The sequence below is a fragment of the Equus asinus genome, chromosome 6, assembly GCF_041296235.1.
Source record: "Equus asinus isolate D_3611 breed Donkey chromosome 6, EquAss-T2T_v2, whole genome shotgun sequence".
Lineage (NCBI taxonomy): Eukaryota > Metazoa > Chordata > Mammalia > Perissodactyla > Equidae > Equus > Equus asinus.
Window position 1 is genome coordinate 64,377,565 of NC_091795.1, and position 288,358 is coordinate 64,665,922.

At 38.5% G+C, this 288,358-nt stretch overlaps 1 protein-coding gene, 1 long non-coding RNA gene and 1 other non-coding gene across 4 annotated transcripts; 1 reads left to right on the plus strand and 2 right to left on the minus strand.

The window, feature by feature from the left end:
• The first annotated feature begins 4,744 nt into the window (after nt 1-4,744).
• Nucleotides 4,745-211,061, plus strand: SRBD1 (S1 RNA binding domain 1). Of its 2 annotated transcripts, none has more exons than XM_014833289.3 (21): nt 4,745-4,843; nt 9,542-9,621; nt 12,694-12,874; nt 19,696-20,082; nt 30,135-30,301; nt 33,669-33,786; nt 34,864-35,002; nt 39,306-39,402; nt 41,166-41,301; nt 46,830-46,933; nt 55,680-55,787; nt 59,627-59,784; nt 63,188-63,278; nt 64,015-64,122; nt 119,436-119,527; nt 128,258-128,340; nt 182,155-182,261; nt 183,548-183,724; nt 186,787-186,969; nt 206,398-206,582; nt 210,171-211,061. In XM_014833289.3, the coding sequence occupies exons 1-21, from the start codon at nt 4,793-4,795 to the stop codon at nt 210,458-210,460; spliced, it is 3,042 nt and encodes a 1,013-aa protein (XP_014688775.2). In that variant the 5' UTR covers nt 4,745-4,792; the 3' UTR covers nt 210,461-211,061. The 2 variants fall into 2 exon arrangements, with proteins under 2 accessions (XP_014688775.2, XP_014688782.2); XM_014833296.3 differs by having other exon boundaries at nt 186,790-186,969.
• Nucleotides 96,655-96,761, minus strand: LOC123286771 (U6 spliceosomal RNA). Its single transcript, XR_006529574.1, has one exon. It is a non-coding gene; the product is annotated as a U6 spliceosomal RNA (small nuclear RNA).
• Nucleotides 211,062-246,590: 35,529 nt separating the features above from the next.
• On the minus strand, nt 246,591-248,336 carry LOC139045601 (uncharacterized). The gene is made up of 3 exons (XR_011504297.1): nt 248,165-248,336; nt 247,839-247,931; nt 246,591-246,846 (listed from the first exon to the last, which is right to left on the minus strand). It is a non-coding gene; the product is annotated as an uncharacterized lncRNA (long non-coding RNA).
• Nucleotides 248,337-288,358: the final 40,022 nt, after the last annotated feature.

Genomic DNA, 288,358 nt, shown 5'->3' on the forward strand with positions numbered 1-288,358 from the left:
AAAGTACATGCAAACTTGGACAAAAACTGATCTGACACACAATGCTTTTCTGAATTTGAATACTAGAAGTTTGTGAAGCTTCTAGTATTAAAACTCTGATTGTAGGTGTTCCAGATGAGTGTTTCAAGCAAGCACTTTTCAAGATAGTTCCAGCTTATTAAGCTGGAAGGTGGACCAAAGGTACTACAAAAAAAGTACTAGTTCTGATGTGTAGAGTCTCCAGACACAGCTCCCTGTGGTGATGAACAACATAAATCTGGCCCCACTATGCTGCCTGCCTTTCATCCCTTCCTTGCAACCCAACCAGCCATGCCATCATTAGGATCTTAATGAGCCCTCTAGGGTTTCTATGCTTGGATCTCAGGCTATTCAATGGATATTTTAGGATATTTGAAGTGGTCCCTGGACATTACTCAAGGATGAGAAACTCACCAGAAGAAAATTTTGCAACATGTCTGCTCATGAATGCAACTGATTGAGTGCCTTTTAGCCAGGGAATTTACCAGGAAGGCGATGAGTGAACAGCGGGCCATGCAACAGATACAGTATTTTATCTATGATGCAGACATTTTTTTCCTTAATCTTGCTTTTAATTGCGTTCGTTACAAAATTCTTTGAGGATTTATAAAAAATAAGTGGGACAAAACACTGCAAATTTCAGTTTTCAGCCAAAGATGGAAACATACTTTAGTTCAATATGTAAGTCCCATAATTTTACTTCATGTAAGAAATTTAAATGTATGGAATCCCTTTGAATGATGCCTGAATATCCATTTCCTTGAAAAATCTGTACAATTAATTTTCTCCGGCTTAATTGATATCTCCTTAAGATCCATTCAATTTTATTCAAACTCAGGATCTTAATCCCTTGAATCTATTTTCTTTTACATGAAAGACTGACAATTTACCCTGGACTAGAACAGTGCTATCAGCACTAGACGAGCACCTTGGAATTACGGGGCTGTTCCCAGCCAGACTGAAAGAGTAACAGGACAGGCCAAGTTTGGGAACCCATCTACCAGCCTGGTCTACCTCACTTAACAAGAAATCCCTTCTCATTTGGGAAACCGAGGCAGTCCCCTCTCTGCTTACCAATCTCTCAGATTTTGTAGGAAATCTCTAAGTTCCTGGATGAATTATTGAGAGAAGCTCATTGAAGCCAAGGAGTTTTAATGTTTAGTAAAAAGAACTTCTGAGAGTGGGAAAGGAGGTGGGCAGGAGGTAAGACGCAGATTTATGAAATAGGGTTCAGTTTCACTTTGTGCATTCTCTAATCTCAAACAGACTCTCCTGCCTTTGCTAAGTGATTGACTTTAAGGGATAAAATGTTTGGATTTCCAAAAGCAAACTTGATTTTTAAAATGGTGACCCACCTTCTGTGTAGCGGGAGCTTTAGATTACTTTTCTAGTATGAGGAAGGATTTTTCTTTACTCCAGGCACATTTTTCAGTCCAAGAGTTAGCCTACTATTTTATTGAGTACCTATTGTCAGGCATTATTAAACACTGTGTGGGGGGAAGAATAAATTGGTGAAAGGGAGACCAAAATGACTAAGACTTAGCTCCAAGACTTAGATCCAAGTATCTTACAACTTGGTAAAACAGTTGCACCTATATTAAGAATATTTGTTCCTGTGGAACTTCAGTTAGTCTTCAGTTAGGAACCAATAGGGAGAATGGCCTTGTTATATTTTAGCATATTTAGAGATTCAATGGTTCTTGAGCATCTCAAAGATTCAGTCTTGCATGGCCACCATAGTGGAGAAAGAAAAGCTCTTTGCTTTGAGTTGGTGGTATGTGGAGTACTGGATTTGGAGTAAGACAGATCACTGGCTTTGAATGCCGGATCTGCAATTTAATAGCTGATGTGACTTTGGATGAGTTATTTAACTTCTCTATACCTTGGCTTTCTCATTTTATAAAAAGAGGATAATAGTAACATTTCGTTGGGCTGATATGTGAGATAAATACACAAATGCGTGTAAAACCCTTAACTTAGTGCCTGGCACATGGTAAATGATCAATGAATGTAAGATAGTACTATTATTATTACAATAATACATACCAGCGAATATCATATAAAAAGCTTTATGCTTTGGAACAGTAAAATAAAAAACCTCCAAGCAAATCCAAAACCTGTTTTCATTACTCCCAAACCCTATTGCGTAGTCTTGGGTGGGCATTCAGATTATTCCAGGCTGTGAGTCTAAACCCACGAATTTCTTGGAATTCAGCGATTAAGATCCAAAGGTAAACAATAGATTGGGCAAGGTCCTAGAGAGAAAAGGCAGTTTTTATGGCAAGGCCAGGTTTATGCTTAGTGATTAGAAATTTCCTTTGACAGCTTTCAGTGGGAGCGGCTCTCTTGCAAAATTCCAAGGGAAATGTTTTCTAGACAATCTTATTTGCCTTTAGAGTAGGTCACCACCTACACTAATTTTAGAGGACCCTGCGTTAGCTTTCATTTTTCCCAGATGTCTGATGTGTAATACCTTACTAGGTTGTTTATTTTAGCAGTCTTTTTTTTCTTCCCTAGTTGAAAGGCAAATATCCCTGGGAGAGGAGAGGAGAATCAAGGGCCAACAGCGTGCTGGCTAACTCCTACTCTTGTCATCACCAGGTAGTGTGGCAACTAACACGCACAACCTAACCCTTGAATCTAGCCTGTCTTGTATGGGTCTCTGTCTCTTGTGGCTGTATCTAGTCCCCAGTCTTGTTTCTAAATTCCTCCAGGGCAGGAATTATGTCAAAAGATTCTGTAGAATATTGTTTAACCTTGACCCTTATTACCCCTTACCTTAAACCTGTGTAACATAATTCAACATCAAAAGTAGGTGAATAATAAATAGTAAATTATTGTTGTTGATTATGACCTAATTTCCCTTGCCATAATCCTGGACTGTAACATGTTCTCTAGTGTTCTTTCAGAACGGTGATTGTAGCAGAGAGTTCTAGACCTGGAACCATTGCAAAAGGCAACATAAGACTGTAAAATAAGAAGGAAAAAACAACGAAGGATCTTAGATATAGAAGAATAGACTTAGTAAATTTAGAGTCCTATTTTCCTCCCCATTGCAAAAATTATCCAGTAAAATTTAGGTTCACTTTTGGTGAATCTGTAGCAAGGTCCACTCGTCGGTCATTTCAATAGCTTGCTCTGCCCTTCAGAACTCAAGAGTCCCTGGAAATAGGTCAGTAGCATGGAAAGCTGCTCTTTAGAATCTTCCAAAAAAAATTCATGGGGTTTTGATTTACTAACTTCTTTTTATTATCATTATTATTCTTTTCTAACATCTCTTTTCATGCTTTTATTTTTTAAATTTATTATTATTATTTTTTTTTTTGCCGAGGAAGATTCTCCCTGAGCTAACATCCATGCCTATCTTCTTCCATTTTTTAGTATGTGGGCTGCCAGCACTGCATGGCTGCTAACAGAGTAGTGTTAGGTCCTGGTCCAGGAACTGAAGGGGACCCTGAAGCAGTGCATGCTGAACTCAACCACTAGGCCACCCAGGCTGGCCCAGATTTGCTAACATCTAATCTAGACTAACAAAAGCTTTATTTCCCTAATTTTACAATCTAGTTTCTTTGGCTGTTTCTGTGAGCTTAGAGTGTAGTGTACATAGTAAGAAACACAAGAGCAAAAACCAAGCCATTTTTATTTCTTCTGAGAACTGACTTTGAGAAAATGTATTCAAGGTAACAGGAAAAAATTGCTGGGGAGGTCTTTATAGCTTTTAAGTTGGCTTACTGAAAAGAAAGTGGGGCTTAGGGGCTGGAAGTGGGGTTAAGAGAGTTGGGCCTCATCGAAACAAAAAGCAGGAGCTAGTTTTGTGTTTTGTGTGAAGGGAAATGGAAACGCTGGATCTGGAGGAGAGCTCCCCTAGGATACTAGGTTATCAGGCCATAAGTGACAGCACTTTCCAAGAATCTGATCATGAAATGGGCTTTTCCATTCTTGCCCAAGGTTAAGTAACTGGGACCTGCCTTTGACTCCAGTAAATTAATTCAGTGAATACTATACCTAATATGTGTCGAGGACCTTATTGGAGTAAGACGGAGGAGGAGACAGTGGAAACAGGTGCAAAGACACTGACAGGACTTGCCCAAATGTACTAGGAAGTTCCTGAGAACCAGGTTTCCAGAAGGGTCTCCTTGGTAGTGTGCCAATCAGCCTTAGAAACCACAGTACGATAGCAATGACTCCACTGCTAAACTCTCCCATTAAGACGGAACGCACCTCCTGAGCTGTGTGAGGGCTTATCAGAGGAGGCAAAATTTGAATATTTCCATAAAACTGGAACAAAACCCTTATCTCGAGGCTTAGGAAATAATGAAATACGCTAAAATTACGCTAAAAATACCATTATGGATGTTAATTAACGACATGTAAAGTTGACTTTAGAAAGAATAAAGCTTGTTTTTCATTCTTCTACTGCAAATTACAAATAATGTAATGAAAACAAACATTCTTGATAGAATTTAAAAGGGGATAGACAAAAACAGAGTAAAGCAGGTTAACGCAAAAAAAAGAAAGAAAAATAAGGATGCGAGAGAGTTCGCTTTTGCAGCACCTCTAGCCCCAGCTCCACCCGGATCCCGCGAGCTAGAGCTCCGCCCCCAGCCCTGGAGGAGGGCCCCACCCCAGCGCTCCCGCGGGATCCGCGCTCTAGCCCCGCCTCCGTCCGGCGTGGCTCCGCCCCGCTCCGGTAAGCTCAGCGCCTTTGCGGCGAGTCAGAAAGAAGTGAGGCGGGACTTCCGGTGTTTGAAAAGCTTCCGGCGGGAACCGGAAGATGCGGTCACACACTCAGAATCCCGGGCCTTCTGACGCGCGGGGCGGGAAGGTGAGCTGAATGTCCGCCTTGGCGGTCTTTTTGCGGGCTCGCGTGAGCCCGGCCTCCGGGCTCCGGTATTTTTGGGGCCATTTAAAAAGTTATGTGCGCTCCTTTGGGAAATAACATCCCTTTTTTTTAAAGTGAGAAGTTTCATTACATTTTACTGTCTGCGGTCTGTATCTCACAACCCACATCCGGAAGACCCCTCCTAGCTGCCGCGTGTCACCTGGAGCGACTTCTCAGTCAAATTGCAGCTCTTACCGTATAGGGGCAGACATGGGCAAGCCCGGGCAAGCCTAGATTGTTTGTACACCTGAAATTATTGGAAGTCGGGGCAGAAGCACGCTTTTCACTATCAGATCGTGGACCCGTCTGAATCTGCTGCATTCTCAGCAGTGTGCCTGGCATATAGCAGGCACTGAATAACTGTTGAGAAAGGAATCCTGGGAACCCTGGGCACTTTTGATCGAACCTCCCACACGACAGCTTGTCATTAATGTGTGTGGAATGGGAAACAAGCCTAGTCTTGGTGTTTGGGGGTCTGGGATCTAGTACTTCCTCTGCCAGATAGCTCGTCCCTTTGAGTAAACCATTTCCCCTCACTGGATCTCAGGTTTCTCATTCATTAAAGAAAATAGCAGGACTATCTGATTTCTGAGGCACTTTCCAGCTCTAGTATTTTCTTTTTGTTACTTAGGTAGGGGTCTGTGCCGACATTCTAAGCACCTGTGTTGGTACCTTCAGGGAACCTTCTCTAGGTGCCTCTTAAAAAGTTGTTCCCCTCTGCTCTCCTGCTTACATGTTCTAATTGTGGTTTTTCCAATTTTAATATTTGTTTTTGTGCGGGTTTCTCCGCCCCCTTGCCCCAGTTTTCACTTGCCTTAGTTTAGTGCCTTCTCCCTTAGTAACATCACAGCTACCTCCAAGGTGTTGATTTTGAAAATGCTCTCGTGCCCACAGAGATAAGACAGCTTGGAAGGAGTGAAAATCTCAAGCCACTAAGAATAGGGATATTCTGTGCCATCACTTTTTCAGGAAAGCAATGAGTGCCATGTGTAATGTTGCCTAATAGTGATGGGTAAAAAATGTGTATTCCTCTACAGATACCATTTTTGTATGTATTCTTATGTTCCTTTAATAAATATAGAGCAGCTATTAAGTGCCAGGCTCTGATGCAGAAGTGAATGTGGCACATGTGGTTCCTACATAGTGTTTGCTGCCATGAAGTAAACATGAGGGATGCAGACAATAAACAACGATAATTATAGATTGTGTTATATAGTACTGTATAAAGGAAGTAAATAGGATTCTATAATAATATTATATCCTGGAACCCCATTTTAAAGCCTAAAATATTGAGCTTTAAGAGATGGGAAGGAGGCAGCCTATTGATGAGCAGGGGGAATAGTGCTCCACGCAGAGTGAACCTGAGGTGGGAAGGAATCATGCTTGTTACAGCAACTGAAAGAATGATGTATTTACGAGTGGCAAATGTAGTTAGATAGGTGGGTGGGGGTCAGTCCTGCAGGGCGTTTTAGAAGGCCGCGGTAAAAAAAATATAATTTGATTCTAAAGGGAGGATGGAGTGGGAAGTCCGAATGGTTTTTAAGCATTTTCTAAGTGATCTTTTGGACTGATATGTGGAGAATGGATTGTCAGGGCAAGAGTGGAGGCTGGAAGGCCAGTTAAGAGGCTATCAGTCCAGGCGAGAGATATTGGGGAGTAGAGACTCACTGGAGATCATAGAGATTTAAGATATATTTTGGGGAAAGAATTTATGTGACTTGCTAATAGACTGCATGTAGGTGATGAAAGAAAAAAAGATTGCAAGGTTTTGGCTAAGCAAATGAAACTTTGGAGGGTAATGGAGATGTTCAGTATCTTGATTATGGAGACGTGTATACATGTCAAAACTTACAAAATTTGTACACTTTAAACATTTACAGGTTATCGTATGTCAGTTATAGCTCAATGAAGCTGTTTTCCAAGGTTCTGGCTTAGCAAAGAACCATCCATCTAGGTGGATGGTGGTGCCATTTACTGCGATGGAAAGACTAGGGTAGGAATGGGTTTTAGGACAAGGAATGGTTATGAAGAGTTGTATTGTGGATATGTTAAATTTTACATAACTATGAGGCATCTAAATAGTTTCATAGGCAGGCATTTTATTATGTAAATCAGAATCTCAGAGGCAAGATTTGGGATGGAGGTATTAGGATTGTTAATAAGTAGGTGTTATAGGTATTTAAAACCATGGAAATAGATGAAGTTTTGGTTGATCTAACAAATTCTATGATGCGAAGTAAGAGAGCAAGGGAGGCATGGGGATGGAAATAATTCCCCAGAACCTTGGTCTTTAGACTGGAATATGCATACCCCTGGGAGTATACCTGGCATAGATAGTTTTTAAGAAATAATTTCTAGGTCCTCAGCATCTGTGTATACTCTTTCTAAAACTGATCTGCATGAAATTGCCCTATGTATTCGTGCATATTCTCCTTTCCCACCTCCCTTTTCAAATTAGTATTTTTTTCTAACTGTCAAAAGACAAATTGACGTCTTATCCATCTTTCCATGGTAACATTACCTCGGTGCCTAATAAAGGGGCAACTGGAAACATTTGCTTCAGGGAAATTTTAATGGTTAATCAAAATACAAACCTGTCAAGCATTTGTCCATCCTGATTTTAAACTCATTTCTGTTAAGGCTGAAGTGTGGCATTAGAATTGGTACGTGGTGGTCCATGTGGGAATCTTCTAATTCAGGTACATTGTAGAATGGGGTGGTGAGAGTGGTTGTAAGATGATCTGGTTGGGTTATTTGATGGGGAGCTTAGCACTTTCAGATTTTTACTCTTGGGCTGGTCAGTTTCTCCAGAGAAGAGCCTTCCCATTCTTCTTAAAGGGTAAGGATCTGACTGGCAGCTTTTTGGGAGCTTAGTGGGAGAAGAGGACTCTGGGGGAGGGGGGGGGGTCTCTGCGTTTAGTGTTTAGTCTGTATGGTTCCCATGCCCACAACCGTACTTGGTGTCCTCTAGTTTAGGGATTCTGTTTTACCTTCTCCAGATAGTAAACTTGCATACGTTTTCCTGGGGCAGTTGCCTAATAGCCTGGAGTGGAGTAGGACACCTAGAGATGCTCTTTTGTCTCAGACAGTTTACACCCAGCCCCTACTCCCTTCACCCTTAGTTTCAAGGTATCAGGTATTGCTTCCAGTGATCTTTTTGAAGATACTGCAGAGTAAACTGGTTTGGTTCTGAAATTCTCCCCTACTGCTGGCTTGGGATTGAATTTTTATGTAGTGAAATCTGTTAATCTTTTTGGCTTTTGGAATTTTGAGTTATGCCTAGGAAAACGTCTGTTTCCCCACCTTCACTCAAAATTATGAAAATAGTCTTCTTTACTTTTTGTAGTGCTTTTTTAGTCTTATTTTGTACATCTTAAATCGTTAGTCAATGTGGAATATATTTTTGTTCATGGTATAGACGTAGAAATTAAACACTTGTTTTCCTCCAGAGGGAGAACTGGTTGTCTCAATACCACTTACTGAATAGTCCATTTTTGCCTTGATTTGAAATGCCACCCCGTCATACACTAACTTCCTCTGTTTTTGTTTTGTTGTGGTAAAATACATATAACACAGAAATCACGTTACCTGTTTCTTTAGAAGCACTTATTTGAGGAAAGATGACCTGCATAAACATAAAATCCCAAAAAGGGGTGAAGGAGAAGATAGAAGATTATTTTGTCTGCTTGAGACTGTTTTCCTTTTGTTCTCCTGGTTCCTTCTGACTGCTTCCCTGCCCAGTGGTTCTTCACTTACTGGACTGAGTTGATCTGTATCTACTGGGAGAACACGTTCTCTTTTGTAACAACCCCTTTGGTATTTCTATGCGGCATTCCTTCCTCCAAGTAGAGGTTAGAACCAGAGGCATTATAACATATGACTGGTTTAGGAACTTGTTTAAGGGGCTCTAAATATGTCAGAGTCTAATGTGGTTTTTATGGTTTGACGTATGTTCTTTAGTTAATAAAAGTTGTCAACTAAAGTGAATTTGTTTACCTCCTGTATTATTTGATGTCTCTGGTTATGTCTTAATTTTTTTTAGAGCTGGTCCTTTGAATTTGACAAATATTTTCTAGTGGCATTAGTTATTATTTTATTTAAATATTGTGAACTTTTATTATAAGGGAATGGATTATCTTGTTTTGGAAATAACCTGGCTGCTTATTCAGTCAATCAGCATCATTTACTTGACTGTCAACTTTGTAGGGAGGACTCTACTTTATATACTGTAAGGAGACATAGAGCAGGGAAAATACTTCTTGCCTTTGAGATATAATTTAATAAAGGACTTTGTAATTTTGTCTGATAGACCATCAAATAAAATTTGTAGTATACTCAAGCATATAACTCTAAAAAACTAAGAATTGTCACCATGTAGAGGCTTGTTCTTCCAAAAGTGGTGCACACTCATGAGGCTTTTGAAACCATTGGAAAGCTGCTAGCTACTCTCATAATTGGCAGCCACATAGTGGGGAAACCAGTGTTTGGGCTTGTGAATGATCCTCATTTTTTTTTCGGTGGTGTTTTCTAGCAGCAAATCTGTTGGAGTGTTAGTTTTGAATGGCACATCACTTTGTAGACAAAATAAGTGATCATTCAAGTGATTGAAATCATGCTGCTTTCATATTCTCTTTCTTCCAGATGTCATCATTGCCAAGAAGAGCAAAAGTAAAGGCCCAGACTGCAGTAGCCAAAGATGAATTTTCTTCCTTCTCCGAGCTGTAAGCATTTTGGTTTTATGTAGGGGTCGGAGAATGATGTGTATTTTAAGGAGTAATGCATTCTGTCACTTACTAACTTCTTAAGTCATTTGGGTTGAAGAAGGCTGTTTTTTTTTTTTTTTTGGTTCACTAATGCAACAAATATTTGTTAAACTCATGCTGTGTCCCAGGCTCTTTTTAGGTATTGGTGAACTGTTGAACAAGGAGAGAGAAAGTAACCAACTAAATATATAACATAATATTTATATTAGAATGTAAGCTCCATGAGAGCCAGGGAGGTTTTTATATTGATTTAGAGCAGGGTTTCTCAACCTCAGCTCTATTGACTGGATAATTCTTTGCTGTGGGAAGTGTCCTTTGTATTGTAGGATCTTTAGCAGCATCCCTGGTCTCTACCTACTAGATGCTGATAACACCCCCTCCCCCCAGTTGTGACAATAAAAAATGTCTCCAGATTGGGGCTGGCCCCGTGGCCGAGTGGTTAAGTTCACGCGCTCTGCTGCAGGCGGCCCAGTGTTTCATTGGTTCGAATCCTGGGCGCGGACATGGCACTGCTCGTCAGACCACGCTGAGGCAGCGTCCCACATGCCACAACTAGAAGGACCCACAACGAAGAATATACAACTATGTACAGGGGGCTTTGGGGAGAAAAAGGAAAAAATAAAAACCTTTGGAAAAAAAAAAAATTTCTCCAGATATTACCAGATGTCCTCTGTGGGGGCAGAATTGTCCCCAGTTGAGAACTTCTGCTTTAGAGCACCATAGCAGGTCCCCTGAAGATATTTAACTAAATGACTGATTAATGTTAGGCAGTAATAAGTACTGTAGAGAAACATAAAGCAGGGAAAGAAATAGAGAGCAAAGTGGTTCTAGTAGGGGGACTTCTTGGATACAGTAGTCAGGGAAGTTCTTTGGGAAGATGTGGCAAGAGATCTAAATGAGATTTGGGAGTGCAAGTTGCCTTTGCAACTTGCAAAGATCTGTAGGATGAGTGTTCCAAGTAGAGGGAAGAGCAAATGCAAAGACCATGAGGCAAGAATGAGCTTGGTCTGTTCAGGGAATAGCAAGACCAGCGTCACCCAAGCAGTGTGATTGGAATGCGTAGGATCTAATAGTCTATGACAGGGTGTTAGGGTTTTATTTGAAATGGCTTGGGAAGCCACTGGAGGGCTTTGGGCAGGGATATGACATGATCTGGTTTACATTTGCAAAAGATCATTCAGTTTCTTGTTGGAGAACAGACTATAACAAGGGAGGGAATAAGAAAGGAAGCAGGGGGATTGGCTAAGGAGGTTAGTGTAGAAGCCTAGGGTCTTAGAAGTGAAAGTGGTCTAATTTGGGGTATACTTTGAGGATAGAGTAGATAGGATATGATGATGCATTAGGGATCCATTAGGATTTGGAATGTGAAGGAAAGACAGGACAAATCTTTGGGGAAGACAGGAAGAGGATCAGTTTTGACGGTAGTGAAATTGGTTCTGTTTTGACGTGCTAAGTTTGAGATGATTGCTAGATATCCAATGAAAGTGGATATACAAGTCGAGCTCAGGTCAAGTGGGAGATGTAAAATTGAGATTCCTCTATATTCAGCTATAGGATGAGCTAAGGTCATCTAGTAGGAGAGCATAAAGAGAAGAGGGCTGAGGACCAAGTCTTGGAGGATCCCAACACTGAAAGGTTGGGGAGAGGAGAGGAGTAAGCAAAAGGACTAAGGAGGAGCTGCCAGGGAAGTAGGAGGGAAACGAAGGGAGGGGTGTTCCTGGTAGGTGTGACAGACGTGCTCCAAGGAGTGAGTGCCACATGCTGCTGAGAGGTCAGGTATGCTTAGGAGTGAGAGTTGACTAGCTGTCTTAGAACTGTCTCATGTATAATAAAATAATACCTGTACTGTATTTTTCTTTATAATAACTGAAAGCACTTTTGAGTCTGTCCTATAATCTTTGCAATTTTCCTCTATGAAATAAAGTTAGTACTCCTGCTTGACAGATGATGAGACTGAGGTAGAAAGAAGTCATTCTCTTCAATTTGGTGATAGTGTGAGGAATGGAACCCTGGTTTTCTGATTCCTTGGTTTCTGATTCTCATTCCTTTCAATTCCACTGCTCTTGTGTTATGTTAGTTTAATGATTCTCTGTTTGTTTTTTGCCTACTTTTAGGCTTTAGTGAGCATCCACCTCTGAAGAGATCTCACTTGGAGACTATCAGTGGCTTGACCTGTCTTAATTATGCTCTCTTACAACATGATTTAGCTAAGAAGTCATCCAAGCAGGTTTTTGCCTCCGGGTAGAACTTAAACCATTCAAAAAGCCAGTCATCCCTTTTCACTAGTCTCACTGAAGGAAGTGGTTATCCTTCCCACCAATATTGACCTTTTATGTTAGGGATGGAAATGGAATCAACTAGGTTGACAGGAGCGTGATGTCCCTTTACCAGAGCTTGCGTGGCTGCCTTTTCTCTGCTGTTGCTGTGACTTTGATTCTTGGGTGGGTAGTAAAGTGCTGTAGCTGCATCTGACCCCGTCTATTCAGGAAACCAATCCATTCTGTGAAAGGGAAAAAGGGTTAATTAAAGCAGTTGGAAGGGTCTTGGTGCTGGCTTTTCATGTAATTTAGGGTATTTCCTAGAGCTGTTTCCCACTCCTTACATTGATTTGAATAGCTTAATACATTTAAATGAATTTGATTAGCACTTAGGAAATTATTTAAGTGCTTTTCACTGTTAAAATGGAAAATGTCACAATGACTATGGTGTGACATGACCCAGTAAATTACTTAAGGTAATAAATGATTTCCTGTGTCTTGAGTGTATGTGTGCGTGTGTATGTTGGTTTGGTGAGAGCAGAATGGGGAGACCTGTGATTCACAGCCCATCAAGGGGTATTTTACCTTGGTCCTGGATTACCTCTCTTGTTTCAATTCTTAGCAATATTTATTCACAGCCGGTGCTCACATCACTTCATTTTATATTAAACACCTCCTACTTTATTTTTTTTTCAGGAAGCATATGTCTCTTTTTTGCATTTAACATTTGGCTTCATTTTTCCTGGGAATTTTTCTTTCAATTTACTCCTAGATCATCTGCCTCTGAAGAAGATGACAAGGAAGATAGTGCCTGGGAGCCTCAAAAGAAAGTCCCCAGAAGCCGTAAGCAGCCTGTTCCCAAGGAATCCAAACCAAAGAGGGTGCCACGGGTGAAGAAGAACACCCTACAGATCAGTGATGGCCCAGAAGGCGTGGCTGTTAAGGAGGAGCTGGTAGGTCCTTTAGCTGGATAGAGGGAGCATTGTAGTGCCTTCCTTATTGGTGATGCTGCTTTCTCCTTACACAGAGTAGGACAAAGCAGGCAAATGACAAAAACTGCAGGACAGTAGTGTCCTCTGTTATGGATCTTAACAGTATTTACCATCAGATCCACTATTGGAGGAGAAGGAATATTTATGATCTGGCATATATGTCTATCTTGCTAAGGCAAACACTGTGTCTATGCCAATCTGGATTAAAAAAACGAACAACAATAAATTATAGGCTCTTTTGCATTACAGAAAGAATTATGCATTTCCAAAATCACTCACTGTGGTATCCCTTTAAATAACAGCTTCTTTAGTACATTTAGAATAATACTCTTTTAATATCCATTGGATGCCTGACTTTCCAGGGGGCACATTTATTGTCTATAGCGGGGGACATTATGTTGTACCTTACTGTGCCCTTGGATAGGGCTTTTGAATCAACCTTTTCTCCTATTACCCAGGACCACTGTTTCTTCTTTTCATGCAGGCTTTTCATTGCACACACTTTTAGTGTGTGGGTGGGCTTTACCTATAGCTGAGAAAGTATTGACTCCTATCATCTTGTGGGCAGAATTTGAAGGTTTTTCATTAACCATGGCATAGATGCCCTTAAAGGTGGCTTGATTGCTTAACCTAGGAAATATCTCTTGGTTCAGTGGTTCCTTGTATTAGAGTCGCAAACCCTTTGAGAATTGATGAAAGTTATGAATCCCATTTTAGCAAAATCAGTAAAATGTGCATGTGCCTATCCTCTAACTTTTAAAGTATAGTCCAAGAGTGTATAGCTTAAGAACTCTTGTCATGGTGACTTCTTGATCCTTCCAGTGATGCTTGGTGTGTTTATATTTTTTAAAGGGAAAAAGAGAATTCAAATAGAAAGTCTTTCAATTAAGAGACATTCTGGGGGGTTTTTAGAATTTCTTTCAGAATTGCTAAAATTCATATGTTTTGTAGTTCAATGAAAGCACATGGAACATGTTAGAATATTTCATTTTGTTAGGTTTGGCAATTTGCTCCTCTATAACCAAAGTAAATGAACAAAATAGTTGAAAACCCTATTTTGGGTAGAGCTAGAACTGGCAGCCTCCTAATAATTTAAAAATCCATTGTTAGTGAACATTGCAGACAATATTCATCATTATTCAGTCTCTTGCTATCCATGTTGCTGGCATTTACCACCCCAATGGCCACTCTCCTTCATTCATTGAAGACTTGAGCTCCTGCTTCATGTCTTCCTCTTCTGTCATCATTCTTAGTTATTTCCTCCTTCATTTGGATGAGCCATCTAATACCCTGTCTACTTGAGTCTTTGACCTCCTCATCTTCAGTGACTTTTTCTTCTTCTCTGCCTTCACCCCCCCTCATGATCTCAACTTGAATCTTGTCATCACCAGAAACTGTTACCACTGACATTTCTTTCTCAGCCATCCCACCTTTGTACCACCACCTCACCATTTCCTTTCTTCCAGGTCACTTGTTAGGTATCCTCACTGCCACAAGTTTGCAACCTTGTCACAACATCTCATCAGTAATTCTCAACCTGGGGAACTTGAAAAAATGCCAGTGCCTAGGCCCTCTTTCCAGACCAGTTAAATCTGGAAAGAATTCTGGCGGTGGGCCTGAGCATCCGTGGTTTTGTTTTTGTAAAGCTCCTCAGGCGATGTGTATGGACAGCCAGGGTTGAGAACCACTCCCTAGTCCTTTGACTCTAGTGCTCTATCATTGGCAGTCAGCCCTTTTCTGTTCTTACTTGATCTAGCCTAGATTACATAATCTGTCATATAAATCACTTTTTATTAAATAGTCTCACCGTTTTTGCCCTTCTTTCCTTCCATCATCCATGACTGATCAAACACGGATGCTGGGTGAGCCATAGCCTCTCCTCTGCCGCACCGAGCAGCCGACTGTTGCTGGAAACAGTCTTACCAATGACTTAATTTGTTTTCTTTTAGAGTCAAAACCTCAGACCTCAAAATGGCATCTAAAATACCTGGTAGGTTCCTTATTTTTCCCCAGTAGGTTTGTTTTTCCACTTTTTCCCTTCTTTTAAACTTCCTAAATTTCTTTCTTTTCTCTCCTTCTCAGCTGATGACTTTGCCTTTTATGTGTTTGAGAATATATGAAGTTTCTCATTTTCTCAAGCTACCTATATTTGCATTCATCTTCTTTTGTCCTATTACCCTGGAGGGAATGTTATTCCTCCTGTCAAGGATTAGTCCCACTGCTTGGGCTTCAGATCCCATCCCCTCTTGTCTTCTCAAATTCTCTGCTCCTTCGCTCATCCCATTTCTTCTCTCTTGTCAACATTTCTTCCATTGGCTCAGTTGCTCCAGAGTATAACAATGCTCTTTTACGTCTAATTTTTAAGAATCCTCCCCTTGACACCATATGCCTCTCCAGTTATCTGTCAAGCTCACACAGTACAACACCAGGCAACGCCAAGGCCAAGGCCTGCTGACTGATTTGACTGGTAAAGATACAATGAGCCACTTTTCGATTTAGACAGTTTGCTACTTTCAGAGACAGCAAAACAAACGTGGTCAAATTCTTCTTGGAGTCTTGGGCTACCTAATAACCAGAGTATTAAGAGTGATTAAAAAAAGCCATGAAAGCAAAAGAAAATGAACTTTGATTATTCAGTCTGTCGAAAATTCAGGTTAGGTTAGAGGCAGCCCTGATGGTCTAGTGGTTAAAGTTTGGTGCTCTCACTGCTTCTGTGGCCCAGGTTTGTTTCCTGGTTGCGAAACCACACCACCTGTCTGTCAGTAGCCATGCTATGGCTGCGGCTCACAGAGAAGAACTAGAAAGACTTACAGTTAGGATATGTGACCATACAATGGGGTTTCGGGGAGGAGAAAAAAAAAGGATTCAGGTTAGATGTAAGGAGAAAAAATATTCCCATGGAGGCTTATTAAACTTGAAACTGTCCCTGAGGGAGGCCATATATTTTTAGAAGCTTTGAAAAATGGAGAGCTATTTCTATAGTTTTTTTGATAGTTTTGATCCACATTTCTCAAAATTTTTGGTCTTTGGATCACTTTACACTCTTAAAACCTATTGAGGGCTCCAAGGAGCTTTTGCTTATGTGGGTCATATCTATTGATATTTACCATATTAGAAATTAAAAGTGAGAAATTTAAAAATAATGATAAATTTTAAAATAATAATAAACCTATCATATGTTAATGCAAATAACACTTTTTAATGGAAAATAAGTGCATATTTCCCCAAACAACAGCAACAAAATTAGAAGAATGACATTGTTTTACATTTTTGCAAGTGTCTTTAATGTCTGACTTACTAGAAGATAATTGAAATACATAAAGAAAATCCAGCCTCCCATACAAATATGTATTTGGAAAAAGGAGAGATGTTTTTAATAGACTTTTAAGATAATTTTGAATATTCTTATTTGATACTGTACCAAAACTCAGTAAGTGGTGGTTTGTTTCATTGTGGAATCTGGAACTATATTAATGAACTTCTTATACTCTATTACATTAAAATTCACTGGTCTGTGTTATTTGGCTGGATCTTCTACCTATGCCTGATTTTGTAACGTTGTGTATTGGTCATTTGGAAAATATTGGTTCCCTGATTTATACAGATCTTCCAAATGTTAGCACCTAGCACCTTTTATCACATGATGTCAAAAAAGTCACATTTGTTACTATAACCACCAGTTTCATCACTGTTGGGAAGCTGGCATGTTCACAATGGATACAAATTTTCTGAAATTCTAATTTTCACTGTAAAGCCTGAGTTTTATTATTGGTCACAAATGTCAGGTATTCCCTTAAAGTAACAGTCTCACTTAGTTCATTTATGAGAAAATGTCTGCCACATATGCAAGTCTGAATAACCATAGTATGTCAGTCATTCTTTTAAGTAAAAATGGTGTTTTGTGGAAAAAGAAACTAGTACAACTCAACTGAAACCATTGCATGAGTGCTTTTCCCAGAGACGACCAGTGCACGTCAGTACGCGTGGCAGGCAGCAGCAGGGCTTTATGTACACTAATCATTTCAGCAGAGAGTTTTAAAAATGTATGTTTTCAAGGACTGAAATTTAAAAAATTAATAATTTTTACTGCTTCATTCTTGAGTGAAACTGACATTGCAAGTGTGTGGCAGTGGAGGGAACAGTGATTGCTAGTACAGCTTGGTGCCACTGCCTTGGTTTTTGCTCCCGTTGCTCTTGCACCATCAGTGAAATGTCAACACAGTGGAAAAGGCAGATAATGTCTTACCATTATTATGAATATAGTTTTGACCTCGCAGAACCCCCTGGAAGGGTCTCAGGGTCTCCCAGGGGCTTATGAACAGCACTGAGAAACACTGGATAAATCTTGCCTGCAGACTCTAAAGAGGATACCTTTATGTGTCTAATTTACAATTGTTGGCATTTCTTCTTCTCCTCTTACTTAAACCTCTCACTTTTAGTCATTTTATTTTTTCTTCATGTCTTTGTCTACTTCCTTTTCCCTCTCCTAGGAGGTGGTCTAGGCGTGGAAGCGGTGATAATGATGATAGTATTAGCAGATATTGAGTGCTTATCATTAGCCAGGCAACTTGCTCAAAACTTCACTGTGTGACCATACGTAATCCTCACAACAACCCCTTGAGGCAGGTCTGATATTACCCTGATTTTATAGAAGAGAAAGCCAAGGCAAGAGGTGTTAAGTGACTTGCTAATGGATCACAGATAGTAAATGATGAAACTGGGTTTCTAAGTCAGGAACATGCTTTTGTCATCATTTCAGGAACTGATATATCTCTCATGGGTGTTTTTTTCGTCAGCCATGCTCATAAGAGTGATATATAAAACCACAGTGCTGGTTTAATAATTAATAGTTTGATATAATCAAGGACTTGAAGTTCTTATGACTAGCAGTGTCTTTCCTCAGAGGCTGAAGTAAATAGGGAATTAAATAATAATCAGAAATTTACTTGACGAGCATGGACTCAGAATAGGAGAATTAGATAAATCCATTTATTTGCGTTTATTGAATGCCTACTGTGGTCTAGGCATTATGCTTGTCACAGTGGCAATCGAATGTTTTAGTTGCATGAATCTAAAGTAGTCTGATGTATACATCTCACAGGAGGGCTGTCTTACCATTGGGACCAAAATACTCAGAATCTGTTTGCTGAGCTTCCCTCTTCCTTGTACATTACTGAAAAGAATGCTGATCATATTTGGTTTTTGCAGTTCTCCTTTTTCTGCTCCTCTATGGCTGAAAACCCTCTGTATGATTGACACATTCTTTAGCTATGTCAATTCATTTGATCAGGTTATTATCACCTTGTATGGACCTGGGACTCATTCTGTTTTTATATCTCTGTTCTTATCCAATATGTTTCAGCTAAAAAGGTAATACTTAGAGGCTGTTTAATGTACAGCATTTCCAGGTTCAAGTGGTGATAGGTCGGGATTAGGATGGAGTGTGCTCTTTATTGTACTTCTCAGTATTTTCAGTAGTCAGTAATTCTGGAAAAATATTTGATAGGAGAGAGAATTGAATTTTGACTGAAATTTGGTTTGGGAGTTGTTCTTTTGTTCAAGTTTGTGCTATCTGCATCACTTAGGTAACTGAAAACAGGCTAGCTTGTGAAATTGTAAACTATCCGGTCAGAGTCTGTATCTTATTTACCACTCTGGTGCCAAAATGAGTGCCAGGTCTTGTTCCTTCACACCTGAATTGTCACTGAGGGGAGAGTGGATGGGCAGTTGCAGAGAGTAGCCCCTGGACACCTGTGTGGACTGCCGTGCAGACTCCTACTAAAGAAAAAATGCCTGGCACTACCCTGCTGTTGTGCTGTTTTTTGTCCACTTTCCGTCTGCATAAATTGGTGGCAGGCGTAGCCTTTTGAGTTTTATGAGGGTGTGAGTGTTACTCTTTTCCCCCTAAATGGTTGATGTTTGATTGCAAGTTTTAAATCTTGGTTTTTCTGGCATGTGTAGACCTATTCTTTACTCATTTTTTTAAAATTAAACTTTTTATTTCTAGGTAATTGTAGAGTCATATGCAGTTGTAAAAAATAGTACAGAGAGATTCATGTACCTTTTATCCAGTTTCCCCCAATGGTAACATCTTGAAAACTATAGTAAAATATCACAACCAGTATATTGACTGGTAAAATCCTTTCATCTTATTTAGATTTCTCTAGTTTTATTTGTATTCGTTTATATGTGTGTGTATGTATATATTTAGTTTTATGTAATTTTGTCACTTGCAGGTTTGTGTATCCACCACACAGACCCTTGTGGTTTCATCAGCACGAGGTTCCTAGTGTTGCCCTTTTATAGCCATATCCACTTTCCTCCTGTCCTTCCCTCTGCACCATCTCTGACTCCTGGCAATCACTAATTTGTTCAGGAATGTTATCTAAATATAACTATATACCCTCATGCACCACATAACAATGTTTCGGCCAATGACGGACTGCATTTATGACGGTGATCCCATAAGATTAGTACCATATAGCCTAGATGTGTGGTAGGGTATGCCATCTACGTTTGTTTAAGTATACTCTACAGTGTTGCACAATGACAAAATCACCTGACTACGCATTTCTCAGAACATATCCCTGTTGTTAAGTAACACATGACTATAGTATACAACTTTTTGAAATTGGCTTCCCCCCCAATCAATATAATTTCCTTGAGATTCTTCCAAGTTATTGTGTGTATCAATAAATTGTTCCTTTTCATTGCTGAGTAATATTCCAGAGCAGTTGGTTTTTATCTTTTAATTCTCACTTGTTCTCTTTGTGGTTTGATAGAACAGCTCTGTGGCTATTGCCGATGTTGACTTGGAAGACAGAAAAAATAAATCGGATACTGTGCAGCCTCAGAAGACAGCGAAGACAAAAAGGAAAAATTCAGCTCAGTCACCTTCAGCTCAGAGGACCAAAAAGCTGAAAGTTGATGAAGAAACCCACAAAGCCAGCAACTTGGAGAGTGGGAGTAACAGTTCAGAGACTCCGTCCACAAGCACTATGTGGGAAGGTGCATGCAAGAAGGAAGAGAATGAAGATGACGTTACATTCGGTCAGTCCCCTTTAAAGAGAGTGAAGACCGAAACATGTCCTCAGGGGGAGCCTGTCAGGTTTCCGGCAGACGCCCACAATATTAAAGAGGAGGTGGAAATGAACTGGGACATAGTGCAGGTATGTGCAGCCTTTTTCTGTTACCGTAGTTTGTTTGATTCCTTTCTTTTTGATTAGGTTGGGGTGGCACTGGCTGAGGGAGAGGTTGGGAGTTTTCAGTTCTCTTTTCAGTTTTACCAGTGATTTCTGGAGGCTTTGGCCACTGGTTCATTTCCTGGGCACACTGTTTTGTATGATAACTTATCATCATCAGTCCTTGAGCTAAGAGCTGGGACCTCAGGCCAGGTAGGTCTCTGCCATGGTGTTCTGGTGAATACATACTATAGAGACAGATTGTACAAACAGATTGGGCCTTCATAGTTCATTGTTAAGTTTTTGCTTTGAATTTGGACTGTATTTCCCCATAAAAGCAGTGCAAGTGAGTAGGTCATTGGCCATTAGTGCATTTATTTATCTCTTAGTATAATGTTGTAATATACTATGAACAAGGCCTAGCAATTTCTTAAAAGGAAAATCCTATCCAAATTCCAACTTGAGATGCCATAATTATATCTCTTACTACAGGGGAAATCAGATTTCTCCCAGTTTCTTTGGCTGGCTTTGGGGATGGTAGAGAAGACGTGAAGAGTGACTCTTAAACAATGATTTTCAACCTTTTGTCTGCCCCCAAACACCTTGGGAACATTTGAAAAGTAGTTGCAGCATCGCCCCTTAGGGGCTCCCTCCCTGTGGTCTGTCCCCTGGTGATTCTGATGTGTTCTCCTTCCCCTGCTGTGAATTGCTTCTCTAGAGCCCAGGGCCTCTGCTGGATCCTAATAACTACTTCTCAGTCAGGCACTGTCTTATTTTACCTTTTTCTTCAGAGGAACTTTTTTTTTTTTTTTTTTTTTAACCTATGTTGCCTTTTGTTTCTGTTACCTATTAGTAGAACATCACCAGGAATTTTTGATTATCATTTTTCTTCTCTCTGGCCCACTAAGGAATAGAGTGTTACCTTATAGCTTTTTTAAAATTCTTGTTCCTAAACAATCCAAAGTTTCTTGGAGAAACAGTATACTTAGGCTCCTTTCTAGTCCTTCTTTTTCTTTATTCATTTAGGCCTACATGTTTTAAAAGGGTGGTTCATGGACCACCTGCGTCAGATTTACTCTGAACCTTTCTTAAATGCAGGTTTCTTGGTTCCAGTCAAGACCTGTGGGGCTGGGTGGACATGTGCCACTTCCCTTCCCCTTTCCTAACACTTTAAAGTTTCTTTCTCTCATTGACATAGATCCACCTCTAGCAGTCGACAGTGAAGAAGAGAGAGGGAAGGAGGTGTCAAAGAACATAAAGTCTCTTGAACTGTAATAATAAGTTGTTCAAAATTAAGTCAAGGGCTACTTATTCTATGATACTTTGCTTCACACCCCATCTCCTAATCTATGTAACAGAGAAAGATGAAAATGGTCCTGCCTTAGCCAGTTGTCTCTTGGTTATAAGGAATAGAAAACTATTTGTAATGAGCTTAAGCAGAGAAAGAGTTTATTACCAAGAACACAGGGGCCTTTCAAAGAATGCCAGGGACAACTGTGATCAGTCTTGCAAAGGCCTTGAACCAGAAATTGGAAAACTGTGAGGACTTGAGGAAGAGAGTTGCTCAGTTTTCTCTCTCTCAGGGGTTTCCTGATCACTCATTTCTGTTGCTTCTCTGTCCGAATTATTTTCTCCCTCGGCAGATCAGATTTCTCTGCTTCTTTACAGAGGGTGGAAAATGACAACTCCCCAACCACTTGCCATTAGTTTTAGCCTGTGAGGAGGGAGAAGTGTATGGTGAAAGAGAGGTGCCAACTGCCAGACTGTGAGTGGAGTGGAAGCTTCATTTATAAGCAGGTGGCAGCCATGCCCATTGTTGTGTTGTTGGAATAGTAAATGGGAGCAAGTTATCTCATTTTAAGGTCCTGGAACTGGTTTATGGCCTTTGGTCATATCATTTGGGTAGTATAGGTATACTTGTCTTCCAATTCCAAGCAGTTTTTTTCTCCTCCTCCTCTTTATTGGAAGTGATTTTTGACATCTGAAACAGCCTAGTCTGAGAATCTGGCACTCCTGGCTTGCGAGCTGGGAGGAGTGGTTGCTACAGCATCCACCTTTGCTGAGCCCCTGATGGCAACTGGTAAGCTCAGCAGTTTCTAGATGGGTTTAGGGAAACTGCCAAGGAGACTTTAGGTATGATTTACATGTTTGGGTTTTAAAAAATTTAACCAGATGCAGTCATCCTTGTCCAACCTTAAATTAACTTTTACAGACAATTCTTGTGGTATGTGTGGATTTCCTTTCTTGTACTTTTTTATTCCCCCATAAACAGGAGAAACTTTGTGGGAGAGAAAATAATTTTATCTTAGCACCACATTCCTTCTTCTAAACGTGGTTGAGAACAGTGGCAGTTGTTGGGGGAAAGCAGACTGAGAAGAGTGAGAGTCAGCAGTGCCAAGTCAGACAATCAGGAAGCTTCTTGAACATTTGGATGAGGACCAGACTTAATGAAATGCCTATAATATGCATGTTATCTGCCACAAAACAAAATGTATGTCCAACCTCTTAGGAAGAAATCCTGAAAAGTACCTACTTAGTAAGGAACGGTCAATGGAAATTAATTGTATAGGAATTATTAATTATTTCTAATTGAACATGTGGGAAATGTCATTTATATTTCCTTCATTTTGCATGCTGTTTCCCGAGGACCTGCCCACCATAACACCTTGATCGTCTGTTTTTTCCCTTGGTGTGTTTCTCAACTCTGAAAAGTCCACTGCTTTATCAGGAACATCGCTGTCTTTTTGGGAAGGGAAAACTACATTGCCAGTACTTGATTTATCTGTAGTCATTACATGTAAACATACTTTGTGTCTCTTTCCTAATCAGGCATCGGGGATCACCGGATCCCTCGAGTGGAAGCAGTGTGCTCTTAAGCCCTTTCCCCCAATCTAAGTACGTGTGGTTGCCGTCAGAAACTAGTTTTGTTAAAATACATTCTATCGTTGTGCAAATATGTTGTGAATACCATGACCTTTAGGAATTTGAAGAGGTGACTAGTCACAAACAGTTTTTGAGAAAATCCAATCCTCCGAAGAGCTGATTGCTGTTATATATAGTCTCTTTATTTTGAGGGGAGTGGGAGTAGGGGAGTGGAGCAGCCTTATATAAAATCTTAGTAAAGTTTGGTAAATTAGGGAAGAAAAGCAAGCAAAAGCCTCTTTATTAGCTATTTTCCTTGTTCTTGCAAGAGATGATGTGGGATTATATGGGTGAAAAAGACCACGGGATGACAAAACTGGGGACAGAAGTGGGACACGAAGGAGATGAATGTTCTCTGAGTTGGCTTTCTCACTGCAGTTCTGCACATAAGCACAGCACCACCTGTTAGGTTAACCTCTTTGTTCCAGGAGAGATTAAGTAAAAGAAATTGTAGCTTTTTTTGAAGCTTTTTTAAAAAAACTTTTTGAAGTATATATACAGAAAATTGTGCAGCTCATGAATGTTCAGAAGTGTAACCATGTAACCAGCTTGTGGATCTTCGAGATCAAAAAACAGAACATGACCAGCCCCCCAGAATCCCCTTTCATACATACCTTTTTCTGACCCTCCCATCCCTTTTCCTGTTATAGGACTTCTAACAGCATTGATTAGTTTTTCCTTTGTGGTCTTTAAGGAAACTTTTTTTTGTGATAAAATAAGTGATACAATAAAATGAATCGGTAAGGGTAAAGAGAACAGCAGGAATTACAGAAGGCAGGTGTCCGGTTAGTGGTTTGGAAATGATTTTGAGTAGAAAATTCTCTCTCTCAGTTCTACTCAATAGAGTGTCATTTAATTTAGATGTTAGTTCTTTTAAAATGCAGCTGCTGCCTGGATGATTAAGGCCATAATTCATTTGCTGATACCCAGATGTTTTCTTTATCACTGAGGGAATGGGTGTATAGATTTGGAGGAGTAAATCTCAGGACAATTTGGGAAAAAGCCATTTCATTGGAGGTTTTAGACACCAGTGGGCAGTATGAAGGCATGCTTCACCTATCTGTGATAGGTTCAGGAGGAGAAGTGAGGTGATTTGCTTAATTTGTATTTTTGCCTAAATAATCACCTTGCTTTGCACACAAATTGAATTTTTGAAAAGGTAATATAGCTCGTGGGACTTTGGGTAATTTACTTAACTTCTTTGGGCCTCAGCTTTTGTATCTGTAAAATGGGAACAATAATAATAATACCTGTCTCTTACAGTTTAAATGAGTTAATATTGAATATGTAAAAGTGTTTAGAACATAATAAGCCCTATAGAGGTGTTAGCTTAAAACAACAGTCACAAAAAGTGCCTTTCTATTTAATTCTTAGAGATGAAAAAAAAAAATCTCGACTGCCTTCTTTTTTACTTTACTCTCATTCCTATCTACCAGTTAACTGTAAAAATCATTTAAGTATGTTAAACAACAAAAATTCAACAGGTAGATTTTTTTTGCTTTTTGCTGAGGAAGATTCGCCCTATGTTAACATCTGTTGCCAATCTTCTTTTTTTTGTATGTGAGCTGCCACCACAGCATGGCCACTGACAAGATGAGTGGTATAGGTCCACGCCTGGGAACTGAACCTGGGCCACTGAAGCAGAGCGCATCAAACTTAACCACTAGGCAACTGGGGCTGGCCATTCAATGGGTAAATTTTAAAGATCTAGTTGGCTTTATTAAATGATTCATGAATTGGACAGCATCCCATCTAGCAAGCGGAGAGGAGCTCAGAGGAGCTGTACCAAATGGAGGGCTGTTATAGGCAGAAGGGGGATGGGATAAGGATTACTTCATCTTCATTTAGGGGGTGGAAAGGGCCTATGTGGCAGGTTGTTTCATTGATGCTCACCAGAAAATTCCAGACTGACTGGTTAAGACTGCATTCCTAGGGGAGACTGTAACTGCAGTTAGGTTAGGTATTAAGTCTTGGTTTGCTGACATGGGGCTTAGCACAAGTGTCTCCATTTTGGGCCTGTCATTTCTTTTTTTAACAAGTAATAAATGTGAAGTTTAAAAACCATAGGGGGCCGGCCCCGTGGCCGAGTGGTTAAGTTAGCATGCTCCGCTGCAGGCGGCCCAGTGTTTCGTTGGTTCGAATCCTGGGTGCGGACATGGCACTGCTCATCAGGCTATGCTGAGGCAGAGTCCCACATGCCACAGCTAGAAGGACCCACAACTCAGAACATAGAACTATGTACTGGGGGGCTTTGGGGAGAAAAGGAAAAAAATAAAATAAAATAAATAAAAAAAACTCTTTGGAAAAAACCCCACAAAACTATAGTAGTTGCCTGCCTTATTCCAACCCATCCCTAAGGTTTGCTCTCTGCTTGTAAGTCTTTTGGTTATTTCTTTGTCGTTTGCTTCATTCTTCTAAGATACAGATTTCTGGGCCCCACCCCAGAGTTTCTGACTCAGTGGATCTAGAGTGGGGCTCAAGAATTTGCATTTCTAATAAGTTTCCAGATGATAGTTATATTGCTGGTTTGGGGACCACGCATTGTGAACCACCGCCTAGTCTACAGATCTCATTGAATCTGAGATCTCAGGGGGGTTGATTCAATAGCTGAGACCAAGTAATGAGTAGATCAGTCATTGAGGGGCTTAGTATTAAGTATAGGATAAACTCCAAACTCTCTGGAATTCCCCATGTAGCTCCATCCACCTTTCCATTTCTCACCTCACTGTAACACTGCTTGTACATTTTAGCCTTACTGAACTTATAGTAATTTAAAAAATGTGTAGTGGCTTTCAACTCTTCTCTCTTCTTAAATTCCTGCCCCTGTTTGACTGCCTGGAGGTACCTTCGTTCTCTTGTTGCTTTTCCACTGCTGCAGAGTTAGATGTTTCTACCTCCCCTGTGCTCTTAAAACAATCTATATATGTTTCTGTCAGAGTGAAGATCACACTGTATTTTACTTGTCTACTTGACTGTCTTTCTTTTTCTGTTACTTTGTCCCAAAGTCCTTGGGAAAGAGGACTCGGTTTTTTGAATTTTTATTTTCACTGGCTTGGTGTAGTTATTGGCGTATAAAAATGAGCTAAAATAAACGTTTGACTGAATTAAGACAGAAGAAATTGAATGATTTGGAGGCCCAAAAGTAGTGACTGCTTATAGTAGTTTTGTTGTGCTTAATTTCAAGGAGCAAATTTACATAAGCATCAGCATATACACCTTTAACACATACGATGCTTCTGGATTTGTTAGGACTTGGTACTATCCAGATATGGATATTGAGTCTTAGCTGTCTTGGGCCACTTTCAGTTAACAATAGCTGAGCTAGTTTAGGGTAGCGGGAGCCCATGGATTGCTTCAACCAGTTCCAGTCACCCAGCTCCAAAATGATGAGCATTTTGGTCATTTTCACCTCTCGTGTCTATCTTTCAGAATCTGGCTTATCTTTCCAGGGCCAGCTGAAATGCTACCCTTGCAGCAAGCCTTCCTTATTACCCCTGGAGAGATCTTTCTTTTCTCTGAAAACGTTATACTGCTTATTGCCTGGTGCATGCTGTTTCATTTGTACTTATTTGCATTAACACTTTATCTTCCCTTCTAGATTGCTAACTCCTTGAGGATGGTGAAGTTTGCAACCAAGCTTGGGAAGGGATTCTAAAACTATGTCACAGTGGTTGGACCTTTACCAGTAGGTAGATAAGGGTCATTGGAGCTTATGTTCAAAAGAAGAAAAAGAGAAAAATAAGGGACTTATTTTACCTGTGTTTTAGCAATATAATCAGTAGTAATGCGGAGAGGTTGGATGGAAGGCATAGAGAAGAAAAAAACTGCTCTCTGGTTCAGATAAAAGATGATATTAACAGAAAGGGAGCTCGAGGGGAAGGAACAGACATTTTAGAAGTTTAGTTTTCTTCCTTGGTGACAGATTAGGTGGGCATAATAGAGAACAGTGATACTAAGGACATTGATTACAATGCTTTTGGTCTCAATAAGAGAAAAGCTTGCACTAACTTAAGCAGTAAAGGAGATTTATTGACTTAAGTAACAGGAAAGTTTAGTCAGTGCACTTAAACGGTCTCTCTGCGATTCTGTTAGCACTACCATCCTCAGCTACAAGATTCTACATGTACAAACTGTATTTATCCAGAGGAAGAAATTGTACCTGGGTCCAGAGTTGCAGCCCAATGTGGAGCTTTAGGCTGACTAGACTAATCTCTCTGGCCAGAGCAATGACACACTCTGGCTGTTGTTAATTCCGAAACAACTGGTTACTTGAACAAAATGCTGTGGAGCTAGAGGTCAAGTATTCTCAAGCCACATAGCTGTTACATAACGGGGGAGGGATTGTTGGGAGAGATAACTACAATATCCTCGATAGTAGAAGACGATGACGTTGACTGAATAGGAAATAGGAAGAGGTATAGGTTTGAGGGAGAAAATATTAATAAGTTTGATTTCGTAGGGGTCAGGAAAGATATCAAGCAAGAGGAGCATTTCTGGATGAGGGAGCAGCTTTATGAAGGCCTTTCAAGAGGGAAACAACTGGGCTTGTTCTATGAACTGAGAGAAGGCCATAGGGACTGGCTTCTAATGGGGGAAGATTGGATAAGATGAGATTAGAGAGGAAGGCTTATGTCTTTTGGGTCATGGTAAGGAGTTTGGATTCTAAATGCAATGGGAAATCATGGAAAGAGACATGATCTAGTACACATTTGAAGAGATAATTCTTGTTGCTTTATGGAGATTGGAATAGATGGGATGGGAGTGTATGCAAGGAGAACAAGCAGTGGTGCAGTCTTGAACTAGGCTGTGGTGTGGGGAAGAAGAAATGAAGAGGAGTAGTAGACTAAAATATTTTGCAATTGGAGTTGACTGGTTCTTATGATGGAGTGGATTTAAGAATTGGAGGAGACAAAATAGTTAAAGATTCTTAGTTTTCTGGCTTGAACTGTTGTTTGCATGGACATAATAAGGGTCAAACTGGAGGAGGAATAAGTTTGAGAGGAAGATCAATTTTGCAAATGCAAGGTTTGAGATGCCCTTTACATGTCCAAAACTGTATGTCAGATAGTTGGCTAAATGAGTCTGGAACTCACATGGAAGAGAGCTAGGGCTGGAGATGTAAAGTTGGCATCCTCACCAGAGAGTTGGTATTAAACCATCATAATGGGTGATAAAATGTGGGCCTCATGAGTTATTTCTCATGCCCAGAGAACTGAGAGTATCCTCCATAGTCTCTGGAGTGCAGCCATTTATTTCATTTGTAGTTTTGAAATTCAGTCTATTATATACATTGACTTGATCTTGTTAATCAGTTGATTATGATAACTTAATAATTTTTCTGTTTTTTTCTTCCATTTTTGGCAGATCTTGGACATCAAGATTAAAATAATAGTAAAACCTTCTGCCTTTTGTGCTTTACTTTGAAAAATCTGCTTAGGTTTTTGAGAATATCTACTGAAATTGCATTTCATTCTTTCTCTTCTCCAGGCTGACCTCTGTAAACTTTTCTGCTTACGTGTAAATTTTACTGAAACCATAAATAGACTTGTTTGTTTGTTTGTTTGTTTGTTTTGAGGAAGATTAGCTAGCCCTGAGCTAACATCTGCCTCCAATCCTTCTCTTTTTGCTGAGGAAGACTGGCCTTGAGCTAACATCCGTGCCCATCTTCCTCTACTTTACATGTGGGACGCCTACCACAGCATGGCTTTTTAAGCGGTGCCATGTTCGCACCCAGGATCTGAACCGGTGAACCCCGGGCTGCCAAAGCGGAACCTGCACACTTAACTGCTGCGCCACCGGGCCAGCCCCAGACTTGTTTTTTGTAAAAGAATTATTTTTAATTTGTAGTACATGTGTATGATACAAAATTCAAAAGATATAGAAGAGTCTTCCTATCCTAATTCTCAGCCAACCAGTTACCTTTCCTGAAAGTAAGCCATGTTCTCAGTTCTTGTGAATCATTCCCTATCAGTTCATATAAGTAGTTGCATGGTATTCTACTTCATGAGTACATCATACTTTATTTACCAGTCCCCCTTGCAGACATAGGTTTTTGCTGACTTTTGCTATGCTGGAAATAGTTCTTCCAAAAAAAATCACTATAAATAATGTAATTTTCTGGAGGTATGAATATATCAGAATGAATTCCTAAGAGTGGAATTGCTGGGTCCAAGAGTTTAAGCATTGTAAATTTTTATAGATGCTGCCAAATTGCTTTTCCTCCAGAGGTTATGCCGTTGTATTCTCTCACTAGAGGTGACTGAAAGTGTCTTTTTGAGCCAGCCCTGATGGCTTAGCAGTTAAAGTTCGGTGCACTCTGCTTCCATGGCCCAGGTTGGATTCCCTGGTGCAGAACCACACCACTTGTCTGTCAGTAGCCATTCTGTAACGGCTACTCACATAGAAGAACCAGAAGAATTTACAACTATACACAAGTATGTACTGGGGCTTTGGCGGGGGGAAAAGGAAGAAAAAGGAGGAAGATTGGCAACAGATATTAGCTTAGGGCGAATCTTCCCCTACAAAAAAAATCAATAAATAAAAAAGAAAGTGCTTTTTCCCATCACTCATGCCAACACAGTGAGTTGCTAACCCCTTGATCTTTGCTGCCAATCTGACAGATGAAAAGTCTATCTCATTGAGTCCTGTAGAATTTGAATGCTATAGAGTGATTTCAGTTGGATTTTACTGATTTAGTGAAATGACTATTTTATGATTGTCAATGCATATATGTATTTTATATAGTTTTCTTTTCCTCTTTTAAACCACAGGGGGCCGGCCCCTGGCCAAGTGGTTAAGTTCTCATGCTCTGCTTCAGCAGCCCAGGGTTTCGCTGGTTTGGATCCTGGGCGTGGACATGGCAGCACTCATCAAGCCATGCTGAGGTGGCATCCCACATGCCACAGCTAGAAGGACCCACAACTGAAAATACACAACTATGTACTGGGGGGCTCTGGGGAGAAAAAGGAAAAATAAAATCTTAAAAAAAAACAACAACAAAACAACACCAAGTAGTTTCTAAAAGACTGGAGAACATTATTTGATGCTATATTTTAAACCATATATTATATATGTTTAATTTTCAGGACTTTAAATCACTAAGTATTCTTAATTTGCAGGTTTTATCTGAGAGAACGAATATTGAACTTTGGGTTTGTGCCAACATCATTCGTCTCTTTAATGATGATAACACAATTCCCTTCATTATACGTTATCGAAAAGAGCTCATTAATAACCTTGATGCCGATTCCTTGAGAGAAGTTCGACAAACCCTGGAGGAGCTACGGTAAGAAATCTGGAAAGGGATGAGCCTAGTGTAAGGGGAAAAGGATATGTGAGCCAATGAGGACAAACAGTGAGGAAGTGAATGACAATATATTTTGAGAGTTCCGATGTTTTCTTTTCTTGAATTATTGTAGTCTGGGTATAGTCCTGTTCTGACACAGGTAGTCGGCTCTAGTTTACTTATTTAGAGGTATACAGAGCCCCTCTGCTGGTGTGTTTATATTTACCATGGCCATGTATCAGCAAAAAGGTGGTTTGCAGTGAAAGTGTGTGCCTAAGAGTGACTCTCATCTCTCATAGAAATGGTTGTGCATAATGGCAAAATTAGGACAACTAGCAATACGTTTTAGTCTAAATCTTCAACAGCTTGCATAAAACTGTTCTCTTAATACTATAAAGTCCCTAAATGGAGAGTTCTTTGGCAGTATAGAGTTTGATAGGAAATATGTATATTTCCTTTTTTTAAATGGCATGGTAATTTCATATTAGTGCATTGTAAGTTTTGTATGGTTATAGAATGGAAAATACTCTTTAAAAAATTATGCCTATGGACTTATTGTAATAACTCAGAACTATGCATACAAAGACTATGAGACTCTATATTATTTAGTAGAGTTTTTAAAACAGTCTTCACCATTCATGCATTTATTATGTGTCTCATACATGCCAGGTGCTGTGTTGTTAATGTGTGTGTTCTTCAAATCTGCAACAAGGATCTGATTAAAATTGGATATAATCCTACCATCAAGCCATTCCAAAAGTACTAAGGGTTATTTTTATGACATGCCTAATAAACTTTCTGTGATTTTTGGGGAACTTGCAACTCATTAACTTTTCTACCTCTTTTGTTGAAATTCTTTTAGTGCCAAGAGGACTAAAGTGCTAATATGTGGAGAGTTGTATTTCCTTAAGAGGCAGCATCAGTTAGCCAGCCCAGAAGTACAAATGACTAGCTAATCTACTGGCCTCAGGGTCAGATCTTCCAGGGCCAGGCTAGTTTATAATCAAGTAGCAAAGTAGCAAGGTGTGTGAACTGGAGATCACAAGTCCTGACTAAGAGGCGCAGCCTCTACTCATCTCCAGCAGATTACTGACACGCAGGATTGTCTACCCAGTTTGTCAGATCTTCCTATTTCTAAAAAGAAGCTAGTAATCTGGGTTTTCATGTAGAAAATTTCTGGACCAAACAAAACCCTCTGCAGGCCACATCTAGAAGACCAGCAGTTTGCAGATTCTGACGTAAGCTTTCTGTTTGGTTGAAGGCAAGGTATGAAGAAAATCTGAGGGTTTTGGGATGTGAAATTGGGGAAGTGTTACAAACAAGAATAGTTTACTTAATAAAATTAAAGGTGTTCTAACAATATTGGGTTGTATAGGGAACAAATAGAAGTTTTATGTCACAATTATTATTTCTATAAAAATCATTTCTGCAAGAGTTCTAGTCTCTGGGTATCTATTAATAGAGCAATACATTAACTGGGGCTTAGAAGATCTTTTTATATCATACAGAGATTCCTTTTTGGTAATGAGATATGGTTTCCGTCTTTTCTTAAGCTTGGCATTTTCTACGAGTAGAGCATTGGTTTTCAATCTGTTAATTGCTACCCGTAAATGAGTAGTGAAACTAGTTTAGTAGGGCATTACCACTTTTGAAAAAAAAGAAATAGAGAACAGAAAATGTGAGTGTAGTTTATGTGGTAAGCGTAAGTACTGTTTCTTGAAACTATTTGAATTATATCTATGTATTTGCATACTGGGTTGCAAATAAAATATATTTCTTACTGAGGGTCACTTTAAAACAAGTGAGTTAAAAAGTATGATTATGGATATTAAGAAAAGTTTCCTGTATTTTCTCTAAAAAAAAGCCTTATATGCAGGCCAACAGGACATTGGTCTTTTGTCAAAATGACCCTGGTAGGCTTTAGCGCTTGAAAACAGTCTTGGGCTACCAGGACTGTAAAAGATAGGCTGTAATCTAAGGACTGCATAGTCTTCATCTTTAATTTACAATCTGCCTTTAGTTTGTTTTTTTCTTTAGTAGATTTAATTTTCTTTTCCATCAGTCGTTTTTAATAATTTATCATCTCTCTAACTTTTGCCCATCATTTTAGCAGTACCCTTATTAGGTAGATCCTGTAAAGAGGAATAGGTAATGAAATGGGATGAGAGGCATTAAATATGACAATAGGATAGCATATTCACAGTGAAAAATCATTGTAAAGTGGTGGAATGACCATGCACTGCCCCTGCCCTTGCCCGTACCTGTGCATTGATCCCTATACATTGAATCTTGGAATCAGCTTTTCTCCTGGTTGTTTTTAGTGGAGAATGGTATTTAGAAACCAATTATGGGTGCTAGGTGTACTCATCCTGAGCTTTGATACCTAACAGCAGTGAGCATACCTGGCACCCATAAATTGGTTTCTAAGTACCATTCTCTTGATTTCAGGGCTGGGATAGGGAAAGTAAAAGATGAGCTTGGAATATCTTGTGCCAGAGAAGAATGATGGGGACATGTCAAAAGGACACAGAAGCTAGCTTGGCGGGGTTACTTCTGGCCAAATCTGAACAATTTGAGCATTGAAATAAATGATAGCAATTTATTTTAACCACTAAAAAAATAAGAAGCCGTGAATCTATAGTAATAAGTCACTGAATAAATTCAAAGTTTAATAAGGAATGGGATAATCAGAGTACCTCTCCAGAAAATACTTAATTACAAAGGGAATAAAGAGTACCTGTATCATGGAGAAACCTACAAATACTACCTTAATCAAATGACCAAAGTTAAGTAGTAATGGGACAAATGAAAATCATTTGCCACCTAATTGGATGTAGTGAGAAGAACATAGCATTACTTCTATGATATTTTTGCCAAAGATGCACCATCTGAATCAAACTGCGAAGAAACGTCAGAGAGACCCAAACTGTGGGACATTCTCCAAAATAACTGGCTTGTAACATTCTACAGTATCAAGGCTTTGAAAATGAAAGAGAGCCTGGAATAATGTTTCAGCTTGCAGGAGAGTATAGACACAAGGCAATTACATAATTCTTAACTGAATTCATTATAAAGGACTTTATTGGAACAGCTGGTGAAATGTAAATGATGTGTGAGGATTAGATGATCGTAAATATCAATGTTAATTACCTGAGTTTGATGGTGGTGGTTGTTATGTAGGAGAATATTCTTATTTATAGAAAATGCACATTAAAATATTTGGGGTGATGGTAACTTATTCTCAAATGGTTCAGAGGAAAAAAAGTTCTTTTTATTTTACCTGCAACTTTTCTGTAAGTTTGAAATAACTTTAAAAAGGAAGTTTTGACATGTAGGTCTTGAATATTACAAAAGTTTTTATTTTCAGGGCTGTTGCAAAGAAGGTTTATAGTACAATCCAGAAAATTAAGAAAGAGGGGAAGATGTCTGAATGCTTGTTAAAAGCCTTGCTGAACTGTAAAACTTTTGAAGAACTAGAACACGTGGTAAGGAATCCTTTTTATCTTTTAATGTAATACCTGAGTGTATTATGATTTGGGTCTTTTTATAGATAAAGAAGACCTGGTGAATAAGAAGCTAAAGTTATCAGCCATCATTATTTAATTTGACAAAATATTTATTCTTTATTCAGTAAATATCTACCAAGTGGTTTTTTGTGCTAAGCACTTGAATTTACAAAGATGAGTAATACATAGTCCTTATCTTCAAGGAGTTTCCAGTTGAGTGGGGAAAAAGGAGAGTAGGTTATTGAAGTGTGAAGCTTAAGGGAGAGTGCTGGGCTGGGGACCTAGATGTGAGCATCTTCAGCATATAGTTGATGTTTGAAACCATGAGAGTGGAAGATTTCACTCAAGGAGAGTTTGTGGGGTAGGCAGATCAGGATAGACCATTGGGGAACACCAACTTTGGAAGCATGGGTGGAGGAAGGGAGAGCTTAAGAAGGAGACATGGAAAGAATAGTCAGAGAAGTATGAAGAAAATCAGGAGAGGATGATACCATGAAAGACCAGGGAAGAGAGTTTTAGGAGGTAATGATCAATAGTTAAATAATTAAAGGTAGCAGGGAGATTTGGCAAGATAAGGACTGAAAATGTGTATTTGGTAATTAGGGGTTCGTTATGGATCTTTGTGATACTGGTTTCAGCAAGGTTTTTGTGGAAAGAGAAGCCAGATGGCCGTGGGTTGAGAAGTGAATGTGGATTATGAAGTAGAAGCATTGTGTTGACAACTTTTAGAGGAGCTTGCTTGAGTTGAGGAGAGGACCTTGCAGTCCTTGCAGTCTTTGTGGTCTAGGCCCTGAGTTTTTAAGATGACTGAATCTAAACAAATAACTAATTTTAAGTGTATGGAAATGTATAAAGAATTGGATAAGGAACAACCATTTCACAGAGCTAATATTCTCAAGTTAGTGTTACTAATTCATCTCTCAAGGAGGAGGAGAGGGTTGAGAAAAGGATATCTTTATTGTTCTCACCATGTCCTTTAATTTTGTGTCCTAATTTTAATTTTTGCTTTTCAAAATGGAATGATTTGGTATGTTGTATGACTTTTTTTGCCCCTAGTCGGCTCCATATAAAACTGGGAGCAAAGGCACAAAAGCCCAGAGAGCAAAGCAGTTGGGATTAGAAGGAGCAGCCAGGACACTGCTGGAGAATCCAGGGGGGCTCAGTCTGCTGTCTTACGTGCGACCCAATGTAAAAGGTACTGCCTTTGCTTAAAGAGATCAGCCCTGTTTCTTTCTTTTTCAATTCAAAAACTTCTGTTAAAAAATTATTTCTTTAGGTATTGACTATATAAAAGAATATTATAGCATGTAAAGAATAAGTAATTCTAGTAAAACAAATCTCGTATACCTCCTGCTTAGCCATTCTGCCTTCCTCTTTTTTTTCTTTTTTGAGGAAGATGAGCCCTGAGCTAACTGCTGCCAATCCTCCTCTTTTTGCTGAGGAAGACTGGCCCTGAGCTAACATCCATGCTCATCTTCCTCTACTTTCTATGTGGATGCCTACCACAGCATGGCTTGCCAAGTGGTGCCATGTCCACACCCGGGATCCGAACTGGTGAACCCCGGGCCGCTGAAGTAGAATGTGCGCACGTTAACCGCTGCGCCACCGGGCCGGTTCCTCATCCTTCCTGTTTTGATGCCTGTTCTAGTCTTTTGACCATTTTTCAATTGTGTCATTTCTCTTTTTCTTATTTATTTGTAAGTATTTTTAAGATATTGTTTCTCAGTTAAGTGTGTTTCTCAGTTTAAGATGTTCCCTCCCAGTTTGTAACTTCTCCTTTCACTTTCTTTAGGCAGTCTCTTGGTAAATAGAAGGTCTTACTTTTATTATAGTTAATTTATTAATCTTTTTAATTTTACTAATCTTTTAAGATAATTGCTTTTTTTCCTTCTTAAAGAAATCCCTTCACATCCCGAGGCTATGAAGATTCTCCTATATTGTCTTTTAAAACTTATTCTATGTCTAAAAATTTATTTAATTATAAAAGTCATAGCTACTCTTTAAAAAGAATTCTAGCAGTTCTGACATACACAAAGTGTAAAGTGAATCCTTCTCCCGCACTTGTGCTCTCCAGGAGGAAAGTGTTTGTCTTATTCTGAAGTGTATCTTTCTATCCTTTTGTGTGTGTGCGTGTGTGTGCACAAGAGAGAATGAGAGAGGAAGCGGGTAAGGGAGAGAGATTTCTAAGAAAAATCCAAGGAAAGTGACAACTGATACGTGTCAAGATGCATTGGTTTTACTGTCAAAATGAGGGCCTTAGAGTGAGAGTCTTTTGAGTAGGAGCGCATCTTTTCAGGGATGCTCTGGTAGGATTGATGGGGAGGTCGATGCTCTGGTGATCCCTACGCTTGTTCTAGTTTCTTTTGGCCTTCTGTTGATTCTTTAGGCTGGGAGATCTAAGTGTCTGTAGAGGGCAGTCTCTGATAACAGAATCCACAGTATGTGCAAAACTGTAGAGAATCATAGCATACCATAACTTGTTTTTGTTTTAAATAATCCAGCAAATGTGAGTTGAGATTAAAAAAATTGAGTGTGTGTTTTTTAAAATAAAATATATCTGTTCCTATGTGAATACACGTATCTTAATGTCTGTTTTGAAAGGGCAATAATGAAAAGAAGAGGTATATCAATATTTGAATTTAGAGTTGGGTTGAAATGAGTAAAATTCAAGTTTAATTTTTAATGTGTATTTTTAGTTAGATTTTCAAATACTTGCAACATTTAATATTTTAATGATAGCCGAGACTATATAGCCAAGCATTAAGGTTAGCCACAGTGGGAGCTGTCTGTGCCCAGTTATGGTATGTTTTATTAGAATCAAATGTTGGAGCTTTCAGAAATGTTCGATGCATAAAAGTTTATTGTTTGGTTTTATTTTTCTCTTGTATTTGATTATTTTCCTTCTACTCCTCACTTCCTTTGGTACAAAGTTTTCCTTAGTTCACACTCATACTAGTTCCCACTGGGTAGGTTTGATAGCCATGTCTCTTTTGCTTGTCATATATGTTGATGCTCCTCGACTACATGATGGTGGATGCTTGGTGATACTTCTGATAATGGGGATCGGTCATAGCACAGTTACAGTAGCACTAGCACATGTATCAGGACTTTCTGTTTGCTTTAGTCCCTCTTTCTTTCTCTCTGATCACAAACGTAGAAGAATTATAATTCTAAACAAGCTAGATACTGCTTTTTAAAGTTTGCTTGAAATGTTTTTCCTTTCTTTTTCCCCTTATTCTTTATGTTACACACACTCATGATCACCCTCAGCTCTATTACTGTTTCTCTAAAGAAGTATTTTTATCATTCTCATCATTCCTCAAAGAAACATTTAAGAAACCAGAGATTTCAGTGGGTTTTTTTCCCCAATAGAAGATACGTCTTACTTGCCACAGGTCAACAAGAATTTCGTCTGACTCAAGAAGATATACTATGCCACAAATGGACTGCATCCTAGAAGATCCAGGATATCCCCATGTTGTATAGAAGGAGGAGTAACTGATTGCTCTGTTGTGTGTAAGAAGAGGTGGCCTTAGTGCAGATCAAGTAAAAAGAAATGTTGGCCCTTAAATTTTTGTTACAGTGTGGAGGTTTGAAGAATCTGTAGCTGGAAAGCTTTTGCTACAAGGCAAAGGATATGATTTTTTTGGTTCTGTGGACTTTATTTTCTCTTGATTTCACTGAGGTGCTACACTTTTGGAAGTCCTATTATCCTTGGCTGTATTAAGCCCTAAAGATCACTTCTCTTTGATGGAAGAAGTGGCTTTTTCAAAACACACGAGACTCTTCCAATTCTTTCTCTCCCTTGTTGAGCTGAGAGGGGGTGTATAATTTGAATGAGCTTCCCGAATGACTTTGATAATTTCTGCCTTCCGCTGAGAACCACTGCTCTAGAGATAGCACAAGGCACCTCCCCAGCAGTGGTGTTTTAAATTTTCCTGAGTATCAGAATCGTCTGGGATGCTCTGTAAAGCAATAAACCCCCACATCTGTATTTCTAACAAGTATCTAGTGTGATTGTATTTTTCAAGTCTTTAGACTATACTTTACAAAACATTGCTCCAGAGCTCTAGCATAATTTTAATTACATAATTTCATTAATTACATATGGTTTACAAATTGTATTCCCCCCAAATATCAGAGGCTTTTCAAAGGCCCTTTGTTATAACAAAATCTGTGATTTCCTCTTTCTGTTCTCCTATTAATGGTTCTCATGGTACGTTACATCTTTACTACTGACTTATCACCCTGGTGTTCTCATTAAACTTGGTATAATGATGCTGTGAGATGCTTTGGGACTCCAGGAATTAGTGCATAGTGAATGGTTCCTTAGATGAAGACTGATGTAGGGAGAGAGCTAACACAAGAGCACACATGTATTGACTGCTTTACTCTGTGCCACAGTTGTTCTAAGTCATTTACATATGCAGTCTTCTACCTCTCAAAGGTGATTTGTTCCTGAAAATTCCCTCACAGGGAAATTCTTTTAAAGTGTAAACAGAATACCTATTAATTTCAATGGCCAAATTTCTTTAAAATAAATAGTTACTTTAGTAGTTAAAATTAGTTATCAGAACACAACCCAACCAGACATTTTCCTTTTATTGATTACTCCATAATAAATCTGTCCTCTTGTTCTCTTTCTTTTGTACCTATTAGTCATTAAACCTGTATTCTCAGAAAAACATACTTATGATAACCACTGCTTACGTAATTCAAGTTTTAGTGCAAGAAAAAAAAAAAGAAGCTTTAATGGAAACAGAACAATAGGATGATAAAGACCAAAGAAAGAAAGTAATGCAAATGATCTCTCTCTGTATAAGTTACTATCTTCAGACCATGATATACAAGACTCAGTGGTGTAAATTAGCAAACCAAAGACACTTGGACAGAACTTAACGCACCGTTGATAGACAACTCAGCTATGAAGATGAACAACCACGTGATGGCTCTTGTTTTGTGCTCATGAAATTTGAGAAATTCAAATGGGTGAATATGTGAATAAATGCCTCATAAGTCAAAATAAGAATGTTCATAAAAAGGAGAATTTTTGTAACTGGAATGAAATGGTTTACTTTGGGAGATGGCTTTATTAATATATATTCCCATGACACGCTTAATCTTTGTAAATACTTCATGAAGTAGGTACTGTTATTATTCAATTTTTATAGGAAACTGAGTCACAGAGAGGTCAAGTAACCAGCCCAGGGTCACATACTTGGTAAGTGGTAGAAAAAGGATTAGACCAGGCCGCTGGCTCCAGAGCTGCGTTTCTCACCACTCGGTTACATGCTTACGTGAAGGTCGTCCTGTATTATTGCTTTGGGAGCCGTATGTTGTCGCAGAGGGAGGCTGGTTACTGCTATGATACTTTTCTGTCTTCAGTTTGTCAATTTAAGGTTTTATTTTGACTGGAATAAATTTATTGTGATTTTTCTAGACTTAAAAGCCCATCTGTAGTTCTTGCTTTTGTTTTCACTCTTCCCCTTCTCCTAAAGGGCTCTCAGCACTCCAGGATATTGAAACAGGAGTGCAGCATATTCTAGCAGACATGATTGCTAAAGACAAAGACACGCTGGACTTCATTCGGAAATTGTGAGTAACTCTTTTATGGAGTTTTTTCTGCTTTGTGGACTCATGCTGTGAAGGGTTGCATGGTTTAGTGCTAACACCAGTATTCATTAAAAACTTTATTTTCAGACTTTTTCAAGTAGCAGAACTCTTTGTTCAAGCAACAGAACCCTAATATATAAAACAGATAAAAGTAAAGTTGCTTTAATTGAATTCTGGGCAGGGAGCCTGGAACTCTGCCTGCTCATCCTCCTTAACGCTGAAGCACCTCGGTGGGGAGCTCTGAGGAACACAATTTAAAAACCATTGCATTACATGATATATGCTAGAGAGAGGTTCATATTCATTTCGAGTGGGTGGCATTGCTTTTTAAACATATTGTGATGTATGTACTTAATTTTATGATATCTTGGGGCTGGCCTCGTGGTTAAGTTTGTGCACTCTGCTTCGGTGGCCCATGGTTCGTGTGTTGGGATCCTGGGTGCAGACCTACACATCGCTCATCAAGCCATGCTGTGGTGGCGTCCCACACAGAAGAACTAGAATGACCTACAACTAGGGTATACAACTGTGCACTGGAGCTTTGGGGAGAAAGATAAATAATGTTTCATTTCTGGTATTTATCACTGATTGGATTAACTTGAGAATGTTTAACATCAGGTATACATAAAGTGCTGACCACAAAATGAATTTTAGCTGATGTAGACAGCAGCTTATCCATGGTATTGCAGTTCCAATTTATAAGATGTTAAAATCCTTTGACCTAGACCTTACTTAGTCGTATGGATTTTATGCCTCATTAAAAAATATGTTAATTTAAAACCCTATTTTTCTGTACTCTGTCCTTCCTTTTCTGCTGTTTATCAGAAGAGACGACAGAGTTTTGCCAGAGGTCTGTTCTTCCTCTCTCTCCACATCTTTAGCTGTGTGAGTGGAGGAGAGGGAAGGTGGAGATGAGCCTGTTGACTACTGTTGCTTGTTAGGTTTTTGTTAACACAAGGGAGAGAACTTTTCCATTTTTTCAGTGGTCCTAGCAGGAGTGACTTGAAGTAGAAGAAATGCCCAGGTTTTTAAGTGTTTTTATAAATAATTATACTGCTGAAATTTGGTTCACTTTTATAAATTGTCATTGGAAGCTGTCATGATACATCCTCTTGTTTCCCTTCTTTTTGGCTTTTAATTGGTTCTGACTGCCTAACTCAGTGGTTAGAAAAGGATAATATCTAGACCAGAGTTATTAATCTGATTCTTGTAGACAGTTTTGGCCTCTTGCATAATGGTATCTGAACTCACTTAGGCATTTTATGGGAGGATTAGCTTGATATATAAATATATCTGTAGGACCTGTGCCAGCATGAATAGGCAGAGTCCTCTTTTGATGGGTCAGTAACTTTGTGTGTGTGTGTGAGATGAAGATTTGCCCTGAGCTAACATCTATTGCCAATCTTCATCTTTGCTTGAGGAAGGTTGTCAGTGAGCTAACATCTGCCAATCTTCCTCTGTTTTATGTGGGATGCTGCCACAGCGTGGCTTGATGAGTAGTGCTAGGTCCACACCTAGAATGCGAACCTGTGAACCCCAGCCTGCCAAAGCAGAGTGTGTGACCTTAACCACTATGCCAGCAGACCGGCCCTTCAATAACATTTTTCTATTTCGGCATCATTAAAAAAATATTTCATTTGGTAATGGCTTAACTTTTTTGCTAGACTTATTTCCATATAACTGTTTCTTTACTAAAGCACATATTAATAACTACTTGTTTTTTGAATATTTCTGTATCTGAACAGGTGCCAAAATAGATATATTTGTATCCAGTCATCTCTGGCAAAAGTCTCCTCAAAAAAAGTAAATGAGAAAGATGTTGATAAGTTTCAGCTGTACCAGAATTTTTCATGCAACATAAGAAACATCCAACATCATCAGGTAAATAAGGAAACTGCTTCTGTATGCTGATAGTAGTAATAATGATAATACTTTCCATTTGCCTACTACTCTGCTTATTAAGGAAGTAAAGACTTTTAAGTCAACTCTTTCCTTTTTTCTTCATATAAATTCTTATAATCACATCCTCCCCATTTCAGAAATGGGGAACTCAAGACCCAGAGAAGTTAGTGACACTGAAAATTCTGAGCCGAGCTGACAATATAACACCTCAGGCATCTTGTCTTTCTGGCCAGTGATCTTTCCCTTGTGATATACTGATTGGAGATGTCTGATTTACAATAAATTGCAAGAGATCTCACTCAGTTGTATAAATCATACTCATTATATCTCAGTCTTTTGATTTCATTTTTCAGTTTACTAAGTTTTTCCTAATTTTAGTCATAGGTTGTATCTACATTGTGAAATGAAGCTTTTAGGTCATATAGAAAAAAAAAAGATGAGTTACACATGGAAAATACAGTAATACTGGCTTTTATCTTTCCTATATAGCTACCTTTACCAGTGCTGTTTATTTCTTTGTATGCCTTTGAGATACTCTCTAGTGTCCTTTCATTTCAGCCTGAAGGACTTCCTGTCACATTTCATGTAGGGCAGGTCTACAGATACTTTAGTTTTTTGTTTATCTGGAAAGTCTTAATTTCTCTCTTTATTTTTACAATTTCCTTTTATGTGTGGTAAAATACCTATAACATAAACTCTACCATCTTAACCATTTTTAAGTTTACAGTTCAGTAATGTTAACTATATTCACATTATTGTGCAGCTGATCTCCAGAACTTTTTCATCTTGCAAAACTGAAACTGTATATCCATTAAACATCTCCTTCATTTTTGAAGGATAGCTTTTTCCGGATATAGAATTCTTGATTGACAGTTTTCTCCTTTAGCACTTTGAATATGTCATCCTACTATCTTCTAGTCTCCATGGTTTTTGATGAGGAATCAACTCTTAATCTTACTGAGCCCTTGCACATGATGAGTTACTTCTTTCTTTTTGTTTAAGATTTTCTGTCTTTGGCTTTTGACAATTTGATTATAATATGTCTTACTGTGGATCTCTTTGAGTTTATCCTTCTTGGAGTTTGTTGTGTTTCTTGGATGTGTAGATTAATGTTTTTCCTCAAAATTGGGAACCTTTTGGCCATTACTTCTTCATTTGTTCTTTCTGCCCCTTTCTCTTCTTTCTTGGGTCTCCCATTATATGTATGTTGGTATGCTTGATTGTGTTCCACAGGTCTCTTTGTCTCTGTTCATTTCTTTTCTTTCGTCTCAGACTGTATAATCTCAAAAACTGAGCCCCTTCAGGTTTGCTGATTCTTTCTTCTGCTTGCTCAGATTTGATACTGAACCCCTCTAAGGAATTTTTCATTTCAGTTATTGTACTTTTCAGCTCTAGAATTTCTATTTAGTCCCCTTTTATAATTTTGAACTCTTTATTTATATTCTATATTTATTGAAACAACATTCTCCTGATTTCCTTTAGGTCTCTGTCCTGATTTCCCTTAACTCTGAGCATATTTAAGATAGTTGATTTAAAATCTGTTTAGTAAGGCCAATGTCTGAGCTTCCTCATGGACATTTTCTACTAATTTCTTGTTTTCCTGTAGATGAGTCATACTCTTTTGTTTGTTTGCATGCCTTGTAATTTCTTGTTATAAAATGGACATTTTGAATATTATAATTTGGAAACACTGAAAATCAGATTCTCTCCCTCCCCAGCATTTGTTGTTGCTGCTGTTGTGGGTTTTGTTGTTTGTTTGTTTAGGGACTTCTAAACTATCTTTGTGAAGACTGTATTCTTTGTCGTATGTGGTCACTAGAGGCTCTGTTTCATTAGCTTAGTGGACAGCTAGTTACTTGACAGATTTCCTTAAATGCCTGAAGCTAAAACAAAAAACAAACTCTCCTAGTTCTTGCAGACTGGCTCTGTGTTGTGCCACTCCTTCAACACTTAGTGAGACTGTTTACAACTCTGCTTTAGCCTTCACTTTCTCTTTGTACAGAACCCCAAGGTCAGTCAGAGGTGAAAGCTTAATGTCCTCTCAGGGCTTTTCAGAGCAAGTGTCTAGTCCTGAGCATGTATGTGGCCTCCTAGACTCCCTAATATGGGCAGGAACTTAAAAAGGTCCTTTCCCCTCAAATGTCTCATTTCCCAGCCTCTTCTTTCCCGGGTGTTTTTGGTCTGTCTTTTGATTTCCCTGACTGTAATTCTTATCCCTGACTGTTGTTATCCCTTAAGACTGTTAACCCTTAAGACTGTGGCTAATCCATTTGCCTTTAAATACTTTTAACAAATACTACTCAGGAAATTGCCTCTGTCCTGGGAAAGCTCTGAGGCAGGCAAAACAAAGGCAAGCTCTTGAGCCAATGCCTCAGGGAGCCACCAGAGAGATCAAAACACACAATCACTATTTTTTGAGAATAAAGTCCACATTGCTCCCTCTGGTACTAGCAGTCTGCACCATGAGTGTAGACTGCTATCTTCATGGCCACTGCTGAGCTGGAGAGTGGGGGATAGTAAGAGGGTAAGTTAAAAGTTCTCTTTTACCAAAATTCTGCAGCTTCTTTCTTCTTTAACTGTTGCTCTGGTTGTTGTAATTCTTGGATTTGGATTCCAGAGTTCTGAAAAAGTTGATTGTGAGTTTTTGTCAGTTTATCTGTTACTTTTGTAGAGTGATGGAGTTTTGGTGTTTCTCACTCCACCATTTTGGTGATGTCACACCTAACAGCATCTTTAAAGTGTAGGTATGTATTCCCCTTGTTCTATTCCAAAACCAGAATGTTGCTTTAACATAATAAATATCCTTTATCTTATTTAATGCTTTTTAGCTTGAATTCTACTTTGGTATCAGGATTACAGGATAATCCTTTCAGGTATAAAAATTATAATTTTGTTGAAGTTCAATCTTTTTTTTTGTTGATTATGCTTGTGGTGTTATATCTAAGACCTCACCTAACTTAGGAAGATTTTCTTTTATATTTTCTTCTAAGAGTTTTATAGTTTTAGTTCTTATGTTAAAGTCTGTGACCAGTTTTGAGCTAATTTTTGTGTATGATGTGAGGAAGGGGTCCAACTTCATTCTTTTGCATGTGGCTATCCAGTTGTGGCAGCATCACTTGTTGAAAAGACTGTATTTTCTCCATTGAATTGTCTTGGCACCCTCGTAGAGAATCAATTGACCATAGAGGTATGGATTTATTTCTGGACTCTCAATTCTTTTCCATGGATCTATATGTCTATCCTTATGCCAGTAGCACACTGTCTTGATTACTGTAGTTTTGTAGCAAGTTTTGAAATGGGGAAGTGGGAGTTCTCCAAGTTTGTTGTTCTTTTTCAGAATTGATTTGGCTATTCTTGGTCCCTTGAATTTCCATATGAATCTTAGAATTAGTTTGTCAGTTTCTGCAGAGAAACTAGCTGAGATTTGATAGGGATTGAGTTGAATCTGTAGATCAATTTGGGGAGTATTGCCATGTTAGCAATATAAAGGCTTCTGATCCATGAACATGAGATGTCTTTCCATCTATTTAGCTCTTCTTTAGTTTCTTTTAAGGTTTTGTGCTTTTCAGAGTATAAATTTTGCAGTTCTTTTATTAAATTTATTCCTAACTATTTTATTCCTTTTGGTGTTATGGTAAGTGGAATTTTTAAAAAATTTCATTTTCAGAGTGTTTATTGCTAATTTGTAGAAATTGATTATCCTGTAACCTTGCTGAACTCTATTAGTTCTAATAGGTTTATAGTGGAGTCCTTAGGATTTTCTGTATACAGGATCATATTATCTGCAAATAGACTTTTACTTCTTTCTTTTCAATCTAACTATCTTTTATTATTTTTTACTTTCCTAATTTCCCTGACTAGAACCTCCAGTACAATGTTGAATAAAAGTGGCAAGAGGAGACACCCTTGTAATCTTAGAGGGAAAGCATCTAGTCTTTCATCATTAAATATGTTGTTATCTGTGGGGTTTTTTTGTGTGCCCTTTATCACGTTGAGGAAGTTGCCTTCTATTCCTAGTTTGTTGAGTGGTTTTATCATGAACAACTGCTGGAATTTTGTCAAATATTCTTTCTGCATCTATTGAGATGATTGTGTAATTTTTGTTTCTTACTCTATTGGTATAATGTATTATGTTAATTGATTTTTGGATGTTAGACCAACCTTGCATTCCTGAAATAAATCCCTTTTGATCCTGGTGTATAATCCTTTTTATATGTGTCTGGATTTGGTTTACTCATATTTTATTGAGGATCTTTATGTCTGTATTCATAAGAGATAATGGTCTGTATTTTTTCTTGTGATGTTTTTGTCTGGTTTTGCTATCAGTGAATAGAAAAAGTTGGGAAATGTTTTCTGCTATTGTATTTTTTGGAAGAGTTTGTGAACAATTGGTGTTAATTCTTTAAATGTTTGGTAGAATTCAGTGGTGAAGCCATCTGGGCCTGGGAATTTCTTTGTGGGAAATTGTTAAATTACTATTTCAATCTCTTTATGTGTTATAGATCATTTTGGATTTTTTATTTCTATTTGATTCTGTTTTGGCAATTTGTGTCTTTATAGGGATTAGTCTATTTTATTTAAGTGATCTAATTTGACATACAGTTGTTCATAGTATTCTCTTATGATCCTTTTTATTTCGGTAGCATCCACAGTAATGGCTCCTCTTTCATTCTAGATTTTGGTAATTGGAATGTTTCTTCTTTTTTCCTTTGTTGGTCTAGTGAAAGGGTTGTCAGTTTTGTTGATATTTTCAAAGAGCCAACTTTTGTTTTTGTTGGTATTTTCTACTGTTTTTCTATTCTCTGTTTTGTTAATTGTCCCTCTTTTCTTTATTATTTCTTTCTTTCTGCTTGCTGTAGGTCTGTTTGCTCTTCCTTAAGGAATGTTTTCAATGTGTTTTAACACAGTTGCTCTTTTACTCTATTAAGAGCATGAACAGGTTGATCTAAACTTAAATTCCTCCTTTGCTACTTGCTAACTTTGTGATTTGGGACACGTTTGTCTTAGAAAAATTATTATATAAAATGAAGACAATAATACATCACTGGTGGCTTTGAAGATTAAATGAGATAATGTATGTAAAGTGCTTAGATGGGCCTGACAATTAGTAAGTGCTCAATGAATGGCAACAAGAAGTAGTTATTAAATATTCTGCTTAGAAATCTCCATGTTTGTATTTATCTTAGCAGTATCTTTTCACAAATATAAAAAGTATATCTTTCTAACTCAAGATGATCAAATATTTTCAATTATTATAATCTGAAATGAGACTTTAGATCATCAGAGTCTCTTCCTGTGAATATCATAGGCTTTGTACCTGTATTTTATTTTTAAAAAACTTGAAAAAAGTATAAAGAAATTATTATTTTTTAATACATTCTTGATAAATAAATGAATAAAAAATTGATATAGCTGTGGGCTGGATAACCACCCAGTTTGTTTCACAAATCTTGACTGGTTAAATTAGTCTTTTGTATATGGTCTTTGTCATATATGTTTGCACGCAGATTCTGGCAATTAACCGTGGAGAAAATTTGAAGATACTGACGGTCAAGGTCAACATTTCTGATGGAGTGAAGAACGAATTCTGTAGATGGTGCATCCAGAATAGGTCTGTTTACAAATTTTTGCAGAATTTCTTTTTGTTTGTTTCTAAAATACCATACTGAGATCTACACTCACTGGTGTAGAAAGATGTCCATTATGTAAAACAAAAACAATGACAGGCAGTGGATATAGTGTTGTTTTTACATTAAAAAAAAATAAGTATATATGTTGTGTATGTTTAAATAGAAAATATCTGGGAGGGTACATAAGAATTATTAATGGTGATTATCTCTGGGGAGAGGGACTCTTACTTTAATACTTTTCTGTACCATTTGAATCTTTTATAAAGAGCATGTTTTCTCATGAAAAAAATAAATTAACAAAAACATACTGTATAGCATATCTGAAATGTTTTGTTCACTAAGGATAATTGAAACAAAAATTTAATTTATCAGATATTAGAATATAAATCGCTAAACATACTGTATGTAGTTTACCTAAGATATTTTGTCCATTAATGATGGTTGAAACAAACATTAAATTTATCGGATATTTCAGAGAAATTTGTAAATTCATGTAACTTTTTTTTTTTTTAAGATTGGCACCTGAGCTAACATCTGCTGTGAATCTTCTTTTTTTTTCTTCTTCTCAAAGCCCCCCAGTACATAGTTGTATATTCTAGTTGTGGGTGCCTCTGGTTGTGCTATGTGAGACGCCGCCTCAGCATGGCCTGATGGGTGGTGCCATGTCCGCGCCCATGATCTGAACTGGTGCAACGCTGGGCCGCCCAAGTTGCCACGTGGCCAGCCCCTAAACTCATGTAACTTTCTCTTATCCTTTTCCATTTTAAAGGAACCTTTTAAAATAACACCACATGTTTGTATAACACTTTTAACTTTAAGTTTTGACTTTTCAGAGTGTATTTGATCCTCACAACAACCTATTTGGTTAGTAGAGCAGATTTGTAGCTTCCATTTAACCAATGAGAAAACTGATACAAAGAGGTTATGTGGCTTGTCTAGCAGTTAGGAGATGTAGGTTTTGGGTATGTTCATCAATAGCTAGTTCTGTGTGACCTTGGGTTGGAGAGATTGCTACTTGAAGAGTTGGATGAATGGTTTTTTGAGAAGAACAAGTGTTGTGTACTTTGGGAATTAGCTCTGTCACCCATCATAGTTCTTGCATCAGTTCATTGGAAGCCAGTTTTCCAAAAGCCAGTTCCATGAAGGATCAGCTTGCTGGATGACCAAATAATACTAACCAAGGACTCATCAAGTAAATCAGCCATCTAAATGTCAATCAGTAGGTAAATTGTTTAAGCCAGTTATGTTATAATCATACAATGGAATTTTGTGTAACCATTTTGAAAAAGTTGAGATAGAGCTAAAGTTGAAATATAATCATGTCTTACTAGGTTAAAAAGACAGTTTATAATTAGTATTTATAGTATGATCTCACTAATGGCGAAAAAATATGTCTGTGTCTGTGTAGGAAAATGTCTGAAAAGATATAAATGATTCGCCTTAGCTCTGGTGTGAGATTTTCGTTTTCTGTTCTATACTCTTCTATATAGTTGTCATTTTTTTTGTTTTGGTGAGGAAGATTAGCCCTGAGCTAACATCTGTGCCAGCCTTCCACTGTTTTGTATGTGGGATGCCTCCACAGCATGGCTGATGAGTGGAGTAGGTCCACATCTGGATCCAAACTTCCGAACCCCGACCACTGAAGCAGAATGTGTGGAACTTTAGCCACTTGACCATGAGACTGCCCCAGTTGTCATTTTTTAATGAATGCTTATTTCCTTTGTAAGTAAATAAATTCCATTAAATAAAAAGGAAACAACCAAAAGAAATCCTAGATTTAAAAAATTGTATTAAGAAATCAGATAATTTTAATTAAGATATGATGGAACTCTAAAAATTTTTTATAGAAAGAGCAAAATCCTAAGAAGTTTGAATTCCAGTTGTATTACTTCCTAACCTTGTGACTATGAGCATGTTACTTAATTTTTCCCTCAATTTTATTCTTAAAATGGTGAATAATACCTTTCTCATGGATTTGAGAGAATTAAGTGATATTCCAGGTGATTGTGTAGCCTTTGATGATACCACCTATTACAAAGTGGTAGGATTGTTGTGCTAATTTCCTTTTTAGAATGTTTTTTATACGTAAGTCACAGTAAATTGGGGACAACTTCTAGCTTATTTTCCTATGAATATTCATAATACTCAGTATCAGAGTCTGTCCTCAATAGTTAAGGAAGTATTAGTTATGCTTTTAATCTATTGTCTTTGTACTAAGTACATGTCAAGAAATGGTTTTCCTTGGAGTTATTTAATTATTTTTCCTTGGCTCATCTATAGTTTATTTTGTTCTGTTCTACTCCAAGTGAATATATATTATTTAACCAATACTATAATATTTTGCCTCACTATAGTATTGTGATATAATTTTTAGTCATGTTCTAGAAGTTTCTCTTTATATAGAGAATTGAAGAAAACTTCTATGAGAACTAAAGAACTGAAGCAAGAGCTAGCTAAAATACTTATCTAGGAAGTCAAGAACGATTCTCCAGGAATTTTTTTCTTTAAACACATTTGAATGAATTGAGATGCTTATTCAAATTTTTTCTCCTTCTTTTTTCGACTGTCTTTGTCCCTACTTCTGCTACCTTCCACCTCTCCTATGTATTCATGCGTTGAGGTTATGTGCTAGATGTTGGGGATCCACCTGTAAACTAGACAAATATACTATCTGCCCTTGGTGACAATGTACTTTAATGAAGAAGGTCCTGAGCAAATGATTAAGAGTATGCTGAGGTCACAAAGGAGAAGTGTAGCCTATTGTAAGAGTTTGTAACAGGGAGCACTCATAGAGTCTGGGCTAGGTGCATATGTAGGTCAGAGACAGAAGGAGAGGGAGGAGAAGCAACAAGAAATGAAGATTGAGGTGTAGGCAAGGGCCAGATCATACCCAGCTTTTGAGGCATGCTAAGGATTTTGTTCTTTATCTTAAGGGTGATGGAAAGCCAATAAAGAGTTTAAACAGAGTGTTGTGATTGGTTTGCATTTTAAGAAGATCACTTTGGCTGCAGTATAGAGAATTATTTGGAGGGAACCAAGAATAGATGTGGGGACAAGAGATGATGGTGGCTTGGACTAGGATGGTAGCAATAGGAAATAAGTAGGCAGATTTGAACAATATTTAGGAGTCTACAGGGTTAGTACAAGGTATCTGATTAGATAGTGGGTGCATTGGTTACAGAAAGTGGTGAACTGAAGAATAACCCTTGTATGGGTTGAACAACAAGATAGATGGTGGTACCATTTACTTATTATCGTGCTATAAATATATACAGTACTATATAATTAGGGCAAGGAGTGATTTAAATGAAACTCTTGTTATTATCTAAGGGAGAATACATTTATACCAATGTATTAGTATTAAAAATAATAACTAGGTCCAAATTTGGCTCCTGAACAATTCATCATATAAATTCAACATTTTATACTTAAGTATGTACAAGAAGGTAAGTATGAAGAAGATTTCTGAGCTTGTCAGATGCTGAAATAGTTATTATGTTTGTGAGAACTTCAGTAATCCAAGTTTCTGCATTTGCTCTTTAAACAAAAACGTGTGAAGGAATGATCTCAGCAGTTGCCTGTGCATGAATTGGATTGTATAATAACCAGAACTTGTCTTCTTGAGCTTGCAGATATTTGTCTTTGACTCGATGAGTGAATTTCTGTTTTCAGATGGAGTCTGGGACCCACAATTCTGTCCCTATCCTCCTGCATCTCTTCTAGGCTCACTAAAGGATTCTGCTGTGATCTTAATAGTCCTATAGGCACTATTTATTTGCCAATTAATTACTGTTCTCTACTTGCATGTAGACTTAAACTGAACAGAATCCTCTCACTTAGAGACACAGAAACAGAATAAATATATTAAACTAATTAAGCCAATGTTTGAATAAAGTATTTGCACGGTACTTTGATCAAAGTTAAGTGGGTATGGGGCCGACCTCGTGGCGCAGCAGTTAAGTTCGCACGTTCTGCTTCTCGGCGGCCCAGAGTTCGCCGGTTCAGATCCTGGGTGCAGACATGGCACTGCTTGGCAAAAGCCATGCTGTGGTAGGCGTCCCACGTATAAAGTAGAGGAAGATGGGCATGGATGTTAGCTCAAGGCCAGTCTTCCTCAGCAAAAAAGGAGGATTGGCAGTAGTTAGTTCAGAGCTAATCTTCCTCAAAAAAAAAAAAAGTTAAGTAGGTATTTGGAGTGGAGATATTTTGTAAAAGATTTTTGCATATAAATTCATGAGAGATATTAGTTTTTTCTTTCGTATTTTGTTTTGTAGGGTCTTTGTCTGATTTTTGTATCAGGGTCATAATACTGGCCTTTTAAAGCAAATTGGGAAGTATTCTTTTCTCTTTTTTTTTTTTCTAGAAGAGATTGTGTAAAATTAGTGTTAATTCTTCTTTGGTAGAATTTGGTTGAATTCTCCATTGGAATCATCTGGGCCTGGAGATTTTTTTTTTTGGAAGCTTTTCAGTTACAAAATTCAATTTTTTTGTTGAGTTTTAGTAATTGTGGCTTTTGAGAAATTGGGTCCCTTTTTTTAAGGTTGTTGAAATTATGAGCATAAAGTTGTTTGTAGTATTCCTTTATTATCCTTTAAATAACTGTAGGATATGAAGTGATATCCTTTGTTTTATTCCTGATCTTAATGATTTATATCTTTTCATTTTTTACTTTGTTATTCTTACTAGAGAATTATCAATTTTATTGTTTTTGAAGAATTGGATATTCGTATCGAGTTTTTAAATTGTTTTCCTATTTGCAATTTCATTGATTTCTACTCTCATATTTATGATTTTTTCCCTCTGGTTGCTTTGGGGGTTTTTTGCTTTTCTTTTTCCTGTTTCTTGAGGTAGGAACTTAGATTATTGATTTGAGATTTTTTTTTTCGGTGTTAGTGTTTATGCTTTTGGTCTTAGTATTTAGTGCTTTTAATTTCCCTCTTAGCACTGCTTTAGCTTCGCCCCACATATTTTGATATGTATCTTTTTATCTTTATTCACATGTATGTATTTTTAAAGTCTCCTTTGAGACTTCCTCTTTGACCCCTGGATTATTTGGAAGTGTGTTGTTTAATTTCTAAGTGTTTAGAGATTTTCTTGTTTTCTTTGTGTTATTTGTTTCTGGTTTGATTCCATTATGGTCAGAGAACATACTCTTGTATGATTTAAATTCTTTTAAATTTGTTGAGGTTTGTTTTATGGCCCAGGATATGATCTGTCTTGGTAACTGTTCCATGGACACTTGAAAAAAACACATGAATTCTGCTGTTGTTTGGTTTATTGATCTATATGTGTTAGTTAGATCCTATTGGTTGTTTGTGTTGTTCAGATCCTCAGTATCCTTGCTCAGCTGTATTTTATGTTGGTTCGATCCACTGTAAATACTTAGTATTACTAAGATGTTTATGGGTTCTAATGAGATGGTCATGAATGGCAGGTGTTCCTAGGGATTTGGAAATTGAAGAGAATGTCTCTGAGGAAGAGATTTTAAAACTTTAAAGTATTGGCTGCTATTAGGACAGATCCTGCCTATTCACATAGTTTGTTTGGATTTTTATATAATCTTGGGTTACAGAGTAATTTTGAATAAGTTGCCAATATTTGAAAATTTTAAGAATTTCACATAAAAAGTGTGTTTCTGGTCTTTTCTGAAAAACATGATGTGGCATCACTGGCCCTGCATTCTGTTATGGAAACAACTCACTGAAGCTGAGTAGGCTCCTTAGGGAGCAGCATGCTGTCTTTGCAGCAGTCTTCCCCACCCCATGTCAGCCCCCTCCGTGCTTCTCTGTTGGGAACAGTCCTGCTTCCCATTCCCACCCCTATACGATGGCATTTGAAAATATTGGGGACAAAAATTGGGGATATTTTTGGTGGTTGTCAAATCAATGACTGGGGCTGGATACTAGCCTTTTTTCTTTTTTTAAAGTCGATTTTAGTGCCAGTGCATGGAACAGTCTTGTAAATTATTCTGTCCCAAAATGTCTGTCTCATCACTTTGAGAAAATGTTACACTAAAATGGTAGTCCTTTTTTTCATGTGGTACATTTAAGGGGAAGTGTATCCTGTACCCATTTGTCTTTTAAATATGGGAAAATGAAAGCTACATGGAAAGAGCCTATCTTTATGTATAGATAAGAAAAGAGGGGAGTATATTTCTTTGCCAAAGTGGAGAATATTTCTTTGTTTGTAATGGGTGAACAAAGCATATCTTTGTCAAAAACCTACAGAATATGCCATGGATCTTCTTCAGTTGTTTACAGTACTTTTCTGGCCCCTGTAGGTATTTGAGTTCGTGACCCGTGCCTTAATTTGTGTGCTTCATTGTGCACACCTTATATAGCAAGTGTTTTGTATTGTGGAATTTGGTTAAAGTGAGGTCCTTCGTTTTATTCAGAGATGTTTAACTGTTGAATTAGTGGAAGAGTCAAGTTTTAAGATTATATCCTATAAGGCAAACCCGCTGTATTTACTTTAAGTTTAGATATAATAAGGTCTGTGACTTCACTATTTTATTTCAGGTCCCTTCGTGTGCTAAGTGCTAAGTTAATACATCCCAGGAAGCCAGTTAAGGGATAGAAATTGGTGTGGGATAAGGAAGGAAAAGGAGTTTCTGTAATGTAGGAAATGAGTATAGCTGTTATCCTGTAGCGCTGGGTCTGGTGATCTAAAGGTCAGCTGTGAATGGGTATAATTGAGGCATTTTCAAGTATAAAATAGACTCACAGCACTCTGTGTCAGAGAAGGGAGCTGAGCAGTCACACCAAAGGAGGATGTCGAGGTTTAAGGAAGACTGTTGGGGCTTCCAAAGGGATTGGGTAGGTAATGTTAAGGATTTCTGGGTTTTTCCTACAAGTATTGGGAAAACCTTGATTTGGGCTTAAGGGAATGACCCCCAGTAGACATCAGATACATACATTAAAAAAATCACTCCATTAGTGCCCTCCTGCCTCTAAGGACTATCTTCCTAGCCTAATGTCCCATGACCCAGGACTATGTTGGCTCTCCTAACTGGGCTGATAGCATGATGTATAAGAACCTTGCTGATCTGGCCACTCTTAGAGTCTCTAGCCCCATCTACACCTGACCTGATCCTGCCACTTTGTGTCCAAGCAGTACTAATCTGCTTGTAGTCACTTGAATTTATCATCCTCTTTCATGCCTCAAAGCTTTTACAAATGCTATGATTTCTTCCAAGAATGCTTTTATTCCTTTGTCTTGCTTGGTAAACCACAATTCATTTTTTAAAACCCATCTCAGATGTTTCTCTGGGACATCTTTCTTGACATTGGGTTCCCCAAATTAACAGTAATAATAATGCATGTCTAATTCCTATCCTACTCCTCCCTACATCCCATGCCCTTAGGTAAAGGTGACAGTAGGGAGTAACAGGGGTTTGGATAGAAGGAAGCATTTTTGTCCTGCCTAAAAGCACTTTTATTCAAATTGAAAAACAAAACTATATTCTACTCAAATAATACCCTTCTATGAGAGGGATTCAAATAGTTATTATTATGTAACCTTTGGTGTATCACATTGTAAATGCTTAAATGTCTGTTCACTGAAATTTAGTTAATTTCCTAGCTGGGATAAGTAAGGGAGAAGACAGTGTTCCTAAGGTATATTAATGGTATAGTAGAAACCATTAATATTTTATTAATTTATTTGTTAATTTTATTAATTTATTAATATTTTATTAATGGATTCTGTTCAAGAGCCACTGAAGGGCAAGGGCAGAGATGCCATAGATGGATGAAAACACAGAAGGGGTAGGACTGAATTTGTCCTTTTTAGCTTGCCTTTTTCTCTTACCGTTCGTTCTTGAGTGTCCACTAATAATCAGGTCTCTGGCATTTATGTTCATCGGTATGTATGCAGATGTACTGCCTGGTAGAGCAGTACAACCTGAGGAATAGAATGAGTTCTACTCAAGAATGGCAAGAGGCACGGGTTACAGCTGAGTTTCTCCTTTGCTCAGTCTACCTTAACTCTCAGGAAGAGATAAAGAAATGGGAAAAGGATACACTACTTGTCTTACCTTTGGCTGCCATAACAAAATACCATAGATGGGGTGGCTTAAACAACAGAAATTTATTTTCTCCGGGTTCTAGACACTGAAGTTTAAGGTCAAGGTGCAGGCTGATTTGGTTTCTGGAGAGAACCCTCTTCTTGGCTTGGAGACAACTACCTTCTCACTATGTCTTACCTGGTTTCAGGGCGGGGGGCGGGGATGGGGAGGAGGAGGAGAGAGAGAGCTCTCTGATATCTCTTCTAAAGGCACTACCCTCGTGACTTCATCTGAAGCTAATTAACTCCCAAAGGCCCCATCTCTAAATACCATCCCATTGGTGTTAGGGCTCCAACATGTTAATTTTAGGGGACATAATTCAGTCCATAGCAGTGCTTTAGTAATTTTTTGGTGACTTTCTTATTTCTTAAGGTTTTGACCATTATTAATAATGCTTTGGAGACTCTTCCCAGAATAGGAAAGCTTTTTCCTTCATTAAGTTTTGTGTGTGACCATGGTTACCAGATTTTTAAAAATAAGAACTCCAGATGTCATAGTAATAATTTCCAGACATCACAGTCTCTCCTCACAGATTATGTTACTTTGGCTTCAATGAACTTTTTTCCCCCTTTTCTGTTCCGCTTCTTCTCCCCTCTTCAGGAGCCTTTTCATGGTCTTGTTATTGTTACATCAATTTTAGTATAGGCTTTTCTTTTTTGCAGGTGGAGACCACGAGGCTTTGCAAGGCCAGAGTTAATGAAGATCTTATACAATTCACTGGACGATTCCTTTAAACGCCTTATTTATCCTCTCCTCTGTAGAGAGTTCAGGTATGCATCTTGTCTTATTTAATTTTGTGTACTGTTTATTATTGTGTATGGTAATAGGCCCTTTAAAGCTTGTAGTAAATATTTGTCCATGCATTAATCAATCCCGAGAACTGAGTCAGAATCACAAAGTCCTTAATTTAAGCGTAGCTTTCAATCTGTAGAGGCATTCACATGCGTGGATCACAAACGTAGCTCTTGATCACAGTATCCTTTTGAGATCTTGACCACTTAATTGTACTCCTTCCAGTTCTGCAATACCAGTCTTGCAATTTGACAACCAAGCCAAACAAGTGATTTTATTGATGAGAGATTTGGCTGGGGAGAAACAAACTAAGAAGTTAATGGAGAAGTTAGTTGGAAGCAGTTTTTAGAGATAAGAGAGCCAAAAAAAGCATGAGGAAATTAGTGGAGCACATGATGAATTTATTACTGTGAAGAGAGAAAGCTAACATATATGTTTTTAACTCCAAATGGGAGTTGTTTGGATGAACAATTATTAGCAATGATGAGCAAATATTAGGAAATTACTAAAGTGACCATTTAAATGGACTAGCATAAGGACTAGGAGTTACAAAGAAGAAGAACTGCAAAGGAGGTGAGGTGCAGAACTGTTTTTAGGGGAGGAGATGGAAAGAAATGTCTGGAGGCCAAAACCCTCTTCCTGCTTCTCTGCAGCTTTGTCTTGGTAGTCAGTCTTTAGAAACCAGCCATTCCCTCATACATTCCTTCTTGTGTGCTACAGATTTTCTTCATTGTCACTTCTTATAGGTTTCAGCAAGGGTTACCTGGGAATTGTAGATTTCTAGCCATCTCTTCAGTCTCACTAAAATTTATAGCTACCTTTATAATATTTGTCTGTTTTTCTTTTACTGGACTTAGCCATTGACTTTGGAGGTGTTTAGAGCGTGGAGTGAGGAGGTACTGTTATTAAAAAGGACACATAGCTCGTTTGTCCAGCTTCTTTTTATCAAAGTCATTCATTCTCTTGATTCATCCTTTTTAGCCCAGGCGTCTCTTAAAAGTTTTGGAATCCTATTTTATTCCAAGTCTGTGTGAAGTAGCCTCTCTTGATTTTGAGCGCTGGGACATAAAATTAAGAAACAAGGGGTTCTGTTCTTAATGAAAGAAAAAAAATGTCTTATTTAAAGTTCATTTCTTTTTATATATTTTTTCGTATTTTCTTGTGCTGCCTGCAATGTCCAGTGGCACTTCTGACATTTTTGCATATATTCAATCTGAGTAGCTTCACTGCCTGTGGAATAATTTCATTGAGATTTAATGTAAGCACTTTGGTGTGGTATTATTTAATGTATAATCCTTCTCTGACTTCCATTAGCAGTGGGTGAGCAAGAGCTCTTTCCTTCTCTTTTTCTAAAATGCCTGTGGTTAAAAAAATATATCTTATTTCAGTCCATAAGTTGGTTTGCAGACATTGTCTACAGATGTGTCTCTTGATAGAAATACTTCTAATTACCTGAACAGCAGTTGAAGTGGAAAACTCCCAACTGATGGGTTTTTTTTTTAAAGAAAAAAAACTTTAATTCTCTAATTAAAAAGAAATTTGTCCTAATGTAGAAAAACTGAAAGAATCAGTAAAATACGAAGAAAAAAACACATAATTTCACTACCTAGAGATAACCATTATTAACTAGACTTTTATCCATGGTGTGTGTATTTAAAGAGATCATATAGACTATGTTATTTTGCAGCCATTTTATAGTCAGAGTTGACTATCTATCACAGATAGTCTACTGCATTTCTTATTTCCATGACTGTCGTGATCGTTCATCCTAGCATCGTTTTTCACACTTACCTCTTTCATCAGTTCTACATTGTCAGTTACCGAGTGCTGTTTTACCATTTTTTATTGTATCTTGAAATTTGCCTCCTCTTGATTTCCATGGTTACTGTCTTAGTTGAGGATATCGTTGTTTCTTTGGATTACTATTCTAGGGCCATAGATAATTTCTGTCTTGTATTTTCCGATACATATTTCATATTGCTCTCCTAAAGCTCCCATCTGATTCTTTCATGCTCTTCAACTTCAAATCCTTCAGTGGATCTTCTTTGTCTCCAGGATTAAATCTAAGCTCTTCAGAAGAACATACGTGACCATTCGTGATCTGGTTTCTTCTTGCCTCTACAGCCTTATGTCTTGGTATTTCTTCTTTCCTTTAGCATATGAAATTACTTGCTTTTTCTTTAATGGGCCGTGAGCCTTTACATATGCTGCTTCCATTGCCTGGAGTATTTTCTCTGTGCCTTCCATCCACTCTCCCCTTTGTTTGCTTAACTCTATTACTTATCCTTCTTGATTCACCTGAGAAGACATCTCTCAGAAAGTTTTCCTAATTTAGGTATCCCTCCCATGTGTTCCCATTGGCATAGCCCTTATCATTGTTTTCTACTTGTCTGTTTCTGGCACTAGACAGTAGTGTTCCAGGCAGGGATCTTGTCTTTTCAGCTTTGTGTCTGTCAAACCGATAGTGGTACCTTACATAAAACTGACAACAAATGCTCACTCAAGAAATAAAGTTAAAAGTGAAGATTTAGAAATACCTATAATGATACTTTTCATGTTGCATAGCTGAATGCAGGGTGAATGACAGTGAAATGTTAGAGGAGGTGAAAGAAAAGCCTTAAGAAACTGAATTAAGTCAGAAAAGCAAACATTAGGGGCTGGCCCGGTGGCGCAGAAGTTAAGTGCGCACGTTCCACTTCGGCGGCTCAGGGTTCACTGGTTCAGATCCCAGGTATAGACATGGCACCGCTTGGCACGCCATGCTGTGGTAGGTGTCCCACATATAAAGTAGAGGAAGATGGGCATAGATGTTAGCTCAGGGCCAGTCTTCCTCAGCAAAAAGAGGAGGATTGGCAGCAGTTAGCTCAGGGCTAATCTTCCTCAAAAAAAAATAAATAAATAAAAAAAGAAAAGTAAACATTAGTTAGCTGTGTGTGCCTTCAGATATATAAATAGTTCTGCCTCAACACTAGTGTGAAATGTGCTTTGAATTGCTTCTGTACTCTCAATTTTCTTGTGGCCATGACATGCATTTTTTTTTTACCTGATCTAATAGAAAAGACATACTTTCTATAAATTCTTATGAATTTCAGGAGCTAATATGTTAACAGCTTTTGTTCAGTAGATGAATGGTATAAAACTTAGTTTCCAAATACCTTTAAGTCCATTATAGACATATATTTTTATCCTAGAAAAAGTTTAAAAATTAGACTTTTAATGACCTCTCTGGATAGAACTGGGAAGTTATTTGCATGAGGCATGTTCCTGGACTGGTTATTGGTTTCTTTGGTCACGTCCCATCACTGTGAGAATGACAAGGGATGGGATGGATTTGGGGAATGGAGTAAAGTGAGAAGATGACATTGAGATATGAACAGGCAAAGTTGTAAAATTAAGTATTGATGGAGGAAACTACTTATGATTTCGTAATTTCTCACTCTAGTTTTGTGTTTGTATTTTTAATCAGCTGATAAATTTTAATTTACATCCATGTGATGTCCAGATCTTATTTACCCTCTCTCATATACACAGATATTTATACATATAGATTTTGTGATAAAAAAAGAGCAGATAGAGAAGGGATGTAGATACAACAGACTTATCAGGTTTGCTTCAGAATTGTTTGTGTTGTCATGTATTACTGTGATTAGCAAAAATAGACTCAATTTTGTGTATGACTTTTTTTCTCTTAAGTTATTTTATTATAATAAATATTCCTGAGAGAAGTAACTGTATAAGATGAATTCTGTTCTTCTGGAAGAAAGTTTGGGTGAATGAAAAACTAAATACTTTTTCTTTTCTTTTTCCGTTTCTAAAGAGCCAAACTAACATCAGATGCAGAGAAGGAATCAGTAATGATGTTTGGACGAAACCTTCGTCAGCTCCTCTTAACAAGCCCCGTTCCAGGGCGCACCTTGATGGGAGTGGATCCTGGTTACAAGCATGGTTGCAAGTTAGCTATAATTTCTCCTACCAGTGAGCATCTTTTAGCTTTTCATATAAAAGTTGTTTGGTTGGGTATAAGTTTCACTTCATATATTTTGTGAAGACTTGAAATAATGTTAATTTTCAAGGCTTAGGAAATGGTTTTATCGTATACAGGGACATGAGAACCAGAGAATCATATTTCGTATGTTATTTGTTGACCTGAACCCTGAACATTTCACCATCACAGTGGAGACACTGAGGATTAAGTAGGCTCAGAGTCTAGTAACCCTACTCATCCCCCATCAGCTTCAGTTTATTGTGATGCATTTATAAATGATACGTTTTAATTCTGGATATCTTTTAAATTCCACAAGACATTTTTGTTTTGTCTAGTCAATATTTTTTTTTCCAATTTGCTCATATATTTACCCTTTCTATTGCACTTAATTTCTTTCTGCATTTCTGTGTTTCCATTTGAAATCATTTTCTTTCTGCCTGAAATTCTAGGCTATTTCTTTTGTTGTTGTTATTGAGAAAGATTGGCCGTGAGCTAACATCTGTTGCCAATATTCCTCTTTTTGCTTGAGGAAGATTGTTGCTGAGGTAACAACTGAGCCCAGTCTTCGTCTGTTTTGAATGTAGGACACCACCCCAGCATGGCTTGATGAGTGGTGTGTAGGTCTGCACCTGGGATCCAAATCTGTGAAACCCAGGCCACCAAAGCAAGGTGCATGAACATAACCACTATGCCACTGGGCCGGCCCCTAGGCTATTGCTTTTAGTGTGGGTCAGCTGGTGACAGATCATCTCCGTTTTTGTCTAAAAAAGCTTCTGATTTAGTTGTGAAGAATATTTTTGCTGGGTGTAAAATTCAAGATTGGTAGTTACTTTCAGTACTTTAAAGATGTCCTTCTATTTTTTTTTTTTTTTTGGCTACTACAGTTTCTGTTGAGTAGTCAGTCAGCCACAGATCTTTTATTACCCATTTGAAGGTATTAATGGCTTTTTTCCAATGGTTGCTAAGATTTTCTCCTTGTGGTTTTTGAAAGTTTTCTTATGATGTGTTTAGCTTTATATGTGTATGTGTGTGTGTGTATATATATATATTTGTGTGTGTGTGTGTGTGTGTGTGCTGCTTGGGGTTTGTAGAGGTGTTCGCATCTCTTTCTGGAATTCCAAGTACATATATGTTAGACATTTCATTTTCTATTGATTGTGTTTCAGTTAATTAATCCTCGATTCTATGTCTAATCTGCTATTAAATCCATCCACTGAGTTCTTTATTTAAGTTACTATGTTTTTAAGTTTTAGAATTTTCATTTAATACTTATGAAAAATAGATTATAGTTCTATGGTGAAGTTGTTCACTTTTTAGGTTTTTTTATCTTTTAAATTTTTCTTATTTTCCATTTCTCCTAAGGCATTTACTAAATTTATTTATTTTTGTGTTTGTTTTGATTTAGATTTTCATTTCTGATATAACTTTTTCTTCATATCTAATTCATTACTGAGTTCTCTCATTTCTGAGGTTTTCTAATTCTGATTCATGTTATTCCCATTTTCTTTAATTTTTTTTTTTTAGCTTGTTCTTATATCTTAGGTTACAGTTTTTCTCTGTTTTGTGGACACATCTTTCTGTAAGGACATTATACTAGTCCTCTTTATTTCCTTTTTTAAAAAATAATCATTCTATATGGAATTTATCATTCTTTTCTGTTGCTTTGTTTTATGTAAAATCATAAAATCATTGAGTTTTCCTCAACTTTTATGATGGAAGACTGGGTCAGAAAGGATTTTTTAGATGTATATCTCTAGAACTATCGCTTGTATTTTTTCCAAATTATTGAAAAAAAACCCTGCTCTATATCTATGTGGATAGAGAGATAGTCTTATACTTTCTGGAATCTGCTTCCCTATTCCTTTCCCCTTTTTATCTGGACTTTCTTTTTGCTTTGCTCATACTGTCCTTACCTTGCTCAATGTGAATCCCAACAGTTTCTCTTGAGTGTGGGGTTTTGTCTTGAAAAGGATATTCTACTTGTCAGTTTCAAGAGTTCATAGAGATCAGAGTTTTCTAATCGTTTTTGAACTTACTGGGCAACCTTTGTATTGACCTATAAATTAGAGTAGGCCAAGATCATCCCAGTTTCAGCTCCTCTTCTCAAATAAACCTGTTGTGATTTCCAGGGAAGTACCTTTTGACATTTTGGGGCGCCTTCCATTTTCAGTTCCATGAGATGCTCCATTTCTTCTCTCTGCTTCTTCCTACAGAACGCTAATGCATGTAGGTCTTGGTAGTTGTCAGTGCATTGTCCAACCTGCTCATCCTTTGGGTTTTGTGGGGGTATTTTGTTGCAGATACAGTCTTGAGTTTTTGATTTTGCTGTCCTAGTTGCTCTATCTCTTTTTATGCTATGCATTTTTATAATAAATGGGAAGAATATTTTATCGGTTTTTTTCCTGCCTTTATTGAGCTATCATATGGCTTTTATATTTTACTGTGTTTATATTGCTTATAGGATGATTCTTTTAGAAATTTTATGTACGTACACACACACGCACACATATATATGTTTCTATTTTCAGTCTGTTTTGGTAAGCAAGACTGTTCCAAGAACTTATCCATTTCGTCACTTCACCTAAATGAACATGGAGTTGTTTGTAGTAGTCTCTCTTATCTTTTTAAGCTGTGCTGAATCGTTAGTTATATCCCCTTTTCATTTCTAATATAATTTGTGTTTTCTTGCCTTTCTTTTTCTTGATTGGTATTGCTAAAAGTATGTGTTTTTCTTAATAAATGATTTTTAACCTTAAACTTCATTATCTTCTCTGTTATGTGTTTTTTTTCTGTATTTCATTAATTTCTGCTTTTAACTTTATCATTTCCTTCCTTCCTCTATCTTTGAGGTTATTTTTTGTTCTTTTCCTAGCTTCCTAAGTTTGGTCACTTAGCTCATTATTTCTGTTCTTTAGGTAGTTATCCTCAAATTTTTAAACGTGTTTTTAGGAGAACTATAATACAGAAAAGCTCACAATACATAAATATGCAGCTGAAAGAATCACCCAAGGTAAAGGAATTCGTGTATCTACAATTCAAAAGAAGAAATAGAATAGTATTATGACATTGTCTGATATATAGTACATATTCAGTAAATATTGGCTTTTACTATTTTTGATGTTAGATGTTATTAAAAACCTATGATTCTCTTTTAGGTATCATAGCATATTTTCTAGTTGATAATGGTTTTATGTAGCAATATAGAGTCCTTGTAACTTTGGAAGTAACAAAATTTCAGAGTGCTTAGGGGGGAACCTAATTTAATGAATGTGAATATTCAGACTGCGTTTTAAAAGTTCCCTTTCCTGTTGCAGCTTGCTTAATCAAATCATTGGTCTGTTATGTTTTGTAATTTCTTACAAAATGGATTCTCTTTTCACTTTTTTTCCTAAGGTCAGATACTTCATACTGATGTGGTTTACTTGCATTGTGGACAAGGCTTTCGAGAGGCAGAGAAAATAAAGAGGCTTTTGCTGAATTTCAAGTATGAAAATAAGTAACCTTTTGAGTACTTGAGTGGCTCAGCCCATCAGAGATACTTTTGAAGCCCCTAATTTGGAGGGAGGGATTAAGGGAAGTGCCTTGGTGAGAGAGAAGTAACCCGTCAGACAATGCTGGGGCAAATTTCTGGAGAACTCTGCATTTGGAGGCTCCGGAGGAATGCTGCTGTCTTCCTCTGCCACCTTCGCTAAACAAAGGTGGTAAGAGAAGCAAAAGTGAGCATTTAATTCTTCTATTTGGGCTTCCTCTCTTTCCCTTCCTTCCTTCCTCCCTCCCTTCCTCCCTTCTTTCTATCCTTCCTTCCTTTTTTCTTTCTTTTTCATGGATCTGAGGGATGGATATAGTAATAGACGTTTCAGAAATTATTTGACAACATATCACATAATTCAGTCATAATGTCTTTATTGGTTTAGAATGCTCCAGAGTTAACTTACCCATGTCTCAATTTGGTTCCTTCTAGATAGGAAGAAAGCTGACTTTTCTTAAGGTTGTGTGACAGTGAAATGTTTTTCCACCATCTCCTATATGAAATGTAGGCACAATGTCTTATCCTACATAAGTCTGTGTCTCCCTTGGGAAACAGTGGAGAGGTGGCTCGGCTAGAGGAGAGAATAAGAGCATCCTATAATAGCATTTGTGCATTCTGTACATGTTCTCCTGATTGATTTAGAAGCATGCCTTGAGCTCATTCAGTTTCTCATCCTGTTTCTCCCTTGAAGCTGCAGCACAGTGGTGATTGGAAATGGAACTGCCTGCCGGGAAACAGAAGCTTACTTTGCTGACCTGATAATGAAAAATTACTTTGCACCACTGGATGTTGTTTACTGGTAAGGATGTTAGGAATGTTTGTTTTCTTTGAGAGGCAAAGAAACTTCTAAAGTTCCTTCTGTGATTAATTCTCCCTTCTCTTTTTAAGATATGCATCTTATTTGCTCCCAAACCACCTCTTGTTATTCACAAGAGCTTTGTAGGGCGATGGAAAAATATCTGTCTTTTGGGGAAATTGAGTTTCAGCATCCTGAAACCTCCCACAGAAGCAGCAAGTTATGATGTATTTGGTTTCATGGGATTTTCCAGGCTGTACATTGTGAGGGCTCAAGTTAACTACTGACTAGTAAGTAGAATAGTGTACCAGGCTAGCAGCTATAGACTGTGAGTAACTTAGCCTTCTTCTCCCAAAGTTTTGATGCCTATGAATCATTGGCCTTCAGAACTGAGAGCCAAGGTAAGTATTACAAATTATAGCATTTCTGATGTTCCTTTCTTATTTGTCTCTTTATCACAAGCTTTCATTTTTATATAGGCATACAATTAACTTCTGAATAGCCGAAGATTAGCATGACCCATTTCTCTTGTCATGCTTCTAGATATTTAGTTGTTCTGCTTTCATTTACCATTGTTTCCTCACATTCCCTTTGGACCTCAAATAGCCATGCTTACCTTTTCCAAATTACAGTAGAATGTTAAGTCCTAAAAGCTTTAATTCTAAGAGAGAAGATAGTTATAATGGCTGATATCTAGGGGAGAGCACACAACAGCCATCACTCCTTTTTGAGAAATCTAATAACTAAGTATAGTAAACTGATGAGTATGTGACTGACAGGATCAACAAAACAAAACAAAACAAAACACAAAACCCAACACAGGAAGAATTCTAGGATCCATTAGGCCAAAAGAGGGGGGCCTTGTATTTAGTGTAGTAGTGCGTGTGCCAAGAGTAAATCAATATAGCAGGAAAACAAACTCAGGGTAACCAGAGGGGCTTAGAAGGTCAGGGACAAATTGTAGGTGTCGTGGGATCATGGTTCAGGAAAGAACCAGAGTGAAAAGCCCACCTCAGCCTTTTTTCCCTCTCCCTCTTCTTGTTCAGGTTGGTCTGGGGACTGGTACGGATGTTCCCTGTTCCAGGAACTGCACACACGCACCCAGTCCTTTTGAGAACCTAATACAAGGATCTGACAGCTGATTTAGTTTATTTCAGGCAACTTCTTTGATTTCTTTTTAACTTGTTCACATTAACTTGATATAAATATCTTGGGTACATTTATAGTGATTATAAATAGAACTTTCAAATCATTAAAAATATTAAATAGTGAAGGCTTCTTGAATTTCATCTGAATTTGTTTGTCCCTTTATTGAACTTTCAGCAGTGTGTTGAAGTAGAAAAAAAATGAGCTTTGGAGGCAGACAAGTCTGGGATCATCTTTTGTTGTCACCGTTTACTGGTTATGCAAGTTTGGAAGAGTAACTCTGCCTCTCTGAGCTTCACTTTCCTTCATCATTAAAATGGGGAATGCTTTTGCCTTCAATAACATTTTGAAGTTTTCTTCATCATTATATATTAAAACTTTGTTTTGTGTTTATCTCTTTTTGTGTTTCTGTTAAGAATTGCTTTACCCAATTACTTTATATCTGTATGAAGGAATACTCTTTTCTGTTAGTTTTGTTTCCAAGGTGGCATAGTACAGAATTCTTTCATTGTTTCATTTCATTAGTTTTTCACTTGATTCTCTTGGATTTCTCAGTATATGGTCATATCATCTGCAAAAGATGAATTATCAATTTCTTTTCAAGTGTTAGACCTTTTGAAGGTATAAAATAAGAATCTCTTGTTTAGTGGTGTCATGCATTATCTTTGAAAAGCTATTAAAGAATAATGATGATAGTGGATCTTTTTCTTCTCTTCTTTTACTTTTATTAGAATACTTCTAATGTCTCCCTTAAGTTTGATGCTGCTTTTATATATTTTAAAAGATCATTTTAAAGGAATAGCCTTGTTTATGAGTGTTTTAAATACTGATCCCTATTTTATTGTTTTAAAAATAAAGAATGAATGATAACATTTATGCTTTTTCAAAATTTTGCTATAATCATATGGTCTTTTTTTTCCTCTTGATCTATCAATATACTGAATTGTAGCAGTAAATTTCCTATAATGGAACCATCTTTACAGTGCTGATTTGAACATAGTATATTACTCTTCTTAATGTACTGTTGGAATCTACTTTCTAATACTTTATTTTGTACTTTTGAAGTCCTTAATGGGGCACATACCTAATCAGAACTTAGAGTAAGTGCTTTAGGAAAATCAGCTGTTCGATTTCATTTTGTTATCATTTTGCTGATTCAGTGTGCCTGTATGAGCGCACCGTATTTTGTCATCTAATGCTTTGAAGTTACACTGCAAACTACATTTAAGTTAAAATTTCCATGCTTTCTCTGGCAGTCATTTTTAGCACCTCCCATACAGATAATCTGATACTCATTTCTGTAATCCTGTCAGCCACTCATCCAGAAAAACATCTTGACACATCCACCAGCATCTTCCCTCTTATCTATTCCCTCCAACACTTTCTGCCTTGGCATACCTGCCATAGGTTAGCATATGCTGTTAACTTATCTCCTGACTTGTAAACGCCATGCACCCTGATCCATCGATCCAGCTTCCCTCTTATCTATTTTATTCCATACCTTTAATATACCGTACAAACTCTGATACGTACATGTATTACGGGGGAGGTTATCCAAAGCTTCAAATCCTAATTACCAAAGGAGAAAAAAAACAACTGGAATTAAGTTGTAGAATGTAACTATGCTAAGGCTTGGTTAGTCATACATGTTTAAAGTTGGAAGTGTTTGTGAAAAGAAATTTTACAATATTTTATGTTGCTTTTTTAAGGTGTATGCTAGAATGATTTGCCATTTTCAATTCTCTGCCACGTAGTAGGCACTCATTTTATTTTTGGAATATCTGAATATTTGTTTCCATTACTGTTAAATTGTCACATGATTATTTTCTGCTTTTTTTACCCCTGTTTTTTCTTTTGTAAAAAGTAGGGTTTTCTTTTGTGTAGCAATGGTAAAATTTATTGAAATGTAGAACTGGCAGGCTCCTTAGGAGACAGTTGTGTTTATGTGCAACGTATCTGGTTTCTCCTGCATTGAAACCTTCTTAAATCAGGAGACCATGTTTTATTTATCTCTCCCTCCTTCACATTAAGCATATTTCTTTACTTATAGGTCTGTATCAATAAATATTTACTAATTTGAATTGTTAAATATTAAAGGTTAAACCATTTTTAATCATATAAGTCTTTTCAAGACTATTGACCAGGATTGCTGTGTGCAACAATTATGGAAAATTTCCCCTCTGCTTAGGGCTTTGGTAAATCTATGACTTACTGTTTTCTCTGTTTTTTCATCAATACAGAAATTTGCACTTGGCAGATTATAGACTTATATTTTGCCAAAGATAAATGATGATCTCTGAAATAAAAATATTTCATGGTTAGTGTTATATATTTATTTAGTGTACTACGAAATAATTAAAAGTAATCTTTAATATTTGCTGTCATATTTCAAACTGATTGGCAAGATTTATGCTGATGGTGGGAACATTGTTAGAAATCACAGCATTATGTGCATTCTGGAGAATCACAGATACGTGAGATCACTTAAAATCTGGGAGCAGAAAATGGAAAAGAAAATTTTGTGCTTTTAGTTCAGACCCTGTGCTTAATGTTTCTACTCTGAAAGCTGCAGTAAACAAATGACATTGAGGAGGCAAATATAGAAAACAAAAGAAAAGAAATTAATTTTGTTCATAATGACTTCTTTCATTAGGATAGTAAAAGAGTTAGAAAATAGAATGAACTGAGAAGATGTGGTGTGTGATGAAAGAATGAGAAAAGGGTGGCAAGCTGCACTGTAGGGTTGTGTTGTATTTTTTGAGGTTAGATGTTTACTGACGGGCTTGGTCGTTGAAGGACAGGCAGATGGCCAGATCCTCTTAGGAAAATAACGTTGGTGCTGGACATCTGTGAAATCCACATTGGACCTCTTTCTTCTTTTTTCATCCCGTGGGTACCAACCATTTAATAGAAGGAAAATGTAGTTTAAGGAATCATGACTTTGTGGTTGAGATAAGTTGATGTTCCTTTCAGAGTCTAACGTAATTGCAGGGAATAGCTTGAACCTCAAAAGGTTAATTCATTTGTGAAAAAATGACTAATGGTGAAGCTAATGGGAATAGTTTGCATTAAAATTAAAAAACATTGTTTCTTTAAAGATGTTAATAATATTTATTATTGAAGATTGATTGGAAAATACAGGTAAGTGACAGGATTTTCCATTATCTAAATTATTTATATTTAAGAGCATATTTCTAGATTTTTCTTATGTGTATATGTGAGAGAAACTCACACTGTGTGTGTTTTATAACCTTTCCCTCACTTTGGTCCTTCCTTGTTTGACAGGTGGCTTTTTGTAATCATCACCATTATCAACAAAACGAAAGTGCATGTCCTTGTGCTTAGATCTTTGCACATACCTTTCTTTCTTTACAATACATTACAAGAAGTGGAGTTCAGGTTTAATGAGGCGCCTTACTGCTCCTAATTGAAAAATGCTACCACAACTAGAAGGACATGCAACTAAGATATACAACTGTGTACAGGGGGGTTGGGGAAGATAAAGCGGAGGAAAAAAAAAAGAAAAATGCTGGAATACCTAGCCCGGTCTATTACTGAGATTATTTCCACACTCCATTTCTCCCTCTTCTCAGTATGTTGGCTAATTACGAAATGTTATAATGTTTTCATCTAAAAACATTTATATCACTCGTACATATAAAAGTCCAAATAAAAAAGGAAGAAAATAAAGCATTTTTTATTACAAAATGTATCAAAATGTACCAAAGAATACATAACCTATGTACAATTTAAAGAAGAGTAAAATGAATGACTTTTTCCCAAGCTCTTAGGCCTCTCATGTTCTTTTTTCTTGGATTGCCTCCACCCCATGTAACCGCTGTCTTCAACTGTACGAATTATTGCTTGTTTAAGAAAACTCATTTTAGGGGTCCACCTGGTGGCATATTGGTTAAAGTTCCTGCACTCTGCTTGGGTGGCCTGGGGTTCGCAGGTTCAGATCCTGGGCATGGACCTGCACACTGCTCATTAAGCCATGCTGTGGCGATGTCCTACATAGAAAACAGAGGAAGATTGGCATGGATGTTAGCTCAGTGACAGTCTTCCTCAAGCAAAAGGAGGATTGGCAACAGATATTAGCTCAGGGCCAATCTTCTTTGTAAACAAAACAAAACAAAAAAACTATGTATATATAGATATAGTTTTTTTTTATGTGAACCTCTCAAGTTTTTATTTTCCTAACTTTTCTTTAAATCTTCTGACTTTTCTTTATGAAGCCACAAAAACCTCATTCTCTCAGTTACTTATATGGTCTCTTTGAAGCTTCATTCTCTAAGAAACCAAAAATTAACTAGAGAACATTAAGTAGCTTAGATAACAGAAATAGAGAGTAGAGGGCTGTTAAATAACCGAGAGTAGTTTTGAAAAATAATGGTGGCTGGTTTTTCCCACTCCTTCCTCAGGACTTTATTCACCAGCTGTGGTATTTCATAAACAGCAGAGCATCCTGCTTTCTTTCCTCCCCTCCCCTCCCCTCCCCTCCTCTTCCCTTTCTCCTTCCCCATCTTTCTCCTCCCCTCTTCCTTCCCTCCCTACTTTTTCTTCTTAATTCTCTTCCTTGGTTGTACCATATTTTAGTCGTCTCCTGTTGTTTGACAACTGGGTTTTTCCAATCTTTGGTGTATTGTTAGTTCTAAACCTATTACTACAGACTTGTAGACCACAATTTCAATATTTATTTGCAGGCATGTTTAGTACAGTATTTATAATGAACTGAGGAGAAAGGGCATTTCTGTTTTCAAATTAACCGTTGATAATTCAGTCTGAAGAGCACTGGTATGATGATAAGAAAATAAAATAGCAAACTGTTTATTGTTCCTTTTTGCCATTAGGTAGCATTTTATACTGCTTGCTTTCTTTATTCTACTTATAATTTATTGGAATTCTTGTGTCTATAGGGTGATATCTTTTAGTTCTTTAATATCTCAGCCATTCCTCTTCAAATAGTTCCTCTGTCCCATTATCTCTTTGTCCTTCCTCTGTAATTATATATATATATATATATATATATATATATATTTTTTTTTTTTCCCCCCCTCAAGCTTCTCACTCTATCCTCCATGCCTTTAACCTCGCTCTTTCGTTTTCTGTCTCTTGTCTCTCTGAGCTGTTTTCTTCAGGTTGTTTCTCTAGTTCACTGGCTTTTTCTTTAGCTCTCATACCCATCCACTGAAGTTTTTATTTCAGTTGTATTTTTCACTTCTAGAAGTCCTGTTTGTTAGTTTTACAGGTTTAGAGATACTTGACACATAATAAACTGCATATATTTAAAGCTTTCAATTTCATAAGTTTTGACATATGTGTACTCCCATAAAACTGTCACCTCAATCAAGATAATAAACATACCCATTACCCCCCAAAATTTCCTTGTGTTCCCTCCCTCCCCAAGACAACCTCCGATTTGCTTTCTGTAGCTGTAGATCAGTTTACATTTTCTAGACTCCTATGTAGTTGGAATCATACAGTATATATTCATTTACTAGCTTCTTTCACTCACTGTAATCATTTTGAGATTCGTCCCTTATGTTGCATATGTTAATAGTTTGTTCTTTCTATTACTAGGTAGTATTCTATTGTATGCCTAAATGACCATTAGTTTGTTCATTCACCTCTTGATGGACATTTGGATTGTTCCCAGTTTTTGGCTATGACACATAAAGCTTCATGAGCATTCTCATACAAGTCTTTGTGTGGACATATGCTTTATTTCTCTTGGGCAAATAACTAGGAGTGGAATGGCTGTGTTGTGTGGTAGGTATATAGTCCAAGTTAATTAACTGCTGAACTGTTTTCCAAGGTGGTTGTACCATTTTACATTCCCACCAGCAATGTATCAGAGTTTAGGTTTCTCCTTAGCCTTGTCAATCTGCTTAGTATGGTCAGTCTTTTAAATTTAGCTATCCTAGTGGGTGTGTAGTAATATCTCATTGTGGTTTTAATCTGCATTCCCTATCAATTAACGATGCTGAGCATCTTCATTTGCTTATTTGCTATACATATAACTTCTTTGGTGAAGTATCTATCCAGATCTTCCCGTTTAAAGAAGTTGCATTGTTTTTCTTCCTGTTATTGAATGAGCGTCTTTTGTATTTATTCTGAATACAAGTTCTTTGTCAGATACTTGTTTTGTAAACATTTTCTCCATAGTCTGTGCTTGCCTTTTCATTTTTTAACGTGGTCTTTTGAAAAGCCAACATTTTTAATTTTGATGAAGTTCAATTTATCAATTATTTATATAGTTCTTGCTTTTTTTGTGCCCTAGTTAAGTAATGTTCGGAAAAACTAAGGTCACTATGATTTTCCTCTCTGTTTTGTTTTAGAAGTTTTATAGTTTTAACTCTTTCATTTAGGTCTATAATTCGTTTAAAGCTAATTCTTTTCTTTTTTTTGGTGAGGAAGATTCCCCTGAGCTACCATCTGTTGCCAATCTTCCTCTTTTTTTGAAGAAGAAGATTAACCCTGAGCTAACAGCGGTGCCATTCTTACTCTATTTTGTGTGTGGGTCACCACCTCAGCATGGCTAATGAGTGGTGTAGGTCAGACTCCCAGGATCCAAACCCACAAACCCAGGCTGCTGAAGCAGAGTGCACGGAACTTTAACCACCATGCCACAGGGCTGACTCCAAAGTTAATTTTTATATATGGTATGAAGTTCTTTTTTTGCTTAAGACTATGGATTATTCCAGCACCATTTGTTGAAAGATTTTTCCTTTCCCCATTGAATTGCTTTGGCATCTTTGTTGAAAATCAATTGACCATATACATGTGGATCTATTTCTTGAGTCTTTTCTGTTTAATGGATCTATATGCTTTCACACAAATCTTTGTATCCTTAATGAATACCACTTGGTGTTGATTTGTGTAGCTTAGTAAGTCATGAAATTATATAGTGTAAGTCCTTCAATTTTATTCTTCTTTTTCAGAATTGTTTTGGCTATTCTAGGTATGTAGATAAATCATAGAATGAGCTTTTCAGTTTCTACAGATGGGGCTGCTGGAATTTCGATTGGGATTAAGTTGACTCTACAGTTTAGTTTGTGGAGAATTGACGTCTTTCCATTTAATTTTTAATTTCAGTTATACTTTTCATTTCTAGAAGCTCTATATTTTTTTCACATCCGTTTGATCATTCTTATAGGTTTTTATTTTTCCTGAATATATTTTCAAACTTATCATTTCCTTAACCATACTTAGCAGTGTTATTTTACAGTCTGTGTGCTAATTCTCATCTCTACAATCCTTGCAAGTCTGTTTCTGCTGTCTGTTGTAACTCCTGGTTCTGCTTTGTGGTGTTTTGTTTCATGGAACTTTATCTGTGGGAATTCATAGAGGCCTAGATTGATTGTAAGTCTCTTCAAAGAGGATTTGCTTTTGCTTCTGCCAGGCTCCTGTAGACTCTATCAGTTTGAGATCACTTAAATTAAATTCTAGGCTTGAGTTTTCTTCTGGCCCCCACAGGTAGTGTGAATTGAGGGTATTGTGAATTTAGATAGTGTGAAAGTAGGGAGATGGCTTATGATTCCATTCTCTTCAGAGGTTGGCCCTGTGACAAGGTTTGAGATAGTCCATTTTCATTGCAATATCCTGGAGGTAGAGTGTAGTCAGTTTATTTCTCATTGGCCCTTATACAGAAGGTTCAACCCTTTGGGAAATCAGCTTCATGTTTGTGAGGGTAGTTGGGAGAATCTCTTATTAACACCCATCTTGGATGGACCCTCGTTTCGTCTTCTAGTCCTCTAGTTCTGTGAAGCTCTGTGAGGCCGTGAAGATAGGAAGTAAAATTCGTCTGGTTCAGGACGTGTCTTCAGGTGAAAGTCAGCTTTAGAAATCAAGCTTCCCACATTTACGTTTTTTTTTAGCTTGAATATTTCTTTCTTGCCAACTCATTGATGCATTTAGGAAAATGTATGGATTTTTAGTTGTCAGTAAAATGTTCATCTAGGTAGCTAATCTTCCATATTACTACTGGGAAATAAGGTTAGTACTTGATTTTATTTTTAATCTACTTTAAATTTAAAGTTTGGTATTTTCAGGCATCAAAGACATAGACCATAAGGAAAAATTAGAGGATGATAATTTTTTTTTCCAATGATAAAACTGTAAAATTTACTTGCTTTCACTTTTTAAAAAAAATTTTATTGAGGTCGTAATAGTTTATAACATTGTGAAATTTCAGCTGTACATTATTATTTGTCATTCAACATATATATGTGCCCCTTTACCTCTTATGTTCAACGCCCAACCCCCTTCCCCTCTGGGAACCACTAATCTGTTCTCTTTGTCCATGTGTTTATCTTCCATGTATGAGTGAAATCATAAGGTGTTTGTCTTTCTCTGTCTGGCTTATTTCACTTAACATAACACCCTCAAAGTCTATGTATGTTGTTTCAAATGGGATGATTTTGTCCTTTTTTATGACTGAGTAGTATTCCATTGTATGTATATACCACATCTTCTTTCTCCATTCATCAGTTCTTGGGCACTTGGGTTGCTTCCACATCTTGGCTGTTGTGAATAATGCTGCGATGAACACAGGGGTGCATAGATCTCTTTGGATTGTTGATTTCAAGTTCTTTGGATAAATACCTAATAGTAGGATAGCTGGATCATATGGTATTTCTATTTTTAATTTTTTGACAAATCTCCATACTGTTTTCCATAGTGGCTGCACAGTTTGCATTCCCACCAGCAGTGTATAAGGGTTCCCTTTTCTCTACATCCTCTTCAACATTTGTTGTTTTTTGTCTTGGTAATTATAGCCATTCTAAGAGGTGTAAGGTGATGTCTCATTGTAGTTTTGATTTGCATTTGCCTAATGATTAGTGATGTTGAACATCTTTTCATGTGCCTATTGGCCATCTGTATATCTTCTTTGGAAAAATGTCTGTTCATGTCCTCTGCCCATTTTTTGATCAGGTTGTTTTTTTGTTGTTGGTGCATTGTATGAGTTCTTTATGTATTTTGGAGTTAACTGCTTGTCATGTAGATGATTTGCAAATATTTTCTCCCAGCTAGTGGGTTGTCTTCATTTTGTTCCTAGTTTCCTTTCCCTTGCAGAAGGTCTTTAGTCTGATGAAGTCCATTTGTTTGTTTTTTCTCTTGTTTCTCTTGCCCAAGTAGACATGGTATTTGAAAAGATCCTTCTAAGACCAAAGACAAAGAGTATACTGCTTATATTTTCTTCTAGGAGTTCTGTGGTTTCACATCTTACTTCCAAGTCTCCAATCTATTTTGAGTTAATTTTTGTGTATGACAAAAGATAATAGTCTACTTTCATTCTTTTGCATGTTGCTGTCCAAGTTTTCCCAGCATCATTTATTGGAGAGACTTTCCTTTCTCCATTGTATGTTCTTAGCTCCTTTGCTGAAAATTAGCTATCCATAGATGTGTGGTTTTATTTCTCAGCTTTCAATTCTATTCCATTGGTCTATGTGTCTGTTTTTGTACTGGTACCATGCTGTCTTGATTACAATAACTGTGTAGTATATTTTGAACTCAAGGATTGTGATGCCTCAAGCTTTGTTCTTTTTCCTCAGGATTGCTTTAGCTATTTGGGGTCTTTTGTTGCCCCATATGAATTTTAGGATTCTTTGTTCTCTTTCTGTGGAGAATGTCATTGGGATTGCATTGAACTGTAGATTGCTTTAGGTAGTATGGACATTTTAACTATGTATATTCTTCCAATCCATGTGCATGTACTCTTTCCGTTTCTTTATGTCATCATCAATTTCTTTCAATAATGTCTGATAGTTTTCATTGTATAGGTCTTTCACCTCCTTGGTTAAATTTATTCCTAGATATTTTATTCTTTTCATTGCAATTGTAAATGGGATTGTATTCTTGAGTTCTCTTTCAGTTAGTTTGTTATTAGAGTATAGAAATGCAGCTGATTTTTGTAAGTTGATTTTGTATCCTGCAACTTTACTTAGTTGTTGATTATTTCTAATAGTTTTCTGATGGATTCTTTGGGGTTTTCTGTATGTAAAATCATGTCATCTGCAAACAGCGAGAGTTTGACTTCTTCCTTGCCAATTTAGATACCTTTTATTTCTTTTTTTTTTTGCGTAAAACTTCCAGTACTGTGTTGAATAAGAGTGGTGAGAGTGGGCACCCTTGGTCTTGTTCCTGTTCTCAAAGGGATGGCTTTCAGTTGTTCCCTGTTTAGTATGATATTAGCTGTGGGTTTGTCATATATGGCCTTTATTATGTTGAGGTACTTTTTCTCTACCCATTTTATTGAGAGTTTCTTTTTTTTTTATCGTAAATGGCTGTTGGTTCTTGTCAAATGCTTTTTCTGCATCTATTGAGATCATCCTGTGTTTTTTTTTTCCTCATTTTGTTAATGTGGTGTGTCACATTGATTGATTTGTGGATGTTAAACCATCCTTGCATCCCTAGTATAAATCCCACTTGATTGTGGTGTATGATCCTTTTAATGTATTGCTGTATTTGGTTTGCCAGTATTTTGTTGAGGAATTTCACAGCTATGTTCATCAGTGATATTGGCCTGTAATTTTCCTTCTTTGTGTTGTCCTTGTTTGACTTTGGGATCAGGGTGATGTTGGCCTTGTAGCTTGTGTTAGGAAGTGTCCTGTCTTCTTCAATTTTTTGGAATAGTTTGAGAAGGATAGGTATTAAATCTAGAAGAAGGTAATTTTTAATCATCTCAGTTTACACTTTTAAATTAAGAATTACTTGTTTCTTTCACTTGGTTCCTCTGAGTCTGAATGCCTGTTGAAACATGTGCATGGCACAGCCTTTGTTATCTGGCAATTTAATTTTCTTTTTTTTTTTTTGAAGTATGCCCAAAGGAGAGATTTTAAAAAATCCAGGGAAATACGAAGAGCAAAATAAAAAATCATTTGTAATCTCACCACTCAGAGAATGGTATTAGTATTTTTATATATTTTATTCTAGTTATTTTATTATGTATTTATTTCTTCAGCAAATTTATCACTTGTAAATGTTTAATAGATGAGATAGACTCAATAACATGCAAGAAGAAAACTTTTTATTTACTGTCCCATTCCTTAGTCAACTCATGTTTGGAGTAGTTCTTTTTATTCCTAGTTGAAATAATGGACAAGTCTCGGCCTTTTCAGTCCCTTTATTCATTAGAACAGTCTCATTTCAGCAATTGACATATTTTCTCTAGTGTAATAATCAAAGCTTCAAAGTTGATATAAATTAAATTCCACGCCCGGTCTGTTTCACTCTGGGAAACGCTACTTTACTATAGGGGTTTGCAGGGGCCATGGTTAACTGCCTGTCTCTCTCCTTGTTGTTCTTCTTATCCTCTCCAACTCATTAGCTGAATTTTCTCATCCTTCCAAATTTAGTCTTCAGAGTTGAGAACAGGGAAAAGAAACAGAGTCTTAGTAAGTGGGGACAATTGCATTCTGAGGATAGGGGCTTACAATTGCTGGTTCATTTTTTCATGGTTTTTTTTTTTTTTTTTTTGCAAGGAACATTGGCCCTGAGCTAACATCTGTTGCCGATCTTCCTCTTCTTGGTTAAGAAAGATTGGCTCTGAGCTAACAACTGTGGCAGTCTTCCTCTATTTTTTGTATGTGGCACACCGCCACAGCATGGCTTGATGAGCAGTGTGTAGGTCTGTACCTGGGATCTGAACCTGTGATCCCTGGGCTGCCAAAGCAGTGCGTGCAAACCCAACCACTACGCCGCTGGGCCAGCTGCTCATGGGGTGTTTTTGAAGAACTTTTGTCTTTGTTTTTTGAGATCTTCCCCACGAGGATCCTTGAACCACCATTCCTGTGACTTGGCAGATATCATCTCTGCTTGACCACTTGTGACTTTTCTTCTCCAGACCCAGGCGTCAGGCAGGCCGCTCCTGTCTGGGTCATATTGCTACTCAGTCCTCTTGGACAGAATCTCTTTCAAGCTGCCTCATGTTTCCTCCAGCAGACCCGTTTGGTTCATACACCCTTGCCTACTCTCAGAGGAGGATCAACACTTCATCCTTAGTACAGTTCTCTTCTCATTTTTATTCTCTCTCTCCTGTGCTTGTGTTTGTACCTATTCTCCTTCTTATGTCGTGCTCACATATTAGTCCCAGTGAAGCCCCTCTCATTTGGCATGGGCTGAGTGGGACACTCTTCCCTGTCAGAAGGTAGGGCGGGGGAAATGCTGCAGTATTCGAACAGCCTTCTTAAAGAAGTTTTCTCTCGCAACTCTAACTCTCTGCTGTCCCTCTCCTCAAACGTACAGTCTTTTCATAGGACAAAGTTGGGTGATTTCTAATGTTGGCAAAGCAGGCCTTTGGAGCTTTAGCCAAAAAAAAATCCCATTATATGTGCTTCCATACAATCACTAAAGTATTGTTAGCACTCAAATTATGTGGCAGCTGCAGTATTATGTGCTAGAAGTAAGAGCAGTGAACAAGACAAAGTACTTGCCTTCCTGAAGCTTTTGTTCTAGGGGCAAAAAAATGAATGTGTGTGTGTGATATATTCTATGTCAATTATTAGTGATGAATTCTACATAGAGAATGAAAGCAAGGTAAGAGGATAGAGAATGACAAGGAGTGCAGTTTTTAGGTATATATAGATATGAAAAATATTCTTCTCTCTCTTTTATGATAGGAATTCTATTTGTGTAGTATGATAGATGAGATATATTTTAAGCAAACCACTCAGGCTGATGTAAAGTGTGATGAATTTATGTCCTCATTTGTCCATATCATCCAGATTTGTGTCCTCATTGTTCTCATTTTTCCGTGTCATATGAGCTCTCTGGAGCCATGTCTTTCAAACTGTAGGTTGCAATCCATTGGTGGAAGTTGAAATCAATGTAGTGGGTCCCAACCAGCATTTAAAGAAAAATTAAATAGAAAATAGAATTCATCCCATGTAGTAAGGCTAAGTATTGTTTCGTGAATATTTGTTTTGGTCACATATATGTGTTTACTGGGTTATGATGTGAAGTGTATTTCTCACTGTCAGTAATGATCAGAAAAGTTTGAGAAACTTTGCTATATGAAATCCCATATTTGAACCTTTAAAAATACAAAGTTAAAAATCAAGATTGCAGAGGTATCTAATAAACTGGGGAGCTCTTAGAAATATAATTCAGATTACCTTATAAAATTGCAAAAGATCCTCTTAAACAAAGAAAATAGGGCAGTGGTTCTCAACACATTGGGATATGTGAGCTGGAGTAATGTCCTCTACTAGTGAAATTACAAGCCACAATCCGTTCAGATTCTCTGAAAAAAGTTAAATTAATCGTTAGAATTTTCTCAATTAAAATTCCTCATGTCAGAGAAAACTTGCCAAACACTTTAACACATTCAAAGTTTTATTGTAACCTTGTTGCAAGGGAAAAGGCTTCTAGTAGGACAATTTAGAGATGCACTCTTGGTGACAAAATTTTATAGGAAAAGAGAATGTAAGATAGTTACATTAGAAAAACAATAAACAAGATATCAGAAAATTGCTTAAGTATTCTATTAGGAATGCTTATTTTTTTCTAGAAGAAGGCTATGAATTACATTACACAAGAAAGGTTCTTTGCTAAACCAAGTTTAGGTCAATTTTTATTTTACTCTCATACATTTTTCTTAATTTTTTTATGTCTGCTAGTATCTGGTATTTGATTTAGCTCTTGTATGTTTAATCATATTGTCTAAAAGACACATCTTCCATCATGTTGTGAATAGAATACATTGACTTCCAGGGGCTTTGCCACTAGAAGAAGATTGGGAACTAAAAGTAAATTAATTTGAATGTATTGGCTGTAAACTTTTGGTCAAGTATGGATTTTACAAGGGACATATACAAAGCTGAAAAAAAAGTGTAAATAACTAAGGATGTGTGTAAGAAGAGAGTCGCTGATGTGCCAGAAATAGTACTGGGAGACTAACGCTGGAGGCCTGGGTCCTCCACTGACCGCCTGTCCCCAGATGCTAAGTGTAGCGTAAAAGGCTTATCATAATCATCTTAGGAAAAAGACAGTTAGAAAAGAGATCCGACTACTTGTGGGTAACGTCATCATCCTGATCGTTGGCTATGAGAAAGTAGAATTGCTCAACTCCTCTTTTGATTTGTGAGGTAGCATGATTTTGGTGCTAGAAAGGAGGGATAAACATCAATAAAAGAAAACTGGAATGTAACTAAAATAAGGTGATAGTAAGAGAATTTCTGTTTCTCATCTTCTGGCCCAGATGAAACATTTTCTGGAGTTATGGGTGGACTTGTGAGTAAAATTTTGATACCACTGTTGGTAATTATTAAGAAATGATGGACGCTTGGAGATGGGCAGGTGTTATTTTGATGTTCCAAGGGGGATATTAGATAGGCTATGCAAATAACTGTGTGATCTTGATCAGGTAAGATTATTACTTAATTATGAAAGGATGGTTTTTGAGCACTTAGGGACAATAGAACCACAACCACTGGAAGTCATCATGAATTTCTTATAAATAAAACATTTTGTTCTTATCTCATTTCATTTTCTGTTATGAAAGCTAGACTAGTGGACACATCTAGATTTCAGTACAGCTTTTGATAGTCCCTTGGTACTCTTATGGAGAAACTAGAGAAATGGAGATTTGGTTATGTTGTTGCCAAAAGGATATTGATTAGCTGATGGATTGATGTCTGGTGTGAGGATTCCAGTGGCATGCCATAGACACTGTATATCAGTTAACGTTTTAATCAATAATTTAATCCAGGTTTGGAGGCATGCTTTTCCAATTTGTGGACATTGAGGTGTTTTAGAATCGGGATCAGAAAAGTTTTTGAAAGATTTAAGTTTTTGGACCTAATCTAACACATTTAACTGTAATAGGGATACATGACTTTTGTGATGCCAGAAGGAATTTTCGGAAGAGATTTTGATGGGATGATTTCTGAGGTTTCCTTGAACTCTAACCATTGGAGATTCTATCAGAATAATGTACAGTGGGGATCTTCTATGCCTTGAACCACCTGGACCTATTTGTTTTGCTTTGGTTTAAAGAAATTTACTTTCCAACAAATCAATAAGCTTAGCTGTACAACTCAAGATGTATCTGGCTATGTAAAGCTCGTAATGTTATGAAGTTAAAATTATTTTATATGGAGGAAAAGTTGTTGTAGTTGTTGTTATTTATTTCTGACTACTGCAATAATTTTTGTTTTACATATGGAATGTAAAATCAATTTCTTTGTGTTTAAAGGTCCTCTCTCCTCTTCCTGCAATTTCTAGTAGTGGTGAAGGCTATGAGTTAGCTTTGGAACTTGGGACAGCCTAAATTGTTTTTTGGACATTAATTTGGTTATTATGCTTAATGACGAGGTGATAAAGTATTTGTCTCACTTCTTTCTACAGTGATGGCTTGAGAAAATGTGCTGTGATATTCTAGGATTTTGTTGCCTTTCACCTATTGATACTCCTCTCTCCGTTTCGGTGCCTATTATAAGCACTAGACTCTTTTTTATAAGGCTTCCTTTCTGGGATGTTTGTGATACTAAGTAGATTTAAAAATAAAACTTTTACAGCCAATATAATTTATTTTGCTGAAATGGCCAGAATATTTTAAAAATATATATTTAAATAGACCATTTCAGTGAGGTATGTTGGAAAGGAGGCATAAGGAATGAATAATTATGGGGTGTGTATGTGTGTGTGTGTTTGGTTTTAAAACACGATTTGGATTCAGATTCAGTTTGACAGTTTTTGATTAAAATAAAATATGTTTTACCAGTTTTGTAACCCATGTGTTTCTGTGTCCCTAAGTCTAATTTAAATATCTGCAGGAGTTACCTCAACCCCTCCTTAACTGTAGCCCCCCTTGCAGATCTTTGTTTATTGACTTAGATTGGAACTGGCCTAGAGCCCAGTGATGGTCATTTCTCGTCTTAAGGTTTTTGGTTACAAATCTACTTTTGTTGCCAGATCCAATAAAGATTCTTGATTGCTTTTGTTAGTTTTATTACAAGTTCTTGCCAAAGATACAATGTATTATAACTAAAACATATGTTCTGTTTAGATTAGCGTATTTGCTATAACAGAACCTAAAACGTAAATTAAACAACAGTATGTTCAGTATTAATGTAACAGTTGATGAACTTTGAGGTTTTATGTGTGTTTTTGATAACCTTTAGAAATGGAGAAAACAACGCCCTATTTTGAACCATTATTTTACATTTTTTTCTCTATCTCAGTTTGTGTATGTGCAGTTTTACACTGCCAGATCTGCCTCCAAACCAACATTTTACTTTGATCTTGAAAGCAGAATGGAGTTCATGAATTTCATATATACGTAGTTCTGTTATTTCTTAGAGTACATACATCAGGTAAAGAGTATTTTCTGTTATAGAGACAACAGTTGAGTAGAAAAGAGTAGTTTCTAAGACTCTAATGCTTATAAATAGGTAGGTGAAATAATTATACATAGACCTTTCCGTAAATGGTGTACTTGGTGAAGTTAGGAACCATATTACAGGGCTGTAGTGTAGATCTTTTGGGATTTTTAATAGCTGTCTCTGTGATTAGGGCCCAGTTCAGTCTTGATTTATACTGAATTCTATGTTGTAGTGAACACAAGTGTAGTGAATACAAGATTAAGGTATTTATATTATGCAGGTTTAGCTCTTTTTTGATCATAGTTCCTAGAATAAATTAGATGTGAAAGGGATAAGACTGCATTAGCAACAAATTACTAATGGAATGAGTTTTACCTAGAGATTGTTATCTCTGACCTATTCTCGTTGATATTTTCCTCTTTTCCTTGGCATTAAACAGCTTGCTGTTTTCCCTCACTTTTGGCCAACACTTTAAGAAATGTATTCACTTGATTACTGGGGAACATCTAAGGTTTTTTTTATATTAAAACTCTTTGGGTTGTACAGAATCACTCTGGTTGTGTCTCTCAATTGCATTAGAAGAATGCAAAATTGCTAGACTCTTTTGTTGTTAAGATCCTTTTCATTTGGTTAAATAGGATTTGAAGATTCTGGGGCCAGAAATTGATATTTGCAAATAGTAGTTCTTGAATCACCTTATTTTTTGTTTTGTATGTTTGGGTGGGGTGGGGGCTTTTGATTCTAAGGTATTTTATGTGGCTAAATCTTCTTATTATGCTCTCCTAACTTGTTGAAATCCACTTTCAAGTTCCCCACATCCGTACGTTTCTAAGGTTACACCAAGCTTAATTCCCATTACTTTTCCACTTCACAGCACTTGCATTTTGAAGGGACCCTAACATTTGGGTTCGCATTATGATAATTAGGTTTCAGGGGCATGGGGGATTAAAGATGTCTCAGGTCTAGTTGCAGAATAAAGTTCGGAAGCACTTGTGAAAGCTGCCTGATTGGTGGGTAGAGGTGCTTTTGTTTATTCACTACTCATGCAGCATTAATCCGTATTTCATCAGGTACCTACAGTGCTGTAATTCTAGATGTGACCTTGGGACTTGATTTACTTCAGCTCCGTTTTCTTTATTAATGTGCCTTGAAAGAGGTACTTGAAAGATAGGGAACATCAAAGTACCTTTTAAAGTAAAATGGTTGATAGGAATTCCCTGGTATTTAACACTGTCTGTCAAATGTTTCAGCTGGTTTGCATCCTTTTACAAGCTATTGCTTGCTGCACTAAAAGAAATTTAAAGCAGTTGTTTCAAGTCTTGGAGTTGGGGATTCGTGGTTATGGTGGCGGTGATGGTGGTTGGACAGCAACAGTTAGCCAGAGAAGAGAGTAAATGCAAAGTTAAGAACATGTTCTTTTTCAACTGTGCTCCTCCCAGGGTGGTTTGTTTTGTGTTTTTCTTTGGGTTGTGAAGTCTTTAGTCCAGTGTGGTGCTTATGATCAGAGTGAGGAGGCACTTATCTTCATTATAAGAAGACTGAAGAGTTGGCCAAAGAAAATTCATCAAACCTCTGTGAAAGAAAGAATGCGAGTCCATGGCAGTATCTTGTTCAGAGACTGTTTAACTAGTTTAGCTTCACAGCCTGTTTATTCTTTACTGAGCCATCTGAGAAAAAACTTTTAAACATAGTAACGTGGGAAACAGTCTTAAGAAGAACAAAGGAAACAGGACTCAGAGAAGGCTTGCCATATGTATTGTGGAGTATTTATTTTCCTGTAAACGTGTGTTGTAGAGGGTGTTGTTCCAGGCTGAATATATGGGGGTAAAACTTCTTGTAGGTCGGTTTTGAAACTCTGGTTCCTTCTTTATTTCACAAATATCAATTGGCTGTTTCTCTCTACTTAAGAGAAAATATTTAAAAGCATTTTGCTTTTTAGATAATCACAACGATTGTGATTATCTATTCCTATCATCTTTACCATAACTTTCTTAATTTGAATAGTGAGAAATAGAAATCACAAAATGTTTTAGAAAATGAAGTTCACTTTCTTTCAAATTTATACTTTATTTTCAACTTACTAATGTGACTTTGACTTGTAGAAGTCTTTTAAAAATCTATTGTAATAAAAACTTTTTTGATGTACAACCAAATAGCATATTGTTTAGGGATATGTATTTATTTAGTAAAACTACAAAGAAAAGCCAGAGATTTGTTAAACAGAAAATTTAGAAGTCATTACCTCTATGGGGAGAATAGATGTGGGCTGAGGACCACAGAAAACTAGTATTAGTAATGTTTTAATTTTTGAGTTTGGTCATGAGTTATTATTATTATGCTTCAAGCATCCCCCATATAGTTTTGAATGTATCAGATATTAAAATGATTGGAAAAAAGCTGTAAGAAAAAAATTAGAAGAAAAACAAAGGAATAGTGCCAAATGACATAAAGTAGAGAAATGTAAAGAGACAGAATCAATGAAGGAGGCCCAACATCCATCCCAAAGCTTTTTCACAAAGAGAGGGGGAAAAACTTTTTGTAATTAGTATTTGTTAAAATGTGTTTGTATAGTATTAAAATGCTAATTTTATTTGCATTTACCTGCTTAACAGACTTTTTATTCATATATGGTGGGAAAAGAAATTTCATCCTAGACCCAGACTCAGCAATTTATTGAACTAAAGTCTTTGGCCTGTAAAGTATAAGAAACCAACACTACAGCTGACACAGGAATTTGATAATGGCCTTTTCTTTTCAAGGAAAGCAGATATTTGAAACAGCCTGTCAATGCAGAATGAACTACAGAAGTCTCATGAAGGGAGACAGCTTAGTGTATATGTGGGGAATGAGCAGTGTATGCAATTTATTTGGCATTTGAGTCTGTGATTAAGGAAGGAGGTGGGAGAGGTACATCTTGCCCATTTGTTGATACAGGAAATGCAGAACTTCTTGCTGCTGTCGCCGTATACCATATATGACTCACCCCTGGCATTTAGAAGAGTGTACACTGGGGTTGAGAGAGGTGGATATAGGAAATGAGTAGTAGAATGGAGACTGGAAGATGTATGCCACAATTTCCTTCAACCTCTTTTTTCCCCTCCCCCTTCACAGTTAACAGTATCTTCTTTTGCATGTAAGATATGTTCCTTTAATAATTTGATATGACCCATCATAGTCATAGGGAATTGGGAGACCATGAAGTGTGATACTACCTAAAAAGTCATCAAGATCTTATTTTGAAAGCATTTTAGCTTTCCTGGGGCCGAGGGTTGTGGAGTCCTTTGGGTGGCATAGTGACTTGTTTTGATTTTTTTTTTTTAAGGTTCTAAGGTTTTGTGTATCTTACTTAATTTAAGACCAGTATAATTAAAGCACATAAATTGACTCTGATATTGTATATTTAATCATTTAAACATATTAATTATAAGTTAGTCTAAAGCTTAATTGATAAGAGTCCACATAGCCAAGATCATAAGTGATGTTTAGCAGTTACTTAGTGGTAAGCAATTTGAGGTTGCAAATGACTCACCAGCTTAGCAGTTGATTGGTGTATTTTTGACTGATTCTTATGTTTACTCATTTACTCCATTTACCTAAAGTTACTGTTATTCTTCAAAGCATTTTTATTTTTCCTTTACTTTTCATGAATCTAGGACAACAGGGTGCCATAAGAAGTTTGATAGACCACCCTCCCAATTCCCTGTGGATTTGAATTCAGATAGTTCCTCCGTTTAAACCATGATGCTGCCATCATTTCTATTGTCATGTTCCATTTCCTATTTGAAGTTACACTCAGCAGTATATATGGGTTGTCTCTGGGTCAGAATTCAGATGTTGGTATGGCCAAAATGCTAAATCTTTGAGGAGGGATATAGAAGTGAAGAAGCCTGTATATTGTCTCCAGTGTGTAACAGGAAATACTTTGAGGATGTTCGTTTCTATTCAAACCATGTGCTCTAATTTTTAGGATTCTATGATTTCCTTCTCTTCCAGGTATTAGACTTATTTTGAATTAAGATTCACTGGTTATATAAGAAGAACCCAGATCCCTATTTTCTTTTTTATCTTTGCTCCTTTACTGGAGGGCCCCTACCTCTTAAGCCATTTGGGAGATTCTGTATCTGGCTTTAAAAAGGAAATGCTACTTTTAGACTGTTTAGACGATGGTGAGAAAAGTCATAATTAAAATCCCTAGTAAGAAATTAGTCTTTTTCCTATTTTAATAAGTTTTTGTTAGGCTAGAAAGATTGGAAAGATGTTAGGGATGCCTGTTCAAGTTTCAGATTTGGAACTTGACATTTTTCTCTTTCATGATTTTTGGCAGGAAGGTATAAGTGAATAAAGCAAGCAGACCAGCGACTCTCCCAGGAACATGTTGGGCTTTTGAAGTATCTTAGATCTTTCATGTTTGATTTGCTTCTATTCTTCTTCATTTTCTTACCACTTTTTTTTTTTTTTTTTTTTTGTCTGTCTTCTGGCTACTTTTCCTTAGTGAGAAGTGACAGATTTGTGTTAAGTGGAAAGACGTAAAATGTATCTGTCTTGTTGAATTTAATATCTTGGGGGAAGGTTCATCTGCAAAATCTAGTGTATGCACAGTATCCTTTTTTGGTATTACATAGGAGTGAAATACTTCATTTACATTCCGCTCCACTATTAGCAGTCTGAGATCTTATGTAGTGTCACAGTTATTTTCATCCTCACTAAGTTATTCAGGAATCTTCTGGTTTTTTTGGATAATCGCTTTCTCCTTTGACTATCAAAATTCATTTATTCATTCAACATATCCAACAAATTTACTCATTCATATGCAACAAATACTTATTGAGTACCTGTGCTGGGCATTGTAGAATCAAAGATTCATAAAACCTTATCCAGTGGCTGTTTTATGTCCAATCCAGCAGCCTTTTCTATGCTCCAGCTCCTCTGGACTCTCAGTTTCATATACTGATATTTCTCGCATCCCTTTTGATAATCTTCTATTTCTGTTGCCTGTTGTTTCTGTGTATCCTTGCATCTCTTCTTTGCTCTTAAATTTAGACAACACTTCAGATATTTTCTTCATTCCCTTTGTCTTTTCCATATATCTTCCTTTTCTTGATAATTTCTTCAATAACTTCTGGGGCTTCATCTTTTGCATCTATGTGGATTCTAAATATACATCCTCAGTTTCAAGTTCTCTCCAGAGATTTGGACTCAAATTTGAATGGCCTGCTGCCAGTCTCTTGAGTATCCCTCTGGTGCCTCAGATTCAACCAAATTTAACTCTTTGCCTTGGCTACCAAACCTATTTTTCTTCATGTATTTTTTGTTCTTTTATAAGCCCTTGGTTGATGGGCTAGCAATTCTCTTGGGCACAAACCCAGTAATCTTTAATTTCTTATTCTATTACATAGTCCATTCAAACTGCCATCAAGTCCTGTCGATTCTTTCTCTGGAATGTTTCTCCTATTTTTTTCTTTCTTTCAATGTCTCCTGTTTGCCAGTCATCTTCTTTTGAGAGTTTAAGCTTTTCATGAGCTGGCCTCAAGCTACTTTTCCAGTATAATCTCTTGATACTTCCTTCTCAACCCAAGACATGGTTGGTTCAGCATTCAAGCATTTGTAATCTGAGTCTCCATAGTTATCTTTACATTATGCCATTGATGCCATCTATTCATTAAGGAATCATACAATTTAAAAAATTATACATATAATCAACAGTTTATTCTTTATTCATTATAAGAATTATCACAGTTATAATTTATAAGACTATATTTTATTAAATTTGAGCTAAAATAAATTCCTTTTCAATATTTTGGGTTTTTCCCCCCAAGATAGTCTCATTTAAATCCTCCCCAATCTGTTCCTGTTATCTACAATGAAATTTTGGTTCCTGTTTTCAATGGATTCCACTTAAGTACCCTTTCCCATCATACCAAATATCCTCAGATATCAGTAATTCTTATATGCCACATAAATTGGAATATTTGTTTTTTGAACATATGTGGGTTCCTTCTTCTACCTCTTGTAGTTAAGAGCACAAGCTGTGGAGCCAGGTTCATATTACAACTTCATCCCTTACTAACACAGTGACTGTGGTCAAGTTACGTGATATCTCTGTGTCTCTTCATCTCTAAAGTGGGGAAAATAATAGTATGTACCATAGGATTTTTGTGATGATAAAATGGGGAAATACATTTAAAATACTTGAAATAGTGCTTGGCACATAGTATGCAATCAATAAATGTCAGCTGCTACTGTTTTTATTGTAACTACTAAATGTATAATAATAATTGTTATTATTGTTTATATTGTTTTCTTCCTTTGGAATACCCTTTCCTCATCCTCTGCCCATCACAATCTTACCTATACTTCAGGGCCTAGCTCAGGTGCCACACCCTCCATGAAATTCTCTTGGGTGTCTACAGGTGGAATTAATCTCCCCTTCCTCTGTGCTCCCATAAAACTTTCTGTGTACTGCTACTGTCACACTTAAAATACGGCCTTCTTTATACTGTACCTATTTGTGTAACTGTCATTTAGAAAATTGTTATGGCTAGGGAGGCATTGTTGTTCATCCCTTTAGAAGAGTACCTTGTTCATTGTTTTGTCCATGTTGGTACTAAAAATTTGAAGTGATTTAAAACTGATCAATCCCTCTACCCACCGTACATATATTTGTGGAAAGTATGCATATATATATTTATGTACACACAAAACCCTTCTGTGCCTAGGGCACTCCTGTAAGGGCTATGGAGGATACGAAAAATAAGAGCTTTCCAGATTAAAACCAGATGTTATCTATACATTAAAAAACATCTAAAAAATTACCATACAGGGGCTGGCCCAGTGGCATAGTAGTCAAGTTCATGCTCCGCTTCAGCTGCCCAGGGTTCAAGGACCTACCTACACATGCTCATCAAGCTATGCTGTGGTGGTGTCCCACATACAAAATAGAGGAAAATTGGCACAGATGTTAGCTCAGTGACAATCTTCCTTAAGCAAAAAGGGGAAGATTGGCAACAGATGTCAGCTCAGGGCCAGTCTTACTCACCCAAAACAAAACAAAACATACAAACAAAAGAGATTATATAATTTAAACAATACTGATTAAATGACCAGTGTCCTCATCACTCAGCTTAGGACATATGACATTGTCGGTACTTTTGAAGCCTCCTGTCTGTCCCTCCGTCTTTACGCCTCCCATCTCCCTCTCCAGAGATAGTTGCTTTCATGAACTCTGTGTTAATAATTCCCTCACTATTTTGCATGATGGCTCCTTTATGTAAATAAAATCCTGGTACATGTAGTCTTCTGTGAGTTGCCTTTTTTTTTAATCAAGACTATTGTATAGTTTAATTCATTTTGGTATATATAACCGTGATTCATTAATTTTCAGTATTGCATTATGTAATTATACAGTATTTTTCTATTTTAGAGTTAATGGACATTTGGGTTGTTACCAGTTTGTTTTTTTTGGAAGAGTCAACTCATTTATTTTGTTTAAATAACAGCTTTATTGAGATATAATTCACACCGTACAATTCACCCATTTGAAGTGTACGATTCAATGATTTTTAGTATATTCACATGTGCAACTATCACCACTGTCAATTTTAAAACATTTTCATCATCTCAAAAAGAAATCCTGTATCCTTTAGCTATCACTCCCTATGCCCTCTCCACCCTGTCCTCTCTCCTCCAGCCCTGAGCAACCACCAAGCTACTGTCTATCTCTGTAGATACCCCTGTTCTGAACATTTCATGTGAATGGAATTACATTATATGTAGACTCTTGTAACTGGCTTCTTTCACTTAGCATAATGTTTTCAAGGTTCATCCATGTTGTAGCATGTATCAAAACTTTATTCCTTTTTATGGCCAAATAATATTCCATTGTATAGATATACCACATTTTGTTTATCCATTCTTCAGTTGATAGACAATTTATTTCCACTCTTTGACTATGGTGAATAATACTGCTATAAACATTCATGTACAAGTTTTTGTGTGGACATATGTATTCATTTCTCTTGGTGTATGCTTAGGTGTGGAATTACTATGGTAACTCTCTGTTTAATTGGAGGAACATAGTGAGGAACTGCAGACTGCTTTCCAAAGTGTTGGCACCATTTTATATTCCCACCAGCAGTGTATGAGGATTCTGACTTCTCCACACCCTTGCCACACTTGTTATTTGACTTTTTGATTGTAGGCATCTTAGTAGGTATGAAGTGGTATTTCATTGTGGTTTTGATATTTATTTCCTTGATGACTAATGATGTTGAGTAACTTTTCATATGCTTATTGGCCGTTTGTTTGTATTCTTTGGATAAATGTCTATTCAGATCCCTTGTTCATTTTTTATTTAGATTAGTTGTCCTTTAATTATTGAATTGTAAGAGTTCTTTATAAATTCTGGATACAAGTTCCTTATCAGGTGGATGATTTGCAAATATTTTCTCCCATTCTATGGACTGTCTTTTTACTCTCTTGATCATTACATTAGAAGCACAAAAGTTTTACATTTTGATGAAGTCCAATTTATTTTTTCTTTTGTTGGTCATGCTTTTGGGGTCATGTGCAAGAGTCCTTTGCCAAATCCAAGGTTATGAATATTTATTCCTATGTTGTATTCTAAGATTTTCGTAGTTCTTGCTGTTAGGTTCAGATCTTTCATCCATTTTGAGTTAATTTTTATATATGGTGTAAGGTAAGAGTCCACTTTCATTCTTTTGCATGTGGCCCCTGCAACATTTATTGAAAAAGACTATTTTTCCCCAGTGGATGGTCTTGACACCCTCATCAAAATCAGTTGACCGTGGAAATGTATGTTTATCTGTGGACTCTCAGTTCTGTTCCATTGATCTGTATGTCTGTCCTTGTGCCAGTACCACAGTGCCTTGATTATCATTGCTTTATAGTAAGTTTTGAAATCAGGAAGTGTGAGTCTTCTACTTTGTTCTTCTGTTTCAAGGTTGTTTTGGCTGTACAGGATCCTGTGAGATTCCATATGAATTTTAGATTAAGCTTTTCATTTTCTACAAAGAAATCAGCTAAGATTTTGATAGGAATTGTATCGAATGAGTAGATCACTTTGAGAATTTTTGCCATTTTAGCAATGTTAAGCCTTCCAATCTTATGTTCCAATCATATGTTCATGTTCCAGTGAACGTATGGATTCAGTGATTCATTGGAACATGAACATAGGATGTCTTTTTATTTACTTAGATCTTCTTTAATTTTTTTCAACAATGTTTTATAGTTTTCAGAGTAAAAGTTTTATACTTCTTTTGTTAAAGTTATTGCTAGGTATTTCATTCTTCTTGATGCTGTTGTAAATGGAATTTTCTTATTTCATTTTTGGATTGTTCATTTTAGCAGTATAGAAATGCAATTGATCTTTGTAATTGACCTTGTATCCTATAACCTTGCCAAACGTTAATTAGTTCTAACAATTTTTTGGTGTTTTGCTTGGGATATTGTATATGTAAGATCATGTCATCTGTGAAAAGAGATAATTTTACTTCCTTTCCAATCTGGATATATTTTGTTTTTTATTTTGTTTATTTTTCCCAGCTGTTCTGTATAGAACCTTCAATACAGTGTTGAATAGAAATGGCCAGAATGGAATCCTTATCTTGTTCCTGACCTTAGGAAAAACCATCCAGTCTTTCACCATTATCTATGATGTTAGAAGTGAGTTTTCTGTACTCTCTCTTTATCTAGTTGAAGTTCCCTTCTAATCCTACTTTTTAAAGTGTTTTTATCATGAAAGGATGTTGGATTTTGTTAGATGCTTTTTTGTGTTTATTAAAGTGATTATATGAGTTTTGTTTTTTATTCTGTTATATAATGTATTACATTAACTGATTTTTGGATGTTGAACCAACATTGCATTCTTGGGATAAGTCTCACTTGGTCATGGTGTATAATTCTTTTTATATGTTGCTGGATTTGGTTTGCTAGTATTTTGTTGAGAATTTTTGAATCTATATTTATAAGAGATATTGGTCTGTAATTTTCTTGCTCTGGTTTTTGTATCAGGGTAATAATGGCTTCACAGAATGAGTTGGGAAGTGTTCCTTCCGTGTTTTGGAAGAGTTTGTGAAGAATTGGTGTTAGTTGATTTTTTTTTTTTTGGCTGTTTGGTCAAATTCAGTGGTAAAGCCACCTGGACCTTGGCTTTTCTTTGTGGGTAGTTTTTTGATTACTAATTAAATATCTTTGTTTTTTATAGTTCTATTCAGATAGTCTATTTCTTCTTGAGTCGTTGTCAGTAGTTTGTGTCTTTTCAGGAATTTGTCTCTTTCATCTAAGTTGTCTAATTTATTGGCATACAATCTTTATTCTTATTCCTCTATAATCATTTTTATTTTTGTAAAGTTGGTAGTACAGATCTTCCTTGATTTACAGTGAGGTTATGTCCTGATAATCACATCATAAGTTGAAAATACCATAAGTCAAAAATGCGTTTAATACACCTAAGCTACTGAGCATCATAGCTTAGCCTAGCCAACCTTAAACTTGCTCAGAACTTTTACATTAGCATACATGTGGGCAAAATCATCTAACACAAAGCCTATTTTATAATAAAGTGTTGAATATCTCTCATGTAGCTTATTGAACACTGTACTGAAATTGAAAAACAGAAGGGTTGTATAGATACAGAATGGTTTTAAGTATATTGGTTGTTTACCCTTGTGATTTCAACGCTGACTGGGAGCTGTGTCTCACTGCTGCTGCTCAGAATCATGAGAGAGGATCATGCCACATATTGCTAGCCCAGGAAAGGATGAAAATTCAAATTTAAAGTACAGTTTCTACTGGATGCTTATCACTTTGACACCATCATAAAGTGAAAAACTTCTGTGTCGAACCGTCGTAAGTCAGGGACCATCCAGAATGTCCTCTTCTATTTCTGATTTTAGCAATTTAAATCTTCTTTCTTTTTTTCTTGGTCAGTCTAGCTAATGGTTTGTCAATTTTGTTGATATTTTCTAAGAACCAACTTTTGGTTTCATTGAATTTCTCTATTGTTTTTTCTCTTTTCTGTTTCATCAATTTATTTTCTGCTCTTTATTATTTTCTTCTTTCTGCTTGTTTTAAGTTTAGCTTGCTCTTCTTTTTCCAGTGTCTTTGGTGGGAAGTTAAGCTTTAGATTTGAGATCTTTCTTCTTTTTTTAATACACGCATTTACAGCTATAATTTTTTCTGTAAGCACTCCTTTAGCTGTATCTCATAAATTTTGGTATGTTGTTATCTTTGGTATGTTTTTATTTTTATTTTCTTCCATCTCAAAGTATTTTCTAATGTCCTTTTTGATTTCTTCTTTGACCCATTAGTCGTTTAGTAATGCACTGTTTAATTTACATGTATTTGTGAATTTCTCAAATTTATATCTTTCTTCTAATTTCATTCCATTGTGGTTGTAAAACATACTTTGTATTGTTTCTCTCCTTTTAATTTTTATTTATTAATTATTTAATCACTAGCACTGCTTTTAAAAAATTTTTTTACTGTGGGAAAGTATATGTAACATTATTTATCATTTTAACCATTTAAACTGTACAATTCAGTGGCATTAATACATTCACAATGTTGTGTAACAGTCACTACTGTCTATATCCAAAACTTTTTCATCATACCCAACAGAACCTTTGTATCCATTAAACAATAATTCACCCTATCACCTTCTCCCCTTACCCCTAGTAACCTCTGTTCTCCTTTTGTCTTTATGAATTTCCCTATTCTAGGTACCTTATATAAGTGGAATCATGTAATATCTGTCCTTCTCTGTCTTGCTTCTTTCATTTAGCATAGTGTTTTCAGGCTCCATCCATGTTGCATTGTATATCAAAATTTCATTCCTTTTTGTGGCTGAATAATTTTCTGTTGTATGTGTATATCACATTTTGTTTGTCCATTCATTTATCAATGGACACTTGGGTTGTTTCCACCTTTTAGCTGTTGTGTATAATGCTACTGTGAACGTTGGTGTACAAATATCTGTTTGAGCCCTTGCTTTTAATTCTTTGGGATCATGTGGTAGTTCTATGTTTAAACTTTTGAGAAGCTGCCAAAACAATTTCTATAGTGGCTCTACCATTTTACGTACCTACTAGCAATGCACAGGGTTCCAATTTCTCACAGCCTTGCTAACAATTATTATTTTCTCTTTTTTTATTATAGCATCCTAGTAGATTTGAAACGGTATTTCATTATGGTTTTGATTTGCATTTCCATAATGACTAATGATGTTGAACATCATTTCATGTGCTTATTGGCTGTTTATGTTTCTTTGGAGAAATGTTGTCTATTCGAGTCCTTATTTTTGAATAGGGTTGTCTGGTTTTTTGGTGTAGTTGTAGTTCTTTATATATTTTGGAACTGGCACTTATTTCTGCTGCTTCTCTAGCTCTCCACAGCTTTTTGGTTGCATCTTGGGGGTGAATGTGAGGATCTTGTAGCTGTCATCAAAGATGCCAAAAGCAAACTCCTCTTTGGCAGTGTGAACAGGTGCAAATCTACTTTCTCACAAGGTTTCTGGGCTGGAGGGGTATCTCTTCCAGATGCTCCTCAATAAAACCAGATTCATAGCTTAGCAGATATATTCCTTCAGGCATGGGCCTGATTCAACCCAGCACCAGCACAGAAGTGTCACTGGGGCCACGAAGCCTGCCGCTGCTGTCTCTGCACTGCCAGCCACTGACCCCTTGTTGGACCCTCCTTGACTGACATCTGGAAACACTTTCTTTTGACTGGTAATTGCCTGGGATGTAATTTTCCTTTCTTTTACTTTTGTGCTTTCTGTGTCTCATGTTTTAGATATATCTTTTTTAAACATGAAGAGCAACTTTATAAGGTTGTTGCAAGGATTAAATGAGTTAATGTGTGAAAGTATTTAGAAAAGTGTTCCACTGCTATATCACAGAGGCAAATTCCATCCTCTCTAAAGGAAAAACACATTACACCCAGGCATCAAAGATTTTCTAGAGTTAAAATTCCAGGGAAAATGAATACACAGTTAAAAAAATCATATAATGTATGTGCCCGGGTAAGCAGAAGTAACAGAATTTGTTTTTGAACCAGCAAACGTGCAGTTGTTGGAATTATCACATAAAGAATGTAGTATATGTATGTTGAATCTATTTAAGGAAATAAAAGAGAGTATGATGGGGGCGGCAGATCACAATGAAAATCATGTGTAATGAAGGATAACCTAGTATAATTCTTAAATGGCCATCTGGGCCCTTGGAAGCACAAGCCAGGTAAACTTTGTTTCTCTTTTTCTTTGGTAAAGGGCTTCCTTTCTTGGGCCAATAGGCCAATGTGTAGTTTGAAAGGGGTGGGGTGTGAGGTAAGGTGGTGGTGAGGGCAGAGGGCTGCCACATTGTGCATTTGAGGACCCTTGAGTATGGAGTATGGTAAGGACTATAAAGTTGTTCCCTTTGTCTTTCCAGGAATAACTAACATTTTCACTTATACTAAATAGAGGAAACTAAACATTTTGTTTTCATTTTCGGCCCTCCTTTAACTAGGATCTATCTAGTCCTTACTTCTCTTTCTAGCCTTGTTCATTTTCAGGAACTCACTTTGAGAAAGCCATAGATAAAGCCCAAATCTGCCATTTCTCTCTGAGCAAAAAATTTTTAAGTTGTAAAAACTAAAAAATAAGTATGCTTTGGCAATTTGTAAATTGGCTCATTAGTGTAAATAAAATACTCGTCAGATATTTGTGTTTAAAAAGATTTAGTTACTTGAATACAACTATGTCTTTTATATAGAAGAATTTCCAGTTATTATTCAATGATCTGTCCTTTTGCAAACTATTCCTTTATAGTCTGTTGAAAACATAAAGAAGATGGTTCCTTGGTTGATTGTTAAGAAAGCCCCAGATGTGTTGTAGAAATGTAAAGTGGCAGATTACCAGCTACCTCATCCATAGTTGTGCTTTCCAAACAATGTGCTGTGGATTAAGGTGATGGGGGCAGGGCCTGGGGCTTTGGGGACTCCGCCAGCCCCTCAGCTCTTTCTTCCCTCTCCCACTCCACTTGCAGACAGGTAGGTTGACAAGTGCTGAACTGTTCTGTCCTTTATTCTGCTCAAAATAATCTCATAGAGCAGTGTTCGAGTAAGTCGGGAGATGCTGTTGTGGATAAAGTTAAATAGTCAGTTGATTCCTTGAAGAGTTAATAGTGCACAGAAGAGGCAGATTTCTGGATCCAGGTTAACTTTGATATTTTACTAGTTTTATGTATTTGGGTGAGTGAGTTAACCTTTCAGTTTTCCCACCTGTAAAAATGATCATGATAGTAATACTTAACTCATAGAGTCACTGCAGGGGCTAAACATATTATTGTATTTCAGTGATTCTAAGATGTTATCAATTAGAAAACACACCTTCTTTTATGTACCTTTAAGAAAAAAGCCTGCCAGTTTATGCTTTCTCATCTCATAGAAAGAGTTTGTTGAATTACCTAAACATAAATTTTTTACCATAAATTACTCTTATATGAACATAACAAGTAAAATATAAAATTGAGGGGCTGGCCTGGTGGCATAATGGTTAAGTTCGCACACTCTGCTTCAGCAGCCCAGGGTTAGCAGGTTAGGATCCTGGGCCCAGACCTACACACTGCTCATTAATCCATGCTGTGGCAGTGTCCCACTTACAAAATGGGGGAGGAAGATGGGCACAGATGTTAGCTCAGGGCCACTCTTCCTCAAGCAAAAAGAAGAAGATTGGCAACAGATGTTAGCTCACAGCCAATCTTCCTCACCCCAAAAAATAAATAAATAAAATATAAAGTTGATCAAGTTATTTCTGAAACTCTATATTCAGGGATTTAATTGAGAGTTAACTTTTGTGTAAAGTCAGCAGGAAATTTCTGACTAATTAGTGTTCAATGAATTAGCTGTAGACCTGCTCAAAGCTTGTCACACCAGCCTCATTGCTCTGAAATGGCTGTCATTTATTTTGAGGGATTTAGCAGTTTTTTCTGCATTAGTTGTCTTGCTGTAACCTATTTATTTTTTCAGACCTATTTATTACAGCATATCAGTATTATTATTATTATTTGTAAGTATGGATTGCTTCACGAATTTGCATGTCATCCTTGCACAGAGGCCATGCTAATCTTCTCTGTATGGCTCCACTTATAGTATATGTACTGCTGAAGTGAGCGCCTTATCAAGGCATGTTATAATGAAAACTCTCATAATATAAAAGTGAAGTCCTAATTGAAATTGAACATTACAAAGCAGTGTGACACTCACAAAAATAGGAATAGAGATCAGCACATACAATAGAAAATGCCAAAACAGAGCTAATTATTTAAAAGATAAAATAAGCATAGCAAAACAATGGGAAGGATATATGGTTTAATAATATTTGAATTGAGTTTTAAAAGTTTAAATAACATTTAATGCTGATGATTGTGTAGTGAGAGAGAGATCCTCATACATCATGTACTGTGTATGTATGAATTAGTACAACCCTTCTTGAGAGCTATTTTTTTGTGGAGTTTTTTTTTTTTTTTTTTTTTTGCTACAGTGTACCATTATTCAATCAGTGTATATGTTTTTAGCTGTTGGGTTTTATGCTTTTTTAATTTAGGGGTTAGTAAATATTTACTGACTTGTGAGTCCCATGGGTGCACGGGTAGTTTGGCTGTTTGCTTACTGATATATCCCCGGGTCACAGGTCTGTGCCTAGTACATGGTACTGACTCATGTATTTTTGACTAAATGAATGGATTCTGAATAACCAGAACTTACGGATTCTAGTATATCTTATTTTGCATTTACATTAACAGAATACCTTCCCCTCCATGATGTATTTAAAATTCCTTACAACATATATATGGTGAAAGTACTTAGTTGGGTTTTGTTTCTAATTAAGACTATTTTTCTTGAGGAGTTTTAAGATCACACTGAAATTGAGAGGAAGGTATAGAGGTGTCCCATATACTCCCTAGCCCCACACGTGCACAGACTCCGCTGTTATCAGCATCCTGCACCAGAGTGGTACATTTGTTAGAATTGGTGAATCTACACTAATGCATCATAATCACCCAAAGTCCGGAGTTTACATTATGAGTCATTCTTGATGTTGTATGTTCTGTGGGTTTGGGCAAATGTATAGTGAAATGTATCCATCATTATGGTATCATACAGAGTAGTTTCACTGCCCTAAAAATCCTCTGTGCTCTGCCTATTTATTTTTCCACCCAACCTCCAACCCATAGGAACCACTGATCTTTTTACTGTCTCCATAGTTTTGCCTTTTCCAGAATGTCATTTACTTGTAATCACACAGTATGTAGCCTTTTCTGATTGGCTTCTGTCACTTACTGATATGCATTTAAACTTCCTCCATATCTTTTCATGGCTTGATAGCTCATTTCTTTTTAGCGCTTAATAGTATTCCATTGTCTGGATGTACCACAGTTTATCCATTCACCTGTTGAAGGACATCCAAGTTTTGGCAATCATGAATAAAGCTCCTATAAACATCTGTGTGTAGGTTTTTATGAGGATATAAGTTTTCAGCTCCTTTGGGTAAATACCAAGGAGCATGATTGCTGGATGCTATGATAAGAATATGTTTAGTTTTGTAAAAAACCATCAAACTGTCTTCCATTGTGGCTGTACCCTTTTGCATTTCCACCAGCAATGAATGAGAATTCCTATTTCTCCACATCCACACCAGCATTTGGTGTTGTCAGTGTTTTGGATTTGGGCCATTCTAATGGTTCTGTAGTGGTATCTCCTCGTTATCTTATTTTATTTTATTTTTATTTATTTATTTTTTTTGAGGAAGATTAGCCCTGAGCTAACTACTGCCAATCCTCCTCTTTTTGCTGAGGAAGACTGGCCCTGAGCTAACATCTATGCCCATCTTCCTCTACTTTATACGTGGGACACCTACCACAGCATGGCTTTTGCCAAGCAGTGCCATGTCCACACCCGGGATCTGAACCGGGGAACCTCGGGCCGCCAAGAAGCCGAATGTGCGAACTTAACTGCTGCGCCACCGGGCTGTCCCCTCATTATTTTAATTTGCATTTCCCTGATAACATATGATGTGGATCATCTTTTCATATGCTTATTTGCCATCTGTATATCTTCTTTGGTCCCGTGTCTGTAAGGTCTTTGGCTCGTATTTTAATTGGGTTGTTTGTTTTCTTATTGTTGAGTTTTAGGACTTCTTTGCATATTTTGGATAACAGTCCTTTATTAGATATTTTTTGTAAATATTTTCTTTCAGTCTGTAGCTTGTCTTCTCATTCTCTTGACCTTGTCTTTTGCAGAGCAGAAATTTTTAATTTTAATGAAGTCCAGCTTATCGATTCTTTCTTTCATGGGTTTTCTCTTTGGTGGTCTATCTAAAACATCATCTCCATACCCAAGGCCATCTAGTTTTCTCCTATGTTATCTTCTAGGAGTTTTATAGTTTTACATTTTACATTTAGATCTGTGATCCATTTAGAGTTAATTTTTGTGAAGGGTGTAAAGTCTGTGTCTAGATTCATTTTTTTGCATGTGGATGTCCAGTTGTTCTAGCATCATTTATTTAAAAGACTATCTTTGCTCCGTTGTATTGCCTTTGTTCCTTTGTCAAAAATCAGTTGACTATACTTCCATGGGTCTATTTCTGAGCTTTCTGTTCTGTTCCACTGATCTGTTTGTCTGTTCTTTCACTAATACCTCACTATCTTGATTATTGTAGCTTTTTATTAAGTCTTGAAGTCCAGTAGTGTCAGTCTTCTAACTTTGTTCTTTTCTTTCAATATTGTGTCGGCTATTCTGGGTCTTTTGCCTCTCCATATAAACTGTAGATTTAGTTTGTTAATATGCATAAAATAACTTGCTGAGATTTTGATTTGAATTGCACTGAATCTGTAGATCAAGTTGGGGGAAATTGACATCTTGACAATATTGAGTCTTCCTATTCATGAACATGGAATATCTCCCCATTTATTTAGTTCTTCCTTGATTCTGTTCATCAAGGTTTTGTAGTTTCCTTACTTGTACATAGATCTTGAACATATTTTGTTAAATTTATACCTAAGTATTTCATTTCTTTGGCTGACAATGTGAACAGTAGTGTGTTTGCAATTTCAAATTTGCCTTGTCCCTTTTTTCCCCCTCTGTTTAGAGTCAAGGCTGAGTACCTAACTAGGAGTATTTTTTGAAAGGAGGAAAAGATAGGTAACAAAGAGGATAAGATAAAGTTTGCTAAAGAACATCAAGTTACATGCAGGGATTCCCTGTAGAGTGTGTCTCTGGGACTTGTCATGGAGTAGATCAGCCAGCATGCACAGTGATTATGAAAAGGTGATTTTATGGCCTGCCTCTTGATGATAGATTAAAAAAAAAATCTGGTATTTCTGTATGTAAAAATGACTTAGAAATATCAAAATACTTAAATGATGTTTCAGGTCTTTCTCAGCTGCTGGTTTTCCTTCTTCATATAATTATTTTGATTTCCGTACCTATCCTTTATGGCAGAAATTGGTGAGATAGAGGAGGAGAAATAAGTGTCACAGTGATTGGTGAGGGATTGTGGTGGTGATGGAGTCACTGCCTCCTTAGCAGGTGGTATGTATAGTGCTAAGTCTGAGAGCACAGACTTCAGAGTCCTACAGCCCTCTCTTTGAACCTCAGCTCTGTGCCTTGCTAGCTGTCTAACTTGAGACTATTCACTGATTTCCATAATTATAGAGCCAGAAGGTTTCAGACAGTTCCAACACCCCCCATTCCATTTTGTGCTTACTGAGAAGGGGCCAGAAGTGTGACATGTGTGTGTGTCTTCATTCCGGTCATGGATTACATAGGCATGTAAGAAAATTATTTTTCTGTCTAATTTTAGCTTGAAGCTTAGCTCAACTAAGTCGTAGGTAAATTATCTGTTTTAGGATGTGTTTCTAAATGGTGTTTTTGCACTCTAGGAAATAAAGTGTGGTAGCAAAGTAATCTTTTCTCCTTTTCTTTCATAGGTGAATTAACAAATTTTACTTCTCACATTTGTTTTTTTGTTGAGGTTCATACCCATTTACTTGTGAAATTATATTTGTTTTATTTAGTGCTGCTGGTTATTCAGGATGCTACCTCACCACAAAAAATTGTCCCTGCTTATGTGCTTTGTCAGTAGGTGACTGATTTGTAGAATGTGATTTCATAAACTGGGAATTCGTGAAGAATTAACTTATAGGAATTAATGCTCTTAATTAGTAAGAATTTCAAACAGTTTGTTCCCTTGTTAAAAAAATGTTGACTCCAGTTAAAAATCAGGAACCTTGCCTTCAAATATTGACTTTAGGAATTTTACTTGGGAAGTATTTTTTACTTTGTGTTATGTATTTCTAACTTAAATGACAATGTACTTTCTTAGAGGTGAATAAAAGTAGATATTAGTAAATTCCTTATTTCAGACTTTTTTGTAATAATATCCCATGAGTTTACTGCAGCTTATTAAGTACCTTTACACTTATTCTTATTTATTTCTTACAGTAACCCTCTGATTGTAAGTATAATAACCATTTTACAGGTGAGGAAACTGAACTGCAGGCTGATGTGGATTAGAGTTAGTGGAATGAGGACTCAAATCCAGGTCATCTGATCTTAAATCACATGCTATTTTCAGCACACGCTACTGCCTTTGCACCTCTACATTGTTTAAATATGGTAGATGTTTCCAGAAAGTTTGACCTGATGAAATAAACTCACCTATTTTTAAAACTCTTTTATTTATTTATTTAATTTTTTTTAATTGCAGTAACATTGGATTATAGTATTATATAACTTGCAGGTGTACTTTGTAATATATTTTGAATTCTGTGTAGATTAGATCATGTTCACCACCTGAAGACTAATTATACTCCATCACCACACGTGAGCCTAATCACCCCTTTTGTCCTTCACCCTCCCCGCTTCCCCTCTGGTAACCCCCAATCCAATCTCTGTCTCTATGTGTTTGTCGTTTGTATCTTCTACTTATGAGTGAGATAACACTGTATTTGACTTTCCCCCTCTGACTTATTTCGCTTAGCATAATACCCTCAAGGTCCATCCATGTTGTCACAAATGGCTGGATTTCATCATTATTTTTACCTTTTACCTTTGATTATTATTTGGAGATGGTAGAGACAATAGCAAAAAACTTCTGAACAAGACTGAATTTATATTCAGAGTAATCCATTTTCATCTTTTTTTAGTGTTAAGGAATTTCCCTAAATCATATATAACATAGTATCAGAATCAGAATACTATCAAAGGTCTAGTCCAACTTCTTATGTTCCAGAAGGGACTTGAGGTTCAGTGATCAAGCCAGCCAGATTTTGTTCTGTGTGGACCCTAAAACTCTTACAAATAGTTTTTTTTTTTTTAAGGTAGTTGAATGCAACACCTCTTCTGAATTTTCTATCTTCTTCAACTTTTAAATGTCTTAGCATTTAGCAGGAATTTGTCTCAGTGCTAAGTTGAAACTAATTATTTCATTCACTGGTCAGTTGTTTTTAAGGGAGCATTCTGGAGGAGTAGAACTTTCAAGGAGTAAATTAGTCCTCATTATGTAGCTATGCCACCTACTAGTTATATGTTCTTATCAGTACCCAGACTGTTTTTGAGTCTGAAATCTCAGCAGATGACAGGAAGTAATCACTGAGGGATTACCTTTGGCCTAATGCAGTTTTATATGATGAAGACTGTGGAGCAAGTAAGAGAAGATCTCTCCACCACTTCTAGAGTGCTATCCTGTGGCTATGAGCTTGCTGGAGCCATGGGTTAAAGGATATAGCAGAATAGTGGCATATCCAGGAAGGAAAGAGTTTGAAGGTGGAGCTTGATTTCTTGCTTTTGTAGGGGTGAAAAAACTTTTCCTTGACTCTCTTAAGGTTCCTGGCTGGGCAAGACTCAGGACTTGACAAAAGCATGTGGGCCTGCATGCTGCTTTGCATAAGAGATGGATATGGCAGTAGTGATTGGGGAGGAGAGAAAGAATTCAAATATATTTCAGCCCCTTTGCAGGATAAGGCAAAGCAAAGCAAATAGCCGTGCTGTGTGTCTCAAAGGGCCCTTATGTGGGTATTTCAGCTTGAAAAGGGATTAGCACTGGAAGTCTGTGATCATGTCAGACATTTATAACTGAAGGTGGCTGTTGAAAGTAGTTCTTAACATAATTGGATTCCAGCAGTCCTGTTGATGATGAGGTAAGTGGAGTGAACGGGACATGATGTGTTTGTCGTCGCTTGAGCCATAGAGCCAAGAAACTTAGTATCTGGGAGTGGAGGGTTTAAAAAGCAGCCACATTGGGAAGTGTTTGATAATTCAAATCACAGAGGCTTTCTCTGAAAAGTGCAGATGGAATATATACGTGGTAATGTATACCACTGAATTTTTGCTTTTAACATTGTCCCTTGCCACAGTTAAAAATGAACCTTTTGATTACTTTAGTAGCTACAGGTCATATAATGATTTTTGCCAAACTGTAATCCTACATAACTTAAGTACATACCTCATGTCAATAATCTTATTTTGCATGAGTCTTATTCTTGTTTGTCGTGTTGCTTGTTTCTGTCCTTTGAAGTCAAGTTTTAGGACTTTTGGGGGGAAGTTCATGGACAGTCATAGTTCTTTCTAGGAGATGAACACAACTCTCACTTCTGTGGGTAAATTATAAATGTTGTACTATACAAATTGCTCCGGACTTGCAGGTGAACAAAATATAGGGTGACTGGCTGCCAAAGACCATTGCTTACATCTCTGCCTTATGCTTCACTTATGTGTGAACACCTCTGCAAGGTGGTTTCTGCATGATCTGCAGCTCTTGGAAAACAACAAAGTGAACAGGAGATGTTTTTCTTAAGAATTTTCTTTGCTCATCCAAGGCAATAGAGTAACGTTAAATGGTTTGCGATGAATTTTATTTTCTGAAACACCTTCTACAACTTGAAGTTTATTTGGTTATTGTGCTAAAGGATGGGTGTACTGACCTGGTCAAAAGAGTGAGCAAGAATTTCATCTGTCTTTGGTTTGTTTGTTCATAATACTGATGTATATGTGAGTCCCTAACCTTGGCCTTCTATACCTCTAGAAATCCTAGGCAGTCGTTCACTATGAAAACACTTGCGTTTCTCTTTATTCTTGGTATATGTTCATTTGAAAAGCCTTTCAAGAGGAATTGCAGCCTGCATGAAATTATAACTATCAGTAGCACTTAAACTAACTACTGAGATGAAATTTTTCTTTTTGGATCCTGCTAATTTCACATATCAATAGAAAAGTAAAAATTTTCCCCATTGAAAGGTCCAAGTTTACTAATTGGTTGCTGCTCTTTGGGCTGAGCTAGATTCCTTAGGGACAACATTTGATAGAATAATTTTTGACATTTTAATATGACAAGAAACAATTCAGGGGAGTGACCTAGACATGTGCCTGAAGTGAAGCCTTCTCTTCCTGTGATTGTGGTACTCGGGGCAGGGAATGCCTTTGCACGTCTGCAGCACTTTGTAGAGCCTGTGATCCATCTAAGAGGGATAGTTCAAGCCTCTTGGCATACGTTTTCATAGGAGCTTCACCTAAAACGCTCTTAAACAGTTGAAAGATTTTTTTCTATAGATATTAGGATTTGAGGGCTAATGCAGTAAATTCTAATCTTTGTGACAAAAACAGCTTTCAGAAGGACAATAAACTTAGGTATAAGGTGTATAAATGTTATGCCTCTTTATTCCTTAATTATGTTATAGCCTATATCTTTCTGACTCACAAGTATTATTTGCTTTAAAAATTTGCCCCTGGCACTTGAAAATGATGGAATAGATTAATTTCAGACGTAGGTTATTTTTTGTGCTGTTTTGTATCTCTATATAATGGAAAATTTACATTTTTAAATGGTGAAGTTAAAGCTTGAAGCAAATATAGAGTATACACACACACACACATAAGCTTACATGCTAATTTATTTCTGAAAAATTATCTTAGAAGTCTGCGTTTCTCCAAGGACATTGGGGAATGTTTAAAGGGCCAAATTGGAACTGAAATGGGTGTTTGAAAAATACCTGCTGACAGAAGCCTGGTTTCTAAGCCTGGGAAATAGTTTGAAAGAAAAGGAAAAAGTGATTTTTAGTTTCTTCTTTGTGTGTGTGTGTTTCTAATATGTAAGGTTTTGTTTTTTAACCAGTAGATAAGGTTAGAAATGGATACTGTCAAACTTGCTCATGATGATAGTGATTTATTCCAGGTGAGGAAAATGCATTCATTTTACACTAATATATCCCCCAGAGATTAGAGTGAGTCGATGGTTTGGAGAAGTAGACTTCTTAGTGTCAAATGGTTACATTCTATTACTTCTTTACAGGCCATTATTTGTTTGTATCCTGCATATTTTAGTGAACAGTTTTTTAATGGATTTGCCAGTTGTGTATGCGTATGTATGTGGGTCCTCTCCCTCTCGCTCGCTCGCTCTCAGAAACATATATCTCTCTGCTTCCCTTGCCTTCCCTCCCTCCTTCCTTCCCTTTGTCCTTTCTTTCTTTTTTTGCCTTCCCATTTAAATATAGGGAAAAGGTTAACATCTCTCATATCATTGTGTAAGAATGCCTATGACTGTAAATAATTTGTTTTATGAAGACATGATTTAAATCATGTTTATATTTACTTTTAGAAGAAACACCACTATTCAGTTTTCCTCTAAAAATAAAAAAGCCAAAGATACATTAACATACACAAACTTGGGTTTTTAATCTAACATCTTTTTGTTTTTGTTTTCTTAACTTTCAAATGAAAATGATGTTGGAATATGACTCTGTGTGTGATGTGCTGCGTTAATAATTACTTTGGAGTTTGTAATTTTACTTATAATTGTAACTGTCCTAAGTTTAAGTTAGCAAACTTGGAATTAATAGGAAAGATTCATTGGAGCCCTTTGATATAAAATATGTTTTCAGAACAGCATCAAGTCATTTAAAATTTACTTTGGAATGGAGACTTCATACTTAAAACAAACTTAGGAGAAACAAAATAATTTTAAAAGTTCTTTCAATCATTGTGCACAGTTTCTGTTGGAGGTGATTGCCTGCACTGGGGAATCAGGAAGTCTGTAGTTTAAATTCTTCAGGATCAGATTGTATTGCAGATTTTCTTTACACATGGTGTTAAATACATGTTAAGTGACAGCTGTAACATTCTTTTCCTTTCTTACCTTTGGGAATCTCAAGAACATAGATTTTGCTTTCTTCTAATTTGTGTTATTTTTATATTTTTAATTTTCAAGTGTGTATACCTTTAAATTACAACGTGACTAATTATCCGAACACCCTTCTAACTTTCTTTAGTATATTGTGTTATAAAAATCATATAAATATCCACTGGCCAGATTTTAAGAATTTGGGTCAGGAAATTTTGAGAAGGGATGGAGGAGATGTCATTACTTTTAGGTAAGATTAGACCAGGGAGTTATGTTTACTCATTTGTTGGTTTTAGGGTCCTTTTTCCTCTGCTTATGATTTCATCTTAGCATTAAGAATTGTTGAGATAAAATATATTTGCCAAAAATAAGACCCAACAATTAAGAGTTAAAATTGCCAGAGATACCAAAAAAGATATTAGAAGATTTTGGAGACCTGAAGGGAGAATTGACTGAATATAGGTTTACTTTTAAGTTTCAGAGAATGTTCAATGATTTTATTAAGGATAGTCTTTTGTGCTTTGGCTTCATCAGAGAGCTTGCAGTGAGTGTTATTAGCCAACTAACACTTAAGTGCCCTAGTTTGTACTCTTGCTTTTCCGTGGAGTGAAAAAACAGATGGCTGTTACTACGACCCTTTGTGACACTGAAAATTATGAGATATCTGTATCTGATTTGTCTTAGTTCTGTTTGTACTTCAATTGAAATATGTACCCAATACGACTCCAGTGCAAATCTTGTTCATTTCGTGTATCTATTTACCGTTTGCATGATTTTGAGCAATAAACATTCCTTGACAGCAGCATCACACTTTGTTTCTGCGTACACTCGTCTTTACTCCAAACGTGAACACAAATTGGTTTTTATCATGTTAATGAAAAAACAAATCCCTCTATTTCAGTGGGTAAAGCAGAACAACATGAGATGCTAGGAAGTCTGGAATCAATTAAGTTAGCAAAGTGTGTAGGAAAAAAGACAGCAGACATGGAAAATAATTATATCAAAATAATCATATCCATTTTTTACAGAAATGGAAACCTACAGGCTAAATGGTAAACAAATTAAATTAATTTAGAAAATTTTATGTTCATTTTATGTTTATTTGTATTTAATACATTTAATTTTCAAACTGTAGAATATATATGTAAAGGTACTCTTAGTCTTTATATGAGTGTGGGTCTGTGTTAATTGATATTTACTTTTATCCTTTCCATGTTGTTAATCAGCCTTAGAATAAGATCTGAAAATACAAAGATGAGAAATTACTTGAGCAACTACACAGAGTTGAAGAATAGTATTTGCTGGTTGCTTAAAAGTCAAGACGAGATAATGTAGGGTCCACTGAATTGTTTTAGTGTGAAAATAGGCACAGTTATATGACAAATAAATCAATTTCAGTGGTGTAGCCATAGGGAGTAAAAATGTTGTAGAGAAAAAAACCGATTTCTTTGTGACAGAATTAGAAGATCATGCTTGTTCTAGATGCTTCCAAAGGTCCTTAGATTGACACTATTTTTAAATATTACTAACTTGAATCCAAGCAAAGTCCTGGCTTTTGTTTGGCTTTGTCTTCTGAGATATGGAAGGAAATCAGGTGTTTTGAAGTATCAGTCTTTGGCCCAGCAATCCCTTTGGATATTCCAATATAGTATAAAAACCTAAATGACACTGAATTTTCTTTTTCATGCATGGAATATGTCATTAACCACGTATTGCTCATCTGAGTGAATCCTAGTTTGTTTAGTTTCTGATGTATCTAACCAGTGATTGATAATGAATGCTCCAGCCTAAACAAATAACCTATCTTTATGCTTCCCCAGCATCTCCTGCTTTGATTCTCAGGAATTATTACTGTTTCTTAGACTCAGATCTGAGAAGAAACAAAGTAGGAGAAACATCCTGCCAGTTATGTTGAGCTTTGGGAACAAAAATGCTTATTGGTTGGGCTTCACAAACAACTTTCAAAAGGCTCTAAAACTTATTATTACTGGGAAAACCTGTGAAAAGATGATTGGGGAGAGAGGAGTGGGCAGAGGGTAGGTATGTAAGTAGGAAGAAGTCTGGCCTAACAGTCTGGAGACCAAATTTTTTTTTTTAAGCCTTAGTTTCAGATAATCTTGGTCTAATTTTTTTTTTTTTTTTGAGGAAGATTAATCCTGAGCTAAAATCTGCTGCCAATCCTCCTCTTTTTGCTGAGGAAGACTGGCCCTGAGCTAACATCCGTGCCCATCCTCCGTGGGATACCTACCACAGCATGGCTTGATGAGCCATGCCATGTCCACATCCGGGATCCAAACTGGCAAACCCCAGGCCGTCGGAGCAGAATGTGCACACTTAACCACTGCGCCACTGGGCTGGCCCTGGTCTAATTTTGTTTAACTCTGGTTCTCTCGTAACCCTGTATGTAAAATGAAGAGAGTACTTATGATTTTGACTTCCTTATAGGAAGTTAGTTTGAGTTAGTAGATCATAAAGCACTTTGAGAAAGCTATAAGTATTATGCAAATACAGGAGATTCATATTATTTACTTTAGAATGTTGGAAAATGACCTTGAAAAAATAATACCCACTTGTAGACTAAGCATAGAATTCTATGGCCATTTTCTTCTCTGCGTAGAAGGAGCTAGTTTTACCAAGTTACCAGACAAACAGGATATGGACAGGTGCCGTTGTGCTTAGCAATTTTCCCTTTTGTGAGAGCCTTGAGTTGAATGTTTCTCTGGGCAGCTAATCCTTGACACTACAGCTTTGTTCTGATAGTGGCATCTGGCACTAGATTGATTTAACTGAGTCTGAGGTTTGCTCTTTTCAGAGTGTGCTCTCTAGGCAGCTTCTGTGTGGCTCTGACATGACCACATGCTGCTGCTGCCTTTCCTGCCTTCCAGCACCACATGTGAGGCTAAGGCATTCTGACACCTGCCATTTGGAACCTTTACTTGCTGAAAAATGTCAAGATTTTCAGACAAGATGAAGACAGATATAACTGATCATTCTTTCCTTTCTCAAGAATAGGCTGAGGGCATTTGTTCATAGATGGATGAATTGCTGAGTGGTACAGTTCTGTTAGTTTTGAGAGAGCACACAGGTTTTGTGTAGAAGATTCAGGTGTTGTTTATGTATTATTATCCTTTTTACCTCTTTGGTGTGATACTAATTTTCTGTTTGTATAAGCAAAGATTTTAGTGATTATTTTTTGGATTTCACAGAATAAATGGTGAGGGTTGGGAGGGAGTTTTGCTCCTTACTCCACATTTTTGTTAAGACTGTCACTAGGAAATTGCAGATTTTTGAGGATGGGCTTTTGTTATGATCATATTGCCATAGAGATGCCCACATTGATGACTGTCAAATCTTAAATGGCCAGGAGTAAGACCTCTTGTTTCAAGTCCTTGCTTCTTCCTCTTCCCTTTTTTCTCTTGAGCCATCTTAGTGTTCTAAGACCAAAAATATCAAGATAAATCAAATGTGTCTTTCAGGTAATATGCTCTTTCTCTCTAATTTCTACCATGGTGCACCATTTATCTTTCTTCCCCTTAATTTGTAAGGTGGACGTATTTCTTATATCTTTAAGCATGGTGTCAAAAGCCATGGGACTGACCAATAATTCTGAAAACACTGGCTGGGGAGTCCATGTTCTTTAGTGCTTGCACTCTGTCCACTGTTCCCAGGTAATGGTTCAGGCCCATCTGCAGCTGAATGTACTCATTCTCTAATGTACTAAAGCCAGTTGCAAGTTCCCTTTTCTCTTCCTCCTAAAAAGGGTAAATGTGTTTGGGATGATAGTTATAATAAGCTTTGCTAAAACGAAACGAAACAGAAAAGCAGCAGATAGTGTGAGTGAAATTTACATATTGCTTATGCTTTCACATTTCTTTTGAATTTTTGAGGCTTTAGAACAGTGGTTCTCAAAGTATAGTCCCAGATTTCATCAAAATTGAAATCTCTTGTGTTTCAAAAGACCGCTAAGAGAATGAAAGGACAAGCCAAAACTTGGAAGAAAATACTTACAAATCATGTATATGATAAAGGACTTGTATTTTGAATACGTAAAGAATACTTATAACTCAATAACAAGGAGACAAATGAGCCAATTAAAAATGAGCCAAAAATTTGAATAGATATTTCACTAAAGAAGATTGGGAAAGGCCAATAAATACATTGAATAAATGCTCAGCATCATTAGTAATTAAAGAAATATCAAACTACAAGTATAAACCCCTTGGTAACCACTAGAATAGTTATAATCAAAAAGGCAGACATATAACAAGTGTTGTCAAGGAAATGAATAAACTAGAACCTTCATTCATTGCACCTAGGCAGTTTCTTAAAAAAAATTTAGATCCTAGCATTTCTACTCTTGGGAATCTATCCAAGAGAAATGAAACCTGTGTCCACACAAAGACTTCTAAGTGAATGTTTAGAGCAGCAGTATTCATAATACCAGAAAACTGGAACTAACCCAAAAGTCCATCAACTGATGAATGGCTAAACAAAATTTGGTATATCTAGAACAATGAAATATTATTCGGCATGAAAAGGAAGTACTGATGCTACAACATGGATGAATCTCAAAAACATTATGCTAAGTGAAGAAGTAGGACACAAAAGACCACATTTTATGATTCCATTTATAGAAATCTATAGACAGGATGAATATATAGAGACAAAGTAGATTGGTGGATATCTGGAGCTGAAAGTGATAATGAAGACTGCAGATAGGCACAAAGGATAGTGATGGTTGTATAACATTTATTAAAAGTCTTTGAATTATACACTCAAGATGAGTGAATTTTATGGAATGTGAATTATACCTTAATAAAATCTTGAAAGAAAAAATGTGGTCCCAGGACCAGCAACATCAGCATCAGTGAACTTGTTAGAACTGCAAATTGTCAGCCCCAGAGCAGGAGAAAGTCTCGGGTGGGATCCAACAGTCTGTGTTTTAACAAGCCGTCTAGCAGATTCTGATGCAAGATCAAGTTTGAAAACCACTCTTCTAGAATCGAGGAAGGTTCAATGGATATGTGGGTAGTTTTTGGTACAGTTTTTGTATATTCAGTCTACCCTGTTCCTGTAACTATAGGAAAGGTTTGAATTAAGGATTGTTGTAGTAGAGTTAAAGAAAATTACAGGGCAATGGGAGTGAAAATAAACTCGCCTTTCATGTTCTTGATATGTCCCCACGAGAAACTTTATGACCGTGATGTTTGTGTACACATGTTAGTAAATTCCTGTGTTCTTTTAGGCTTGCTGTTACTTGACGAGCATAGCATAAACAGGTTCATTTGCCATAACAACAGTGGAAGTTTAGATCCTTGAAAGGAATTATTTCCCCTAAATATTTACACAGTGTAATATAGCAGAGCCAGAAATGTGCAGTGATCCCAAAAAAGTAAAGATCTCACTAGAGATAAAGAAGTAAATGGAGCAGCCAGCTGAACTGAACAATTCATTCTCTCCCTCCATCTGTTCAGTGTACTTTTAAAAACCATAGTTAGAGAAGGGGTTGATCTAGAGTAGCTGTCTTGCACATAGCATATGCTTTCAGGGTTTTGTTTGTTGGTTGGTTTTTTGTTTTCCAGCATTATCTGGTGGCCAAAAGAAATTTTAAAAGTTGAGGCTGCTCCAGAATAGGGCTTGGCTATCCAAACTAGAGGCTGCCAGTTGGTGAATGTGTTAGATGAAGTTTGTAGAAAAGGTGTTCTTTAACTGGAGTGATGACTTCTGCTGAGGTATAAGTTCACTTCAAAGGAAAGTAGAGGTCGGGGTGGGGGATAAAACAAATATGAGAAGGGAGAAAAGGAGGAGTGAGTAACAGGGTGTAAAAACCAGTAAAGGTGTGTCATTTATTAGTGGAGTTCACAGAGATTGTCACAGTAATATTTCGGAGAATATTAAGGAATGAAGCACAAACTGTTGTTATTTCTAAAGCTTTATTCAGCTGTGGGTAAAAAGAACTGGGCTGTTAGTTGCTGGCAAAGTATATCTCAGCTTCTGCCTATTATTATTATTATTATTTTACTTCTCGTTGTCTCTTTCCCTTTGTTTCTCTCCTTTTTTGTTGTTATTCTTTCTTAAACTTTTAATAATTAGTATTATATTATTGTACAATTATTAGCAAAATATTAGAATATTATATCCTCTACATTGGTAATTCTGATTCTGATTTCTGTTATTGGATAGATAATAAAGGAATAAAATATTTTGCAATAAGTTTTATTCTCCAAAGTCTGTGGCATGCAACCTGAATTCCTCATATTTACTAGTGGATAAATTCCCATAGATGTATTTAAGCTGAAAAATATAACATAGGAGGGATAGAAAAGATTAGTAAATGAAGCTCCCTTTCTAAGAAAACTCTATACAATTCTCTATGCAATTCTCAAATTTATATCTGAAATGAATTGCATCTGAACAAGAATAAACAAAAATAATGTTATTATATGGGTAAATACAAATTGAGCACATAAAAAATTGACAAGTTTGGAGTTAACTGCAAGCATCAGGAGAAACATACTCTTTGTTATGTGGCAGGATGGCAGGTGGGTTGACATCATATTCTTTAAATAACTACATTTCAAAATGTTGACCAAAGGACATTTTCATTGTAAAATTAGGTCAGTATTTATTCCCTACCCTCTTAGTTTTTGTGTTGTGCTAGGTGAACATGGAATGTTTACAGTACTGCTGCAAACAAAAGACTCTTCCGCAGTTATCGTCCCTCTCTTTGAGACTGCTTTTCTTGTCCTGGAATCAGTGGGGCCCTTGTCCTTTTGCCTAGTCTAACACACCACTTACACACCCGGCCTGGGGTCGCTCCTGGGGCAGGTTTTTTTCTTGAGTTCCCTTAGTGGTATCATGCAGTACTTGGAACAACTTCACGTTGGTCTCAAACATAGATGAGGGAAAAAAAAGAAATAAAGGGGGGATTTTTAAGAAGGAAAGCAGAAGAAAGTAAAGGGAAGGGAGAGAGAGAATGAATGGGATGCTTACTGTGGAGAGTAGTGGAGACCCACAATTTCTGCGGATGCTGTTTTTTGTCAGAAATTGCTTCTAACTCAGTGGAGAGACAGCGTACAAATAGGAGACAAGCTCTCCATCCTCTTTGTCCTTCACTTTGTTGATTTGCTTTCCCCTCTGATGGTATTTGAAGACACCAGTGATTTTTGTCATCTCTATCATTGAATGACCCACTAACAGTAGTAAGAGTGATTTAAATGTAATGTTTTGACACTTTGTGGTACATTGTAGCAGCTCAGCATCATTATGAACATAAACCTGTGATGCTAAGTAGCAGAACCGGAGTCTCATGTTGAATACTGTCATTTTGTTTTGTTTATGGCTTGGAAGGATAGGTAACTGGTGCTTTGAGGAACCCACACTCCAGATTGAAGTTCCGTGTGGTAGACGCTAATTCAGATCTGCCCCTTTTAGGTTTCTTTTTGTGGCTAGTAAGTGTTGTTTTCATCTGATGTAGTGTGGGGCCCTGAAGGAAAAGTAGCCAAGGGAATTCTGTGATGTTGAAATCCTGCTCTGTAGATGCGATGTGATAGGATGTCCACCTTGGGAGTACACTCACCCTTTGTTTGGTAGGTATTTTAACGTTCCCCAGGTTTGTTATGGGTCCCCTGTGTGATTAATGTACCATTGCTAGATGTGTTCTCTTTGGAAAATGCTCATCTTTTGAAAGATAGCTTAGAATTATTGTTTTTTTAGCTGTGGCAATTGGAGAATTGCTTCTAACTGGTCTTCCACCAGGTGGTGCTGGTGTCACATACCTAAAGGTAAGCTCATTTGACGCCAGTGAAATCTTGAGGTTGTGTGTTTTCTCTTTTTCTGTTTCACCGTGTTTTGCCTTTTTCTCACACATACCACTTTCCTGGTATACTGTTATGTCACCTCACGTCTTTTATATTGTGGATAGTGAACTGATTGTGCCTTGGTGATCATGAAGGATAACTTGGGGGATGGATTGTGAGGGCAAGGACTAAGTAAAACTTAAGGATATATAGTATGTACTTTCTTGTAAAATTTTTCATCATGAATTTGCTTCTTATCTGACCTGTGTGTACAAATTGAGAACTTATTCTTGACTTTTCTGCTGAGCCACCTTTCTTTTATGTTATAATAATATCATAAAATGTTATTGTTTGAGATCTCCTAGAAGCTATGTTGGGAAGTTATTACTAACAAATGATATATTTACCTAGGTTTAAGTTCAAAATAACTTTAATAACTTGAAAAGAAAGGTTGGTAAAATTTTTTAAAATGTTGGCCATTGTGTGATAACAGAGTTCCTGGCCAATTAACAATTGTTATTTTAAGCTTAAATTTTAAACTTTTTTGTTTACAAGTAAATATTACATGGTTACACTGCAGAAAAATTTAAAGAAATAAGAATGCAATTAAACGAATAATTCATTTAAGTATTATTAACGTGATATTACATAAGCCTTCTATTTTTTTTCTGTTCACTTCCAGTTTAAAATATCAAAGTTCATCTCATATCATAGTTTTGTAAACAGTTTTTTCACTTAATATTTTACAACAATAATTTTAAGTGACAGTATAGTTTTTCATTTAATGAACTCTTTAGTGATAGGCATTTTGGTTTTCAGTTTCTTTTAGTTAGAGCTATGCTATGATAAATAGCATTTAAAATTTTTTTGTGTGTAGTTTTAAATTTCTTTCATAAAAGTTCCTAAAAATGTAATAGCCGGTTCAGAAAAAATGCATATTTTTGTGACTTTTGATCTATATTTTCAAGTTACCATTCAAAAGAGTTCTATAGTTTAAACATCCTGAACAGGATGTGATTTTGCTTGTTTCCCTGCTTACTTATCATCACTGGATTACCTTAATTTTTAAAATGAGTAGATATTGCTCATTTAAGACTTCCTAAAGTGACACTTCATCTCTAAATACAGGAATTTAAAATTGCTTTGATATTTTCTTGGAAATAAGCTTTATCCTTTGAACGTTAAATGCTAGAGCCCATTCATGGTGGTTTGGATTTTGGCCTTGCCTCCTATCCCTAAAATACAAACCACTATCCTTTCATACTTCAGAACAGGTTATCTCATGTACAGAGCAAAGAATTAGGATCTGTGCTGGTGAGCTTTTTTAGCACTTTTTGTTGCCTGTTGAGAAACTTAGGTCAAGTCATTTACTCTCTCTCCACATGAATGTTTCTAGGTCTGAAAATTTGGAAGAATGGTTTTTAGATAAATTATTTTTTAAACTAGTGAAATGAGCTATGCATTTAGTATAGTAGCTATTTAGTACATGTTTTTTTGGTGGGCAGAAGAAAGGAAGACAAGAAAGCTGCTAGATATTGATAAGGCTTGAGGAATTCTAGTATACTTTTGTAAAGAATTAAAAACATATCAGTTTTTATTAGTTTAAGAAATATATCCTGGCTGATTTTGATATCTTACTAAATAATTCATTTTCATTTAAGTAGGTTACCTTTGAATTAAATTCTCCTGTTAACATAAGGAAGCATGTAATTTATTTTAAAATAAGAAAAAAGAAAGCTATTTTCATATTTGGGAAATGAGAAGGGAGGAGACTGTGTAACCTTATAAATGAAACTACTAGCCCAATAACTTAAAAAAAAACAAACAGCTAGTTTTCCTGTCCCCTGAAAAGAATCCCCCTCATCTCAATTTGGTAAAAGAAACTGTCATTCTCCTATTGTCAGAAGGAGTAGTCACTGTAGGAAAACTGCTTGCAAACCTGGTTTTAAAAGATTCATCAGCCTACAGTCTGTCTTGGTAGAAGAGACTTATAAACTCTGGAGATATAAATTCTGTAGTTTAAAAATGTATTTTAAAAAAAACACAACTAATTATATCAGTAAATAATCAGATTTATGTAACATCATTGAATTTTACTTGAGATAAAATTTAGCATTTTTAACTTAAAGAGTTTTTATTAAAAAGTAAATGCATCTATATTGTGGGCATTTCACTTGCTTTTTAGGTTATAATATGTGGTTCATATTTTTTTTAAATAAAAGGACCCTAAATAGGGTCTTTAAATAGAAAGACCCTAAAACAGTGCTGAGTTAAATAAAGTGTTTAACAAATTACCAACTTAATTCTAGAGAATTATCACATTAACATATAGATCTGGTCACATGTAAGTCCAGTGGTAGCTTTTGAAATGTATTCTCATATATTTAAAGCTTTGAGATACCATATGTATCTATTTAAATGTTTGTCTAAACTAGCAAAATGAAGGGGCTTCAGAGTACTGGAATAATCTTGAAACCTTAGTTCAGTTACAACTGTGTCAGTTAAATTCCCCCAAAATAATAAATTCTGCTCAGAGTCATATTTGCTTCATGGCAAAATAAATAAAATGATCAATTTGCTAAGATTATGAGCCTAATTTGTTTACACCGGAGAGAAATTTGTTTTGTGCAATACGATACTTATTAAATCATTAGATATCTGAATTTTGTGCAAAGTTAGTTTTTGCTTTCCTCAAAATATATTAGAGATAATTAGAAAAATTTTTTAATAGTTTATTGGGAAACTTACCAATAAACAAAGTGGCTTATAAAATCTAGCATACTTTCTTCTGAATATCTATCCTTGAACTTCAAATAAGAATGAAACAAAGAAGAGAGGGGACGTTCTAATTTTTGTTCTTAGTAACTTTTCCTGGAGAAAATCATCACCACTTCCAGCTTGATTTGTTTCATTTAATTCTTGCCACATATACTTCCTAGGTCCTTACATGTTTTCTATTGAAGTAATCATTGTTGAGATTTTTCTGTTCATTTAGAGTATTTAAGAAGTCCGATTTGTGCTTAATACTGTTTATTGGACCCATGCTATCTAATAACTAAAGCATATGAAATTTACTACATTTTGTATTGATTTAATATTAACATTAATCTGAAATCTTTGGGTGCAATGTGTCACATCTGTTTTGTATTCCTCTGTTTAAATAAATGGCAGTATGGTATTTGAGGGAATATTTATTATCTGAGTGTTTTTCTTTGCAACAGTTTCCCTCAGTCTATTGAGAATTATAACTTCCAAGGGACAGTGAATCACCCAGCAGCTTCTCAGGTACCCAGCTACCAAAGGCCACAGTTAATTGGAATTTTTATTTACCATTTAAGTTCGCTTTGCTTAAATAGTGGTCATTTTGGAGGCTTCTGGAAATGATAGAAATAAATCTGTGGTAAGATTTTTAAAAATAGTATTTTCTCTTAATAATGGGTCCAGCCTGCACTTCATGGACACTCTGGTTTTTTAGAAAAAACTCTGTTAGACTGAGTGTTGATTTGGGTTTGAAACCAAATTTTCCATGACTGGTAACTGAATATTGTTATCCTGTGATGGATGGTGTTTCTTAACCTTTTTTTGGAGTCATGGGTTTCTTTAAGTAATCAATAAAAACTGTAATCCCGTTTCCTGGGAAAATGCATAAACACAAACACTTTGTATACAGTTTTAATTAACCCTGCCTCTCCCTGCCCAGAAGTCCAAGGGCCCCAGGTCAGGAAGTGGCACTATAATGGAACTCAAAAATCACTTCCACTGTGTTGGTTTCAACATCTATTATGCCACACTAAGAGTTTTCTTCACTTGAAGCTTTATTTGACATAAAGTTTTCTCCTTGATCATTATATAGTAGAAAATAAGCATAATCTAAATCTTGTTTTGTAGAAAAAAATACAGTTATCTTTTAATTTGAAAGCTGGTGTCTGAAATTATAGAATGTATTTGACCTTCTGTATGCTTTAAATTCTACCTTAGATGCATAAGAAAACAAAACTCACTTTACCTTTTGATCGAAAGGGAAGGCAACAAAAGAAATGAGTTCCTATGGATCTATGGTTTAAGAAAGTAGTGCTTCCTTAAAAAGATGTTGCGTTTTTTGTTTAGTACAAAAATATGGGTTTTTTTAAAGATTGGCCCTGAGCTAACATCTATTGCCAATCTTCTTTTTTTCCTTCTCCTCCCCTAAGCCCCCCAGTACATAGTGGTATATTCTAGTTACAGGTCCTTCTAGTTGTGTTATGTGGGACGCCACCTCAGTATGGCTTGGTGAGTGGTGCTAGGTCCACACCCAGGATCCGAACCAGTGAAACCCTGGGCCACCAAAGCGGAGTGTGCAAACTTAACCACTCAGCCAAGGGGCTGGCCCTGGGTTTTCATTTTAATGAGAGGTTGTACAGCTGTTCAGAAGTTACTTGTGGTTGTGCTGGTTCAGAGCTCGGACTTGGGTTTCAGGCAGGTTAGGATTCAAATCCAGCCTCTGTGCTTATCAGCAATATGACCTTGGGCATGTTACTTATCTGTAAAGAAAAATAAATAAATCCCCCAGAAGGGATTAAATGAGATAATATCTGTAAAGTGCTTGGTTTTGTACTTTGTGTATAATATGCACTCACTGTCCTCTTATTGTATCATGATGAGGGTATATGATGAGGAATAGGAGGAGCAGCCCTGCTTTTCAATTGCAGAATGTTCATTTTTCCTATTAAGAAATTTAGGATATTAGATCTTGGTTGCAAAAAAATATAAATCTTCGCATTCCCCAAAATAATCTTCTCAAGTCTTGGTGGCTTGTAGTTGTTGTCAAAGTTCACTCAGGAGTTCTCCAAAGACAAGGTAGCAAACTAAAGTTTTCCTATTTTCCTTATCAGTGTTCAGTTGTTACAATGGGGCAGTATGTTAAAAGTTATCCACTAAACTTGTCTCATAATTGAATTAATATTGAGGAGCAGCAAAAGGGAGAGGTTACTAAGAGTGAATTAAAAATTAAGCACTAACGTGTTCTGCTTTTGAATCTTGACCTCTGGTAGAGAGCCATAGGTGAATACTTAGGGTAGATGTTGTTTCTTTGCATATTATGTCATAAAGAAGACCTCTAATTTAAAAATGTTTAATAAACTATAAAAATGTCAACCACCATACAAATGTCAGCTGTAAGAGTGTTCCCATTGTGGTTTGTAAAGTATTTGGCGCCAAAGAAGAAAGAAAGAGGATGATATATGTGATGCTTTGATTAAATAAAAGATGAAATGAAATGATTTAACATCTACCTGAAGTGAAAGGCTTCAAGTTCACTAAAAGGATGATCTCAGACCCTCCCCAGAAGAAGTGGGATAATATCCTGTCTGATCCCTTTCCTTTTCACTTTGTGGTTAATTATAACCAGGTAATAATAATGGCCGTGCTTATGGCAGTGGTTTTTGTGAATATCCACATATGCACGTATTCACACACTTGTCTATGTGCTTTCCAGGATGCTTTGGAATGATTAATTCAGATGGGAAACATAAATGTCAGTCAATAATGAATTATAAACACAAGAGAAGCTAAGTGTATTCTGAAAATTTTGAAGTTGGTATCATGAGGGAGTATCCATTGTGTTTATCTATAAAGTATCTCTTATTATTACTGACAGAGAAAACAACTGAATGAATTCATTATAGATTTGAGCCTGTGTATTTCCTATGTGAGGAAACAAACATTACTTAATCACTTTATGTTAATGAAAAATTAAATGCTATAGGTATCATTGAGATATAAAGAGAGCACTTTGCCCTGCTATTTTCTTTCTTAAAATACCAGTTTCATTCATTCATTTTCTTGGACCAGACAAAAAGTTTGAAAAATTATATTCCCCCTTTTCTTTCTTCTCAGTATTGTCAGTGAAGCAGGAGCATCAATCTACAGTGTCAGCCCTGAAGCTAACAAAGAGATGCCAGGACTGGACCCTAATTTGAGAAGTGCAGGTAGGAAACTATGGACCGTCACAGAAGCAAGTGATTTTAACATTTTGGACTTGTATTTGTAGCAACCAAAATATTTATATATATAAGAAAATTTAATAGCTATACTACATGCAAAGAATTGCCATGTCAGAGAGAAAGTGGTTGATTGGAAGAAGAATTAGAATTATGTAAAAGAAGAGGAAGACTACTGTCTTTAAAGAATACTGCATAGTATTCTAGAGTCAAGTGAAATATTAGCCCAAAATGTCTTTAGTAAAATTAAATGCTAGACAGTTAATAATAAAATAATCTAAGATGTATTATTTCACAATATTATTTATTACAGCTTTTTCTTGGCAAAAAGTAATACTTTAACATAAAAATATTTATAGCACAAATGTATGAACATGCACAGACTTTCCATTTATTGCTAAATATTTGTCAAATGACCAATTTCTCTTGTCTTGCTAATAGGGGTTGTCATTATTGTATGGCATAAAACAGCCTGCTTTGATTTTAGTTGTATTCAGTTGCTTTGATTTCTGTGATGGGGAATAGTTAAAATCTTGTGTGTGATGAAATTAAGATACTTTGTTACATCTAATGAAAGTAATTGGTGTCATAAGCAAAATATTAGATTTGGTCCAAGTGTTTTTTTGTTTAATAGATGGATATTTAGACTACTTTGTTAGTATTGGACTTTTTATTTAATTTTTTCCCCTAAATACTCTCATCAAATTTCATCGGCTATTATTGAAATCTGTGCTTGGAGATACATGTCTGAAAATTTTTGCATTAATCTAAAGCTAAAAACTTCTTTCTTACATCCAAAAGAGCTTTGTAATTTCCCTTCAGTTGTTCGTTCCATGGCACAATCCCCTGTCTAGAATGATCCTCTTCTCAAACTCAGATCCCAGCGCAAAATCTTGCTTCTTCTGTACAACTTTTACCTGTCACACCAGCTCAGCGTGGTCTCTGCCTCCTTGCCATGTGCTCTTTTAGTCTTTGGCTTGTAATAACAGTTGTAATAAATAATAGCAGGAAGAGTAGACATACTAATCATAATGGGAGCTACTAGTACTAATCTTTTCTAAGCTCTTAATATATGTGAAGCATTGACGTAAATACACTACCAGGATTATTTTATTTAATTCTCACAATTGCCCTATGAGACATTTATTTTCTCCCACTTTACAGATGAGGAAACCAAGGCTTAAAGAGACTACATAGCCAGTAAGTGTGTACATAATATTTGTGTGCTTAACTTCTAATAAGAAATAAGTCTAATTTCTAATTCTAATAATAAAAGGATACTTATCTTTATAGAAAATACAATTCAGAACCTCCCAGTTGGCACTGAAAGGTAATTTCCAACAAGCTGTTTGAAAAAAATATTGCCTAGGAGGTGGCAATCCCTCAGACCTCCCACTTCTAAGGGGGCTGCTGTTTCCTCTTCACCACTGGCCTGTTTGAGTGCATAACTGTCACAGTGTTATAGGTGAGACAAGATTACAGCTTTCCAACAAGACTCTATGGCAATAGGCGATAATAGAAAGAGGAATCATTATCTGGTCCTAATTACTCCTATTTCAAAGTCTAGCTGTGTCTTCAGTTCGTGATTCTAGCTTTTTCTGTGTCCTCCTTGCTTCCACATGGCGATGACTGTTTCGGTCCAACTTAAACATCTACCTAGACATTTTGAGTCTTCAGAGTCTAGTCCTGGAGGCAAATAGTGAGAGAAGCTCAGTCTCCACTCTTGGTTTTCTAGAGCTCCCTTTCTTTTCAATTTCTCTTTTTTGACTTGGAGTCTTTCTCTTTCCTAATGATTGATGCCAGGGATGACTTTATATTTCATTTGAGACCTGACCTACTTAGAGTGTAGGTTTTACCTTTCAACCCTTCATAAGTTTACTATATCAGAATCTAACAGAACCTCAACATTTGTACAAGTGTTAAACATATGTAAGAAAATGGCCTTCATATTACTACATCTTCTTGACCAGTTTATCAGCTTATTAAAAACAGAGTTATCCTTATACATGCTTGTATTCCTCCATAATAAACACATAGTACATGAGAGGCATTTAGATTGGATCAATAGAATAATAGATTGATGTTAAAGTATTTATTTTGGATTTGTGGTTTAAAATGGAAGATTGAGTATACCTGTTATTCCTTTACTCTCTTCTGAAGTCCCATTAGAATGACAGTACCTTGATAGAATGAAGGCATAAACTCGCTAGGACAAGGGAATGGGAGAGGAGATAACAGCAACAATAGTTTTGAAGCTGGAAAGCAGCCGGCTGAGTAATAAGTGATCTAGCCAGCTTGAGATTGTTGACCACTCAGACAGCATTGTAGAAAACAGAGAACTAACCTGAAATAGTTCATGGAACCCCCATGGAAATGCACCAAGCACCTTTAGAAGTATCTTGGGAGGACTGAAGGTAAGTCTAAAATAAGAGGATTGGTTTAAAGTCTGTTTAAAAAGCAATTAGACCAAGTGGTGTACCCACAACATGACTAACAAAAATGTACAACTGAAATCTCACAAGGTTGTAATCTATCATAACATTAATAAAAAAAAAATAAAAAAATAAAAAGCAATTAGACCAAGTTAAACATGGAAAACCATATAACCCCACAGTTCTCCTTCTAGGTAGCTACTCAAAGAATTGAAAACAGGGACTCACACAAATGCTTGTATACAACTGCTCATAGTGGTGCTATTCACAATAGCCCAAAGCTGGAAACAACCCAAATGTCCATTAGTGGATGAATGGACAAACAAAATGTGGTGTATCCATACTATGGAATATTATTTTCAGCTGTAAAAAAGAATGAGGTACTGATACATGCTACAATATGGATGAACCTTGAAAACATGCTAAGTGAAAGAAGCCAAACACAGAAGGTCACATATTGTATGATTACATTTTTATGAAATGTCCGGAATAGGCAAATCTGTAGAGACAGAAAGCCAGTTGGTGGTTGCCAGGGACTGGGGAGAGGGAGGAATGCAGAGGGACTGCTTAATGGGTACAGGATTTTCTTTTGGGGTATTGAAAATGTTTTGGAACTTGGTGGAGGTGGTGGTTTGCACAATGTTGTAAGTGTACTAAACACCACTGAATTGTACACTTTAAAATGGTTAATTTCATGTTATGTGAATTTCACATCAATTAAAAAAAACAGACCTCCCATTCCAAAAGTTGAATACTGTCCTCTTTTCATGCTTGCAGAAAAGGGGAGATTTGTTCTCTGGAGAGGGTAAAACAGAAAGTCTACACTAGAGGACACAGGTTATAAATGGGAATGGGGATACATACTGAAGGAAGAGGGATCCAATAATTATTTACATGCTGTTGTAGAGACCTTGAAAAGAACTAACTGTTCCATGCGGGAAATTAGGGGATTCTGACGAACACAAGAGAAAACACCTAAAGAAACTGAGATAAGAGATTCCACAAAGAAAAGGCCAAATCACCCTATGGTGAAGCCCACAGTTGACAGACATCACGTTTAAGCAAACCACTTACAGTCAGCTTTTTAGTACCTGCCCCGGTGGACAGTCAAGGATCACCTAACATGTGAGGAAAGCTTAGGCTATTAAAGACAGATGGCAACATACATGTGGGGGGAGCTTCTTGGAGGAAATAGAGACTATATAGAAAGAATAAAAATAAAGAAAAAATTTCATATCCTTAGAGAAATAAAAGATATTTCATTCATTTAAAGATACCTTTACATAAAGTAAAATTCACCCTTTTTAGGTACACCATCTCTGAATTTTGAAAAGTTTAAATTGGTTGAGTAACCACAACCACTACCACCACAATCAAGGCATAGAATATTTTTATCTAGGTCAATAGATTTGTCAGCTTCCTGTTCAGAAATGTAATTATTAGTTAGAGGATCAAGATTATAATAGATTTGCATCATCTGTTAAAGCTACATTTTTTTTTTTGGAGGAACATTAGCCTTGAGCTAACATCTGCCGCCAATCCTCCTCTTTTTGCTGAGGAAGACTGGCCCTGAGCTAACACCCGTGCCCATCTTCCTCTACTTCATATGTGGGACGCCTGCCACAGCATGGCTTGTCAAGTGGTGCCACATCCGCATCCGTGATCCGAACCAGCGAAGCCCGGGCCGCTGAAGTGGAATGTGTGAACTTAACCACTGTGCCACTAGGCCGGCCCTTAAAGCTACATTTTAATAAGCTTTATAGTGAAAAAAATTCTAATTTAGAGTTGTAAATGAAAAAAGACAGCATGAGGAAGTTTTACTTACCTTTGTTGCTGTCTGATGGCAAGAGGAAGGATAAAATTAGGTGAGATTTGGACTTTAAAAATAAAAATTTCCACTTTGATATTCCTAGATAACAGAATAAGGCAAATTTTGAAAAGAGCACAGTGTAGTACAGTCTTTTAAGCAATAAGTTTATTTGCTTTAGAAGCTTTAAGATTATAAATATATCATAGAACTGAAGACCAACCCCCGTATAACTCTTTTTATCCTTTGAATATAAGACACATTGTGAGTGAGGGGACAAATCTTGCTTTCAAGGCCATTGCCCGTGGCTGTGCAGGTTGTGTACTGTACAGCCTGCTTGACCATGTGAGGCAGTCCTGGTTGCTTACCTTTTAGGGTGATAATCTTCACTCAGTCTGGGCTCCCCTCCCCTCCTTTTGGAGTGTCTAGCATAATCTTTTCTTCTAATGCTTAACTTTTTGTCTCAATATTGCTTATTCATTGTCTTCCTTTACACATTGAGTTACATTACCATATAGCAAATTACCATTTATTAAAAACTAAGTTCTGTTATGTACTTTTCTGTCCTCTTTTCATTGGTTTATCTGGTCTGCCACAATGCAAGACTCTCTCAATTACTTGGCTTATAATATGACTTGCTTTAATCTTTTTTTTTTAAATTCTACTTTTCTAATGCATTTCTTCTTTTCATATAAATTTTAGAGCCATTTAATTAATATTTTTTAAATTCTATAGACTATAAAGTGAAATTCTGCTAAATTTGTATCTTTATCCAGGTTCTTCACATTTTGTTTTTTATCACTCACAGACGGTACCTACACACACGCTCACACACACACGTATAATGAATGGATTCTCCTCCATGACATTTTCTTATTGATTGTTGATGGGATTTGGTAGAGCATCAATTTTTCTCTGGGTGTCTTAAAACCAGCCAACTGATTGTCTTATTAGCTCTGATAGTTTTTCAGTTGATTTGCTTGGTTTTTTTAAGCAGACAGTCATCATCTACAAGTAATAATAATAATCTAGTTTGTGTCTTTTCAGTAATTGTACCTTCGTTCCTGTCCAGTTGCATTGACTAGAATTTCCTGAACTACAGTGAATAGTACCAGTGATACAGAGAAATATTTATGTTATATGTGGGCAAAATAGTATTTAGCATACATTTGGACATACTGCATTTTAAAAATACATAACAAGATGTGGAAGCAACCTAAGTGCCCATCAACTGATGATTGGATAAAGAAGACATGGTATATATATACAATGGAATACTACTCAGCCATAAAAAACGATAAAATCGTCCCATTCACAACAACATGGATGGACCTTGAGGGTATTATGTTAAGTGAAATAAGTCAGATAGCGAAAGATGAACTCTGTATGACTCCACTCATAGGTGGAAGTTAAACATATAGACAAAGAGAACTGATTGGTGATTATCAGAGGAAAGGGGAGGTGGGGGGAGGGCACAAAGGGTGAAGTGGTGCACCTACAACATGACTAACAATAATGTATAACTGAAATTTCACAAGGTTGTAAACTATCATAATCTTAATAAAAAGTTTAAAAATAATACGTAACAGCTTCAGTGAGATATAATTTACTTAGCATAAAACTTACCCTTTTAAAGTGTGTAAGTCAGTGGTTTTTTTTAGTATAGTCAGAATTGTGCAGACATTGCCATTATCCGATTTTAGAATATTTTCGTCACCCCAAATGGAAACCCCGTACCCATTAGCAGTCAGCTCCCCTTACCCTCCCCTCTGGAACCCCTGGCAAACACTAATCTACGTTCTGTCTATATGAATTTGCCCATTCTGGACGTTTCGTATAAAAGGAATCATACAATGTGTGGTCTTTTGTGTCTGACTTCTTTCACTTAGCATGATGTTTTCAAGGTTCATCCATGTTGTAGCATGTATCAGTACTTAATTCCGCATTTTTGTTCATCCATTCATCCTTTCATGGACATTTGCATTGTTTTCACTTTTTTGGCTCTTATGAATAATGGTCCTATGAGCATTCATGTTCAACATTTTATGTGGACATATGTTTTCATTTCACTTGAGTATATATCCAGGAGTAAAAGTTTGGGGACATATGGCAACTCTATGTTTAATATTTTCCAGAAACCATTTTTACTTCTATTACTATAATTTCCTCACCATTCATTCCCTACCTTTTTCACTCTTTTCCCCTTCTCTTTTCTGTCTCAAAATGTGAATGTGCCCCAAGTTTTGGGCCATGACTCTTTCTCTCTCTTTATTCTCTTTATCAGCAATCTTCTAAACTCTTTTTGCCTGTATTCCCTATCTCTTACTTTCAGTAATCTGTTGTCAGTCCGATCAGTCTCAACCTATAGGTATGCATTATTATTCTCTACTAAATAACTCTTTTCTTGGTTATCCTGCCAGCAGGAAAACAGCTCTTCTCTCCAAAGCTTAGACATACTACTTTTCGAATTCTACTTTAAACAATCTTCATCTCCCTCCCTCCTCCTGCCTCCCATCTCTTCCATGTGTGGGTTTTTATGTGACATAGAGTGAACAACATCTGAAAGAGAAACACCAATTCTGGAAATATTAGGATCTATGTTGAGGTGGTTTATTGGAGACACTGTAACTCCAGAGATTCTTAGGACTTACTATAGAATTAAAAGTCGCCTAGAAACTATCATTTCCAATCCATTGTTGCTGCATTTAGCAATATTAGGATGAACAAGGGAGATAATAGCAGTGAACTAGTTAGAAGGGAACCACATAGAAAGAAGTTTAAAATCCTTTTGTGTATTTCAGAAATTTTTAAATATGGGAATCTACCCACACTTATCAAATTATACAACTGCTCTAACCAGTTTCTAAGTTCAGGTTTTCATAATGTGGGTTTTCCTGAAGGGATAAATTTGAGAGATTTACCTATTATAGATATCTGTTTGTTGAATTTCTAATGCTGCCTTCCTGCACAGTTAATGTTCTGACGCCCATATCCTTAATTTGTTTACTCTCGTGGGTTGTTGCTGTTGTTTTTTTATCTGAAAGTATTTTGGCAATGTGTATATGTGTTTGAAAATTATTCTTATTGAATTGTATATTTAAAGGCTAAAATAAAATAATATTTGCTTTTAGATAATTTCAGGTCTTTCTCTGGGGGCATATATTTTCAATGTATAATTATAAATATGCTTATTAGAGGAAAGCATTTCTCCTGTAACCTGCAATGCTCACACTAATTAACCTTTTGTGATGTTTGAAAAGAAAGGTGTATGTGAAGGCCTTAGAATCCCCGTCTCTTGTGTGGGCAAAGCTGCCATTGTCTTTGTATGTTAGAAGTAATAATAAAAGATATGAAAAAGACTTGAATGACCGTGCAGTGAACTTGATGTTCACAGTAGATCTTATCTCTGATGAGAGGCAGTACAAATCAGTGACTGGAGAATCTGATAGTCACTTGTAAGATGTGGCTTCTATGGCCAGGCCTTGAGTAGTTTAACATGAAAACACGCATGAGATTTCCTTTGATGGCCTTAATGTTTTCACTTAATGAATTTATATTTCCTCTAGCCTTCTACATGATACTCACTAGCTTTCGTGTGTTTAGAAAATGAAAGCTGTTCATATGTAAGGACTCAAAGTAACTATGCTACATGGAAAAGAAGAGAGCTGTCTTTAGAAGGGTCCTTAAGATTCATATTAAATTTTTAAATTTCTTTAGCTAAATCTGTCATATAAGCTAAATTAGATGTGAAATTTTGTTAGCATTTGGTTAAAAAAGTGATGACAATAAGTGATGACCAAGTAAAATCATGACACAAAAGAATGTTTGACATTAACACTCAAGTCTCTTGAATGTGGATTGTGATGATCGAGAAAGGGACGTGATTAGGACTGTGCATGTTAAGATACAAGCAGTTGGGACTCAGATCACTTTACAGGGTAATCTTGCAATCACATTCAAGGCAACACAGGTGTAGTCACTAGCCAATTGACTTGGTCTCTGGTTGCAATAAGATAGGATTCCGTGATTTATTCATCATTATCAGAATCTAGTCCTAATAAGCATATTTGACCTAAATGTATGTCATATGTATAATAATCCAGAATTATTTAAAAGTAAAACAAATATCTACTTGTTCTTTAAAGTGTGAGGAGTGCTACTATACTGTATTTAAAGAATGCAGAGGTAATTGTGTAAGTATAGCAACTAAGTGTTTTATCTCTTTTTCCAAATGTTTCGATTTATTTGTACTCAGGAATGCCTAGGGATTCTGGTAACATAATTAATCCTGAACTTTTGCATTTACTTTTTGTGTGAGAAAAAGGACACTTTGAGACTTAGTTAAATTGTTGGTCTTTTTGTGAGGGGGATGAAGAGGGACAGAATTAAGTACCTGTATTATGAAGAACTAACATAAGTAATTATCTGTAAACTCATTTCACATTAAGCCATGCTTATTTTCTGATTCTTTTTTTTCAGTTTCCATAGCAAGGCGTGTACAAGATCCATTAGCTGAGCTGGTGAAAATTGAGCCAAAGCACATTGGAGTTGGAATGTATCAGGTAAAGCAATGTGGATCATTTAATTTCTGAAATCCATCAATACAAAGAGTAGTACCCAAACTTGACATAGTAATTAAGTGTCAGTGGGAATAGGTTCCCATTTTCAGAGGTATACAGTTTGTAGGAAGGTAGTTAGGAGTTATTAGGGAAGGAGGGATATTTTTTTTTTCTGTTCTTTATGATTTTTATCAAGATTTAGGATTGACTGTAGTCAGATTTAAAGACTTAAAACATTGGATCACATTACTAACTTAATCTGGAGAGCCTTTCCTTTCTACACTGTTATAAAAATCGAAAGTATATGGCGCAAGGGGAATATATTGGCTCTTTGTATAAATCAGTATGATCTTTCAGGAGGAAGCCTTTGCTACCTACGATACCTTATTTTTTTTTTCCATCCCTATATGATTACTATGTAGTTTTTGATCATTACCCAGTATGAGCTAAAACTTTTCAATTATTGTTACCATGTAGTGGTAATAGTGCTTGTTGTTATTGGTTACTGTATTTTTTTCTTTTTGATAGATAACTTTTTTTTAAAGATTTTATTTTTCCTTTTTCTCCCCAAAGCCCCCTGGTACATAGTTGTGCATTTTTAGTTGTGGGTCCTTCTAGTTGTGGCGTGTGGAATGGCCTGACGAGTGGTGCCATGTCCACGCCCAGGATTCGAACCGCTGAAACCCTGGGCCGCTGAAGCAGAGCACGTGAACTTAACCACCGGCCATGGGGCCGGCCCCCAGTTACTGTATTTTCAATTCATGTTGTGTGCGTTCATTGGGCAATTGAGGACAACACTAAATCTTGGCAGAGTGAACCTGTGGTGGCTTAAGTTGTCTCCAGAAACCTCGAGTTGAATTATTTTCCTCTTTGGTGAAAGTCCTTCTTAAACCTGAAATAGAATATTACCGTCTGTATAATTTTCATGGCATTTGAGTTATGGGTACTACACTCTCTCTAAAGAAATATTATGCTACTCAGCCATAAGAAATGATGAAATCTGGCCATTTGTGACAACATGGATGGGCCTTGAGGGTATCATGCTCGGTGAAATAAGTCAGAGGGAGAAAGTCAAATACAGTATGATCTCACTCATAAGTAGAAGATAAAAACAACGACAAACACACACATGGAAACAGAGATTGGATTGGTGGTTACAGAGGGGAAGGGGGAGGGAGGAGGGGAAAGGGCTGACCAGGCACATGTGTGTGGTGATGGGTTGTAGTCTTTGGGTGGTGGACATGATGGAATCCACACAGAAATCGAAATAGATAATGATGAACACCTGAAGAAAAAAAGAACTGGAAAGGGAAGAGACTCAGAGCTGCAAAGAGCTGGAAGGAACTATTAAATGTGCTATACTTTTGCCTATATAAAAAAAGAAATATTATTTTAGGTCATGGAATCTGTGAGCACTAGAAATGGAAGAGACCTTAGAAATCAGACAACTGTACCCCCTCATTTGACAGAAAGAGAAACTGTGTCCTAGAGTAGTTAGGATTTTTACCCAGGATCACACACACAGCCTGGACTAACCTGTCATGTATTGGGACTTAACTGGGAATATTCCCATTTTAAACCAAGTTAGACTAAGAGGTCTCTAGACTTCTAACTGGATTTGTTCATTTGGGAAGGATAGTTGCTGAAGGGACTGATCTAGCTATAGATACATAGAAATACCTAGTATCTAAAGAGTACGACTATAGCAATTTTATGATACAGGCATTGTAGTTAAGAGGAGTTGCAGCTATATTAATTCAAGATGAAGTTATGGAAAGAGAAACTCAAATTAAAAGAAGACAGGCTGGCTAATAAACTATTGGCATCAAAGAGATCTTTAAGTAAATAGCATGGGCCTAGCCTCTGGATTCTTCAGATATAGCGTTTAACATGAAAGAGTTTGGAATTCATTCCAACGGCAGTGAGAAGTAATGGAAGAGTTTTAAGCAAGGGCATGATGTGATATTTTGATTTATAAACATTGACTGGCTACTCTGGGAAGATGGACTTAGTAGGGGGAAGAGGAAAAACAGGAAGACCTCTTGGGAGGCTATTACACTAGCCCACTTGAGAGATGATGGTGGCTTGGACAAAGTTAATGGCAGTAGAAATGGAAAGAAGCTGAATCTATTTTGTAGGGACTACTTGGTGACAAGTGAGAGAAAGTGAGTTGTCAAGAATTTACTCCAAGTTTCCTGAGTATGTAGATGATGCCTGATTAGAGTAGATTTGGTGGGGATAAAATCAGTAATTTAATTTTGGGCATGTTAAGTGTGAGATGCATGTAAGAAATCCAAGAAAAGATGTCAAATAGAAGTTGGATGTGCAAGTCTGAGATTTAGAGAAATAGTCATATTGACATTAGAATATGAACTATTTAGCAAATAATGACACTGAGAAAGTGATCAAGATGGTAGCTGAGCTAATGATATTCTTTAACTTCATTACCACCACCACTGGCATTTCCACAACTCCAAATTCCATAAGATAACAGAAAAGATGTACATATTATATCTGTACTTATATAAACACACGCTTATATGAAGACATTAATAATACCCTGGGAAAACAGGCAAGAGTCCCATCAGTAAATGGAAATTTTCCAGAGGCCAGAGAGGCTGGAGATCCCTCAAGTAGCCTTTGATTGTCAGGAAGCTCAAAGAGCCTCATCCTGGAAAGGCAAACTCTTGACATATACATGACACCTGGCATCATATCCTACATTTTCCACATTATCACTGGAGGCAGATGACGGTAAACAAAAACAGCATACACAGCATAGCAACTCTGAAATGATCTTGCTACCAAGAATCACTAAACGTTTGAGGAAAACCTATCATAGGAAAATGAAGCACAAAACTTAAGCAAAAAATAGCAGTGAAGCAATGAATAGGCAACAGACTTGGAAATAAGTAAAATTAATATTCACAGAGAGATAAGAGGTTATTGCATTTACAAAACAAACATGGGATAGAATGAAATTAAACCAATCTTAGATTTAAAAAATATGATTGTCAAGATAAAAAAATCTACAACTGGGCTAAATAAAGTTGATACAGCTAAAAGCAAATCAATGAATTGGAAGATTGAGCCAAGAGATTCTGTAGAATGCATTCTTAAGCTGAAAAAGGTGGAAAGCATGAAAAGCCGTATGATGTAGACGATATTCTAAACCTTCAACATTCATTTAATAGAAGTTTCAAATAAATAAAGAGAAGGGAAGGGGAGTTATAATCACCGACATAATAGGAGGAAATTTCTCCAAACTGAAGACAGATAAGTCTTTTGAAAAAGGCCTAATGCATACTGAATAAAAAAATAACTAAAGAGCTACATTCACGTGCCTTCATAGGAAATTTCAGAATGCTAGTGATAAAGAGGAATTGACAGAAAGCTTCTAGAGAGCAAACATAGTTTATCTACAAGGGAAAGAATCAGATTGACATCAGTCCTGTTACAGTCATGCACCGCATAAGGACATTTCGGTTGATGACAGACTGTATACACAGTGGTGGCCCCATAAGGTGGTTCCTAGTCTACCACATCGCCTAGGTGTACAGTAGGCTGTACCATCGATTTTTGTGTAAGTGCACCCTATGATGTTCACACAATGACAAAATTGCCTAATGACACATTTCTCAGAACATATCTCTATCACCTTCTTAAAAGAATTACTTATGGAAGTACTCCTGACCAAAAAAGGTGGTGGGGAGGGTGGGGGTCCAAAGAAGGGAAAGACATGTTTTGAGGAAACAGTATCGAGGTAAGGCAACAGTGGAGAACTTTACAATACACATACACACACAATAAAATGTATAGTTCAGTCTCAGAGTTTTTAATCTATAATCTTTCTTTTGTTTTAAAGATTGGCACCTGAGCTAACAATTGTTGCGGGTCTTTTCTTTTTTTCTTTTTCTCCTCAAATCCCCCCAGTACATAGTTGTATATTTTAGTTGTGGATCCTTCTAGTTGTGGCATGTGGGACGCCACCTCACCATGGCCTGATGACCAGTGCCATGTCCACCTCCAGGATCCGAACCCGCAAAACCCTGGGCTGCCAAAGCAGAGTGCATAAACTTAACCACTCGGCCACGGGGCCGGCCTCTATCTATAATCTTAATCTTTAAATATATCTATCTGATCAGATCAGCTCAACATGGAAGGGTGGAAGAAAAAGAAGTGATAGATTATTAGGATTCTTTTTCAGGAAAAATATTCAGATATAGATTAATCCTACAATTTGTTAGAAAATCATTATCTGAAATATATGAATAATCACAAATGGATATTTAATATAAATCATGAGAGTAAAAAAATTAAGTTTATCATTCCAATCAAAGGCAGAGAAAAGAAAACAAGAAAGTGTAGTAAGTAAATAAAATATATGGTGACAGGAATAAGTATAGGTAATAGGTAAAGGTGAATGGAGTAAATTTCCCTGTTAATAGAATCTCAGACTTTTAAAACTCAAATAGAGCTCTGAGCTGTATATGTGCAAGAGATAGTTCTAAGGAAAAAAGCAAACTTGATATTAGAAATTTGGAGAAAAATATTCCACATGAGTGAAAAAGAAAGTCATAGCAATGTAAATGTCAGATGAAATAGAATTTAAGACAAAATACATTAAAACAGATTAAAACAGATCAAAGAGAGAGATTTCATATTAACAGATAGTTTCCTGAAAGGTATAATTGCCCCGAGACTTCTGTATTATCTAACAACATAGCTTCAAAAAAAAGTATGCAGTATTAAAAACTTCTAAAATTAGAAGGCAAATTCACTTTTTTTGTAGGAATCTTAGTAGACCACAATATATTAACATACATTTTTAAAACAGCTTTACTGAGATATAATCACCTATCATACATATATACATGCATATGCACATAAATTCACCCACTTAAAGTGTACATCAATGATTTTTAGTACTATATTCATAGGGTTGTGACTCTATTACCACAATCTAATTTTCAAACATTTTCATAACCCTAAAAAGAAACTCCATATCCATTAACAGTCACTCTCCATTGCCTTCTTCTTTCCGAGCCCTAGGCAATTACTAATCTACTTTTTGTCTGTATAGGTTTGTCTCTTTTGGGTATTTCATATAAATGGAATCATACAAAATATGGCCTTTTGTGACTGGCTTCTTTCACTTAGTATAATGTTTTCAAGGTTCATCCATGCTGTGGCATGTATCAGAACTTCATTCCTTTTTATAGATAAATAGTATTTCATTGTTTGTATGTAACACATTTTGTATACCCATTCATCCATTGATGGAAATTCATCCATTGAAGGAAATTCATCCTTTTGGCTGTAATGAATAATGCTACCATGACCATTTGTGTATAAGTTTTTGTGATGTATGTTTTCATTTCTCTTGGGTATATACCTAAGAGTGGATTTACTAGGTCATTTAACACGTAAATTTAAAGCTAGATAATGAACTAGGGAAAATACTTACCACAAATGTATGTATACATAACTACATATTTTATTATTAAGGTTTTGGTGTTTTCTTGTTGATTAGTACGCATTTACATAAAACATTTACATAAAATATAGAGACAGCTTCTACACCTATGCCATAGATAAAATATAAATTTCTCTCTTTATCAAAGAAACCCAAATTAACAAGGAGATATTATTTCAACCTAACAACTGAGTAAATTTGTAATAAAATGATAAAACATCTGTGGAAGTGAGAATGATACAGTGAAAGGAGCATTCACATACCTAAATTACAAATTGTTTCTAGCAATAAGTTCATGCCTATCAAAATGCACTTTAAAAAAATGTATCCTTTTGACCTGGTAGTTCTCCCTTTAGGGATCTCTTCTAAGGCCGTAACAAGAACCACTCAAGATTTATATATAAGTTTGCTGTTATAGCAAAATATTGGAAGCAACTACAATAGAAGAATAGTTAAATGCATTATGGTATATCCATCAGTTGAAATATTATACAAGCATTAAAAATTCAGGCTTCCAAGGAGGATTTAATGACATGAGAAATTGCTCTTGACATAATATTTTTAAATTGCAATAAAGTGGTTGCTACAGAATAAAACCTAGTTGTGTTTTAAAAATATAGAAATGCATTTACACTGAAGGGAAAAAATACCTGGCAGGTGACTGATATTTATGTCTTTGTTGGTGTCATTAGGGATTTTTATTTTCCTCCTTCTTCTTTTCAAACTTTCTATAGTGAGTATGTATTAGGAAAAATTTGTTGTAAAATATTTATCCATTTCCATATCCCAGCCAAAGGGCCATTTAATTTTAAGCCTTGATACAATAGACTTCCAGTACAACCAGAGTGGGAGTGGATTTCTTTTTAGTTGGGAGCTCGAAATGCTTTTAGTATGAGTATAATACTTATATTTATTCTGATTTGAAATATGAGTAGCGGGACAAACATTGCTGATTTTAAAAATGAAAGCTGTTCAAAGAAAGAATGTTAAATAGTTAGATGAAATAATAGAAGCTATAAAGAACTAAAATTCTTTTGGTTTAATAACAGCTAAAATGCTAAAGACAGCACTCTAATCCTTGTCTTAGAAAATGGGGAGAGCTGATTTTAAAAACACATGCCTGTCATTATTTCTGGAGAGAGAGGCAGCCAGTGTGGTTGAATGACAACATATCCCTAACTGACCCCTAAAGACTTTGCTGGAAAGTGGCTTGGTGTCGCTCCCAAGAAAACACTACAGGGTGAGAGCAGGATGCTGCAGGGCTGGCTCTGTTGAGTTCTGTGGGAACTGGGGAATGATGGTTTAGCTTGGCCTTGTCATGTCCTGAAAGCACAACTTAAGTAAGATGGATTTACTTGCCATTTATTTCTTCTTTGGACTGTGTTTTAGATACTTGCACACTCATTAACACCTCTGATTGTTAATGAGCATGCACAGTAATGTAGGAAAAACAGAACAATTCTCTTCCTCCTTTTGTGCCTTTCTGTTAGATCATTTGATGATGGTAGAAAATGAAATGATTTTCCAAAATGAGTTTTTGGAACCCTTAGTGGATTTTCTATATCCAGGCCATCTTTATTCCTCGTTATTATGGCTAATGAGGAGTCACTATAAAAGGAAAGTCATTTTCCCAGCTGAAATTTTTCATGGTGGAACCTCAAAGGTAGAAATTCGTATTTTTATTTCTCTCCCCACTCTGTGGTATCATTTCTGGGTAGAAACAAAAAAAATCACTCTTCAGTGGTGACGTTACTCTGTTAAAAACTATTTTATAGATAACATGTAGGGATTATATGAAATGTAATTTTAATTTATGTCTCTAAAAGTAATAAGGTTCCTTATCTGTCCTATATTGTTTGCTCAAATCTTTTCAAACACTTTAACCCCTTATTTATTTGTTATTGTAGAGTGCGATATAGAAAAGAGTCTGCCCTATAGACATTCACTTAGATGACTTTTGCCTGGACTTTTCTCCCCTATACTAAAGCAATATTTTGAAATAGATAAAACACAAAGATGAGACATAGAAGAAATTGTTCTAAAACTAAGTCATTATTCATTCACACAGTTGAATTCCTTGACAAAATGTTTTTATAATCTTGTCTCTTAACTGTAAGTCCCAGGGTATGGACTGTACTTGAATCTCTGCTTTACTGGGTGTTATGAATGAAATTCAAACTTAGCTTTGCAATTCAAATATTTCGTTCACTTGTGATCATAACTGAACTATTGTCCATAGTTGAACAAAAATAAGTAATTAACCTTGACTGGGAGTATAAACTAAACTCATGTATTAGAATTTGCTAATTATTCCTTAAACTTAATGTTTTAAAATTTCTATTCTGGGTATTTTTTTCACGTCGGGATGGATTATGCTTCTTACAGTGAAGTGTTAGCTTTGGCTGTCTCAGGTTCTTAGAAATCACCGACAATGTCATAAGCCATGTATATACACACACATACCGTAGTGTGACACCATTACTTATCTTTAAAAGAAATGTGAAATGTATGATTTGAAGAATCTTTTACCAATAACACCATAAATTATTAGCAATAAAATATCTAATTTCTTTTATCTTTTGTTTGCTTACTCTTTGTATGTCATTGACCTTGGACAGTCAAACCAGATCAATTTCAATTTCTACTCAAGTTCACCTTTTAGTTTTCATACACCAGAAGGAGGATTTCTAAAACTTTAAAGTATTTTCACAGTGTTTAAAACTGGTAATTATCGTGGATTAAAAAAAAATTACACACAACATTAAAAGTACTACCATAAGGGAAAAGATTAATAAATTCTATTGCATTAGAATCTAAAATGTTTCTGAATCAGAAAACAATATATAGAAAATCCACAGACAGGGAGAAGGTACTTGCAATACATGTAACCTATAAAGGACCCAGCATATATAAAGATTTCCTACAAGAGAAAAAAAGACAAATAATTCAAAAGAAAAATAGGCAAAGGATATGAACAGACAGTTGACAGAAAAGGAGATACAAAAAAACAATAAAGATATGGAAAAACTTATCACTGTCACTAGTAATTGGGGAAATGCAAACTAAAGCCACTTTGGGAAATCTTTCAGGTTATCAAAAGTTAGTCTGACAGTTTGGATTTTAGCAGTCGTGGAGCACTGGGAATCTTGTACATTACTTGTAGGAGTATAAACTGGTACAATCTCTTTGGAGAGCATGGGAAATTAGTAAAGTTGGAGATAAGGATTCTCTTCAACTCAACAGTTCTGTTGCTATATATATATGTATATAGCCTTGAAAAATTCTCTCACATGCACAAGAAGAAATGTACAAAAAATTCACTGAAGCACTATTTATAGTAGTAAAAATTTGGAAACAGTATGCCCATCAACTGGAAAGCAGAAAAATAAACTGTAGTATACTGAGACAGTGGAATATTGTATAAGAGTGAAGATGACCCAATTAAAGCTACCTATATTAATATGAATAGACCTCACAAGATATAATATTGAGAGAAAGCAAGTTAGAGAATATACACAGTATTATATGATTGGTTTAAAATTCAAAATATGAAAAATAATACTACATACAATTTATGAATACCAATACAGTCATGCGTTGCTTAATGATGGGGAGATGTTCTAAGAAATGTGTCATTAGATGATTTCAACATTGTGCAAACATCATAGAATGTACTTAACACACCTAGATGGTATAGCTTACTACACACCTAGGCTATATGGTACTAATGTTATGGGACCACCATTGTATGTGCGGCCCATCGTTACTGAAACGTCCTTATGCCGCCCATGACTGTATATATAGTAAGAATATAGAGGGGCTGGCCCTGTGGCTGAGTGGTTAAGTTCGCGTGCTCTGCTTTGGCGGCCCAGGGTTTCACCAGTTCTAGTCCTGGGCGCGGACATGGCACCACTCATCAAGCCATGCTGAGGCGGTGTCCCACATGCCACAACTAGAAGGACCCACAACCAAAAATACACAACTATGTACTGGAGGGCTTTGGGGAGAGAAAGAAAAATAATAATAAAATCTTTAAAAAAATTTCAGATAGTGGTTACCTTGCGTGGGGCATGGAATGGGAAGAGAATGGGAACTGGGAGGGATACACCAGGAGTTTCAACTATATTTATAATATTTTATTTCTTAAGTTGTTTGGTGGGTACCTGGTGCTCCTAATATTATAATCTATAACTTTTTGTTAAATAAGTCATAATTTTATAAAAAGATGCAGGAAAGCTTGGTCAAATGATAAAGGTGTTTTATCTGAGGAATTTGGGTTTTAATTTCTTCCTCGTGTGTGTATGTGTGTTTTACAACGAGGATTTATATAAATCAGAAAAAAATAAAGCTATTTTCATTTTTCAGTGAGAATGAAAAAAATACATTTACTATTAGGCTACATTTCTCTTGATAATATTCTTTCAAATTTTCATCTTTAACACTCTAATTTTGCACCAGATCAAGTACTCTTTAAAGCAAAGGTTTAATACTATCTTCAAAATTTTTTTATTTCACAAATATGAATTTTTCTTTTATGAATTTTAAAAGTTAAATATTATTTGTTTTGCTCCCATTAGTTGAAATAGTCATTTCCGATATATGGCCTGAGACGAACCTGCAGACTGTTGTATTTCTAGTGCTTATTTCCAGGGCAGAGTTGGGTAGAAGAGACGTTTAAGGAATTATAGTATGATGTGTTATAATGGTACCATAATATGACTAGCATTCAGCCTATACTATTTTCTTTTCACCACTGCCTCCCCCGCCCCAACACACTTTTAAATCATCTAAACTAGAAACCTTAAGATTAAGCAAGGGAGCTTTTAAAAATACCTAGCCTAGGCCACATTCCCAGAGATTTTAGTTTAATTGGTCTGAGGGTGGGCCCCAGATAGCAACAAACTTTTTAAAATTCCACAGGTGCTTCTAATGTACAGGCAGGCTTGAGAACCATTGGTTCTTAAAGTATGGTCCCTAGACCGGCAGCATCAGTATCATCTGAGAAATTGTTAGAAATGCAAATCCTTGCACTCTCTTCCCAGACCTCCACGAATTCTAGGGGGAGGGTGCTGTAATCTGTGTTATAATGGCTCAAGTTTGAGAACCACTGGTCCCTAATGCTTCTCAAGCATGAAAGTGCATATAAAACTCTTCTGGATCTTGTTAAAATGCAGATTCTGATTCATTTGATCTAAGGTGGGGCATCTGCCTTTCAAATAGACTCCCAGGTAATACCAATGCTGTTGGTCTAAGGATTACACTTTGAAAAGCAAGAGACTTGACCGAAAGCCTCTTGGGTGCCACCTAAAATCTGATTTTAACAAGGTTTCCAGGTGCTTTGAATGCACATTCCAGTATATGTAATGTAAGAGGAAAATCAGGACATACCAGTATCTAAGGGAGATGAGAGTTTGAAGAAGCAAAAATCAATATTGTAAAACACTGCAAAGATAAAGGTAGGATAAGAACTGAAATCATGTTTCATTTTAAAGATGTTGATGGTGGCCATAACAAGAATAATTTCATTGGAGTGGTGGAGACAGAAGTCAGAAGTAGATTGAGAACTGAATGAAAGTTGAGCACTTAGAGACAAGTGTATACAAATCTTTAAAGAAGAGAGTTTTTTAAGGAGGTCAGGATGAATGTTTAGATGTTGACAGGAAGAAGGAGGTAGAAGTAGAGAGGGAGAAGTTGAAGGTGCTGGAGAGGGAGGAAGCCGGATTCTTGAAGAGATGATACCCACAGCTGCCTAAGAACTAGCTAAGGAAGGAAATGGACAAGAGTTCAGAAGCGAGAAGCTCCTCGAGTGGTGAGTGGCTGGGAAGAGGTGGAAGAGAGCAGGACTTGGAGGGGTTGCCCCCCTATCTGGATAGTTTTATTTTCTCTGTGAAGTTTTACACCTACTGTTTTACACCTCTTCTTTCCAAAAAAAGAACAGCTAGTTTTATAAATTTCTGAAATTATGGTATTCCTTTGTGTACTATCTATGTCCTCTAGGAGAATGTAGACCCTTATGTGAGGGCAGGGTGTTCCACCTCTGTATCCACAACTCCCAGGACCTGGCATATAATAGATACTCAGTAAGTATTTGTTGAATGAGAATGGTAGATTATCAGTATAGTTGCTCATTTATTTTATTTTTTAACCCTATTGTGAACACACCAAATTTTGTAGCCTCTCACTTAAAATTTTTGTTGGGTAAACCTGAAATGTTAGTTACTAGTATTTTATTTATTTATTTATTTGTGAGGAAGATTGTCCCTGAGCTAACATCTATGCCAATCTTCCTCTGCTTTGTGTATGAGATGCTGCCACAGCCTGGCCTGATGAGCAGTGTGTAGGTCTGACCCTGGGATCCAAACCCGCGAACCCTGGGCCACCAAAGCAAACTTAACCACTATGCCACTGGGCTGGCCCCTAGTTTTTTTATTTTTATTTTTTATGAATCTCTTTTTGGGAGAACTGCTGGTTAATTTAGGAGCAGAGATTATTAGAATAGACAAGGTAGCTGGAGTGAGAATGACTGTGGAAAGTGAAGGATGACTACTATTGATTTTTTTTTTTTTTTAGTGAATCTCTTTTTGAGAGAACTGTTGGTGAGTTTAGGAGCAGAGAGCATTAAAATAATGTGAAAAGTGAAGGACAGCTGCTATTGATGAAAGAACTAGAGTTCTTTAATTTAGCATATATCTCTTCATTCCTTTTCCCCCTACAGTGCATATTCTATTCTCTGTGGAAATAATTCTTACAGGGACAGATCAGAGGGAGCTCATATAGAGGAATGTTTTTTGTAACTAAATCAGTATTTCTAAGGACCTATGACTAATACAGAGTAATATCTTAACCAAAGAAAAATCTTTGTTGCAATGGAATTATTGGAATAGAAACTTCCCTTTAAAGTGAAATTATCTGTTAAAATGTAAATTTTATCTTTGTTTGCCACAAAACCCTAAGGAAGTTTTTAGTATACTGAATAGGTCTGATATTGGTTACGTGTGGATGGATAGTCTATAGACTAAAAATAGTAGAATAAGATTATTCCAAAAATGTTTAATTCTGCCATTCATATAGATATTACATCTGGTTTGCTGAATATTTGTATATAATTATGTATGGACAACTGTTTGGCATACTAAGAGAGAGTCTTGGATGTAGTTCTTTACTCAGTGCAAAAAACTATCTGTAATATAATATTCATATTAGAAAGAATTGTTGAAAATCCAAATAACAGTTGGGAAGAGGAATGTGTGAACATTAGGAGGGCCACTTCTGAGAATTTAAAAACAGTATTCTCAATATCTGATAGTGTTTAGGAATATTGATTAACTCATTCCTTTATATGTGTATGTCGGGGGTGGGTGTTGATCGTGGTCTTTAAAAATAGCACAGGTAGGTTTAATTACTTGTAAGATTATATTCCATTTTAAATTCAAGGGGAAGGCATCATCATTTTCTTGGTCACATGTTGTATTAAGTGCATGATCCTATAGAAAGGACTGTGAGGTTTATAGAATTTAGGTAAGAAATGAACCTGCCTGCAAAGTGATTATAATGTGATGCAGACAGGAAAACTGGCCTCATTAAATTAGATTAAATTAAATTAATTAATTAATTAATTAAATTAATTAAATTAAATTAAATGCGAGTTCACTCATGGTACATTTCTCCTCTATGTCTATCTTATGTTATGGACAGTTATGTTACGGTGTCTTTCCTTCTGGTGATCATGGAAAGGAATTGTGAGGGGAAAAGTCTGTATTGAGGAAAAATTATATTGATGAGAGATTTTTTTCTTCTGGGTTATTCTCAATAATTTTAAATATTATTACAGGTAAGAAAAGTTAATTTGCCTGAATTTGTATATAATGAAGATTGTTTCTCAGTTCCACAGAAAGAAATAAATGCAGTGTGTGTCTTTTTGAAGACATCTTTGGTTTGGGGTGAGATGGTAGGCTAGGTGGCTGCCTTCTTTGTGCACTGTTAACTCTGGTGATGGATTTTCTTAATAATCCAGATCAGGCTACCCAAGCTGTTTATTGTACAGTACTATTAAAAAAGATGTATTTTCTTTTCAAATGTATAATTGAAATGGAGAATTTTCTCCTGACATATACAAGGCTTTTGTTTCATTATTTATTTGGAATAAATGGGGCCAGAGGGTATGAGTGCAGTTAGATTTCGTTGGAGGGGGGCTTGCAAAGACTTTTTGAGGCATGATGTGCAAGTGAGTGTTTTTAAATCTCAGAGGTGTGATTATGTCATAACAGCCATAACCTCTGGGCTTGCTTTATTACTTTTATTAAAACAAATCTGTATGGGGGTGCTATGTATATTTTGGTGATGAAGGAAATGAGGTGGTTAATTTATTATGTGAACAGCACTTTCAACTAACCACAGCGTGATTCACTGAGAGAGCAGTGGAAAAGCCTAGCTCTGTAGAAATGACTGCTTTTTGATTTGTGGACTTTAACTTTCAACACCAGAGCATGAAGTTTGTCTACAAAATGGTTCCCTTTTTTTTTCTATAATATTTTTGTCCAGTTTTAAACTTGAAATATTTTTCCTTTATTTTATTTTGGGCATTTACTGACTATGAATGATCTAAACAGTCCTTGCCAGCAAGTTAAGGGAAAAAAAAATAAAAGATGGGGTCCATGTAGAGCATTAGGGAAGTGGGTAGCATCTTTACGGTTTCCAAGCAACCCACACATACCTCAGAAGAGGACTCCATAAAATAAATCAATATGCTAAACCCACAACCAATGAGGATAACTACTTGGTGTCAAATATGAGGCACCTATTGTTCTTCCCTTTTGTAGGATGCATTTATAAACAGATGCTATAGTGGAAAAGAAAATCAGTCTCGTGCAAAGTAGTCTCTGACAAATGTTTGTTTGGAAGTAGGGGTTCCCTATGGGAGGAGGTGAGGATGTAATGCCACATAGAAGTACATACACTATAGAATGGAATCAAAAGAAGACCGGTCCATCTAATGAGCTAAGAGGGTATAAAGCACTTGTTGTGTACTCATAAACAGCCATTGAAAGACCAAGAAAAGGTTGTTTGCTCTGGAATTGTGCCATATCCAGCATCATCTGGTGATGTGAACCTGCCGAGAGAGAGAGAGAGAGTGAAAAATAGGTCATTTTCCTGACAATATTTTTGAAAGATCCCTTCATTTTCCAAATGTGCCAGGTACCAACTATTTACAAACAGAAAGTCTTGGAAATCTGTAGGCATTCAACTGATAAGAATTCATTAAAGCGGGGCTGGCCCCGTGGCCGAGTGGTTAAGTTCGCGCGCTCCGCTGCAGGCGACCCAGTGTTTCGTCGGTTCGAATCCTGGGCGCGGACATGGCACTGCTCGTCAGACCACGCTGAGGCAGCGTCCCACATGCCACAACTAGAGGAACCCACAACGAAGAATACACAACTATGTACTGGGGGACTTTGGGGAGAAAAAGGAAAAAATAAAATCTTTAAAAAAAAAAAAAAAAAGAATTCATTAAAGCATTTTATATCTGGAATATTAGAAGTCTCCATGAAAGTAAGGATGACAATTTTTTATTTTATCTCTGCTTCTTTAGAGTGGCACACCACATTTCTCCTCAGAGTACTAAATTTGCTCTAAAAATTATGTCATTCCCTCCTAACACTTTCCCAGGGAGTTGGCAAAGGCCAGGAGAAACATGATTTGTGTAGATTGAAGACAGCATGCAGAGGAGGAAGGCCCAGGCCTGTGGTTTACGTAAACAGGGCAGCCTGGGAGGGGGCATTGGCACCCTTGGTTAGGTTGTTGCTCAGTCATCATGAGCAGTCAGTCCTGGTGAGAAGGTGTCCATTTTGAGACTGCTTCAGCCACTGTGATTAGTGATGATCATCCATAGTCCCAGACTGTGCTGGAAATTTAATTTTAAAAGGAATTGGCTTATAGGCAAAACTTGAATTTAATGACATTGGTTGAACCTCTCAGACTTTCAGGTATCCTCACTAACAGAATGAAACTATGTTCTGGACATTCCAAGAGACATTATGTTTGACACCACGTAAGCTCGCATTTAATTTGTTCAGAGCATGCAAGTCTTCATAATGGTGTGGTTACTTTTTTAAAAGGTTGAGATTTTAAAATTATTCTTGGGAATTGACTCTAAAAAGTCTGTTACTCGTCCTTCCCCTCCTAAATGCTCATCTCAAACCAAGGCAGAACGAACAGTTATTTTAAAAGCATGGCTAGAAGAGAAACCTTAATTCTGAGTATGCTCTCCAGTCTTCTCTGCCTTCCTCAGCACTTTTCTCCTGCTGTGTCCGCTTGCTTATGTGCCTCTTTCCTTGTCTCCCTTCCAGCCTCCTATAAGCTGCTTTCAAAGAGGTAATCTGTTCCCTCTTCCCTTATTCAGGGCCCCTCCCTTCATAATGTGTGGAATACAACCCGGCTTTTAAAAAAGTGATTCTACCCTCCTTTACGATTTGAAACCTCCTCAGATATTTGTTGACAAATTTAAGCAACTTTATGAGTTTTTCAAAAAACAAACTTATGGGCTTGTTACCAGAGTGACATTAACTGAACACAGATGCAGTGATGGCAGCAGAATCCAGAAGACACCCAGCCCAATCTGCTAGATGGTAAGGGTGTGGCTTTAAGTAAATGGAACACTGTAGTTGAGAGTAAGACAGGAGGTATCTTCTTGTAGAGAAATCCTGTGTTTATCATTATGTTGGCAAAGAAAATTCGGGTTCTAGATTAAAATACTTGGTCGGTCATACCTGGGGCATGTAACTATGCTCATTGACATTTGCCCCTCCTTGCCATTGGGGAGTTCAAGTTCAAGGTGTGTTTAATCAGAATTTCCCTGAGAGGTAAAGCTCCTATATAGAGAGGGAACCTTTCTTTAAACTGAAATTGCATAAACAGTCTCACTGGCTCCTTCCTCATTTCGGTGAGGTTCAGTGAAAAAGAACACAGCCCCAGGGCACCAAAGGGAGCTGTGGTCTTACCTTGGTTTAGCTACATTTGCCATGTGACCTTGGGAAAGTAGCTTTGTTTCTTCATGCCTTGTTGGAAAATAAAATAAGGTTACCTATATGCTTTATGAAAGAGTGTTAAAAGGAAATTGTATGTATATATGTTTTTAAAAGATGTGAAAATTCCTAAAGGTGCAAGTGTGAAAGTGATTTTATTTCGTATGATCGGACCATCAAATAAACAGAGTCCATTTATGTTGGTGGGTTTTTTAGGTAAACCTTTTATGTTAAAGTTCTGTTATTTATTCGTATGCTAAGCTTATGAAGTATTCCTAGAATCATTTAATTTCAAGTTACAAGGGACCTTTGAGGTCATTTAGTTCACACTGGCAGGTATAAGCATGTTCATTGCCTTCTGCTAACAGGGAGGACGGAAGAAGCCGTGAGGAAAGCTTCCAGAACAAAGGATCAGAGTGGCAGCATTGCTGTGGTCATAATCCAGGAACGAGGAAACAGGCCTATTGCCTGAGCTGCCTCTTATAAATAGTAATGACAGGACGTGTTGCACAGGGAAAGATAGGCATTTGAAGCTGAATTGGAAAGGACACTTTAAACTTCTGTTAGTTATTACCTACAGAATTTTTTGTAAGTCTATAGTGCTTTACTTGTTATCCTTGTGTATCTGATTCTTTTCTTGTGGTTCACATCTAATGTTTAAATTGACTCAGTATTTTAGAGGTGGGTGGGGAAGAGGGTAGAATAGTTAAAAACAAACACAACAGCAAAAACAGAAACAAACTCAGTTTGTTGGGATGCACGATCCAGTTATGGGTTGTCAATAAGAAACAGCTGTTTGTTTGTTGACAGCCTGCCTGGCCTCTCCCATAATCAAGCTGTTTCTCATCATATAATTACCAACTCTTTAGTATTTGAGGCTTGTTGTGGATTTATAGTTGGTTATATAATGTTTGCCAAAACGTCATAGTTTAGATAAAAAATTAGTGATTCCCTCTAGTCATTCTACTGAAATATGAATGTGGGTTGTAATAAAAGAAAGATGCCTGAAGAGACTTCTGAAATTCATTTCCAACTTAAGGGAATATGGAGGGTGTTCTGTGTGTGTCTTCTAAGGAAGGAGGATCAGGGTAACCCTTCCCTGTTTTGTAGACTCTATTGCCAGTTGGAAAAGCGTTCTGTTCTCTTTTCCTTCCTTTTTCCCCCTCTGTTCTCTTTTCATGAGTGTAGCTAGGCAGCACTGATGTGGGCGGCAGGTTAGATTTCGTTCTGATCCAGAAGGACATGCTTTCATTCTTTTGTTCTTTCTTTTTTTTTTTCTTCCGTCTTCTTAAAACCTTATTCTGATGTTTAAGCCAAGAATGAAAGGAAATAAAGTTAAGTTTAAGTTCTCTGAGAGTCCAAGGTGATGTTTCAGCCTCCTGGGTAGCTTTACTAGCTGAAAAAAGCTGAGTGTGCCTCTTATCCTAAAGAGAACCGATGTAGGACACTTTATAAACAGCTCCCTTTTCAATCTGGGTTATGCTTGAGTGAGGTTCATTTTGTAGTAAGGGTAACCCTGTGTTTAGGAAAACAAGCCAGAAAGGTGAGGTTTCTGTTGCTTCGTTTAGTTTAATCTTCAAAATAGGGCAAAAACGTTTTCTAATCATGCTTCAGCCACAGCTTCTCTAGGAATGGAAAAGTTTCTCTCCTTAATGAATCTTTTCACAGTGCAGTTACTTCAAAAAAATCCCTTTAAAGACTACAGTGCCACTAATTTTTATTTTTGTAGACTCTAAAGTAGTATCACAATTTCTCCTACCTTTGATAGGTTTAAAATTATAATGGAATTTAGAATATTTTTAGTAGTTTTCTCTCTTTGATCTCAGAGGCATTACATAAATCAATAATTTTTCTCTATATAAATATGTATTTTAAAAGAAATTAACATTCAAAGTCCTTTTTTCATGATGGAAGGTTTGACTAGGAAAGGAAATACTTTAGCATAAAATTTGTAAAAAGTAAAGTTCTGAGAAAAAAGTACATTTTGTATGTGTATAGTTGTCTCTATTATTTGCATGTGTTCATACTGTATCTTTCATCAGAAGTCCATATGTACTTTTTTCTAAAAGCGTAATTCATAGAAATATTTTACTTTAAAAGAATGTATCAAAATGGTTGCTCTTTCATAGTCAAATGACCCCAAATGTCAGCAGGCATTTGACTAACAATGATTTCACTAGGTGGCTAGTAACACTCAGAATTTAGGATTATTACCAGAATATGAAATGTTCTGATTGTGTGTTTTTTTCAAATATACCATGAGAATGACATTTCATATAGCTACTTTAAACTATTTGATTACAGTTAGTATTAGGGCAAGATTATGTCTGGCTTAATTGGAGCAGGTAGGAAGTGATGGAGTAGAAAGATGAATATGTTCACATGTGCAGCTGTGCATGTATCCTTAAAGCTCTATCAGCCCAAATCTGTTATCTTAGTAGTACTCAGGTGCATAATTCAAATGAATCACAGATGATCTATTTTAGAAGCACTTTACTATTTGGGTGACAGAGGAAGAGAATTTAGTTGTAATTTTAAGAACGTCATCCCAAAATCAATTAATGCTATATTTAATTTTAGCTGCCTCAAATCTTCATGGACAAAAATTATTGTTATAAAAGATGTGCAAATCCTTACTCCAGCTACCTCTTTTGGGGGGAGGGAGAGATTTAGGAGATGTTACAGGATATATTACAGTTTTCTGTTTTGCTTCTCTGTGTTAGACTTCTCTGTTTGGTGAAGAGATTTCTCAGAAACTATGCTAAAAATCCATTATTACAGAACCATTAAAAATACTGTTTTATTATCCAGTGATTAATGTCTATGACCTTTATTTTTGGATCAGCTTCATAAATATGTACATTTTTCTGTGTCAGTCATTGTCTAGAATTTCATTTTTGTTCTGCTTTCCATTACATACCATGAATTATATAAAATTAATTTAATCGCTACTACAAACAGAAATTAAATGTGCCCTAATCCAGAGTTACGTTGTTTGCTTTTACAACTGTAAGTCATAAGTAATTAATTTTCCTTGGAAAATTAATTCACTTACCATTCCCAGTAGCATCATATGTTGACACAGGGTTATAGATAGTTTAATATTTTTCTTCAGCATGCTGGCCTCAACTTTAGAAGACCTTAAATGAAAACAAATTAAAATTTACTCAACTGTATATAATTTGAAGTTATTTAAAATAAGTGTTGTTGTTATTGCTATCATCCAGGTGATGACTTGAAAATTATATTCAAACTTTATAAAATATCTATTAGTATTTTAACAAGTAGGAAACAATGTATTTTTAAAAGTTGTTCATATGACAGTAGCCATTAAAATTTTTATTCTTCAGTTCTGAGTAAAACAGTTTCCACGACAACCATCTGACAGCAGTAGCATGGAGAGTTTTGCCGTCACTTAATTGATAGGAATGCCAAGCGAGTAACTTACTTGGGGACGTTTTGACCACCTAGGACAGCAGACCATCATATCTGATTCTTACAGAGCTTATTTTCAGCGTCTAACCTCGGTCATAGAAGGATTTCCATCAAGGTTATCTTCAAATGTAGAATATGAAAGCTATCTTGTTTTAAACGCTCAAATACTTTTTACTGTATTGGTTGCCCTTCTCTAATTCTTTCATCCTTTCCTGTTTAATGGTTTTTTCTCCTTGCTTTCCAGAAAGGCTAATGTGGAAAATGAAATAAGCAAAAGCCTTTCAGTTAAATAAGTTAGGTTTTCCCTGGCTGCTGCTTATGTTCTGAGACTCAGAAAGTATAGGCAAACCAAATTTAGCTTTTCTTTTGCATTTGCCAGGAGGTTCTTTCGTAAGGTGATTTTTTTTTTCTGGTTCATAAAACTCTATAAAACATATAGTGTTTATTACTTTATTTATATTTATTTAAGTTGCTAAGGTGAAACTCTACTGATGGTGGCAATGTTACAGTTTTAACAAGTGGGGGCTTATTTTATAAATGTGCCTTTGTGGTCATAGCTTTCAAAAATGCTGGGGGTTAGCAATGAAATGCTCTTTATGCCTTTTGGAAAGAAAATTTGCTGTTTAATTCCACTGTAAAAGTACTAGTAGAATACAAAATCACCACTGTTATTTTTTGTTGCCATTCATTGTTACACTGTTTTTTTGATCTGTACTCATAGGATTGAACTACATGTATTCCAAAATTGCATTAGGAAGAAAGTGTTTTCCTTGCTGCTTCTGTCATAAGGAGGATGACAGAAGAGTTCCCTTCCCTGTGCTTCAGAGGGTTTCTCTGTCTTAGAGGCCTTCAGAATTATGATAGTGACTTTCTTTTTTATCATCACCAGACAAAATGAAAAACCTATGTGTGTCAGGTAATCTACATTTGTGTTTATGCTCTGACCCAAATATAGATTGTTACAGTCAGGTTTAAGGGAAAGCAGCTTTTCAAAAATAATTTATGTAAGCATCCTAGGCAATGATTATTCTAAAAGCTTTATCCATAAGTCTATACCATATACCTACAGAATGATTACGTATAAATATATATGATAATTCTGCATGCAGTCTTATACAGTTTTAAAAAATGCCTCTGCCTTCTTTCTGAAATGAACACAACAGGTTTAGTTTATTCTTGTTTTGAGGTGGAAAAGTAAATGTGTGCTTATAGAAATTTACTGGTATCAGTCTGCATTTTATTTCACAATATATTCTCAAAAAATTATGTTTAAATGAGAAGTTTGTCATGTTGTCCTTTATTAACTTTTATTTTGTGTCAAAATGAGTATCTTTTAGAGAAACATTTGATTTTACAGTGAGCTAGGAAGCATAGAGGGGTCATGTGGTGTGTGTACAAAAGAAGGTTGCAAGAGTGTAGAGAAAAGTGTTGAATTTAAATTACCTGGCATTTTACTCAAAGCTGGCAAATGAATATTTTATGTTAAAATATGTAAAAATTATGAATTCAAGAAAGAAAGTTTGAGGAAACAAAATTTTTTACTTTCCATGAGTATTTTGTTGATTCCAATTAGAATAGAAATGATAAAACTTTGTAGTAGAGATATGAATGTTCTTTTTAAAAATTGTGTAATGTGGTGATAGTACAAAATGTATAATTTGCTGAATAATAGTTGTGACATACATTAAAAACTATTTGTGACAAGTAGACAAGCAAGTGCATTTCTGTCATGAGGATTCTGAGGAGCTTCAAGCAGACTCTGACTTGAGTTTGGTCAATAAGATTTCATTTTTAATCTGTAAGCAGAGTGTAAATAATCATAGTTATTCCCAAATAGCTCCCTAAAGTATGGTAAAGGTGGAGTTTGCAGACTGCCAATACCTGTTGGAGAATGATATTGATGTTTTATAACATGTTACTATTCAATAGAGTCCTTAGCAATGCCACTGGGTAGAAAAGTAAATTTGTACCGAAAGAAATGTATAACTATTAATTTGCATTCTATTCCACACTGTTCTTTCAAAAGACTAAATTTCAATGGGTTTGCACTTCTATTCACAAAGGTAATAATTAAATTAAGGTGATATCCAGAAAGGTAAAAAGGCAATTTACCACCACCTGAGATTGACAGAACTCTCCCAGGTCCTTCAAAGTGAATCATGTTCCCTATCATTATCCCATTCGACCTTAATCTTACACACTGACAATGGGATAAATTGGGTTGTATTTTTGCTTTTACTAGAAACTCAAATCAAATCATAGTCAAGGTAGGGAGTACTGCAATGGAATATCCAGCTTTTATGCTTCTGCTAGGTACATATGTTAACCTTTGGCTACGGAAGGCAGCTCACCTAGATACTGCCCTTTTCTTTTGTAGCACCATTCATAGTTTTGGGCCATCTTCAGTCTGATATGTAAGAACACTGCTGAAAAGGGCTGTGTGTCTTTATAAGAATATGAAATAATTTAGTGGTCCCTTTTTCATGGGTTTAAATGAACTAGAGATTTATGTTAATTACAGTGGCTAGATTTCCACATCTGTCCTACTAACCTGCTAATCAACGTGAAAGTGGGCGGGAGAACCTTTAAATAATAGCCTGTCTCCAAGTTGTTGTTTCATGTGTTTATATTAATTCAGAGCATTTTGTTCTTGTATATAAGAGAATCATTTTTGAGTTGTGATTTTTATAAATTTGCAAAAACTCAACCTCTTCCCATAAACATTGCTACTACATTCAAGTTTATCATTTTTAGAAGAAAAGAACACTAGTTAGAAGCTATTTAATTTTTTTGTTTTAATGTTTATCAAATTTATAGGAAACCTCAAAATGTTATTGTTTTATCTTTTTTCCGTCCATATATGTAAAGAGAATGAAGTTAAAATTAAGCAGTGATTCCTCCCTTGGAGTGATTAAAAGAAAAGTAATGTGTTGTGTTTGCTAATAACAAACATGGACTTATTTTGAACTTATTGTACATTCTATCTCCAATAATGTGGAAAAAATATTGAAGGAAAATGGAAAGAAAGACTGTTCTGGCTAATAAGAGAGCTTAAGTCTGGAGAGGCCACCAAGGAGTCTGTCATGATTGACAGGCATTCTAGTGGAGTCTTTCTTTTCTTTTTCTCTCTTTTTTTTTCGTTGCAGTGTTGAAGTCAGTCAAAGTATATATACAAAGCTGAGTGAATACCAGTTTCCCCAGTACAGGGGCTATTTTTTCAGGAAGTCTAACTCAAACCAGATGTTTTGCCTAGACTCAGAGTTTGTTGCTGCCAAGCATCTCATCAGAGGTCAGAGTTCTGGGCTCTGGGCCCTGCTAGAATTCTTTCACAAATTGCTATTCGGTGAGGTTTTAATCCTAATGGAAAGAATAATGTGCTTGTAAAATCTGCAGTTATTACAAACACAGTATACATATTGTGGACTTCAAATGACTACATATTTCACTCCCATAAACAGGGAATGCAGACGAATGCCTTGTGTGATAGCTTGAGACATTCTAACTAAAATCTGGTATACAGTTTATACCACATTAACCGTTTGCATTTGTAAGACCCCAATAAAAGAAGCTGTTATCTTTGGGTGACAACTGGTAAGCAACTCATGCCCCCACCCACAACAATTTTTTCTAACAAGCCGTACAACCTCATACAGCTGTTTGAACACAAGAATTAAAAGCATTTGGAACTAAATATTGGATATTCTCTTAGGAAGATCTATGAATGCTACAGCACTAAGTGAAAAGTTCTTAAAGCAAGACACCATTGTGCCAAGGCTTAATTATCCCACATTCAAAAATGCGTGTATTAAAACTGAATTCACTTACTCAAATTAGGATGAAGAGTATTTTTCTTTGTAATGGAGAATGTGATTGGTATATAGCTGAACTTGAGTTGTGGCTCTTTTGGAAAGATTAAGGGAGATTAGTGAGATTTATTATATCTCTGCTTACTTAATTTTATACACAAATATTATTAGATGCTTATGTGGAAGCTTTGCTGTTGTTGATTATGAACCCAAGAGGAATTCCCAGATAGAAAAGGTGTGTGAAACCAGAGATTCACAATTTGGGCTTGAGATAAGTATGTTAATTAGACCATATCTACTAAAATTAAGTAAATCTGCATTTGGGATAGATGTGTATTAATTTTTGTGTCAACAAAACAGAGAAAGTCCAAATTTTTGAAAATGAGAGAAATTGAACTTTTTTATAAAATAAAAGAAACGATTCTAGCATCCCTGAATTATCCCACACCATATGAAAGCACTTTTTGGTTTGAACAGTTTGTAGTATTTATTTAGGGGTGGGAATCTAATTTCTAAATACCACTTTTTTGTTTTCATATTTGAATGACAACACTATGGAATATAATAAATATATGACCAAAGCTAAAACAGGTTCACCAAATCTTCCAAATAAATAAAAATTGGTTACCTGTGGGATCTCAAAAATTCTAATAGAACCTTATGGTATGGGTAGTGCCTTTTAAACTACAGTTTTGATTTTACTTTTCATTTCTACAAAAGAAAATCCACATTGATATCATCTCTACTGCACAGACAATTGCATTGGTGTTGAGAGGAGTCATCATTTCTATGAACTTAAGTTCTGGTCTTAGCTGCCGACCAATGAAAAAAGATTTGTTGAAGCGTGTGATGTAAAAAGGGAAATGTTTGGAGGATATTTGTGTTGTATCACTTTCTTCAAGTCGTAGAACAATTTTAAGAAGCTATTTCCTGATTAGTCCTTATGCTATTTTGTGCCTCTGGACATCTTACATGGTGGCAGATCTTCTGCAGAGTCTTATTTTCTGATGTGTATCTCGCTAAGTACATCCTATCTCCTTTCCACTTACACTCCCATTGTCTATCATATTTACTACTCTGTAATTTAGTTTCACTTTATTACATCATTGCTTACAGGGGACTTTTTCTTGGAAGAAAGGTGAAGTATTAATGCATGGTATTTTTATTATCTTTGACATCTTGAAAAGTGAGATAATATTTCTTTTTTACTTGTTAATAGACTGTAATTGGTGAGCCCTGCCCCAAAGTCAGGCGATACCCTCATCATTTCTATAAAGAAGTTGGAAATAAATGTCAAAACTTGAAGCTACATTTCATTCTATATGGCATAATCATTCAAATGCAATTAAAAGAATAGTCTGAGACTGTGATCAGTTAATGAGAAACAAACAATTTCATATTAATGAGTTCCCATTTGCCAATAATTCAGTCATTTGTAACTTGAATCAGTCATCACCCCTGCAAATAGCCCTTTCAAGACATTATTTGCAATTTTGTCCTCTGTTTTCTGTCCTTGATGTTGCGAAAATGGCCGTCTACTGTTACAGGAATGAAAAGAGATCCCTTTCAAACATCTTTTGTGTTTCCACTTTCAGTGAAAAATGTTTTTCAAACCTGCAGCTGGTTATTTCTGCAGGAGTTCCCACTTATGCTCAGATTTGATTGACATTTTGAAATGGCAGCTTTTCATGAAAAGCTGTTAACTTGTAGAATTCAGTTATGGTACTAAGACAGACTGACTTTGTTCTATGGCTGGGACCTGTCCAAACTAAATAGAACCCTGCATCTGAATTTAATAGTGCTACTCAGCCAAGATAGGGCACTTTTTCCCTTTTTTCCCCCTCCGAAACTCTGATGATTCTTATGTGTTCCAAAACCAACTTGATGGATATTCATCCCAACATCTTTCTGTTCTATAATTGCTTTAATTGACATATGTATTCAGTCTCTTGTTCCCTCTCTTGAACATCTAATGGACTAGGACAGTGCTTTATTTTAAGATATGATGCTAATTGAGAGGAATTTATTTCGTGATTAATGTTACAGAGCACAAAAATTTAGAAATAGTGTAATTGTTTTCTTCCAGTGTAAAGAATCTAAAATGTTTAGAAATATGTTGCTACTAGGACTTATAGATTTATTCATTATGTGAAAATATTTTGAAAAACATTTTGCATACGATACTATACAAATATAGTTTATTAATATTACTTATTCGTTTACTCAACAAATAATTATACCTTCAATTTCAAGGGGCAACGTGCTATAAACCATGGGAATCACAAAGTACATGATCCCTGCCCTTAAGCAACTTTGAATTTAATATCTTCTTCATATGCTTAACTAATAATTAGTGCTTCAAAATGCACCAATTCGTAACATTATCTAGTGATAATGGTGTTTAATTTTCAATTGCCTAAATGTTCTTGTATTTGATTTCCATATAGTAGTCTCATGTGATGGATAAGAAAATTTGGTATGCTAGTCCTGTGTTTTTTTGTGTGGTCCCGTGCTATCTCTTGGGAAATGTAAAACTCCAGCTTCACTTCCAGATTTTGGGGCACTATTTGTCGTGTTATGCAGGACTCTTAACCCTGAACATCTGTACGTGACAGCTGTTTTCACCTGTCTTAAGAGAGAGAGCTAGGACAGAGAATCACTATAGATCCTGACCACCTTTATGAAGCCCTGATCTTCACCTTCTCAGCTCACACTCCTACAAGTTTAATTGAAGCAGCTGACTGAGAGTGATTATACAGTTTGTATTAACTGTAGCTGGCCTGTTGCTGCTGCGTTACTCTTTGTAGATAGACTTGACATTCTGCAGCGTGTCTCCGTGAGTGTGAGCTAGTACTGCTGCAGCCAGTGCTGCCCTCGGAGAATGTTGCTGTGAGATACAGTGTCTAATTTTTATTCTTACAGCTTGGAATCAGAAATGCAGAATTGATGTTGGTTGAAAATATTGGCTAAAATGATAATTTTAATATTATCCCTAGATTTTAATATCTCACCTTGGTTTTGCTCACTAATAACTTAGATAATTGAAATAAAATCATATATATCCATTTGTATTAATATAGAAGATTTCATAGGATCAATATATTATAACCCAATATTAGCAAAAATGATATAACTTTGAAGTCATAGTGGCATTAATTTCAGAATCAAAATCACTTTTTAAATAAGAGTTTAAATTCATTTTCCCTACTTTGATGAGTGTAGGGAGCAATTTTTCGATCTTAATTTGACATATGTGTTAAGAATACCTGTAGACCTAGAGGCTGGCCTGGTGGCGCAGTGGTTAAGTGCGCACGTTCCGCTTCTCCGAGGCCTGGGATTCACCAGTTCAGATCCCGGGTGCGGACATGGCACCGCTTGGTAAAAAGCCATGCTGCGGTAGGCGTCCCACATATAAAATAGAGGAAGATGGGCATGGATGTTAGCTCAGGACCAGTCTTCTTCAGTAAAAAGAGGAAGATTGGCAGTAGTTAGCTCAGGGCTAATCTTCAAAAAAAAAAAAAAAAAATAGCTGTAGACCTATAGTTGGCAAACAGGTAGCCAAAAGGGCTTTTCTCTGTCTTTCTGGGGGAAATGTCAACTGATATGACGATTTCAGTGTGCGGATTGACAATATGTGTCAAGAACCTTAAAATGTCCATTTTTGTTTTGACCAATTAATTCTTTTTGGGGGCTTGTGTCCTGAGGAAGCCAGTTAATTTTTAAATTTTATGCATAAACATATTCTTACAGTGTTACCTATAATAATTGAAAACTGGGAAAGCAAAAGAAAATGTTCAATTAAAAAAACACACGGGGCTGGCTCTGTGGCCGAGTGGTTAAGTTCACGCGCTCCACTGCGGCGGCCCAGGGTTCAGATCCTGGGCGAGGACATGGCACTGCTTGTGAGGCCACGTTGAGGCGGCGTCCCATGAGCCACAACTAGAAAGACCTGCAACTAAGATATACAACTATGTACAGGGGGCTGGGGTGGAGGGGAGTTGGCAACAGTTGTTAGCTCAGGTGCCAATCTTTAAGAAAAAAAAAAAACACTGGATTAACTAAAGTTTGTCCTTATAATTGAATAATCTACAATCATTTAATAGTAAGTTTCCAAAGAATCTTAAATATTAAAATATTCAGTCAAAAAGCTGGATTCATATTTGTATTACAGAAGAAAATATGCCTAGGAAAAGTCGAAGGAAAAATCCCTATAAACTAAGTTGCTCCTGAGTGATAGGATTGTGTATATTATTTTCTTTTCCTTTATGCACTTGTGCACTTTCCTACTTTGCTATGATTAAAACATGTAACTTTTTTTTTGGTCAGGAAGATTGACCCTGAGCTAACATTTGTTGCCAGTCTTCCCCTTTATTGCTTGAGGAAGATTAGCCCTGAGCTAACATCTTTACCAGTCTTCCTTTATTTGGTATGTGGGTTGCTGCCAAAGCATGGCTTGACAAATAGTGTATGTCCACACCTGGGATCCGAACCTGGGAACCAGGGCTGCCAAAGCAGAGCACATCAGACTTAACCAGTACACGAAGGGGCCGGCCCCTAAAATGTGTAAATTTTATTCTCTGGGGGAAAAAATAAACTTATTAAATGAGAAACCTAGAAAAAAATAGTAGTGACAATTGGAATCTAGGAATCTTGTTTTCTAATTTGTTCCATGGCAGCTTGAAGGTTTGAATCCTAGTTCAGAAAGTGAAAAACAGTTCCTGGAGGCCATATTCCACCAGCAGAGGATTGTGGTTGGCTAGCACTGGAACTTTAAAATACTGGTGTTAAGTTTGAATGTCCCTGGAGAGAGTACAAGCCTCTCCAGTATACCACCAACCCCTACTCATCTCTCTCTTATTCCTGGCCAGATTCATACATTTGTGTAACCTCCCAGACCTCTGAGATGTTTTATTTGTACAGCTCTGTGCCTAATGCTGAATACTTTTGTCAGTGGTAAAATGGTCCACTCCAGTTTTTGGTTTTGGTTTTTGTTTTGTTCACCCAGCAGATGATAATGGTGGCGGTGGTGATGATGTTAATCACAGTTAGCATTTGTTGACCTTTATTATGTACCAGGCTTATAAGGAAATTTAAGTTAATGATGTAATCTAATTTTCACTGTTCTATTAGGATGGGTGCTATTTTTCCCCCATTTTATCAATGAAACAACTGAAGCTCAAAGAGATTAAGAATCTGTTAATAATGGAGCCACAATTTGAAGCTAAGTCTAAGTCTACTTGGATTCAAAGTCTGTGCTCTTAATACTTAAGTTGTGTCCATAATAATTCTACTTTAGCATCACTAAAAATATTTAATCATGCTGCTTATGTTATTGAAGAGGGAACTTGGTAATAATTGCCATTCTTGTTTATGTATGTCACAAATGAAAGGAGAAAAGGTTTTTGGTATTCTTTATACCAAAATATATATATTAAACAATAAACTATGTTATTTCATTTTTAGTTTATAATTGTAGATTGTGTGTTAAGATATAGGGAGTAAATACAAGTTTACCATGGAAACTTGCTATAAATATTATTCTCTGTAATAAGGAATAGTGTACCTATTTCTTTTCTTTTCTTTTTTGGAGGAAGATTAGCCCTGAGCTAACATCTGCTGCCAATCCTCCTCTTTTTGCTGAGGAAGCCTGGCCCTGAGCTAACATCCATGCCCATCTTCCTCTACCCAATATGTGGGACGCCCACCACAGCATGGCTTGCCAAGTGGTGCCATGTCCACACCTGGGATCCAAACCGGTGAACCCCGGGCCGAGGAAGTGGAACGTGTGAACGTAACTGCTGCACCACCAGGCTGCCCCAATAGTATACCTATTTCTTATATAAAATTATGTTGACTTCAAATATGTAATTCTTATATACTCAGTTCCTGTTACCTAAAATATTCAACAACATTACCCCTACAATAGCTATCTGAGTTTATAAAAACAAAGCTTTCTGGTAAATACTTTGATACACAACTTTCATAGTTCTGTATACCTAGTGCCTGTTATCTCAAATATATGTTTTATTTTAGCTTTTGGTTTTCTTTTGGCAAAGGAAACCAATTTGGGGGATTCTGATTAGAGGGAGAAAGTTGGTTTCTATATGGAATACAAAGTATATGCTTTCCAAAAGTTGTAATAGTCTCGTGAGGGTTAAGTCACTTAGCTCTGGTATCTGAATCCCATTTAGGAAACGTGACACGCCATTTTAAAAGTGTTTACAAGTGATAGAAAAAGGAAGAAAATTGCAGAAGTAATCTCTGCTTTAAACTCCTTAGAGAATGGGTGTCCATTAAGCAAATACAAAACATTTATTACTCTAGTAGTACATGGAAAGTTAGAAGAGAAGAAAAAGCAATAAGTAAAATCCTGCCACTGATGACTAACTGGAGATGTATAAGAAGTAAATGTTCTGAGTTCATGCGTGTCAAAAAAATATTTTACTCTCACTCTTGAATAATAGCTTCATTGGATGTAGACTTTTAGGTTGAAAATCATTTTTCCTCAGAGATTTTATTGCATCCATTCTTTTGTCTTCCACCGTCCAGTGGTGGTGGTGGTAATCTGGTTCTCATTCCTTTGAGAGTGACTGTTTTTTACATCCCTGGAAGTGTTTTCGCATCTTCCTCTATATGCCTAGTTGCTTGTCTTTTTCCATTCATTGGCTGGATGCTTATTGTACCTTGATAATCTGAAGATGTCCTTCAGCTCTGGGAAAGTGTCTTGTGCTCTGCATTTGATTTCTTGTCCTTTGTTTTCTCTGACTCCACTCAGGTGGCCCTGGGACCTCTTAGGTGGAACCTTTCTGTCTCTATTTGCTGAAATTTTCAGCTCTTGATTTTTGTCATTGTTATTGTTCTGGGGGATCCCTCAGCTTTATCTTCTAATCATCTGATTTTGAATATTTAATTTTAGTAATCATTTTTAATTTCTAAAAAGTATGATATGTTCTCTTGATATGTTCCTATTTTTTTGTTCATATTTTTAGCTACAGCATTTTCTTTAATTTTCCTAAGAATACAAACCAGAGATATTTCCTCTCTGTCTCTGTTTCTCCTGCTTTTTTTGTTTTTCTGTTTGTTATCTTGATATGTCTTCAGATGGAGGCTTTTCACTTTCTTAGGAGAGGCTTACTGTCTCTTCCTGTTTAAGAATATGACTATACAAAGCTGAACGGAGCTTCGCTATACGCAGGTAGAGTTGTTTCATTAGGAGACTGTGCTTTATCGTGCTCTCTTGAGGGGAGGTAGCTGTACTTAAACTGGGGAATGTCTGTCTACCTGCCACATTTCAAAGACTTTTCCCCTGAGGCTTTTTCAGTTTCTTTAGTGAAGAACCCTACAATTTTTTCTCCTTTGGTCAGGGAAGCTGGAGTAAATATTTGACTGGCTAGTGGAATAAATATTTTGGATGCTGCTTGTGGTGAATTTGGAGGTGTACTGGGTTGAGTAGTGTCCCCCCAAAATTCATGTCTACCCAGAACATCAGAATATGGCCCTATTTGGAAATAGGGTCTTTGTAGATGTAATTAGTAACTAAAATGAGGTCATACGGAATTAGGGTGGGCCCTAATCCAGTGACTAGCGTCCTTTTAAGAAGAAAGAACACAGACACACAGTGGAAGAACAGCATGTGAAGACGAGACAGAGGTTGGAGTGATGCAGCTACAAGCCAAGGAATACTGAGGATTGCTGGCAGCACAATCTAGAAACTAGGAGACAGGCGTAGAAGAAATTCTGCCTCAGAGCCTCTGGAGGGAACCAAATGCCGACAACTTGATTTTGGACTTCAAGGCTCCACAAATGTGAGAGAATAAATTTTTGTTGTTTTAAGCTATCCAGTTTGTGGCACTTTGTTAAGGCAGCCCTAGGAAACTGAAACAGGTGTGCAGCAAACAAGCCTTAGTGACCTGACCAGCACGCTCACCGGGCTTTTGAACAGCATCTGTTGCCTCCTAGCCTGTTGCACTGGGGACCATACACAAGACTTTCAAAGGGCCAGACCTCAGACTTGAGAAGAGGATTTCCAATCCTTAGGTCATGAGATTTTAGGCTGAAAGATTAGGGAAGGATCAGCCCCTCCCCTGGTGTGAGTAGGGGCTGGGAAGATTTAGTGGTGGAGGGTATGACAGAACTTTTGTCTCCGTGCCTCTTCTGCTACCTCGGCATTTGTGGTTGGGGGACCACCAGCCCATCCTCGGCATGATAAAGACGAGTAGGGTCTTAGGACTTGCAGTTCCAGCACTGGGGACGTTATGAAGTAATGACCTCATTCACCACCTCAACTTTTTATCAGGATTGGTTGTCTTAGCACTGGGCTACTTTTTCCACAGCATGCTGTGCTGAAGGCCAACTCCTTTTGTGTGAAGTCAGCCTACCAGGAGTCAGTCTTTGGCATGTTAACTCTTACCTCTCTCAGAAGGCAACTATTTTATAGTCCGACTGAATTAACGCTCCAGCTCTTATCCACTGTGGTCTCTGACATACCCCAGGACAGAGCCTGACTCCTGAGCTCCCTCCGCAACTGTGTCCCCTGTGTGAATGCATCAGCCTGCAGTGTCCTCCTTCTGCCTTTCCTTCCTCAAGACACCTGATACTAATGCCTTGAGGAAAATGTGCTCCTCACCATTGAACTTTCCCTAGTAGCAGGTATATCACAGAGGCTTAGGCAAGGAAAAAAAGCCCTGACCTTTTTTCTTTTTTAAAGTTATCTTTCCATTTTTGTTACACTTTCCCGGGGAAAAGTTGTAAAACTCAAGCCTTTAAATTCAATTACTTTTAAGATGGCCCAGTTTCCTAGGTGAGTTATCAATAGTTGAAAAGTATGTCTGACTTTAGTAACAGCCATTATTAAAACAAGTATGGGCCCGGGCATGGATTTAAGTCACCGACAACGTGTGGTTTTCTGTGCTGTCTATGCATTGGTTTCTGTAATGTGTTTCCAGCTTTGTTCCATGGTTTGACTAGCACTAATTCCTTTCCTACTTTTTCTGTACCTCTGAGAGGGAAGGTATTGCTTCTGTAGACTTCACATTGTAGAGAAAAGCTCACCTCATTGTGACCCCTAACCTATGTAGTAAATCCTCTGAAATTAATTTTGGTTCTTTCTGATCCATGTCTCCACATGACTCCCCCCAAGATTTCATTATTAGATTTTGACAGCCTTTTAAATTTGTAAGTGCCACAAATTTGTCACTAGAGATGAATGAGTAAAAAGAAAATTCCTTGCAGTGGAGGATATGGGTAAAAGATTTCAAGCGACAGATCTGCATCAATAATGTTAATGTTTAAAGGGTGATGAAAACCGTATAAGTCTTAGGCCAGAATCTTGTTTCAGCTGAGTCCCAGAAATTTTGACCACAGAAGCCAAGGCACATTCCATTTATCCCAAGAAATGTTTTTTTCAAGTCTTTTCCAACTGTCTGCAAGACATTTGTCACTATTGAATGCCTGAACCCTTAAGTGCTTTTTTACTATATTAGTTAAAAGGAATGGAAATACTGCCCACTGTTCACAAGATGACTTTTGTCTTGCCTTGAGTTCCTAAAGTGGAGAGCAGTTTGATGTTATTTTGCCCTCTATTTTTCATGTTCATCCTCTGGCAAGGTTTTTAAGGAATTGTGCATCATTCTTTCTGACTGACTTCTAGCATTACTTTCATGCCACAAGGTTGCCTTTACTGAGCACTGAGCGGTCGCAGAGTCATGGATTTTTCTTGTTTCTTACTGATACCAAGGGTGTTCCCCATTGGCTTCCGATGCTGGTGCAGAAGAGCATTAGTATTTGGGGGGGTATTGTACTGAGAAGTACAGTCAGAGGAAATCTAGAAAAAACATAACTGAAATTATCCTGAATACAATGCCAGTTAGTAGATGTATATTATTATTTTTTTAACTAAAAGAGAAGGATAAGGAATTTTAAACTGTTATAGTATGATCTTTTGTCTATTTGCATAATTTTTGATATTTTTGTCAAAAACATATTAACAAAAAAATATTTATTAAAAACTAAGCTATTATAAAGAGTTTCCCTGGGAAATTAAAAGTAGTTCTTGGGTAAAAGAAGAAAGAAAAAATAAAGGAGAGAAAAATGCAAAGATTAAAAATTATCACCACCCTACCTTCATTCCAAGCCTGCACAGAAGGTTTCCCTGTTTGTAGATGTTCTTTACCGAAGTCATCTGGAACTGATACCATAATAATATAGTGAGTATGATGATTTTACAATGGAAATTTCACATTACACAAAGCATTTTTTTATTACAAGTTGATATGAAGACAGGTTTCTTAAAGTGGACCATTACATTATATTTTCCTAAGTCACTAATAATAAAACAGCTAATTAGTATTTATGAAGTGCTTAATAGGAGTGAAATGAGATTATTCTCGCTTTTTACAATTGATGAGAGTAAGGCAGCAAGATGCTATTGGACTTGCTCAGTCTTCCTTACTACCTTTCATTTTCATTTATTTCCTAACGTTAAGATAGCATGGGCTCTGCAGTCCAGCTGCCTGAGTTAAAATTTTGGCTCCACCATTTATTGGCCTAGTGACCTTGGGCAAATTATCAAGTTTGTTGTCATCAATATCATCATTCCTAGTGTAGAATTGTAGTACCTTAGCACTGAGAGGTATCTAAGAGACTGTCAAATCAACCCCCTTATTTTCTAAAGAAACGAAGCCAAGAAAGTTGTGACTTATCCATCAGTAGTTAGTGTTTTATTTATAACTAGAACAATGATCTTTTAACTTTTGTGTCCTTTCTGCTACAGCAGTTTCCACACTTTTGATTTCATGGGCTAGTAAACTTTTTTTTTTTTTTTTAATTTGTTGTTCTGGTAGCCAGTCTCCAAGATGGTCCTCAGTAATCCCTGCCTCTTGGTATTAACGCTCTGGTGTAGTCCTCTCCCACATTTTACTGGTCTTTGTGACCAGTAGAATGTGGCAGAAGTAATGGTGTATCACTTCTGAGCTTAAGTTATAAAAGACACTGTGGTTCTGTCTTGGATGCTTTTGTTCTCTTGCATCACTCACCATTGGGGAAGCCAACTTCTGTGTCATGAGCAGCCCAGCAGATGCCTGTATGAAGAGGAACTGAGGCCTCTGACCAACAGCATGCAAAGAACTTAGGCCTTCTGCCAACAATGATGTGAGTGAACCATCTTGGAAGTAGATCCTTCAGCCCATTCAGGTCTTCAGATGATTTCAGCCCCAGCTGACATCCTAACTACAGCCTCATGAGAGGCCCTCATGAGAGCCAGAACCACTCAGCTAAGCTCCTCCTGGATTCCTGACCCTCAGAAACAGTATAAGATAATAAATCTTTGTTGTTTTAAGCTGCTAGTTTTGGGGTAATTTGTTACACAGTAGTACATAACTAATGTAGTAGGGTTACGGAGAACTGATATATTTCCAAATTTTTTCCAACAAGCAAAAGGGAAAGGACTATTTTAGCACCAAAATAGCAAGAGTGTCATAACCATATAGTAAAGGACCGTTCTTTAAATTGAATAAATTTATCTTGTTGAAAAACTTTCTCTTTGTTCTTTTTTTCACTTTGCTATTGACCACTGAAAACTTTGTCATGAGCTGACATTTCGGAACCACTGTACTTCATCATACTGTATTTCAGTTAGTAGTTTTCAACTTTGCCTTCTTTTGTGTCCTCAGGTGTTTGCTGAATAAAGGAAAATTTGTTATCTTTTGAAATGTGGCTATAGAAAAACCAAACTGAGGAAACTCAAGTTGTATTTCTTATTCATTGTGGAAGGTACAATAACACATCAAGGCTATGCTCTGTTTAATCACTCTATCCAATTTCTCTGTGTTTAGATTTTTCTCATCTGTGAGTTGAAGGGTTATACTACATATAATCTCTTGCAGCCTTTCCAGTCCTAAAATCTTAAGATTCCAATAGAAGACCTTTGGGCATCATTCTTTTCTCCCGTACTCCTTGCCAACAAAAGGAAGATGGTAATCATAAAACTTTTGCTTTTTCCATTTTTAAAAATGAGTTTGTTTAAAATCAAAATTAGAACCTCATCAAGATTAACATGTTACCCAGAAGGAGAAAGAAGGAAAATCACGAGTGAAAGCGACATACTCCTTTTCCTCTGATTCTGGCATGTGTGTACTTAACGTCCTGACCTCCACACTTACTGTTCTACCACTGTGGAGGAGCCAGCCAGGAATGGAAGGGTTCCAAAGCAGTCAAGTTTCCATTGAGAAGGAAATGCATCTGTCATTCATAGCTGAGCTGGTTAGGTGGCAGATCATAATTATTTACAGTGTGTCAAATAAAATGCTGCAATTGATCTTTCTTAGTGACAGAAGGATAGAAGAATTACAGGGAAAGGGAACAGGAGAAAGTAAATTATAGTTTCATAATAGAAAAATACCAGTGCCCTGTTAAAGCAAGAAGTCTCTTCAGAAATCTCTTCTCTTTTTTTTTTTGTTATTGCATAGACATTGTTACTGTTTACATCAGATTTGTAATAAGAACAATGTGATACAGAATTTTAAACACCTATCTGTTTTGTCAGAACGTTTTTAGTCATGGTAAGCCTTATGAATGAATAGAAAATACTATCTTGTAAGCAAAAAAATGCTTCCTGATTGTTGCAAAACTTTTCCTTAAAAAAATAAAACAGTAAAGTCAATGGATTTTCTTTGCAGCCCAAGCAAGGGAGCTGGAATTTGCATTACTGGAGCAAGTGATACTGTTTTACTTTTGAGAAATAGGGAGCAGAGTGTATAAAAGGTTAGGCTCAAGAGATAGACCCTTTGCATTCGCTACACTCTGGCAGTATCACTGTGGGCGGCTTACTTAACCATTTCTGTGCCTCAGTTCCTCTTCTGTAAAATGGAGATAATAATAATATAACAATATTAACAACCTCAGGGTTGTAAGGATGAATTAAGTTAGCATTGTAAAATTCCAGACACCTCTTAGCACCCAATAGAAATGTTTTCTATTAGTTTTACTGTAAAATGAATTTTCTCGTACAGGGATTTGAAGAACTCTGACAGCTTAGTATAGGTTCCCTGTAACACTTTGTATTTTGCCCCTTCATGGTAATTTCAGAATTATTTGCATAAACAACTGCAAAAGAATTGTGTTCTTCATTTATTTAGCTGCTTACAATATGTGCCTTTCGACTTCTGTCCCTTACTGTTGCTGGATCCTCTCCCTACACTCTGTCACCCTCCCAAGGCTTTCGATGTTTTTTTATGTTTCTCCCATTTGCACGCTAGACAGTTCATACTTAGTAATGCTTCACCACAAATCTCTCCCCTGAACTCTGGACTCAGTACATCCACCTGCAAACCTAACCTTTCAGTTTGGAATTCTAACAGACTTCTCCAACTGGATTGTCTAGAAAAGAACCCTTGACCTCACCCTGCTAACCTGCCCACCACTCCCAAATTTAAAATGAAAACCACTAAATTGTTCCTCTCCCATCCTTCCCTGTTTCTATTAATGGCATCACCATCCACCCACTTAGTAAAGCTACAACCCTAGTCTCATTAAAAATTTACTTTTATTAAATCCTTGATTCCTCCCTTTGCTTCTTGATCCCCTAGTATTAACTCCATCTCTACTTCTTTCTCCCCCAACCACCTGACTCTAGACAACCATCACCTCCCTCTTAGTGTATTGAAAAAGTCTCCTACGAGGACTTCCTGTTTCTACTTTTGTCTTTTTTCAGTCCATTTCCTACAGCATGCTTGTTTGAAAATGTGTGTCAGATCTTGTCTCTGTCCCCAATGTCGTTAGAATAAAATTCAGACTCCTTGCCACGGGGATTGATAAGATCTTTGTCTATTTCTCCAGCCTTATTTCTGACCACTTTTCCTCTTCCCCATTATGTCCCGGCCACACTGCCCTCCTTTCAGTTTCATGAACACCTCAGGGCCTTTACACTTGTGTTTTCAGCCTAGAATGTTCTTTCTCTGGCTCTTTGCATGGCTGGCTCGTTCTCATTCTTCAAGTGTCAGTTTTAATCTATGTTTTCAAAGAGTCAATTCCCAGTCACCCAAGTAGCCACCTCCAACTCCTTTGACTATCATGTTACTCTATTTCTTTTATAGCATTTATCACAAGTTATAATTGTAAGTTTTATTTGTTTATTGTATATTTTGCTTATCTGTTTGCTGCTATATTCCCATTAATTAGAACAAGGCCAGGTACAAAGCAGACACTCAACATTTACTGAATGAATGAATGAATGAATTCATAAGCATTAGAAAGTTTATTTTTCATTTGCTTGCTTTTGAGTCTATTCAAGGCACTTCCAAGCTCATTCAGATTGTTGGGAAAGTACATTGCCTTGTCGCTACATGACTAAGGGTCCCAGCTTTTTGCTGGCTGCTGGCTGCAGACCCCTCTCAGGTTCTAGAGGCCACCCACAGTTCCTTGCCACATGGGCTTCTTCGACATGACTGCTTACTTCATCAAGACATTAGGAGAATCACCTTTGCCATGGTCCACTGCTTAGAAGCAAGTCATGGGTCTTGCTCACACTTAAGGTGAGGGGATTGATTATGCAAGGAGTGAACACCAGGAGGTAAATATCACTGGGAGGGAGCATTGGGTCTGTTTGCCACAGTAATGAATGATAAAGTCCTGGTTTCCCTAAGTGTGACCTGGATCAACATAATTTTTAAAGAGAGTGAAGCTTGCTACTTCTTCCCATTGGAATGAGGGACTTTGGTTGCCTCTGAAATTTTACATTGATAACAGCAGATACTTATTACAAACCTGCTCTTACAAACTCAAGACACTCCTGCCTTAAAGAGGAGAATAGAAGTTTTGTTAGAATGTTAAAAGGGAGGCACATAAAGAAGGGAGCTAGATTGCCTTTTCCTCCTGTTTCTTCTCAATATGAGAAGAAAGCTTTCAAACTAAAATGGAAATAGGTTGCTAATTTACTTTAAAACCCAAATTTATTTAAAATAAACTGTCAATTCTAAACTGAGATCTATTCTAACAGAATTTTCCCCTAGGGGGTTTGAGGAATGAATAACATGAAGAATTATTTGCTCTCTGGTCCTGCTTGTATAGTTGATCCTATAAGGACCAATGTTTAGTTCTTATGCCTTAGAATTCTTTTCTTGGTAAAGAGGAGTTAGAAACACTATATCCCTCTTCTAAATTCTATAATTCTCCGATTTATATTTTCTTTAACTCTATGACTTAACCCTTGTCCATGACCCACTTACTCTGTGGGTCAAATGGGTTTAATTTTGCCCATTCTGTCATGACCCATAGAGATATTCTGGGAAAATGAGTCATTATACTACATTGAGTCTTCAAGAAGAGATTATGTCTAAATATAACATATTTTTTATTACAAAACATTTTTCCCCAAACCCATTAGTTGTATCACGATATGTACCTGTATAAAGGTATGCTCTTTTACCTTTCTGGTGGAGGTGCTTTGGTTTCTAATCATGTTGATTATGAGGTTGTGTGTGGTAAATGGAGTCCTGTGAATGAGTCTTACAAGCCTCAACCTGGGAGCTGGCAAGTCAGGATTTTCTTCCTAAGGGTTTCTTTGCATTCTGGGTCCAAATCTCCCAGCTTCTCTGGTCTCCCCCCTTTTTTCTTCTTGGTGAGGAGGATTGACCCTGAGCTAAAACCTGTGCCAATCTTCCTTTATTTTATGTGGGACACCACCACAGCATGGCTTGACGAGCGGTCGTAGGTCTGCGCCTGGGATCTGAACTTGCGAACCCTGGGCCACCAAAGCAGAGCATGTGCACTTAACGACTGTGCCACCAGGCTGGCCCCCTCTGGTCTCCTTTTATTGTGTGACAAGATTCTGTACTTTAGCTCATCTTCACAATGACAGAAGTTTAAGTTTAATTTAGTTCCCAGGAAAAGATAGACTTAAGCTTTTCTAATTAAAAACATCAGAAATTAGTCTATAACTAAGGTCTGAGTTAACAAGAACTCTTTATTGACCTAGAAACCTACCAGAAACTATTTGCCAGAGGATTTGGTGGCTTGGAGTGAGAGAGCCTGTGGCCATGGTCAGTCTTAACATGTTACATTAGAGGGGCCGGCCCAGTGGCACAGTGGTTAATTGCGCATGTTCAGCTTCAGCATCCCGGGGTGTGCCGGTTCGGATCCCAGGTGCAGACATGGCACTGCTTGGCAAAAGCCATGCTGTGCTAGGCATCCCACATAGAAAGCAGAGGAAGATGGTCATGGATGTTAGCTCAGGACCCATCTTCCTCAGCAAAAAGAGGAGGATTGGCAGTAGTGAGCTCAGGGCTAATCTTCCTAAAAAAAAAAAAAAAAAAAGCATATTATGTTAGGGCATCTTAGATTGCATTTTAAAATTTCACCTTCTGAGCTTGCTGTTGATCAGTGTCTGCTAAAAGAAGTTTTTCTATAATACGAATTTAGATTTTACTGCTGTAATGCCCTCAAGCAATTCCATGTCACTAGTTATCTCCTTTTATTTTAAGGCAACTCTTCTTAAACCAATTCCCCAGCTTCAGCAAGGAGAATCAAAAAGCAAAACTGCTAGAAATTTGTTCCTGATTGTTGCTTTCTTAATCCAATTAAGTTGTAATTTACTGAGTATCTAACATCTGCTAAGAAGCATGGTGTTAGGTAATGAGGATACAGAGAAAAGTCTCAGTGGCTAGCAGACACACAAAGAGATCCTCAACTATACCAGCATTCAAGGAAATACAAATTAAAACAGTAGTAGGATTGAGCACCTACTATGTGCCAGGATACAGCAATGAATGAAACATAAATATTTATTTACTTATACACACAACAAACCTGTGTGCAGCAGGTGTTAGTAAGTACTATGGATAAAAATAGAATAGGAAATGGGATAAGAATGATGGGAGGGGCAGAGTTTTAGAGCCCTGTCTTCACTCCTGTTGGTGCAGGAGGCTAGGTGTGGAGCAATCATTGCAGATCCTGGGGAGCTGCTTGGCTTCTCTGTTGCCATAGTCGTGTGGAGACAGAGGACATGCAAGCAAATGGGAAGCTTACCTTTCCATATTAACATTCCAGCTGCAGAAACACATTAATGTGGATCCTATGCTGGTGCTGTCAACCTCAGGTTTAATTCGGAAAAATTTACTGCCTATAATGTTAATGACTGGAAGTCAGTTCCTATCTGGCTGCATGTGTGGCCACATGTAAGTATGTATATGTGAATTTGGGGAGAGAATATGTATCTTTAGAACTTAATGAGTGGAAATACTTTCAAGAAACCTAGTTTCTACAATTTGGGCAGGAAAAAATCTTTTTTGTTACTTTGTGTTAGTACCCCCTTTTATCTTTAACCCCTGAGCCCCCTAAACAATTTAAACAGTAGGCTGTCAAAATTTCTGTGCACCAGGATCTCTCTCATACACACACCCACGCATGCATACACACAAATAATAGTTAGAGATCAAATTTTCTCCATACTGTTTTAATTTATTAGAACGGAAATTTCTCTCTTGTGGCTAAATCTCTGCACCCTAAATTTTTCTAAAGTCCACTTTTATGACTAAGCTATAAATCTCTAAAAGTGGAGATTTACAGTGGAAATGTCGACTCCTTTGTATTATGTCAGGTCAAAATGTCTAGCTAATTGGTATGCATTTGTTCATGCATATGTCATAAGCCAGGATTATGTTTTAGCCCAGGCCCTATATGTGACCACACATGGGGAAGATAGGTGTGGTCCAGTTCAGATGTATTAATGTTTTTCTTTATTTATGGTAAATTAGATGGTCTGAGGCATTGCTTTGGAGAAGTATGTGGGCAACGCAGGCATAGGATTAATGGATATTTGCTTAGCCAGTGTTGCCCCAGTGTTTGCTCCACCATATTGACCTGCATCCACTAGGGGACATAAGAGCACCTACTAGAAGACAGAATGAAAGCCAGACTAGATTAAAATTCAAACACCAGGCTATTATGATAGCAGATGAAAAGACTCATTTTTTAGCTTCATAGTTCATAAAGAATTATACATTTTGTTTAAATTTTAATCATTATAGGAAACTTTTTAAGGCGGGATCAATATCTTATGTTAGTAATTATGGAATGAGAACCAAAGAAGCAGCTAACTAGCAAGCTTGTGCCATCTCCTTGCATGCTCTTTTTCATTAAGTTCGTATGTGGTCTGCTGAAGCTATGCTGAGAATGATTCTGGCTTTGAAAATTATTATTTATCGAAAAGAATTACCTTTTAGGGTCAGGAGGTGAGACGTCTGGAGAGAACATCTACTCTCAGATTCCAAAAAACAAAACTCAGGAGCGGTCTGTATTTTGTACCCCAGCCACCTGCTTCAGAGCTGGGAATCTTAAGAGAGATCTCTAGTTAAAGGCTTCACTGTTTGCTCCTAAAATGATTTTCTGGCCTAACACTTCAGAAACATGGATTGGGTTTGTGTTTATTTACAGTTCTTTTTTTTCTCCTCTTTTTTTAGGTATAATCTACATACAGAAAAGGGCAAAGTGCTACAGTGCAATGAGTTTTGACAAATGCATAACCCACATGTATCAATATATAGAACATTTCTGTCATCCCAGAAAGTTCAGCCCTTCCCACACACAGCACTGTTCTGATTTTTTTCACCACACGTTATTAGTTTTGTCTGTTCTAGAATTTTACATAAATGAAACCGTACAATGTGTGGTCCATTGTGCTTGGGTTCTTTGACTCAGCCTGCTGGCTATGAGATTTACCTGTTTTGCATGTATCAGTTTGTTCTTGTTTTATTGCAGAATAGTATTCCATTATGCGAACATACCACATTTTTTAACCCATTCTCCTAAAGAGGGACACCTGGGCTGTTGCTAGTTTTTTACTATTAATGAATACAACTACTAGAAACATTTTTGTATAAGGTTGGGGGCAGGGTATGTTATAAAATTTTCCCTTAGGTAAACACTTAGCGGTTGAATTGCTGCAAGTGTTTTGAAGCTCTGTAATTAGGTAATACACATTTTCTCTGGTAATACTCTTTGTGCTGAAGTCTTTCTTTTCTGGTATTCATATATCTGCATCCTTAAAGTGCTGCATTAAAAAAGAAAAATAAGACCAAAAAAACTGTCAACCTAAAATTCTCTATCTTTCAAGAATGAAGGAAAAATAAAGGCATTTTCGGGGAAATGAGAACTCACTACCAGCAGACTTGCACTACAAAAAATGTTAAAGGGAATTCTTCAGGCTAAAGAAAACTGACCCAGATGGTGAATATGTGGAGAAATCATTAATATAGCCACACTTTGTAGTCTTAATATTTGCCTGATATATCTTTTTACATCCTTTTGCTTCCAGTCTGTTTGTTTCTTTATATTTACTGTGTGTCTCTTGTGGACAGCATATGGTTATATCTTGACTGACAATCTTTGCCTTTTAATTGAAGCATTTACTACATCAACATTTAATGTACGTATTAGTATGGTTGAATTAAGGTTTACAATGTTTCTGTTTCTTTTCTGTTTGTCCCATCTGCTTTTCTTTCCTCTGTTCTTCCTTCTGCCTTATTTTGGCAGAAAATCAAATAACTTTTAGTTTTCTGTTTTAATTCTTCTATTGACTTTTCACCTATACTTTGCATTTTCTTTTTGGTTGTTACTCTAGGGATTACAATTGATAGGCTTACCTTTTCACAGTCTATTTAGAGTTAATATTATACCACCTCACCTCCTCCACATTCTTTGATTGTTTTCATGTATATAAATCCCAAAGTATGGTGCTATGATTTCTGCTTTAAATGGTCGTATGTCTTTTAATTAAAATATGAACACACACACACAATTATATATTTATCCACGTAGTCACCATCTGGGTCAGTTTTCTTTAGCCTGAAGAATTTCCTTTAACATTTTTTGTAGTATAAGTATGCTTGGCAGTGTGTTCTCATTTACCTGAAAATGCCTTTATTTTTCCTTCATCTTTGAAAGATACAGAATTTTGGGTTGGTAGGTTTTTCAGTCTCATTTTTATTTTGTTTTTTAATGCAACACTTTAAAGATGTCATTTCTTTGTCTCTTGGCCTATTTCTTTTTTTTTTTTTAATTTTTTTTATAAAGATTTTATTTTTTTTTCCCTTTTCTCCCCAAAGCCCCCCAGTACATAGTTGTATGTTCTTCGTTGTGGGTCCTTCTAGTTGTGGCCTGTGGGATGCTGCCTCAGCGTGGCTTGATGAGCAGTGCCATGTCCGCGCCCAGGATTCGAACCAACGAAACACTGGGCCGCCTGCAGCGGAGTACGTGAACTTAACCACTTGGCCACGGGGCCAGCCCCCTTGGCCTATTGTTTCTGATTAGAAGTTAGCCATTTCTCATATTGTTGTTCCTCCACATGTAATATCTTCTTTTTCTCTGCCTGCTTTCACGATTTTCTCGTTATCTTTGTTTTCCGGCAGATAGACTATTATATTCATAAGTGTGGTTTTCTTTGTATTTATCCTTCTTGGGATTCACTGAGCTCCTCAGATATATACATTATATTTTTAAAAATATTTGGGAAATTTTGGTCTTTATGTTTTCAAATATTTCTCTACCCTGTTCTCTCTCCTTCTTCAATTATGCTTATTTTGATATTGTACCACAGGTCACTAAGTCTCTGCTTTCCACCCCCCTCTCTGTTTTATCTCTGTTCTTCAGATAGGGTAATTTATGTTGATCCCTCATCATGTTCACCTACTCTTTCTTCTGCTCATCTCCAGTCTACTCTTAAACCCACTCAATAAATTTTTCATTTTAGATACTGTATTCTCAGGTCTGGAATCTCCATTTGGTTATTTATTATAGCTTCCATTTCTCTTGTGCTGTTTCCCATCATTTATGACCATATTTTTCTTTAAGTCTTGGAGCTTCATTAAAGGAAGTTCTTGTCTGCTATTTTCAACATCTGGGTTATCCTAGGTTGGTTTCTATTGACTGATCGTTCTCCCACTCCTACTCTGTTATGGGTCATATTTGTCTGCTTCTTTGTATGTCTAGTTATTTTTTATTGTATGGTGGACATTGTGGATGTTATAGTGTTGAGATTGCAAATTTTGTCTTTTAAAAAGTGTTGAATTTTTTTTGGCAATCAATTTATTGTCAGATCTGAATGAATCTTGTAAGGATTGGTTTTGTTTAATAAACTGAAAAATTTTTTGAACTGTATTTTTAGAACAGTTTTTTGTTTCACAACAAAATTGAGTGGAAAAATAGAGAGTTCTCATATATCCCTTGCCTGCATATGTGCGCAATCTCTCCCGCTGTCAACATCCTGTACCCGGAGTGTTACATTTGTTACAATCAGTGAACCTGTACTGAAACATCATTATCACCCAAAGTTCATAGTTTATATTAAGGTTCACTCTTGGCGCTGTACATTCTGTGGGTCAAATGTATAATGACATATATCCACCATTATAGTATCATACAGAACAGTTGTACTACCCTAAAAACCCTCTGTGCTATGCTGATTCCTCCCTCCCTCCCCTCTAACCCCAGCAACCACTGATCTTTTTATTGTCTCCATAGTTTTGCCTTTTACAGAATGTGATAGGTTGGAATCATGTGGTATACAGCCTTTTTAGACTGACTTCTTTCACATAGTAATATGCATTTAAGATTCCACCATATCTTTTCATGGCTCGAAAGCACATTTCTTTTTAGCACTGAATAATATCCCATTGTCTAGATGTACAATGGTTTATCCATTTGCCTACTGAAAAATATCTTGGTTGCTTCCAAGTTTTTGTAGTTTGAATAAAGCTGCTTCTGTCTTCTGGAAGAGACTGTAGAGAATTGGAATAATTTCTTCCTTAAATGTTTGGTAGACTACACCAGTGAACCCATCTGGACAAGAATTGTGTTATAAACTTTGTTAGGATGGGTGTTGAATAGCCCTTACTCCAGGACTGGAATAGCCCCATTTCTAAGGCCTGGTCTTTCTGAGGTGACAATGGAATGCCTGAGTGTTCAGCGAGGTCTCCCCACTGTGGCTGGTAGGACATCCTGTGTCTCCCAGCTCTGTGCAATCTCAGGAATCTCTGTATAGCCCCAAACTCCCAGGCAGCTGTTTTCTGCCTGGTCTGACAGAGTCTGGGTATATGCAGCTTAGTATTTAGCTGAATACTTATGGGGTCTCATACAAATTTCTGTAATTCTGCTCTTCAAAGCTCCATCATCTCTGGTATCTTACTCTTAAAATTCCAGTTACTTCAGCAATCCTGAACTCCAATTTCTGCTTCCCCAGCTCTATAAGACTGCTATACTCTGTGCCACTTCCTGGTGCCACAGTCTACAAAATGTCATAAGACAGAGATTGTGGGCAATTGTAGGGCTTGTCTTACATAGTTCCCCTCTCTCTGGAAGCGTAGCTCTGCACTGCCTGTTGTCTCACATCTAAAATTAGTTGCCAAATATATTTTACCTGGTTTTATAGTTGTTTATGGTGGGAAAAGTACTCTAGTACCATTTACTCCATCATAGCTAAAAGAAGAAGTCTTGTTTGTTTATTTTTTAATGTCTTTAACCAGATATTAAGGTGTGCATATGGAAGCCAAGATTCCATAAGGCCTACACAGAAGAGCTGCTGGAGATTTGTGAGCTGAATGGAGATTCCAGAGGTTATAGTGTCCTGGAAACATAGGAGTCCTGGCCATCCAGAATGGGAGGACCTCACTGAACAACTGTAGGCACTCCTTTGAGACCCCCAGGAGATCGACACTTTAGGAGTAGGGCTACTCAAGCCCTGGAGTCAGAAGGTTGGGTTTTAAAAATTAGTTTCCATTTGTCTTGTGCAGAACAAAGATCATTGTTCCAGGGATCTTGCCATAAAGTTGGCTTGAATAAATTGATTTATATTAAATAGTATAAGTTAATGCAAACTGGGTGCATAAATACTGAGTTAGCAATAAAGAAGTCTTCAGCATACCTTCCATATGCTTTATCAAGGGAGGAGGATTTACAAAGAGAATCTTGTCCTGTGTTATTTTTTTCCCCTCTTATGACCACTGACCCTACTTTAATCTGCTTCCAGATCTGGTAAAATGCCTCCAGTGCTGAAAGACTAAATGCCCTTTGCCATCTTAATCCCAGAACCCCATAGGCACAATGAGTTGTTCATTGTACAGTTTATTCATTTAGATAATAAAAATATTCTGCTAGTGTTTGTTTTTAAAAGAATGTGCTTATGAAGAAATATTTTTAAAGTCTTTTTTCACGATTATTTGTCCCAGTACATGTAAATATCTGTGATCCAGTAGAGCTAGAACACGTACGTGTTTAGAAGGTTAAATGCAGTATTTCTGTGGTGCTGAACGTTGTCTTAGTCTTTAAAGAGAGTATAGAAAGACCTCTTGTATACTGGATTTGAAGAATTGGAGGAGGAGCTACCCTTAAACACACATATCTGTTTTCTCAAATGTTTTCCATTCTTGTGTCAGTTCTGTCTTTCATGGGTCATTCAACACACACTCCCCTGGATGACTCTTTTAAACTGTCACATGCCAATCAAAGAGAAGTAGATGCAAAATGAAGCCATAAACTTGCTTTATTTGAAATTGGCCAGACTTTCTCTGTAAAGCTTTTCTGCGTTTTGTATTTTGGCAATAGTAAGAGACAGGAAAGGACATGAGTGAGTGATAATTGCTAAAAAAAAAAAAATAATACTCAAGAATATTGCATCAGAAAACCACTTGAGAGTAAACTTAAAATTTAATATGGAATATGCAAAGTGAAATTTTGTTGCTGCAGAAGCTGTAGTCCACAGACAATGTTTCATCTGGAAGGGCTTTTTAAAAATAATTGTGAGATAATTTTAGTGCTTCAGGCCAAAAAAAAAAAAGGAGCAGTTTGGATCAGCAATTCTTCAGAAGTTTGTGGTAGAATAATAATAAAAATGTGGATTTTGACCTCAAAAAAAGCTGACTAGCATAAATGACTGCTTATATTCCTTTTTAAAAATCTCATAAATTTTAGGTAGAAATCTAATGGTAAACAATATTTCCTTGAATTCGAAACAGACTGTTTATACTATTGAAATAACTTGCCCGAAAATTCAGAGTTAGATAACTTTTAAAAAACAATTCATTTTTCCTGGCGTCAAGTCTTCAGCAATTAGCACGGTCAGTCCTGGGTCCTCTTGCCTCTCATGCTCGTGACTGCAATAGGGCGATGTGTCACAGCTCAGCTTTCAGCAAATGTAAGCTGAGCTTCTTGAAGACATGGAGTTCATATGCATTTTCCTGTACTTTTAACACCTAGCGCAACTAGCATAGTGTCTGGTACATAATAGTTGCTTAGAAAACGTTTTCAGAGTGACAAAAATCAATCCCTCTGCTTTAATGTCAAGGACATTATGATGGGGACAATATGGTATTCTGTTCAGTATTCCCTCCCCTAAACATACTGTATGATTTTTACTTTTAGAAAATAGTGTTAAGTCTTTAGTGCTTCCTAAGCAAAAAGTTGGAGAAGAATGTCGGCAAAATCCAGGATTATACATGATAGCAGTTCTTGCAGAAATTTTTCTAACATGAGTCTGTCTTCTGGAGAAATTAAAAAGTATTTCAACTCAGTATGTTATCATGGACCTTATTCTTGCAGGGCATTTTAATAAAATAGCTATTCTGACTTACGCTTTTTAATGACCTTATAATAGTTCACATTGTGGCTATTTCGTAATCTATTTGTATCAATCCCCTCTGGATGAATTTTTAGATTGTACACGCACACACACACACACGCACACACCTTTGCACATGTCTTGCTATTTCCTTAGAATAAATTCTTATATATAAAGGTGCTACATGAAATCATATGCACATTTTGTATAATTGTTGTGAGGATTAAATTAGATAATATTATAAAAGCCTTATAACAATGCCTGACAGTAAAATCTCAAGGGTTTTTGGTAGTATGGGTTATTGGTAGTTGTTTTTATTGTCTCAGTCTTCCCACTAGACTTTGAGCCCCTAGGTAAAATGCTCCAGTTAGAACAACATCAGAGATCCCAACTCCAAGTGGCTTGAACAATAGGAAATTTATTATTCTTCATTAAATAATAAGGAAATTTCATTACAAGAAGGTCTGAGGAGGGGTGAGTCCAGAACTGGTTAATACAGAAGCTCAAGAGTATCATGAAGATGCAGAGTCTTTCCTTGTTTGCCCCTTGCCATCCTCAGTGAGTCAGCTTTGTCCTCAGGCTCTCCCAGTCATATGATACAATGTTTATTTACCCTGGCTCCAGCAGTCATACTTGAATGAAAAGAATGAAAAGAAGAAAAGACCAGCTCTTCATAAAGGTCTGTATTTAAGAGCAGTGAAGTCTTTTTCTGAAGCCCCAGCAGATTTACCCTCATACTTTATTTGCCATAATTGAGCAAATGGAATGGGACCACCATGATTGACTTAGACCATTATTTTTCATGTTTTAATCATGACACACAGTAGGAAATACATTTTATACCATGACCAAGATACCCACCACACATATTTGTGTGTATATATATATATATGTCTCTTTGTACAGTTAAATATAATTAAAAGTAAAAGTTTCTCAAAATAATACCCTTATTACCTATGATAAAGTTAAATACTGTTTTATTTATATTTAAATATAAGGAAAGGTTTAATTTAATGTATAGGTATAAGTTGCCCATGAATTTGTTTTAGTCCAGAACACATGAGGACAATGAGCATATATGGTACATTGGTGAGCCTGTTCTTTTAAATTTTGATTGAGTTAAGATTGAAAATACTTTTTCACACAAATAAGTCATTATGAGTGGAAGAATAATCTTAGTAATAATTGACACAGACAAGAGTCATCACTGCATTCTACACTCAAGGAGACAGGATTACTCAAGTGCATGAATACCAGGAGTTGGGGATCATTGGGAACCATCTTGGAAGCTGCCTAGCATACAGTGTAAAAAGATAGCACAACTAAACGCAGTATGTAATCCTAGATTGAATTCTGAACTGGAAAGAAAATGCTGTAAAGTATAATTGAAGCAATTGATGAGATTTGAGTATGGGCTGTGCATTAGATAATGTTATTGTAATAACATTACAAGAATGATAACTTTCCTGATTTTAATTATCATACAATGATATGTAAGACAATGTCCTTGATATTTAGAAATACACACTGAAGTATTTATTTGAAGGGAGTCTATAAGGAAATTCCTTGTACTCCTCTTGCAGTTTTTTTCTGAATTTGGGTTTATTTCAAAATTAAAAGTTTAAAAATGCCAAGAGAGATTGCTTTTCAACTGAAAGAAATATGTATCTGATTCTTGAATTCACATATAATGAGTGCATAATATGTATGTCATCGTGTTTAATTCTTTTAATATGCTGTTGGATTTGTTTTGCTAGTATGTTTTTGAGGATTTTTGCACCTATATCCATAAGGAATATTGGTCTGTAGTTTCGTGGGGGTATCTTTGTTTGGCTTTGATATCAGGATAATACTAGCCTCATAGAATGAGTTAGAAAGTGTTCCCTCCTCTTCTATTTTCTGGAAGAGTTTGGGAAGGATTACTGTTAATTCTTCTTTAAATGTTTGGTAGAATTCATCAATGAAGCTATCTGGTTCTAGACTTTTCCTTTTTGGAAGATTTTTGGTTACTGATTGAATTTTTTTACTTGTTATAAGTCTGTTCAGATTTTCTTATTTCTTTAGTCAGTTTGGGCAATTTTCTGTGTTCCTAGGAATTTGTTCATTTTTTTTTCTTTTGCAGGTTATCTAATTTCATTTATATTGAACAATAATGCATTTTTACACCATGTAAATATATCTGATTCAGTTTTATGTGAAGTTATATTTAAAACATACAAAATAAATCCTTCATAGAACTGCCTTGCCTTGCATATCTGACCTAAAATGCATTTATCGTGATGATATTTTGAGCGTTCCAGTTGCTTCATCTCCTTACCAGCACTTGATGTTTTCCATCATTTTCATTTTAGCCATTCTAGTAGGGATGTTCCAAGTGTTTTTGTTTGGTTTTTAATTTTGAAGACTTTAAACTGTCATCTGCAAGAACATTATTACCAAGAATATATCTGTGGTCTGTCATTTTTATTGAGTTTTGCATATTTGTAAAATCACTTTTTAAATTGTTTTAAGTTTTATAATTATTTCTTTATATTTAAAATGTGTCTCTAATCAAAGATTGGTGACTGGAGTCAACATTTTCTCTTCAATTTTGTCACTATTAAACTTCCAAATCTGGTAGTTGAGCTTGCTTTATTATTCTTTTTTTAATTTAAAATTTAAAATGATTTACTTTAAATACAACTTATAATAACTCAGTTAAAATGTTACAACTGCTGATAATTTGAAAAATGTTATACTCAGTAACATCCTTTCTGAAAAATACGCTGAAAGTTTGTAACTAAACTTGGTTGAGAGAATCAACACTTTGCCACTAGATGATAAACTTCTCATACTTTTTTGATACTTTGCTTCATAACTCTGTAAAGTTACTCTTTAACCTCTCCATCAATCTGTGGTCAAGTGACCATCATTTCTTAGAAGATCAAATGAGATATCAGTGAACAAAACACACGTTCCTGGCCAATTTGCGTGTTCCTCTCACGTGATAGTCTCAGTTGGCTGCTTTATTTGTTGTATCGTTCATTCCATGTTAAGGATGTGGGCAACATGCTCAATGTGGTCTATTCTGTTTCTTTCTTGATATTTTTCTGTTGGTGGCAGGCCACCGAATTAAATTTATGACCCACCAATTGGTTACAACCCTCAGTTTGAAAACCACTGGTTTTAACCAGTCATTATCATCTGCTGGAGATGGGCCCAGCTACCCCAAAGCATATGGCCTTACAGAGGTCGGGTAGATGCTTGAAACACAGTCAGGCTTCTGTTTGGAAGGAGGAAAAGGGGTTGGAGGCTAAAGTTAGGATGGGCAACCAAGATTGTCTGCTACAGGGACTGCAACTCTTGGGTATCCCAAGCATCTGGTGTGCTTTGAAGTATGTGGAGCTGTTGCCTTTATTCTAATGACTCCCAACTAGTACTCTTAGTTTTTCCTATTTGTTTATAGTTTTGTCTCTTTCCTCAGATATTTTTTCTTGTTGCTATCATTGTGCTTGCCTCTACATTGCTGTCCACCTCCTACTCTCAGTTTCCAACTCTCTCTACTTTTTCATTTTGTTGCTTCTCATCTACTTAGACAAAGAAAAGACTATCCAGCTTCTTAAAAGCTGTGGCTCAAGAGTAATCAGGTCTCATTGAGGTCTTTTCCTTTATGATCTTTTTCATGATTTTATTTGCTTATTAGACTTTTTAAATTACATCTATATTTTTTAGCTGTGGCCTAGGTAGTTACCAACTAGGTTATCTCTGAAATACGTAAGTACTCCTGCACGCTTCAGTTTTCCAGAACAGAAACTTTGTTGTTATTAAATGATAATAATACTTGCATACTCTATTTACTATATTGTCTTCCTGAGAATTTAAGGTTATCAAACCTATCCTTATTTCCTTGAGACATATGAAAAAGAGAAGGATGCTGACCCGCAGTTTCATATCTGAGAACAACCATTAAAGGATCTTTAATTTTAGAATTATGAATAACATCAAGTGTATTATGACCTATTCATTGAGGTAATCTGGCTTTAATTAGCCAACGAATATTTACTTTCAAATATTGCATTTCATCACTTCTAAGATGCACATTTTCTCACATTTTAACATCTCTCAAATGAGGATGCATCTTACAATTAATGGTGTCCTACAGTCGCTGTTGGTCCTGTGGCAAATCATGGTGTAATTTCTGCATGAACTTCGTTGTTAATCCTGGATTATTGTTGTCCAAAATCTGTTCTGTTGATGCTTTCTGGTGATAGGAGTACTGTTAAAGCTTACAGAATGAGCATATGAAGTTTGAAAGAAAATCACAGAGACTATAGAGTATTACTCTTTTAGGAAATGCTACATTACCTAGGCTCTTGATAGCATAAAAGACAATACTGCATGGAAAAACTTGGATGTCTATGATACTAAAAATTGATTAAGAAGAGTTGAACGCTGAATGTGAAGAAATTTTAGGAATACCTTAACCAACTTAGATTTCTTATATTTTCCTTTTTATCTATGCGTAACACGTGATTTTAAAACTTTCTAAGTAAGTCTGATAGAGTCAATACTTAAAAAATAAAATTTCTAAGTAGTAAGAAAGCATGTGTCATGGTTTGATTGGCAGTGTATTTTCCTTCTTAGTGGTACAGTCATGTGTTGCTTAACGATGAGGGTACAGTCTAAAGAATACCTTGTTAGGCAATTTTGTTGTTGTGTGAACATCATAGAGTGTACTTTCACAAACCTAGGTGGTATCGCTGACTACACAGCTAAGCTATACGGTACTAATCTTGTGGGACCACCATCATATATGAAGTCTGTCATTGACCAAAACGTTGTTATGCAGTGCATGACTGTACATAAAATAAAGGTGCTTCTTATAAGAAATTGTATCTTCAGTTTGCTGAAACATGAGAGTTTGAGTTACTGTCAAACTTATTGAGTATTAGTGTACTGCTTCCTATTATAATTTACGTTTTCTTCTCTTAAGAAGAGCTAAGGGACAGAAGACATACGCAAGTGAAGATAACACTACAAGGCAGTGCATGAATAATAGAGACCAGTATGTCTCAAAGTGTGCTCCGGAAACCGGCGGCAGTGGATTACCTGGGAGCTTGTTAGAATGCAGTTTCTCAGACCCCACCCCAGACCTACTGAATCAAAAACCCTGAATGTGGGTCCCAGCAACCTATGTTTTAATAAGCCCTACAGGTGATTTTGATGGCAAGCTAGTTTCAGAACCACTGCTCTGGTAGAATTTCGGAAAAGGGGAAAATACTGGTGCTGTTATATTTGAGTCAGGTGTGTGAGTAAGAGAGCAAGAAAACACGTTCCTTAAGTTCAGCTCAATTACATCTGCTAATCATGTGTATAAGAGAAATGCAGAAATGTGCTACACTGTGTCTCAGCCAGCTACCAGTAATATAGGCAAGGTAATGGAATAGTCCAAGAACTGCATGTCCTTCACTTTTGATTGATATTTGATCTTTGTCTTTTCAGCACGATGTGTCTCAGACTTTACTCAAGGCAACACTGGACAGTGTTGTGGAAGAATGTGTCAGCTTTGTGGGAGTGGATATTAACATCTGTTCAGAAGTTTTGTTAAGGTGAGACAAGTCTGTGGCTGAAGATCATGGAATCTTGAGTTTAACTGGCTGTCTAGTTGAAATTCAGCTAGAACAAGGGGACACGTATAAAGTTGTCAAGTATAGAAAATCTATGAGTTCCTACATTGCTTTAGGTAATCAGTCAGAGGGGAAGACATCATTTAAGAAAAGAATTGTAACCGTTCACATTATCATTTTTAATACTGCAAATCTAAAGTGAAGAGCATATGGTAACTATTGAGTGCATTAGTGTCGCTAATAGAATTTAAATAAGGTTAACATGGAAAAGAACTGTTTCCCACCACATGAGAGTAGATATTTTTCACTAATTCAGTCTCTTGCATACATCTGTCAAAGTTGGCAGTAACCAAAAGATAAATTCTGAGGGTTCAAGGTATGGTTACCATATTTTTACCTTGATTCCACAAGTCACATATTAAAATCTCCATGGTATTATGATCACATCTTATGTACTCTTTTTTTTCTTTCTATGGTTATAGAAGAGCTACTCTTTTGTTCATAGTTTTGCATTTATTACACAAGTCTGCTGATGCAGCGTGAAATTCTGGACCTCTGGAAAAGATCTGGACCTTTTTACTTTGAAACTGGTATAGAGGAAAATATCCCTTACATTTTAAGATGTTGCTACAAACATTCCGTAATTCCATATACGCAATTCTGTAATAGAATTAAGATTCTCTTAAATGGCAATCTATTAATTAACACCAAGCAAACTACCTAAATATATGGTTTTCATATTTTTATACTAACCATGACATTCATGGATAAGTACCTTTCTATAGTTGAAGTCTTTACATTAATGAGAGCAGGCCAATAAAAAAATAGGATAGTACAATGCAACTGTAGCTATCATAACTTCTGCTGCTAACTCACTTTGTAAACTAAACATGAATAGGCAGAATTATCACTTGATACAGAGATGCAAGGAATGTGAATAGTGTAGAAATACCATGGGGAACAGTTCTTTTTCTTGTACCAGTGTTAGCCAGTTTACAAGCATCTTTATGACAGCTACTGGTTTTGTCATTATTTTGCATTCTATTGTCCTTCTCTCCTCTTGGACAACTCTTTCCCCTTTGTCTTTTTTATTTAACTCTTTTTTTTATTAACTTGACTTAGAGACATATGACAATATGTAATGCAGTTGTTTTTATGATACAAATGTTTTATATCATTGTCTTTTCAGATGAGATCTCTTCTTTCAGTACTTTTAAAAGTATTATCCCTGACACATTACTCATTTAGGTTTTCTTTTTGTTTTTTAGGCATATTGCAGGACTCAATGCCAACCGAGCCAAAAATATTATTGAATGGCGAGAGAAAAACGGGCCCTTCGTCAACAGAGAACAGCTGAAGAAAGTGAAAGGGCTGGGTCCAAAATCTTTCCAACAGTGTGCAGGCTTCATCAGAATCAACCAGGATTATGTTCGAACATTTTGCAGGTGATTATTAAAATGTACACTTTTGGTTCTATTACGAGCCTCCTGTCTTACTATTGCCTATCCTACTCACTAGCATAAATCCTAGGTGTCTGTTTGTTCATTCCTTCATTCAGTATGTGTTGACTGTCTAATCTTTGCTAGGCACTGGGAACACAACAGGGAACAAATCAACAAATTCCCCATTCTTGTGGAGTTAAATTTTTATGTGTGAGACAGACAACAAATAAACTAGTAAAATAAATACTTTCAATTTATTTTACTTTTCAGTTTTATTTTACAATGTAATAAGTGTTATAAAAATTAAAACAAAGAGCTGTGACACTGTCTTGGGGAACAGTACAACTGGTTTATGTGAGTTATTCATTGAATAGTTGTTTGAGCCGAATTTTGAATGAAGGAAGGAGCCAGCCACACAGTGATCAGAAGGAAAGCATTCCGGGCAAAGCAAACAGTACATGTGCAAAGTCCTAAGGCAGGACCAACTTTGGTGTATTCAAGAAATGAAACTACGGCCAGTGTGATGACAGCATCACAAATGGGAAGGACTAGTACAAGATAAGGTGACTCAGAGGTCTTCACCACGGCCACTTCATATTGACAGCTTTCCCCCACTCCCGCCTCACTGAGAACTGACCAAAGCATGAATTATCAGTTGTGTAGATTAAGAGCTAAATTCTTGCTTTCTAATCCTGGTGGCACAAAAGCAAAGAAATCGGGTAGACTTCTTAGCATTTTGTAATCACGAAGGAATAGCTTTTATGTATTTGCTACTTTGGACAACCTGGCTCATTCATATGTATTTTTTTTGCTTCTGATGGAATTATAATAAAGATCATATGGAAAAATAATATTTATTCTGAGAAAGACTAATTAAGGGAAAACCAGCCCCACTAGATAGTGGATTACTTTATAAAGCTATAAGAATTAAACAGTTTGGTTTTGATGTGGAAATAGATAGAGTTTGAAATCCACCAAAACATACATGGAATTTAGTTTATGGTAAAGGGGACATTTCAAATAGTGAGGAAAAATTGATTAATTATCCAATAAATGGTATCGTGACAACTGGCAGGAATTTGCTATGTGTGGGGGAAGCTTTAGTTCCACCTCATGTCTTATACCCGAAGAAATTCCAAATGGATCATAGACTTACATGGAAAAAGTGAAACTGTAAATGTGCCTGAAGAAAACATTTTGCAGAACATTGGAGTGGTGGAAGCTCTTTCTAAGGAGACTAGAAAACCTAGAAGCAAGAAATGAACAAAATTGAGGATAAAATAATCCCATGTTTCTCAGTTTATATATTTTTGAACACTTGGTTAGAAAATTCAAACAGTACGAAAAAAAAAATAAAATCAAAAGTAGAGGGCCCCTCAATCTCTCACTTCAGAAGAGTTTCTTATATATTACTTCCTGAAAATAAATTGACTTATATCAGCTTGTATGTATGTGTTTATTATTTTAAAATGCATGCAGAAGGGATCATGCTGTACAACTATTTAAAATTTGCTTTGTTTGTTTCATTAATATATCTTGGATCTCTTTCCAAATATTACATATAGATTTATCATGTTTGCATAGTATTTAATTTATGGATGGACAATAATTTAATCAGTGCCCTATTGATGAACATTTGGGTTGTTTTAAAGCCTTACGTTTTTTCAATTGATAATGAAGTACTTGAAGTTTCATGACTGTTATATCTTCTTGATAGATCATACCTTTATTCAGAATGGACTATTGCTATTTTGTTTAATGTTTTTTGCTTTGAAATTATTTTATTTGCTAGGAGTGTTGCTATATTTGCCTTTTCAAAAGATGCTTGATTTTTTTTATTTTCAAACTTTCTATGGTGTTTAATTTTTTATGTGACTCTTATAAACATATGAATTTAATGGTTTTGCTCAATCTTCTGTTAATACTTTCATATTTATTGATATGTTTGGACTTAATCTTCCATTGTATTACATATTTTCTCTCCATCATGCTTTCTGATTCTTTTCTTTTCATGCTGTTTGTTGAATTTATCAGTTGTTTTCTCCTTGTTTTCCCACCTCATCTTTATCTTCCCTTAGTGATTTCAGATTTGTGTATCTTACCTTTATTCTTCTGGTGATTATCCTTAAATGTGATTTGGACTGACCTCCTCCACCTGAAGAAGACCAGAACTTTAGAACTCTTCCCAACCTGCCTCCCTTAGGCTCTACATCCCATGATGTGATGACCTGGGATTGTAGTTTCAAACTATTCTTTCTGTATATTTTTTTACGTTATTCATGAGCAGTTATTTAACTTAATAATTTTATGGTTTCCGTGCTCATTGCTGCTTCTTGTAGACCACATTATGATTTTTCTTAGATTCATTATTTTTACTGGAGTGTATCCTTAAGAAATTCTTTTCAGAGAGGGTATATTACATGGCTTGTACTTAAGTCCTTACATGTCTGAAAATGATTTTAATCTGCCCTCTTCTGTGAATGCTAGTTTGGTTAGGTATATGAGTCTAGATTGAAAATAATTTTTTCTGAGAACTTAAGATATTATTCCCCTGGGTCTGGCATCTCATGTTTGTCAATGAGACAGTTGATGCCAGTCTGATTCTAGTTCCTTTCAAAGTAATCTGTTTTATTTTTCTCTTTTGATTTTTAAAATAATATTCTAAAGTTCCCCTACAATATATCAAATGAAAGTCTTTTTCCATTCATCTTATTTTGCACTCAGTAGGTTCTTTTAATTTGAGAACTTGCGTTCTGTCTTCAGCTCTGGGAAATAATCTTCTCCTTCTCCTTATTTAATTTCCCTTCATTTTGTGTGTTCTCTCCCAGAGTGCCAATTATACAGGCTGAATCAGTTAAGAATATTTTTTGCATTAAGTAACAGAAATTTCTACTAACAGTGTTTAAACAAATGTGGTAATTTCTATGAAGTGAATGGTCAGAATCTGGTTACTGTTTATTTATATTTGTATGGTAGGAAAATAATCACATTTTTAATTAAAGACTCTTCTTTTCTGCCCAACTTCCCCTCTTCACCTCGCCCCCTGCCATTTTAAATGGTTACAGCAGTCAGCAAACTGAATCTTCAGGTCACATTCAGGGAGTTGCTGTAACATCTTCAGCGGGTGTTGAGGTCACAAATGAGAAGCAGGGCAAGAAGAAGAGCAAAACTGCAGTGAATGTTGTACTGATGCCAAATCCCTTGGACCAAACTTGTATTCACCCGGAATCGTATGACATAGCGATGAGGTAAGTCTGAGGCCCGTGTGAGAGTTCTCCTGCCCAGAGTGAGTTCTCTACAGCAAATGGCCTTTGTTTTGGCATAATGGAGACTTAAGAACATGACCATGTTTAACTGACAACATTTGAGAGAAGTTCCGCATTGCTGAGTAATGTGGCACGTTATTTTATTTCAGTGAGGAATGAAACCATTATTCCTGGAGCAGTGTCAAGCTAATAAACCCTGGTGCTAATGGTGAAGTGTGTGTAATGGAAATTGCATGGCACTCTCCTCTGTTTATTTTGGAAATTAACAAGACACAAATGACTAGCACCTGGCTTAAAGCTTGTGCTTATCTAAAGATAAAGCCCTTTTAGAAGAAAACAGCCAACTCTCAGATTTCTCAAGAAATATTGCCCTGTTTGGTTATTACAGAGTCTAAGAAATGATGTACTTTTAATGTACATACATTAACACAGAATGATATGGGAGGAGATTTTTGAGTACAAGAGAAAGTTTAGTGTAAGGCATTGAAAGAAAAAACTTTTTAATACCATATTTGATTAGTTCAAAAATGTTAATTAGTTCAAAAACAGTGACTTGCTACATAACTAAATAGTTTAAGGCTGTTAGTGATTTAAATGAAAGGAGGTTTAAAAATAATGGATATTTTAGCTTCCATTGAATCTAAAGTGAGATTTTTAACTTATTTTGAAATAGTTTATATTTGATTATTTTAATAAATGTAATTGGTTTCCTTTCTTTTAAAATATTTAAAATTTTAAAGACTATAGTAGTACCTATTTTTCTCCCATTTTATTATGAAAAAACTTAAACTGACAGAAAAGTTAAAAAAAATTTTAAATGAATTTTTATATACCTACACCTAGATTTTACTATTAGCATTTTACACCTGTTTTTCCACTTATCTATCCATTTCTTAGTCCATCATCCATATTATTTTTTTATGTATTTCAAAGAAAAGTTCAGACATCAATACACTTTCAGTTAATACTTCAGCATGCATGTCATTAACTAGAATTCTATAGTTCTTAACAGTTTTTTTTCTTTTGAGGTAAAATTCACATACAATAAATTTTTAAGAGTTACATTAGCTGAGTTTTGGCAAATAAGTACCTATGTCTGTATAACCCAAAGCCCTATTGAGATAAAAATCATTGCCGTCATTCCAGATTGTTCCCTCATACCCCTTCCCAGACAATCCCTATCTCAGCCTCCTAGATCTAACCACATTTTGATTTTTTTCTGCCAAAGATTAGTTTGCCTCTTCGAGAACTTCTTATAAATGATAACTTACAGTAGTACTTTTCTATGTAAAGCTTCTTTCAGCATAATGTTTAGAGATTTTTATCCATATTGTAACAAGTATAAGTAGCTTGTTCCTTTTTATTGCTGAGTAATATTTCATTATCTGAATGTACCACAGTTTATTCTTATTGAAGGAACCTTGCCTATTTCCAGTTTTTGGCTATTATGAGTAAAGTAACTGTGAACATTCTTGTACAATTTTTTGTTGTTGTTGACATTTGTTTTCATTTATCTTGGAAAAATACCTAGGAAAGGATTTACTGGGTCATAAGGTAAGTGAATGTTTGATTTTCTTAGAAACTTCTGGCTTTACTCCAATGTAGCTGTACCATTTTACATTTCTACCAACAATGCAGAAGATTTCTGGTTACTTCGCATCTGTGCCATCATTTGATGTTAGTCTTTTTAATTTTAGCCCTTTTAGTGTGTGTGTACTAGTATCTCTTTGTGTTTTTAATTTGCGTTTCCCTGATGACATTGAGCACTTTCTCATGTTTATTAACCATTCATATATCTTCTTTTGTGAACTATCTGCTCGTATCATTTAGCCATTTTCTGAGTTGTTTACCTTTTAAGTATTGAGTCTCGGAATTTTAAAAAATATATTCTGGATACTAGTCGTCTGTCAAATACATTTCACAAATATTTTGTCCCTGTTTGTGGCTTACTTCTTTATATTCTTATTGGTGTCTTTTGATGAGCAGAAGTTTTTACTTTTAATGATGTCCCATTTATCAGTTTTTTCCTTCTATAGTTACTACTTTCCATGTCTTAAGAAACCCTTGCCTACCTCAAGTCATAAATGTATTCTTCAGTATTTTGTTCTAAAAGCTTGATGGCTTGAGCTTTTGCATTTAGGTCTCTGATACATCTGAAATTACATTTTGTGCATGATTTGAAGTAGAGATCAAGGTTCATTTTCTTTCTCCATTATGAACATTTAGTTATTCCAGCACCGTGTTTGAAGAACAACAGTACCACTTTCTTTTACTCATTGCTTTGGTACCTTTGTTGAAAATCTGATGACTGTGTAAGTGTGGGTCTCTTTCTGGCTCTCTATTCTGTTTCATTGATCTGTTTGTCAATACCACACTATCTTGACTGCTGTAATTTTATGCCAAGTTTTGAAGTCAGATAGTGTAAGTCCTCCGATTTTTAAAAAATATATTGCTGTAAATATTCTAGATGATTTGCATTTTCCTATAAATTTTAGAGCGAGCTTGCAAGTTTCTATTAAAAAACAAAACAAAACAAAAAAACCTGGTGGAATTATGATTGGGATTACGTTGAGTCTAGCTGAATTTAGGAATAGTTGATGTCTTTGTAGTATTTATTGAGTCTTGATCGTGAACTTATATCTTTCCACTTTTTTAGGTCTTCTTTCATTTCTCTCAGCAGTGATTTTTAGTTTCCAGTGTACAGGTCTTGCATGTATTTTACGTTTTTCAACACTTTGTAAATGGAATTTTTAAATTTGTTCCTAATTGTTGGTAATATGTAAAAATACAATTGACTTTTTTGTAGTAGCCTTGTATCCTGTAGCCTTGCTAAATTCACTTAATAGTTGTAGTGGGTGTTTGTAGATTCTTTAAGTTTTCCTGTATAAACAGTTCTGTTATCAGCAAATAGATGAAAGCTTGACTTCTTTTTTTTTAACCTTCATGATTTTTATTTCTTTTTCTTGCCTATTACAATGGTCAGGACCTTCAGGACTGTGTCAAATAGGAGTAATGAGAGTGGGCATCCTTGTCCCATTCTCCATCTTAGTACATGGTTCTCATTTTTTTAATATAAAAATTGTGGTCTCATATGATAGTAATTGTATTTTTAGTGTTTGTTGTTTGAGAAGATGCATACCTGCACGTGGATTTATAGACTTCTCGCAACAACTGACATCTCCATGGGTACTAAATTAGCATTTTGTTATATGCAAACCGGTGTCTTTTTTTAATGTACATTTTTGTTTGTTTTCATAATGTAGTTTTAATATGGTTTATAAGATTTTTAATTTGCTTTCTACTATAAGCACACATTTTTTGTTTATGCATATTGTTCTTTTTAAAAGGCTAAATAATATTCCATCAAGTGATTGAACTGTAATTTCATAATAGTACTCATAGTGGTTCTTTATGATGGATGCCTAGAAGTAGAGTTACTCTGCCAAAGGATTTGAAAGCTCTGTAGCTCTTGATATATATTGCCAGATACCATAGTGATTTATAAAGCCACCAGCAAGTTTGAAACCTGAGAAATCTTGAATTTCTCCTGTCAGTTGGGATTTTCTGCCAGTTTTCACATGGGCTGCTGTCTCCATGTGGAGCATAAAAGCCCTACCAGTGACTTCACCTCTCTCTGTGCTTCCTTTGGGAGTAGCATTGTCTTTCAGAAGCAAGGTATTTGTGGCCTAGTTCTTGGGAAATTTCTTTTACGTGAAGTTCAACTCCTGACCTTTAAAATCTGGAGACAAAACTGGTAATTTACCTAATTAAGCTTACCGTCCGCATTATCCACTTTGGAGCTATGGTAGTCATTTCTGGCTTTCACACGTGCTTAGCATAGACATCACTCAACATAGGTAGTTCATACTTTCATATAGTGTTACGTAAGTGTCTTCCCAGGGAAGAAAAGCCCATTAAGGATATGGTTAGGTCATCATTGGTTTGACTTTAGTTCTGTAAAAGTAAGTTCCATTGCAGTAAATTCATTTTTAATTATATCAGAAAACCAGTAGGAACATAAATGGGTTTAATGGCACCCCACCATAATATCACTCCTAGAAATACACCAAAATGGGAAGCCGTTAATTCTTTTTACTTTTGTGTTTATGGTATTCTCTTTCACAGTCATATTTTAGAAAATTGAGATCTTGATATTTGTAACCTAAGTTAGTCATTTAGTGTTTTAAAAAAAAGTCTACTTTCTTTTTCTTTTGTTAATTATTTTTATTATTTATATTACTTTTTAGAAGCCTTATTTACATTTACAGTATTCTCTACTAAATATTAAAGTGCTGTGTTGTATGGGCTGAATTTTTTCTTTTATATCTGCTTATAATGCTATCAAGTTTTTGAAAGATGAATGTTTAATTTTTATGAAGTAAACTTATTATCCATTTTCTTGCTTTTGTGCAGATTGGTCTTAAAATACCTGATCTGTAAGATCAGTTCAATGTTCCTTATTTTTTTTAATATTCTTTATGGTTTCATTTTTTACTCTATGAATTTTATTGTTGATGATTTTATTCATCGCTTAGAATGTACAAAGCATTGTGGTAGGGCATGAAAAATATAAAAATCAATAGAGGTGATTTATGCTCTCAAGGAGCCAATCAAAATAGGATAAAACTTACAAATAACCATAATAGAGGTTAATAATTAGTATGTGCCCTTTTTGAAACACGAAGGTTGTTCACAGGAGAAGGCTCATTTCCAGATGGGGGTACCTGATAAGGCTTTGTGCAGGAGGTGACATTTGGGCTGGGTCTTTAAGGATTTCAAGCAGCAGAAAGAGGGAAAGAGATGTTTCAAGGATTGGAGACAGGAAAGTATAGCTCAGTCAGGTTTGGGAAGTGGTTAATAGTCCAGTGAAGACAACAGACATTCGTGAGTCCTTCCCACCACCATGTGCCTCAGAAGCCTTGTCTCGTTTGAACCTCACAGCAGTCTTACAGGTTGGTGCCGTTAGCATTCCTCCTCCTTTAGACATTGCAGTCTCAGATGAGTGAAGGGAACTGCATGAGATAACTCAGCTGGTGGAACCATGATTTGAACCAGATTTAGGACACTTCAAAGTCTGAACTCTTAACTGGGTCACAATTAAAAAGGTAATTTGGAGCCAAAGTTAAATGTAATCATAATGGTCTTTCAGATTGAGGGTACTATACCCTCAAAGACAGTATTTGTTCAGCAGAGAAGAACAACAAGACTTGTGTTAATGTGTGCATCCTAAGGAGAAGAAAAAAAGAAAGAAGGAAGCAACTATCTGGAATATGCAGGCTTTGAGTGTTATTCTCTATCATCACATCACTGGAATTAGACTCTGCCTTTCCCCTGGAGAAAACATTACTCCTCCAATGAAGGAAACTTTGCCTATTTATTTTATTAAGGGATCTGTTAAGAAATGGATTCTTTACATAGAGTGTGTAGAATTTTGTGCTGTTCTGCTGCAAATATGATGTTTCCTGAATATTGCACTGAAAAGAATTCCCTTCCATCGTGTTTTTTGGAATGAGGCATGTGCATTTCAAAATAAGTATCTTGGTAGTTTCCACATTTGTATCTTCTTGTTTTAGAAGAGGAATAGAGTGTAGAGCAGGAGTAGCATGTTTATCCTAGAAACGTGTCCACTTCTGCCAGAAGATGTTTTTAAGTAAGCGAGAGAAAGTAAGGAGTAATGCAAAGTCTTTAGGAAGTGTCAATTAAAAAAACATAGTAAGAGAATCCTTATTATAGCAGATATAAGGGGAACATGGGAGTAAGAAACCTACTATTGCTACAGGTAGATTTTCCTTCAATAGTCCTTTGAGGCCATTCTGTTCTAAATCTCTTTTACTTGTTTCAGGGTCTTCTCACATTCACCTGATTACTTCACTTCCTGCTTCACTGAAAAAATTCAAAGCTACCTTAGTATCCCCTTTCTTATATTGTCTCTATATCTTTACTCATTCTGTCCCATACTTCTCTAAGCTAGCCTTCCTCTCTTGATTCTGTTTCTCTCCCCACCTCTCTTCTCACAGGTTGCTGCTAAGGGCTCTTGACTTTGGCTTTGTCTTGGTCTCTCTGTGTCATAGTTACCTTACCTCTAAAAGTAGGGGTAGTGGGTTGGGGGTGTAGTGGGGAGTAGCAGCTAAATGAGTAAGGTCTTATAGCTTTATAAAATTTTATGATTGTCTCTTGTATTTTTGATGTCTCTACCACTTATTCCTTTTGTTTTGGCCCAGGCATATTATTGTTATTATTGCTGTAGTCTCCCCATTCTTCACTCCCTCACAGCTAAAATCAGCAACCACCATTTATCTTACTTCCACCTAGAACTTCTATCTCGTTACTCATTTTTTCATTACCAAACTTCTCAAAAGAATTATCTGCCTCTAATTCTTCCTGCTTGCTTTCTCCCAGTCCCTTACAGATTGGCTTCTATCCTTACCACTCTTCTGAAATTACTTTCTTAACCAATGAACTTCTGATTATCAAAACCAGTGGCCTCTTTCCATCCTTAAGCCATTTAAGCCATCCTGCCACATTTGACAGCATCAGCTTCTTACTGACCTTCTTCCATCACTTTTGTTTTCATATTCTGCCTTCTCTGCCTTCTCTTTCTCCTTTGGCACTCTAAATGTAGATATTCTTCAACTTTTTGACCTTAGCAACCTTCTCCTCATGTTCTTTATGCTCCCGTGGATGAATGCGTCCACTCACATGACTATCTTTATCTCTCATCTCTCCACTGATAATTCCAATTGTGTATTTCAATATCTCTAGTCAAGGCCTTGCTCCTAAGCTCTAGCTCTCCCTTTCCATTTGCCTGCAAGAGGTTTTCTCATGAATATCCTAGCACCTCAAACTCAATATATCTAAAACCAAAACTTGTATCCTTCTTTCTCCCTCTCATTCTAACTCCCTCCTCTTCTCCCATCAGTCCTCCTCACCAGTCCCACACAAAAACAAGACAGACAAACAAACAAAAAGGCTTTGTCTTCTTCTCTTATCCCATAATGAATGGTTAATGGCACTACTGTCTTTCTATTAATCAAGGCTAGAATTGACAGAATCATTCATTCATTCATTAAACATATGCCTTTTGAGTGCCTGCTGTATGCCAGGTACTGTTCTGCAATCTTGGAATATATTAAAGATCCCTACACTCAAGGAGACAGACAATGTACAACCAGCGTAATACATAAATTTATAATATGGTAAAGGTGATAAGTGCTGTGGGAAAAGGAGAAAGCAGAGTAATGGGGATCAGGATTATGAGGGTTATGGGCAAGGGCTTGCAGATTTAAGTAGGGAATTCAGGGTAGGTCTCATTGACATGGGGACATTTGAGCAAAGTCTTGATGGAGGAAGTGAAGAAGTTAGCTGTGCAGCTATCTGGGAGAAGCGTGTTCCAGGAAGAGGGACCAGGGTAAAGGCCCTAATATGGATGCAGGCCTGGCATGTTCAAGGACTAGCAAGAAGGCCAGTGTGGCTAGAGCAGAGTAAGCAAGGGAGAGAAAAATAGATCAGATCAAAAGGGCATTGGGAGACCGTTATAGGGACTTGGCCTTAATTCTGAGTGAAATCAGAACCATAGCAGGGTTTTGTGCTGAAGAATGACATGCTCTGATTTGCATGTTAAAAGGATCCCATTGTCTGCTGTATTAAGAACAGACTATAAGGGGCAGTGGTATAAGCAGGGAGACCACTTAGACTAACTGAGGTAATCCAGGTGAAAGATGAGGATGACTGAGATTCAGATGATAGCAGAAGAGTTGATGAGAAGTGATCAGATTCTGGGTAGATTTTTAAAGTAGAGTCAGTACAATTTGCTGGCAGATTGGATGAAGGGTATGAAAGACAGTAACTGGATATGAATGGCAGAAATAATATGAATACCAGAGACACTGGAGGATGAAGTGGAAACTCATTGTAAAGGAGGGGAATAGGGAAGAGCGAAGTTAAAAAACTAAACTTTGATCACTCCCCCAGTGATTTCTTCTAGTCTCATGGCGTTAAGGACTTTTTTAGATACATGACTCAAACGTGTATCCTCAACACAGTCCGTTCTTCCAAACTCCAAACTCATGTATCCAGCTGCCTGTTTGACATATCAAACCTAATGTGCCTTAACCTGAACTCCACGCCTTTCTCCAAAATCTTGCTCCAGGTCTTCCTCATGATGATGGCAATTCTTCCTTTGTTTCTCAGTCCAAAAGCCTTGAAGTCATCCTTGACCTTGCGAGATAACCCTATCTGGGAATGACCTCTTTCTCATGTGAACAACTTTGTGCTTCACAAAGGGCATTTACTAATTATTGACCTCTCTTATGATTATTTTTGAGTAAGTTTTGTGCTCCCCATTTTGGTAGGCTCCTTGAGATCATTAATCACTTCTGTTCATTTATGGATTCTTTAGGCCCTACCACAGTGTTTTGCACATTCTAAGTGATGAATAAAGTCGTCAACAATAAAGTTCATAGAGTAAAAAATGAAAATTCATAGAGTAAAAAATGAAAAAATGAAAATAAAATTCATAGAGTAAAAAAAGAATATTAAAAAATATAGGGAACATTGAACTGATCTTAGAGATCAGGGATCTTAAGAGCCAACCAATCTTGTATAAAAGCAAGAAAAAGAATAATAAGTTTAAATTTTTTTAATTAAAAAGCTTCTTTTGCTGTGGGCCTCAGTACTCCACTGTACCCCACTTATTTATAAAACAGACTTAGGTTGTCAAAAAGAAGTATGACATAGTAGAATATATTGTCATTAAAATAAAGCTGCGAGCCTCTCCAGTTGTCCTTGTCCCTATAAAATAAGTAATGCATCTGAAAATTTCATACCAGATTTGCTAGGCTAGTGGCAATTAAATCTAAGGTTAGCTTATAATTGTAGGCTGTAAGCTCCAGTGAGGCAGAGATCATAGGAGTCTGGTTTACCACTCTATCCCCAGCACCTAACACAGACTGATGTGGTGATATTTGTTTAATGAAAGAATGAATGATAGAAATAGAGAATGAAAGATGACTACGCAGAAGAACACTGAGGAAAGGAAACTCCTCAGGAATTGACAATTTTAATCAGGCAAAATGAAATATTTAGCTTTACTTCAATCCAGATTTTTTTTCTGTAGTTTAAACTGGCTGAGGTCAATGCAATTGTCTAGGCGAAACCATTGATAGAACGTCTAGATCACCCTTTCTGCCATTGCCTGTCCCACATGTTGAGCTCTCCTTTCAGACTCCCTTGTGGGTTGAAGGGATTTTAGGACCTCCCCAGATTGAATCCCATGCCTTCACAGAGTATTGTGTCCAGAGCCCAGCCCTTCCAAGATCTTACAGACCAGAAAACAGAGAGAGACCATGAAATAGGATTACTTACCATTTTCTGTCATCATCCAGAAATTGTCAGGATGTCCCCATGTGTGAGTGATTTCATTGTGTTGAGTATTGTGGGCCATGAGTAGAATTGCTGCTGTATTGTGAGTAGAATGAAGTCCAGAAACAGCCTATTTAGGGTTTGCCACTCCCCCAGGCCTCTTCTGTTTTTGTCCTACCATTTTGGTTGATCAAGAGAGCTAAAGGCAAGTATCCAATTTCCTTTCCTTGACTGAGGTGCCAGGAGGTAGTGCTTTGTGCTGCAGATTATGCTGATTTGTACATGTCACAGTGAGACCTGGCATTCTCCCAAAGAATCTGCTGCATTAAGAATTTGATTCACTCCAGATAGTTAAGCTTTGAAAGTTATGTTCTTGACTTAACTTGAAAAATGCCAGGAAATTTAATGTCAAGACTGTCACTTGGCACTCATTTAGATAAAGCATTAGCTAGTATTTAATTGTTATTTCCATTTTGGCCATTAGGGAGAAATTTAAAAAGACTAGTTTGTAGAAGTGGTTAGCAGCCTGTGTAGCAGGAGTATGGCGCACAGCACCATTCTAGTGGACTGGGTGAATGTCTATCACGGAATGAATTGTATCAATATCTGCGCAAAATGTTAGTACTGTGATATTTCCTTTATTACTGCTGATGTGCCTATTTCTGACCCTTACAATCAGTGCTGAAAAGTATATTTTCAGAGAGTAAACAACCGTCAGTTTAACATTCAGGTCTGGGACAGGACTAATCACATAACCTGACAAAATACTTACTTGGGGAGGGAGATCTTCTGTACAAAAGCCAAGCAATGTTTATTCTTAATTTGCAAAAAACTTGTGTCAGGTTTTTAAGACCAAAAGTTGTTCAGAGGGTACTAACTTCCAGTTATCAGATGAGTCAGTTCTGGGGATGCGATGCACAGCATGGTGATCATAGCTAATAATACTGTATTATTTACTCGAAAGTTGGTGAGTGGGTAGATCTTAGATGTCTCACCACAAGAAAGAAATGGTAATTATGTGACCTGATGGAGGTGTTAGCTAATGCAGTGGTGATAGGCATTTTGCAATAATATAAGTGTATCAAATCAACACATTGTATACCTCAAATTTATACAATGTTACATGTCAATTATATCTCAATAAAGTTGGGGAAAAAAACAAAGGTAGAATTAACCCAACAGATACACAAGGATTCTGTGATGAGATAAATGAATAAATGGATCCCAGCTGATGCGCGTGGGCTAAGCAGTCATGGAGCTAGAGCCTGAGAGGCCCTTGAGAGGTTCTGCCTTGCTCTCTGCTGTGAAGCTAAGTCAAGCCAGACAGTGACTAGTGGCCCAACTGAAGACCGTTAATGAGTGAGCACATCTCAGTCTCTGTTTCTTTCCCATTCCTACTCAAGGATTTGGTGTCTCTGAACTCTTCTTTCAGAATTACTTTCAGGTTTTTTTAATCACATTCTTCTCAACCCAACCCCTTTTTTCTGACCGGTAAGGAAAGAAGTCTTCTAGCTAATAAGCAGCTGCAATGCAGGGAGTTTAGATTGTTTTTGTTTAAAAAAAAAAATGGCAGCAGTAGAGCAATGACATTCACAGATTTGAGATTCACGGTTTTGAATGTGAGCAACCAGAAGCCCCATGACTTGTGGTGAGTTGTGATTTCTCTGAGGGTGAGTCCCTTAGCCTACCGAGTACGTCTAGCACCCCTCCCCACATCCAAAATTCACCGCAGCTTTACTCTGCATTCGCATGCCAACTGACTTCTGCAATGATAAAAACATGTTGCTTTGTGGGAAACTTGCCTGAAAAGAAACCCAACTACAAATGCTATAAAATAAATGAAGATTAGATAAACAGACCTAAGAAATTATTTGCAAATTTGAAACATCTTAAATTTTTCTGGACTTGCCTCACAAGAGTTGGCAGCATTCAGACATGAAAATTAAGGCAGAATCATTGCTGGCTTTTGATAAGTGAAGTCTTAGGATGTGTATCAATTAGTTACCCCACATTAACTTCTTCTGTGGAGCTGTGATGAGACAGTATTAGATTGCCTTTTCATAAAGAGACATAGCATCATAAAAGAAAATAAAAAGATGATAAATGGACAGATTACTAAAAGTATTTTTTGTTTTTCTTTCTTTTTTTTTTCCTTGTTAGTTAAAACCCCAAACATCTTACTATAATTCCCAGGAAGTAACACTTATCATATTTTCAAAAGTGCCTTCACAAAAGAGAAAAATGATAAAAGAGAATGTACCCACTTGAGAATCAGATAATCAGGCTATGGGGTTCTTTGGAATTGATTATTGTATCTAATGTCTTACACAACATTCCAACACAGCCTCCACACGGAATTTGGGGCAAGGCTGGTAGAGGGAACTAGGAAGTTGAAGAATCTGAGACCTAACTTTCCCCTAGCTCAATCCGGAGGCAGTACGGTGCCAGACTGCCTGGGTTCAAATCATGCCTGTCTGATCTGGGGAAGTAATTGAACCTGCCAGTCCCCCAGATTCCTTGTCTGTTAAATGAGGGTAGAGATAGTACCTATCTCATGCAGTGACATGAGTTCTTAGCACCCCGGACAGAGTGAGCTATTGTTGCTATCCTTATTATTGCTGTTACTTTAGTTGTGACTGAAAAGGACTGCCAAGCTGACCTGTAAAAGAAAAAGGGAGGGTGGTTTACAATTGTTGGTCTCCCAGGAAAAAATTAAATTATTTTACCATGTGATCCAGATATAATTTGGGGCATTTAACATTGTTATTTAAAATTAACACGGGATCTTAGAACTGGAGAAAACACTGGTTTCTCCCATACATACCTGCAGCAGACTGTTAGTACCCAGTAGAGGAGTGAGAGAGAGTTGCCAGCCAACTCTAAAGTTGTGCTTGCTTCAGTCTCTTCCATCTCCAGAATATTTGCCCTTCTTCTCTTCTCCAAGTTTAGATCACTCAGTCTGGAGCCTGAAACTCAGTAGGGTATTGATTTAGTCTCCCATTATCTCCCTCCTTCCCTTCCTGTCCCCAGTCTAGCTATGGATTTTAATCTTAGCCTGTCTTCTGACTTTCTGTGTGACCATAAGCAAATTACTTTGACCTCAATCGCCCACTCTTTAAATGAAATAAAAGTGGCTCTGCCCATTCAGAGGACAACCAGAGGATTTATGGAAATGGCAGATGTTAAGCATTTTCAAATTTCTTGAAAGAAGGATTCCTTGACGAGATGGAATTCATACTAAAAACTTGCTTCCCAAGGAAGAAAGCCCTTCACCCTAATACACGGGCTCTATCCTCTAGTAGTGCCGGAGCTATTTAATTTCAGCTTCGCCATCACAAGCCTGTGTGTTTTTGAGCACCACTTCTTTATTTGCCCTCCTCTTTCAAATATTCTCAGGCACTAATCCACGTTATGGCTTTACAGCCAGTAAATTAAATTATATGAATTCTAAACACAGTGTTTTTGAGCTGTAGAGAGTCTGCAGCCTTTGAAACCACTAACTTAATTTTGTCCAACTCTTATTCAGTAACTCAAAAAGAGCCAAACTTTTTCTTTTGAATTTGGTTTAAAAAATAATAATAAATTGCTCCCAGGCAGTGGTCCTGGGTGCCAAATTTTATCTGAGATCTAAATCTTCTGTCTGCGTTGAAAATCCCCCAAAGTAAAGGGGTAAGGAGTGCTGATGAAGAGGTGATAGATGACCACTTTACCTTAGCTGCAACCTTTTGGTCCCAGCTGTGTGACTTTGGGCAAGTCACTTAAGCTATCTGAGTTTTTATTCCCTTATCTGAAAATCTATATCCACAATAAATTTTTGAGAGAATTAAATCATCTCTGTTGAGCACTTTCAAAGTATCTATATTTATCTACATGTAAAATCTTACCTCTCTGGGGCAGCCCAGTGGTGTAGTGGTTAAGTTTACACACTCCGCTTTAACAGCCCCGGGGTTCATGGGTTCGGATCCTGGTGCAGACCTGCACACTGCTCATCAAGCCATGCTGTGGCGGCGTCCCACATACAAAATAGAGGAAGATTGGCACAGATGTTATCTCAGGGCCAATCTTCCTCACCAAAAAAAAAACAAAGAGCTTACCTCTAAAAAAGCAGATCTAAGTGAAAGATTATTTATTCCAATATACTGCTGTTACTTAGAATTAGAATGTAAGCTCATTCACAGCAAAGGCTCTGTTATCTTTCAATCATCTTCCATAATAAATAAATACTTAATGAAGAAATGAATATACTTTCCTAAATTACTTTTAATTGGCTTCAGCATTTTGTCACATTCCTTTGAAGAGCCTTGATTTTAGCAAATCTTTATCATTTGACTGTGTGTCGTGTGTGTGTGTGTTTAAAACAGCCCAACTCAATGGAAAGAAGATGATCAAGCTGGGTAATATTTGGTTGTTGGGTTTTTTTTCTGCTTCTTTTTATTGAGGAGCAGGTTTGTTGTTGTTTTTAAAAGTGTAAAAAAACTGCCTTTGCTTTGTCACTTGTAAATTTATTCCTAAGGTAATTCCTAAAACAGGATTTTAGAAATCTTTAGAGCAATAATCACAACATTCCAATACATGATGCCTTCCGATTTTATATACTCGTACTCATTTGGAGGTGTATGTATATACATTTAGGTTTTATAAAATATAGTTTTAATTATATTATAATCACAAAGTATATCATACTTAGCAAGTGGTTCTGAAATAGGAAAAGCTACTTAAAAATCAATGCTACTTATTCCTTATGGCACTGATCTTAGATGTTTTGTTTGATCTTAGACATTTTGGCAATGTCTTCAACTATTTCTAAAGAGAAAATCATCCTAAATCTTAAATTTTTAGAGGATTTCTGTGTAAGCACATTTTAACTGGCTTTTTTTTTTTTTTTACAAAGTTAGTTCCCTGTACTAAATTGCTAAAATAAAACAGCTTTCTAAAGATACGTTCTCCTCCATACAGTTAATGCAACATGCATTGAGTATCCAGTTTCTATGCATGTCTAATAGACCTTTGAAAAAGAAGGAAACATTTAGTAAGTTCTTCAGGAGTTAGCAGCAGGTAACAGTCTAATGCTTATAAACCAAGTCTTTTGGAAGACAAATTGCATTCCTTAATCTGTGACAGCTTCTGTTTCTCAGTTCTTGTTTTTTCTGCCACTCATAGATGCAGGAGTGTATTTAGATGCAGAAGGTACTCCAAAGACACTCCAAATGGTACCAAGGCAATGATGCTGAAAATGCCCCCGCTGCCTCCCAGATAGCTGCATGCCACTGAAAACTATATTCTCAGATCACAGTTTGTGAGGGCTTTCAGAACAACCCCATTACCCTTTCTGAAAGGGTTACATTTTTTTTTAAGTTTATGCTCAGTATGTAAGTTCTCAAAAGCCAGTCAGCTGTACCTTCTTGTGAAAAATTACTTGCTGTAACTTTCTGTGGCTGATCATATGCTAAGAAAAGCTATTTAAATATTATCTTCACTAGACATCTCCTAGCTTCTACAGTACATTAGGTTGTTCGGTGGGACTCTCTGTAAATGCTCTCTACTTGACTTTACCGTTGCTTGTGGCTTTTGCGCCAGCAAAGATTTTTAAGGATTCTGGCCTAGTTCACTGTCTCAGCTTAGCAAAGAGCTTACACATTTGAAAAGATTCTTTTTTTTTTTTTAGATTTTATTTTTTTCCTTTTTCTCCCCAAAGCCCCCTGGTACATAGTTGTATATTCTTTGTTGTGGGTCCTTCTAGTTGTGGTATGTGGGACGCTGCCTCAGCGTGGTTTGGTGAGCAGTGCCATGTCTGCGCCCAGGATTCGAACCAACAAAACACTGGGCCGCCTGCAGCGGAGCGCGCAAACTTAACCACTCGGCCACGGGGCCAGCCCCTGAAAAGATTCTTTGATGATGATTGAAGTGCAGTTCGCATTGCTGCCCCTTTCATTTGACTGCTGAAACAGCAAATGTGGGAAAGCCGGCATGCTTTGTAAACATGCTCACCTGTGTAAATTCAGCTCCCAGAGATAGTGGAAAAGGACTAGCAAGTTTTTCTCCTTTGCCATGTTGGGATTTATATTCAATCTTTAATATTAAGTGCAGCACATTTAAAAATACATATAGTATCTGTGGGTTTTAGTGTAACAGATTATGACTGAAGTTTCCTTTGTGTCCCACTGCTTAATCTACAATCACAGTTAAGAAGGCCAGATTTTCTCTGAGTGTAAGCTCTCTTTTTAAATCATTGGATGTCTACCTATATCACAAAATATGACCTGCTTCATCTGTACCTGTTATTTCTAAAATGACCGTGTTCTTGCATTTCTTGTTTTATTGGTGTAATTACTTTACAACTGAGTAAAACTAATGGATAAAAATAAACAAATACGAAAGTCTCTTTTAATAAAAGGCGAAAGATTTATATGCTCTGAAGAGAAACCAGAGTATCGAAAGTCCCTTTTAAAAGCGTCGAGACTGGATAGACAACTAGAAGGACGTGGCCCTGGCAACGTGTTCTTTTCGAGTTATAAATTCCGTGTTTGGCCCACAAAGCGCACACTAATATGAAGTTGTTTTTCAAGTGATGGAGTTGCATCACCGTGGTTCTTCTGTGCTCCGTGGCGTATCATGTTGCTTTAATGTAATGAACCAAGTCCTGGGCTCCTAAATTTTTTCCTCAATGCTGGAAATGATTACATAAAACAGAATGGCTGTATCTGAGGTCTTAAGAATCTGGAGAATTTTTTATTTTTCAAGAAAAATCTTACAAAGACTTTTCTTATTCTTTGAGGGGAAAAACCTGGCACTTGTAATAAGTTTCTGTTGAGAATACCAGTGATTTTAGGTTATATAGCATACTGTTTGAAAAACACGCATTATCTGCACTGCAAGGTCTGTATTTTAACTTTGTGCAGATGTGTGCTAAAAGAACATGATGTGCTTATTTGTTGCATTTATGCTACTTTCTTACTTTAAGTAAGATGGATGAAATTACATATTAAATAAAAACAGCAGCTCAGACAGCAGTCCTTCGCAAACCGAAAAAGCCTTGCAGAGACAGTGGAGAAAATGAAACTATGACTCTAACAACTCATTGACTTTTGAGAGAATTGTCTATTCAAAGGTGTATAGTTAATAATTTATTTGTGGGATTTATCAGAGTTAACTGTCTAATGTTTAATCTGCCATTAAATTGTGTCAGTGAAATGTTACCAAAAGTATTGTGTTTTATATCTTAACCAAATATAGCATTTTAATTTTTACGTAACTGCAGTTATAAACAGATACAAACAGATGCGTATGGCACAAAACTCCATTTAGTGAGAATAGATGTGTGGCCTTTGGGCAAGTTATTCAACCTCTCTGACCCTCACCTTTCCCTTTCTATATGACATGATACCTGCCTTTTAGAATTATTGTCAGGATTAAATGAGAACATCTGTCAAGCACTGGCATAACACCTGACACATATTTATTAATACGTGTTCACTCACATTCTGTGTTCCAAGTTTCATAATGTATATTTTTGTATGGTACTTTTGAGCCAGAAAGTACTTTGTATTGAGTATTACTTATACTCAATTCTAAAGTGAAACTTTATATTAGATATTACTTATCACACTCGAGTGAAAATTCAGAATACGTAGGATTAATATTTCTTAAGATGTTTAAGCAACACGTTTATTGAGTCGCTACTGAGGGTAAAATATTGTTTCCTATCATTTGTAGTTGAATATATTTGAATCCAATAAGGGAGAGGTCAGTCTGAATGCTGTTCCCGGTTCATTTTATAGTCCCCTTCTGTTTGCTATTTTCCTTTTTCTGTAAGCCTGTTGTAACTTTAGGAAAGTTTTCAAAATAAAGAAGCATTTGACTTTGTTCTGTAGTCATTTAAAAATAGAGTTGATCAATATGAAGCATTAGCTAGGAGAACAATTTGGTCCTTTTTTATTGATTTCAGTTACCAGTGCCCTCAGGCTTATGTGTGAAAATGATATATGAAATATGCACCCCAGGTTAAACAGACCAATTTTCTTCTTACATTTGCAACCACTATAAACAGAATTCTTTATATGGAAGTGACTTTGGTAGCAGTTAGTTACACACACAACCTTAAGACTCCAAGTGGCCTCCCGAGCCAGTGTTTTTGTTATTGAGGCCAAAACTTGTACAGCGCTTTGGGAAGTTTCTGCCCGCTGGTTACTTTTATTAATTATAAAATACTATTCAAGCTTATAGCCTATGAATACACTTTTTTGGTGTTTTACCACTTGATTGTAAGCCAGAATCTTGGGAATTTGAAAGATATTGTGCTGAATAGTCAGTTGCAGACCAATCGAGCCATGACGGTGAATACCAGGGAAGCCTACTCAGCAGGACATGCATTATTTAGAAAATTGTGTAAGGAAGTTGGCTGTGGGCATGTGTCATCTGCCCCGTCAGTCAGAGCTCCAGCAGCTGTTCCCTGTCACCAGGGCCTTTACGTGCTACTGCCCATCCATCAGCACTAACAGATACCAGCTGCCTCCCCGGGGCTGGGGAAGCCACAGACACACAGACTTAACAGTGTATCTCACTGGCCACCAGTTTGGATGGAAGTGCATTCCCAAAGTGGGAGACCAAGCACCAACTCCTTGGTCTTTCATTAGACCATTAACCAAAATAAGCTCTCAAGAGAATTAATTGGATTTTGGAGAATCTGTTTTTGACTGAAAATATGGCTGTGGAAAAGTAGGAGGGTTGTGCTTTTACACCCAAAGAGACATCCTAGTTAAATGAGAGAGAAGAAAACTGTCTTCCCCGGATACCATATCATCAGCACTGGATTATCACTGAAGAAGCCTTTTCTGGTTGAACACAACAATGCAAAAAAAAAAAAAAAAAAAATGGATATCACAAGCATTCTTTTCATGATGATGCAGCAACCTGCCAAATGGGATGCATCCCAATTCTGATTATAGACAAGCGTCCAACAGTTTGCTTTTTCCCTTCTTGTATTCCAGAGACATCCTTAGAGGAAAGGATTTGAGGGCATTAGTATCACTAGCTGTCTGATTACTGTGTTGACATTTTTAAAGTGCCGTTAATCATAGAAAATGGAACTTAATGATGTAGAAAAATACCCAGCCAAGGAATGTCAAGAAAGTAAGCCACAGCCCAATATACTAATGAAATTAAAGGGAAATGCATCTTAATGCTTTAATTTTTTTTTCTTAATTAACTTATTACTGGACTCCAAAGCTAAGTAATTGAGAGGCAGCTGTGCAAGCAAGGGAAATGATAAAACAAAGGAAAATTGAGAGAGGAGATGTTTTTATTTTGTAAATACTGCAGCTATATAATGTATAAAGTACATAAAGATAATACTCATCTTAAGATTATATAATTGAGGTCTTCTATTTTGGAAGAAATGACTTTTTCTTTTTGATATTCCCTCCCATATTTTTTTCTGCTGACTCTGAATACTAAATATACTTGATATAATTTAGTTCATGTGAGGCTTGACTATTGATGGAATTTGAGAATTATGAGGCTGATAGTATGCGGCACAGATAACACTGTCATCATGGGTACACAAAAGTAAAAAGCAATGATATAGTACATGAACAGAGTCATTCATTTGTCAAAAGCTGGCAATGCTTGTTCAATGTTTTGCTGGATTTTGATATCATCAATACATTGTTTGCCTATTAGCGAAATTTAAATTCAAATAAGTTTTCCTAACTGAAATTTTAGAAAACATGAGATAAATATAGGTATCCTTATTTGGAAAATTTATATGACACTAATCTCTAATCAACATTACACTGTAAAGCATTTCTAATGCTGATTCTAAGCAGGTGCTTCATTGGAAAATAGTGCAAGAACCTAAATCCATCCACTCCTTTTTTTTTCCAGGACAGATAACCTATTACAGCATGGGACACCCAGTAGATTTTCAATAAAAATGGATTGATGGGTTGATACATGGATCTGAAATGAATGAATTTTAGGTGACCTGTATAAGGAGATTGGAAAATAAGTAATATTGTTAGTAAGAGTTGGGCTTTTTTCTTCCCCCTACAGGTTTTTATCATTCATTGGAGGGACACTGTGTGAGATTGGAAAGCCTGAAATGCAACAAAAAATAAATTCATTCCTTGAAAAGGAAGGAATAGAGAAAATTGCAGAAAGATTGCGAACAACTGTTCACACGTTACAAGTCATCATAGATGGTCTCAATCAGCCTGAAAGCTTTGACTTTCGAACAGGTAAACAATTGAACGTGAATAACAGTAACTTTTATTTGCATAGCCCACATTATCTCCTATGGCAGCAATCCTATACCATAGGCAAAACAGATATTATTCTCCCATTCTATACACGAGAAAACTGTAGTGACTTTCCTTCAAAGTCATTGCAGGTAGTATCCAGAGCCAAAGCTAGAAGCCAGGTCTCCAGACTCTGCATCCCTTGCTTATTTTCCCTTACACTAGACTAGATGCTTCATGCATGTACTGCTGTGTGCATGGAGGGACACACTTTTCATGATCCTTCTGTAAGCTGTTTTTATCTCATAGGAGCCAGAAGTCCAAGGTAAAGCATTCAGTTCACAAACCAAAAAGTGCATCTTCTTTCTAAATTACAGCCTTCCAAGTTCCTGGATTCTGTGTCAGTGAACACACTGTACAAATAAGATGCTATCTCTGTTGATTTTCCTTCTAATTAAAAGTGCTCTCAGCTTTCAACACAGGTAGGTAGTGAGGGAAGTGTAACAGCCATAGTGGTTGAGAGCAGTGACCTGGTGAGAAAGAATTAAGGTATCAAATAACCTACTTCCCAAGGAAATTTGAATAGGAAGCCCTGAGATTTAAATGAATCTGCACATTTGTCTCATAACCAGTTTTATGATACCATATTTAGGGCTTGGCTCCTTTCATTCTACATTAGGCTGTGTGGAGGTGGTTAGACATGCTTCTTTGAAAAGGTTTAAGAGAATTTAAAAACATAACCAGGAAGCTTGTTATACTATCCCCTCAACTTGTCTGTTGGTTTGAAATTAAAAAAAAAAAAGTCAGAGAAAAATAAAATAAAACACCCAGTAAGACCTATGCTAAAAGTGGAGGAGTAGAAGCCTCCGGGTGGTCCTTCCAAAGTGGCTGTTTCCTCTCCATCTGGAGGCGTGGTGTCCTTTCACATGAATCCCATGAGTGTTGCTGAGCAGGAATGCCAAGTAGGGTGGTGGTTCTCATGCAGGGTGGGATTTAAGGGTAGTCTGCCTAGAACCACCACATTAAAGGGTTAGCAAATATGCTCTAGCTACAGGTGTCCTGTCCTGGATTTTCGTATCCATCTTTGTTTTTCTGTCATGGTGTTGATTGCTCCATTATCCTGGTTACAGTGTAGACTCAGAGCAAAAGATCAACGCTCAAATTAGATGGTTCAGTTAAACAACCAACAGCTAAGTAGAGGTCCTCATCTAATGATGCTCCTTGTTGGGCAGAAACACATGCACCGGGGCTCTAGATAAGTAAAATTTCTCTATATAAGCAAAATTTCAAATAAGTCTCTTTAAATACTTTGGAACTGACCTTTGCCCTAACATAAGTCACAATTTCCAAGATGTCTGAGAACTTTCATTTTAGTAATGAAAACATCCCCCGGGGAAGGCAGACAGTCATAATTTTGAAGGGGCAGATAGTATTTTGGAGGTTCTGCATTACAGTATTTATGTTACATCTCTTTTCTTTTCTCCATTTTCTCAAAAGTATTTCCTTTCTTGATGCCTCATTCTTTCCTCTTACTTATCCTGTCTTCTGTTTGCTCAATGATATAATCAATTCTATTTATTAACACACTGGTTGCTAGTTAGTTTCTATAATTGGGTTCACCAGAAACAGCCTGGCAACAGGCCCTTGGCTATAAAAGTGTTAAAGTTTGCATGGTCCATGGAGGATTTTCTGATTTCTCAGTGGCCCAGGCTGTCTTGAGGACCATGTTAAGTAGTTCCTGACTCTGATTTTCCATGCAAAATTAAACTAAGCAGCTGATCAGGAACCCTTGGGGAGTCTGTAGCAGCTGCACCTCTGCAAGAAAAAGGGAAAAAAAAGAGTTTCCAAGCATAAAAACAATGCCTATGGGGCCTCAGAGACCCTCCTACCTCTCATCCTGATCAATGCCTTCGTTTCACTTTGCTTTGACACAGACCTTCCCAGAGTAATTTTATATTACAGCAGGTTTCTTACTTTTAGAATTGACTGCTTCAGCGTTACATGAAATTCTACAGAATCAATGCCAGTTTTAGCATATTCCTTTTTTATGAGGAATATGAGATTTGAGGTTTGAAGAGGATTTTTTTTGTTTTACAGGAAAAAGCTGAATTTTTTTTAAAAAATCGTGATTTCAATATGGTTGGACTGGAGGAGGGGAACAAAGAGGTGACCAGTTGTTAATACAAATGTAAAGGATAGCCTTAACAAGTAATCAGGATAAAGCCAACAGCTGTGGAGGAAAAGGAACTGGAATGGGTGGAGGGGAAAATGAGGTCTTAGTAAAAGGAGATCCAAGCACAGAATGTGTTCTTTGTTATTAGAATCAACATTCAGTAATCCTAGGAAAGGGGGCCAAGAAGAGCATGGATAAAAGGAATCATAGATAATCCAAAAGTCCCGTTTAAACTGTTAGTTCTAACCTTCTCCCCCATAAAACCTTTGTTGTTGTTTTTGTTTTTGTTTTTTGTTTTTTTTTTTAAAGATTTTATTTTTCTCCTTTTTCTCCCCAAAGCCCCCCGGTACATAGTTGTATATTTCGTTGTGGGTCCTTCTAGTTGTGGCATGTGGGACGCTGCCTCAGCGTGGTCTGATGAGCAGTGCCATGTCCGCGCCCAGGATTCGAACCAACGAAACACTGGGCCGCCTGCAGCGGAGTGCGCGAACTTAACCACTCGGCCACAGGGCCAGCCCCTGTTTTTGTTTTTTTTAACTAGAGCCATAATGATTCCTTGGCATGCTTTATGCCCACCTTTTGAGGGATAGCATTAATGAACAGAGAAGTCTACACTGGGGTGCGCAAGAAAAGAGGGCTGTAAGGAACTTGAGAGCAGAGATCTGTGCATTCTCATCTTTGTGTCTCAAGCACCCAGCAGAGTGCCTGGCCAGGAGATAATAGGAGTTAATAAATGCTTGATGAATTGAATTGAAAGAGGAGAAAGAAGGTTAGGTACTAGCTGATCTGGGTTTCTGAGCCATAGATAATCAAGAATCCGTAAATTTTCACTGAATAAATATATTTAAAATGAATAGGAATTGATTCCTGAGTTCCAAATTTGTGAAGGGTAGTGAGAGGAGAACATTTGAATTTCATTCACATTTGACCAAATGTTGATGTACTTTCTACCGTGTTTAAACAGTTTGAGAATTCAGGCACTGGAAAAAAACTCCCAATCTTCTGTCTCCAAGGGTCTTACTTTCTCACTGTTTGTGATTTAGTCTTGTATATTCGTCGAACAAATATATTTTCTCATCACCTCCTCATAAAGAGGAAAAAAGACTCATTACTCTTCTCATCCTTATGTATAGTGCTCATGTTCACAGATTGGCGAGATAGTTTGAGAAGAAGAGGTTGAGTAAATTTTCTTGAATTGTTTCTATTGTGTAAATGCTGTTTCTCCAACTAAGATGCATTTTCCCTGAAGGCAGGCCTGTGTCCCCAGCTCCTTTTGTGTCCCCCGTCAATGCTTAATACTGATCTGGGCACATAATTGATATGTAATAAATACTTATTCACTAATTTATGTTGTGTCTAGGAAGTACAGTGCCATGTTATTTACGCTAACTGTCTTTTTTCCCTTTTTTTTGTAGATTTTGATAAGCCTGATTTCAAAAGAAGCATAGTCTGCTTGGAAGACCTACAGGTTGGGACAGTCCTTACAGGCAAAGTCGAGAATGCCACTCTGTTTGGAATTTTTGTGGATATAGGAGTGGGTAGATCAGGGCTGATTCCCATACGAAATGTAACAGAAGCAAAACTTTCTAAAACAAAGAAGAGAAGGAGTCTTGGACTGGGCCCTGGAGAAAGAGTGGAAGTCCAAGTACTCAACATTGACATCCCCCGATCTAGGATTACTCTGGACCTCCTTCGGGTGTTGTGAGTGTCCCACTGAAGGCCAAACACTGATTTTATTTCCCTGTTTCTGCAGATTGGCAAGAATGTCAGATGGTTGTGAATTCTAGATTGCAGTTGAGGAAGACTTCACTTAATATCAGAAGTATTTTCCAAACACTTACCTTATTTTTCCTTCTGAATAAATAGAAAACTAACAGTTTGATTTCTTTTCCCCTTAAAGAAAGCAACTAATAGACATCCTTCTGTGGCTTTAGGTAGTAATAATTTTCTGACCAAAACTTTATTTTTTGTAATTCATCTTCGACTCTTTTTGCATTTTGTATAACAGATTATTTCGCTTCCACTTGCCATCATGCCTTGCTGGACTTCTATGGAATTATCTTCTTGATTTGAATTATACGATGTTTCTTGACACAGTAGGGCTGGCAGTATTTAATCCTCCTTTTTTATAGATTTTTTTAATCATGCCGTTTAGACTTGATTTATGATTTTCCCTCACCAAGAAAACCAAAAATATACCAATAAAACAGATCCTGATGTGTTCATAACCATCAAGTGAATGGTTCAAAATATTTCTCAGAAGGATATATGTATTGATCCCTACAATAAAGTTTTGTGGCTAGTGATCTTGTTTTTGCTATGTTGATTCAGTGAATGACCTAGGAGTCAATTTTGATTACAGAAGACGTGGCAAATATTCATGTGTATTTCATATAAAACAATTGTGCCTTTGGGGAAGAAGGAAGCCTCTGGAAATTTGAAGAAAGACTTTCTGTTTGATTTAGCACAGAAAAGTACGTTCTTTCTTAAGCATCAGGATTAAACTCCAAATGGGGATAGAAATGGCCTTCCTAAATATTGAAGATCAGGTGTGTAGGGGCTAGAGAACTAAGTAGATAAAGCTGGTAACTCTTAACTGTACTGTTATTCAGTGCAGGTAGTAAGTATAAACCTAACCATTCAGGGTAAAAATGCTTTAAATAGAGCTCACATTGGACTGGTGACTTGTCCATTCTGGCTGCTATTCTTGATTTGCCTAATGGAGTCATTTGCATGACCGAATGAGTACCTGGTTTTCTCCACGTGTAATGAGTGGAAGATGGTTACTAAAGAGGGTACCTGCTTGTTTGCCTGGAACAGTCCTGGTAAACACTCCTTGTCCTGGCATAATTTTTCATAGTGCCTCTTTTTATCCCCGAAATGCCCCATTTGGGATAATAAATCATATGATCACCTTAGTAATAGTAGTCCCTTACAAAGTGGTAGATTGGGCTGTGTTTATTGACCATTCTGCCTGATGGTTTGCTGTTCTTGAAATATGCAGCATTCCAACTGGTACATAGATCTTTTTAGTACAGTAAGTTCCTTAAAAGTCATATAACTCAAGTCCTGTTTGCCTGACAACTTCATTTCTGAAATGCGTTTTCTCTGTTTCTTTCTGGTCCTCAACTGAGAATGGATCTTAATGTTGTAACTATAAGTTGATCTTCCTGTTCACTCCTCCCAGTGTTCTTCCTGGTTCATAATTTGTGGATCAGTGATGAGTGATATGCACCTGAAGAGTCTTATTCTGAAGCCTGTGATGTCATGTCAAACAAATATCTTTTTTTAATTGAGGTATAGTCGACATATAACATTTATATATATTGCAAAATGATCACCCAGTAAGTCTCATTAATGTCTGTGACCATACATAATCAAACACATGCCTTTTGGGAAGAGGCCTTCTCCCTGGGCATTTTGAATACAGGAACCAGAGCAGTTGACAGTGTGAAGCAGCTCTGTTGACCTGGTAGCTTAGCTGCCCTTGTGGACACAAGGAGCACTTGATATTGCACTAAGTTGTCCTGTCCAGCCCAAATATGGGCAAGGCTCTATAAGGCCAAGGTTGGGAGAAGAGGGGCATGTCTCATTCGTCTTGTAACCCCAGAATGAAGCATGGTGCTTGGTGGTCAATATGTTCAACTAATCCTGGTCCCTATTCTACCAATAATCCACAATGTGCCTTTGAGCTGATATCTTTACTTCTCTGGGCCTCCTTTTCCCAAGTTTAAAATGGGGATGATGGTAATAAAGCATTCATTCTCCCAATCATTGGCCACCTCCTGTGTGCCAGGTATTGTGCTAGACACCATACAGTTATGACAGAAAAATAGACATTCTCCCTGGGCTTATGGAGCTTAGAGTCTATTGAGGAAAAAAGAATCATTAATCAAATAATCACATTAAAATATAAAATTATAACCATGATAAGTGATATAATGGTGACAGCATGTAAGAGATGGATTGGCCTAGTCAAAAAAGTCAGAAAATGTTTCAGTGGGGTTTGACTGAGATGTGAAAGATGACCAGAAGTTAACTAGAACAAATGCTTTGTTGACCTTAACAAGAGTTATTTCTGATAAATGTGGGGATGAGAGCCTTATTGGAGTGGGTTTAAGAGAGAGTGGGAAGAGTTAGATTAGAGATAGTGAATATAGGCAATTTTTTCAGGGGGTTTGGCTATAAAGGGAGAAGAGAAATGGCATAGTGGCTGCAAGGGGAAAATGGAGTCCAGAGAGAGTTTTTGTATTTTGTTAGGACAGAAGAGATGATGATATATGCAAATAGAAATGATCCAGGAAAATTTGATACAGGAGACAGGAGAATTTCTGGAATGATATTCTTGATTGGATGAGATCGGATGGAATCTAGTGCACAAGTGGTTGGTCTAAGATAGAAATACCAGTAGTTCATCCATACTGAGAGAGAAGACTGAATATATGGAGACAGATGTAGATAGGAAGATATGGTGATGGAAGCTCATAGAGGGCTCTTTGGATTGCTTCTGTTTTTCTCACTGAAATATAAAGGAAGATCATCATATGAGACTGAAGATCGAAGGGAAAGGGAGTTGGAGGTTTGAGAAGAAAGGAAAAGGTTAGAAAAGGATGAGAGGGGCTGGTCTGATGGCAGAGTGGTTAAGTTCGTGCGCTCCGCTTCGGCGGCCCAGGGTTTTCGTCAGTTCGAATTCTGGGCGCGGACATGGCACCGCTCATCAAGCCATGCTGAGGTGGCATCCCACATGCCACAACTAGAAGGACCCACAACTAAAAATACACAACTGTGTACCAGGGGGTCTGGGGGAGAAAAAGGAAAAATAAAATCTTTAAAAAAAAAGAAGAAGAAAGAAAAGGATGAGAGAGTAAAAATCCTAGGGAAATAGACTATGATTTCCAGGTAATGTTAAATATCCCACTTCAGCTTAGTGATCAATTGAATGTAGGATCAGTCAGCTTGGTTATATATTTTCCTTCAGCCACATCAGCTGTGTAGGTACAGGTGGAGAGGTGGATCAAATCAGGTTTGGGAGTTTACCAAGTGAGTACAATAGAGAGAAAGACAAGGAAGTTGAGGGCATGTAGACAAAGAAATTATTGACCATGGAATTTAAGCTCACTAAGAAGAAAAGTAAGAGTATAAAAGGAGAGTGAGGGATAGTGAAAAAGTACGGGATTAATGGATTGTAGGTCCTAATGGAGTTGGAGGAATGTTAGAGTGGAAATAATAGAGGATATAATGGGTAGAAAAGAATGGTTGTCAAAAGTGGAATGCTCAGGGGCCAGCCCTGTGGCCAAGTGGGCAGGGTTAAGTTCCTGCGCAGGTTCAGTTCCTGCGCTCTGCTTCCACAGTCTGGCGCTTCGCTGGTTCGGATCCTGGGTGTGGACATGGCACCGCTCATCAGGCCATGTTGAGGCAGTGTCCCATATAGCACAGCCAGAGGCACTCACAACTAGAATATACAACTATGTACTGGAGGGCTTTGGGGAGAAGAAGAAGGAGAAAAAAGGATTGGCAACAGATGTTGGTGCAGGTGCCAATAAAAAGAAAAGTGGAATGCTTAACTTTGAAATTACAGCTTTTGGGGCTGCAGTTTTTGGTAATTACAAAGGGTAGGGAATGATCATAGAATAAGTAGCAGAGGTGGGGGACAAGGATAAGATCATTAAAGAAGAGGAAGTCAAGGAACTGAAAATGTTGGCAGGATTCTCTATGTGGATGATGATTTTAGGAGGTTGTTGCAGTAATGCAGACATAAAATAATGGTGGCTTGGACCAGAATGTTAGTGGCAGAAATGGTGAGAGTGATAAGATTCCAGATATGGTTGAAAGGTGAGAGTAGAGTGAAACAGGATTTCCTTGTGTATTGGATGTAAGATGTGAGCTGGACAGGAGTCTAGGATGGCTTTTGGCCTAAGCAACGGGAAGGATGAAATTATCTACGAGATGGGGAAGGCTGTGAGAGGACAGTCTTGGTGAAGGAGTTCATTTTGGACAGGTTAAATTTGAGATAACTTGTTAGACATCTAAGTGGAAATGCCAAGTAGGCTGTTGGTTATTTCAGTCTGAAGTTCAGGGGAAAGGGCAGGGCTGGAAATGTAAACTGGTGGGTCACTAGCATATAACTGTACTTACAGCCGTGACACTGAATAAGGTCACCAGTGGAATGAGTAGAGAGGAAAGTAGAGAAGAGATCTAAGGACTGAGTTGTTGAAAATCCAAGACACTCAGCTATAAATTCTTTGAACATCTCCCTCTGTAAGGGCAGGAATTTTGTCTTGTCATGGCAGGACCTGCTAGGTGCCTATTCCAAATTCTCCCTTTCTTCCTTTCCTAAGAATTCTGATTTGAGGGAAGCAATAATGTGACCAATGGACATGGATATGGCCATGTGATATAGTTCTGGCCATGAGTGTAGGCAAAAGTCTTGGGATGGGATTCTAGGAAAGCTAGAAAGGGTGGGGGCATCAGGTCAGCTATCATGCTTTTCGTATCCTCTGCCTTACCCTCCTTCCTGCTTGGAATGCAGATAGAATGCTGGACGTGCTGGAAGTCAAACAGTGACAAGGAATAGTGACTGCTGAACAGAAAGGAAATTCCTGAATCCATCTTGGCATTGTGGAGTCACTAAAACAGCCCTGAACTGCCTTTTCTGGACTTCACATTATGTGTGAAAAACAAAAGCTTCATTCATTTAAGCTATTGAGGGGAGCGGGAGGTTTACAGCAAAGCGTATTCCCTAACATACGTGTGGTGTCCTGCTGTATCCCCTCTATATAGAAAAATACCTAGCATGTGATAGGTACTTAATAAATGTTGATTGGTTGGATGAATAAATATCTAATAAAAGAGTTTAGTAAAATGGCTGAGTATAAAATAAATGTTAAAAATATCCACAGTTTTCCTTAATCATGTTAGATACTATGATGGAATAAAGGTTCCTATTTACTATAACAGCATACTATAAAATATCTAGAAGTAATCTAACTAGTAATGTATAAGATCAATATGAAGAAAAATTATAAAATTTTACTAATGAATATAAAATAAGAGCAGAATACATTAAGGTATACCATTGGAAGACATGGTATTGTAGAAAGATCAGCCCTCCCAAACTTATTATGTATATCTACTTTTGCCAAATCCCAATCATTATTCCAGTTGGCTTTGCTTCTGTTTGTATGTTTGTTTATTTAAACTTAAAAATAAAATTTATTGGGAAGAGTATATAAAAAACGTCAAATCAATACTTAAAAGAATAATTGAGTTGGATGGTATGAGGCAGTTTGTCCTACCAGATATTAAAGTACACTCAAAAGCTGCCATCATTTGAACAGTATGATGAATAGGAATAGACAAACAGAAGAGTGGAATAAAGAGAATTCAAAATCAGTAAGAATTTAATGTATGTTAAAAGTGGCATTTCAGATTGGGGCAAAATCATATTGCCACGCTCTGCACAAAAATAAATTCCAGATGGATTAAACATACATGATGTTTTAAAAGCACTGCAAGCAAACATAGAAGGGCTTTGAGAAGCTAACGAATAGGCACAGTCATGGAATGCAAGAACAAATAGAGGAAACACGGGCCTGTAGACCTAAAAGCTCCACTCAGAAAACATTGGTTGGACACCGACTAGGAGACCTGTGCCAGGTGCTGGGGCTGAGACACGCACATGGTACCTTTGAGGATGTCTGCAGCCTGGAAGAGGTGGAATTTAAGCTGCAGCAAGGGCTATTTTAAGTTAAATGTCACGAGCATTTTGGAGTTAAACCTGACTGCTATCTACTTCAGAATATGGTGTCATCCCATCTCCTTTGAAGCCACAAGACTCTTTGGAAAAAAGCTTGGTTTTGGATTAATGGAGTACTCATGTTGAGGTGTCTGTACATTTAACCCTGACCTCAGAGTTAGCACTTGTGTTAAAATTAGAGATGGAAAGAAAGGACAGGATGGAAAAACCAAAAATGTATTAGGTCAATCTTTTCATTTTGGCTTCCCGCCTTAAAATCAGTCATAATGAGTTGGATTTAAATAACAGATCGTGGAGAACTCCTGAATGACTGGGCTCATGGCCAAAGCCGTCTGTTCCACAGGAAGAAAGATATAGATTTCTTCCCACTCACTCATTTTATATGGTGAGGATGGCTCTGTGCATGAAGGCTGGGTTTATTATTTGGAGGGAGGGTGGGATAAGCAGACTCTTGAGCTGCCAGCACGAAAAATTACCTTTTTAGAAATTAATTTAAAAATCACTCCCAGAAAAGATTTGCTATTCTTTTACCTCATATCAAGAATCTAAATGAGGATTGTAATATCTCCAAAAAAAATATTTTTAAGGAGAAAGTTCTCACCCTGAAGAAAGGAAATAAATTATTAATCTAAATACAATGGGGAAACCTCTAAGATATGAGAGAATTTGTCACAACTATGTAGCACATCTAAGGTGACAAGTCTGAAATGTGTTATAGCTCAATCCTAAGAAAAAGTGAAAGTTAAAGATACAATGGTGAAGGGAGAGATGCGGTGAGAGAGGGTGAGAGAGAGAGCAATGGAATAGGGCAGTGTTGTTGGAGAACCGAGTTTTGAGACTCTTGTTTTATCCAAGCGATTCAGCCAAATATGTCCCCAAATTTATTGCAGTATTTTGCAAAAGCAGTTAAGTAACAGTTGGATGAAAGCCTGCTGCTGAAAGCTTCCCAGTCTGACGAGCTTTCCACCTCCTTGTAGGCAGGCCCACGGTAACTCACATAACTCCCCCAGGGGAGCAGCCTTCTCCCGTCCCACTGCTTGGTTCTTTGATCATTTGACATTTGCCCATATTCTTCCCAGGTTTGAGTCTCTTGGCGATAAAGGAGAAGATGGCACAGTGAGAGTCAAACCTAAAGTTTGTTCAAATTCTTTGCTTTGCAGGGTTAGCATGACTCCATGAAGCTAACGCTCAAAATGCCAGTTTAGTCAAATTTGGTGTCATTTGCTACTTCAGTAACCAAAACAACTGGATTTCTAGTAAGACACACTGTCACTTTTCCTGTAGTCGCACCCACAAGAAACATCTGAAGTTATACATATATTGTAAAAAGTACAAATAATGAAATATAAAAGTTGGGAAACAAAAGTTCCCTGTAATTTGAGAAGTAGCCACCTTTCAGCCTTTTTCCATATATAAAGGTTTTCAACAAATTGAGATCAGGTTATATATACTGTTCTCCTCTTTACAATTTAGCATGTACATCTTTACACATCAGTGCCTACATATTTACCCCTATTTGTTTCACTGTATGTGTGTAAACCACTGCAGACAGTGCTGATGAATGCTGTGGTCCATTATTCTAGTGGTACTGCTCTATCAGGGTATGTGCACCTGTAAATGTTAATAGCTGTTATGAAAACCCCATACAGTAAGGATAAATACTGTGTCGTGAAACTTGTGTTTCATTTGTATCTGTCCATGGCTATGTGTTGGTGCTGGGTTAAGATGTAAAATACATTCTTTATTGTGGGTTGAGATTTTTAAAGAAAGTGTGAAAGCTGAGGCAGGGAGGCACTTTTCTCCATGAGAGGAGTCCTTTCTGTTCCCCAAACTCAGCACGTTCCCTCTCACTACAGAACCTTTGTAGGGGTCATGTCATTCCTTTTGCCTGCAGCAGCCTCAGCTTGTTCTCATCTCCACCCCTTATCAGGTCCCCGTGATTGGCTCTCACCCCAGATGGCATTTTCTCAGAAAAGTCTTGAATTCCCAGACTAAGTCAAGCTCACTGTTAGAGACTCTCCTTGCACCGTGTAACTTTCCTTCACTTCCTGCTTATGGTGTATGACTATACATGTATGTATGTGATAACAGCATTTAAGTAATATCTTCCTCTACAAATTGCAAACTCCGCAAGGATGCCAACCTTGAATATCCACCACTATTCATGGTAATTTGGAATTCACTGCCCTTTTATTCATTCCTTACCTCCTGATTTTGACCCCATCTTCACCAGAACTGAGTCTTCCATTGTTTTACATTGATTCCTCCGGATATGGTATTCGGCCTTGGTCTCTCTCTTAGCTCAGGTTCTTTAGAAAACAGACCATGAGAAAAAGCTTATATACTGCTTTACTGGGGTTTACAATCCCAGGGCAGGAAGAGCAAGGGAAAAAAGGAAGTGAGTCCAGGAGGAGGATGAAGCAAAGCAAAGTTCTGCATATGGCCTCATAAGAAAACACTGCCAGTTTCTTGGTCACCAGGCTGTCCTTGAAGAAGGTCTGTGGTACTATGGTGACTCAGACAGTGGAAGGGTGGAAGGAAGGTGGGAAAGAGAAGTTTGTCTGCTATCTCCTTCTTGTCTCCTGTTTCTTACTAGTCAAAGTTCACCTTTCTAGGCCTTGACTCCCACATACTCCCAGGTTTCATTACTTGGATTCTGTGGGCAGTTACTAAGGAAATAGGTACAGATGGGTCAGACCCTTGTGCTGGAGCTACTTTGGGTCCCACTGCAACAGGTGTGATAGAGACCACGCTGAATTCTTGGCCTTAGCCCCACTCCCCCAACAAGCAGCAATGACTGCATAGCAGCCAGGCTTCCTATAGAACCTCTCTCTGAGGATGGGGGTTGGGGTGATGCAGTGAGGCTGGGTGAATCTGGGAACCCCGTAAACAGGTCCACTCCAGCCTCTGGAGCGTTAGAATTGAGGTTCTTCTGAACTAACTTAGCTTACGTGATCCACTAGCTCATGAACACTCGCCACCCCTCCCTTTCCCCTCAGTTATCCCTTGCTCCTATTTTGTATTTGTGGAACTCACCTCTAACCCAGGCTACCCAGCCAGCTGTCAAGCAAGCAGCCCCAGAACCTACCCATCCCTGGCCTCACGATTTATAGCAGCACCGGTAACCTAGGTACTAAAAGAACCTCTAATTCTTCATTGTTTACAAGGTTCCCTTAGATTAATTCCTTCCATCTAGACCTCCAAGAACACTTAGCAGAGGCTGCAAATCCATTCAAGAAAGAAATTCAGAACAGTGGGGAGATCTGTCTGCCTCATGGAGAGTTTGGCTTCTGTTTGATTGATTCTGGAAGCTGTTGGAGTTGAAAATGGACAAGAGTCAGGGGCCAAGAAAACTAAAACTGACAATTAATTGGCCCTTAACCCACCACATCTTCCAAAGAGGAAAACATCCTCCATGCCCCACCCCATCCCCAAGATAAAAACATCAAAAACCCTAGGAGAGGATATGTAAAGCCAGACTGTGTATGTCTAATTTGACAAAGGGTTGTTTAAAAATAAATTGCTCAAGGCAAAGCACAGATGAAGAAAGTTCCTTTGGGCTTTGGCCAACTCTCCAGTAATACGGTCTGCTGGCTGCAGTGAGTAAAGCCAGGACCAAAGAAAATAGTCTGCAATCAAAAATTTGCCTCAGAAACTTTACCTTGCTCTTGTTTGGGTTTTGGTTTTGGTAGCAGCTTTATTGAGATATAATTCACCATCTAAAGGGTACACATCTATGTTTTCTTGTGAGTGTTTAATAATTTTAGCTCTTACATTTAGGTATTTGATCCATTTTGAGTTCATTTGTATATGGAATGAGGTAGAGCTCCAAGTGATTCTTTTGAATGTGGATATCCAGCTGTCCTAACACTATTTGTTGAAAGGACAATTCTTTCCCCGTTTAATTATCGTGGCACCCTTGTCAATACTCAATTGACCATAGACATATGGGTTCTATTCTATGGACATATAGGTAAATTCTATTCCATTGATCTTTATGTCTATGCTTATGCCAGTACCATACAGTCTTGAGTACTGTAGCTTTGTAGTAAATTTGAAATTGTGTCATGTGAGTCTTCCAGTGTTGTTTTTCAAGATTGTTTTTAGCTATTCTGGATGTCTTGCATTTGAAACTGGACTTTAGGATCAGGTTGTCAATTTCTGCAAAGAAGCCAGCTGAGATTTTGATAGGGATTGCATTGAATCTGTAGATCATTTTGGGGAGTTTTGCCATTTTATCAATATGTCTTCCAATCCATGAGCATGAGATGTTTTTCTATTTATTTAGGTCTTATTTAATTTCTTTCAATAATGTTTTGTTGTTTTCAGAGTTTGTTTTGCACTTTTCTTAAATTTTTATTCTGTTTGATGCAATTGTAAATGGAATTGTTTTATATTCATTTTGGGAATGTTTGCTGCAAATGCATAGAAATGCAATTGATTTTTTAATATTGATTTGTATCCTGCAACTTTCAACCTTGCTGAACTCATTTATTACTTTTAATAGGTTTTTAGTGGATTCCTTAGGATTCTCTCTATGTGAGATCATGCCATCTGTGAATTAGAGATAGTTTCACTTCTTTCTTTCCAATCTAACTTCCTTTTATCTAATTTTCTTGCCAAATTGTTCTGACTAGAACCTCCAGTACGATGTTGAATAGAAGTGGTGAGAGTGGACATTCTTGTCTTGTTCCTGATCTTAAGGAGAAAGTATTCAGTCTTTCATCAGTAAGTATGATTTAGCTATAGGATTTTCATATATGCCCTTTATCAGGTTGAGTAAATTCCCTTCTATTCCTAGATTTTTGTACTGTTTTTATCCTGCAGGGGTATTGAATTTTGTCGAATTCTTTTTCTGCATCAATTGAGATGATCATGTAGGTTCGTCCTTTATTCTATTAATATGGTTTATTACATTCATTAGCTATCAAATGTTAAACCAATCTTACATTCCTAGGGTAAATTCCACCTGGTTATGGTGTATGTTATGGGTTGAATTGTGTCCCCCCAGAATTCATGTGTTGAAGTCCTAAACATCACACCTCAGAATGTGACCTTATTTGCGCATAGGGTCAGTGAAGATATAATTAGTTAATATGAGGTCATACTGAATTAAGGTGGGCCCTAATCTAAAATGACTGATGTCCTTATGAAATGGAGAAATCTGGACACAGACCTGCACACAGGGAGAATGTCATGTGAAGATGGGAGTTCTGCTGCCACAAACCGAACTACCAGAAGGTAGGAAAGAAACCTGGAACCGATTCTTCCCTAGCACCCTCAGAAGGAGCCAACTCTGCCAACACTTTGAACTGAGACTTCTAGCCTCCACAACTGTTAGACAATACATTTTTGCTGTTTAAGCCATCCAGTTTGTGGCGCTTTGTTACGGCAGCCCTAGCAAGCTTATACAGTGTGTTATCTTTTTATACATTATTGGATTTGGTTTGCTAGTATTTTGTTAAGGATTTTTGCATCTATATTCGTAACAGATGTTAGTTTTTAGTTTTCTTTACTTGTGATATCTTTGTCTGGAGTTATTTTCTTAGGCTTACTAGATACATCTTAACTTATCAGAACCTACTTCAGATTTATAGAAACTTATTCCCAGAGAGATATAGAAACGTTACTCCCAACTTTATTCCCTCTCCCCCTTTTTGTACTTATTATTATATCATATCATATCATATTATTATTATATCTATGTTTGTTACAAACCCAACAATACATTGGTATAATTATTACTTTATGTAATTTTATGTCTATTAAAGTGGCTGATAAAAGAAAGGAAAGTAAGAAACTCTATTTATAGAGTTTGTTATATTAACCTTTTTACCCACCATTCCTGGTTCTCTTCATTTATACCTTATTTTCTAAGCAAAGAGGATCCACTGAAGATTTTTGGTGGGGGAAGGGGGATGGTGGGAATTTAAATATGCACAGTGATATTTGAGGACAGTTGCTCTGCCGACACGTGTAAATGCGTTGGGGTGGTGCAAGGGATAGAAATTGGGGGGATAAGTTACGAGGCAGCTGTGGCGTTCAAGGCACAAGTTCAGGGGCACCTGGGTTTGGCTTGATTTTGGCTCTGTTGCCTTGTATTTTTGCCTTCCAGAGCTGGGAATGTCTAAGTCAGCGTGAATAGGCACTGACTCAGAGCTAGGAATGGATAGGTACCCTCATCAGGACTGTTGATGAACTGAGGTCAATCCAACAATGAACCCAAAATGGCACAAATGCCTCGTCTGGTGTTCGAGGGGGTCCAGAAGGAAAGACTTTCCCATGGCAAGCTTCGGTGGAGAACATGAGGCCTAGCGAGTAAAGCCCATCCCAGGCCCTGGTGATAAAGGTAAATTGCCACACAGTTATGCGTGAATGCGAGGGAGGAGGGGGCAAGGAGGAGAAGGAGAGATCCTTCCCGATGCACGTGTCCCTGCAGCTGTCAGGGATGAGGTTACAGACCATGGAAGAGAATGCAGAATTCCCCTTCCCTTTCCAGGGCAGATGACCTTTCAGAAATTAAACAAATCAATTCTGTGTCCTCAGAGGAAGCAAGTTTGACTGTCTTGATTCAATGGGCTCTATTGTTTCAGGTGAAGCCAGGTGATTCAATTCATCACTGATATCCTCGCTAGGAGGTTTTGGCTGTGAATTTTCCTCTGGAATAATTTTGTAAGATCTGGATTAGACATGCCATTCCATACAGTTTAAAACACACACACACACACACACACAGAGAATAAAGAGCATTCTCCCCCAAGGGTAGAGACAACGTTGGTGCTATGGATTATGCTAGTGGTTATTCTAGTATAAGCAAGAGGTAACCAAGGCCTGAGTAAGGCAGTAACGAGTGATAAAGGTTCACTTGCACAATTCTCATAGAAGTAATCGAGGGTAGCGAAAGACAATAGCAGCAAACGTTTAGAAGTTTAAAAATACTTCTAAATATTCTATCAATCAGAGAAAAACTCACAATGGAAATTAGAACTAAAAAGAAGAAGAAAAAAATACAACCTACCAAAGAGAACAAAAATGCTGCTTAGCACTACTGATTTCATACTACGGGAGGGATCTCAAATCAAGATTTAAGATGCCCCTTGGCATCTGCAGAAGCGAATGCAAGTCTTCTCTGAAGGAGAACTCTCAGAAAGCTCAAGGAGTCTGATACACAGTCAAAACTTTAAAAGCAAACAAGACAAAACAAAAACAAGAACAAGCCACGATGATAAGAGACAGCAGGAAAAAGAGCTGAACGAGACCCACAAAGCCTTCGTGTGTGAGAATTTTGGACATAAATATATTTAACATTTAAGTGAAAGAAGAGCTTGAACACATAGATCATTTGAATAAGGAGAAAGAATTTTTTTAAATGATCAAGTAGGTCTGATAAAAGAAGCTAAATGAATATTTGGAAATAAAAAATATAATTTTTTGCCATAAAGAAAACCAAAATTTTTATAAAATCAAATATAGCATTTCTGTTACTTTTATGTTTACTTTTTTCTTTTAAACATTTAATCTGTCTAGAGTTTAGTTTGGTGTAAGTGAAAGAGAGAATCCAATTTCATATTTTCCAGATGGCTACCCTATTATCCTAATACTATTTATTAAATATATCATTTTACCCCACTGATTTGAAATACCACCTTTATCAGAAACTAATACCAATATTTATTTGCGTCTAATTCTGGGCTACCTATTCTGTTCCATAGATCTTTCTGTTCATGTGCTGGTACCAAACCGTTTTAATTACTTTAATGTTTGTAATACTTTTCAGTATCTAATACGGCCAGTCCTCTCTCATCACTCTTTCCTTGCTTTATGCCCAAACTAATGGTGTTGGCATTTTTCTTGAGAAAGTTCGATTTATATATTTATTTAGAGATGATTGCCATCATCTCTTTATCTAAATATGTCTTACTATTTATTCAAGTCTTTTTTAATGACCATTCATAGCGTTTCCAAGTTTTCTTCATGTGAATCTTGCACATTTCTTAGATTTATTCTTAGGTATTCTATCACGTTTCTTGTTTTTGTAAATTGGATATTTTCTGTTATATTTTCTAGATGATGGTTGTTCGTATATTGGAGAACTGTTGATTGTGTTTTAATTTGATCTCGGGGCCGGTCCCGTGGCCAAGTGGTTAAGTTCGCACTCCACTTCAGCGGCCCAGGGTTTTGCTGGTTTGGATCCTGGGTGTGGACATGGCACCGCTCATCAGGCCTGTTGAGGCGGCATCCCATATGCCGCAACTAGAAGGACCCACAACTAAAATATACAACTATGTACTGGGAGGATTTGAGGAGAAAAAGCAGAAAGAAAGAAAAACAAAGATTGACAACAGTTGTTAGCTCAGGTGCCAATCTTTAAAAAATAAATTAATTAAAATAATTTTGTTCTCAGCCACCTTACTAAATTGTCTTACTCTTGGTAATAGTGATTTTTAAAGTTGATTTTCCTGGATTTTCTGCAATAGTATTATCTTATCTGCAAATAGTTGATTTTCCTGGATTTTCTGCCATAATATTATCTGCAAATAGTAATGTTTTCTTCCTTTTCCTTTCTGATTTTACATATTTTTCCTTTTTCTTCTGTAATGACTGGCTAGGATTGGCCAAAGTTAAGTAATACTAGTAATAATGTGCATCTTGGTTTTGTTTCTCATTTTAATAGGATTCAGTGTTTTATTGTATAGTTTGTGGCCTTTGAAATGATATATGTATATTTTTCAGGTTAAGAAACCATTCACTGGGGCTGGCCCCATGGTGTAATGGTTAAGTTTGGCACACTCTGCTTTGGCGGCCCTTGTTCACAGGTTCAGATCCCAGGCGTCAACCTACACCACTCAGCCATGCTGAGGCGGCGAACAACATACGCAACAGAGGAAGACTGGCACGAATGTTAGCTCAGGGCAAATCTTCTTCAAGCAAAAAAAGAAGATTGGCAACAGATGTTAGCACAGGGTGAATATTCCTCAGCAAAATAAAAAGAAAGAAACTATTGATCTATTACTATTTTGTTGATATTTTTAAAATCAAAATGGATAGGGAATTATCAGATGCCTTTTCAGTATCTACAGGAATGTTCATATAGTATTTCTCTTTTAAAATATGTTTAAGTTGTATTATAATAATAGATTTCTTAATATTGAGCCATCTTTGTGTTTTTGATATGTCTTGTTTGATCATGATATATATTTGGTTAATGTGCTACTAGAGTCTATTGGCTAATATTTTATTTACAATGTTTAGGGATTGGACTATATCAATGTTAGGCTGAATCAATACAAAGATTTTGGAAAATTTTCTTTTAATACCCTCAAACTGTTTATATAATATTAGAGTTACACGTTTTGTAAAGATGTGACAGAATTCACTTGTAAAATTTTCTGAAAATTGATCTTTTGTATTTTCTTCCTTTTCTGGAGTCAGTTTTAAGAATTTATATTTCCCTATCTAATTATGGATTACATATATTTGCATAAAGCTGAACAATGTATTCTCTTATAATTTCCTAAGCATCTATGCTTATTTCTCCTTACGTGGTTTTCATGTTTACATATGTGCTTCTTCCTTCTTTATTTATGTTGTTTGACCAACTTTGCTAAATTTTTGCCTTTTTCTTTTCCTTTAAGAACACTCTCTAGGATATGTTCATTTGTTCTATAATTCTCCTTTTTTCCAAATCTTTAATTGTTGCTTTTATCTTTACTAGTATCTCCTTTCTTTTGTTCTTAAGATTATTGTGGTGTTCTTTTTCTAACTTATTGAATTGGACACTTTATTTTTATTCTCCATTTGTCTTTTCAATTAACAGAAGCTATTTTTAGTAATTTTTTCAAGAAAGGTTCCCAGGAACTGTGTTCTTTGAGTATTTGTGTGTTTGAAATCATCTACATGTTGTCTTTATGCTTGAACTATACTTTGGCCAAAAATAAAATTCTTGGGTCCTAGTATCCCTGAGAATTTTGAAGACAGTGAATTGTTACCATGTTGAATGTTGCTTTAAAGAACTATGAAACAGCCTGATCTCTATCTCTTCCCTTTGAAGCGATTTGATTTTCTAGCTGAAAGATCCTATCTTGGAAGTCCAGTAACTTTATTGGGGTCCGTTCTAGTGCTGATTAATCTTTGTTAGTTCTTCCTGGAAAATGCCTGTTTAAATCTATAGATTCATCTTATTTCAGAAGAATTTTCTTGGATTATACGTTGAATATTTTTTCTGTGCTTGATTCTTTGTTATCTTCTGAATGTATACTTGAACATTAACTCTTCTGTATCTGTTGTCCATGTATATGATGTTTTTCCTGTAATCCTTTTTTTTTTCTTAAAGATTGGCACTGAGCTAACATCTGTTGCCAGTCTTTTTCTTCTTCTTCTTCTTCTTCTTCTTCTTCTCCCCAAAAGCCCGCCAGTACAGAGTTCTATATTCTAGTTGTAGGTCCTTCTGGTTGTGCCATGTGGGATGCCGCCTCAGCTTGGCTTGATGAGCGGTGCCATGTCTGTGCCCAGGATCTGAACCAGCAAAACCCTGGGACGCTGAAGCGGAGTGCATGAACTTAACCACTTGGCCACAGGGCCAGCAACCCTATAATTCTTCAGTATTCTTTTTTTTTAATTTTATTTTGCTCAATTTTCTTAGGCCTGTCCTCCATTTCTTTAGCTTGTTTACAATAATATCTGTTCTTTCTACAATTTTCATTTCTGTACATCATTACTTTTCTCTTGGACATCTTTCCTGGGCTCACTCAGGTCAGTTTCACCTTATCCTGTGTTGTCTTAGCGTTTCTTCCTTCAGTCCTTTTATCTCTGCTTTGAACTCTTGATTCACGGAGGTGACCTTTTCAGTAAGTTCTTTGAATCTGTAAGAAGTTATTTGGTCACAATTTTCAACTATTCCAGTAAATTTTTTATCTGATATATGCTGAATTTGTTTTCTTATCTCTTTTGCCCTTTTCCTGCAATGATTTTCTCTCGTGGTTCCTTTTTTTTAAAAGCTTTATTGAAATATAATTAACAGACAATATAATTCACCTACTTAAAATGTGCAGTTCGATATTTTGAAATATATTCATAGGGTTGTGAAACCATTCCTGGTTCCTTTTATGGTTAGTCTCATTTTTGAGTACAAGATCCTTTCTGGACCAGTTATATGAGGAAAGAAAATGTGAGAGCGATGTCAGAGGCTTTGAACAACCTCTGGATCAACAAGAAGTCCTCCAACTCAGAATAAACCCCTACATATTTATAGATTCAGACTTCACAAAATTTTAATTGACTAGAATCGGTAGTTTCAGAGCCACCCATTAACCTTAGTTTCTCTACTCTCTCAAAAAAAATTTTTGCAGAATGTCATGCCTGTTTGGTTTCAAAAAGGGAATCATGGAGAATTCTAGAGCCAGTTTGTACACCCCAGCCCTTCTTTATAAATATTAAGATTTAGGTCATAAGTGTTGCCTGATTGCCTCCTGAATGGAGCTTTTACTCCGTTTTTATTCTTATTGTTTCTGATTGGTTTTAGAAAGCAGATGGGTTCTGTCCTAGTCAGTTCCAGCTGCTATAACAAAGTACCAAAGACTGGGTGGCTTAAAAACAACAGAAATTTATTTCTCACAGTTCCTGAGGCTGGAAGTCCAAGATCAGGGTGCCAGCCTGGTTGAGTTCTGATGAGGACCCCTTCTGGGATGCAGACTTCTGTCTTCTTGTGTCCTCTCCTGGTAAACGGCAGAGATAGGAAGCAAGCTCTCTCATGACTCTTGAAAGGGCACTAATCACATTCAGGAGGGCCCCACTCTTGTGACCTCATCTAACCCTACTCACCTCCTAGAGGCCCCACTTCCTATTGGTGTCCTGTTGGAGGGTAGGGTTGCAACATGAATTTCGGGGAGACACATTCAGTCCATCCTAGAGTCAGAGATTTCTTTATTCCTCCATCTTAAAATGAGAGGCTGATGATTTTATTAATTTAGTTCTCTTGGTTATTTTTCAAACTTTAATATATTTAAACCTCTATTTCTTGTCCATCAACTTTAGACAATATATTTTTATTTGCCATTTTGTAAAGTAAGAAAATAAATATATCTACAGTTCCTTTTCCTTTCTCTGTCTGTTTTTCTTTTCTCTATTCTCTATGTTGTCCTGCAACATGTGCTAGTATTCCATTATTTTTACGACATTGAGATTTAAGGCATTTATATTCTTCTCTGTAACTATAATTGTCTGTTCTTTTTTTTTTGTCTGTGAGCTGATTCTAAAAATGGAAAAAAATAGAAATTGGTTAAATTATTATGGATTGTGTAATATTGTGAACTCTGGAGCAAAATAGTATTATTGGAACCTCAGAGAAGGAAACATAACCCTACATCATTAATTCTTGGAGGAGAATGTTTCAAGTATCATGTCAAATGTTATCTTTCTTATACTCTGAGAAAAATATACTGTATTTTAGTTGTTTCACATTTCTTGTATAGTGCCCCCCTCTCAGGCTTTTAATTACCTTTCTTTATTCTTCTCAGTATATACATTGTGTACATTATTTGTGATATAAACAATATGTACATTCACCATAACATTAAAACATCCGTCATCTTCATCAGACTGCCTTTTGATAAAATCTACTTTCTTCATGAAGACAGCCATTCTGGGGTATGAATGGGACTAGTTGCTTTCCTTTTGTTTGTTTTTTTTTTAGATATATTGACATACGATGTTATATTAGTTTCAGTTATACAACATAATGGTACGATATTTGTATATATTGCAAAATAATCGTCACAATAAGTCTAGTTAACGCCCATCACCACACAGTTACAAATTGTTTTTGTTGTGATGAGAACTTTCAAGATCTCCTGTCTTAGCAACTTTCAAATATACAATACAATATTATTAACTGTAGTCAGTCACCATGCTGTACAGCACATCTCCAGCACTTATTTATTTTATAGCCGAAAGTTTGTACCTTTTGACCACCTTCGTCCATTTCACCCACCTCAACCCCCTACCTTTGGCAACCACCAATCTGTTCTCTGTATCTGTGAGCTCAGTTTTTTGGATTTTTTTTTGTTCCACATATAAGTGAGATCATACAGTATCTGTCTTTCTCTGTCTGATTTATTTCACTTAGCATAATGTCCCAAATTCCATCCATGTTGTCTCAAAAGATTTCCTTATTTTTTATTGCTCAATAATATTCCATTGTGTGTGTATACCACATTTTCTTTATCCATTCATCCATCAATGGGCACTTCAGTTGTTTCTGTGTCTTGGCTGTGTAAATAATGTTGCAATGAACATGGGGGTACAGATGTCTTTTTGAGTTAGTGTTTTCATTTCCATCAGATAAATACTCAGAACTTGAATGTATGGATCATATGGTAGTTCTATTTTTAAGTTTTTGAGGAACCTCCATACTGTTCTCCATAGTGGTTGCACCAATTTACAATCCCACCAACAGTGCTTAAGGGTTCCCCTTTCTCCACGTCCTCACCAACACTTGTTATTTCTTGTCTTGTTTTGATAATAGCCAATCTAATAGGTATGAAATTTCTCATTGTGGTTTTGATTTGCATTTCCCCGATTAATGATATTGAGCACTTTTTCATGTACCCATTGGCCACCTGTATGTCTTCTTTGGAAAAATGTCTATTCAGATCCTCTGCCCATTTTTTAATTGGATTGTTGTTTTTTTTACTATTAAGTTGTATGAGTTCTTTATATATTTTGGATATTAACCCTGTATTAGATATATGATTTGCAAATATTTTTCTCCCGTTCCATAGGTTGCCTTTTCATTTTGTTGACAGTTTCCATTGCTGTGCAGAAGCTTTTAGTTTGGTGTAGTCCCACTTGTTTATTTTTGCTTTTGTTCACTTTGCTTTTGGTGTCAAATCCAAAAATCATTGCCAAGACTGATGTCAAGGAGCTTACCACCTATGTTTTATTCTAGGAGTTCTAAGGTTTCAGGTCTTACGTTCAAGTATTTAATCTATTTTGAGTTAATTTTTGTGTGTTGTGTAAGATAGTGGTCCAGTCTCATTCTTTTGCCTGTGGCTGTCCAGTTTTCCCAACACCATTTATTGAAGAGACTGTCCTTTCCCCATTGTATATTCTTGGCTCCTTTGTTGTAAATTAATTGACCATATATGCATGGGTTTATTTTGGGCAGACTAGTTGCTTTCTAAAACTACTGCTTATCTGTCATCCTGGGATTTCTTTATCACATTCATAGGAAGGTATCCCTTTCTTGAAGTTTCAGTCATTCTTTCTTATACTACTTTTTTTTTTTAAGTAGAATGCATTCTTAAGATTTTTTTTTAGAAAAATGTGCATGGGATATAAATACTTTGAGACTTGCATTTCTGAAAATGTTATTAATCTATCCTCTTACTTGATTGCTAGTTTGGCTGAGCATCAAATTCTGGAATAAAAGTAATTTTTTCTGAAAACTTTGAAAATATTGCTCTACGGTATTCCCGAAAACAATTTCACTGAAAAGAAATTTGATGCCACTTGATTCTTGTTTCTTTATAGGTCATATACTTTTATTGAGGAATAATTGACATGCAATAAATTGTGCATATTTGGGTGCAGTTTGACAAGTTTTAACATTTGTATACACCCATGAAACCATGCTTTTTTCCCCTCTACTTCACTCAGGATATCTTCTAATGCCCTATCTTTTAGTTAACTAATCTTTTCTTCTGTGTCTATTCAGTTTTTATTTTCTATTGGATTTTTAATCTCAGCAATTTATGTTTTTCAGTTTGAGAATTTACATTTGATTCTCTCTTTTCATTATTATTGATTCTAGTGCTCTAGTGAAAGTCTTCATTTTGCCTTATATTTTCTTGAACATATAATCACAGTTATTTTAAAGTCGTAACTCAAATGTCTGTATCATCTGTGAGTCTGTTCTAAGGTCTGTTTTATTCCCCAGTCTTCGTCAACTGGTCCTATCTCTTGGCATGTCTGGTAGTTCTTTGATTGAATTCCAGGCATTATATATGAAAATTGTAGATAGAAGGTGAGGCTCTGGCTAATGTTTTCTTCTTCCAGTGAAGATTTTACCTGCCTTTTGGCAGGCACTTAGAGTAGGGACGGATCACTTTAAACCAGTCTGGGATGAGCTCATACGAAGTCGGGTTTCAGTCTTTTGTGCATCCTGTTCTATTTCCAAATTAGCTGTATACTTGTGATGTTACACTTCCAGAGTCTTAACTGGAAGTCTGGGTTGTATCCCAGGGCCCCTCCTCATTGGTAGGGACTAATCTCTAATTTCTCTCACCCACCCTGAGAGATTGCCAGAAGATCTGATTGGCTTGCTAGGTTTTTAGCAGCTGCTCTTTGCTTTGGTGCTTCCCCTCTTGTACCTAAGCCATTTAAGACCAGTAAATTCATTGAAAGGAAAAGGTTACAGGGTGTACCACCCTTCTTTTTGGGATCTTTGCCCCTGAAGTCCTATCAATGATCTCAGCTTCCACCTTAAGAAAGTAAAACATGAAGAGCAAATGAAACCCAAAGTAAGCAAAGAAAGAAAAGAATACTCAGGAGTAAAAATCCATGGAATGGAAAACAATAAAGTCAATAAAACCCCAACTGATTCTTTGAGGGGAAAAGAAAAAAGATAAACTTCTACCCAGACTGATCAGAAAAAAAAAAAAGAAAACACATGTTACCATTATTAGGAATGAGAGAGGTAACATAACTACAGAGCCTTATTTGTATTAAAAACAATAAAAGAATAAAAGAACAATTTTGTGCTAATCAATTCAACAACTTAGATGTAATAGACAAATTCCTTGCAAAGCACAAACCACCAAAGCTCATTCAAGAAGAAGTAGATAACTTGAATTATGCTGTATCTAGTAAGGAGATTGAATGTATAGTTTAAAACCTTCCTACAAAGAACTCTTCAGGCCTAGATGGCCTCACTGGGGAATTTAACCAAACATTTAATAAAGAAATATTACCACTTCTACAGAAACACTTCCGAAATACTGAAGAGGGGAATACTTCCCAACTCATTCTATGAGGCCGGCATTACCCTGATACTGAAGCTGTGCAAATATGTGGGTAAATATAATGAATATCAACAATATAAAACACTTAAAGTATTGAGGTGCATAAATTCATCACAATATTAGCACAAAAGTCAGGAAGAGAGTAAAGGAAATGAAAGTATTCTGTAGTCCTCGCTTTGGTGAAAATACAAATTTATGTTAGATTCTAGCAAATCAGGATGCGTGTTGTAATCTCTAGGGTAACTATGAAAAGAATAGTAAAATAAGATATAATTAACAAGCTAATCAAAAGGGAAATGGGATGATAAGAAGTATTTGATTAATTTTCTTTAAAAATGCAAGAAAGAAGAGTGAAAGAAGCATAGAACAGATGGGACACAGAAAACAAATAGTAAGATGGTAGATTAAACCGTAATACATTAACAATTACTCTAAATATAGGTACTTTGATGAAAAGGCAGGAATTATTCAGTCTGGGTGAAACAAAATCAAAAGCTGTGGAGCTCAAGCGGAGATCGTGCAGAAAGAAGCAGCGAGGAGTCGTTGCCGGCCAGTCTCAGAACAGCCTACCAAGCGGGTTTCTCAGAGTTGAGGGACACATCCTGAGGTGTCAGAGCTAATCTTTTGTGCACAGTAACAAAGAGGAAAGTGGGTAGGCTGGTGGCAGAAGTTTCCGAGACTCAGTTTTGTTTTGAAAAACAAAAGGAGAAGGACTAAACAAGGAGTCACACGTTTAAGTCCCGTGACCTGTGGTGATGCTGGATGTTGAACACCTGGCTCTCCCACTGTAGCTCCAACGCGAATGTTGAGTGATATTTTTGTTTATGATAACAAGTAAGATGAAAGTGAACAATAAACATTTGTGTTGAAACTTCACTCGTTCATCAATTGTCAGTGGCATGTGCGACTTGGTTGCATTGGGTAATAGTTTTTGAATATTTGAAGAATAGTTTTTTTGTTTTTTTTTTCCTATTCACAATGCAATGGCTACAGACACGACACATTTTTAAGTTTCATCTGCTTTATTAACATTTTCTCCATCACTGTCTTAGGTCTAGGCCAGAATTCAGCAAACTACAACCCAAGAGGTGCATTAAACTGTTTACATAACTCTTTTAAATTATCTATTCAGGTCTAAATAGCATAATGTTTTGATATGCACCAAAATACATGGGTAAGTTCTTACTAGTCAAATATTGTACATCATTTCTTTTTTCCTTGAACTTCTATTTCCTTTCCACTTCTTCCATAAAATTTTATCCCAGTGCAATATCATTATGTTTAAAATATTTATTGATTATCATATTTCTCTGAAACAAAAATCATATCTGTTAACTAGACTTATTGTGGTGATGATTTCATAATATATACAACTATCGAATCATTATGTTGTACACCTGAAACTAATATGATGTTATATGACAATTATACCCCAATAAAAAAAATTTTAATTTGTTTTCACTTCCAATGTCCATAAGTCTCCTAAATATTCATTTTTTTCTTCTGATGGAGTTACTGCAATTATTGGCAGTATATAATTAAATACAATAAATGTTATAAATTTTGATTAAAATGATTAAATTTAAAAAGTAAAAGTTTATTAGAAAATGATCACTTAATGATATTGGATGAGGCATTTTTCAGTTAGTTCGTGTAACCACAGGTAAATATCTAAGTATGACATTTTCAGAACAAGACAGGCTTAGCATCAATTCTGTTCCCTCTTTTAGCTTTATAAATGTAAGAGCTGAGAATCCATGTATGTAAATAACTAGATGGAGGTGAAAGGAGTTTCATTTTTTTAAAACATCACCCAAGGCTTGGAATTCTCAAGTTATATGCCAAAATCAAAAGTTATAAGTGATCATCAAAAATTATTTTTAATAGTCTATCACTGATAACTTGATTAGATTCTCCCTCAATTTTTGTTGAAACTGAGGAATTAGAAACCACCCAACTTGCAAAAAATTTTTTTCGATTCTTTAGAGTCATTCAATTTCTCAATTTCTGATGATTTTGCCAAAAAGTGTTTCCAAGAATTATCAAATTACTATTAATTATTCTTTTTATTTTTAGGGAAACCTCATTTTTGTAGCTTGAGTTAGTTAAACTGAGACTTTAAAAAAAAGAATAGCATAAAATTGGAAATTATACATCCTAGCTGAACAAAGTATAATTATGCTGAATGTCGGTTTTCTAGGACACTCTGAAATGTCTTAAAAAGGCAAGACAGAGTTGGATACTTGACAGTTATTACAGAGAGATAAGTTAGTAATTTAATGATTGAAAAAGAGCATGTTTATAATTATGTGTTTGATATTACTAGACAATCACATCAAAATCTGAGAAGCAGGAATTATCCCTAATTAAATAAAGTTGGTTTTGTAAAGTTCAGGATATTATGTTCTGGTTTATGTTTTGGGTACATTTTATCCTACACCTGTGCAGTGGTAGATGTTCTATTTTTTTAATAGACTTTATTATTTAGAGCAGTTTTAGGTTCACAGCAAAATTGCGCAGAAGGTACAGAGAGTTCCTTCTACTCCCACACATGCATAGCCTCCCCCCATTATCAACATCCCCACCAGAGTGGTACATTTGTTACAATTGCTGAACCTGCATTGACACATTATTGTTACCGGAAGTCCAGAGTTCATATTAGGCTTCACTCTTGATGTTGTGCATTCTACAGGTCTGGACAAATGTGTAATGACATGTAACCACCATTATAGTATCACACAGAGTAGCTTCACGGCCCTACAACTCCTGTGTCCTCTGCCGATTCATCCCTCCCTCCCCTCTTAACCACTGAGCTTTTTACTGTGTCCATGGTTTTGCCTTTTCCAGAACATCAGATTGTGGGAATCACACAGTATGTAGCCTTTTCAGATTGGCTTCTTTGCCTTAGTAATACGCATTTATGGTTCCTCCATGTCTTTTCATGACTTGATAGTTCATTTCTTTTTAATGCTGAATCATAGTCCATTGTCTGGATGTACCACAGTTTATTTTTCCATTTACCTACTGAAAGACATCTTGGTTGCTTCCAAGTTTTGGCAATTACGAATAAATCTGATACAAATATCCATGTTCAGGTTTTTGTGTAGACATAAGTTTTCAACTCCATTAGGTAAATACTAAGGAGCAAGATTGCTATACCTCATAATAAGAGTATGTTTAGTTTTATAAGAAACTGCCAAACTGCTTTGCAAAGTGCTGTTCTGTTTTATATTTCCACCAGCAATGGATGAGCATTCCTGTTGTCAGCATTTGGTATTGTCAGTGTTCTGAATTTTAGCCATTCTAACACTTGTGTAGTGGTATCTCATTGTTGTTTTAATTTGCATCCCTGATGGTATATGATGTGGAGCATCTTTTCATGTGCTTATTTGTCATCTGTATGTCTCCTTTGGTGAGGTGTCTGTTAAGGTCTTTGGCCATGTTTTAATTGGGTTTTTGTTTTCTTCCTTTCTTTCTTTTGCTGAGGATGATTGGCCCTGAGCTAACATCTGTGCCAATCTTCCTCTATTTGGTATGTGGGTCCCACAACAGCCACTGATGAGTGGCGTAGGTCCACACCCAGGGAATCAAACCCAGGCTGTCAAAGCAGAGTGTGCTGAACTTAACCACCAGGCCACAGGGCCGGCCTGGAGTTGTTGTTTTCTTACTGTTCAGTTTTAAGTGTTATTTTAGGTAACAGTCCTTTATCAGATATGTCTTTTGCAAATAGTTTTTTCCCAGTCTGTGACTTGTCTTTTCATTCTCTTGATAAATGTTCTATTTTTAATAATGCAACTTAAACTACTTTGTGAAAAGCAGTAGCAAAAGAAAAGTATTAGACCATCAATAAGTGGGAGAATTACAAAAAGTTTATTAATAATTTTTGCTATGTGTCTTATTTACAGTAGAATCTATAACCAATATAATAGGAATATAAAAGTAATTCTATATAAATATATGATATATGTAATAATATAAATCTGATATCTACAGGCTGAAAAAGAATAATTGATCAGCAAGTGGTTAACTAGTGACTGTGAGAAGGAGACATACACCCAAATACAAAATAAATATTAGTTCATAGCATCCCACAATCTTTTGGCAAAAGTTAATGAAAATGTTTCCCCTACCAGTCTTAATAAATGTTCAAGAAAGTATAAAACCCTAACTTAGATGTATGTTCCATTTCCATATGTAACAACTAATCTTCTGGAACAGTTGGAAATTAGTATGGAACTTTTCACTTCCTCCTTCTCAAAATCATACAGATATGCATCTGAGATGGACCAAGGCATGGCACATGCCTTGAATGACAGTATTCTCCAAACTCCATCACTAGGAATGGTGGAAATTTAGAAAGAGCAATTTGTGGCAGATTGATATATCATTTTAAAATAAATATTAATACTAAAATGCTTAGATTAATGGATATGTAGATAAGATAGATCAAAGCCAGAGCTAGTCATAAATTTGTTCCCTCTGTGCTCTTACTAGGCTCTCCTTTAGAGGCAATGCATTCTTAACAATAGTTATGGATTGGAAGAAGTGAAATTAGTAAACAAAAAATGTCATTTCTCCTGCTGCCTCACTTTATAGTGAATTCACAACATGGCAACACAGGCAAAATACTCAGTTTCTAATGCCTTGCTTCAAGCTTAACATAAGTGTATTCAAGAGAAGGAAAGACATGAAGCCTTACTGAAGATCTATGGTACCTTGATTAAAGGTGGTTTCACCAACATCAGTGATGTTGAATGATTGTGAAAGAGAAAAAAGTACTCACAAAACACCTCCACCTCAGGGTCATTTTCTGGCAGATCAGTTTTTGGAAAAAGTACACATGGAAATTGAGAAAATGGAAATTGATGCTCTTAAACCTATATATGCTTATGTATCCCTTAGAAGATCTTTGCCCAGGGATATGCATTCCTCGTTTGAGACTATCTTAACTCATTTAGAAATGAGAAAAGATAGCAAAGTGAAATGGAAGCAAGCGAATGAGTAGAGGCTAAGAGGAGAAGTAATAGTTGTGGCAGACAAGCCAAGGAGTTCAATGTAGGGTCAATAAAGAAGATAACAGAAAGAACAGACAGAACATATGTTTAAAGATATCCTTCAAGAAAACTTTCCTGAACTAAAAGAAAGGTATGAATCTTTATATGGAAATGGCACAGACAGAAAAAATTGAGCCAGAATGGTCAATCTAGAAATATATTGTTGTAAAATGACTGAATCTCAAAGAATTCTTTGGGAAAGCAGGGGAAAAAAAACATGAATAACTTCAGAGTGACTAAAAGACAATAGAACAGTCTTTCTTTTCTTTTCTCAAGAAAAGAAAGTATGACTCAAGAATTTTATTCCCAGCCAAACTATCATCCTAATACTATACTAAAGCAACCAACAAAACTGTTTTAAATATGCAAGAACATGGTGAGAGGCTATCATTTCATTGTCCTTTTTGATGAATAATAAGATGGTGCACTTCAGTTTCCTAAGAGAGCACTGGGAAAACTACAGTAAAATAAGCTGGTGGTAAGCATTGAGTCTATTTAACTGTAGAACTAAAACTGAAACAAATGTGGGTTTTTTTGATTACAGAAGAGAATATAAATATTCTAAACCAAGATACTGTGAAAAAGCAATAAAGTAACAGAAGTTGGGAGGAGAAGGGATAAAGACACACATGTTAGTGTAAGTATAACAAAATCTTGAAAAATTGGAAGATCAAAATATATTATTAATTAATAATATTACTTATTATTATTAATAGAAGTATAAATGTATTTTTTATTCTTCTTCTCCCCAAAACCTCCCATACATAGTTGTATATTCTATTTGTAGGTCCTTCTGGTTGTGCTATGTGAGACACTGCCTCAGCACAGCTTGATGGGCAGTGCCTTGTCTGCACCCAGGATCCAAACTGGCGAAATCCCAGGCCGCTGAGGCGGAGCAGGTGAACTTAACCACTCAGCCATGGGGCCAGTGCCCCTACAGTAATATTTTAAAATAAACTTCTTCTTTTTTTTTTTTTTTTTGCTGAGAAAGATTAGCCCTGAGCTAACATCTGTGCCAGTTGTCCTCTGCCTTATATGTGGGTTGCCACCACAGCATGGCTGACAAGTGGTGTAGGTCCACGCCCAGGATCTGAACCTGCGAACCCGGACTGCCCAAGTTGAGCATGCCAAACTTAACCACTCTGCCATGGGGCCAGCCCAAAATAAACTTTTTTATGGAAGCAAAACATACATATAAGAAAATACAGAAATTATTAGTGTACATACTGTTGAATTTTCACGAAGTGAACATATGCTATACCTTGTGAAAAGGACCCAGCTCAAGAAATAGAACATTACTAGCACTCAGAAGCCTCTTCTTGCCTCCTTATAGTCACTCAAGAGCATCCACTAATTTCTAACTGAATGTATGTTATGTAATTGGATTCATATACTATAATGTGTCTGGTTTCTTTTGCTCAATATTATGTTTTTTAGATTCATTCATGTTGTGGCATGTAACAATAGTTCATTCATTATCATAGGTAGAGTACTCAATTACATGACTATATCACAACTTATTTATCCACTCTACTCTTGATGGGCATTTGGATAGGTTTGAGTAGGAGGCTATTATGAATAATTTTGATATGAACATTCCTGTACTTGTCTTTCTGGTGACCAAATGCCTGCTTTTCTGTTGGGAATAATTATTTAAGGGGAAAAACCAAATGTATTAATATTTGCAAAAATATTACCCCTGTCATGTAAAATATAAACTCCGACTGTTGATTTAACCAAAAATTAAAACAGCTATAAAAAGAAAATGGAAGAGAGGAAGTGGATAGATTTAAGAAAGCCATAGCTTTATCTAATGACATAAGAAATCAGTATATAATGTCTAAAACAGATAAATGAAGAAAGAATACTCTAAAACGTTGTATTATAAGGTTTACTTCATATACTATTTAATATTTATAATATATAAAACCAAATTTAGGTATTTTCCTATGTAAAAACAAAATCACTTTAAAATAATTTATGTAAGGAAAGTTTACATGTCCACAAGTTTACGTTGTTTTTTGACTTAAAATATTGAAGTAGTAGGATATTGTTTAAAAATATGGAGATAACATCAAAAGGAATTGCCAAAATAACTGAAAGTAGTTATCTGAGAGAGGTGGGAGGACTTCTTTTGTTATGCCTCGTGTCGTACTACCCAGCTTTTCTCTAAGCCTCTTGTGCTGTTTGTTACCATGTACATACATTATTTTAGTGAAATTAAAATTCGTTTGTTTTGTTTTGCACAAGGACAGCCAGCAATAACTTAACTCAACATAAAAGTGATCGTGAATCATATAAACAGATCTGACCAGACCGGAGTAAACATCCCCCCACTCAACCTCCCTCAGGCAGATCCTGCAAACACCCTCCGCCACTGGAAGCTCGGCCAACACTAGGTGAATGAGTCGGACGAGAAAGACGGAATGAAAAGAGACAGTGGTTTTTAACTACGATTCACTATCTTACTTCCGCAAACTTTACAAAAATACGGGACCGTATAAACACAACATCTGGGCCTCTCCCGGGGGCCTGGAAGGAGAGGCGCAAGTGTGGGCTTGAAGCTTAAGCTTCACGACAAATCTGCTCCTGGGAGCACCAGCAAGGGAGTAGACCAAGTGACCCAAACTAAGACAAGCTCAACTCTGCCTTTTAGGAATTACGGGATGTCGAGTACTTACTCAACTTCTCTGTGCCTCAGTTTCCCAATCTGTAAAGCAGTGATGATAAAACCTCACAGTGTTGTGTGGGATGCTAAAGAGACAAGGATGGCAACATCTTAGTGAAATACCAGCTAGCTTCAAAGTCAAAGGTAGTTGTCCCAAATCCCGTAGACCTCGTCCTGTGGTACAGTGCGAAGTTAGAAACCCCTGGTTATCAGTGGGTATGTCCTTAAGTAGCTCTGATACAAATGAGTTTAGAGAGGAAGATATAGAATTCCAAATCACAGCAGTTTTTTTTCATCTTTGACAAACATATTAAGCCAGTCAGATTACTAGAAAAATTGTGTTCCAAAATCAGGCCTATCGAGGAAATGATGTTCTAGCGGTCTCCCAAAAATCACGGTGAAAGGAACAAGTTCTGACCCAGATGTTTTTCTTCCTCCTGTTTGTTTTCTCTAGGAGTAAGAAGGCAGAGCCAGCCTATCCACAGCTGCCCTCTTAGACGAGACGTTAATTAGCAATGCTGTGTAAAATTCAGGTGGAGGAAACAGGGTAAAAATCAAAGATTCCACACCTCCCATTTGGAATTTGCTTTGTTGTCTGTTTCATGCTTATGGCTCTATAATTCAGGGTATCAGTTGTATCTTTCTCATTAATTCGTGTCAACAGATATTTATTGAGTCCCTGCTATACACAGAATTTTGTGTCTAAGTAGGCAAAGAAGCAAGAAAGATAATTAACACGCTTTCCTGTTCTGAAGGGGTTTAAAATCTAGTTGCAGAGCATTTCCAGGGCTAGGAATTTACCCCAGAGATGGACTCACAAAAGTTCAACAGGTTGTGTTACAAGGATATTCATTGAGCATTTTTTGTAATAGGAAAAAAGGGGGGGAGGGGCGTTCCTCAGTAAGGACTGGCTAAAGTACTGTTCACCGTACACATTAACACGCCACCAGCCTTTCATAACTACGGTCCTCATGCAAACCCCAGAAACAGAAACTGATTTGAGTGACTATTTTCTCAATTCTCCCAAAGAATGTACATGACTAGTACCATTCTGGATGCATAGGAGAGAAGTTAATTCGTGACATACATTGTGGCCTTAGGGCTTTAGAGCTTAATTCTTTCATGAGAACAAGGTTCATATGGAAGTATCTGTAAGATGTAATGTAAAGTGAGAAAAGATATAAACAGAAAAGCAAGATGGACAACAAAGTGCATAGTTAATCTCTTTTGTGTCAATAAAAAAGATTTCTATTTGGTTACTTAATATCTGCAGAGAGTTAGGTGAGCAAGGCCTGGCCACTGGGTCCAGACTGGAGCACGGAGATGGGCAACAGGAATGGCCTGGGTTACAGGGAGCCCAGCTCATGCAGATACAGGCCAAAGAGGCAGGTCCTCTGTCCTTGGCACAAGCCAGCCCTAGTCTTTCTCGCCTCAGGCCCTTTTCCATCTCTTAGAAGGGGCCCCTCTAATTTGTCAGTTTGAGGATGGATTTAGTGTATGTTCCACAGGAATGAAATCAGTGGGAAAATAAATCTGAGGGAATTTCCATTTGGTCCTGACTCCTACTCCACATGGCCCCTGCCCCATCCGCCTTGCTCTGGCGTTGTGTTTCAGGCTGTTCCTGTGCATTTACAAATAAAACCAGGCTGCTCTGGGCACGCTTCGGAGGTCATGCCTGGAGCCTCGCACGCTTGGGCCAGAGATTGATACGGTGTGTGCACGCCTGGGCTGATAGAACTCTTTTGATCTATTTCCGAAGGCAGCTTTTTACCTCCTGCTTCAAGTGATTGATTAAGTTGGGATCTCTTTTAGGAATTCTCTCCACCCATGCCTCCTCACCGGCTCACAGTGAGCCCTGCCAAATTTTACTCTCCTTTTATGCTACAGATTGTTCTGTTCCAAGTGAGTAAATGGAAACTGTGTTCTTAATATGCAGTCAGTTACCTAGTCCTTTATATGCAATCAGTTACCTTGGAATTCCTGTTTTGCATTCAGTACGGTACGGGCACCCTCTTATCACATCATCAGTCATGTTTCTAGCAAGGTTTTGGCCCGATCATTAGGAGGAGGTTTGCTTCAGAGCTTTCCTTCCCCTGTGCGCCCACCCCCCCGCCCCACCCATTTTGGTGTGAGAATCACTGGGGAATCAGGGTGATACCATTTGTTTTAAAACAAGCCAGCGCATGTGTTTGTAGACTTTCAAAGACCATGAAATGTGAGTGGACTCATGCAATGTTCTTTCAGCCCTGGCTGGAGAAGGGGACCTTGGTCCAATGGGTACTGGTGGAATGGAGGTCCAAGGCATTTCAAAAAGAACCAGCTTTCCGTTCATGCAGACCTGATTTCCATTCCTGCCTCCAAGCACAGTGTTCGCTTCTAAAAATTGGGATTATACTTTCCGTCTTGCATGAGTAGTGAGGAACACTGACGTGAACAAGTAGAAGTCTAAGCGCATTCCCGTGTCCATTTCTAAGACCTCCCTCTACCCCCAAACCTTACATTGTCTTTTCCAAAGCAGCCCATCCTGTAATGTAAGCAACACTGGCCCTCAGTGAGAACACATATCTGGAGTTTTTTCCTCTTCCTTTTCCGTGGCCTTCACAACTCCTGCTGCCCCGCCCACAATATGCCAAGCCTTTCCTTCATTTCCCTGGACATTTGGTGAAGTCTTGTTTAGAAGTTCCAGTCTGGTCTTAGCTCTGCTTTGAGAAATTAGAGCTGGGATGAAAGCAATAATGGTTAAGAGCTCTTAAGAAGAGAGGGAGGTCCAGCCACACCTGCCTGTGACATCCTTTTCCAACCTTGCATGATCTAGGTTTTGCTTTGTTAAGGGAGCTAGGAGTTCTCCTTATGATCTATGCTGTCCTGTCATCAAACTCAGTGTTTTTCTTTCTTTTGGGGACCATTGTTTTCTCCACAAAGAAACTCAGCTTTTTTTTAATTACTCCATGAGAGTTGCTGTGTACATGATAGTGAGGATAATAATGTTGCATTAGCTTATAGCTTATTTATTTACCCATTCACTAATTTACTCACTCAACAAATATTCATTGAATGCCTTTAATGTGCAAAGCATAATTCAGGCACTGGGGATGTCATAGTAAACAGAGACAAAATTCCTGCTCTCCTGAATCTTATTAGGGAAATGTCAACAACAACAATAAAATACATAGTTTCAGGCAGTTAGTGTGAAGACTAACGAAGCAGGAAAGGAGAAAAAGAGTGACAAGGATGTGAAGGTGAGGGATTGTAGACAGGATAGCTGTTCTTTGGAAGGTGACATTTGGATGGAGGCTAGAGTGAAATGAGGCAGGGAACTATATACAGATCCAGGAGAAGAACACCAAGGAGGTGGTGAGGCAGCAAACAGGATGATGGGTTTAAGGAAGAGCAAGAAGCCTCATGAGGCTTGGCCGTGGAAGCCCATGGAAGTCCATGGAAGGCTTGGTAGGAAATGCGGCCACTTCAGATAGGGTGTTGTAGACCATAGTAATGATTTTGGATCTTATTTTAGGCATAAGGGAAAGCCAGGAGAGGGTTTTTGAGTAGTGAACTGACATGGTTTGATTTATGATTTTAAAATATCACTATGACTGCTACATTGAAAACAGAAAGTAGAGAGCAAGATGGAAGCAGGAAGACCAGCTAGATGGCTAAGACCAGCAATTCAGGCAAGAGATGTTGGCTGGCTTTGTGCACTTTTATAGTGGTCAAGGTGGTGGGAAGTCATTGAACGCAGGATATCTTTTGAAGATAGAGCCAACAGAATTTGTTGAGGGGCTGCTTGTAGGGTGTGAAGGAAAGTGAGAACTCAAAAATGACTCCTGGGTCTTGGGCTTGAGCAGTTGGGTGAATGATCATGCTATTTACTGAGAAGGGGAGAGGTGGAGGCAGAGCTGGTTTGGGACAGAAATCAAGAAGTGTATTTTGGAGATGTGGACTTTGGGATACTTATCAGACACCCAAGTATCTGGAGCTCAGAAAGAAGATGAGCCTGGAGATGTAAATATAGGCACTACCAGCACACTGATAATATTAGGGCAATGGGACTGGGTGGGGTTACTCAGGGAACGAGTGTAGATGGAGAAGAGAAGAGGTCCAAGGACTGAGCCGTGGGGCACTCCAACACTTATAAATTTGGAAGAGGAGGAAGAGCTCCCCCTGAGCTCCCCCCTCCTGGTCTAGCAGTTCTGTGGAAGTCTCCACCTGGTTCCCTGGGCCTCCTAGTCCAGAACTGAGTCTTAGATATTGGTGGCTAAGCTCCTATCCCACAGTGACCTTGGGGATCTCATGAGTCTAGTCCTAGTCCAGGTCCTGGTGGCTTCCTCCTCCTCTGGGCAGGAGCCATAGATCCCAAGCAGCTGTTTTGGCCTCCTTCACAAGCAGGGAGCCTGCCTCTGGATCAAGAAGCAGCAAACTGATGGCTTCAGCCCCAGTTGTAATACTGTATTTCCACTTTGTGTCTGAACCAGAGTTGATTATTTTGTTTTAGAAAAAAGATATAAATACGTTGTGACTTTTTAATTTATCAGTCATACTATGTTTTGGGAGCAATGGGGCACGCCATCTAGGAGGCAAAGGACATTGCCATTCTGACTAGGGCACCAAAATTTTGATTTTCAAGAGCTTGTTTTCTCTATGGTTAAAACTCACCCCTTAAATTTCTCCGACAGCTGGTTATCCCTGAGTCACTCACTTACCTTATATTTATTGACAGATAACTATGAACATTTGTAGAATACAGAATATGATATGGTTCCTGCCCTCGAGGAGCTTAAAATCAAGCCACGCGGTTGAAACCTGCAAACACAACATGAGGAATGACAGCAGAATATATGTTCTTATGTGGACCTGTTCTTGGCACAGTGCTTAGCACATAGGAGACTCTCAACAAATGTGAAAAGAACAAGCCTGCTGGGGTTTATCATTATCTAGGGGCATCTGCCAACCACAAATGCCAAAGGTTCAGGGAGGAGACGAGCAGGGGCTGGTGTGGTTGGTGAAGGTAGAGGGACAAGAAGTTGAAAGCCGTGAGCAAAGGAGAGGCTTTAAAGAAGGGTGGCTTTGGGCTGATACTCCCCGGACGGGAGGGACGTATTGCAGGTGAGGGGAGAAGGTGAACAGGGGGAGACTCAGCCCCACTCAGGAGGCGGGGCATCAGCCTGGGAGGATCAGTGGGTGCATTTGGGGAGTAGCAGGTGCACGCTGTGGTGGTCCGTAAAGCCAGTTTAGAGCGTGGAAGGGAGGACTTTGCCTGCCACTGCTTTGTTCTACTAAGGGCTGTAATTCATAAATAAAAGAAACTGTGATTTCCTTCAAGTTGGAGTGAGAAGTCCAATGTCTGAGGGGCCTTGGAGGGGCAGCAGATTGGAAAAGAAATAGAGGTATAGAAGACACTGCCATCCTGGGGCCCCATCCAGTACCCGAGGAGCTCGCTGGTGTGAGTCAACCCCTTGTCCCTGTGGCCTAAGCTGGCGGCTCCTCCAAAGCAAAGCGGCAGCCACGGCGGCTGCCTTGATACCACGTTATGAATGGTCCTTAAAAGGTTTGCTAGTATTATTAATAGTAAAATACAGTAGCCCCTTATTTTATCAGAATGCTCTAGACTACAGCTTAAAAAGTGCTTTCACTCACATTCTCTTTCTTAATTCTCACAACTTTGTGGTAAGTGTTTGCATTCCCACCTAACAGAAGGAGATGCACATTTTCAGAGTGGCCCCAGGGCCTGCTAATTCACAAGGCCACAGCATGTGTGCCCCGAGGCACTGAAGAGTTCTCCTGGGGTGATTTTAAGAGTCCAGGCACCATCCCTGCTCTTGGCAGTCTTTCAGGGTAGAAGACACAACAGTAAGGAGGTGTGACAAACTCTGGGGCTGGGGTCTAAAAGGAAAGTGGAGGGAAGGGGAATTGATGGGTTTCTAAGGTTTCCGTGGTTAGCACGGACGTGAGCCACTCAATGTAGCAGGGCTGGTGGTCCTATCACACAGACCTGGATCATGCCAAGCTCTGCCCTTTAGATTTCAGCTCCTGTGCCTGGCGGGCTGCTGCTGCCACCGAAGGGCAGACACAGATGTCCACGGTGCCAAATGGAGGATGGTGCCAAGGCTAATCTTGGCCACAGGGCAGAGGCGGGACCTGGCCAGGGAGAGGAAATGCACTTCAATAGCTGATAAACCCATCCTAGTGCTACAGGGCCTTGGCTCCAGATCATTTCATGTCCTACCTCACAAGAACAAAATCTCAATTTAAAACAAATGCTCAGTTTACCAAACAGAAAAGGAAAACAGTAGACGATAAGAAAACAAAACAAAACAGAGTATGCTCTGAGCCATCTTTGTTCTATTATCATCATATTTTGTCTTCCAAATGAAGCATCTTTACATGTAAATCCATTTTTGTATATTTTGACTGATTGCTGGCAAGATAGAGAGACATAAATATTTCTGGAAATGGACATGGCATAAACATATCATTAGCAGGGCTGCAACTTTGTGTGTGTGTGTGGTTTGAAAAGATGTTTATGGCGAGTTCAGTCAACAGACCCTCCTCATCTCGCTCTGATCAAGAGTCTTCCAGGACTTGGGAGCGTCAGGCCTGGAGAGGATAGACAGGAAAGGCTGGGAGCTTGAGGAACATTCCAGATTCTAAGCATTAACGAAGTTAGAAACCCACCATCTGCACACTTGCTCATAACCCTTCTGATTATCTTTCTTAATTTTTAAATGTATAAAGCATGTTTGGTTGTCCCCCATGACACTGATGTTACTTTAGAAATTCCAGCTGTTACAAAGTTCTTAACAACATTACTGGGGCAACTCAGCCACCGTGAGGGGGAAGGCATTTGTGACCTCAAACTCCAGCAGAGACCAGGCCTGTAAAATACGTGTACAGAGGCAAGTGCAACTTTTCTTTTCCTTTTTAAAAATCGGAGCTAGTCACAGTGAGGCCCTGCTCTGACAGGGGAGGACTGAGTGTAAAGACGTTAGCAGCCAAGTTGCGATGGCAGTGTTTCTATGTCTGGGATATATTGCTTTGTCTAACAAGGCGCCCCAGCAGGCTTCCAATTGTGGTCTCTCTGCAGACCCTCCCAGCTGCACGGGCTGATTGACAGACTGTGGGCAGATGCGGTGCCAGACTCTAATAAAGAGAGGGCCTTGGGAAAATATAAGGCAATTATTGATGGGCAGCAATCCACTAATCAGACAATTTCAAAATTAATCCCATATTCCCTTACTGTATTAGCTTTCTTTCTTGTTTGTATTTATATGGCAAATTCATGACTTCAGTGAAAATTCTTCCCTCCAGCCCAATTATAGCTCTCCGAGGGCATTAAATTAAAAAACAAGAGATATTGAAAGTGGCTTGCAATTAGTTTCTTTAGTTAAAGATGCTGCACGCACTTAGCAGCAGTGGGGTTCATAACAGGATGCACAATAATAAAAGTAAACACGCGTATTGTTTCCCCTCATCTTGACAGGGTGAGGGCTGGTAAGAGTAATGTGCCTGGCATTGCTCTAGACCAGTGATAATGGGTTAAATAATTGTGATTTGATTTTGGAGCTGATTAGATTTGCATAAAATCCTACCCAAAAGTCTTGACAGGCTCCAAACATCTCAGGATGATCCGCCTTCCTCCTTTGCTGTGGCCCGTCCTGGTGGCCTCCTCCGACTTTCCTGTGCTGCGTTAAAAATGTGGATTTTTTACAATAAAGTCATTTAGAGAAAACCCGGCCAGTTTCTATTACAGGTTTCACAGGCAGGATTACCTTTCAAGTAGTGATAGGAGACTTTTGAATATACATGAAGAAGTTTCAACTATTTTGCCAGTTACTGTTATAGAAGTCAATCCCTCTATGACTGTTTCCACCCTCATTTCATCTCCCTTCCCCACCCCACCCCCATTTATTTTGACCTGAAACAGATGGAAATTCTCTTTTGGTTCACTGTAAAAATTGCTTCTGCAGAATGCTTCCTGATTGCATAACTTGACCACCTCAACTGAGGAAAGCTGAGTATCTGCAGGATTTGGAGAACTTAGATGGCCAGAGTCTCCTATTGGGAGCCGGAAGATTATGGCTGTCCTGGTCTCCCAGCCACGGCAGACTGTCTCCCTTCACCCCCGTCCAGGCTCAGCTATGTTGCAATCTGCTCTGTCAGTCCTGTCCTTTGGCAGGAAGGAGTGAAGCTGGTCCAGTGTACCAGCTCTGGTTCAAGTACCATTTGATGCTCTTCCCCTTCTGACCCTCGCCCTAGTTTTAGCAACTGACCTCAGGGCTAGTTTGGAAATACTCAACATTCATGCCTCTGCTCTTCCCGCCTGTGCCCGGAGTGACATTGGTAATCGATCATGAAACTCTTTTCTGGAAGCATTCTTAGAATCTTGTCGTAAATCTTAGACTCTAGATGAATCAGGTGTAGGAGCATCCAAGCGATTGGTTCAAAAAGAAAAAGCTGGATGTGAAGAAGCTGACAAGAGTGAAGAGGGCTTTCCATTCCGATCATTGGGATGAGGAGTAAGAGAAAGGGAGGAAGGGGAAACAAAGGAACAGAGTAGAAAATATGCAGAGTTTGTGGAGGGAATCCTGAGGAGTCCAGCCTGCCTGGAATGAACACGGCAGAGACAAGCAGATGGGAACCAGAATCTTGTTCAACATGGTTCCCTTGGACTCAATACCAATTGGTCAGAGCTGGCATGCAGCCTGGCCAAGACCAAGCCCTTCCACCCGACCCAGATCTGGGGCTCAGTTCTCTGGGCCTGTGTCCTTGTACTGATGGCCTTCACAGAACACTAGTCTCTCTCCTTAAGATTAGGGCCCTGGGCCTGAGGCTTGGCCACTTGCTGCAAAACTTCCCCAATGCTCTGTCTGCCTGGCTTTTGGGGCATCGCTTGTTCCTGGATATCCACTCTGGACCTCTGGGGAGATCCTCCTTGAGACCCTCACTGTTACACTGACTCCTTGATGGCTGCTGCTGTTTGTTTCCATGCCCTTTAGATGTCACATTCTGCTATACTTGGCTTTCTTCCAGAATCTGCTATACCCTGCTCATAGGTCTAGTTCCAGGTCCCCGTTGCTACCGTCATCCATGCGTGGCTGTACCATGAAATGTAATACTTAGGGGGTGAGGAGGAGATAAAACCAGGCCTATACTAAAACTTTCTCTGCAATGCTAACCCAGGAAAGAGAAGTTCAGAAGTATCTCAGAAGAGATGCAAAATATGAATTTTTCCTTCTCTAAAAAGTGAACTGTAAGAAAAGAAAAAGAAGCAAAATGACTAGGATGATTTAGAACTTCAAATCAGTGTCATATAAGAAACACAAAGACGATGAGACTCATTGAGTAGGTGTCGAGGATACAACAGATGCCTTAAAACATTGAAGGGCCGTCGTGTGGAAGGAAGAGCGGATGTGTTTCTGCATGGTCTTAAGAGGTGGAATGAGGTCAATGAATGGAGGCCTCAGGAAGTCAGGTTTTGATTTTATCTAAGGAAATACTTTCTAAAAGCCAGCCATTTCTGAAGATAGAGGGGCTCACCCAATAGACGATGACAGCCCTGTCACTGTGGGTGTTCAGGCAGAGGCTGAACAACAGTTTGGTAAGGATGTTACTTCAGAACTTTGTCTTCACATGGACATGTCAACAACTCTAGGGTCACTTTGAGCCTTAAGAAGAAATGGTTTGGTGTGAATACAGAAAAAGTGATAAGGCCATTATCTTTGCACCTATTGAATCCAACCAGTTCGGATGGGGGTCAGCTGCTATTCCCTTGCTGTACCAGGGGGTCAAATGAAGAAGAGAGCATTGGGATTTCCTGACCTTTCCTCAATATCTCATAGCTAGCTTTTGTTCAAAAGTTTTTTGCTTCGTCAGTTCCTTTCCTCATAAAGCAACCTCCAGTTCGGTTATTAAAGGCTTTCTTGGCCACCCACAGAAACTACAGCTGAGACCCATGAGCAGGTGTTTTTCTTTTTAGTGGCTTTTCCATAAGGACGATTTATACTGTGGAGACTCAAATTAACTCTCATATCAGGCCCCTACTCAAGCAGTTCCAACGGCTCCCCACTGCCTGCTGGAGTGGCCTCCCTCCTTAGCCTGGTGGCCATGGCCTTTTAAACCTGGTTCCCACCTGCTTGTCCAGCCTCATCTCTGCCCTTTTTGCTCCAGGCAGGCTGGGCTCCTCAAGGTTCCCTCTATACACTCTGCATATTCTCCACTCTATTCCTTGGCTTCCCCTTCCTTCCTTCCTTTCTCTTACTTTCCATCCCAACAATCTGGAATGGAAAGCCCTTCTCATTCTTGTCAGCTTCTTCATATCCAGCCTTTTCTTGATGTTTCCAACACCTGATTCATCTCTGTGTATAAAAGCCTCTGAATTGCATGAGAAGCTTTCTTCCAAATGGAGTGGGATTTCCATGGGGCAGCAAGGAGACAGAAACAACTGAAAAGAGAGACTTCCTTATGGCTCCTTGTTGGTTTGAGGTGTTTAGTCAACATCAAAAGCAGTGGGATCCAGGGAACCTATCTTTGTGTAGTAGGCAAACATGAGAAGTATCTTCTTATCCACATGGCAGGTGGATCAAGACAGGTGCTGCGGGTCAACTCCTGGCCTGGGTGGAAGAGGAACGGAATGACTGACCTGTTTTGCAGGTCCTGTGTGTGGGGCTCTGTCTCTCTAACCTCTGGTGTTTCCACTTTGGAGGCTCAGGACTGAGAGGGTCAGGAATGCTGCCCACGAAGATGAGAAAGAGGGCTGACGTCAGAGGTAAGTCAAGACTCTCTCTGGAAGTCGCTCGTCATTCTGAAGCTCTGAAAGCACTGTTGCTCAAATCGTGTATCATCAGTAGGGAAAATAGAAGGTGATGTAGTCTGAAGACTTGAATTCTAGTTCCAACTCTTCCACATATTAGCTGGGTGATCTTTGCCAAGTTGCTTCATATTTCTAAATTTTAGTTTCCACATCTGTATAATAGTGATAATAATACTATTCAATACTTCGTGGCTGATGTAAGGATCAAATTAGAAGGTGATTTGCAAATTGTAAAGTCTTGGAAAAAGTTTTACACTGTGGAGTCTTTACCTGGAAAACACTTGTTGGATCTGGTCTCAGACAGCAAGATGATGCAGGAGGCCGCGTGCCCGGCACGTATGTAAGGAGGCCGTGGAATGGACATAGACCACTGGGCGCCCAATAGAGTCTCTTTTTTGTTTGTTTTACTTTTTTATTGAGATATAGTTCACATAATATAAAATTCACTACTTTGAAGTATACAATTCAGTGGTCTTTAGTATACACTATGACATACAGCCATCACCCATATCTAATTCCAGAACATTTCCATCACCCCAAAAAGAGACTCTGTCTCTCCCTATACCCCACAGCTGTGTGTGGTGGGGGCGGAAGGTGGGGAACCATAGCAACCACAATCTACTTTCTGTCTTTATAGGGTTACCTATTCTGGGTATTTCATATAAATGGAATCATATAATAAGTAGCCTTTTGTGTCTGGCTCTTTTCACTGAGCATAATGTTTTTAAGGTTCATCCACACTGTAGCATGTTAAATTTCATTCCTTTTTATGGCTGAATGATAGTCCATTGTATGGATATATCTCATTTTGTTTTTCCATTCATCAGTTGATAGACATTTAGGTGGTTTCCACTTTTTAGCTTTTGTGGATAATGCTGCTATGAGCATTGGTGTACAAGTATCTGTTTGAGTCCCTGTTTTCAGTTCTTTTGGGTATATACCTAGGAGTGGAATTACTGGATCATATGGTAATTCTAGGTTTAGCTTTTTGAGGAACTGCCAAACTTTTCCACAGTGCATATGCCATTAAACATACCCACCAGCAATGTAGGAGGGTTCTGATTTCTCCATATCTTTGTCAACACTTGTTATTCTCTGGGTTTTTTTTTTTTTTTTTTGAGGAAGATTAGCCCTGAGCTAACACCCGCCGCCAATCCTCCTCTCTTACCTGAGGAAGACTGGCCCTGAGCTAACATCTGTGCCCATCTTCCTCTACTTTATATGTGGAACACCCGCCACAGCACAGCTTGCCAAGCAGTACATAGGTCCGCAACTGGGATCCGAACTGGCGAACCCCGGGCTGCTGAAGCGGACCGTGTGAACTTAACTGCTGCACCACCAGGCCGGCCCCTGGGGTTTTTTGATTAAAGCCATCCTAGTGGGTATGAAGTGGTATCTCATTGTAGTTTCGATTTTCATTTCCTTAATGAGGGAACCTAACACATTCTTAGAACTGAGCAGTCTATGAAACAAGATAGCTTAAAAGCTTCCCAGGAGACCTTCCTACAGAAGCAAAGGCTCTGAGGTGTAGTTGTCACCTCCACCTCTACTGCCACCATCTCTGCTCCTAGTAGCCAATGGTAAAGGTGCTTCTATGTGCCAAAGACTGTGCTACAGGCTTTAAGGATAACAGCTCTATAAATTAGGTATTATTGTCCCATTTATGGTCGTGGAAACTGAGGCGTAGAGATGTTAAATAACTTGCCCAAGGTCATACAACTGAGTAGGGAGGCTGCTAGGACTTAATTCCAGGTGTGTCTGACTCCCAAGCTGGGCTCTTAACTACAATGCCACAGTGGTTCCTGCTGGAGGAGGAGACGATCAAGCAGACTCTCCACTCTCAACATTCGACAAACGCTTCCTGGGCGCCCGCTGTGCGCCAGAGTCTGTGCTGCGCAATATGGCCACCAGTGAAGCTGCTCCATGGGCCAGCTCACAGTCTGGAGAGTTCTGAGTTTGCCAGTGATTTTTGTAGAGTGGAGAAATGAGTTTTATAATTTTTATTTGATTTAGCCCTCAAGTTGTTAACACCTCCAGTGCAGGGGCTGGGGAGAGGGTTGTCTATAAATATTAGCTCCCAAAGTAAAAATGACTCTTTCATCTCGGCAGACCTAATTAAGCTGTTGATTAGAGAAGGATCAACACCTCCGTGTGTAACAAAAGATGCTGTCTGTCAGCAGGAGGTTCTGTCAGGGCAATTTCTCCTGCAATTTAGAACATTTGGGAAGACAGAACCCAGGCAACCCAGTGTGTCAAAAGGGACAGATCTTACGTCACACAGCTCCCCCACCAAACACACACACACACTGCCCCAGAGAGACTGGAAACCCTGCAGCCCTGCCACGTGGGAAGCATTTAACGTCTCTCTAATAGAAATAGAGGCTTCAAGCAATACACAAATTTGCTGACAGAATCAGTACAGCTTATTGGGCACAAATGGAGCCTGGCAGCTCTGGAGTCTGTATGTGTCTGGAGGACTAAGGCCAGCCCGGGAGGTGAGTGGCACTCCAGGCTCTGATCTTCTGGGTGGGGTGGGCAGAGAAGCCAGCCCAGGCTTCTCCTTCTCCATCTCTCCAGGGGCCCCGGTTGCCCCCATGGGGCAGGCAGATGTGGCAACCCTTTCATGGGAGGAGCTGTGAGAAACTGCCTTTCCTGAAGTCTCCATGGTGAAGAACAGGCTTTTTCTATGGGGATCCAGGAAGTCTACCTTTGTGTAGCAGGCAAGAATGAGAAGCATCTTCTTGCAGGAAAGCCTGTCTACCCAAGTGTGAAGATCTGCCTGGTCAGCCAGCAGCAAGGATTCACTGCCCTCTGCCCTGTCCCCATCCCAAGGCCATTCACAACAATGGCAGGAAAGTGACAGAGTAACAGCTGCACTGGCTGGGCCTCCCTGGGTTCAACATTGAAGGACAACAGCCACCCAAGGGAGCAGGAGGAGTGAGTGTATGTGAGGGGAGAGGGGACGACTTTCCCTGTGGGAGATGAAGGACGCTCCGAACTCCAACAGTGGTTGGTATTTATGGAGCTCTGACCGTGTACCAGGCACTGTTCCACACACTTTACCTATGTTAACTCATTCAATCCTCATAATGACCCTATGAAGTGGGTATCACTAACCCCAAATTACAAATGAACAGACTGAGGTCCAGAAAGGTTAAGGAACTTGCCTGCAGTCACACAGCTGACAAGTGGGCTCAGGCTGCCTCCAGAGCCTGCATCCGTGACCACTGTACTATGCTCTCTATGGACTGTGGGCACACTAGTCTGTGTATTTTCCAGCAACATGAATGGCTCATATGAATCTGATTCCCTTTGTCTACTTATCTGTATACTCAGGATGACATGAGAGGGAAGGTTACTGAGTTGGGGGAATTCCCATAAAGGAAAGGGAAGAAGGGAATGGAGAAATTCATCCATTATGCAACACATTTTTTTATTGAGCAACTGCTATGTGCCAGTTACAGTCTTGAGCTCATGGAGCAAAAGAAATCAACAAAGAAGTTTAAAAAATTGCACGATGTGATCAGTCCCAAAGGGGACCAAGAGAGAGGATGATGGGGCTGGAAGGAGAAACCAATGTTAGAGAGGGCAACAGGCGGGTCTCTCTTAGGTGACGATAAGGTGGAGACTAGTGTTAGCCCTGTGAGGGGCGCTGGGAAGGCATTCCAGGAGTGCTGGTGCTGCCGGCTCTGAGGGAGAAGCAGGCTTGGTGGATGGAGCCTCTGATAGACCACTGTGCCAGGGAACTGTAAACTGAGGACGGGCTGTGTGATGAGGCCAGGGAGCCGAGGTGGGGACCACATCACGCAAACTGATGACTTTGGATTTGGTTCTGAGAGCAAATCCACTAAAGGGTTTTAATCAGGAGAGCGACATCAAAGGACTGTGGCTTCTGTGAGGAGAGCGCCTTGGAGGGGGCTAAGGATAGCAGGGGAGACAGGAGGCTGCCCCGTATAACTGAGGGGCACAGAGGCTCAGGAAGGACAGGAGGCCTGGGAGCAGCAACGAGGGGAGTTAGCAGTGGGCATCAAGAGTCCTGAAGATGGGGCGCCCACTGGACGAGGTGGTATTTCCTCTCAAAGGGTGACACCTCTAGGGGTCTTGCCAAGATGAACAATTAACAGACATCCCAGAGTCGCCCTGCAGGTACCAGCCACAGCAGACACCTTCAAGACAAGAAGGAGTTTGTAAGCTTTTTCCTCAGAGAGAAAAATGCAGGTAAAGTCAGGAGGCGTGTGCCATGCTCCTCCTGGTACCAGAAGGGAGAGTGATGGTGGCTTTAGGAAAAGCCAGAACTCTGGCACTTGCAGGAGAAGAGGACATGGGAACCTCTGCCGGAAGTGACCAGAAGGGCCAGGAGGGCACCATTCCCTCACAGATACTCTCAGAGCACTGACCACGCTGCAGGCCCTTGGGAAGCAGGGAAGGCTTCATGAGGAGGTGGCCTTGTTGGTGAGCCTGGGAGGCTGCCCAGGTGTTCCGCAGGTGGAGGACAGAGTAGAGGTTTTCCAGATGGAACCCTGCGGACTAGAATGCTGCCTTCCGGAGCCCAGGAGACAGTTCCCTGTGGCTGCAGCCTAGGACGGGGGAGGAAGGAGGGAGGGCTGGTGGCCAGACTGTCAAGGGCTGGAGCAGAGTTTTCCACTGACAGAGCCTTGAGCCACCCCACCCACCACTAACAAGTCACATAAATGGGAAGGGCGTCTTGGCCTGGCCTGTTAAATGTCGGGGCTCCGTACCTCCACTGACCACATGCCCAGGGCAGAGGTGTGTGTGGCCAACTGCCCACAGCCTGCCCACGCGGCCACCTCATACACTATGCATCCAGGAAGAGAAGCAGTCACGTTGGATCTAAACGTTAATAAAAACGAAATCCCTGAGCAGTCACTGAAATTAGCCTGGGTATGATTGAAATGCCAAGGCAAGTCTTGTTATTTTTATGAAGCCGTGAATAATATAAGTATCCAATTGATAAAATGTTATTAAAGCTGACAGCCCTTAAGTGATCTAAGTGGTAAATATTGAAATGAGGTCTCCGCCACACTGTGCCCGGGGGCCCGCGGCGGCAATAAGCATTCAACAATGATTCTGCGGGCTCCGGGGAGCTGCAGAGCTTGCGGGGAGCAAATGCGCTCTTCCTAAATAATTAAGCCGGGATTCCGGGGATGGATCGCAGATCCTTGTAGTGGTTTGTTAATGTCCGAAGGAACTGGCTTCAGGCAAGGCCTCTGTTGCGCCATCCCTCCTACCACTGGGGTGAGAGGAGGCAGGGAGGGGCTGGCTCCACTCCCCCTCGGCCCCCAAGGAGCCTGCATGGAGCAAGCAGCATATTTTAACCTTTATTTATAATATAAACAGATTGGTGCAGCCTGAGGGCAGCTAATAGTTGATGAGCAGTGGGGCTGCCACGTGGGTTAGAGATTTTATTAGCACTGCCTAGAAAAAAAAACCCGCACCATAGAGAGAAATTTAAAAAGCGGAGCCTCCCTGATAATCGTTAAAGATGTGGCAGGGAGCATCCTTCTTTTCTCTACTCTTGGAAAAAGGAAGCAGAGGATCTCTAAAAGTGGTTATCTGTTCCATCATTAGCTGAGGCCAGCTGTGCTGGGGCAGCCTGGGCCTCCCTGAGTTTGGCCAGGCGAGGAGTGACACTGTTCTCAGCCCCTTCTAGGGCTTTGCGAATAGGATGCTTCTTTGGTGGCCAGGGGGTCCCCAGTGCCATCCGTTTAGCCGATCCCCTGTGGGGTGCTGGTGTGTCTCTGAGGTGAGGATGGGGAATCTGACTGGCTGCAGACCCGTGGAGCTGACCTGAGCTTCCTCCTCTCCGAAGTCACTTGTCACTTCCAGCAGCATGTGCCAGAAGAAGAGCACCATGAGGGGGCATCCCGCTTGCCCATGCTGGGAGCACGAACAGTGAGAGCCGCAGGGGCACCGGGGGAGGAAGCTCTTGGAGATCAGGGAGGTGGAGAAGCTGTTCCCGGAGGAGGTGCGCTTCAAGCTGACTTGTGCAAGACAGAGAGGGCAAAGGCAGGGAGGTGGGACTGTGGGTAGAGCCCTGTGTGGCCCTACGATGACAGAAGGGCCAGCAGAGGTGCCTGAGTCACAGATTTTGTGTCCAGCACCTGCCGGGGCCTGTCTGGGAACGCAACAAGGCAGGGAGGGGAGGAGTGGAAAGCGGTCTGGAGAAAGGGCGCGAGGTCCTCTGGTCCCTGGAGCCCTGCGGAAGGCAGGGTAGTGCCTGGTGTCAGGATTTGGGGGCAGATGGGGAGATTCTGCTCTAATCCATCCCTTAGAAGCCAGGACATTCACACCGAGAGCCTGGGGCCTTTCAGTGGAAAAATGTGCCCACTTGTCCCAGTAGCTGAGGATTGAGGAACCTGCCCTGGGTCTGCACTGTCTCTGGGGTGGCTCCAAGCTGCCCGTTCTTTCACATCCTTCCTAAGGCTGGAGCGAGGACAGTCGACCCCACTTCATTCATTAAAGTCCTCCAGGCTCCCGGTGGAAAATGGCAGAAATCATGATGGTACAATAATGGTTTACACAATGATTTTCACTTCAGAACGTTATTTACTTTTTCATAATCTACTTTATAGAGAAGGAAGCAGAGCCTCAGAGAAGTTAAGTAACATGCCCTAATGACACAGCAATGCAGAATCTGGCTTTACAAACCAACATTGCTGACTTTTGGCCCAAGGAAGACAAGCTTTTTAAAAATCGAATCTCTGCTCCCTAGTCCTGATTTCACCCTTCATTTCCAACCAACTGCTGCCTTCGTAGCCTCTTCAGGGTCTGCGCTGTACCAGCTGGATGGGCTCTCTCAAGCTGGCCTGGGGGCTGGCTGCTTCCTGCAAGGCCTTGGGGGAGAGCTCTGCTTGTACTGGGGCCGGCCGGCTGCTGCCCAGCTGGTACCACAGGTTCTGCTCTGCACTCAGTCTGCCCTGCCCCTTTTCTCTGTGCTCAGTGTGCTGCACAGCCTCCACTTCCAACTTCCATGAAAATAGAAATTGCTCCTTCCCTGCCCTCTGCCCTCCAACTCCAGGCAACGAAATAACTCCGTACGCATGAGTCAGCAGTCAGAACACCTCCTTACACTGGCCCAGGTTTTCCACACTCGCCATCACTCTAGGCTTGCTACAAGCCTGCTAGGGCTAGATGGGCGTTCCCCAGGTTGCGGTTGGGGAAACTGAAGTTTAGAGCAGCAGATGGGAACTTAGCCTAGTTCCCCAAAGTCTCCTGGTGCCAAAATATTCTTCCTACCACAACTCACTGATGTCCAGTATTGCAGGACGCCAAAGGCAGCCTGGAGGTCTTGAAGAATAGGTAGCAGACCCCAGAAAACAAGCTGCTCTTGGGGAGAGATGACCCTTCTGGGCTAGATGAGCGAATGAATGGGGTGGGGCTTGCCTTACCAGCCATTTTGAAAGGAAGGATTATGGGATATTTTTAAGGAACAGATGCAAGAGCTCTTGGGGGTGGGCAGTGGCTTTGAGTCTAGCTGAAGAAGAGGGAACAGTGGACAAATGCGTTACAGAATATTTACGCTTCCAAAAGATTCCAGCGGCCCACTTGTATGTCTCAACGCCTCTTTGGGCCTCTGTAAACAGCAAATCGATTGAACGTCAGGCTTGTTTTCATAGCTGTCCTGCACACTGGGAGTATTAGATGAAGCAAACCTTTTATTTAGTTCCTGACAGGTAATTAAATTTGCCTCTGCATTGGTTTGTGATCCAGCCAAAGAGCCGGGAGTAGCATTCTGAGTGGCTAGAGCTACTTGCTGGAATATTACAACTTAATTTTGCCTCTCCAGTTACAAATAGAGATCTTGATTCTCTGGAAAGTTTGACTCAGGCTTGGGGGGCTCCAGGTTGGAGATTTCATTTTTTCCAACAGGAGTTTGCTCTCCCTGGAAACCCCATTTCCACATTTTTTCCAGAGTGACATACTGTGGGAAAAACTGAAAGTTACAAAGTAAAGAAAAACAGCAGTTGGCAATAGTGAGGGAAGATATCCAGCGCCTTCCAAACGACCCGTTTCTTTGGGAACCAGGAAAGAAATATTATTTCAATGACAGAAAGAAGTTGTCGATTCCACGTTCATTGCAAATGCCAGAAAGAGCGACTGTGGCTCTGAGAGTTTTTATAAAGAACCTCTTGGATTGGGACATGCAGGAGGAAGCTGACAGACTCGGTTTCCCCAGGACCACAGGTATGTGGGCACAACCTTGTGCACCAGGCTGGACTGCAGAGGATAAGGGCAGAAGGTCTTTCCTGGCATTGGGGCCCATCTTGCTCCTTGTTCTAGAGACGGTGAAAGAGAAGTTACTCTCCCAGGCCTGAGCTTCCCTGAGTATTCCTTCTTGGAGCCAGAATGGGGCCGGAAATGATTTTCTCTTCTCCTTGATTGTCTGCAGTTTCAGGATGATGTGGCAAGGTGTCTCTTTATCCTGATCTGTACTCGGGATAAAGGAGCTGTCTCTCTTCAATTCTGGAAAATTCCCAGCATCATCTCTTTGAATATTGCTTCTGTTATTCCTTCTATTCTTTTTACTGGAGCTTCTATTAAATATATAATATTTATGTATTATATTACTATATATTATTTATTATATTATTATATTGAGAGGCTCCATATAGCCTCTTAATCTATCCTCCGGTTCTCTTAAACCTCATCTATATATATAATTTCTTTTTTGTCTCTATCTGCATTCTGAGCAAATACCTTGGTACTATCTTTCCATTTATTATTTTTCTCTTTAACTATATCCCAAGTAGAATTTATTCTACTAAATTTTTTATTTCCTTGACTGTACTATTTTATTTCCAAGATTTGAGTTTTGTTTATTTTTATATCTGTCTCTATTTCTCCTCTATTTTATAATTTTAAACATGTAATTGCTAGTTCTTCCTTTACTTCTATCTCCTTTACCTAAATGGACTTACTCTAAATTTGTTTTTGGGTTTCTCTATTATTCTCTTTTCATTTGGAGTAAATTCATTTCCTGATTGTTGATTTTTCAGGCTCTGTTTCTGAGGTTAGCGTTCCTCGTGTGCTTTGGAATTTTGTTTGCAGCTCATCTGAAATGGAGTTTTGCTCTCCTTCTCGCTCTCTCTGCACTTACCCCTCCGTTTAGCAGTTTTGCAGGGTCCTGACGCAGTGTCCCAGGAATCCTGTCTACACCCACACCTGGGGTTCGTGCCTCAGCTCTCAGGCCCTGGCTGTGGGCTGCGCTGTTTCGCCACCCGCTCCAGAGGAGCCAGAGCCTTGAGAAGCACTCAGAGCTACTGTCCACCTCATTTCAGGGGCAGGGGACCGCAGCCCGACCCCTGGTTTCAGACCGTGACTCTGGATCCAGCTCTTTGCCTCTGGGCCCTGCTTTTAGGCGTCGCTATCCTGCAATAGCTGACCTGCTGCCTGTTTGCTCGCTTGTCTTTCTGTTTGGTTTCAGGTCCTCAGAGGTGCTTCTCTGTTTTGAGCTATTGGGACTATGCCTTTGTAACATCCTCATCTCATATTTTCTCTAATGTGGTATGATTTGGAGTTCAGGAAGGCCTCCAAGCACGAACCAATGATGCTATGTTGATGCGGAGTTCTGGGGCACGGCCGTGAACCTTTGCAGGGACCTATAGAGGAAAGGAGGCCTCATGTCCCTGCCCCTCCAGAAGCATCTGGGACACAACATTTGCCAAGAAGACCTGGGAAATGTCAGCAAGTGCTTGGTTTGAAGGACGGAAGAGAGGAGGCACGTGGCTAAAACACAGAAATAGAATCATAGAAGCCTCATCATTGAAAGGGACGTTAAAAATCTTCAGATCGTACCTTTTGGTGGCCTATTCCATGATTCTCTCTCTAACATCACAGCAAGGGATGGTCCACACTGCGTTTGAACAACTCCAGCCATGAGGAGCCACTGCCCAGCAAGGCAGCTTTTGTATCTCTGCATAGCCGTGTTCTTCTCTTTACAGCCTGAAATCTGTCTCCCTTTAGCTTCTTCCCGGGAGGCCTCATCCCTCCCCTGAGAACCATACAGAAAAGCTCAATCACTCTTCCACCTGGCACATGGAAATGCTCAGTCACTGCTCGCTACAATTCTTATTTCTGAGCACCATGAACCCCGCCAGGCTCCCCGAGCTCTGCTCACCCCCTTGTTTCACAGCTCACCCCCAGGTGCGCTGTGGTTTGGCAGTCTGGTTCTGCTGCCTGGAGTTTTCTGACGCTGTAGTAATGCCACTACCACGTCTCTCAGAAGGGGAATGGGGCCCCCTGCAGCAGCCCCTCCTGCCCACGCTGCGGCGTGTGCTCTGTGCTCACAGAGAGAGAGAAAGGCCCCCAAAGCCATAGGCAGAGACGGCTCAACCTTTCTTTCCCCACACTGGTGCAGGTGGGGGATCCTGGGGCTTCAGGAAGCATGCCCTCGGGAGCAATTAGAGCCTGAGGTTCAGTTCCAGGGCCGGCGCAGGCATGGAGAGGAGACGGCTTGACGTCGTATTTGGTGTGCAAGTAATAGTGTCGCAGAACCCGGAGTGCCAGCCTCAGAGCTGAGCTGGACTAGGGTGGGTCGTGGGGAACTATTCACAGGAGTGAGTTTGGACCTCACGCTGGACCATTCTGGGGTTTTCCTGGTACAGCCCTCTGCTTCTGAAAAGACGTCCTGAGCTTCAGAACATCCACCAACCGGGAAACTTGCCACGACTGTAAGAACTATGCCCCTGCCATACTTTGGTTCACAAAACTGAAGGAATATTTTGAGAATTTGAAGTCAGAAGTCCCAGGTTTAAATCCGAGTTGGTTCCATCACGTGCCATGTGACATTAGTATGTCTTGCAACCTCTCTTTCCTTTTTCCTTTTCAAGCCTTGATTCCTTATCTGTAAAGTGGGGCTTTATGTGTACACATACATGCTACCTTCTTCAGGACTGTCCTGAAGAATAAGTGATCCCACATTTGAAAAGTGTTTAGCATGGTGCCCGGCCTCTCGCTGGTGGACGCTCATTTAATGACTTTTCCCTTAGTTCCCTTTCAATTTCCTCATCTGTATTCGTGATGATAATGCCTATTTCACAAGATTTGCAGGATCACATGAGATCATCTATCAATCACAAAGCAGCATACGATGTTCGTCGTCATTATTATTATTTGGAGAAAAACATATTAAGTGGTCTTGGTAGGGACCAGAGATATTGGCTGGGCTATTTTTCCACCCCAATTTGAAGCCAAAGCACAATGACTGTCCACCGTACTCCAGAGGCTAGTGAGGGAGACGGCCCCAGATCACATCAGAGGGTCCCGGAGGGAAGAGAGGTGGCTTGGGTTCTTCTCCAAGTGGACAGACTGGGATATGAGATTTTTGTTCACACACTAACTCAGAACATATCTACCAAGGGCCTCTGAAATGCCGTGTAAGGCACATCTTGTGTGGCCCTTGTGGCAAAGTCTTCTAGATACTAAGAAAGTAAATTCAGCTCAGAAGTCAGCTCACATGTGAGAGAGGGTTGAAGCCCCGTAGATCTGGTTGTTGCCTGACCATGATCTAGGGAAAAGACATTTCTCTTTCAATGTTTGGAGGTTGGAAAGAAGAAAAGAAGGAAAGAAGGAAGGAAGGAGGGCAGGAAGGAACAAAAGGAAAGGAAGGAAGGAGGAAATGACCATTTTAGAAAGTCTCAAAGAAATTCTTCGAGTACTGATGCATTCTTACAGACGTATAGCATGACTGGCTGTCAGGGCCAATAAAAATCTCAAAGGCAGCTCTGAGTGTGGGTACCAGGAGGACTCTGAGGATAGCGGGCCAGTGGGTGAGGGGCCGGGGGCCTTCTGGGGCTCTTACAGAAGCAGTACTTCATTTGGTGGTGCCAATCTATGATTCTCCACAGGCAAAAGTGCCTGGTGCTGCCATTTCTCCAGGGATGGAGGTGCTGGGGCTGCTTATTGCATTTGCAGATTCGCAAGAAAATGGATGTGTCTTATAAATGGAGCAGACGCCTTATGTTTCTGATTGATGGGCCATCAGTTGCACAGTTGTTGGGTAGTGATTGATTTTCCAACCCAGCTGCTCCAGCTGTGCTACAGATGCTCCTTGTCTGAAGTCAGAGGCCTGGTGTTGTAAGCCATGGAGAAGATCCTAATTGGAGTGATCCCTGAGACATCGGCCATTGTAATGGCTAACAGCCATTAATTGGCGGCTTTGCTTGGGGTGCTAAACCACAAGCTCTCCCTTGGTAATTGCCATTCCCAGCTGGATAGGTGCCATTTTGAAACTCACCATAAAGCAGGTGGGGCCAAGCTGAAGCTTAGCACAGTTTGCTGAACCAAAACTCAATTTTTAAAATATCTTGTTTTAAATCTCAGAATTAACACATGCTTATTTTAAAGGTCTTAAAATACATAGAAAGGTCAAATGAGGAAAGTCAGCCACATTCGCACTGTCCATAGATAACCATGGTTAATATTTTGATGTATTTTATTTTGGTTATTTTATTCTATGTGAGTATGACACACACACACTTTTTCAAAGTTGGGAACATACTTTAAACAGAATTTTATATCACGCTTTTTATCTTTATGTTATAATTGGGAACACACCATATGCCTTTAAAGTAAAAATAAAATTCCTGAACAAACAAATGGTGTAAGCTTGCTTGTGGCTGGAGAGAGAACTGTTTAACAGCAGGGGGAGGGGGTTATGAGATCATGGCAGCTACTCAGGAGACCTGGTTTCTAGAACTTGTTTGCCCTGGCATCACTCACACTAGGTACCTAACTTGTAAAACAGCAACGTGAATCCCTGCCTCGCTTATCTCAAGGGCTTGTGAAGTGCCATCCTGTGCAAGCACATTGGAATCAAACACTCAATAAAGGGAGAGTATCATCCTTATTACTGCAGGAAGGAAAACTTTCCAAGCATGGCAGTGCATTTGCATAGAGTGTGGTTAATTAGAAATGACCCTATTTCACTCGGGCAGACAATGGACAACACAACATCAGCCCTGCCTCTGGTTTTTGCCGCACAGGTAACGTGGGGATAAGAGCACCTTTCCTGCCTGCAAGTAGGGCTTGGAGCAGGTGTTCCCTGGAGGCCTCTTTGAGCTCTAGCACCTGCCATTGGGTATCCTTGAAAGAGCTAATGTAAGATTTCTTTTAAACCCTGTGATGGAGAACTTTTCACTGCTCCCAAGTCCTTCCCCCACTGGTCTGCAGAGGAGCCACTTTCTCGCAATGTTCTCTCACGTGCCTCTTCAGAACACTGACTTTACACATTGGTTTGCAAACCAGTTCAAAGCTCTCAGGTTCCCTTGAGGCCTAGAGGGACTGTTGCCCACACACACAGGTGGTGCCTTCTGTTAGGGATGCTGCTTGAGTGGCATGGGGGTTCAAAGGGCCCCTCCACCTTGGGGGCGTGGGTAAGGCATTGGAGCGGCCTCTCTGGCTACTGACCCTTCCTGCCCAGGAGGCCCCGTGAGGATAGTTCAACTGAGTATTTCTGTGACTGTGAACTCATCCAAACCCCAGGCCCGGACTAGGCCCACTGCTTACACAGCAGACCTAGATAAGACTGCTGGTGGTGACAACTTTAGTGCCGTAATTTGAAAAGAAACCAAAAAAATCACCTTTAGGGCTTTCTGAATTCTCAAACTTTTTATTCCAGAAGAGGAAATGAAACTCCCAGGAGTCCCTCTTGAGTTTCTAGGTTCTGGCCCCTGTAGGCCACTCCATGCAGACTCGAAGCTTGCTTAATAAAATCCTCAGCAACTAGCAGGAGTTCCCAACCTCGCCCGCACACCAGAATCACCTGAGGCTCCGTCCTGGCCCAATTAGATCAGACCCTCTGGTGGTGGAGCCCAGCCACAGTACTGTTTAAAGTCCCTCGGATGACTCAGATGTGCTGCCAAAGTTAAGAACCACTGATGGGAGTGGGATGGCTCCAGAGAATGCAGCCCAGTGCCCTCATTTCCAAAGTGACAAGACTAAGGAGGTGAAGTAATGTGTTCATTTGAGGCCACAGTCAGATGGAGGATCCAGGGCTGGGACTCAGACCTCTGAAGCCCCAGTCTGAGGCAGGCGCCTTCTGAAGTGCCTGAGTCCAGGCTGAATAGTGACTCAGAGCCACAGAGTGACAGCTGTGAAACCAATGAGCAAACCTGTTCTTGTAAACCATTTAGTTGTACAAAGAAGAGACTGTTTTGGTGTTTTCTCTACTCCCTGGTGCTGTGGCCGAGTAGGGTGGCCCCATGAGCCTGGGAAGGAGCCATGACTTGGTAGAGACACTTAGAGGAGATTGGGGGGTGGGGTGGGGAGGCGAGCAGGCCCTGCTGACCTGCAGGATGAGGGGCTGGAGAGCAAAGAAGCTGGGAGTGACAGCATCTTCTCCCAGCTCCTTCTCCTCCTCCTGGTCTGGCGGTGAGATGTCCCCCAGCCTCCTGCGGGCTCCCTTTTCCCAACTGCAATAATATGACCTCATTTGTATAATCTTAGGTTTACAAGGTGCTGTCAGAAAACTTTCCCTTCTGGTCCTCACAGTAGTGCTACATAGAGGGGGCAGGAGGCTTTACCTCCATTTTATAGACCGAGCACAAATGCTGAGGAACTTCACAGCCCTCACCCCAGGGCAAGAACATCTCAGAGCCTACCTCCACTCCTCCTCTAGTATTTTCTGGAAGTTTCCAAGGGGACCCTTGCATGAACCCACAAACCACTGTTGGGTTCAGACTCCAAGCACAACTCACTGTCCTTCTGTCCGAGCTTCTGGGCCGGCGTCCTCCCTCCCCTGAGCTCCAGCCCCTGCAGTGGCAGTGCTGAGGGCTGCTCTCTGGATGGTCCCAGGCTGCTGAAGCTCCTGCCCCCCAAATCAGTGCTGCTCTTGGCTGCCCCAGCCTTGAAGAGGTCTGTTTGGCCTCAAGTCTCATCAAGTGCCTCCTACTCGTTTTTCCCAGCCGCTTGTGACCCGCTCTAGCCACGCAGTCATAGCCTCATGTCGTTCCTCCCAACCTCAGCCTTCCCTCTGCTCCGCGCCCACCGTGACCTTTAGCGCTTCGCTGACTAGACGGACTACATCCCGTTTTGCTGGCGAGTTTGGGGGACGGGTGCGTTGGGGGCAGGGTGTGTCCGGGGAGGGGCCACGCGATCAGCTGCCGGCCACCAACTCCTGTCACAGGTGAGGGACCCAGGGCTCCAAGTCACGGAGCTGGTAAGCGACAGGGTGGGAAGCGAAACCTCAACCTTCTGAACCCGGGTCGGTGCAGATGGGGACAATAGTACCTGCCCGAGCCACGAGGCAAGAACGGCAGGCGGCCGTGGGCGCTGGGTGGGCACGAGGCTGCTCCTGCAGGCCGCCCTCTCCGGCTGCAGGCCGGTCAGGCCGCCAGGCGAGCAGGCGCAGGTGGAGGATGCGGGATGCGGGGTGCGAGCCGCGAGGCAAGGAGGGGTGCGGGTGCGGGTGCGGGGTGTGAGCCGGGCAGGGCCGGGGCTGCGAGGCGAGCGGGCCAGGTAGGGGTGCGGGGTGCGTGCTGGGCCGGGCGCAGGTGCGGAAAGTGGGGTGCAGGGTGCGGGCCGGGCCGGGCCGGGCCGGGGCCGCGCTGCTAACAAAGGCCCGCGCCGGGCTGCCTCCCGGAGGCCGGCGGCCTTTGAAGCGCACAGCCTGGATTATTTAATATAATGGAACAGTGCAACTCGACCCATCAGAGACATAAATTTCCAGGTGTTTTAAATTTGTTTGCCCGTCAGAATGGTAAATGGCAGATAGTAAAACTCTGCACCGGGTCGTAGCTGTCGTGCAGAGCTGGCCCAGGCCGCCCTCGGGCCGCTCTCGGGTAGGCGGCGCCCCGAGGACGGGGTCCCCCAGAGCCGGGTCGAGTGGGTGGGCTCCCTGGACCTGAGTCCCCGGAACCAGCAGAGGGATGCCATGCCAGTGCTGGGCGGGGCCTGGGCTTGAGGTCCCAGGAGGGGGTCTCAGAGCACTTAAATCTCCTGCCCACGAGGGTCTCTTAGCCCAGACATCTGTGCAGAGAAACCCACAGCCCCTCCTCCCCCAGGTTAATTGGGGTGTGAGGGCCTGCAACACCTATAACGAGGTTTCTGTTACCCTTGCCAAGTTCAATTATGGGTGCATCTGCTTTCTGATTTTTCCAAGATGGTTTTTTTTTTTAAACCCAAACTACAAAGGAACGGACTGCACAGTAGCTTTTTGCAGAAGGCAAGAGATTCTGACGGCTTTTTCCAGACTCCTGCTCTTTGTGATGTGTCAGAATTCATAGGGTGGCCACTGAGGATAGATATTACTCTGAGTAATTCTGAGAAATCCAACCCTTCGTCCCATCCCCACAAGGCCCTTCACCCGTTTGCCTTCAGAGTACTAAAGAATGTCTACTTTTTACAAGGCGGGCTCCCCTGCCTGCTGCCCAGAAACCTACTGTGATCTGTCGCTTTGAATGGAGAAATCATTTGACATTTATTTCCCAAACAGGAAGCGCTGGCTCAGAGAAGGTGGAAACCCCAGAAATTAGTTCAACTTAGGAGATGAAAGTATGGAAGGTGGTTGCTCCCTCCCAAGGTCATTATCATTCTCTATTTGCTTATGGGCAGGGCCTTAGACAGGGAACACCGTAGGGTCTGGGGGAAAGCAAAGCCACTTATGAAACAGTTACATTTGCACTGAGAGTCCCCTCTGTTGGTCCAGCATTGCATGTGTGCGTGCGTTAGTGCACATGTGCATGTGTGTGTGTGAGTGGGGGAGTGGGGCCAAGGAGAGAGGGTGCAGAGCTGTCAGACATTTAAGGTCAGCTTGTCCACAAAGAACTTACACACTACTTACCAGCTGAAATCCATAGTGCACAAAGCTGTGTATGAAAGGTGCCAGCGGAAGAGAGCAGAGACGGTCACTGGGACTGAGGAGTTCAAAAGCCAGAGGTGTGACAAATCCTTTCTAGCTTACGTGGTTGGACCAGGCTCTCCAGAGGTGCTTGACATTTGGGCTGGGGCCAGGAAAAGGCAGACGGAGGGATGAGTATAAGCCAGTGAGCAGGAAGGAAAGGCACAGATGTAGGGGTGGGGTGGGAGGACAGTGAGGGGTGAGGTTGTAAAGACCCGATCCAGGTGGGGCTAGACCCCAGGTGTCCCCAGAGAGCTGCTAGTGCCCGTATTTGCCCTCCTCTCGTGTTTTCAGCCTGGAGTTTCTTCCTGATGACATTCCCCCAAGAGCAAGAGGGTGCTTCAGAGGTCAACTTCTGGAAACAGGAAACAGTGATTAGCAAATCAATTAATTAAGGTCCAGTGAGCCATTGGATTGCAAAGAGCAGTTATTTGTTAACTGAAGACAGACCTTGACCCCTGATGAGAGCTCTGATTTTTCCAGAAGGCCAGCCATTCAGCATACCTAAGATGAGTGCAGGCCCTACCTATGTGTGAAATTCCAGCAGCTTGGCTCTGCTGATGACAGAAATGACTGTAATAAACCAGGGAGGCCACAAGTCAAACAAATAATTTGGTTGACAAATAGGAGTATAAACAAGACCTTGATTAATGAATTTCCTAATAGTTCTCTGTTTATTGACATTAGCTCAGCTTGGTCATTAGGCCTGACGTTGCCCATATATGTTGTATGGAATAATATCATCCATTCGTTCTAAGACGGCTTTGTAGCTTTTTTGTTGGATGTTTTATGTCTCTAGGTCCTGTCTCCCTGACTGGACCATGAGACCCTGGTTCTGAGCATCTATTGTGTGGTTATTAAATGAAGAGAAGGGTCACAGAGCGGAAGTAGAGAAATGAGAGTCGTGAAAAGAGCCTCCAGCTCAGCATCTTCCTCTCTCTGCGTTGGGCTGGGATCTGGGTTCTAGGGCCCTTTCACTATAGTTTTTGTTGCCTTTTTAACTAGTTGCTTAATCCTGTTCTGTTTTGATTGCTCCATCTTTTGAGGGAGGGAATCCTTCCAGCAGGCTTATCCTTCTCCCGGTGTTACAGGTCTTAAAACGAGAGCACAGATGAGGCAGTAGATGGGAAAGCACACTAAATAGAGTGGAGGTATCCCATACGAACGAGAGCTTCGCCGTGGCTCACGGTGGCCATGACTTAGTCTGCTTCCAACAGAGCTTAACTCACTAAAGCATTTTTGGGCACCTCACTTACTGCCTCTGGTGGCCAGAACCCAAGACCCGGTTGTCTTGGGAAGGTGCCTGTGTGTCTACAGTTAATCACCAATCCCTGGCCAGTGTGTGCCAGGAGCCACTGTCCTTGTCAACGGCATGGACCCTGTGGTCCTCGGCCAACATTCCAGCCCAGGGCAACTCTGGCTGCAGCTTTAGCAACTCGGTGAAAAGCGAAGGCAGGAGGAGCTGTAAATGCCAGCTGTATTTTTATTGGTCGTCTGCAACTTCAAAGGTTTCCCTGCTTTAAAGGAGGCACAAGCAGGTATCCAGTCTGTTCTATGAGCTCCGGGCCTTGATGCCTTATTGATTTTCAATGTGGCTTGACTCCCAGATGGGCAGAGTTCAAAACAGTCTGTATTTTTCTGCTGTCATGTTTTCCTCCCCATTAGTTTCCATTTCCAGCAAGATTCTGGATATATTTGAGGGCAGCGTTTGCTAATTCAGCTTCCAATAATTTTCTTCTGGACAGGGTCACTTCTGCTGGGGTTGTGTCTCGCATAGTTTGTACCGAGCTGGCCCAGTTGCTGGCACGTGTGAGGGAGAAGATGCAGCCTTAAACCCTTAAAGGGTTCACTCCTGTTGGTCCATCTAAGTGTATTCGAAGTGTGGCCACTATGGAAGGTGTGGCCTGTGGTAGCAGGTGGGGCTGGTGACTTGATATGACCTCCCAGCTTAACAGGCCAGCAGGTGTTTATTGAGCTATTGTGTGCCCAGCTCTGGGGACTAGAACATTCATTAAATGCCTACTACAGGCTAGGCATGAAGCTTCCCTGATATTTCCTGATAGCTTTCCTTAAATTTCATGTAAATTCTATACTGCTCTGTGAGGCAGGTTATTCTTAGCTCCTCTTTATACATGAGCAAGCTGGTTTTGCTGGGGTTTAATGACTTGCCCAGGATCATTTAGCAAGCAGAAGCAGAGCAGGCTCTGACCCCTGGGCTGCTCTTGCTACCATCCCAGGCTGGGTTGGATGTGTGCCCGTGTGTCTGTGTGTATTGAGGGGAGAAGAAAGAGAGAACATTGGAAGCTTGTCCTCTCATTGGCAGACAAACCCATTCATGTGGAATAAACCAGCAAGATGAGGGTTTTTTTGTTTGTTTTGAGGAAGATTAGCCCTGAGCTAACATCTGCCACCAATCCTCTTCTTTTTGCTGAGGAAGGCTGGCCCTGACCTAATATCCCTGCCCATCTTCCTCTACTTTATATGTGGGACGCCTACCACAGCATGGCCTGCCAAGCGGTGCCATGTCTGCACCTGGGATCCGAACTGGCAAACCCCTGGCTGCTGAAGTGGAACTTGCGTGCTTAACTGCTGTGCCACTGGCCTGGCCCCTGCAGCAAGATGAGGTTTATGTATGGCAATAATAATAATAGCAAACACTTCTATAGCACCTGCCATGTGCCAGGGACTGGTCAAGTGATTCCCCAATATTAACTAATCCCTATGAGAAAAATGAGGCACAGAGAGGTTGGGTAACTCTCCCAAAGTAACACAGCTGGGAAATGTCAGAGTTGAGATTCAAGCCCAGAGTGTGTCTTAAACACTTCATTGAGTTTCAGGCCTGCCAGAGAGGGACACCAGCAGTGTGGACTGAGCAGTCCCTCCCATTTGAGAGATGTTACGCCTGTTCTCCCACACTTGACCTCTTCTAAGCCCCCAAAGAGCAGGAAGGCAGGCAGCCAGGGCTTGGTGCCACGTCCCCTTGATAGACAAGGCACAGAGATATCAAGCAGGTGCCCGGGGTTACCCAGGCCTCAGCCCACCCTCCTGTCTTGCCTGTGCAGGGGTTTTCTATGGCAAGAAGTGTTGGGACATTGAACAGAGGTTTGGTCAGAGTGTCTTGCCCGCAAACCTGGGACACATACGTCCTTGAAAGCAGTCCCCTAAACCAGCAGTTCCTCTCCATCTGTTGTGGTCACAGAGTGAGCTGGGAAAATGGCTTGTGAATATAAAAGAAAGAGGCAGGGCAGGCTGGGGGGAGGCTGCGTCCAGGTCCCGGGGGGTTCCTGGGGGCCCTGGGCACAAGGCCTTCTGCTCCACAGCCTGCCCAGCCCAGCCCCACAGGAGGAGAGGCCTTTGAAGTCACAGACCACCAATAAAATTGCAGCTGGCACCAGGGCCTCACAGGGCTCCAGGCGTGCGATTTTACACCGCAAAGGGCCGAGCCAGCGCTGACAGGGTTGGAATGTGCCCTGGACTCCCCTTTCCTCAGCAAGCGCCACCAGGGGGCCTCTGCCCCTTGCCACCCTGTCACCCAATCAATCAAGGCTGCCATGAGGGCCCATCTAGCCAACACAGGGAAGGGAGATGAGGAGCAGCTTGCTGTGGAGGTGCAGCCCAAGATGGGTGCACAGGCAGCAAAGGGCCGCAGTGCCAGCAGCCTTGACTTCAGGCTGGGTGTGTGCACACAGGCCACTCGCAGCTAAGGGCTGATGGCCCAGACGGCGAGGCCAGGGCAGGGGAGAGCGATGAGGGCCGGAGAGCTCATGGGCAAGCTCCTTAGGTTTCAGCATGAACAAAGGCACGGAGGTAGAAGTAAGGGGCACTCTCTTCCGCTTCCCCTCTTCCCTTGTCCTCCTCCCCCTTTCCTTGGTCATCTTTAAACTGCTATTTCTGTCTGGCACTGTGCTAGGAGTGGCCCCATCTCTTGTCTTAAGGAGCTCATAGTCTGAGACAGGCAGCATCCTTGAGAACGGAGTTGGATCAGGACCTGGAGGAAGAAGGTAAAGGAGAGAGCAACCTGACCAAGCACCATGGTGGCCCTGGTGGCCATGAATGCAGTGGAGGGCAAAGCTAACCTTTGGCATCAGCTTCACCCCTGCACAGAGTTTTCTAGTGCCAACGGGGCACTTCCTCTCAGGGAGCAGCTGTTGATTCAGCCCTTCTGGTGTTTGGTGAGGAGTGGGTTAACTCCCCTCAAGGATGGTGAATGGGGGAGTCCCAGGGACTGGGCTGAGCAGGCAGAGCCATTATCCGGAAGTTGTAGCCGGGAAGAAGAGTTGAGAGAGAAACCACACAAACATAGGGAATGGGCAAAGGGATGCGCAGGGAAGGAGGCTGGAGCGGGAATGCGGAGGTGCCGGGGTCTTCAGGGCAGCCTACCCCCAGATCACAAACAGCTGTCCCAGCTGGGCATAGTTCTTAGAAGAGGAAACTGATGAATGCAAAGGAACAGAAGCCTCGATGGGAGACTGTAGAGTGTGCGGGGGGCAAGAGAGACTTGAAGAGCAGGGAGCAGGACCGCCCTCCAGGGCGCCTTGCTGGTCTGCCCCTCCTCCTCACCGCCCCCCTTGGTCTTTTAGGAACGACGTGTCCTGACCGGAGATGACAATGCTAAGAGAACTCTGGGTCATAGGGGTTGGCTCCTCCAACCTTGCGAAGCTGTTGTCCCCATTGTCATCACTTGTCTTGGAAAAGCAGCCTCTTCCGAGCAGCTGTAAATGTGAGGGGCCAGCACCACTGAGGGGAGGGTGGAGTGAAGAAAGGCTAGAGGACCCGGATCGGACACTGAGAGCTCAGTGATTTGGAGCCTGGCTGGGTGATTCGTAATAAGAAATACGTATGTGGCCTTCAACCCCATTCCTGGCACGGAGCTCCTAAAACCTTGGAATTTCCTAAACACTGAGAGCGAGAAAGGTGTCTTTTGTTATGTTAATGAAGTGACTTTTGGAATGCCCCTAGGTCACCTAGGGATGGAGGCTGGTTGCCAGGGGAACCAACGACATGATTAGAGAGTTGGAGATCATCAATGGCTGATTTAATCAATCATGCCTGTGTAATGAAGCCTCCATAAAAATCCAAAAGGACAGCGTTTGGAGAGCTTCTGGATGGGTGGTGGAGAGGGCATGGAAGCTCTGGGCCCTTTCCCCATTCCTTGCCCGGTGCCTCTCTTCCTCTGGCTGTTGCTTCGTATCCTTTAATATCCTTTGTATAAAACCAGTAGTCTAGTGAGTAAACTGATTTCCTGAGTTCCATGAGTTGCTGTACGCAACGAGAAGATAGTGGGAACCTTTCATTAACAGCTAGTCAGTCAGAAGTCAGGCGACAACCTGGACTTTCAGTGGGCATCTGAAGGGCGGGTGGTAATCTTGGAGGACTGAGCCCTTAACCTGTGGGATTTGATACTATCTCCGGGTAGATGGTGTTAGAATTGAGTTGAATTGTAGGACGCCCAGCTGGTGCCGGAGAATTCCTTGGATGTATGGCAAAAAACCCCAACACATTGGAATTGGTGATCAGAATCATTAAAAAGCCAGTTGCTTCTGTGCCTCAAACTGAAGCAGAGGGTAAGTGGTATTTGAGAAGCCGGAGACGTGGCAGGAGATGAAGCTAACGTTCTGCCATACAGTGCTGCTGAGCCTGCTGATCTGGGTGGGCGTAAGGATGCTGCCTTCCCGCCCAAGCCTGTTGTTGCAGAGGGGCTCAGGACGGTTTCCACTAGACTGAGAGTGCTGGCAGAACCCGGGCTCTGTGAGTGAAGGAACAGCGGGTAGGTTTAAAATTACGACTAGGCAAGAGCTTTAGTGAAGTTTCTTGCACGTGGAATGACCAGAAGCAAAGGTATTTCGAAAGTATTTGAAGAAGTTATTTTACCAAAGGAACCATAATCCTGGCCGTAAAAAGCTTGTTCAATCCTTAAAACCATCCCCGGGCGCCTAGTTCTGCACTAGCAGGAAGGAGCCTGTGAAAGCTGTGTGGCCCGCTGAAAGTCCACCTTCTCCAGTGACCACGCGGCTGTGGCCGTGGAGGGCAGTGCGAGCTGGAGTCCCTTCCAGGAGCAGAGCAGGGGTTCCAACGGCAGAAACAGCCTTGGCATGATGATTTTGGAAGCAAAAGCCCTATGTTAAGAGTAATACATACTTAATCCAGAAAACTTGAAAAACCAAGATAAGTATCTCCCCACACCAGCCTTGCCCCAGCCCTGCAAATTACCCATTATTCTATCACATTTTAATATTTTTGGTGTAGGTCAAGCTTTTTTCTAGGAACATCTATTTATTAAAAATGTTTTTTGATTTTTTTTTATCTTGAGGAAGATTGGCCCTGAGATAACATCTGTTGCCAATCTTCCTCTTTTTCTTTTTCTCCCCAAAGCCCCAGTACATAGTTGTATATCCTAGTTGTAGGTCATTCTAGTTCTTCTCTGTGGGATGCTGCCACAGCATGGCTTGATGAGAGGTGTGTAGGTCTGCACCCAGGATCTGAACAAGTAAACCCTGGGCTGCTGAAGCGGAGTTCACGAACATTACCACTCAGCCATGGGGCTGGCCCCCTAAGAACATCCATTTATATATTTACTTGATTATATATTTATTTGCTGTGAAATTGGATTATGCTTTATTTACTGTTTTATATTCTGCTTTTTAGACATAGCACTATATTATGAATATTATCTCTTTTTCCTAAATATTCTTCTCAAACATGATTTTTAATGGCTGCGTAATATTCCACTGTGTGGATCTCATAAAGTTGGACATTTGGATGGTTATTTTTCCTACCTTTGGAATAAATTCCTTCACGTGGAAATACCAGGCCACAGGATACAGATGTTTTTACAGCTTGACAGAGACTGCCTACCACCTTCCAGCATGTTTTTTTTTTTTTTACCAGTTTACACTTCCTCTAGCAGTCTTTGATCGTGCCTGTTTTCCCATACCCCTACCACACTGGCTGACGCCCATTTCCTTTGGGGATGATGAGGTCTCAGACCAGCGCTGCTTCTATGTAGTGGAGCTGTTCCTTGAATTTTTTTTTTTTTTTACTTTGGTTCTGGCTACCCTGGAAGATGGTGTTGTTTTTCGTATTCACACTGAAGACCTTCTCTGATCATCTCCTTGCTGAGCTGAACAGAAGCCTGCCGGTAGCCATCAATGTGACATCTCTAACCTTGTACCTCATTCTCCAGGATGGCCCAGGGGGTCCCTGTACCTTGTGCAGACATCCTTGCTGTTCCCTCAGGGCGAAAACCAGAAAGAGGGGACACCCATGGGTCTGAGCACACATGGAAGCAGGAATCACCCAGCCACAAATCTTCAAGCTCTTACAGAGAGAAGAGGCAGCACTTTTCCTCATAAATAGTGATTCTGCTTGACTGCCACGTCGCTCTTGTCCAGTCTGCTGACCTGCTCTTATCACCCATAGAGATTTCTGATTACACAAGTACTCCCTGTTCTTTGTGTTCTGAAAAAGCGAAAGTGGAAAGAACAGTCCTACGACCTCCAGAAAACACAGACACACACACACACCATACCATTGACATTTTGGTGTATACATTTCCAGAATTTTCCTCTCATATAAATGTACAACTTGCCTTAAAAATTGTCATGAAGAGTTTCAAAATTATTAAAACTTGTCAAACATTTATGATGGCTGCATAATATTCAAACATGGAGTGTTCTAGAATTTCTTTGCACATTCCCCTATTGCACATTTAGGTGTTTCCAGTTTTTCTCTATAACAAAATCTGTAATGCTTCATAAACATCTTTGTGCATAAAGGTTATCTTCTTCTGGATTATTTCCCCATAATCAATTCTTCTATGTGGAACTGTATGTGTTTCAAAAGAAAAGATAGGTCTGTAGGTGGTGTGGAGGAATATTACTTGGGGAAGGTCGTCTGGCTGCCAGCCAAATCCCACCAGAGTGGGATTAAGGATCAGGCAGACAAGCAAGGTCATGGGTCACTGTGGACGGCTGAATAATGGCCCCTGAAGATGTTCATGACATCCTGCCCTGAACCTGTGAATAGGTCGCCTTACACGGTAAAATGGATTTTGCAGATGCGATTTGATTTAGGATTTTGAGATGAGAGGTTGTCCTGGATTATCCAGCTGGGCCTGCTGTGATCACGAGATCCTTATAAGGGGGAGGCTGGAGCATTGGAGTTACAGAAGGAGATGTGATGACAGAAGGAGATGTCAGAGAGAGATCTGAAGATGCTGTACAACAGGCTTTGAAGATGGAGGAGGGGGCCATGAGCCAAAGAATGCAGGCGGCCTCTCGAAGCTTGAAAAGGCAAGGGCAGGATCCTCCCCTAGTCCTGCCAGTACCTTGATTTTAACCCAGTGAGACTGATTTCAGGCTTCTGAGCTCCCGAACTACAAGATAATAAATTTGCACTGTTTTATGCTACCGTGTTTGTAGGAATCTGTTACAGCAGCAACAGGAAATTAATATAGTCCCCAATCCTATAGGAACTAAAATGTCACTGAAATAAATGAAAAAATGTCATGTGGGTCCAACATGACTAACAAAAATGTACAACTGAAATCTCACAAGGTTGTAATCTATCATAACATTAATAAAAAAAAAAAATGTCGTGTGGGTCACATTTCCATACACAGTCTTCAAATAGCGTTTTAACACCCAATTTTGCTTCTCACTCACACCAGGCATGGCGACTCTGCAAAGCAAATGTCGTCCGTGTAACAGCTCAGGGATCCCTCCAGGGCCGTGTGTCTGAAACATGGCTACTTAGTCAATGGGGCACAGGAAAAGAGAGGGAAAACATGCTCGGGCTTTTTCCTGCCTCAGGCCGGGAGTCGTTCTCCTGGCAGCCACGGCCAGAGCACAGCACATGGCTCTGCCCTGCTGTGAGGGGCTTGAAAAGTGTGGACCGCCTGCTCTCGGAACCGGGATGAGAACTGATGGCTTGTAGGCAGTAGCAGAATCTCCCACACGGTGCATTCAAGAGGCGTGAAGAAACGGTCTCTACTGCTCGGACCCCATGTCCATCAGGTGCTTTGGTGACGACTCACGTTTGCAAGTTGCACAGTATAAATCCAGGGCCTCCCGACCAGTCCGGAGACTGGCCAGCGCACAGGCTGGCGGGCACGGTCAGCTGACTTTCTGAAACTGAGTCAGGCACAGAGCAGTGCTGTTCGCCGGAAATGAAATGATTTTATTATCTAAAATTTAAATGTTTTAATATACGTCCCAAGAAGTTACCTGCCTCAGAAAACTGCAGAGGAATCGTGGAGCTCTGCAGCCGGCCAGCTCCCTTTCCGGGAGGCCACCTGCAGGGACCCAGCCTGCTACCCACCAGACTCCAAAGGAATTACAGGAAAACATGGAAAGCCGGGGAGGAAAGGCATTCGAATTGTGTTTTGAATATAACTTTATAATTCTGTCCTTGGAGGTTGCCTCAGACGTCAGTGAGTGTGAGGGACTAACAATATCCATTCACAAGTGATGAGAAAACTGGAAAACGAAAGACTGCTCCAAATGCATCAAAACGTTACGGCACATTCAATGTCTGAAGTAATTTTATATTAATTTAAATAATTTTTATTAGTGAAAATATGTTGAATATTTGTTATTGTTAGTAGATAAGTTTCCCCTTTATTTTTCTAAGTAAGTGTTAAATATTTTTAAAATATTGTTTTTGAAAGCCCTGGATCATCTGTCTCCCTGAAGGAACCTGCTTGTTTCTCTTTGACCCGGGCCTCTGCCAGGTGGCGTTCACTTGGCAAATTCCCCAGAGTTGGTTTTAGCCTTCAGCCTTACTTACCATGAATGAATTCTCCACATAGGCAGAACTCACATTAACCAAACTCACACAGGCTGCTGTATAAACCAGAAGACCAGGGTAGTTTACAGTGAACACTTGGGTTTAAGCTGCCCAGGTCTTCCAGCTCACACATTTTTGCCTGACTGGCAAGTTACAGGAGAAGCCAGACTGGAGTGAGAAGGTTGTTTGTATAATTTGAGACCACTTAAGGCACTACAGCAATATATTTCAAACTTGGCTGCACACTGGAATCATTTAGAGAACATTAAAGTATCTCAATGCCCAGGCCATATCCCAGGCCAATTAAATCATCTGGGGGTAGGGCCCAGAATCGGTAATATTGATTGATTGAATACGCCCTCTCATTTCCCTCACCTTTTGGCCTATTGGAAGTCCTACCCATTCTACGGTTTGCCCCAGTGTCCTTTCCTCCGCAAGGCCTTCTCAGTCCGTCACCCAGAAGTGGGTTCTTCTATACATTCTCTAGGCCCTTCGAATGATCTTGAAGCTTTATCAGATTTGCCGTGTATGTGGTTATTTATGTAGCAGTCTTATCTTACAAGCCCCTTGAGGTTTTCATCTCTGTAGGCACCAAGAGAGTCTGGCAGAGTCCTTATGTGCTGCGCCAGCTCCATAAACATTTGCTGAATTGAGCTGGTTCCCCATTCAACATGCAGACAGGCTGAGAGTCAGAGAAATTAAACAGCTTGCACCAGGTCAGAAACCACACTCACAGCCCCCAACTCACAATGCAATCTTTCTTTCCATGGCTCCAAGATTGACTGGATGACGGAGAGCTGAAGGCCCATCTGGCCATTTGGCAAACATTCATTAGGTGCTAACTATGTATCCAGCTTTGGGTGCTGGGGATACACTGGTGAACAAGACAGGGGTAGATCCTGTCCTCATTGGAGGCTTTGCCCAGCCCAGCCGGGGAAGGCAAACCTCAGTGAGAGGTAATTAAGTCCAAGAGGGGGAAGCACAGTGCTAGGAGAGCACTGACAAGGGGGATCTGCCCAGACTTGAGGGGGCTGAGGGTTGTCAGGGAAAGCTTTCCTGAGGCACTGCTGATTTAAACAGTCAGTTGAAGAGGTCCAAAAAAAGAAGGGCTTTCATCAGAAAGGACAGAATATTTAAAGGCCCTGGGGCAGGAAGTAGCGAGGACTGAAAGAAGGCTAGGGTGCCTGAAGCGTGGAGAGGGAGGAAGACATTGGCGTGAAATAAGGCTGGTTAGGGAAGGGTGTCTGATGGCAGAGAGACTTATAGGCCATTTCAAGGCCACTTAGAGGAGGGGCTGTGGTTGGAAGTGGGGTCTGGGAAGTGGGCAGGCATGAGTGGATGACGGAGATTGGTGGGGAGATCACTGGAGCATCAGACAAGAGAGGATGGAGGCCCAGGGTGGAGAGGTCGCAGCGGGACAGAGGACAGCAGATGGACAACAACTCCCAAACAAGCCGCTTGATGATGATGCGCGGTGAGCCCATGCTTGGAAGAAGGCAGTAGGTAGTACTTAATGCCTTTTCCAGCTACTGGGTTGGGTAGAGAAGACCAGCAGACAGAGCCCTGGGTAGCACCTGGAGGTCTGGCTTAACCCCCCAGCTCCTCCACACACTTCTGTGTGGCCCAGGCAGGACCTGGAGCCTCTTGGGGTTTCATTTTCTGAACTGTATAGTGAAATTGGTAAAGCTTCCCCGTTGACACCAGTAAAACCCTTTGGATTCTCTAACAGAATAGGACTCAACATCCTCCAAAGAATGACTGTGATTTAACTCTGCTAGTTATTATTTCCCCCTGATAAGGGGGTCCCTGTATGACAAAAATTGCTAAAAGAACAATTTGCAGCTCCAGGAACTTGTCATTGCAGACGGGCCTTTGCAAAGTGGACAAACCCTTGCTTTTTGGGGAAAAAAAAAATGCAGCCAACATTCATTGGATTAAGAGTGTAGAAAAGCAAACGTGTTCAAATCTTAAACACATCATAATTTTAAGCATCCACAAGTGTTTAAAAAGTGTTAGCTGCTATGAGCACATACATCCATTCGCTAGTTAAACACCACAACCTGTTTCTTTTCTAAACACGTGGGCAGGAGAACAGAGGACGGTTAACATGTTAAACACACTGACATGTTTACAATGTGTTGCGAGAAGGTGTTTAACTTTTTGTGCTCCAAAGCTAAACACTTTGGAATTAGAGGCTTGGCTAATTCCACCTCCAGTTAGTGTGGCTGTCACCTAGTGGTCCCTTCGGCTTTGGACAGGGGCACCTTTGGGAACGCAGACAATCCTAGTGACAACCTGGATTTCATAAAAAGCAGGATGGGGCTATGTACTGTAGGATCGTGGGTGCAGGTGAAATGTGTGTTTCTGAAAGCTAATCATCAAAAGAATGAAAGTCCTGAATCCATGACCTGCTGGCCCCCGCCCGTGCTCCGGGTCAGCATGACCAGTTTCTCCTCTCAGGTGTACATTCTATCCTGCTCGTGGGAGCTTTTGAGGAGGCCCCAGACGTAGGCCAGCTGGGGCCTTGGTCTCTGCTCCACGCTGGCTCCGACTTTCTTAGAGAATAAATAGAGCTCCGGAAGCTAATTGGAAAGGGGGATAAAGGGAAGAAGAAAGAGAAAGGAAGAAAGGGTGAATATTTGTTTCCCATGGCTGCTGTAACAAATTACCACACACCTGGTGCTTAAAACAACATAAATGTAAAATCTGACAGTTCTGGAGGTCAGATGTCCTTAATGGGTCTCTTTGAGCTAAAATCGAGAAACGAATTCCTTGCTTTTCCAGCTTCCAGAAGCTGCTGGCATTCCTTGGCTTGTGGCCGCCCTTCATCTTCAAAGCCAGCAGTGGGTGATGGAGTCTTCTCACACTGCATCACTTGGCTCTGCCTCTCTCGTCTCCCTGTTTCACTGATCAGGACCTTTGTGATTACATTGGGCTCACCTGGATAATCCAGGATGCCCTCCTTTGTTTAAAGTCAGCTGATCAGCAACCTTAATCCCCTCTTGCCATGCAACAACATTCACTGGTTCCGTAGACGTGTTTGGGGAGGCATTATCCTGCCTACCACAGGGCGTTACAGCAAGAAATGGCAAGAGAGAGAGAGAATAGGAGAAAAGGAATTACACTAAATTGAAATCCTATTTATACTGGGATTAGAAACCATCTCAGACAAGCACCAGATGGTGGTCTGGGAGTGTGGGCCAAAGGGCAGGGGCTGGCACTTGATGACTGTGTAAGTCATTTCAGGGGGGGGTCCAGGTCACTGCCCTCTTAAAATCCATTGTATCAGTTAGGGTATGGGCTCAGCTGCTATAAAAAGAGGACCCCAAAATACAATGGCTTAATCGAGAGACGGTTCTTTCTTTTTCATGGTAACAGTGGAGGTAGACAGTCCAGGGCTGTTATGGTGGCTCTCTGTCCCCACGCATCTGGTTTCTGTTTCTAGGTCCGAAGACATTGCTCCAATGTTTCTCAACCTGTAGGCTGGAGGAAAGGAGGAAAGGCCCAGAGGAGGGTGTGTACATTCCTTTTAAGGGTGTGGATTCAGGAGAGACTTTCTCAACTTTGACACTGTTGACGTTTGGGGCCAGATAATTCTTTTTTGTCAGGGGCTACTTGTGTGTTGTAGGATGTTTAGCAGCATCCCTGGCCTCTACCCACTAGGTACCAGTAGAACTCCCCATTGTGACAACCAGAATCTCTGTTGGGGGTAGGTGGGGGCAAAATCACTCCCAGTTAACCATTACTGATCTAGAAAAAGCACATATTCCTTCTGGTGTTATGCTATTGCCTAGAGCTTTAGTGACATAGTCATAACAATCTGGGCAGCTATATTATAAAGCTTGGGAGTTCTGTTATAAAGAAAGAGAGAATGAATGTTTGGGGGCAACTAGTCATCTGCGCATCCATTTCAGGCATCTGGACTGCCAGGTTACTGGTCTCAGCTCGTGTCTGAGGTGCCGGCCTGGAATGCACAATAAGGCTGGCTGTGTAGGGAAGGGACTAAGGTGGTCGACAGTGGGAGGAATTTCTGGGGTCCTTGGCCTGAGCTCTGGATTGTCGTCTTGCACCCCCCGGGCAGAGCTGCCTGAGGGGCTGGGCAATCACTGAAGCCTGGATTCCCAGAGCTGGGGTGAGAAATGAAAGCCACTGCTGGGAGCCAGCGGCTAGCCGTTCTCATACCACGCATCATGAGATATGGCTTGACTAGTGAGGACCCTGGCCTGGGTGCTGTCAATTGTAACCTTTTGTTCTGTCCTGGGTCGGGGGGCAGGGTGACGTTGGGACTCATTGGGCTGGATCTGTATAAGGTAGTGGGTTTAGAAGACAGAACTGCGTTCTAATTCTATTTCTGCCATTTATTAGCTCTGTGACTCCTTAGCACCTGGGTTTTCCTCCTCCATAAAATTAGGATGGTGTCATCTCCTGCACGAATGGAGGTTGTTGGGAGGATTAAAATTAGGTCATGTGTGAAACAGACTTAGCACCATCCCTGAAACTTAATGGTCCCTTAGTAGATGGTACTCATTTATTCCTTCATTCTTCAGGTATTTACTAAGTACCTACTATATGTAAGACTCTGTACTGGATTCTGGGAACATGAAGATAGTAGTGAGCAAAGTAGATCAGATTCTTCTCTTCCCTTCTTTGGTTATATTGTGGTTGTTACTACTGTTGTTATTATTATTGTCATCATGATTCTGGAAATAGGCCTAGAGGTTGACTGTCTGCCAGTGGGTGGGTAAAGCTGAGCCAACAAACTGGGTCTGAACATGTAGCATGAGGCTGGCTGGAGGGGTGGGTGTGCAGAGGTCCAGCCCGCATGTTTGGTGGGGCCAGCTGGGTGGGGAAGAGTGGGGGGTTTGACTAAGGTAGAACAGCCAAGGACTTGGTCATATTAGCCAGAAGCAGAGTTTCAGAAAGCCTTAGGAATTCAGAGGACGTGAGCTGAAGTGGGGCTGCCATGCCAGGACTAACAAATGGGGGAGGGAAAGGCCCGCCCTAAGGAGGGAGGCAGGAGCACAGACAGGCGTCTGCATGGGGCCAAAGTACTCTTCAAATTGGAGGAGTTGAGGGACCTGGCGGAGGTCAGAGGTAACTCCTGGGCCACTCCTGCTGAGGCCAGGCTTGCCGGTGAGGCAGGGAGGACTGTGTCTTTGGAGTGAATGGGGTGTCCCATGGGCAGCCTAAGAACAAGTTTAGTGCACATAGGACAATCCCTCGCCCCTCTGTTCCACTGCTAACCCCCACGTTGTGTCTCACCTCTTGGCAAGCTGATCATGAGGGCAAATTCAGGAGGCAGGTCGCCTCCATTAAATCCTCAGGGAGTCGCGGAGTTAATGATGGCTCCAAGGCAGTAAGTCTCAGACTTTTTCCATCCACAGCTCACTCTTGGCAAAGTAAAAGACCTCACATGTTCCCACTTACTAAAATGGAAACCCTTCTTTCTAGGAGGCAACTTAAATTCCATGGTCAATCCTTATAATCACTCCCTTGCCCCTCTCGTTTCATTGTACTGTCTTGGCAAAACCACAACCAAAGTTAATCCAACTCTCCCATTTACTCTAAGCCTGTTTGAGGAAGAAATACAACCATGCTGACTTTAAATTCATGCTCCCAATTTTCAAAGAGGCCTTTGGTTTCTGCCAGGCCATCATCCTCTGCTCACCTAGCACATTTACTCTTCCAGTCTCCTAAATGACAACTATACACTATTGCTTCTCTCTCCAGACCTGCAACGCCTTCCTCTCATATCCTTTTTTCTCTCTGCTGATGACCTTGCTTCCCGTTTCTTTTTTTTTGAGGATGATCAGCCCTGAGCTAACATCTGGTGCCAATCCTCCTCTTTTTGCTGAGGAAGATTGGCCCTGAGCTAACATCCATGCCCATCCTCCTCTACTTTTATGTGGGATGTCTTCCACAGCATGGCTTGATGAGCCATGTGTATGTCTGCTCCAGGGATCTGAACCGGAGAACCCTGGGCCGCCGAAGTGGAGTGCGTGAACCTAACCGCTGCGCTCCTGGCTGCCCCTTGCTTCCCTCTTCACCAACAAAGGGGAAGTGGTAATCAGAAGAGAACTTCCACAGACTCCACCACCACATCTCCCTGCCTGCCTGCGTCTGCCCTCATCGCATCCTCTGTTTCCTCAGCTGTAACTCGACGAACTCTCCGTGCACCTCTCTAGGGTCAACCTCTCTGCCTATGCACCGATCCCATGACCTCCCACCTACTCAAGGACAGCGCTCCAGCCATAGTGCCCGCTTCTCTTCTCCACCTTCAACTGTTCATTCTCTCCTGAATCATCTCCATCAGCACAAGCATGTGATTACGTCTCCCATTTTATAGAGCCTTCTCTGGAACCCCCTCTCCTGTAACCTGTTTGCTCCCCATTTGCAGCAAAACTTCTCCAGAAAGTTGTCTGTACTCATTATCTCCATTTCGTTTCCTCCCGTTCTCTTTCTCATTTAAACAAATTTATTGAGATATCTTTGATAAATAGAAATTGTATGATTTTAAGGTGTACAACTTGATGTTTTGATGTATGCGTATGTCATGAAAAGATCACCACAATCGAGCTCAATAACTTATCCATCACCTCTACACGGCGACCACTGTGTGTGCTGAGAAGATTTAAGACCTACCCTCTTAGCAAATTTCAAGTGTACAATACAATATTGTTAACTATCGTCACCATGCTGTATGTTAAATCTCCACAACTCATTCATCTTGTGTAACTGAAACCTTGTGCTCTGTGACCAACATCTCATTTCTCCCTCCCCTGCCCCTGGCAACCATCACTGTACTCTCTGCTTCTACGAGTTTGACTTTTTTAGATTCCACATATAAATGAGATCGTGCAGTATTTGTCTTTTTGTTTCTGGCTTATTTCACTTAGCATAATGGCCTCCAGGTTCATCCATGTTGTCACAAGCGGGAGGATTCCCTTATTTTTTTTAAAGCTGAATAATGTCCCATCGTGCGTGTATATATGCATATGTTTATGAATATGTGTATGTATATATACATATACTACATTTTCTTTATCCATTTGTCCTTCGATGGACATTTAGGTTGTTTCTGTATCTTGGCTGTTGTGAATAACGCTGTAATAAACATGCGAGTACAGATATCTCTCTGAGATACCGATTTCATCTCCTTTGGGTATATACCCAGAAGTGAGAAGTCTGGATCATATGGGAGTTCTATTTTTAATTTTTGGAGGAACCTCCACACTGTCTTTCATAGGGAGTGGCTGCACTAATTTACATTCCCACCAACAGTGCACAAGGGTTCCCTTTTCCCCACAGCCCCACCAACACTTCTCTTTTGTCTTTTTGCTAATAGCCATTTTAGCAGGTACGAGGTGCTATGCTACCTCATTGTGGTTTTGACTTGCATTTCCTGGTTGATTAGCGATGTTGAGCACCTTTTCATGTACCTGTTGGTCATTTGTATGTCTCCTTTTAAGAAATGGCTGTTCAGGACCTTTTTTCTTATCGGGTTATTTATTTATTTATCTTTTACTATTGAGTTGCAGTGGTTCCTTATATGTTTTGGATATTAACCGTTACCAGATACATATGTAATTTGCAAATATTTTCTCCAATTCCATAGGTTGCCTTTTCATCTGTTGATTGTTTCCTTTGCTGTGTAGAAGCTTTTTAGTTTCATGTAGTTACACTTGTCTATTTTTGCTTTTGTCATCTATGATATTGGTGTAATAACCAAAAAATTGCTGCTAAGACCAATATTAAGAAGCTTTGCCCTTATATTTTCTTCTAGTATATGTTTATATATAGTTTTATATTTTATATTTGTATATATTTTACAGTTTCAGGTCTTACATTTAAGTCTTTAATCCATTTTGAGTTAATTTTTGTGTATGGTATGATATAAGGATCCAAATTCATTATTCTGCATGTGGACATCCAGTTTTCCTAGGACCATTTATTGATGAGAATGTCCTTTCTTCATTGTGTGTTTTGACCTAAATGAGTGTATTCTTCCCATTCTCTCTTAAACCCAATCAACTCCAATCAACCTTTTGCCCCTAATACTCAACAGACTGCTCTTGTCAACCTTCATATTGTTGGGTCCAGTGGTGAAACCTCAGTCTTGACCACTTAGTTGATCAGCTGCATTTGACAGTGTTGATCACTTTTTCCTCCTTGATACATATTCTTCACTTAACTTCCAGGACAGCACACTCTCTTTATTTTCCTCTTGTCTTGCAAGTTGCTCCTTCTTGATCTCCTTTGCGGGTTCCTCCTCATCTCCTGGTCTTTTAGAGTTGATATACCCCAGGGCTCAGTCCTTGGTCCTCTTCTCTTCCTTATCTACATCAATTTTTCTCTTCTTTATCTACATCAATGATCTCACTTGATCTCACAGCTTCACATATCACATATCACTGATGATGTCCAAATTTAAATTTATACCTCCAGCCTTCAGATCTCTACTGGGATGTCTACTTGGATGTTATCTCAAGCTCAACACATTTTCCTGATCTGCTCCATGTCCACCCCTAACTCCTAAACCTGCTCTACTCACCGCCGTCTCCATCTTACTTCATGGCAACTCCATTTTTCCACTTGCTTAGACTCACCACCTCCATGGCTACCGTCCTGATTGGAGCCTGTATCATTTCTCACCTGGATTACTGTAATAACCTCCTAATTGCTTTCACCTTTGTCTGTCTGCAGTCTAATCTTAAAACAGCAGCTGGAGGGAGTCTTTTAAAATTTGAATCTGATCATGTCATTCCTCTTCTCAAAACCTTTCAGTGGCTCCCTGTTTCCTTAAGGCCCTATGTGATCTGCCAACCCATCTCACCTCTACCTCTCTGAACTCACCTCCTACTACTCTTCCTCTTATTTACTCCATTCCAGCCTACTGACCTCATGGCGGTTCCTCAAACACACCGACCATGCTCTGTCTTACAAACTGTACTGTCTGTTCATTCTCCTGGAATACTCCTTCCCCAAATAGCCACGTGATCCACTTCCCCACCTCCCTCAAATCTTTGCTCAGATGTCACCATCTCAAAGAGATCCACTGTCACTCCTGCCTCTACACTACAACCTGCCTCTACTCAAATCCCAACCCTCCCTGTTTCCATAGTAGTTAACTCTCTCTGATATACTACGAAATTACTTATTCTTTAATGTTTACTGTTTCTAGATCTCCTCCTGATGGAATAGAAGTTCCATGAAGGCAGAGGTTTTTGTATTTTTGTTCACTGATGAATCCCAAGGGCCTGGAACAATGGCCGGTATATAGTAAGTACACAGTAAATATCTGTCAGATGAGCGCACAGAAAAGCTGTTCCTGTTATGGGAAGACCTCCATGAAGGATGTCTGCCATCCATCCATCTGTTCATCCGTCTGTCTGTCTGTCCACCTATCCATCTGTCCATCCAGGTTCATTGTTCAACAAGTGTGTTTTGAGTGCCTGGTCACTTTTTACCCTGTTCTTTGGCCTGTGGGAAAATGGTGTCTGCCCTAAAGAAACATTCGATAGACTTTAACTGTTGTCGTCTAAGCCAGAATTAAAAGCATAGACATTGTCACTCTGAAGGGCCAGCGACAGGAGTGGTAGCATAGTACTTGTGGCCTGACACTCCAATGGATTTGAGAGTCTAAAGGACAAAGAGCTCTTGAGGACCCCACATCCTGCATGGCCTGGGATGCTGAGAATCTGCTGGGAGGGGGAGGGGGAAAAGCCTTTGACAGTCCTGGGAACAGCAGCTGAAACTGGGGGCCCAGAGGCTGCAAGAAACTGTGCTCCTCTTTCCTCATCTTTACCTGGACCCTGGGGGCTTTCTCCCCAGGAGATGGGGAGAGTTTTAGCCCCTGGGTCAGCGGTGACCACCTGCTGCCTGTCCAGGGAGCTGCCCCTCCCTGAAGGGCAGCGTACTCCTTGCTGGTCGCTGGAGTTGGCATCCCCAGTGGCAGCAGTGAAACATGAGAGCCAAAAGGCCAGGGCCTGGGCGTCCTCAACCTGGGATCCTTCTCACCCTGACTGCTCCAAGCTCGGAAAGGCAAACAGTCCTAATCCTCGAGCCCTAAACCAAACAGCTTATGGGCAGCCAGCTCACCAAAACAAACAAGTGGGGTCCCCTGCGATCTGCAGGACCGGAATGGGCGACACCCAGCCCGGCTTGCTTCCCTTCTTTGTTCTGTCGCCCAGCGAAGGCTTGTGGGGGGAGGTGGAGAAACGCAGAAACACACCCAGAGGTGTTGCTGCAGCTCAGGGACAGCTCCGCTGAACAGGGCTGGGAAAAGAGGCTGCTTGGGAACTTTTATCCGCCCCCGATACACGCTGCTGGGCATTAGCAGGCAGAGGCCAGGCCATGCGCTCGCTTGGGAAAGCTGCTTCCTGGTGGAGGGGAGGTGGGGCAGGGTGTGGCCTCCGCCTCTTGACTTCTCCACAAAGAGCTCTGAGTGGGCCTCTTACACCACGTAGCTATTTACATGGGACAAGAAGAACTTAATCCTATTTTGCTCACAGGGCCTGTTCCGTTGCTCCTGAGTTTAGCTTCCTCCTATTTCAGAAACTCTCGTCATCCAGGCCTTTCAGGGAATCCCAGCTTCCTTACCGAATGCTTCCTTCGTCCATTATAATATTTGATACAAATGATTAATACTCATTGTA

Excerpts from the sequence above, each read along its gene's own strand:
- SRBD1 (XM_014833289.3), top strand. The coding sequence starts at position 4,793 with ATGCGGTCACACACTCAGAATCCCGGGCCTTCTGACGCGCGGGGCGGG. Across the intron at positions 35,003-39,305 it reads CGTGCGACCCAATGTAAAAG|GGCTCTCAGCACTCCAGGAT; the intron begins GTACTGCCTTTG and ends CTTCTCCTAAAG. Across the intron at positions 128,341-182,154 it reads TTGGAGTTGGAATGTATCAG|CACGATGTGTCTCAGACTTT; the intron begins GTAAAGCAATGT and ends TTGTCTTTTCAG.